The following is a 247,860-nucleotide window of genomic DNA, read 5'->3' as shown; positions in this document are numbered from 1 at the left end:
AAACAATAAAGTCCCTTCTACTGCAAAATGCCACTAATAAAAACACATATCTGCCTTTATACAACCTTAGCTGGGTTCACACTATGTATATTTGAGGCTGTATTTGGTCCTCATGTCAGGTCCTCATAGCAACCAAAACCAGGAGTGGATGGAAAACACAGAAAGGCTCTGTTCACACAATGTTGAAATTGAGTGGATGGCCGTCATATAACGGTAAATAACTTCCATTATTTCAATATAACAGCCGTTGTTTTAAAATAACAGCACATATTTGCCATTAAATGACGTCCATCCACTCAATTACATCATTATGTGAACAGAGCCTTTCTGTGTTTTCAATCCACTCCTGGTTTTGGTTGCTATACAGCCTCAAACATACAGCCTCAAATATACGTAGTGTGAACATAGCCTCAGTGAGTCAGGCTGGAAACACACAATCTTTGCCCCAGGTGCAGGAAAGCCTAGCTACACCTAGTTTTTTATTTAGAGACCATGTATTTCTCCAATTGCTGCAAAACTATCATGTACTGCTAGCAGGACATGATGGGAGTTGTATTTTGGCAACAGCTTGAGAGTCACTTGTTGGAAAACAGTGATTTGTGGGACAGTATATTTAGTGTGGTGTTCTCTAACATATAACTTTCCAATTGCAGAAAAACTACAACTCCCACCATGCATTACTGGCAAGGTATAATGGGAGTTAAAGTTTGACAACAGCTAAAAAGTCACTGATTGGGAAACAAAGATTTAGGAGGACAGTTTATTAAGTGCAGTGTTCTCCCACATGTGACTCACTCTCCAGTTGCTGAAAAACTACAACTTTCATTATGCACTACTGGGAGGACATGATGGGAGTTGTATTTCGGCAACAGCTGTCGAGCGGTTGGTTGGGAAACATTGATTTTGAATGACAATGGCACACTTTATCTAGGGGGGCAGTGGAACACTTTATTTGGGGGGGGGCAGTGGTACACTTTTTTGGGGGGGAGGCAGATGCACAGTTTATGGGAGGGGGGCAGTGGCACAGTTTATTGGGTGGCAGTGGCAAAGTTTATTGGGGGGGGGAGTGTCACAGTTCATAAGGGAAAAGTGGCAAAGTTCTTTTTGCTACAGATGGGGGCTATGTTCACACTACGTATATTTCAGTCAGTATTGCAACCAAAACCAGGAGTGGGTTGAAAACACAGAAAGGATCTGTTCACACAATGTTGAAATTGAGTGGATGGACGCCATATAACAGTAAATAACTGCCATTATTTCAATATAACAGCCGTTGTTCTAAAATAACAGCAAATATTTGCCATTAAATGGCGGCTATCCACTCAATTTCACCATTGTGTGAACAGATCCTTTCTGTGTTTTCAATTTACTCCTGGTTTTGGTTGCAATACTGACTGAAATATACATATACCGACTGAAATATACGTAGTGTGAACGCAGCCTGAAGCAAAAAGGGGCTCACCTACAGATAAGGGGCACAAAGGAGGCCTAACTAACCATATGGGCACTAAGAGAGGGTACAACTACAGATAGTAGTAAAAAGAGGGGACCCAACTACGGAATAAGACATAAAGAAAGGACATAACTTTAGGGGTCCCGTTACTGTTGGGAGCTTGTATAGAGGAGGGGAAGGTGCTGAAAAGGTAAAGTGCCTTAGATGTTTGTCTGGCAGAGGGAGTGGGGCATCAATAAGGGGGGGCTACACAGAGGGAACTGCTGTTTTACTGTCGCTACGTGACGTGATTTGCTCCACAAAGGGGCCTGCTGAGGCTCTGTCACCAAATGGCCCACGAAACCCTGGAGCTGGCTCTGGTTTTCTCAACCTGCGGTATGCGTACCCCAGGGAGTACGTGCCGCAGGTTGAAGGGGTACGCAGGAGGTGGGGGACACTGCTATCACTCAGCAATGTCCCGGCACCAATTACAGCCATTGCGCTCTACTTCCTTCCCCCAGCAGCGTTGTGTGTAGGACAGGTCTTGAAGATGCTGCTGGAGAAAGGAAGGCGAGATGGCACAGATGACAGGGAACGCACCCCCGGACCCCACTGCACAGGGGACAATATTACTATAATGGGGGCATAGCAGGGGCATTATTACTATATGGGGGGGGCCTTGAAGGGGATATTATTACTATATGGGGGGATCCTAAAAACGGAGGCAACCCACATACTTTACTGCGAATGACACCAAACAGTAAAATGACTACTGTATAGGACCCTATAGATAGTAAAAAGGGAAGGAAGCTGAAGATATTTGTCTGGCAGGTTCTGAAAAGATGAACTGTAGCTGGAGGGAATTATCATGGAGGCCTGGGCAGTTTGGAGAGGAAAAGGGAAAGCGATGCGTTTAGATTAAAGAAGATGTCAACAGTGGGTTACTCAATGATATTTTTGTATTTTGTAGAATATTATTTCGTAGGGGTGCCCCAAGGGGAGTTATGTATGTTTGTCTGGCCCTCGAAAACCATTTCAATTTGTCATGTGGCCCCATAGGAAAATTAATTGCTCACCCCTGCTTTACACCATTGTTTATATAAACTAAGGGCTCCTTTACACAGTACGGCTATCACCATAAGTGAGTCCCGATCAGCAATATAAAATGTTTGCAGATCCATGGAAACACGTCAAGTAGCTTGAAAATCTCTTCACAACCAACCTGCTAGCATATTTTACTCACCACATGCTCAGATTTTTTAGAAGTATAAGCTACTTGTTTCTTACTTGAAGGGAATCTGTACAGTACTGTCTAAATCCCATACCGTAAAGGGACCTCGCTGGGTGTGCGCACTCAACTCTCCATGCAAGCCCTGCCCACTCCAGATTTCAATGGCTGCTCCACTCCTGGCTTCCTAGCAGCTAAAATCAAACCCTGCTGGACCCCCAACCCTAATCCGAACGTTTAGTTTTAGGGTTAGGGTTGGGGGTCGGATTACATCCCACTGATTCGTCATGTTCTAACCCTCCCAACAGCCCCAACCTTAACCCTAACCTTCCTGATTAGCACCAACCCCGAGGGTTTGGGTTAGGGTTGTTGTGTGGGCAGGAGTTAGCTAAGTAGTTTGGTAGTAACCTTATTTCGACCCCTAACCCTAAAACTAAACGTTTAGATTAGGGTCGGGGGTCCGGCAGAATCTGATTTTGTCTGCCAGGAAACCCAGAGTGGAGCAGCCAATGAAATCCGTCCGGGCGGGGCTTGCCTGTAGAGCTGTGTGCGTGCACCCAGCGAGGTCCCTTTTCTGTATGGGATTTAGTCACTACTGCATCTGTACTGAGCCCCTACATCACTCAAACCATTGGTACAGTTAGCTTTAGTAGCTTTTGTAGCTTAAATGAATCCATGGCTGCTGGCTGGGTCTGTTTTCTTCTCTGTGCCAGCATTCCAGTGAAACAGATCTTTTATTCGGGTGCCATGAGGTCAAAGAGGTGGGGCCTTGAGCATCGGTGTCCTAGGCCTGCAGCGCCTCTCTTTTTGCTACTCACCTTTCTTTTTGGCTACAGTATGGCAGGCAGCAAGAAGAAAGAGGCACTGATGGTCTAGGGACCAGCCTATTTTATTCAGGTGCAGTTTTATTTCTTATATACTGCCGAATCGGCACCACTGCGCTGATTCCAATGGTGCTGGTCTTTCATTGATGCACCACCCCCCTGTCCAGAGAAACTGACTTTTTTCTTTCTATGCAAATTAGCAGGTCTTTCATACAGGAGTAGTAACAAGTGACAGTGATGGGAGGAGATATCGGTGTGCTGGGGATGCTGGGCCCACGTCCAGTGCACTAGACCTGCTAATTTGCATAGAAAGAGAAAAAAAAGCTGTATCTCAGGTACAGGGTAACGTATCAAGTGTGGCGCTGATCTGTGACTATATAATACTTATAACTCCCCAAGAAGAAAAAAGCATATGCACAAAGAGGTAGCACATCACAAAAAAAATACTTTATTTATAACATTATAGAAATATCATAACAAAAAGACTATGCAAGAGTAAAGCAACAAGGGAGACAAACCCCAAACATTACCCTACATTAAAACCACTTAAAATGTCAACATAAGACCTGCCGGCGTACCAGCCAGATCTATAAAACCACACTGACCCCGGACCATATGAATAATATTGGGATATAGCAAAACTGTCCAAGTAGAGTCCCTATAACAAGTCACATCACACACACTGTGGTTTAGGTATTGGACAGAGAAATAAAAACGATCACCATATGTAGTCCTACAATATAGAAAACGGGTCAGATAGGCAAGAGTCATATAATACTTATATCACCACCTGTGCTGATAGATTTGCTTTCAAGTACCATGAAACGTGCCTGACAATCACTTTATAAGGTTTGGACTACACACAGACTTTTTGTGGTGAGATTTCCTATATTGGGTAGTTTCAAACTGTTTCATGAGCCTTCCAGTGCCTGACTGATAGCTTTTCCCCTATTACTGTACATTAAGAAAAAGCTGCCCATCAAAGATAGCCTGTGGCTGAGACCACCACCTCACTGTGCAGCATGTGTGCCACAACTAATAAAGGGTAAACTACACAGCAAAAAAACGGATATAATGCTGAAATCAGACTGTCACTACCTGTGTGCAACCCTCAGAGAGGACTGCTCAAAGTGCAAAGCCGGTAACAGCGTCCTTTTAATCTTTTACTGCACCATATTGTATGAGACACACAGCAGGTTCATATTCAGTCACAGAGCAGAGGAGTTTCATACAAATCATGTCTGCTTTACATGAGGTCCGCAGATGCTACTCAGGTTTGTGTCTCTCTGCCCTGTCTGTCTTTCTGCTTTCAAGCTAAACGAACATTTCCTTACATATGGTTCAGTATCAACAGTGCTCAATATTCTCATTTGTTTTAAAGAGTAGTAACATTTACTTGCTTCTCTAGATAGCACATTCACCAAAAAATGGTCAGCCACAAAAAAATGCAATTTTTTCTATCTTCAACAGAAAACACACCTGCATTTTATTACAGAAAGTCACTGCAATCTGATCTGCAATATCCACATATACTGTATGTATGTACAGTGGTACCTTGGTTTAAGAGATTGAGATCGTTTTTCAAGAAGGGCTCACAGTTTTTCAAAATTGTAACTTGGTTTAAGAGCATTGCTTTGGTTTAAGAGCTCCCTGTACTGGGTGAGAGGGTGAGTAGGGGTAGGGCATGGTCTGCATAGCGGGGTCTACAGCCCGGTAGTCTCCCTCACCCTCCAGATCATAGCAGATCCACTTCAGGCTGGGGCTGGACAGAGAGTGCTGCTATATTGTACCCACATATGCCCTGCTCATTTCTTCATGCTCCCTGCAGTGTCTGTCAGCTCTTATGTTTCCTATCCTCTACATTCCTGCTATAATGTGCCTGCACTTACACTCAGCTATACACACTGCTGCTATAATGTGCCTGCACTCACACTCAGCCATTCACACTGCTGTATAGAAAAGTCTCTGTCACTGTCCTCCTGAACAGCTCTGTGATTCTCACTTCCTGATTGGTCCATGATGAACACCCCCCCTTCCCCATTGCTGTCATGTGACCACACAGACCTCTGACAGCAGCCCTGCTTCTCTATTCTTGCCTGTTGTACTACGCTACTGCATTATGGGGATCTGTAGTTCCATCCTGTATCTACAAACTGCTGCTGTTTTTCAGGTTTATGCACTTACTATACATTATACACCACATGCTGATTACTATATTGTACAGTAACTTATAATGTGACATATTCAGCTGTTTCTGAATGTTTGTTTTATTTGTCTTACATGTTATTGAGGATAAAAAATTATTATTTTTGGGGTGTGGAACCAATTGTCTGCATTTCAATGATTTCTTATGGGAAAATTTGCTTTGCTTTAAGAGTGGATTACGGCCCCGGAACGAATCATGCTCGTAATCCAAGGCACATATATATTCTATAACATTCACATTACTTACCGTTCGTTATCATATACTTTACACACTTGTGTGCCACAGTATTTACAGATGCCATTCCCGGACCCCCACAGTTTTGCACAAACTTTTGCTTTTACCAGGTTTACACACAATTTACTGTTTAGTAGTTTGAGGTTTTATTTATCCGACCCTGGGTTTCTGCTGTTAATTCACTGAATTGCGGCAGCAGAAAACTGACGTGTCAGTTCTTTGCTGCGCCGTATGTGTATACCCTCCGGCCGGGATCCCATAGCAGTAAAGGCAGTGTTCCACACTGTACAAAGTACGGCCGTTGTGCCATACTTTTACGTAGTGTGAACATACTGTAGCCTTAGTTCATATTTATTAATACTATATTTCAACAAACACTTGTTTTGTTTTGTTTTTTTACCAGAAATTGCATAGATCTTTTCATCCACAGCCTAACTACAGAATCCGTAAGGAGTCTGTGAGAAATTGAAGAGAAAAGTTTTCTGCTTGAAATTCCTTGCCCTATTCAGCTCTGGCACGAATGAATGGACAGCCCATATAACCCTATGGAAAGGACCAATGTTCATATCTTATGGGCGGAATTTCAAGCAGATTCCGCGTGCAATTTGATGCGGAAACCGCTTGAAATTCTGCCTCTTTTCCGTAGCGTGCACATACACTATGGCTGTATCCATGTTTTCCTGGAGTCGCCTACGGTTGCATATAACTACTTCAGCCACCGATTAGACTGGAGCATGTTCGAATTGGGCTCATTTCCTTTACTCAGCATGAAAGAAAGCACCTTTTCTGACTCTGGAGAGGTTTGGGGTTCTAGGTGGCAAATAAACGGCAAAAAAGGTAGTAGTAATCTAAAAATAATGTTAGATGCATATGCAGATACAGCATAGTCCACACATAGGACACTATAGGGGAAAGTTATGATTCACAGTATACATATGTGCTGCCAAACTTATCTAACCTCATGTAAATATGTGCGGAATTTACAAAAAGTCATTGATAAATCTGCACAAATCTACACAAAATCCCACTGCAAAACTGCTCAGAGCAGGCATGTAGATATGCATAAAAATTTGCACAAAAAGTAACTAAAAGAAACTATAAGACTAGCCACATATTTTTCACTTGGAAGGCGAAAAGTCACATATTTTTGAACAATGCAACTCACAACCACACTAATAAACTCGCAGAATGTAATTTCTTAAATGGTAAAGGCCCTATTACACGGAACGATTATCAGCCGTATTCGGCCATTGTGGACAGTAATTATCCGGTCTAATAGAAGGCTGTCGGCTGATCGTTGCTGTCGTTTGTCTTCCAACATGTTGAAAGACAAACTACAATGATAGCAGCGATCTGCCGACATCGCTCCGTGGAATAGGAGCGGTGGCAGCAGACCGCCGCTAACCTCTATGGGCTTAGCCGGACGATCTAGCAATCACCCGGGCAGCGTCAACAGCGCTCATTTGCTCCTCACAGTCGCCCCGTGTAATAGGGGCTTAAGGGTGCCCTCTACAAAGAAAGATTTATTTGACAGATTTTTTGAAGCCAAAGCCAGGAATGGATTTGAAAAGAGGAGAAATCTCAGTCTTTCCTTTATGACCTGATCCCTGTTTATAGTCTGTTCCTGGTTTTGGCTTCAAAAATCTGACAGATAAATCTCTCTGTGTAAAGGCAGCCTTACTAACCTCTAAAGGCAAACATTACCCGTAGGGTGCCTTCACACCTACCGGATCCACAGCGGATCTCACTTCTGCGAATTTGGAGCGAGATTCACTGCGGATCCGGTACCATTCACCCTAATGATAACACATACCCGCAAACACAAACACAACACGGCATATACGCTGCGTATTTACTGCTGCGATACGCAGCAGATTAGATCTAAATAACTGAACACAGTATCAAATCTGCTGCGTATCTGCTGTGTGTGTTTGTACCCTAAATTAGTTTTATCTTTGGCCAGGAATGGTCTCCTAGTCATCAGGGTGGTCCCAGACCCTAATAGACAGATCTCTCCCTAAATTGGGAGAAACCTGTAAATCAAGATGGAGATGGCCTCATAGAGTGTAGTAAAATGGAAGCATGTAAGTGCCAGTGGTTGTGACAGCATAAAAGTAGTGATAGGTTCCCTTGAATGTAGCAAAGGGGTTAAAATGCTATGGATGCTTCCTGCTTATGGCCTCTTGAGAATAACATGATCACAAAGTGTCCCCTCCTAGACCTGGAGACAATCTCAGTATTTTATCGTAAAAAATATATACTTGAAGAAAGATTTTACTTCATTCTTTTTTGTATCAATAGTGAAAAAACAAACAAAAAAAAATGAAAGAAAATCAAAGGGACAAGTTCTTTGGAAAAACAACAGTAACAACATGACATTATAAATAATAAACAGTAACATGGACTACAGTATATTCTATTGCATTATATATAATATAACAAGATTAGTAAAAGCTAGAGCAGCCTAACACATACTGTACACATATATTCCAGATTGGGTGAAATTGTAGCATTGAAGGAAAAGGAAAAAGAAAGGTGTATGGCAGGGATGAGAAGGGGAAAAAGTGCAAGGGACGTGATGCCCTCCAACCTCTACAAGCCAGAGAAGTAAACATCCGACCGAATAGGGGTGGAGAATATTGTCATATATCACCCACAAGGACCAAATCTCCTCAAACACTTTGACCTTGTCTTTCAGAATACTTGCAAGCTTCTCAATCACCGTAATCCAAGAGATCTTGAGTTTCCCATGATCTAAAGGCCCTTTTACACAGAAAGATTATCTGACAGATTATCTGCTAAAGATTTGAAGCCAAAGCCAGGACTGGATTTGAAAAGAGGAGAAATCTCAGGCTTTCCTTTATGACCTGGTCTCTGTTTATAGTCTGTTCCTGGTTTTGGCTTCAAATCTTTGGCAGATAATCTGTCAGATAACCTTTCTGTGTAAAAGGGCCCTAAGTTAATGGTGGGGGACTTTCATGCACCTGCTATTGTGGTTCTGGCAGCCAAGAACAAAAAAATAAAATAAATATTTAAGTGTGTCTAGGGATATTAGGGACAGTCATGATACAACACCCCAGGGACACCTATGAAGTGATGTACAGTACATGTCACAGATTGTAGAAGTAAAAACAAAACCAGCAATACAATAAAGAGGAAACCTTATATGAATCGGGAAGCCTGGACCAGTGTGTGGTGTGTAAGAAGCTTAAAGGGAACCAATTGGCACCAAACCCACCATAAACCTAGAGAAACATTGCTAATAAAGCTCCTAACACAGTGCCCAAGCACATGTTTGTTTCCTGAATGCCAGCCCAGAAAACATACTTTTATTGATTCCCGCGCTGTTTGGCAATTCATTCCAACTAGTCATCTGGCCGTCCTGGAGTCATGCATGTAGCGGTAATCACGCCTCTCTGGCCAGGAACGGCCAGATGACTAGTTAAAATTATTATTAGCAATATTTGTTAGATTTATAGCAAGTTTGGTGATGATTGGTACCCTTTAGGCCCCCTTCACACGTCCGGAAAAACCATCCGGATTTCCTGATAGGAAATTTCCGGACCCATACACTTTAATTAGTCACGGACACCCTTCCGGATTTCTCCGGAAGGGTGTCCGTTCCGGAAAATAGATCCGGAAAAAATAGGACATGTCCTATTTTTATCCGGAATTCCGGCCCGGACGCTCCCATAGAAGTCTATGGGAGCGCCGGAATCACGGGCACTTTCCTGAAGTACATCAGGAAAGTTCCCGTGATTCCGGATAAGTGAGAGCCGGCCGGCACCCGCAACCACTGGCACCCCTACCTCCCCACCGCACAGGCAGCGGCAGCACAGGCCTCCCTCCCGGCGCCACGACCCCCGCCCCCGGACAGCTTCCACCAACTCCGCCCCCTCCCCCCCCCCCCCCCCGGACCGGACAGCTTCCAACCCCCCCCCCCCCCCCGGACCGGACAGCTTCCCCCCTCCCCCGGACAGCATCAACCCAACCCCCCCCTCCCCCCGGACCGCAGCCGCCGGATTACCCGTACGCACAACGCCAGCGCCCCCCCCCCCCCCCGGAACTCACCACTCTTCTCTGCACCCCCGGACCGGACAGCAGACGCCCGATCACCCAGCTCGCCACTCTTCTCTGCATCTCCGCCGGCCCGCCCGGGACTCAGGTCATGATGGGAGTTGTACTCCTGCTGCCTGTGGCCATCCAGGTTGCAGAAGTACAACTCTCATTATGCCTCTGCTGACAGGCCATGATGGGAGTTTTACTTCTGCTGCCTGTGGCCATCTAGGTTGCAGAAGTACAACTCCCATCATGCCTCTGCTGACAGGCCATGATGGGAGTTGTACTTCTGCTGCCTGTGGCCATCCATGTTGCAGAAGTACAACTCCCATCATGCCTCTGCTGACAGGCCATGATGGGAGTTGTACTCCTGCTGCCTGTGGCCATCCAGGTTGCAGAAGTACAACTCTCATTATGCCTCTGCTGACAGGCCATGATGGGAGTTTTACTTCTGCTGCCTGTGGCCATCTAGGTTGCAGAAGTACAACTCCCATCATGCCTTGCTGACAGGCCATGATGGGAGTTGTACTTCTGCCTGTGGCCATCCAGGTTGCAGAAGTACAACTCCTATTATGCCTCTGCTGACAGGCCATGATGGGAGTTGTACTCCTGCTGCCTGTGGCCATCCAGGTTGCAGAAGTACAATTCTCATTATGCCTCTGCTGACAGGCCATGATGGGAGTTTTACTTCTGCTGCCTGTGGCCATCCAGGTTGCAGAAGTACAACTCCCATCATGCCTCTGCTGACAGGCCATGATGGGAGTTGTACTTCTGCTGCCTGTGGCTATCCAGGTTGCAGAAGTACAACTCCCATCATGCCTCTGCTGACAGGCCATGATGGGAGTTGTAGTTCTGCAGCCTGTGGCCATCCAGGTTGCAGAAGTACAACTCCCATCATCCCTTATATTGGCATACTAGACCATATTAAGAACTATTTTTTTTTTTCTCATCAGGAAATCCTGAAGGTTTTTCCTGATGGTTTCCTGATGGTAAAAACGGATTACTGTCAGGAAATCCTGATACTATCCTGATGACATTTGAGGTCTCCTGATCAGGATTTCCTGACAGTAAAAACTGACACGGACGTGTGAATGGGGCCTTAAAAAGAACCTGTCATTGTTTTAATGCTGCCCGAAAGACATCTGGGATGTTTGTGACCGCTTGTTCCATCCCCACCAGCTTTTATTGCTACAGTAGATCTCTTTCTGGCTGGGTATAGGGAAAGATCTATTAATCAAGTCTGGTGGAGCAGACAGAAGTCACCTGAGGCCACTCCTATGACTCCTGGTTTAAGCAGAATTAAAGTGATGACAGGTTACCATTAAGGTAATGTTCACTCACAGAATTTCTATCAGTCTTTCTGTCAGTATTTTTTCAACCAAATCCAGGAGTGGGTTGAAGACACGGTGGCTGGCCAAATCTTTCCATTATAAGTTTGCCCAATCAGTTCCACTCCTGAATTTGGTTAAAAAAAAGACTGACCAAAAGACTGATGGAAATACTATGTGGGAACATAGCCTTAAAGGGGTAGTCCACCCAAAAGTTTTTTCTTTCAAATCAACTGGTGCCATAAAGTGCCAGAGATTTGTAATTCACTTCTATTAAAAAATCTTAAGTCTTCCAGTACTTATTAGCTGCTGTATGTCCAGTAGGAAGTGGTGTTTTCTTTCCTGTCTGACCCAGTGCTCTCTGCTGCCACCTCTGTCCATGTCAGGAACTGTCCAAAGCAGGAGCAAATCCCCATAGAAAACCCCTCCTGCTCTCCAGACTGGAAATAATACAACTTCCTGTTGGGCATACAGCAGCTGATAAGTACTGGAAGGCTTGAGATTTTTTAATAGAAGTAAATTACAAATCTCTGTCACTTCATGGCAGCAGTTGATTTGAAAGAAATTTTTTTTGGGTGGACTACCCCTTTAAATTGGATTTGTCCAATGTTTAGCAGAAAATCCATCCTGCCAATCTCTAAGGGCCCTATTCCACCGGACGATTATCGTTCAGATTATCGTTAAATTGGTCGAATCTAAACAATAATCGTTCGGTTGAAATGCACTTAACGATTAACGACTGAACGAGAAAACATTGATCGCTTTAAAAGACCTGGACCTATTTTTATCGTTGCTTGTTCGCAAAACGTTTGCAAATCGGTCGCATTGAATAAGACATCGGTCGGTCGTTCGCAATAGATACGAACACAATAGCGAATAAATAGCGAAGAAAAAACGATCGCAATTACGATCATAAGTAATGATTATCGTTCCATGGAAATGAGTGAACGCTTTCAGGTCTTTCGCAATAGCGGTCGTTTGAGATCGTTGATCGTTAACGATTATGCAAACGATAATCGTCCGGTGGAATAGGGCCCTAAGGGATTATGGGTCTACTACGTCCACTTCCAACCTCAACATGTCAGAGAGTTTACTCTATAGAGAGACAAAAAAAGATTTACAGAGTGAATACATTGCCCAGACCCCAGAGCTAACATTACACATTTGCTCAAATACTGATTTAAAAGCAAGATTGTCATGTCTCTGTCTCATTGTGGCCAGAAAATGACTAACTTACTGAAATCTAAAAGCATAAGAAAGAAGCATGTAATACTTTGTGGATCATGTGGGCATTAAGTTACAGGCTCACTTTTCCTCAAAGTCAGCTAGCAAAAGAAACCCTTGTCTAACCACAATCAGAACTCACCATCAACCAGGAGGGGAAGTCTGGAGTATGAGAACTATGGAGTACCAGAAAAGGAGTACCATAGGAGTATCTTGGAATAGCCTCACTCCCTATTGAGATCCTGTGTGGGAGTGAATGGATACTGCTTAGAGAGATGAAACAAGCTTCATAGAAGAATATGATTACCTGCAGCACTACAAGGGGCAAAGAGTTATAGTTTCCTTTTTAATACAAATAAATTGTAAGAGTAGTAGCTGCAGGCCCAGATAGCACCTTGTGGAATACTTTTTGTTCTTAAAGCGACTCTGTACCCACAATCTGACCCCCCCAAACCACTTGTACCTCCAGATAGCTGCTTTTAATCCAAGATCTGTCCTGGGGTCCGTTCGGCAGGGGATGCAGTTATTGTCATAAAAACAACTTTTAATCTGGCAGCGCTGTGTCTAACGGCAGGGGCTTACATTTGTATATGCATTAGGCTGGCACACCCTCTCTGTCCTTCCTCCCCACCCTCCTCATCACACCTGTGTGTATAATAAACATGGGCTGGATCGTTAATACATCTGTGCGAAGCTCAAACAGCAGTAAATGTTCCTGGATCATTCCTAATGATGAGGAGGGCAGGGAGGAAGGACGGAGAGCTGGTGCCAGCCTAATGCATATACAAATGTAAGCCCCGGCCGTTAGACACAGCGCTGTCGGATTAAAAGTTGTTTTTATGACAATAACTGCATCACCTGCCGAACGGACCCCAGGACAGATCTTGGATTAAAAGCAGCTATCCAAAGGTACAAGTGGTTTGGGGGGGGACAGATTGTGGGTACAGAGTCACTTTAAAGGGGGATTCCGGCTTGCCTATGGAAGAGTGAGCAGCGTGGCGGCTGAGCTCCCGGGCCTGACCTCTCCTTCTCCCTCCCCAGCAGCAGCTAACGGGCACTAAGCACGCTGAAACTTACCATGGGGAAGACGACTAAAAGCAGGGGACCCCCGGAGCCTGATCCCCCCAGGATTCAGCAGTTTTTCACCGCTACGCAGCAAGGCGCCGGCACCAGGAAGGAACCTAAGATGGCGCCGCCTCTCCTCACGCAACAGCTAGTCAGTGCTCCATCTCTCCGGCGTTGAGCAAGGATGCCGATAGCAGAGAGGCCTTTTTGGAATCGGAGGATGAGGATTGGAGTCTCCGAGACCTGGGCAAGTACATTAGGTCGTTACCGACCAAGCAGGACTTTGAGCACTGTATGCACAGAATTGAGGAGACATATAAAAAGGAACTGCGCACCCTGAAAAAAGATATTAGCATACGCTTTGATGATATAGATAAGATACATGAGGGTCTCACGGCTCACTTGGCCGCGCAACGTACTGTAATTCAATATAACTCCCTGAAAATAGAGGAACTGTTAATGCGGCAGGAAGACGCGGAAAACCGCAATCGGAGAAACAATGTTAGGCTCCGGGGCCTAGCGGAATCGGTGTCTGACCTAGATGCAGCAGCCCAAACGATCTTTGCGCAATTATTACCGCCAGATCATTCGAGCCCGGTAGAGCTGGATAGAATTCATAGGGCTTTAGGGCCCAAACCGCCGCAAAATGGCAGGCCACGTGACGTCATTTGCCGGATACACTTCTATAAAGTGAAGGACGCCATCATGGCGGCGGCGCGCGAGAAGGGAGACGTGGACTATGAGGGCTCCTCTGTTATGTTGCTGCAAGACCTGTCCAGCCGCACTCTGCAGCTGCGCCGTGCTCTGAAGCCGTTACTGGATTTACTCCGATCTAATGGGATTACATATCGATGGGGGTTCCCTTTCCACCTGAGGGCACACAGAGATGGAGTGACTGAGATTTTTCGCCAGCTAGGTGACCTTCCTAAGTTCCTGGGAACTTTTGAACTACCAGCGGTCCGTCTTCCGGATTGGCCGACGCCACCATTATTGCTGGATCCTAGCTCCGAAGAGGCGCCAGAATGGTCCCCAGTGGTTACCAGAAAGAGGCCTAAAAGAGGACAGGAACCTGCGGCCGTATCTAGTGATACTTGAGGAACTTAGAGTCCATTTCTCCTTTATCTCCTTTCAGTTGCTATGGGCCTCAGCCTGTGTTCTACAGAGGAAATTTGAGCACTGTCTTGATTTTACGATGGTCTGCTACAAAGATGTTTGTTTGACTTCTCTGTACAATCCCCTGCTGTCCACGACTAGTGGCCCTATACTGTCTTCTGTTCTTCCAGTTGATATACTAATGCCCGTTCAGTTATGATACTATGGTATTATTTGGTGTTTTGGGGGGGGAGGGGGGGCCTGGGGAGTATTTGTGTGTTGTTCTCTGATTTGGTTTCCGCGAACCCCTGGGCTTACTCGTCATTTTGACGAGTGTGGTGTTGAGCGAGGAGCTTTTCACCGTACTAGACCTAGCAGGGGCGGGCTGGGCCGGGGGGCAGGGGGGCATATGCCCCCCGGGCCGGTCTTCCCCCAGCTGTCAGGGCCGCATGGCTGCTGACAGCTGGCTGGAGTCCTCAGTGCCTCCCCTGCTTACAGCCCCGCCCTCTTCTGTCATATTTACCTGTGGCTGTGGATCCGGACTGTGATGGAAGCGGTCGCTGAAGCCCCGCCCCCATGACGGTAAGCCCCGCCTCCTTTATGGCCATTATGCTTTCCTATAAGCCTATGAGGCTTATGGTAAAAAGCAAACTGCTGTACGCAGTATCTTCCTCCGGCCACCAGAGGCCGCTCTCTCCTCCCAGCTGGTTCTCCTGTGTCTGGGCTAGAAGAGCCTGAAGACCGAGAAGATGGTGTCTGCAGGAAGCCAGGTACCTACACAGGAGGACATCTACACAGCAGGCCATAGGGCAGGGGGAGGGGACCAAGGCCCTCCAGCTGTTGCAGAACTACTACTACCATCATACCTGGGCAGCCATAGGCTTACCATAGATGATGGGAGTTGTAGTTTTTGCAACAGCTGAAGAGCCAAGGTTCCCTATTCCTGACATAGAGGATACATATATACAGGAGGATACATATATACAGTAGACCTACACAGGAGGATACATATATACAGGAGACCTACACAGGAGGATACATATATACAGGAGGAGACATACAGAGGAGTATATAGAGGATACATATATACAAGAGGAGACATACACAGCAGTACATAGAGGATACATATATACAGGAGGAGACATACAGAGGAGTATATAGAGTATACATATATACAAGAGGAGACATACACAGCAGTACATAGAGGATACATATATACAGGAGGAGACATACAGAGGAGTATATAGAGTATACATATATACAAGAGGAGACATACACAGCGGGTACATAGAGGATACATATATACAGGAGGAGACATACAGAGGAGTATATAGAGGATACATATATACAGGAGGAGACATACAGAGGAGTATATAGAGGATACATATATACAGGAGGAGACATACAGAGGAGTATATAGAGGATACATATATACAGGAGGAGACATACAGAGGAGTATATAGAGGATACATATATACAGGAGGAGACATACAGAGGAGTATATAGAGGATACATATATACAGGAGGAGACATACAGAGGAGTACATAGAGGATACATATATACTGGAGGAGACATATATACAAGGGTACATAGAGGATACATATATACAGGAGGAGACATACACAGGAGTATATAGAGGATACATATGTACAGGAGGATACATATAGAGGATACATATATACAGAAGGAGACATACACAGCAGTACATAGAGGATACATACAGAGGAGTATATAGAGGATACATATATACAGGAGGAGACATACACAGCAGTACATAGAGGATACATATATACAGGAGGAGACATACAGAGGAGTATATAGAGGAAACATATATACAGGAGGAGACATACACAGCAGTACATAGAGGATACATACAGAGGAGTATATAGAGGATACATATATACAGGAGGAGACATACACAGCAGTACATAGAGGATACATATATAGGAGGAGACATACAGAGGAGTATATAGAGGATACATATATACAGGAGGAGACATACACAGCAGTACATAGAGGATACATATATACAGGAGGAGACATACACAGGAGTATATAGAGGATACATATGTACAGGAGGAGACATACAGAGGAGTATATAGAGGATACATATATACAGGAGGAGACATAAACAGCAGTACATAGAGGATACATATATACAGGAGGAGACATACAGAGGAGTATATAGAGGATACATATATACAGGAGGAGACATACACAGCAGTACATAGAGGATACATATATACAGGAGGAGACATACAGAGGAGTATATAGAGGAGACATATATACAGGAGGAGACATATATACAGGGGTACATAGAGTATACATATATACAGGAGGAGACATACAGAGGAGTTAGGGCTGGGCGATTAATGAAATTAATTTGCCAAGAAGGTTATAATCGATTTAGATTAAAATCATAAATTAAATTTTCACAAAAAATCACTGCAGGCAGAGCAGCGTAGAGTGATGGGTTGGCGGCTGGGCTGGAGTTGCAGGTCAAGCAGGCGGCGCGGAGGTGAGGTGCATGGCGGGCGGCGGTGCGTGGAGTGTCGCGCCGGAGGTGAGGTGCAGGGCAGTCGGGCAGTCCGCCTAACAGAGCCGCGACGGACCTGCCCCAGCTATACATATCACGTCCAGTTCCCCTCCCGGCCACACGTGCAGGTCCCTGGTCTCTGGAGGAGGCTGCAGGGACTGTAGTGGTGATAGCGTCGCTTCAGGTCCTGGAGCTGAACAGCGGGATCTGCATCCCCCGATCCCGCTGTACAGCTCCAGTAATGGCAGTGACGCTATCACCACTACAGTCCCTACGGCCAGGGCCGTATTTACCACTAGGCACCTGTGGTCCGATGCCTAGGGCAGCACCTTGCAGGGGGGCAGCACCAGGGAGCAGGGTGACAGAAAAAACTAATTCTTTTGTTTTTATTTTTTTAGTTTCCCTTCTCCCGTTCAGACTTGCCAGTAAATCTGGTGTCTTTTCCAGGGGGGTGGGGGGTATGGTGGTATTGGTCAGGTCTGGTATCGCCAATAGGTGCGTGAAGATGGGGCGTCTTCAGGTTTAGTGCCTAGGGCAGCAGCAGCTGTTAATACAGCTCTGCCTGCGGCCTCCTCCAGAGACCGGGGACCTGCACGTGTGGCCGGGAGGGGAACCTGTGTGCCGGGGTGAGAGGAGGAGGGATATGTGCACTCCTGCCCCAATCACGCCCAGCTGCCCCAGTTTCCCCCAGTATGCCCCTGTCACCTCTCATTTATACCTTTATTACTACTACACCCCTCATCTTTACCTGTACTACTACTACTACTTCTACTACACCCCTCATCTATACCTGTACTACTACAGCCCACATCTATACCTGTACTACTACAGCCCACATCTATACCTGTACTACTAATTCCCCTCATCTTTACTACTAATACACCCCTCATTTATACCTGTACTACTACTAATGCCCCTCATCTGTATTACTAATACACCCCATATCTATACCTGTACTACTACACCCCTTATCCACTATACCTCCACTACTACACTCTACCTAGATGGAGGCACCATGTGTCCCGCTGTCCCCACCCCCACCCCCTCGCTTATCCCGGAAATGCCCCTGCCTGCATGTGTCCCTGCTACATAGAGGATACATATATACAGCAGTACATAGAGGATACATATATACAGGGGGAGGCATATATACCGTAGGACATAGAGGATACATATATATACAAGAGTACATAGAGGAGACATATTTACAGGAGTACATCGAGTGATATAAACTATTGTAAAAATACAGTAACCCCAGCTTTCCCAGCATCTTATACTCAGTATGATAGAGGTCACCCAGCTCTCCAGCATCTTATACTCAGTATGATAGAGGTCACCCAGCTCTCCAGCATCTTATACTCAGTATGATAGAGGTCACCCAGCTTTTCTAGCATCTGTCTATGGGACCGTTTCGTGTCATCACTGAGCCGCCCAATAGACTTATACAGGAAAGTGAGTTCTGACCCTTTCATAGGGCACAGTAGGATATTTGGTCACCAATGACTGGAAGGACCGAAGATGTTATAGGTAAGAGGTTAGAGGCCAGAGTGGTCCTTTAAGGATGGGCCGCCAGCCTGCTACTCATGGGCCAGTGCTGTGTACTTGCCCCCCGGGCTAAAATTTGCCAGCCAGCCCCTGAGACCTAGCCACATAAACATGTGTATCTGTCTGCCTTATGTTGACTTCTCTTGTTTCCAGTTCATTGTTTTGGGCCTATTGGCTCCTTTCCCCTCCCTCCTGTTCCTTCCTGCCCTCCTCCCTCCTTCTCCCATCGCTTCTACTCCCTTTCCTCTTTTCCTTCTTTTCCCCTTTTTTCTTCATTTCTCCTCTTCTTCTCTTGCGCTACTGCTTAACGGACTTCTATTGACCCCCTTTTTTTTGGTTGACTGATGGGGACGCTTAGGTTTTGCACGTTCAATGTGAAAGGCCTGAATGTCCCGGAACAAAGACGTCAAATTGCGTACTCGCTCCACAAACAACGGGTGTCTATAGCTTTTTTCCAAGAGACGCATTTTAAAATGGGGCACATCCCTAACTGTGCCTCGTTTTATTATCCATCGTGGCATCACAGCCCTAATCCATTGGGGAAATCCAAAGGTGTCTCCATAGCGTTTCACAGATTTTTTAATCCCAGTGTTCTCTCCTCTCTTATAGATGACGATGGTAGATTTCTCTTCCTTCGAATCTCCTGGCAGGACCGCCAGTATGTCCTGGCGAATGTATACTTCCCTTACCAGAAACCGGTCTCGTTTGCGAAGAAAGTCCTGGGCAAATTAGAAAGGTTTGCTGAATCTCTCCCCATCATACTGGGGGGTGACATCAACTGCATCCTAAATCCACAATTAGATTCCTCCTCTGGTAAGTCTTCTCTTTCCCGTTTGGCGACACGTCAAATCCAGGTTATTCTGCAACATCTCCGCTTGATAGACCTCTGGCGTACTATGCACCCAAAGGAAAAAGATTACAGTTTCAATTCCCCGGTCCACTTCACATACAGTAGTATAGATGTTCTCCTTATCTCTCATGCTCTGCTAGATGCATCCCCTATGGCCCGCATAGACAAAATCCTATGGTCCGATCATGCTCCGGTTCATGGTTCCCTTTGCCTACAATCTTACTCTAAACGCCCGTTTTCTTGGCGGCTTAATGAGAACTTGTTGGAGGATGTGGCATGTATGGCAGACCTCCGGAAGGCTATTGCCTCTTTTAAAGAGATCCATGAAACGGACATGACAGCTGCCCCCATGAAATGGAAGGCATTAAAGGCTGTCCTCAGGGGGATCCTTATTGCTCATGGCTCACGTTTGAAGAAGGAGAGGGGTGCCACAATACGTAAATTGGCACACCGTATAGCTTCTTTGGAGGTGACACATAAGCAATCTCTGGCCTCTGATACATACGCTGAACTGGTGCTTGCCTGTAGCAAATTGCTTGAGATTTTGGACCAACGTTCCACGTGTCTTAGAGCCAAACTCCGTGCAAGGTATTATGAGTTCGGGGACAAGAGTGGAAGCCTTCTATCTAGAACCTTGCATCCTCGGCTTCTTAATACCTTTATCTCATCCATTGCACGTCCTCAGGGGGGCAAAGCTTATGCTACCAAAGACATCTTAACTCAGTTTCGCAATTTTTATGCTTCTCTGTATTCGTTGAAGGGCCATTTGGCCCATTTGCCACCTGGGGAGGTACATAGTAAGATCCAAGCATATATGTCCCGTTGCCCTATCCCTCGCCTCCCGGTGGAGGTTAGGGACACCCTAGATGCTGATCTCTCCCCCACTGAGCTAGCCGCTGTCATTAAAGAGGCTAAAAATAGCAAGTGTCCGGGACCAGACTGCTACACTGCCCGGTTTTATAAATTATTGGAGGGTGACCTGTCCCCCGTGCTTCTCTCTGCTTTCAATGAGGTATGGAAGGGAGGGTCTTTTCCATCTTCGGCCCTTCTGGCTCATATTTCTGTGATACCTAAACCTGGGAAATCTCCTGAAGTCTGTGGCAATTATAGGCCGATATCTTTAATTAATCTAGATATCAAGCTCTATTCTAAGATCTTGGCCTCCAGATTGAGCCCATACCTACACTTGGTCATAACCAATGATCAAGTAGGTTTTATGAGGCAGAGAGAGGCACGGGACAACACGATAAGGACCCTGACCCTCATGGAGAGGGCTAGAATAGCCGGAGCCCCCCTGTGCATCCTGTCACTTGATGCTGAGAAAGCGTTTGACAGGGTGCACTGGGGGTTCTTAGAGGTAGCTTTAGACCACATTGGCCTGGGCCCTGCAATGCGAGGGGGCATTATGGCCCTTTATAAAAGCCCCGCAGCTCAGGTTAGGGTTAATGGGGTTCTCTCTGACCCTTTTCCGATCTCAAATGGTACTCGACAGGGATGCCCCCTTTCCCCCTTGCTGTATATTTTAGTTATGGAATTCCTGGCTGAAGCCATCAGGAGTAATGACTCTATTAAAGGACCGGTAGTGGGGGGATGGTCCCAGAAGATTGCTATGTACGCAGATGATGTTCTTCTATATATAGCTCAGCCGTTAGTCAGCCTGCCGAATATTATGAATGAAATACAGCGTTATGGAGAGGTTAGCAATTTTAAAATCAACACATCAAAGTCTGAGCTCCTCAATGTCTCCCTGCCTAGCCCAGTCGTGTCCCATTTGAGATCAAATTTTGCCTTCAAGTGGCAGAGCACCTCTTTGAGGTATTTGGGGGTTCACCTGACCCCTGACATGAACTCTTTGTACGCGGCAAATTTTGCCCCGCTACTTAAAACTTTAGAAAAAGACCTGGAAGGGTGGCGACATCTGAACCTTTCCTGGTTTGGGCGCCTTGCAACCATCAAGATGGATATTCTGCCGAGGGTCCTTTATTATTTTCAGGCGTTGCCACTGGTACCTATTGGCCCATTCTTGCGAAGGCTGAAATCTCTATTAAATAAATTTATTTGGAGTAATAAGAGAGCTCGCCTTCCTTACAAATTACTTGCTAGACCTAAAGCGAAGGGGGGTGCAGGCTTACCTGACTTTAGAGTTTATCATCAGGCAGTTTTGGGTTCCTGTATGCTGGATCTGGTACACTCTAAAGCCTCGAAGCAATGGGTATCCTTGCTTGAGAATTTATCTGTGCATCCCCCCCTTGCTCTGTTGTGGAGGGAACCTGGGAATAGACCTGTCTTAGGTAATCTCCCGGCCCTTATCAGAGTGCTGTTATCTTTTAGTGACATCATGGTCAGGACACTTGAGATGTGGCGCCGGCCCGGTCCTTTAACTCCCCTGCTGGATTACAGTGCTATGCCTCCTGATCTAGCAGACCGATTAAGGCGCCTAGGTGGCAGGGCCTCGGAGCTGCACTTTCGTCATCTGTGCACCAGCAAGGGAGTGCGCCCCTTTACAGATTTGATAGATGCAGGAGTCCTGCAACCCACTGAATGGTTGATCTATGACCAGCTTAAGGATCTTTTTCTCACTGTAAAGGATAGCTGGGGTGTCATGGAGGAACTGACTAGCTTTGAAAAACTATGTGTCGGGGCTACCCACCCAGGACACGCGGTGTCTTTGCTATACGCACTATTTCTGGATATTAAAGACGTTGATTATGAGCCTGCATATGTCGCCAAATGGGAAAGAGGATTGGGGAGACGACTCTCAGATGGGGAATGGAACTCGATTTTTAGCCTGGTTCATAAATCATCCCTTTCTAGCTATATTCAGGAAAAGAATTTTAAAATCCTGTCTCATTGGTACTATTACCCTGAGAGACTTCATAAATTGTTCCCCTCTGTGGACCCAGTGTGTTGGCGGTGCGGAGTCGGAAGGGGCAGCTTGCAGCATATTTGGTGGTCCTGTCCGGAGATTTATAGTTTCTGGACTTCCGTTTTTGCTATGTATAGCAAAGTCAGTTCGGATGTGGTTAACCCCTCTGTGGGTCTGGCACTACTCTCCTCCCCAGTGGATTCTCTAAAATCATTTCGCAAAGGCCTCCTTCGCCATTTCCTGCATGCTGCCAGGCAGGCGATCCCACGTAAGTGGAAATCATCATCTCCCCCTACCTCTGGGGATTTTTTAGACTGTCTCTTGGAAATAAAGCGTATGGAGGACCTTTCCGCACATACTGAACGAGACAAGGCCTTGTTCAAGACATGGTTCTGTTGGGAGGTGTTCAGTGACTCAGGTGGCGTTGCGACCTGGGTGTCCCAGTATTGGCATTAGCCTTTCTCTCTTTTAAGTTGTCTGTTGTTGCTGTAGCGCTTTCCCCCTTTTCTTCTCCTTCTTTCTCCTCCCCTCCCCTCCCCTTTTTTTTTTATCCCTTTTCCTTATTTTCTTCTCTTTTCCCTTCACCCCCCCCACCAATAATGCTTTCCCCCTTACCCCCCCCCTCCTCCCCCTTGTTTTGAGTCTGAGTAGGCTCTATTGCTACCAGTTCATGCTCTAGGTAACATGAAAATGACAATTTTCCTTGGTTTAGCTGAGATATGGCAGTGTGTTGTGCGTAACATGATATTTTTCTTCCCAGTCTTTTGCCTTTATAATACCTGTTGTTAATTTTCTTGTGATATTGTGTGACTGTTTGCCTTGACCTCTCGCACGCTGTGTTATTTGCTTTTTTGCATGATACTGGTCTCTCAATAAATCTTGATTTACCAAAAAAAAGGGGGATTCCAGCAAATATAAGTTTTGTTTTTTGCTGTTTTTACAATTTTTTTTTAAAAGTTATCTAACTTTGTAATTAACTTTATTGAAGAAAATGTAAAATATTTTTTAGTAGACTGACAGCAGTGAGGCTTGACATGCCCCCTCTGCTGCCACCAATGGTTGTGAAGGGAACCGCAGGTATGCATAGGCCCTAGTTCCAGCACAGTTACCAGTGCTGGTGTTGCCTAGCCTTTTAACTATAAGCGTTCTTAATTAATGCTTACAGTTAAATGAGGCTCTTTGATTGACAGCGTGAGGAGGAAGAGGAGATTGTGAAGGATTGGACAGGAGACAGGTATTGCCTACATTGGGGAGCTTACTACATGAGGAATTACCTAAGGAGGGGGGTTGCCTACAAGGGGTCAGAGACAATTACCTACATGGGGGATACAATTTACTAGGCAGGGCTAACTGTAAGGGGAACTACCTACAGAGGGATGTCTGGGGGTAACTAAAGAAGAGCTAGCTACATAGGGGATACTATCTACTGAGGGCCTACCCTCATAGAGAGGCCTAACAACTCTATCGATGCACAGAGGGGACCTAACTACTGAATGGGAACAAAGAGGGACCTAACTACTTTATAGGGGTTCAGTGGGACCTAACTTTTATATGGGGGCACAGAGAGACCTAACTATTGTACTGAGGCACAGAAGGACCTGAAAGCACAGAGGAAGCCAGTTCTGTAGAGTGTCATAGTCCAGATGGAAAAGAAAAGTGAACAACTTCAATCAGTGAAGATGCAACCTTTGGGTTACTGGATATAAATGCATCATTTGTACTTTCTGCCGAAACTGTGTAGAGCTGGTGTCTACCACTATGTGGTTACTGTATAGGAGCATATTGGTCAGTGCAAGGTGGGCTGCACTGCAGGTTTTATCTAGCATGCCACCTTGGTGGAAATTTACAAGAGATCTGGTACAATTATAGCAGGTGTCCGGTGATTACATTCGGTGTCTGAAGTTTCGGCTGTTTTACTGCTGCTGTGTGTGTTATACTGAAAATAGGCCCCCAAAGGGTCTGCTGAAACCTGGAGCCAGCCCTGATACGTACATCACTAGTCCTGCTGCGCTGTGCTGCAGCTGCAGCGCTCCTGAAACACAGACAGCTTCCCCATTTGTAACGTCTATGCTTATGCTAACATGTATTGCTTTTGGTCCTTCTTTTAGCTGTTTACAGAAAAAAAATGTTTGAGGAAATCTGTGTGAAAACATGACCATACGCATACCACTTGAGGCCCGTTTTACACGTACAGGAGCCACAGCGGATTTCATGCTGCAAGTTGTGCAGAGAAATCAGCTGCAACCCAGTGTCTGTCATTTTCTATGGCTTTACATGCTCCTAGCAGATTTTTCATTCTGTTGCAAATATGTAAAGCCCCCTCCTACTTAACTCACCGATGCTGGGTTAATACATTACCTGCCCACACTCCCACTTGATTCTCAGGCTTCCGGCTCCCCCGTGTCCCACGTAACCAAACAGTGCGCTGCTCCGCCACAACGGTCATCCTTTGCATTGCTGGCATATTTATTTCTTTATTGTTTAAAAATAATAAAGAAGCAATACTCACTTACCCTGATCCCCCACAGCTGCCTCAGTGGTGCTCCCAGTCCCCAGTCTCCTCAGCTACTTCCTGCTTTCTAACAACACTTTATTCCTGCAGGAACTGCCCTGCTTAGCCAGTCCTGCTGAACCGAAACACCGGTCAGTGCGTATTGTGCTTGTTTCTCCAAACAGAGGCAAGCAGAGATGAATACAGCCTAAGGACCACAGCACTCAGTTAACAATTTTGACCCCTTTGTTTCAGAGATCATACTGATTCCTTGGCATCGGGCATACACGCCAGTGGGGGAGCCTTATGTTACTGTGCCTCAGACATCCATGATAGCATTGTACAGAACATTTGTGTTAATAAGACAACAAGGGCATATGTGTGACCAATGCATATATCTCCATATCACTAAATATGACAATTAATTTATTGCAGTTTGCACAGGGTTGCTCTAATACAATCCTCATACATGGGGCCTATAGTCCTATAGCACTGTAAATCTAATGATAGCAGACAGCTGTACGCAATGCAGTAAATATTATCAGGGAAGACAGACTAAACCGGAGCACATCTGGTAAGGAGGTGTGCGTAGCTCTAAGTGTATTAAGCAGGAATGGATTTAATAATGGAACAAAGTTTGGCCTCTGTTCTAAATATATTTCAGTCAACATCTGCTGTGAAGTCATACATTAAAGAGCTAAATCACTTCCATTACTGACTCAGTATCACACTACACAAAAGCAATATATAGTACAAACCATTATCCTGGTGATTGCAACCAGAGATAAAACATATGGGGCTCATTGGGAGAAGAAGGTTGCCGTTGCATGGGACCATTAGACCAGTAACTGGCTGCAGTGCCCTGTGCTCAATGTATGGTGGCATCACTGGGGTATTTCTGTTGGGTACTCTGGAGTCTCAGCAATGCTGAGCAGGAGTCGAACAGAGAAGTCACTATGTGTTTAGTGATATTCAGCTCTAACATAGTAAAAGGGAACCCTAGTTTCATGCTGCCTGAACCACAGGCAGCATGAAACACTGACAGGAGTTCTTAATACAATGATGCTGTGTTGTTTTAGGCCAGGTTCGCACCACGTAAGACACCCGTCAGAAGAACCTCTTTTCTTTAGATTTGGAAAGCGGGAACGCATTTCAGTTTTTGGTGCAGCCACAAGGAATCCCGACCGGAGTGTATAGAAAGTATATACACTCCAGCGAGGATTCCATAGATTTTAATTTGATCGGTAATTTAATTAAATACCGGCCGTAGTTGCAAAACTGTAACTACGGCCGTTGTTTGATTAAATTATACAGAGTGTGAACTTAGCCTCAGAATAATCATGGTTGTCATTTGGGACTGAAATGATGATCCAAATGATCAATCAATGTAATAAAGGTGGGTCGGGCAGAATAAGGCTGGGTTCACACTACGATATCTGCATGGATAAGTTCCAGCGGATTCCATCGCTCGTACCCATAGGGATTTTCGCCTTCCTCTGCATCAACACAGTACGGTTTCCCTAGGTTAAACCTGATGGAACTCTTGTCTTCTTTCAACCTTATTAACTATGTTACTATGTTACCCGCTTGCAGTGGCGCGCATCTCTGCCCGTGCCATAGACACCAGTCTACCTTCAAATCCACTGTCTGCTGAAAGAATTGACATGTCAGTTCTTTCAGGGGAAGGTGGAATCCACCCGGCCATAGAATAGTGTCCATGGCACGGATGGAGATGCGTGCCGCCTCGAGCAGGTACGAGCGATGCAATCCGCACGGATTCTGTAGTGTGGACCCAACCTAAAACTAGTAACAGGTTTCCTTTAATTGCTATCCCAGTCTTTTCCATGGTGACTAATATTGCAGTTACGCTCAGACTACTGCTACCATATAGGGGCAGCATATTAAAGTCAACACTCCCTCCATTGTGCTGATTCACTGTAATGTTATGTCAGCATAGTTCTTGCCTTTGCCTATGATAGTATTCATAGAAATGGTACACTATGTTTAAGGCTATGTTCCCACCATGTATAAAAAACGGGCGTTATTTGGCACTAAAAACAATTGCTGTTGTTTTGAGTATCAAACAATGGCCACTGTTTTAAATAAAAAATTGCACTGAAGTCTATGGACAACAGCCAGAAATAAATGACATGAACATTATTTCAATGGTTGTAGCCAAACAACGTCCGTTGCTTGCATTGACTTCAATGCAAGTCATTGCATTACGAAAAGAACAGCCACTGTTTTAGTTGAAAACAACGGCCATTCTTTTCAGAAAAAGTGTGAGAACATAGCCTAAAGGTTTTTCTGCATTAATACTGTATAGATATAGAGCCATGTGATACAGATTATCATTTCTAACATCTGTAATTTAAGTACAGGAGGCAAGATGAAAGACTCAGGGTTCCCTCCAGTTTCACATCTCATCATGCACTTATTGCTTTTGTCTTTAAAACTGTCCTGGCCAGATTTATAGAGAAACGTCTTAAGGGAAAAAGCGGATGTTACATAACATGTTGGAACAGGCTGTACGGGCGCATTCCAGCAAAGTTCAAATGCAGCCAAGTTCAACATATAAAAATTGCTTAAATCTGCCAAAATAGGATAACAATACGGTTCTAATACTAAAGTGTATAATGCTGTATAACAAATTAAGTCAATAAGGACGGAACATCAGAACATTATATTAACTATAAAAAACTACAACATAGCTTTTTCTCACCTGAATACAGCAGGTGCACATCAGTTCGGAATACACAGAGCCATGCATTTAATATAGCGAGATAGAAAATTCGTTTTCAGTTTCCGATTAATCAGTAGTATCAGGCTAGGAGTATTTCTTATTGTCCTTTACAAGCATGAATATAGTTTTTACTAGGATACATAAAGGGATTACAGCTTTCATAGTGCTGATTTACGACTGCCCCAGGAATAGCTCAAGATTGTAAAACAGTGTAAATAGGATGGAAATACAGTGGTGCCTTGGATTACGATTATGATTCGTTCCGGGGGCCGTGCTTGTTATCCAAATCCACTCGTAAACCGAAACAAATTTTCCCATAAGAAATTACTGAAATGTAGACAATTGGTTCCACGCCTCAAAAATAATCATGTTTTATTCTGAATAATATGTAAAAGAAATGAAACAAACATTCAGAAACAGCTGAATATGTTATATTATAAGTTACTGTACAGTATAACAAGCAGCATGTGGTATAATGTGTAGTAATTAGTAACTGCATAAACCTGAAAAAACAGCAGCAGTTTGTAGATACAGGATGGAACTGCAAATCACCATAATGCAGTAGCATAGTACAACAGGCTAGAATAAAGAAGCAGGGCTGCTGTCAGAGGTCTGTGTGGAACCATGAGAAAGTGAGAATCTCAGTTGTGCAAGAGAACAGTGACAGAAACATTTCTATACAGCAGTGTGAATGGCAATGTGCGTGTAGGTGCAGACACATTATAGCAGCAGTGTGTATAGCTGAGTGTAAGTGTAGGCACATTATAGCAGCAGTGTGTATAGCTGAGTGTAAGTGTAGGCACATTATAGCAGAAATGGAGAAGATGGGAAACACAGGGGCTGACAAAGGCTGCAGGGAGCATGAAGAAATGAGCAGGAAATATGTGGGCAAATACGTGCAGCACATTCTGTCTGGGAGAGGGGGGTTACAACTATGAAAAGATTACCTCCACAGTCCTGTCCCCTGATGCAAGTCCCAGCCTGAAGTGGATCTGCTATGATTTGGAAGGTGAGGGAGACTTCCTCGGTCAGAGTATAGTGCTGTATACCCCGCTATGCAGACCATCCACTCGCCCTCCACCCCAGTACAGAGAGCTCTTAAACCAAGTCACAAATTTCAAAAACTGTGAGCTCTTATTGTAAAACGCTCTAAATCCAAGTTACTCTTAAATTAAAGTACCACTGTACTACAGGGTTGTACCAAGGTTATAGAGGCCCCTGAAAAAAAATCTCTAACAATGGTTTTTAGGGCTGCACTTTTGTTTGTTCATCAGTTGATTACTGGGTCTTTTACTTGGGGTAATATTTGGTCTACTTGACTGATAACCACCCTGTGTCAATTAAACATCAAGTTTAATTTTCATATAAAGTGCCAGCAGAGTCCCTCCATAAACAGCCAGCATATTTTGGGACATGTGGATTAGATTTAGGCTGGATTAAAGGGGTCATCCAGTGCTACAAAAACATAGCCACTTTCTTCCAGAGACAACACGACTCTTGTCTCCAGTTCAGGTGGGGTTTGTAATTAAGCTCTATTAACTTTAATGAAACTAATGGTGCATTTACACAGAAAGATTTACCTGACAGATTTTGGAAGCCAAAGCCAGGAATGGATTTGAAAAGAGGATAGATCCCAGTCTTTCCTTTATGACCTGTTCCCTGTTTATAGTCTGTTCCTGGTTTTGGCTTCAAAGATCTGTCAGATAAATCTTTCTGTGTAAACGCACCATTAGTAACAAAACTCCACCCAAACTGGAGACAAGAGTGGGGCTGTCTCTGAAAAAAAGTGGCCATGTTTTTGTAGCACGGGATAACAAAATTAAATGACTCTTCTGATAGACACCCCTGCCTGGACCAGTACTGATATACAGTCTCCTTTCCCTCCAAGGTAAGACTTGCAGCAACCCTGAGGAGGTGGGGACTGCTGGGAACTTGTAGATGAAGGATATAAGGCTGTCTGGATACAGGACTCCAATCTAATGGCTGGCTCCTATTTTGCACTGTGCTGTCTGAACTATACAGCTTTCTTTAACCAATTACTTACTGTGCTGTGAAGTGAAGTGCAGTGAGGGTAACTCACCTGTCCGCCGGTCCCAGCAGCTCCTCTCCCGGCAGAGCGTGCACTCCAGTGGGGTATACAGACACTGACTGTGCCGGAAGTGTCCTGCAGCCTCTGTCATAAACTATAGAGGCTGCAGGGACACCCAGCACAGTCAGTGTCTGTATACCCTGCTGCCCGCTCCGGAGGATGATGGGAGTGCGCGCTCTGCTGGGAGAGGAGCTGCTGGGACCGGCGGACAGCTAAGTTACTGCTTTGTTGTTTTTCTTACACCCAATATAATGCGGGACGGCGGGACAGCACTCCGAAAACGTGACTGTCCCGCCGGATCCGGGACAGTTGGGAGCAATGCTGTACTCCATTGTCTGGCATACCTTGTATGAGGAGGAGAGGAGATAGAGCAGGTAATGACAGATTTCCCCTTCCTGTACTTCACTGTCCGGCATACCTTGTGTGAGGAGGAGAGGAGAGAGCATGTGATGACAGGGGCTGGATGAATCCTGCAGGGTTTTGGCTGCCAGGGATGGGACTGTAAAGAGGAGGAGCAACAGCAGCAGCTCTGACAGTGAGTGATTATTGTCAGTGTGTCTGTCAGGCTGTTGGAAGTTGTAAGATAGAGGGTGGACTGTGTAAGAGAAAACACAGAGACCCCCACCCCCCTCTCTGATGCTGTAATGTTTATTGTAAGTTTAGGCCTTTTAGCCAATATCTGTGCCCCTCTCCCCCCTGCAGCATGGTTGTTTTTCTCTTTCATCTCCCCCTAAGCAGCCACATATAGTACATGTATCCCACCTGTGCAGCCACATACATAACATGTATCCCACCTGTGCAGGCGCATACAGTACATGTATCCCACCTGTGCAGCCGCATACAGTACATGTATCCCACCTGTGCAGCCACATACAGTACATGTATCCCACCTGTGCAGCCACATACAGTACATGTATCCCACCTGTGCAGCCACATACAGTACATGTCTCCCACCTGTGCAGCCACATACAGTACATGTCTCCCACCTGTGCAGCCACATACAGTACATGTCTCCCACCTGTGCAGCCACATACAGTACATGTCTCCCACCTGTGCAGCCACATACAGTACATGTCTCCCACCTGTGCAGCCACATACAGTACATGTCTCCCACCTGTGCAGCCACATACAGTACATGTCTCCCACCTGTGCAGCCACATACAGTACACGTCTCCCACCTGTGCAGCCACATACAGTACACGTCTCTCACCTGTGCCCCCACAGTGATTAAGGGCCCATTTGTTCTGTCCCCTATTAGTGCTGTTCTGGAGTCACTTCCACACTCTGAGCTATATACTCTGATCCCCCACACAGCATACAGTATATAATGCACCTAGGACCTTCCAAGTACAACAGCTGCAAACACCACAACTCCCAGCATTTACTGTAGTCTGCAGCCCTCAGGATATGCTGGGATTTGAAATAGAAATGAGCAGACAACTCAAGGGGTTGTCCCCTCGGAAACTACAACTCCCAGCATTCTCTGAGAGCTTCATAAGTGTAAGGCATTCTGAGAGTTGAAGTTATTGTTATTTAGGCAGCTACACAAAGCAAAGAAGTCTTTCAGCAGCACAAAAAGTCAATTTAAAGAAGTGTGGGTGCAAGCCTCACCAAACCGGACCAGGTCGGCATCAGGGAATCCGCAATACAGTAGTAGAGACAGCACTTCCAAAGAATCCGGAGAAGTTTATTGTACACCAGGACACATGTACTGGATACCCGGGTGTTCATATGTATGCACCTTCAAGGCAGAAAGGTGGAGAAACAAATGGGTTATAGGGGCCCAAACACATTTTTTGCACAGGGGCCCTTTGCAGTCTGTGTCCGCCCCTGTCACCATGCATATGTGCCCTCATGCAGTGTTGGACTGTGGTACCTTGGGCCCACCAGGGAATTTAATTTTAGGGGCCCACCCTACATATACCAGATATAACCAGCGCCAACCCTTTCACATTACTGTATCAGCACAGCGCTATGTATGTGACCAGAGTTGTTAGCTCTCTGCTAGTAACTTGTCAGTCACTCTATCTATTCAAAAAGCATAGGAAGGTGCAGGAACATGTAAAGAAAGTATATAACAGCTTTCTAAACGATATCCGAAGACGCCAGCCTCCGGCAGCTCCTCCAGCTGCAACGGCACATACTCGGACGATGGATCACCCACTCAGCCGATCAATGAATGGGACAAAACACTGCTGCAGTCACTGACTGGCTGAGCGGGCATTCCTCTGTAAATTGCAGCCGGAGGAGCCAGGGCTGAGATGTACACTGAATCGGGGCAAAAATGACTTCTGGCGGCTGTGAGAGAGACCTGAAAGCAATGCTACAGAGGCACAGGGAATGGTGAGTATACTTTCTTTATCATCTCGCACCCCCCTGCCTCCCTGTCATTTGTTAGTTTCACATGTCTTCTCTTTTAGGGAATATGCAGAATACATACACACATCACACACAAATATAAAGAAATGCACTTTACCTATGTGCCTACAAAGTACACACACACATGCACGATAAGTATATACATACATCATATACAGATATAAACAATATCACATTACATATATGCATAGATAATACGCACATGCACTATACACACATACTCGCATATATACTTCATGTTCAGAGATTTACACCTGGTACAGGAAATCACCAGGTACAGCTCACATGTTGTCAGATCTGCTGCTCCAAGACCACACTGTGTTGGCTGCAGCCCCTCTCCGTTCCCTCCTCCTGTGTCCCGACTGCCCAGCAGCACATGGAGCAGATGGAGACAGCCTGAAACAAGACCTTAATATGGCTTCTATTTAAGGCTATGTTCACACTACGTAAATCAAAGGCCGTAGTCGTCATATAAAACCTCTCCTGCTCTATACAGGTCTTGTCATGGACAGAGGTGGCAGCAGAGAGCCCTGTCTCAGACTGGAAAGAATAAACCACTTCCTGCAAGACATACAGCAGCTGATTAGTACTGGAAGACTGGAGATTATTAAATAGAAGTGGAATTCAAATTTTTATAACTTTCTGACACTTCCTACTTTTTGGTGGTTTTTTTCTGCCACTTTTTACTGCCATTTTCTCATTTTAGTGTAAAATACAATTGGTGTTTTATCCTGTTTTTTTTTTTTTTCCGGTACAAGTCATGTGATTCTTTATCATGTGATTCCAGGTTTTCTGTTAACGAAAAAAACAATAATTTTCATATAGACATGAAATTATTCCCATCTATAGAAGTCTGTAGCAAAATACCAAACACAAAGCCTTCTACAATTTCCCAAGAAAAATAAAAACACCATAGCATAAAAATGTCCTATGGGTATTGCATACCTCCCAACTGTCCCGGATTCCACGGGACAGTCCCGTTTTCGGGGTGCTGTCCCGTGGTCTCGGAACGGCACCCAGTGTCCCGCATTATATGTGGCTCCACCGAAAAAAACAATAAACCAGTAACTCACCTGTCCGTCGGTCCCAGCAGCTCCTCTCCTGGCAGAGCGCACACTCCCGCTCCCAGGCAGCAGGGTATACAGACACCGATTGTGCCGGAAGTGACCTGCAGCCTCTATCATGAATTACTTCCGGCACAGTCAGTGTCTGTATACCCCGCTGCCCGCCTCGGAGGATGACGGGAGTGCGCGCTCTACTGGGAGAGGAGCTGCTGGGACCGGCGGACAGGTGAATTACTGGTTTATTGTTTTTCTGGTCGGGCCACACAAAAGGGAGGATTGGCTACTATGTGGGGCGCTATATGGGGGATTGGCTACTATATAGGGGGAATGGCTACTATGTGGGCACTATATGGGGGATTGGATACTATGTGGGGCATATATGGGGGCATTGGCTACTATGTGGGCACTATATGGGGCATTGGTTACTATGTGGGGCACTCTATTGGGGATTGTTCACTATGTGGGGCACTACATGGAGGGATTGGCTACTATGTGGGGCACTATATGGGGATTGGCTACTATGTGGGGCACTATATGGGGGTTGGCTACTATGTGGGGCACTATATGGGGGGATTGGCTACTATGTGGGGCACTATATGGGGATTGGCTACTATGTGGGGCACTATATGGGGGATTGGCTACTATGTGGGGCACTATATGGGGATTGACTACTATGTGGGGCACTATATGGGGATTGGCTACTATGTGGGGCACTATATGGGGGCATTGGCTACTATGTGGGGCACTTTATGGGGGCATTGGCTACTATGTGGGGCACTATATAGGGGCATAGGCTACTATGTGGGGCACTATATGGGAGCATTGTCTACTATGTGGGGCACTATATGGGGCATTGGATACTATGTGGGGCACTATATGGGGGCATTGGATACTATGTGGGGCACTGTGGGGGATTGGATACTATGTGTGGCACTATTGGGGGGATTGGATACTATGTGGGGCACTATAATGGGGGATTGGTTACTATATAGGGCATTTTTGGGGGGATTGGATACTGTATAGGGCACTATTCAGTCAGCAGCATGTGGTGACTGTAGGGGAGTGGCTATGGAGGGTTGCTATGGGGGGGTGGCTATGGAGGGTCGCTATGGGGGCATGGCTATGGAGGGTTGCTATGGGGGTGTGGCTATGGGGACCGTGGCGCACATGTCCCTCTTTGCTCTTTGCAAAAGTTGGGAGGTATGGTATTGTGTTTCGCATTTCCCCACAGCTAACATCTGGTTGCAGCGTTTTTGACCCACAAAAATGCCATAGGACAAATTTCTGAAAAACGCCTAGTCCAACCGTATAGTACAGGAGAACATACCCCTCTCCCAAAGTTATTCACAGGATAAGGGATAACAAGATCTATAGAGAATTAATAGAGCACCGTCCCCACATTCTTGTGACCACTGGGACCCCCACCAATCAGCTTGGATTAGGGGGGGGGGGGCATCTACCTAGGCCACACACTAATTTCCATATATACATGACAATATTCCCCCCCTTAGAAGTCTCTGACGAAACACCAACACGTTAGCCTGCTACGATTTCAGAAAGAAAAAAAAACACCATAGCAGAAAAATGTCTTATGACTATCAGCTACCATCTGGTCGTAGCATTTTTTAAACCTCCAAAAATGCTAAATGACATATTTCTGAAAAACGCCAGTCCAGTCATATAGTACATGAGAACATCCCCACATCCTCGTGACCACTGGGACCCCTATCAATCAGCTTCATATCCCCTATCCTGTGGATTTGGGGAGGGGGGCAGCTACCTGGGCCACACCTGGATGTATTTGTGTGGGGCCCAATACTTTGCCTTGCCCCTGATGCTCCCCAAAAGCCACTGGGTTGTGTGTTAGTTGTATATTTATGGTGGTGGCCATGTTGATATGATATGCTATGATTGGTGTGACCTGTCACTTGAAAAAACCTTTTTGACAAACCTTGCAGATGTAGGTATAAACCTTGCTAGGCATGTGTTTTCTTTAAGATTTGAGTGTCCCTTTAATCCAGGGATATGCACATACATGCAGGAGTTCTTCTATCCACTGCTCCATCCTACTTGTGCTCATTGTGCAGGTGATGGATCTGTGTAGCTTTATGACTCTGCAATGTGATGGACCCCAACTCCCAAGCATAATAAGTTACCAAACCAAACCAAAGAACGCAAAATAAAGACACAACACATTGTAATCAGGTGTCAAAGGGTCCCAATTTTATTTATAATTACATGACACCAAAAATGGCAGACCCCCGACTCACGAAGAGTCACCCTCCAGCACTCAGGCGAGGAAAACCCCCCTGTGGGGGAAACCTCGAGGGAGCCATGGCTGGAGAGTTGCCCCTCCCCTGGGCTTAGAGGGTAATACCACACTATAAATATAATAAACTGGATATGAGAGAAATCTGTCTGCAACATCTGTCACCTTATTGATGGCTAGACGGCTGTATCTCTTCTCCCTCACAGATCTAGATCAACTTCTTGAGAAGGCGGAGACTTGATGAAGGGGTAGTCTAAAGACCACCCCTTTTCCCCTGCTAGAACCTCCAAATCACATCAAGGGTAGGGGGCAGTAAAATGGTCAAGCTCAAGGTCCTCTGGCGCATCCAAGATGGCACTGATCAGGGCTCGGTGCAGTGCTTTATAGAACCTTCTTTATGACATAAGCGCTTGTCATCACAGCGCACGGTTGCCATGGTAACTGCAGGTTATCTATCTAACATATCTAAAGCATTAACCCATTAATGACTGGTGATGCGCTTTACTGCAGACGTCACTAAACACACTTGTGACCCAGCAAACAGCTTTATAATATGGTTTGATGTGGCCCATTGCAACCAATCACAGCTCAGCTTTCGTTTCTCAAACCACTCTGGTTAAATGAAAGCTGAACTGTGATTGGCTGCCATGCGCAACTTAGACAGTCTAACTGGCCCATAGCAACCAATAAAAGCTCTGCTTTAATTTTATAAGACCTTGTTAAGATATGAAAGGTGATCTGTGATTGGTTGCTATGGGCAAAGCAGTCTCCGGCAGATTAATAAAGCTGCTCCATTGCTGTAAAGCTTATGATGATGACGATGATGATGATGATGATGACTGAAAACACATGACATCAAGCTTCCCCATAATGTTTTGCAGTCAGCCCTTTCTCCATATCTCCCAACTTTTTGGAGGGAAACTTGTGGTTTACAGACATTTCTATACACTACAATTCCCAGCATTTCCTGTCACTCAGTTTAGAATCCACTGGTATACGGTTATATACGGCGGATTTGATAACATGAGGGAGACCGCTGACAATCTGATGTAATTGTATGTGGAAAGGGCTGCCAAAGAATATTATACATAAAACTGCTGAAAATAATAGAGAAGGAGGGGATCCCTACCTGGAAATCCTCACAGAATAACACACATTACAAAGTTATACAACTTCGTAATGTATGTTATGCCTGTGAATGGCCCCCTTCCCCGTGTCCCACCACCCCCACCCGTATACCCGGAAGTGTAGTGCATTATACATACCTGATCCGTGCCGACACGCGTCCGCCATCTTGTGCCAAACGTCATCTTTGGCCGGCCGGCCCGAACACCTCCGATCTTCCCGAGTGCCGGCCGCGTCATTAACTGCTCAGCCGCGATTGGCTGAGCATAACTGTGCTCGGCCAATCGCGGCTGAGCGGCTGATGACGCGGCCGAAGATGACGTTTGGCACAAGATGGCGGACGCGTGTCGGCACGGATCAGGTATGTATAATGCACTACACTTCCGGGTACACGGGTGGGGGTGGTGGGACACGGGGAAGGGGGCCATTCACAGACATAACATACATTACAAAGTTGTATAACTTTGTAATGTGTGTTATTCTGTGAATAATTTTTTACCGCCGCACTACCCCTTTAAGGTATGGGAAGGGGAGTTACAAGCGAGTGCACATAAAGGGGGAGATTTATTAAACTAGTGTAAAGTAGAGCTGGCTCAGTTGCCCCTAGCAACCAATCAGATTCTGCTTTTCTTTACTCACAAACTCTTTGGAAAATGTAAGGTGGAATCTAGCCAGTTCTACTTTACACCAGTTTGATAAATCTCCCCTAAAGTGTATATATATATATATATATATATAAAATACAAATATGCACAGTGCATATATACATCATACACAGATCTAAAGAAATGTACATGTATCATAACTTGTCATAGCAGAAAATTTCAAAAAATTGAGGTCACTATGTATCAAATTGATTGTATTTCTGGACAAGGAACTGCGTATTCCCTAATGCTTATTGTATATGCTTAACTGACCTTTTCAATAAAATAAGTTTGGAAAAAAAAAAAAAAAAGAAATGCACATCACCTATATGTATACGTAGTACACACACACATGCACTGATATAAAGAAATTACCTATGTGCATACATTGTGCGCACACACACACACACACACACATACGCACATCTACACCTCTAAACAAATGCACATTAAAAATATGCATAGAAATAGTGTCTGAATCACGTTTTTCATGGTTTCAACGGCCTAAATCATAAAGAAATTTCCATATTGAATCAATGATTAGAGCAGTCTGCATATTGTCTGAAGGAATTCTCACCACAGAATTGGTAGATTGGTAGGTAATAGCTCCAGGCGTCACATTTACCAACGCCACACCAGACCTGAACAATACCGCCATACTGTGACTGGATAACACCGCCATACCAGACCTGACAAAAACCACCACCCTCCCTCTCGAAAAGATAACGGATTTACTGGCAATTCTAAATGGGGGGGGGGGGACTAAAAAAACTAGATTTGCATTTCCAGGGAAATACATAGTGCTTGAAAAGAGCGCCCCTTTACCAGTGACTTCCATTTAACTTTAATCGTGGGTGCCGTCCCTTTAAGAGCGACTTGGGTCCCATCCCTTAAGAGCAACTTGGCTCCCGTCCCTTTAGAAGCGACCTGGGTCGCTTTAAGAGCAACGTGGGTCCCTTCGCTCTTAAAGGGACCCAGGTCACTCTTAACGGAACCCAGGTCGCTCTTAAAGGGACCCAGGTCGCTCTTAAAGGTACCTAGGTCGCTCTTAAAGGGACCCAGGTCGCTCTTAAAGGGACCCAGGTCGCTCTTAAAGGGACCAAGGTCGCTCTTAATGAGACCCATTTCACTCTAAAAGGGACACAGGTCGCTCTTAAAGGGCCCCCGTTGCACTTAAAGGGACCCAAGTGGCTCTTAAAGGGAACCAGGTGGCTCTTAAAGGGACCCAGGTCGCACTTAAAGGGACCCATTTTGCTCTTAAAGGTACATATTTCGCTCTTAAAGGTACATATTTTGCTCTTAAAGAGCCCCAGGTCGCTCTAAGAGGACCCAGGTCACTCTTAAAGGGACATATTTCGCTCTTAAAGGGCCCCAGGTCGCTCTTAGAGGGACCCAGGTCACTCTTAAAGGGCCCCAGGTCGCTCTTAAAGGGACTTATTTCGCTCTTAAAGGGACCTATTTCGCTCTTAAAGGGACCCATTTCGCTCTTAAAGGGACATATTTCGCTCTTAAAGGGACCCTGGACGCTCTTAAAGGGACCCTGGACGCTCTTAAAGGGACCCTGGATGCTCTTAAAGGGACCCTGGACGCTCTTAAAGGGACCAAGGTCGCTCTTAAAGGGACCCATTTTGCTCTTAAAGGGACATATTTCGATCTTAAAGGGACCCAGGTCACTCTTACAGGGACCAATTTCACTTTTAAAAGAACCAATTTCACGCTTAAAGGGACCCATTTCGCTCTTAAAGGGACCCATTTCGCTCTTAAAGGGACCCAGGTCGCTCTTAAAGGGACCAATTTCACTCTTGAAAGGACCAATTTCACGTTTAAAAGGACCCATTTCACTCTTAAAGGGACCCAGGTTGCTCTTAAAAGGACCCATTTCACTCTTAAAGGGACCCAGGTCGCTCTTAAAGGGACATATTTTGCTCTTAAAGGGACATATTTCACTCTTAAAGGGACATATTTTGCTCTTAAAGGGACCCATTTAGCTCTTAAAGGGACATATTTCGCTCTTAAAGGGACCCTGGACGCTCTTAAAGGGACCCTGGACGCTCTTAAAGGGACCCTGGACGCTCTTAAAGGGACCAAGGTCGCTCTTAAAGGGACCCATTTTGCTCTTAAAGGGACATATTTCGATCTTAAAGGGACCCAGGTCACTCTTACAGGGACCAATTTCACTTTTAAAAGAACCAATTTCACGCTTAAAGGGACCCATTTCGCTCTTAAAGGGACCCATTTCGCTCTTAAAGGGACCCAGGTCGCTCTTGAAAGGACCAATTTCACGTTTAAAAGGACCCATTTCACTCTTAAAGGGACCCAGGTCGCTCTTAAAAGGACCCATTTCACTCTTAAAGGGACCCAGGTCGCTCTTAAAGGGACATATTTCACTCTTAAAGGGACATATTTTGCTCTTAAAGGGACCCAGGTCGCTCTTAAAGGGACATATTTCGCTCTTGAAGGGACATATTTCGCTCTTTAAGGGACCAAGGTCGCTCTTAAAGGGACCCAAGTCGCTCTTAAAGGGACCCATTTCGCTCTTAAAGGGACCCAGGTCGCTCTTAAAGGGACATATTTCACTCTTAAAGGGACCCAGGTTTCTCTTAAATGGACCAATTTCGCTCTTAAAGGGACATATTTCGCTCTTAAAGGGACCCAGGTCGCTCTTAAAGGGACGCATTTTGCTCTTAAAGGGATATATTTCGCTCTTAAAGGGACATATTTTGCTCTTAAAGGGACCCAGGTCGCTCTAAAAGGGACCCATTTCGCTCTTAAAGGGACCCATTTTGCTCTTAAAGGGACCCAGGTCGCTCTTAAAGGGACCCATTTCGCTCTTAAAGGGACCCATTTCGCTCTTAAAGGGACCCATTTAGCTCTTAAAGGGACCCAGGTTGCTCTTAAAGGGACCCAGGTTGATCTTAAAAGGACCCATTTTGCTCTTAAAGGGGCATATTTCGCTCTTAAAGGGACCAAGGTCGCTCTTAAAGGGACATATTTCGCTCTAAGGGACATATTTCGCTCTTAAAGGGACCCAGGTCGCTCTTTAAGGGACCAATTTCACTCTTAAAGGGACCAATTTTGCTCTTAAAGGGACATATTTCGCTCTTAAAGGGACCCAGGTCGCTCTTAAAGGGACATATTTTGCTCTTGAAGGGACTTATTTTGCTCTTAAAAGGACCCAGGTCGCTCTTAAAAGGGACCCAGGTTGCTCTTAAAGGGACCCGGGCCGCTCTTAAAGGGACCCAGATCGCCCTAGCAACATGGGTCCCTTTTAAGAGCAACATGCGTCCCGTCCGTTTAAGAGCGACTTGGATCCCTTTAAGAGCTACATAGGACTTTTTATAAGCGACTTAGGTCCCGTCCCTTTAAGAGAGACTTGGGTCCCTTTAAGAGCGACTTGCGTTCCTTTAAGGGCGACCTGGGTCCCTTTAAGAGCGATCTGAGTACTTATAATGGTAAAGATCATTGCTCGGTTACCATGACAATCTTACTCATGTCAGTGAGACAAAATGGTTAAGGACCTTCCATATATTACATCTTCTATTGGCCAATAGTGGACATGTGACTGTGGATGGTGTGATACATTGCATGACGAGACCTTAGAGTTCCTATTGGCTGCTATATTTCAGCTATTTGCATATGTGCTGTGATTGGCTGTTAGCGGTTAGAGTGTGGCCATTATTTGCAATGGGCCATTATTTTCTATGGGAAATTCGCGGTCTTTAAACGTAAATTTCTTAAAAACGACAAATCCGATCGAAACGAAAAATAGATAGCACACCACACACCGCCGAGGGCTTCGAAACGCAGTTTGAATGGAGTGTGTGCACAAAGCGGTTCGGGCTGTATTACGCGCAGAAAAATGGCTGGAAGAAGAAGAAGAAGAAACAGAAGAATACGGATTACAATATAGTGCTTTTCAAGCACTATAATAACCCCCCTGCTCCCTGGTGCTGCCCCCTGCAAGGTGCTGCCATAGGCACGGGTGCCAAGTGGTAATTATGGCCCTGTTTACCTCTGGTACAGGAAAGCACACCAGGTACAGCTCACATGCTGTCAGATTTTTAGCTCCAGGGCCAGCAGCAGCACATAGAGCAGGTGGAGGCAGCCTGAGAGGAGGAGGTGGCAGAGGGTCCCAGGGGAGAGGAGAGGGGCTGCGCTAAATCTGCACACTACATGCTGCAGCTTGTCACCCCAGTCACTCCCAGCCTCTATATAATATGATGAAGCCCCAGGTTACTAGATAGAGGCAGTGAGTGACTGGGTGAAAGGCATGTGCAGCAGTGTCATCCTAGAGCTGCTAGACAGAAAGTCCCACCTCCTTTTCAGAGGCCCACCAAGGGTTACGGCCCACCAGGGGATTCCCCTGCTTCCCTGTGGGCCAGTCCATGCCTGCCCTCATGTAACCACTTCTACCAATGCCTTGTTACATTCTGTCATTTAGGTAGAATGCCTTGAAGTGCAACCTAGAGGCGTGTCTAGTAGTCAACGATCTCTCACAGAGAAGTACACTACCCCAAAGTGGCATCTGAGAGCCTATTTATAGGGTAGTGAAGGATACACTTATACACACATATATATACGTTTAGCTGTTTCTGTTACAAAACATGGCCATATCTTGGCATGTAATTTTGGGGGTTATTGCTGTAATTATTTTATTTGAAGCTAATGTACCTTTTTATGAACAGCCGCCTGGTTCCTGCGCGCAGCACCAGTCTATTACCGAGTATCAGCCTAGCATGAAGCACTGGGAGAGGCCCGCAGGGCCCCAGTGTGATGATCTCCATGCTGACGACGGTATGTTCATGTGAAAAACAAACAAGCAATGTACCTAGTGGTACATTTGCTGTAAACCGTTTATGTAACTGATCTCTATATTTATGTCAAAGACATAAAGAGAGAGCTGAGGCCACTCCATTCACTGTGGGTGCCGGCTGTAGTGCGTGCAAGACCGATCACTTATAAGATGGTGTTGTGTAACGCCACTACTGTGGTGGTTGGTCGGAGTATAGCTCAGCCGGATGGTAGGTTGTTGTGACGCCAGTGCTGTTTGGGCACACAGGTGTGGGGGCACACCTGCTTTTATTTTAAGGTGGCTGGCTATACCCTTTCCCTTGTGGTCGCTGACCTGCCGGGCTGTGAGGGGGTCCCTTGGGTACTTATCACGGTGGTCCTGAGCGGAGCTGTGACCCACCCGGACTATCGTTACCACCACCTACAGAAAGAGGAGATGGCCCAAGCATAGAGCAGTGACTGCGTAGGTGCCAGAACAATGATCAGAACAGAGTCCTGTTCTCACAAATAAAATCTTCTTTACTGTGAGAATACTATAGACATGACAGAACAAAATCTGCGCTAAGAGCCTTTGGAGCAGAAGAGCTGAGCTTACTAGGTTGCGTGCTGAGAAGTAGGGTGAGCTGAAAACAGTAGAGAGGAGTTTGTGCTGCAAGTTCATAGAAGTGGAGAGGAGTTTGTGCTGAGAATCCCAACCCAGGGTAGAAGTGTGCTCTGCCCGATCTTTCGAAGAAGAAGTAGAAAACTGAAGAATAATTTAAAATAGAAGTATACTTGTGCCCGTGTTTCGACCTTTGTTGTCCTACAGTGTCAGGTGACCCGTTCTATTAGGCTGACACAAGCCAGACCTTGTTACCTGAGTTGAGCAAGGCAGACAAGTTTACCTGGTTACACCTGTGCTGCAAGATAGAGTACATAGGCTTGTAGAAACTTTTCTCCATCTGGATCACTACCTCTTGTTTCAGGATACTGTCCTGCACTTTTAGAAGTAATCACTGCATGGGTTGGGGTGTTCTCTGACTTGTCCTCTCTCAAGTAGTTTAGCACTGCATATTTGGACCAAAGATAGCGTCTAAAAGAAAAGTCTTTCCGTCTCCCTTGTGCGTCCGTCCACTACCACACTCATGACTAGACTACACTGGACACTAACTAAGTGTGGGTGTGCACTTCCTCTCCCCATGTGACAGCTTCCTACAGGAGGTAGGAGAATAGAGATAGTTGAAGAGAAGAGAGATCTTATTGGTGCGCAGATCATTGACAAACAATAACCTCTAGTTCACTACAACTGTGCAACATACAAGTGCATATATAGATAATAGCGACAAATAGTGGTAAAACCTAAGTATCACTTCATTACAACATTAACTTGTAGTACAGGCTTTTGCGAGGGGTGTATAAATGAATAACACCCGTGGTGGGACACCACATATACATAGATGGTTATTATATACTGCTGATAACCGCACATAGTTGGTATTTGGTTTAGATTTCACTGTGGAGAGCCATGTGGGAAGTCATGCTTTCTATCCACCCAGCTTCTGCAGCCACCAATACTCAAGTGCAGAGCGTTCAGGTTCAGAAGAACCCCAGCGACCTCGAATTTTGCTCAACTCTGAAGTCGTTGTAAGTGAAAAATGGCTGAAAGAGACCAGCTTTTCTTATCCCCATTTTGCTGCTAAGTGATAATTAGAGGAACCTGCTGAATGTAAAATAAAGGATACCCCAATAGACAATTTTTTTTGTAAGCTAGAGGTAAATATCAATATTTCTACACTCTCTCTATGTATGAAATAGCATATTCAAAAGAGCCATGCTCTTTTGGGTCACATTCACACTCAGTATAACACCGGCCGTTCTGTGACCTGGTCGGGTCACAGAACGGTTGGTGTTACTGGAGATCATATTGGCCAGTACTGCTGTACTGGCCGAATGATCTTCACTTCTGGTGAATTTGCATGCGGGCGCACCCGTGTGCGCCCGCATCCCAATTCACCACTGCAAACAATGGAGCATGCAAACTGACATGTATGTGCAGCCGCTATTCAATGAATAGTGATAGCAGAAAACTGATGTGTCAATTTGTCATGTGGCACTTTTACTGCGAGTTCTTCTGATGAGCGTGCGCAGCTAAATGCAGGACTGTGACTAACAGAGTCAGGAGCCAATGGCAGGCAGCATTCTGCCTCCGCCCACAGGAGCCCATTCCCTCCCCAAGCACTCCGGCTGCAGCTAGGTGATTATTGTTCTTTTGGGTTTTTTTCCACACAGGGATGCCTGAATTGGGGAGGGAATGCTACCTAATATGGGTGTTCCTACATGGTGGGAGAGGGGATAGTTTACAGGGGGATGCACATATGGTGCATGACTGAGAGAAGTCCTCATGATGACCCAGGCTGAATGGAGAAGAAGAGCAACTCCAATTGGAGAAGAAGCCCCATGTGATTCACTCAAAGAAGACGCCCTCTGTTAGTCATTGGCTGTAACTGCACTGTAGTCACTTATGGTGTACAGAGCCTGTGTAGAGCTGGTATCTCCTGCTATATGGTGACTGTATGAGGTGATGTTGGTCTTTGTACAGTGGATTTTATTTAGTAGCAGTGGTGCTATTAGTCAGTATGTTGTAGCATTAGTCAGTATGTGGTGATATTAGTCAGAATGGGGTGGTAATATTTGTATCTTGTAAACTGGTATGGTTCGTATTATTGGTCTTAGTATACTAGATTTGGTCTATACCAGTACGGCAGTAATGTTAGTGGTCATGATGTGGCAGTAGTAGTTACTCTGTGTATACTGGTATTAGTCGGGATGTGTGTGTGTGGGGGGGGGGGGGGGGGGGGGGTGCGAAAGGGAAGGGGGCATCTCTAATTAGGCCCTTGTACATACAGTTTAGGAATAAAGTAAAAATTTTATCCGTTGGGATAATCTGTCTATAATGGCAGTCAGATAGTTCGTTCACAGCTGCAACCTGTGTACAATTTTCTAATTTAGCAGTTTGGGAAATATAATAATTTATCAACCATCTGAGAAGCAAAGAAGAAAAATGGTGCTTCAGGGAGCATTAAGCTCAGATATTGATAATTCAATGCTAAACATGAGTTCACTTGGAGTGTAGGCACCCACATTAAATTCTTTTGGTGGAATGAACTTCAATTTGACACAGGACTTTGCTGCCCTCCACTGGCAAAAAAGCAGAAATACACGGTAGAAGATAAAAAAAAAGAGATTAATATTTCCCAGGCAATCAGTAGTTGACTGTTCTAAGACTAAACCTCGGACCCTATCTGTCAGCTGCAAGCACTGCATTTCAGTTATTGTTTACACAGTGCTGTGCTCATTGTTGAAGCTATATCTTGTATTACAGTTCTGTTCCAGTCAAGCAAACAGAAATGAGTTGCAGTACTAGGGACAACCACAACTATATGACACTGAGATTGTATAAGCAGTAAAAGAAATTTTGTAAAAAAATATTTTATTCTTATTCTGCAAATTATCGCTCACATGTCTTTTGGTCCACGGTGCTTCCTGGCTTCTCCCCGCAGCCTGTTCTGAAAGGTCCCAGAGGCAGCAACAACATTAGGCAAGAGACACCACTAACCAAACACCACCATGAAGACTAAGTAGGTTTTAAGTCAAGTGACAAAGTTGTTGAGAAGTACAATTCGGGGTTGGGTTATTAAAAAAAAAAATCCAAATCTCCATTGATTCCCTTGGGCACCATTAAATCCATTATCATCAAATGATAAGAACATTGTACCACAACAATCCGGCCAAGAGAACGCCGCCACCAAACTATCAGACCAGGCAAGGAGGGCATTAACCTGTAGCATGTTCACGCAACATTTTTTTACTCTCCATTTAAAAATGACTTCCGTCATTTTGCTGTTTGGCTGCACCTGTCAGTGCAATGTTGATACATTGTTCTCGTTCAGGTGGACTAATTGGCCTTTTGGTGCATCTTTAATTGAAAGTCCATTGAATTTAACAGTAAAAACAGTGAAAGGACGGTGAAAAAAGAACAACTGTGTGTGAACAGCCAAAAAATAACGACACGGAGAGAAGGGAGCGGCTGTACATCCCGCCTATGGCTGATACTAATGCCGCTAGGCCTATTTTAAAAACCAACCCCAGGTCGTAGGGACCCGTGTGAACCAGGGGACCTGCACGTGGTACACGGGGCAATATGGTTTGATCAAATTATACTGTATACCAACATCCTGGCAGTTTTTAAAATAGGCCTAGCGGCATTAGTATCAGCCTTTGGTGGGATGTGCAGCCGCTCCTTTCTCTCCATGTCATATTTTATAGCTAAAAAATAACGTTGGTTGTTTGCAATAGATGTCCAAAAATAATTGACATGATCATTATTTTTGTAATGGCTGCGGCAGACGGTGTCTTGGGCCGCCACATCCGCTTTCCCTACTGGAGCTGCCTGGCACGTGCAGGGGCCTGGCACCGCCATCTCTTCAGCCCTCTCGGGTGCCTTACTAGCCCCACCTCCTGCCTCCCGTGTCTTGGCCTGGCGCACTTGGGCCCGCTTCCTAGGGCGCGCAGTTTAAAGTGACTGTGCATCCCTAATTGGTTGTGTGCACTTAACACCTCCCTATAAATTCCAGCCCTACCCTATTGTTGGAGCCTCTGCATGCTTCCATATTATGTGGTCTCAGTTTCCCATGATGCCTGCCGTCTGCCTGTGGTCCCAGCCTGTGATTGCTGTCCCAGATCCAGCCGTGAGTCCTGCTGTGCCTACCTGTCTCTAGCTACACCTTGCCCCCCGCCGCTAGCTGAATCTGCATGCAGTTTCAGTGCGGCATCATTGGTCCAGAAGTGGCAACTCCCAGTGATTCAACATACCAGACCACTGTCTATGACCTTGGTCACCAGCGAGCCTCTCAGTTTAGTTCTAAACTGAACCGATGACACTTTTTTGGTGTCCCACTATTGGTGCTGTCTATGCCACCTTAGTAAGTCACTCCCTCAGGTTTAGAAGAGTGGGAGATGTAGTACTGTGTTTTCCCCACTAGGTTTTCTCACTACTGTTCAACTTGACTTGTTGCACAGCTGAAGGAGCAGAAGGATTAAAGGAGAACTCCGGCGAAATTTTTTATTTAAGTATTGTATTGCCCTACAAAAGTTATACAAATCACCAATATACACTTATTACGGGAAATGCTTATAAAGTGCTTTTTTTTCCCTGCACTTACTACTGCATAAAGGCTTCACTTCCTAGATAACATGGTAATGTCAGACCCGACTCCCAGAGCTGTGTGGGCTGTGGCTGCTGGAGAGGATGATGGCAGAGGGATGCTCAGTGTCCCTCCAGTACCCTGTGTCCCTCAGTTTCCCCCTGTCATCATCCTCTCCAGCAACCACAGCCCACACAGCTCTGAGAGTAGGGTCATGACATCAGCATTTTATCCAGGAAGTGAAGCCTTGATGCAGGATTAATTGCTGGGAAAAAAGCACTTTATGTGCATTTCCCGTAATAAGTGTATATTGGTGATTTGTATAACCTTTGGAGGGCAATATAATACTTAAATAAGAATTTTCGCTGGACTTCTCCTTTAAACTGTTTGTATCACATGTTTTATGCTGACCAATTAGAGGTGCTTGTATTCTCTTATCCTATCACTTTTCTTCCCTCTCTCACACAAACTCAGCCCCACCACTCATAGGAGGATTTAGTGTTAGCCCCTGTAGGAGGAGTGAGCTCCTGGTGGGAGGAAGCTAGATAGTTAGTAGTTGGAGGTCCAAGAGGATGGATGTGTGAGACACTGCTCCCTAACAAAGTTTTTCCTGCTAGATCCTAAGATCAGTGTGCAGTGGTAAGCTCAACTTTGAGGAAAGAAGCCACCTAGGAAAACCATTGCCCACACCAGGAACCTCTCTAAAAAGTGCAGGGCAGTCTCCTTAAGCAAGAGGAACTGACCTCAGTAGGACAAAGTTACAGTGCAAGGTCTACATATCCTACTACGCAGCACAAGATGACTGGGCAACCTCAGAAGTCTGCTACACCCAAATAACCAATGACTGGGGCTTGTATTACCCACCTAGGATGGGTACCTCGCAACTAGGAGGCATAAGGGGTTCAGAGCCACTATTGGGTACAAGTATCTCTTATCGCTTCTACTTATACACCTGTTCCAGCAGAGCACATTCACTACTTTAGGCAGGGTTCCTCTGGCAACTCCTCTCCTCTTCTCTCTCTACAAAGCACCTATTATGTCTACATTATGTTCTACCTCATTGTGGGCACCACAGTTCTGTGTCAAGATTTGCACTACTGTTACCACGTGTACTGTTCAATTTGTCATACTATAGTAAAGTATTATATCTTTTATTAAACGCACCAGACTCTGGTCTATTCTGTCAGCACCTGCACCTACACACTACCATATAGTTGGATTATCTCCCCAAGTGACCCTAAACACTCCCGGAGGTTACCGACCATTGGGGCAGCCAGCCAACCAAAGCCGGCCCTATTACACTTCAAGTGGGGGTACTGCACACAGAGAAGATCTCCAAAAAGCAGGCTGATATGCCACCACCTCATCGGCCATATAATTGCCCCATAGACCTTCTTCCTGGCGCTATTCCCCCACATGGTAAACTGTATCCTCTCTCAGTCCCAGAGACGAAAGCCATGTCTGCTTGCATGAAGGAGAACCTGCGGAAGGTCTTTATCCTCCTCTTCAGCCGGTGCCAGGTTCTTCTTTGTTCAGAAGTCAGCGCTTTCCATCTTCGTATTGACTTTCAGGGTCTTAACAAGGTGACGTGAAGAACCGGTACCCCTTGCCTCTCATATCGGAGTTATTCAATCGTCTCGTAGAGCCTGGATCTTTGCGAAACTAGATCTCAGGGGAGCCTACAATCTGATCTGTATTTGTGAAGGCGACAAATGGAAGCAGTGGCGTAGCTACCATAGAGGCAGGGTAGGCAGTTGCTATGCTAAGGTAAGAGCATGTGTCTTTCTGCGAATTACATCTTCTAGGATCTCCTTTACATCTGTGTCATCATCAACCTGGATGACATTCTGATTTACTCCCCAGATCTGCAGACCCATGTGGGTCAGGTGCGTCAAGTTCTGTGACGATTAAGATCCAATTGCCTGTACGCCAAGATGGAGAAGTGAGAGTTCCTCCAGTGTAGCCTTCCCTTTCTTGGGTACACCTGCTATTCTGCATGAGTGCCACATTTCTTCTTCTTCAATCACTCTTTTCTTTTTAATTTGATGATTTTTTACTTTTTTTCATTCACGCTGTTCACCGTACAATAACACTATTGTTATATTTTATTAGATCGGACAATTACGCACGCTACAATATATAATTATGTTTTTATTTTATTTTATTTATTTTTAGGTGCAGGAAGGGGGTGATTTAAACCTTTATTGGGGAGGGGCTATGTCATATTATTAAAAACCTTTTTTTAACTTTTTATTTTACACCTTCTAAGTCCCCCTAGGGGGCTATTATGTTTATAAATTACATTACTAAAGCCCCAATTACACGGGGCATCAGCAGTGAGGGGGTAAGAGCCAGGGAGCTGTGTGTGTGTGTGTGTGGGGGGGGGGCTGCCTGGGTGATCTCCAGATTGTCCGGGCAGCCCATAGAAGATATTGGCGGTCTGTTGCTGCAGCTCCTATTCAGCGGTGCAGCCGCAGCAGATCGTTGCTATCTAATTCGTTTGTCTTTCAACATGTTGAAAGACAACGTGAGACAACGATGAGCCAACATTGTTCATGTCGGCTGATTGTTGTTTTCTATTACACAAGATGTTACAGCCGATAAATGTTTCATGCAATAAGACCTTAACAGATCGTCTGGGCAGCCCATAGAAGATAGTGGCGGTCTGCTGCTGACGCTCCTGTTCAGCGGTGCAGTGGCAGCAGATCGTTGCTATCTAATCGTTTGTCTTTCAACATGTTGAAAGACAACGTCAGAACTGCTGGACGCACTAGTGTACCGATACTTCATGGGTCCTTAAGGGGTTAAATAACATTACCTTACTATCACCATACATATTACCATCATACCGACAAGTCATTCACTTGTCTTCTTCTTTTCCATTCAGCCCGTGCCATCATGAAGACTTCTCTTGATGATGATTAATCTCTGTAGAATCGGCCAGACTAACATTTTGGGCTCCTTGGTCAATCACCACCTCTTTTCTATACAAACTCGCTTGGCACGGTCTTCTCCTGGTTTGTTTTCATGATCAGTATGGGTGTTAAAACTCCAGACCTCCGACCGATGTCCAAGACATGTCAAACGTTCTTTATGATGACTGTGCCACTTTAATGGACCAACAATGTTTCAGATCAGCAAGAAAGCTGCAAAGCTTCATTCAGCGGTCATCTCTCGGAATGTTCTGATAAACACAGCAGCACCAAAAATAATTAGGAATTTGGTTAGAAAACACAGTAGGCAGCGATACATCTGGATGGATTCAGAGGCACAAAATATGACACCTAAAAACATTCTAAAAGCCAAATACAAGCCTCAATAAAATGTGTTCAGCATAGGGTATTATTGTGGAATGAAAAGCTGCCTGCTTACTAAATTAGGATTCTTTCCTTTAACACATTTTTCCAGACCACTTAACCATGCAAAATTATTTTCAACAGCTGAATCCCTGCACTGCCAAGCAGGAAAGTGAAAGGAAAGACAAGGCAAATGTCAAGAAGCGATGCAAGCATGTTAACTAGCGTTTGAAGTTTAAATGGATTAGGCCTATATATGTATTGAGTGACCTTTAGATCTTTTTGTTACCCAGTGAATACTAAGAATGTCGGATAGTTCTCAAGTTCTCAATTTGGCCTTGAAATTCATTATTATACCAGCATATTTCTAAACATCTGCTGACAGCCGTGTAAGCTAAGTTTTCCAGTAAGCTCTGATCTTCAGCTCAAGCATGCCGTTGTTTACCGACATGTTACATGTTTCTAACCAGTAAGGCTCAGCTAGGACCACTAACAGTACTAAGCAGTGTGCTCGCTGCTCGCTCCTTGGGTACTGAATATAACAATATACAGTACACAGGGGAACAGAACTTTTCTCCGTATAGTGCTGTGCAGCAGTGCTTGATCAGAGCAGGGGATCGGGAACTGCAGGTCTTAAATAGCTCTGAAGTTTCTGACAGAAACATTTTTGCCAACAAAGGGGGCCAGTGTCACCCTTAGGGTCCTATTACATGGGCCAACTACAACCCGATCATTTTAGTAAACACGCACCGATCTGCTAGATCAGCTCTCGTTTACTGGACCTATTAGACGGCCCAATTGTCACGGCCGCAGCGGCGTCCCGTGCTCCGGGCTGCCGCCGCGACCTCCCTCTGCCCCATGCAGCTGCCGGGGTCCTTGTGCAGGGACCCGGCACTGCTACCTGTTCGGCCCCGGGGGGCGCCTTACCTCGCCCCGCTCCTGTCTCCGTCTGTGTCGGCCGGCGCGCGCGTCCCCGCCTCCTAGGGCGCGCGCGCGCCGGCTGTCTCGGATTTAAAGGGACAGTCCGCCCCTAATTGGTGTATGCACACAATCACTCCCTATAAATTCCAGCCCTGCCCCACTACAGGTGTTGGAGCCTCTACATGCTTCCCATAGCGTTTGGCCCAGCTCCCTGTTGTTCCTGACCTTAGTCCTTGTCCCTGTTTCCTGTCTTCAGTCCTTGTCCCTAGTCCTTGCCCGCTGCCTTCCCATTGTTCCAGAGTCCTGTCCGCCACCTGCGATCTCGTCTACAGTCCTCTGCCTGCACTATCTCCTGCCTACTGCTCCTGCCACGCCTCGCCTGCCGTCACTAGCAACCAAGCCAGGGGTAGCAACCTGGGGGTCGCCTGCCACAGCAAGTCCATCCCGCCTTGCGGCGGGCTCTGGTGAAAACCAGCGGCCCCTTAGACTCCGCTCCCTGGTGAGGTTAGTGCTATTGCTAGTGACGGTCCAGTGGATCCACTACTCCAGGCGTTACAGTAGGCTCCAACCATGGATCTCGGCGCGGTGCCTGATCTCCGTGACGTCGCCAGAGTGGTCGCTCAACAGGCTCAACAAATCCAGCAACAGTCGCAGCAGATCCAGCAACTGACTGCCGCCTTACAGCAGCATACTACAGCTCAGCGCTCACCACCACCTGCAGCCACCTCGAGACTTCGACTGGCCCTCCCGAGTAAATATGGAGGCGATCCCAAGTTGTGCAGGGGATTCCTGACTCAGTGCACCATGCATATTGAACTTTTAAGTAGTCAGTTTCCCACCGAGCACTCTAAAGTGGCTTTCATCATCAGCCTATTGGAGGGTAGAGCTCTGGCCTGGGCCACGCCGCTGTGGGACCGAGATGATCCTGTTGCTGCCAATCTCCGAACCTTCCTGGCCGAGTTTCGCTCCGTCTTTGAGGAACCTGCCCGTGCTACTTCAGCTGAGACTACTCTCCTCAACCTCTCTCAAGGGAGCTCCTCTGTTGGTTACTACGCCATCCAGTTCCGCACCCTGGCAGCTGAATTGGACTGGAATGAGGCCGCTCTATTAGCCACCTTCAAGAAGGGCCTATCCAGTCGGGTGAAAGATGTGCTCTCCGCCCGCGACCTCCCTACATCTCTGAACGATCTAATCCTACTGGCTACCAGACTTGACAACCGATTTTCCGAGAGAGAGGAGGAGGTCCGGCAAGAACGACGACTAAGCCTGCCCCGTCGCCATCACCGCCTAGCACCGGTGTTCCAGAATCCTGTTGCTCCTGTACCCCAGTCGACTCCTGAGATTCCAATGCAAGTAGAACGAGTTCGACTGACTCCTCATGAGAGGGCTCGCCGACTAGAGCTGAATCTCTGTCTCTATTGTGGTGGCTCTGATCACTTTCGGCAGAGATGTCCCCAACGTCCTCAGTGTCCAGGAAACGCTCGCACCTAGGTCCGGTAGGAGAGGCCTCCCTAGGTGTGAATGCCACCTCTTCAAGATTGTCTATGCCAGTTTCCATCCAGACACCCTCAGGACAAATTCACCAAACTACTGCCTTCATCGACTCCGGGTCTGCGGGCAGTTTCATCGCAGCTACCTTGGTCCAAAGATGGCGGCTACCCGTGATACAGCTAGCCCAACCCCTGTCTATCTCCTCGGTCACGGGTGAGACTCTTGCTGAAGCTTTGCTCTACCAGACTGCACCTCTAGTCCTCCTGGTTGGCGCTTTGCATCAGGAGAGGATCTCCTTCTACGTCTTGCGCCATTCCTCTTCCGACATCTTGCTGGGCCTACCTTGGCTGCAATTACATACCCCTAAGCTAGACTGGAGAACCGGGGAGATTCTCAGTTGGGGTCTGGACTGCCCTAACCGGTGTCTGAAGCTTCCTCTGCCCAAGGGCTCTGTGACGTCACCTGACTCCATCAAGCCTCTACCCGGCCTACCGGCAGAATACCAAGACTTGGCTGACGTCTTTTCTGCCAAAGAGGCAGACACTCTACCCCCTCACCGGACATATGATTGTCCCATAGACCTCCTTCCTGGAACTTCTCCACCACGAGGTCGGGTGTACCCTCTCTCCGTGCCCGAGACTGAGGCCATGTCTTCCTACATCCGGGAGAACCCACAAAAGGGTTTCATTCGCAAATCCACATCCCCGGCTGGCGCAGGATTCTTCTTTGTACAGAAGAAGGACGGTTCTCTTCGCCCATGCATAGACTACAGGGGCCTAAATAAGGTGACAGTCAAGAACCGGTATCCTCTTCCACTTATCCCTGAACTATTCGACCGTCTCCGTGGAGCCAAGATCTTCTCTAAGCTGGACCTCAGGGGAGCGTACAATTTAATCCGTATTCGTGAAGGAGATGAATGGAAGACCGCTTTTAACACCAGAGATGGGCACTACGAATACTTGGTCATGCCATTCGGCCTATGCAATGCCCCAGCGGTTTTCCAGGAATTCGTTAACGACATCTTCCGAGACCACCTCTATGTCTGCGTCATTTTCTATCTTGACGACATTTTGGTCTTCTCCCCTGACCAGCAGACTCACGTGGCACAAGTGCGTCAGGTCTTACGAAGACTACGGGCCAATAATCTGTACGCCAAGCTAGAGAAGTGCGTTTTCCATCAGTGCAGTCTTCCGTTTCTTGGGTATGTCGTCTCCGACCAGGGTCTACAAATGGATCCGGCCAAACTCTCAGCTGTTCTCCAGTGGCCACGTCCTGTGGGACTCAGAGCTATCCAACGCCTCCTAGGATTTGCCAACTATTATCGGCAGTTCATCCCACACTTCTCTACCCTGGTCGCACCCATCGTGGCCCTCACTAAGAAGAGGGCGGATCCCAGGCATTGGCCACCTGAGGCCGAGCAAGCCTTCACTAGCTTAAAGGTCAGCCTTTGCTTCTGCTCCTGCGCTAGTTCGCCCGGATGCCACCAAGCCGTTTTCACTTGAGGTCGACGCATCTTCAGTAGGTGCTAGAGCCGTCCTCTCGCAAAAGGACGCATCTGGCAAAACCCGAACCTGTGGGTTCTTCTCTAAGACTTTCTCCCCTGCCGAGAGGAACTATACTATTGGCGACCGAGAACTCTTGGCGATTAAGTTGGCACTGGAGGAGTGGCGTCATCTCCTAGAGGGGGCTAGACATCCGGTAAATATCTACACGGACCACAAGAACCTTCTCTACCTCCAATCGGCCCAACGTCTCAATCCCCGGCAGGCCAGGTGGTCGCTTTTCTTTTCACGTTTCAACTTCGTTATCCATTTCCGTCCGGCTGAGAAGAACGTGAAAGCCGATGCTCTCTCCCGAGCATCTGACGTCATGGGACAAGAGGACTCCCCTCGCCACATTATACCTCCCGATCGCCTAGTGCCAGTCGCCAAATCCACTCTTCAAAGGGTGCCTCCCGGTAAGACCTATGTGCGCCCTGCTCTTCGAAGACGCATCTTGAAATGGGGTCATTCCTCTATGGTGGCCGGGCATCCGGGAGTTCTAAAGACCGGGCAACTGATCTCCCGCCACTACTGGTGGCCTAGCCTACTCCAAGATGTCGAGGACTTTGTGGCTTCCTGTACCATCTGTGCCAGAAACAAGTCCTCCCATCAAAAACCTGCCGGCCTACTTCAGCCCTTGCCAGTTCCAGATCGCCCCTGGTGCCATATAGGCATGGACTTTGTCACAGACTTGCCTCGATCTGCGGGTAACACGGTCATTTGGGTTGTTACTGACCGCTTCTCCAAGATGTCCCACTTCGTGGCTCTTCCTGGACTACCATCAGCTCCTCGCCTGGCCCAGCTGTTCTTTCAGCATATCTTCCGCCTACATGGTATTCCTCTTCATATAGTGTCTGACAGAGGATCACAATTCGTCTCCAGATTCTGGCGTGCTCTCTGCTCTCAACTCCAAGTGAAGCTGGACTTCTCTTCGGCTTATCATCCCCAGACCAATGGGCAAGTGGAAAGGGTCAATCAGGTCCTTGGCAGTTATCTTCGACATTTCGTCTCCGCCGCCAGGACAACTGGTCCAGTCTGCTTCCATGGGCGGAGTTCTCCTACAACCATCTGGACTCGAGTTCCACAGGCAAGTCACCCTTCTATGTGGTCTATGGTCATCACCCTCGTCCTCCTCTGCCTCTCTCTCCATCCTCTGAGGTCCCAGCCGTGGAGGAGTTGTTATCTGACCTACAGTCAATCTGGGAACAGACTCGACAATCCTTGCTCAAGGCATCTGACCGCATGAAGGACCAGGCGGATAAGAGAAGAAGACCCGCCACGAATTTTCTCCCAGGTGACAAAGTCTGGCTCTCGGCCAAATATGTCCGACTCAAGATTCCCAGCTACAAGTTGGGTCCTCGATTCCTCGGTCCTTTTTCGGTGCTAAAACGCATCAACCCTGTCACCTACAAACTCCGCCTAGCCCCTACTATGCGGATTCCGAACGCCTTCCATGTTTCCCTCTTAAAGCCAGTGGTCCTCAACCGGTTCTCTGATAAGTCTTTGTTCTCTGCTCCACAAGCCGTCTCTGACGACGTCTACGTTGTTAAAGACATTCTGGCCATGAAAACTGTCAGAGGGAGACGGTTTTTCCTGGTGGATTGGAAAGGATTTGGTCCTGAGGAGAGGTCCTGGGAACCCGAGGCAAACATCCTGGACCAAGATCTCATCAAGAAGTTCCTGCAGGCTAGAAAGAGGGGGAGGCCAAAGGGGGGGGGGGTACTGTCACGGCCGCGGCGGCGTCCCGTGCTCCGGGCCGCCGCCGCGACCTCCCTCTGCCCCATGCAGCTGCCGGGGTCCTTGTGCAGGGACCCGGCGTTGCTACCTGTTCGGCCCCGGGGGGCGCCTTACCTCGCCCCGCTCCTGTCTCCGTCTGTGCCGGCCGGCGCGCGCGCGCGCCGGCTGTCTCGGATTTAAAGGGCCAGTCCGCCCCTAATTGGTGTATGCACACAATCACTCCCTATAAATTCCAGCCCTGACCCACTACAGGTGTTGGAGCCTCTACATGCTTCCCATAGCGTTTGGCCCAGCTCCCTGTTGTTCCTGACCTTAGTCCTTGTCCCTGTTTCCTGTCTTCAGTCCTTGTCCCTAGTCCTTGCCCGCTGCCTTCCCATTGTTCCAGAGTCCTGTCCGCCACCTGCGATCTCGTCTACAGTCCTCTGCCTGCACTATCTCCTGCCTACTGCTCCTGCCACGCCTCGCCTGCCGTCACTAGCAACCAAGCCAGGGGTAGCAACCTGGGGGTCGCCTGCCGCAGCAAGTCCATCCCGCCTTGCGGCGGGCTCTGGTGAAAACCAGCGGCCCCTTAGACTCCGCTCCCTGGTGAGGTTAGTGCTATCGCTAGTGACGGTCCAGTGGATCCACTACTCCAGGCGTTACACCAATAGTAATGTCCATCGTTAGCAATGTCCATGCAGCCCTTGCTCAAACACCTGATACCTTACCTGTCCCAGCTTGTGATTGGCTGAGCAGCCTGTCAGCTGACAGGACGCTTAGACGCTGAGAGAGAGGGAAAGGTAAGGTTTCAGGTGTATGGGCAATCGTCAGCTGTCGGACACGCATCGCTACTACAAGTAGCAATGCACAGTCGTTGCCCGACGATTTTAGGTCCAAACATAAACAAACGATTAGCCAATGATCGCTTCATCAGCTGAACAGTGTCTTTATTACAAGGAGCGATTTGGCCGTTTATCGCTCTGTGTAAAAGGGCCCTTACTGCTGCCACTCAACGGAAGTTGAATGGTAGATAGAAAACTACGAATTTATTTTTATGAAGTTATATTAAGAAGTAAATATAACTTTATTGAAGTAATTTATTTTAAAAAAGCTAAAATATCTTTGAGTTTCTGGAGTACCCCTTTAAGTAAGCCCACCCTGATGCCACATGAACAGCCCCAAACCCACCAAAGCACAGATTTCACATGATCTCTGAAGGTGTCCAACTACTAACTACTTCAGCAATTCGTGCTACAGTAGCTCTTCTGCGGAATCAGATCAAAGGCAAACCTTCTCTCCCCATTCACATCAATGAGCTGTGGGCCCCCATTACTCTATATCAAGTTTACCATTTATTCTTTCTTGGACCACTTTTTGCAGGTAGTAACCACAGCATACTGGGAAAACAACTTTCGATATGGGGATGCCCATACCCAGTCACCTATCACAATTCGCTCAGATCCTTACACCCCTTATCCTTTTTCCCGTATCCAATAGCTCAGAATCGACTGTTCACTTTCTACTCCATACAGCCCACTCTTTGAAAGATTTCATTGTTATTAGATATTCAATTAGATATTCAAGGTTATCCAGTGCTACAAAAACATGGCCACTTTCTTTTAGAGACAACACGACTCTCGTCTCCAGTTCAGGTGTGGTTTCCAATTAAAGGGGTTATGCAGTGCTACAAAAACATGGCCACTTTCTTTCAGAGACAACAGGACTCTTGTCTCCAGTTCAGGTGCAGTTTGCAATTAAGCTCTATTCACTTCAATGGAACTGAGCAGCAAAACCCCACCCAAGCTGGAGACAAGAGTGCGACTGTCTGGAAGAAAGTAGCCATGTTTTTGTAGCGCTGGATAACCCCTTAAAGCTCTATTCACTTCAATTGAACTGAGCAGCAAAACCCCACCCAAGCTGGAGACAAGAGTGGTGCTGTCTCTGGAAGAAAGTGGCCATGTTTTCGTAGCGCTGGATAACCCCTTTAAGCTCTATTCACTTCAATGGAACTGAGCAGAAAAACCCAACCCTAGCTGGAGACAAGAGTGGGGCTGTCTCTGGAAGAAAGTGGCCATGTTTTTGTAGCGCTGGATAATCCCTTTAATGTCATACCTGATAAAAATGCACCATATGAGTAAATCAATGAAAGTCTAAATTTTCCAATATTTGTTTCTTTGGTGATGATAATGACACAAAACATTTACGTCGACAATAAGATATCTAAAATAAAGACAACTTTGTTTTATCTGGTCTAGAATAACAAGTCAGACTTGAATCTGTTCTTTTTATTATCGATTCAATATCTATAAAACAAAGTGCATCTTCGCTCACTGTCACAAATGTGATGAAACACAGCTTTTTTGTTAAAGCAAGACATATTGTTCATTTTAGCCAGAGAGTGAGTCACAAGAAAGGAGCAGCCAAGTTGTATTACTGGGCATAGAGAATATTCAAGTGGTGGAAAATTGCTGGATGTACTAAGAATGAAAACACAAAGTGTCCCATAATTGAAAAATGATGCTTAAGTTGCTGCCGAAAAACCACTTTAATTACCATTTAACAATGTGTGAAGCTTGAAAGGAAGCTTCTGTAGCCACAGTCCTGGTGGACACTCCCAGCCACAGCATACTTAGGCTTTCATCTTGAAACAAGATTCTATGAAAACGTCTTTACATCTCATGTAAGTGCATGGATTTCTGGATCAAAGTACTGGTGCTCACAAAAGTTGGGAAATGTCCTCTGTAAGTGCTACTGATTCGATGCACAGTTCTTTGTAAACTTTCTGGTAAACCACTTAAAGGGGTACTCCAGCGTGGGGGCCATTTTTAGATGTGGCCGGGAGGAGGTGTCTGAAATAAAAGACGTCCACTCACCCCCCAGATTCCAGCGGCGGCTACCGCATCGCGGCGCTCCCGTGCCCGGCCACGTCTTTTTTTTCAGCCACCTCCTCCCCGGCCACATCTAAAAATAGCCCCCACGCTGGATAACCCCTTTAATGTGTGTAGCCAAACTATAGTACCAACCTGCAGTACTGGCGATGTAATATTCTCTGTGCTTATTCAGATACCATAATGTCCTGACAGGAAGCTACATATGACCAGCATAGTACTCGCTCCAGTTATGTTGCCACCCCCATCTTTGTTTTGTACAATTTCAGAAAGTAAATAATAGGAAGAACAAGAAGAAAGGAGATTAATGCTACTGGGAGCAGGGGGAATGTATGATACCAGATGTTGTCAGATTTAGCTTTAGGACAAGTGACCAGGTCTTTACTTCTGTTTCACTGTACTTTAGGACCCAGAATGTGAATTATTAGATAGTGTGGACATGAGGGCAGTTAAATAGACCTGTTTTTATGCCTTCTGTTTAAATTATTATGTAATAGAGAATAGTGTATAGTTGTTAAATTCAAAAAATTACAAAAAGCAAGAAAAATCTAGTAAATTCACATTAGAATGGTAAAGAAAGAAAGTTAAAGGGGGTATTCCCCCCCAAGACCTAAAAAAATAATATGCTCCCAAACCTAGCTGGTCATAATCACCAAGCCCCCCTGAGAATTTTGAGCCATCTCCCGTCTTTCTAGCTGCTTCCATTCCATAGTTTCAAGTTTTTTAAAAAGCTGATCTATATCCAATGTGGCGTCGCCCAGAAAACTACATCTCCCATCATGCAATGCTTATGCCTGATTGGTCCATGATGTAGCAGAGTTGAATGAGTTGCATAGCAGAGTGGATTGTGTGGTTTAGCAGAGAGGAGTTATGGGGGGGGGGGCCGCAGGTCAGCCGCCAGCCCAAGTGTTACCGAAACTAAACATACTGCCTAGTGTGCAGCCATGGACACCACACACCTTCACTGCGCAGGGGGGGACATTCTGCCGCCGGTGAGTTCCAGGGGCTGGGAGGACACTGACAGCTGCTGCTACTGATTAGTGTCTCCCGACTCCCCCCCCCCCAGCTCAACTGTGGCCCCTGACGTTGCCCCCCCCTGGGGGAGACAATGCCCATGTGCTGGAGGTGTACGGGACTCACCCGCGGCACCCCACACCCCCCAGGGCTTACTCACTGCTACCTCCCAAACTTACCCACTGCACCCCCCCGAACTCACCCACTGCACCCCCCCCCCCCCGACTCACCCGCGGCACCCCACACACCCCCCGGACTCACCCGCGGCACCCCACACTCCCCCCGGACTCACCTGTGGCACCCCACACACCCCCCGGACTCACCCGCGGCACCCCACACACCCCCCGGACTCAGTTCGGGGGGTGCGGGGTGCCGCGGGTGAGTCCGGGGGGTTATGGGGTGCCGCGGGTGAGTCCGGGGGGTGTGTGGGGTGCCGCGGGTGAGTCCGGGGGGTTATGGGGTGCCGCGGGTGAGTCCGGGGGGTGTGTGGGGTGCCGCGGGTGAGTCCGGGGGGTGTGTGGGGTGCCGCGGGTGAGTCCGGGGGGTGTGTGGGGTGCCGCGGGTGAGTCCGGGGGGTGTGGGGTGCCGCGGGTGAGTCCCGTACACCTCCAGCACATGGGGGGGGCAACGTCAGGGAGCACACGTGATGCCGTCTCGGAGGGTGCAGGCCAGGAGCAGGGAGCGTGTCGGGTTGGACTGAGCTTTGATGATTCTATGCATTCTGTGGGGGTGAATGCATCAAGATAACAGCAAAACTGTGCAGAATCTATAATAAATTGATATAGGAAAGATGGAAAGCTAGGAGTGGGCAACGTATTAATGCAATAAAATTTTGTGTTGCTGTTTACAGATATATATTATATAGAATATCTCTATACATCTACATTATAGTCATACTCCAATAGAGACCTAGATAGCCTTTCCTGCATCCGGGGCAAACATCCAGTTTAACTATCATGGAGGTGAGGGAGGGGCCATCAATAGCAGGAACTCATGTGAGTTTCCTAGGAGCAGAGGGAAGGCTAGTAAGTACGAGCCCTGGCACCATGCAATGGGCTACAGATCAGATTAATGCTTCTGTGGGTACTGCCAGTGGGCCCCTTACAGCTCTGATGACAGCCCTGCATACATGGAGCACAGAGCAGCGGCGTAGGAAGAAGGAGGCTCCTTACACCGCCGACTCCATGCACACACAGTGCCTTTCAGTAGCTTTTAAACTGATAGAGGCGGTGTGTGTGGGGCTAAATGGATATATTTGCCAAAGTTTTTACTTGACAAAACCTACAAGTTTATTTATATTAGTTGAGATGAGAATACCCCCTAGGGTCCATTCACACATACTTTATGCGCCGCCCCCAAGGAGATGGTCTATGCTTCTGGATGGGGGTTTGCATTGCAATGATGCTGATACCACCTTGTTTCCCTATTACTCAGGGCTTTAGTAGCCTATAGCAATCGAGCACTGATCTCAGAGAGGTCCCTCATTGCAAAGTACAATTAGTGTCACAAAAAATAAGAGCTCATGTGGGTCTGTCGGTGAAAAAAATGCAAGCGCTATGGTCTTCTAAATTCGAAGAGGACGAATACGAAAATTAGCTTGGTCCTGAGGGGGTTAAAGAAGGAATGTCAGCAGAGGAGATTGGGTTTTTAGTGGGTATTTTGACCTCAGATGATATGTATAAAACGAATAGCCAAATTTTCAACACAGTGAATAGTTACCTACACAATACAAATTCTAGTAACTTGAATAAACTTGAGGAAAGAGCTCAGATGCATCTGCCCAGCGTCTCTGCAGATAAAAACACACAACCACCCACTAGGCTAGCACAGACTATAATGAAAACATTTCCAGATGGCCATAAAAGTCCCAGAATATCTCAGTCTATGATTTCCCCTGATTTACTTATGGTTCAGAGCTTTATTGGTGGTCCAGTAATGCCTTTGACATACCTCTTAGCAGCAAGATACTTTTCCTAATACTATGAAGGCTAATTTTTTAACAAGACAGTGGTTATTAATGGAAGAAATAGCTTGGATTAAACTAGATTTGCATTTCCAGGAAAATACATAGTGCTTGAAAAGAGCGCCCCTTTACCAGTGACTTCCAGAGCGCCCCTTTACCAGTGACTTGCAGAGCACCCAGGTCACTCTTAAAGGGACCCAGGTCGCTCTTTAAGGGACCAATTTCGTTCTTAAAGGGACCCAGGTCGCTCTTTAAGGGACCAATTTCGCTCTTAAAGGGACCCAGGTCGCTCTTAAAGGGACCCATTTCGCTCTTATAGGGACCCAGGTCACTCTTAAAGGGACCCAGGTCGCTCTTTAAGGGACCCAGGTCGCTCTTTAAGGGACCCATTTCGCTCTTAAAAGGACCTAGGTCGCTCTTGAAGGGACCCATTTCGCTCTTAAAGGGACATATTTCGCTCTTAAAGGGACCCAGGTCGCTTTTAAAGGGACATATTTCGCTCTTAAAGGGACATATTTAGCTCTTAAAGGGACCGATTTTGCTCTTAAAGGGTAATATTTCGCTCTTAAAGGGACCCAGGTCGCTCTTAAAGGGACATATTTCGCTCTTAAAGAGACCCAGGTTGCTCTTAAAGGTACCCATTTTGCTCTTAAAGGGACATATTTCACTCTTAAAGCGTAACTGTCATGTTTTTTTTATTGCAGAAATCAGTAGTATAAGCGATTTTAAGAAACTCTGTAATAGGTTTCATCAGCCAAAAAAGCCTCCTTCTGTACTCAAGAAGCAATCTCCCAGCCTCTCCCCCTGACTTCTTATCTGTGCATTATCAGGCAAACACGTCTTCATTACAGAGAAGCCAGTGAAGACGGGCTCTGCTCTCTCCATTGTAAGCCTATGAAGGGGGGAGGGGCCGAGGGAGATGAGGGAGCAGGAAGAGGTGACATGAAGGTCAGCTGTTTGTAGACTCTCTGGGCACCTAAAAAGCAGGATTCAGGTGTCAGAAAGGTCAGTGCTTATCTAAGAACTTACTGAGAGAAGATTGCAGGGTGTTGTGCTGTGCAGAAATCCTCCGTGCTCAGTCACTCCTAACAGCCCCTCCCCTCTTCATAGCCACATAATGGAGACAGAAATCCTGCTTCATTTGATGTGAGGGGGGAGGCTGGGAGATTGCTTTTACAGTACAGAAGGAAACTCTTTTAGTACATAAAACCTATTACAGAGTTTCTTAAAATCGCTTGTACTGTTGATATTTAATGTTTTCAGAAAAATTACCCTGAAATGACAGTTACGCTTTAAAGGGACCCAGGTTGCTCTTAAAGGGACCCAGGTCGCTCCTAAAGAGACATATTTCGTTCTTAAAGAGACCCATTTTGCTCTTAAAGGGACATATTTTGCTCTTAAAGGGACATATTTTGCTCTTAAAGGGACCAAGGTCGCTCTTAAAGGGACCAATTCCGCTCTTAAAGGGACGGAGGTCGCCCTTAAAGGGACCCAGGTCGCCCTTAAAGGGACCAAGGTCGCTCTTAAAGGCACCCAGGTCGCTCTTAAAGAGACCCATTTCGCTCTTATAGGGACCCAGGTCACTCTTAAAGGGACCCAGGTTGCTCTTTAAGGGACCCATTTCGCTCTTAAAGGGACCCAGGTCACTCTTAAAGGGACCCATTTCGCTCTTAAAGGGACATATTTCGCTCTTAAAGGGACCCAGGTCGCTCTTAAAGGGACATATTTCGCTCTTAAAGGGACCCATTTTGCTCTTAAAGGGACATATTTCGCTCTTAAAGGGACCCATTTTACTCTTAAAGGGACATATTTCGCTCTTAAAGGGACCAAGGTCGCTCTTAAAGGGACCCATTTTGCTCTTAAAGGGACATATTTTGCTCTTAAAGGGACCCAGGTCTCTCTTAAAGGGACAGATTCTGCTCTTAAAGGGGCCTATTTCGCTCTTAAAGGGACCCATTTAGAGCAGCTTGGGTCCCTTTAAGAGCTACTTATGTAATTCCGCTTACACAGCGACTTGGTTACTATCCCTTTAAGAGTGGCTTCTGTACTGTCCCTTTAAGAGCTGCTAGGGTACTGCCCCTTTAAGAGCGTCTTGGGTACTGTCTCTTTAAGAGCGGCTTGGGTACCGTCTCTTTAAAAGCGGCTTGGGTACCGTCTCTTTAAGAGCGACTTGGGTACCGTCCCTTTAAGAGCGGCTTGTGTACCATCCCTTTAAGAGCGGCTTGGGTACCGTCCCTTTAAGAGCGGCTTGGGTACCGTCTCTTTAAGAGCGGCTTGGGTACCGTCCCTTTAAGAGCGGCTTGGGTACCGTCCCTTTAAGAGCGGCTTGTGTACCGTCCCTGCTACATGCCTGCCTCAGCTTTGCTTTTTTGCTGACTGACCTCTACTACTTATAATGGTAAAGATCATTGCTCGGTTACCATGAAAATCTTACTCAGGTCAGGGAGACAAAATAGTTAAGGACCTTTCAAATATTACATCTTCTATTGGCCAATAGTGGACATGTGACTGTGGATGTTGTAATACATGCCTGACAAGACCTTAGAATTCCTATTGGCTGCTATATTTCAGCTATTTGCATATGTGCTGTGATTGGCTGTTAGCGGTTAGAGTGTGGCCATTATTTCAAATGGGCCATTATTTTCTATGGGAAATTCGGGGTCTTTAAACGTAAATTTCTTAAAAACGACAAATCCGATCGGAAAGAAAAATAGCACACCTCACACCACCGAGGGCTTCGAAACACAGTTTGAACGGAGTCTTTGCGCAAAGCGGTTCGGGCTGTATTACGCGCAGAAAAATGGCTGGAAGAAGAAACGGAAGAAGAAGAATACGGATTACAATATAGTGCTTTTCAAGCACTATAATAAGTGTCCAGAGTCTATGTGCTGCATGTAGTAAGTATGATTATCAGCATAAAGTGTTACGAGATGAGTGTTATCTCTGTGGATGCTAAACCTACAATATTAGTTTTCCTGTTACAGAAAAGAAACAACTTTCCATTGCCTAATAGCTGTTTCATCTTTCTTTCCACAGCTGGCAGTCCCCTACTGAGCATGTTACCTTTTTAGTAATTTGTTCGTTAAGTGGATTATGCGCAATCTACTGTAATGAAGAGTGAATGAGGAGTTGTGGCTTCTCTCTCTTCTTCATGAATAATTAATGCTGCCTGGCCTCCTGCTCGCTCAGCTGTCAGCCAGTGTCTCTGGTTGCAGATCAGTCCTCTTCAGGCCTCTTCTGAAAGAAACAATCAGATATAGTTGAATCTCTGAGCCTATGTGTTGGTTGTGGTTTAGGAGCAACTCACCTGTTTAGAAACCACCAGCGTTTTTTTTGTTAGTTCAAATTATTTTAACTTTTTTTCTCATTATTGTTTTTAGTGGACAAGTTATTTTTCTTGGAATACCCCTTTAAGTAAGATTTGATTGCACTGTCACTTTAGACTGGTGAATTAGTGTGAATTAATTTTACGGTATGCACATTTTACACAATATTTTGTTTAGCTTAGTGATCCTTTCAGTGGGGTTTTTGACTGTCTTGGTAGTCCTGCTGTATGGTATTTTTTACACATTGCACTTTGTTTATATGTGTTTACATAGCACTTTATTCACTTTAAGCAGTTTGAAGCTCTCCCCCTGTCTTCATTGTTCTGTGGAGAGAGGGAAATAAAACACCAAAACAGGGCAACAAAGAGTTAATCTACAGTTAATCACCTGGCTATCTCCTCTGACAGTCAGCATTGACCTCTCTGACCTCTGAATACACTGTCACCCAGCTCTGTGTTTGTGTAATCCTGTGTTCTCAGCTCTCTGCTGCCCGCTAACTCCCTCCTCCCTCCTCCCCCCTCCCCCCTCCCCTCTCTATAGAACAGACAGGGTTGTGTCTGATGCAACAAGACACAATTTCCTGATTTTTTGCAGTGGATGGAAAAGAGGAGGGAGGGGGGGGGGACCTGGGAAAAGGCTTTTTAAAGGGAACCTGTCACCCCCCATACCGGGGTGACAGGCTCCCGACCCCCCGTTAGAGACCCCTATACTTACCTCATCCCGCCGGGTCCCGCTTCTGGATTCGGTCGGGTCCCGGAGATCTCAGCCGCTGCAGCCCGGCGCGCCCGCTGAGAGATGAGTCCAACACCCATAGAGAATGACAGGAGAGTCCAGCGCTCCGTCATTCTCTATGAGCGTTGGACTCATCTGTCAGCGCGCGCGCCGGGCTGCAGCGGCTGAGATCTCCGGGACCCGACCGAATCCAGAAGCGGGACCCGGCGGGATGAGGTAAGTATAGGGGTCTCTAACAGGGGGTCGGGAGCCTGTCACCCCGGCACGGGGGGTGACAGGTTCCCTTTAAATGCAGATAATGGCATATTTGCCTAATAAACCCAATTACAAAGTTTCTTAAAATCGCCTGGACTATTGATTTCTGCCAAAAAGAATTCTACGACAGTGACTCTTTAACAGCGTTATTAGGTCAATACTGTTCCCCCTACTCCTTGCTCATGTATCTATAGATTATATCCTCCCCTGCACAGTGTACTATGAACGATGAATGAGATATTCCTGTCATTGGGCATGCGTGTGGCACACTGATGAGCTGGCACGGCAGATGTGCAGTGTCCGAGAGCAGAAGTCCACTGCTTCTTTAACCCCTTAGCGACCCATGACGTATCTGATACGTCATGGTGCCGCGGGGGTGTTCAGAGAGGGGTCCCGCCGGGACCCCGCTCTGAACGGCGCCGCTTCCGGCTGATATCTGCAGCCGGGGAGCGTCTCTATTCGACGTCACGGGTCTGTTGCCGCGCCAGCTAATTAAGCCTTTAAATGCAGCTGTCAAACCTGACAGCTGCATTTAAAGGCTTTGCTCGCACGTCCCTGTTGTCTAGTGGGACGGATCTCCCCCCCCCCCCCCCCCCCCGATGCGATCTCCGGGGGAGATCCATTCTTCTGCCCGTGTCGGGTCTCAGCGTTGCAATGACGCTGATCCCGGCTCGGCAATAGATAGATAGCAATCTATCACTGATCTAATGGATTATTGCTGTGTATATACACAGCATTGATCTCTATGAGAGATCAGTGCTGTGTATATACAAGTCCCCCAGGGGGGCTTCTAGTTATTGTAAAAATAAAAGTAAAAATGTTTTTTTTATTAATAAAAAATCCCCTCTCCTAATAAAAGTCTGAAGCACCCCCCTTTTCCCATTTTATAAATATAAAAAATAAACATGTTTGCTATCGCCAGGTGCGTAATCGCCCAAACTATTAATTAATCACATTCTTGGTCTCACACGGTAAACGGCATCAGCGCAAAAAAATTCCAAAGTGCAAAATTGTCGCATCAAATCCAGAAAAAATGTAATAAAAAGCGATCAAAAAGTCACATATGCGCAATCAAGGTACCGATAGAAAGTACACGTCATGGCGCTATAAGCCTGGGAATGGAGCGATTTTAAGGAACGTATATTTGTTAACAATGGTTTGAATTTTTTAAATGCCATCAGATAATATAAAAGTTATACATGTTACATATCGTTGTAATCGTAACGACTTGAGGAACATGCATAACAAGTTTTACCATAGGGCGAACGGCGTAAATGCAAAACTCCCGGAAATCAAAACAAATTACTTTTTTTCAATTTGACAGTGCAAATAATTTTTTCGGTTTCGCAGCATATGTTATGGAAAAATAATGCCTGTCATTGCAAATTACAATTGGTTTTGCAAAAAAATAAGGACTCATGTGGGTCTCTAGTTGAAAAAATGCAAGTGCTATGGCCTTTTAAACATAAAGTGAAAAAAGCAAAAGTGCAAAAACGAAAATTGGCTTTGACCTTAAGGGGTTAAGCAAGTACAGGTCGGTACTGTCTTTGCGTATATATCCTCAGACTGAAGTCTGTAGTGTGCTGCTTCCACCTCAAAGTGTCAGTGTGACTTGCACCTTATATTGCACAGCTAAGTGAGAAACTATACCAAGGGTTAACTTAGTATACATCACTGGAACTCTGTCATTTTGTGCCCATAGACAGCATTAGGCAGAAGTTTATACACGTGGGTGTAGGTAATTCTTCTCCAAAACCCCCACAGCTAAAAATCCTAGGATCTAGAAAGGGCCTTACTACTTTGAGCCAACCGTGATCCTACTATTGTCTTCAAGTCACTACAACCAAGGCCGGATAGAGCCAGCACAGTAGTGATAGCATGCCCCTTGAAAAAGCGGACATTACGCGAAATGCATGTCAAACTGAACTAATTCCCCTTATAGTTAGATTAATGGACAATTTAGTAGAATTGTTATTTATACATGTATATAGTGCTAATCCATGTTCATTACCTTGAGAAAGGCCTCATGCCTGTCTGCATTTGCTTGTTAGGATCAGGTTATTAAAGTGGTTATCCAGCGCTACAAAAACATGGCCACTTTTCCCCCTCCAGTTCAGGTGCGGTTTGCAATTAAGCTCCATTTACTTCATTGAACTGAGTATCAAAACCCCACCCAAACTGGAGACAACAGTAGGGGGAAAGTGGCCATGTTTTTGTAACGCTGGATAACCCCTTTAAGTGGATTTTGGCTAGTGCAATGAAGAGGGTCATTATGTTTACAACATAGTACAGGCATTGTCCTGTCATTTAGGGATTTGTCTGTCAGTAAACCTATCATATTTATATGATTACTATATGTACCACTGACCTGGTTTGTTACGCTGTGGTATCTCTTTTCCATCTTCATGATACTGTTATGTTTTATTGATTAATACAAACATATGATTTTAAGTGAAAAATTCGTTCATATTGTTTTTTTTGGTGTAATAGTTCTAAATGAGTGTTTTTCAGTACTTAAAATTTATTTGCAGCATATAGTTTCATCGCTATAAGGTCCAGGGGAGGGGGGTGAAATGGGAGCCCAGGTTGGGTGGACAGCCCGGGCCCAGGTTACATCTAATCCGTTTAATACGTTTGTTATCTTTGCTCAAGAAAAGATAAGAAAGGAAGACATCGTTATTGTTTTTCCTTCTGCGCTACCTACACTGTTCTCTACAACTTCAATGGACCTTCTCTAGCCGTACAGGAACATGGAAAACCTGTGGGGACCCCTCAAACCCATGACCATGACAAGTTTGTGACACATAGGTCCCCATACTGCAAAAAGTGGCATTTAGTCTGGGCTGTCCAGCCATGTTGGTTTACTACAGTGGAAGTCCTACATAATACCCTGATTTTTACCACTGGTATGGTTTCTTTACCATTCCCTATGTTCATCAATAAACATTTAGATTTCTATAAAATAAATTGCACCTGGCACATACTAAATTCTGATTATTATTGTCACTGGGAGCAAAACGAGAAATACTATTTTTCATATTAGTTTGTGGTGTTTCCAGATTTACAATGTGATTTTTAAACATTGTTCCCATTGGAGTTGAAGTCTAATAAATTTAAGTGTACGGCTATAAGAAGAAAAATTAAAGTTTGAATAAGTCTTTGTTGCTTTTGGGGAGCAGGGTAAAATCTTGCAGCTGAATAAATGAAGGGTTCTTACTTTTTTCATAGAAATGTGTACTTCTGTAGCAGTGTAATATATATGAAAGAATATTACTCCACAGGGACACCTGACAGGACCCAGAAAAGACGAAATTGGTCATTAATGAGAATCAGCTGGAACGTACCATGGCTTTGCTTATTGTAAGCTCGCATATGAGATATTAGATTAATGTGGCCCTGAATGAACAAGTCATTGAAAATAATATGGATGTGGTAATAAAATTGTGAAATCTAAACTGTAGGATGGTGGTCTTACATGTAGTTCCTTCTGGTCATGTTTAGCATTTAAGATAAAGATAACTGAAATCAGGACCCAAGCTGATCAGAAAATGACTTATTATTTAAATAATGGTTTTATGTTAAACATTTGTTAAAGAATTTTTGGTGACGCTTTTTCCAGTTTTTCATTTTACTATCTATATTATAAAATAATGCTGACATCTTGCAGTTTTCATTCTTACCACTGGGGCTGAAACTTAGGTGAGGTCATAGAACAATCTCTGTAATGTTTCACATTCATCTCAAGGGGACAGACTCTGTCGTTTATGTCCATGTGGTTTGCTGTAAAGCATGTCATTAAATGCTGTTAAAGGACAACTCCCACAAAAATTTTTTTTTGCTCATTTAACACACATTACAAAGTTATATAACTTTGTAATGTGGTTAAATACCCGGCCTGGCCCCCTTCCCCCACTTTCGGACCCCCGACCCCCCACCCCGGAAGTTAAAGAATGTATACATTACCTATTACGATCGTCACGGTCCTCTTCTCCGGGGCGGCATCTGGTGACGACGACGTCAGAGCCGAGGGGCGGTCCGGGTCTTCTTCCTCCTCGGCGTCTTCATGCAAAGTGAATGGGGATGAAAAGGCTGCTGGTGCACATGCGCACCAGCAGCCTTTTCATTGGCTGGAGCGCATCACATGGCTTCCAGCTTGCTCAGCCCTGATTGGCTGAGCTTGCTGGAAGCCATGTGATGCGCTCTAGCCAATGAAAAGGCTGCCGGTGCGCAAGCGCACTGGCAGCCTTTTCCATCCCCTGGACCCGGAAGTCGGAGACATCGCTGGATGGCGGACGGCGGCGACGGAGAGGCGGACGGCGGGCGAATCGAGTGGCGATCGTCACCGGAGAGATGGTGAGTATGGTGTCTGTGTGTGTCTGTGTTTTTTTTTTTTTGGGGGGTCCCGCGGGAGTTGTCCTTTAAGAATAGCCCAGGCATAATGGCAGCCCTAATAACAATGTACAAAAAGTGAAAAAAAAAATCACAGTCACAAAATAGAAACTGTTAGAATAAAAGAACAAGTTTCCATATCTGATCAAGAAAAAAAACCTTTAAGGGTGAGTTCACACGTACAGGATCTGCAGCAGATTTGATGGCGCAGATTTGAAGTTGCAGATTCAATGCAAAGTAACTCTGCGCCATCAAATCTGCTGCGGATCTGCTGCAGATCCTGTACGTGTGAATGCACCCTTAGACAATGTTCATGCACAGTAAAATAATAGCTAGATACAGCTGTAATTTTGAGTAAAAATAAAACAATGTGTAGGTGCCGTTTTATGCATATTATAAATATAAATATTTTTATGCCCATACTCAGTTACGGCCATTTTTCTCTACCGAGTTTGCATTGATGGTCAATTTCCCATAAACTTTAATAGAGCAAACTGTTGAATATTACATTATTAATTGTGAAGCTTGGAGGAAGTCACCAGAAGGCCTAATGGGAATTTCATGGCGGAAAACTGACATATGTAGGAGATCTATAATAAAAATCTATAGGTGGAGATTTGAAAACTGTTTATAGTGCCCACCAATAAAGAAAATAATTGTTCTGGTTTCTTTAACCACCTAAAGGGAGAGGTTCTTTTTAAACAGGAATAAAATGTATTATAAAAAATAAGCCAAAGAAATCGTAATGGATTAGTAAAATTCATTGTGGGCCCTATAAAAACAATGTAACTAATTTTTTATTTTATCTCAGTCAAGAAGTAGTCTGGTATGCCAAGGGCTGGGTTTAAGGGAGAGCACATGGGGCACGTGCCCCAGGGTGCTGAATACTAGTTTTGAACCAGCTGGTGGGCTCTGGTGTTTTGGGGGCTACTTGTCACAGTGGCCAGGAGTGGTAACACCCATCCCCGGACACATGGTAACTGGACCTTTGATAGGACTAGTGTGAGGTGCAGGGTGCGGTGACAGAGATGACTTCCACTTTAAAGAATGCTTGACTTTACGTGTACTTGACTTCAGTGCAATACAAAAGGTAACAGTGCTTTGGTACTTAATGCAATAAAACAGCAACAGCAGCTTAAGACAGAGTAGAGTAAGAAAGACTGTAAGGGCCCTATTACACGGGACGATTATCGTGCGAAAAATCATTATATTGTTCGAATTTAAACAATATTTGTTCTGTGTAATTGCAGGCAACGATCGAAAAATCGTTCGTATGTCATTGATGGTTGATTAAGATCTGAACCTAAAATTATCATTAATCATTCGCTGTAATTCCGCGTTTTTTCACTAATCGTTCAGTGTAATAGCACATTGCCCATTGTTTTCCTTAGATCAGAAGGAATAAACGATCGCAATAACGATCATATCTAACAACCATCGTTCTGTGTAATATGGTGAACAATTTCAGGGTAACGATAAATAACCTAGTTTGCCATCGTTTATCGTTAGTCGTTAATCATTAAAAATCGCTCCGTGTAATAGTACCCTAACAGGAGATAGGGGCGGGATAGGAGGCCCTTGCCTAACTAGTGTCAGTACTCTGTTGGGATGGGAGTGAATAGAGGCAGTGGGCTGGATATCACAGTGAGAGATAAAGGCTCTGTGGAACCATTGCCTACTGGATGGCATTGTGTGCTTTTAGGGGACCACAGATGATAGGTGCTATTCTGGTACTGCCTAGCAATACCTGGAGAATCTCTCTGGGAAGCAGACTGCGAACTGACAGAGGGATTATTGCGCCTGGTGTGGTGGGCTAGGATAGTCAGGGTCATGGGTCTCCAAACTGCAGCCTTCCAGCTGTGGCAGTACTACATTTCCCATCATGCCTGGACAGCCGAATCCAAAGCTTTAGTTGTCCGGGTATGATGGGAATTGTGGTTTTGCAACGGCTGGAGGGCCGCAGTTTGGAGACCCGTGCTCTAGGTGCTAGGAGGGTAGCCAAAAAACTTGGGCTATTGGATGCTTCAATCCAGGAGAAAGGCTAAGTATCCTGGGACCAGAAATCTATTTGGGCATTAGCCTAGGAAAGACTAGTGACTGGTTTCTAACAATAGATTGGCCTGAGGCCTGTGAAGTGGATAATTGAGTAGTGTAAGGTAGTGGACTGGACAAAAGTGTGGTAGGGATGGTTCAAGGACCTTGACCAGTTTAATGGGACCCCTATCTATGAGTCACAATAAGGAGCTGATCTGAACTCAGCCAGGTCATCTGGATGAACGCCATGTAATACTACAGTTCTTCTGCAGTGGACAGCTGAAACAGGCCATGGCTTCCTCCATTAGGAGACAACTCCATTATCTGAAGTACATAAAGGTATCTTTATTTTGTTGCATGTTTGAAAACACTTAGGATATAATTGTTCTTAAATTAAGTCATAAATTAAGTCATAAATGTTCTTAAGTCATAAATTGGAGAGTGACATGAAATAAGTACAGGGCATGAGAATTGAGAGAAAAGTGAACACTTAATCTTCACCAGCTTCCAAACAGATGGAAAGGAGGTCAACAGTTGGCAACTCCAAAGTATAATGTTAAACCCGAAGACTTGCAGCTCATGTGTACTTACTGCAAACTTAGCTGCAGGCACAAAGCAATTAGCCAGCGGTATCCACCCTGCAAGATCCATGGACACTAAAATGCTCATTGATCTCATTTCCTTGTTAAGGGATTTTATAAAACAAACACTGTCATTTCCCACAGCTAGATAGCACAGTGTTTACTCGGGGAACCTCAGGGCACATAGCCGATCTTTTTATAATGGAGTTAGGGTGCAGTCATGTTTGATTTCATGACGGCAATGCTCACACATGTATAATATGTTTTACTTCTGCTGTATACAGACTTGTCCAGACATTACAGAAAGCTGACATTTATTTCCTTAGTGTTTCCAATGACAGCATAAAATTAAAATGTATATTTAGTGGGTTCTATACATATGCTACGGTCCATTTATTCCAGGGGCAGTGCTCCAGAAGAAGGGGATATTTTTGTAATTTCTTTTATAGGTGAGGATATTCACACAGATCTAGTCACACAGAGCATTCATATTGACAAGCATATTCAGCTATTTCTATGGAAATCTTTGTGGCCATGTAAAAATATTTGCAAAACTTGTTGTATTCTCTTTTAGTTTGTGTTGATTAGAGACAATGGGACGGCTTGTCAATTGACATGTCAATTGTGGCCACATTAATTGCTACATATAGCTGGGAGAAGAAGCTTTTTTTTTTTTTTACTACATGGTTTGCCACCCATTTTGCTCCCTCAGTTCTCCAAACGGCCTTTCTGGACACAGGATTGCACTACAAACTGCACAGGAACGACGCTGAGGACTTACCTTTATCCTTGGCTCTCTAGTCACACTAGGGAGCTATCAGCAGGTGAGATTCGTCTAACCTGCTGATGGTTCCCCTTTAACATGTATGCTAGGTGGGTGCTAGCCTGCTTGTTTATGTGAGGGAATTACTTCTAGAGTTGTGTTGCATCTTGTGTCTGTATGATGAAAATCCTGCATCAGGTTGTGGTTCCATATAAGGAAGTCTGATATCATCACAGCTTATTTTTTAAAATAACATGTCTAGTATTATATAGGGCAGGCATCCAGAACATAGCTACATTTGGACCTCATGCAAAAAACTGTTGTGAACCTAAATATGCCAGGTCTTCTTTAGGATTACTGTCTTTACTAACTCTTCATTTACCCTATCCAGTGTGGATTGGATAGCTGTCTATATGTGCTGTTGGATTTTTTTTTCTTTTTTTTCCATTTTAAAGTTTGTAATTCTGTTTAGTAATTCTGTCATTGTAACTGTTTTACAGAATGATATTAAATAATCATGAAGTTTTTTTTGTTTTTTTTAACAGCTTGCAATGGTGTCAAATAACAATAGGAGTAATATTCACTTTACCAATTCACTACTGTTCCCAATTTCTCTGCTCCCCTGCCGGTTGGTGTCTGTTGCACCAATCACAGCCATGATATGTGACTGCCGCAGCCAATCGTTTGCCGTAGCCAGTGATTTCATGGGGCCGGAAAACCCTGGTAAGATGAATGCAAACTACTGGCCATTTTGTTATTTCTTTATCTTCTATGGTCTGTCATTCACTCTGACATTAATAATCCAGCTGTTTGTATAAGATGAATGTGTTATGACAGCTTGTTTCCCAGTTTCACAGTTCGAATGCTTGAATGATAACAACTCAGTTAATGGGTGTGTTCCAAAGTCACACATGAGTACATAATAGTGATTGTACTACACAGATAGCAACTGTGCTCACAATATTTCTCACATCACAATGTTTATTGAAATGATGCTATCAATATAAGGTAGTTTTACCATTACTGGCGAATATATGTATTGACTATAGAGGAAGCAAAACAGAATGCATCCATGTCAGTAAGTAAACCTATGTTTGTTAATACCTATCTGATATACTGTATACAGTCTCTTGTACACTGCAGATTTGTAAATCAAATCCTGAAAGCAGCAAGTGGCCTGTATATTATGACAGGCTGGCTGCCTGGTGGCCTGTAAGGGGCTGGAGTGCATTGTACTTTTCCCCAGAAAAATACCTCCATAAAATACCTGCCTACTTATTTTGGCAGTGAAAGTTTTTTTTTTTAATGTTTAAGTGACTGATAAGCCCTTTGATAATCATGTGCACCTTATAGTCTTGCAAGTCATTACTTAATAAATACTCCCATAAAGTGCTCAATTGATGCCATTCATTGCTTAACTATTAATAATTATTAATGTTCAGTCAATACCCTATTAAGGCTATGTTCACACACCGTGAACAACCGGGGTCACGGAACGGCTGGTCTCTGGCCGGATCATCTTGGCCGGTACTTAAGTACCGGCCGGATGATCTGTCCGGCCGCAGAGCTCTGATGCGGCCGCATCAGCAGGCGCCCGCATCGGAGCTTCCCATAGCACACAGTGAAGCAAGCGGCCGGAGCCGCTTGCTTCACTGTGTGAACTGACAAGTCTTTCTGTGGCCGGAATTCACTGAATTCCGTCTGCAGAAAACTGACATGTCAGTAATTTGCGGCCGGAGCACACACGATGTGTGTACACTCTGGCCGGGATCCCATTGAAAGTAAGGCATTGCTCCTCCGCGCCAAAAGTATGGCCGTTGTTGCCATCGGCAACAATGGCCGTACTTTTACGTAGTGTGAACATAGCTTAAAACTGAATAAATGCTACCACAGAGTGCTTGGATAATGCCACTATTCATTGCACAATTAACCTATATATTTAACCTACACATAGCAATGAACCTATATATAACTCTTCATGAAATTAAAAGCACACAGTCAAGCAGAAGTCCAGGGTCAGACATTTTTTTCAAAAGAGCTGGTGGCTGAACATAACATGCACCTACCTCCCCGGCTCCAGTGCTGGACTCCGCTCCTGTTCCAGGTCCCCTGCCGCTTCCTGGTCTGAGCGGAGACCTGGGTCATGAAGTTTCAAGCCCGCTCAGGCAGTCAGTGGCCAGGGGACCGGGAATCAGAGCGGAGGACAGCGGTCTCCTGCACTGGGAGGTAGGTGCAGGGCTGCCATCAGGAATTTCAGGGCCCCATACAACCAAAGTGTCTTGGCCCCCCACATTAATAAAAAAAAAATTGTGTGTTCGCCCCACGCCTTGCTGGGAGGTATAATTTGGTTCAGATCAATTCTAGAGAACTGGCTCATATACCCCATTTTCCCCAGTGGCTTAAAATGTAACCTCTGTTATACAGTTATAAAATTGTAGAAACTAAATGTGAACAAGGTGCAATTTAAATGTCACCATACAGACACTTACTTGTATAGCTGCCTTTTGTGCTCTGTATGCAGTGCATTATATTCACCCTTGCAACGTACAATTTATAGCGTGTCTACAAGCCCAGCGGGGCTCATTATGATGGAGATTAAAACTTATACAAGAGTGGGATCAGGGGCGGTCTTGGCATTTCTGGGGCCCCAAGCGAACTTATGTCTGGGGCCCCCCCTCGACACGTATTCCAAAACAATAGACCGCTGTGTGTTGCCCCCAGTAGTATATACCCCTTGTGCGCTACCGCCAGTAATATATACTCCTTCTGTGCTGCCCCCAATAGTATATACCCCATGTGTCCTGCCCCCAGTAGTATATACCCCTTGTTTGCTTCCCCCAGTAGTATATAGACCCTGTGTGTTCCCCCAGTTATATATAGCCCCCCGTGTGCTCCCCCAGAAGTATATAGACCTCCTGTTTGCTGCCCCAGTTGTATATAGACCCCTGTGTGCTGCCCCCAGTTGTATATACCCCTTGTGTGCTCCCCCACTAGTATATAGCCCCCCTGTGTGCTCCCTCAGTGGTATTTAGCCCCCCTGTGTGCTCCCCCACTTGGATATAGACCTCCTGTGTGCTCCCCCACTTGGATATACACCCCTGTGTGCTCCTCCAGTAGTATATAAACCCCCTGTGTGGTTCCCCCAGTAGTATATAGACCCCCTGTGTGCCCCACCAGTATTATATAGACCCCTTGTGTGCTGCCCCAGTAGTATACAGACCCCTGTGTGCTCCCCCAGTTATATATAGACCACCTGTGTGCCTCACAAGTAGTATATAGACCCCCTGTATGTTCTCCCAGTAGTATATAGACCTCCTGTGTGCCCCACCAGTAGTATATAGACCCCTGTATGCTCCCCCAGTAGTATATAGCCCCCTGTGTGCTCCCCCACTTGGATATAGACCTCCTGTGTGCTCTCCAAGTTGTATATAGACCCCATTTTGCTGCCCCAAGTAGTATATAGACCCCTGTGTGCTGCCCCCAGTAGTATATAGACCCCCTCAGTGAAGCCCCAGTAGTCTATAGCCCCCCTGTGTGCTCCCCCTGTTATATAGCCCCCCTGTGTGCTCCCCCCATTTATATAGACCCCCGATGTGCGATCCCCCAGTTAAACAGACCCCTGTGTGCTCCCCCTCCCATATAGTATATAACACAATAAAACAAACACTTATACTCACCTGGGTCAGGGCGTCTCCTCTTCTCTTCACTCTTGTGGCCGCAGGAAGGGTTTTCCCTGCGATCACAAGAGGCCGCACTCCCCTTGTCCTGGCGCCGATGCTCCAGTGATGTCACTGGAGCGCCGGCACCACAAGGACAAAGCTGCCACTTGTGACCGCAGGGAAAACCCTTCCTGCGGCCACAAGAGTGACTGACAGGAAGGGAGCCAATGTCTCCCGCTCTGTCAGTGCTGCTGCATGTAACTATGAGCACTCATTACGAGTGCTCATAGTTACAGTTCAGATGGCAGCAGCGAGCGGGGCAGCAGCCCTGTCCAGCAGTCTTTGAGCACAAGAGCGGGGCGTGGGGGCCCCCCTGGATGTTGGGGGCCCCAAGCGATCGCTTGGGGTGCTTGGTGCCAAAGACCGCCACTGAGTGGGATAGGGGTTCCCCTGTATTCAGAATGCTGTTGAGTACTAGGCAAAAGGGGTTATTGAATTTCGAGGGTCTGGGGGGCTGTTTGATTTGTATATGTTCACCAATATCCCCCCCCTGGTATGCTCACTAACATAGAATATGTTGATAAGGCTAATATAATGAGGCTGTTCCATAATGAGGCTGGATGTTATACAAATCCCCCCCCCAGACAGACTAGTTTAGCTCACCCAAGCCAGTGATAGCGAATACATGGCGGTGAGAACGCTTTCTAGGAGATCCTGTTTGTGCAGCAGAGGTGTCTTTATCCTGCTCTGCATAGACCCTTGAAATTCAATAACCCCAGACGGGGCATTGCCTAGTACTCAACAGCATTCTGAATACAGGGGAACCCCAACCCCACTCTTGTATAAGTTTTAGTCCCCATCATAATGAGCCCCGCTGGGCTTGTAGACACGCTATAAATTGTACGTTGCAAGGGTGAATATAATGCACTGCATACAGAGCACAAGAGACAGCTATACAAGTAAGTGTCTATTTGAATTGCACCTTGTTCACCTTTTAGGTTCTACAATTTTATAACTGTATAACAGAGGTTACATTTTAAGCCACTGGGGAAAATGGGATATATGAGCCAGTTCTCTAGAATTGATCTCACACACAGACACCAGCACATATGTATACAGACACCAGCACACATGTATACAGACACCAGCACACATGTATACACACATACAGACACCAGCACACATTTATACAGACACCAGCACACATGTATACAGACATACAGACACCAGCACACATGTATACAGACATACAGACACCAGAACACCAGGGCACAATGAAGTTTGAACTTCTGCAACCTGGAGAAATCACCTGATATCACCTGCAGTCCTATATAACACCACATAACACAGTGGTATCTCTGAGTACAGATAATGTAGTAGATTTCACCTGCAGTCCTATGTAACAGCACAGATAACACAGTGATATCTCTGAGTATAGATCATGTAGTAGATGTCACCTGCAGTCCTATGTAACAGCACAGATAACACAGTGATATCCCTCTGAGTACAGATAATGTAGATGTCACCTGCAGTCCTATGTAACACCACAGATAACACAGTGATATCTTTGAGTACAGATAATGTAGTAGCTGCCACCTGCAGTCCTATGTAACACCACAGATAACACAGCGATATCTCTGAGTACAGATAATGTAGTAGCTGTCACCTGCAGTCCTATGTAACAGCACAGATAACACAGTGATATCCCTCTGAGTACAGATAATGTAGTAGTCACCTGCAGTCCTATGTAACACAACAGATAACACAGTGATATCTCTGAGTACAGATCATGTAGTAGATGTCCCCTGCAGTCCTATGTAACAGCACAGATAACACAGTGATATCTCTGAGTACAGATAATGTAGATGTCACCTGCAGTCCTATGTAACAGCACAGATAACACAGTGATATCTCTGAGTACAGAAAATGTAGATGTCACCTGCAGTCCTATGTAACACCACAGATAACACAGTGATATCTCTGAGTACAGATAATGTAGTAGCTGTCACCTCGGGGCGCCCCTACTAAATGATGTTCTACAAAATAAGAAAAGTGTCATACAGGGACTCACAGGTGACGTCTTCTTTGATCTGAGGCATCAATTTCCCTTTTCCTCTCCATCCGGCCCAGACCTCCATGATGATTCCTTCCAAATATGTTTAATCTTTTCAGAACCTGCGAGACAAACAATTTAGGCTCCGCACATTTCTAGCAACTTCCTTTCCTTTCTCCCCCCTGTAGGCTCCCATAGTAACTGCGCTGTGTGGGATGCCCCCTGTATGTAGGATCCCCTGCTGTGCCCCCTGTATGTAGGATTCCCTGCTGTGCCCCCATGAGCTAATAATGCCCCTAGAAGTGTCCCCCATGCACTATTAATGCCCCCAGAGAAGCCCCCATGAGTTAATAATGCCCCCAGAGGTGCCCCCATGAACTAATAATGCCCCCAGAGGTGCCCCCATATACTAATAATGCCCCCAGAGGTGCCCCCATGAGCTAATAATGCCCCCTGAGGTGCCCCCATATACTAATAATGCCCCCAGAGGTGCCCCCATATACTAATAATGCCCCCAGACAGTGCCCCCATGAACTAATAATGCCCCCAGAGGTGCCCCCATATACTAATAATGCCCCCAGAGGTGCCCCCATGAACTAATAATGCCCCCAGAGGTGCCCCCATTTACTAATAATGCCCCCAGAGGTGCCCCCATATACTAATAATGCCCCCAGAGGTGCCCCCATACACTAATAATGCCCCCAGAGGTGCCCCCATATACTAATAATGCCCCCAGAGGTGCCCCCATATACTAATAATGCCCCCAGAGGTGCCCCCATATACTAATAATGCCCCCAGAGGTGCCCCCATACACTAATAATGCCCCCAGAGGTGCCCCCCATGAGCTAATAATGCCCCCAGAGGTGCCCCTAAAAAAACAAACATCCTACTCACCTAATCCGCGCTGTGCAGGCAGCAGATCTTCCTCCTCTTCAGGCTCCATCTTGCGAGCCGCAGGGACGGGACTTCCGGCAGACGTGATGACGTCACATCACCCCCCCCCCCATGTCTCTTAGGGTCTGGGCCCCATACGGCAGTACCACTTGTACTGCCCTATCGGCGGCCCTGGGTAGGTGCATGTTGTTATGTTCAGCCACCTCCTCCCCAGCTCTATTATATATGTATATACAAGATATATACCTATAAACACCCAAAGGCTAAGGTGTAGGGAGTAGGGAATAATGTAGAGAAATCCTGTGAAATTACAGTAAATATGTGTTAATTTGTTTCTATTGTAAGTCAGATGATATATAATAAATAAGGAAAGGCTCATAAAAACAAGCTAGTTAAGTGTTGTAATAAGTCATATTCCGGGCCGGAGAGCTTCTCATCCCATATAACGCCATGAGTAACTATTCTCAGCTTGCTGGATAATTTCATGGATTAACTCTTCAGCAAAACTGTTAGTGAAGAGTACAAAGTGTACAGATCATGTAGTAGATGTCCCCTGCAGTCCTATGTAACAGCACAGATAACACAGTGATATCTCTGAGTACAGATAATGTAGATGTCACCTGCAGTCCTATGTAACAGCACAGATAACACAGTGATATCTCTGAGTACAGATAATGTAGATGTCACCTGCAGTCCTATGTAACACCACAGATAACAAAGTGATATCTCTGAGTACAGATAATGTAGTAGCTGTCACCTCGGGGCGCCCCTACTAAATGATGTTCTACAAAATAAGAAAAGTGTCATACAGGGACTCACAGGTGACGTCTTCTTTGATCTGAGGCATCAATTTCCCTTTTCCTCTCCATCCGGCCCAGACCTCCATGATGATTCCTTCCAAATATGTTTAATCTTTTCAGAACCTGCGAGACAAACAATTTAGGCTCCGCACATTTCTAGCAACTTCCTTTCCTTTCTCCCCCCTGTAGGCTCCCATAGTAACTGCGCTGTGTGGGATGCCCCCTGTATGTAGGATCCCCTGCTGTGCCCCCTGTATGTAGGATTCCCTGCTGTGCCCCCATGAGCTAATAATGCCCCTAGAAGTGTCCCCCATGCACTATTAATGCCCCCAGAGAAGCCCCCATGAGTTAATAATGCCCCTAGAGGTGCCCCCATGAGCTAATAATGCCCCCAGAGGTGCCCCCATATACTAATAATGCCCCCAGAGGTGCCCCCATGAGCTAATAATGCCCCCTGAGGTGCCCCCATATACTAATAATGCCCCCAGAGGTGCCCCCATATACTAATAATGCCCCCAGAGGTGCCCCCATGAACTAATAATGCCCCCAGAGGTGCCCCCATATACTAATAATGCCCCCAGAGGTGCCCCCATGAACTAATAATGCCCCCAGAGGTGCCCCCATATACTAATAATGCCCCCAGAGGTGCCCCCATATACTAATAATGCCCCCAGAGGTGCCCCCATACACTAATAATGCCCCCAGAGGTGCCCCCATATACTAATAATGCCCCCAGAGGTGCCCCCATATACTAATAATGCCCCCAGAGGTGCCCCCATATGCTAATAATGCCCCCCAGAGGTGCCCCCATATACTAATAATGCCCCCAGAGGTGCCCCCATACACTAATAATGCCCCCAGAGGTGCCCCCCATGAGCTAATAATGCCCCCAGAGATGCCCCTAAAAAAACAAACATCCTACTCACCTAATCCGCGCTGTGCAGGCAGCAGATCTTCCTCCTCTTCAGGCTCCATCTTGCGAGCCGCAGGGACGGGACTTCCGGCAGACGTGATGACGTCACATCACCCCCCCCCCCCCATGTCTCTTAGGCTCTGGGCCCCATACGGCAGTACCACTTGTACTGCCCTATCGGCGGCCCTGGGTAGGTGCATGTTGTTATGTTCAGCCACCTCCTCCCCAGCTCTATTATATATGTATATACAAGATATATACCTATAAACACCCAAAGGCTAAGGTGTAGGGAGTAGGGAATAATGTAGAGAAATCCTGTGAAATTACAGTAAATATGTGTTAATTTGTTTCTATTGTAAGTCAGATGATATATAATAAATAAGGAAAGGCTCATAAAAACAAGCTAGTTAAGTGTTGTAATAAGACATATTCCGGGCCGGAGAGCTTCTCATTCCATATAACGCCATGAGTAACTATTCTCAGCTTGCTGGATAATTTCATGGATTAACTCTTCAGCAAAACTGTTAGTGAAGAGTACAAAGTGAACTGACAAGCCCTGCTGCCTGTCTGCTTAGAGGGTTTAGTGCTGACACCATGCTTGCTGCTTTTGATGGAATCATTCAGCTATATACATGGGATCTACCAGTGGGGCTCAGTGTGTTATCATCACCAGAGCTCTTATTCATGGAAAGAGAAATGTCTGCTACATGCTTTTGGCTTTCTAAATATTTCTTAATATACTATTCACTTGTAGAAATGATGGCTGCTCACAATCATTATCTGCGGGCGCCATTATTAAAAAACAGCCATCATGTCAATGTGATGTGAGCGTAGCAATAATGTGCATATAGCTAAACAACGGACATAGGCCAAAGGGCCACCATTATTCTTCCTTATGGAGTGTCCCTTATGGACTTTTTACAGTAATTGTTGTATATGTTTTCCATTTAACTACAGTGAAACCTATGGTAAATAAACCCAAAATGTAATTGAAAAGTGGTCTTCAGTAAGGGTGGTCTTCTCAAATCATAATATGTGTTATGTGTATACTGTGTTATTATGTTTCCCTACATTGTCTGAGCACCTTGCAGTGTTTAGCCACAGGAAGGGAAAAGGTCTGGAGTTGAGGAGGCTCAGGAGCCAATATTATAGGAGACTGCCCTGACTCGTGTGGTCCAGTGTTGGTTGACTATCTGAGAATAAAGGGGATCCTGCAATTAGAACCCCTCTCTGGTAAACAGAAAAGATGCAACTGGAACAGTGCACGCTCAAGGTAAAGCTAACCTGTAAGAAATTAAAGTCGGTCAGTTTATATTACTCTGCGATATGTGGGAAAAACTGTTGTAATGTGCCCAGAACAACCAATCACTGATCAGGCTTCATTTTACCACAGTTCATTAACATATAAAAGCTGAGCTGTGATTGGTTACTATGCGGAAATGACACCAGTCTTTCTATAAAACAGCTTGATAAATCTAGGCAATGGTGTAGCGCCAAATAAAATGTGGAGACCTTATCAGACTTGGGCTGGGTCCCCAATGTGCATTTTGCCTTCCGCTTCTGTAAGAAATGAACGATGGAAATACACTTCCTATTCCTAATATCTGTCATCTGAAACCATTTCTTCTCCCTTTGATACTTGGGAATCACTGAAATGTCAAACAGACCTTATCACAAATGACATTGGAGCGTTTAAGGGCACAGTCTGTGGCTAGTCCAACTTTCCCTGACCTACAGGAATCAGGAATGTGTCTCCTAATCATGAGCAGTTGTGTGCAGCCCATACACAGGCTTGTATTGTTGGGAAGTGATTTATAGCTGAGCTACTGATGCTGGAGCTACCAGCTAATAACCAGCAAAATAACATAAAAGAATTTCTCATCTTCCCAGACAAAGTAGTAGCGGCTTGTCAGTCCACGTAAGTAGAGAACAGCTGGGTGCAACAAATTAACAAAAGCTGCAAAATGTTACTTTTACCACAATTATTCATTTGTGAACAAAACTGCCATACAGTGCTGTACAGAAAATATCTGAAGACCTTATCCCTTCTTCCCACCAGGGGGCATCTGATGCCGCTGTAATATAACAGTGTTGTGCGATATAACATAAAACCTCTAGAGTTAATCAGAAAAGATATCTGATACGTGCAGCAATAAGTGCATGGTTTTTTTTCTTAGAATTACACCAGATTTTTAATGCAGATTTAAGGCATGTGATAAGTGCAGGTAAATCATATGGGTTATTTCACACGTGGTTTATTTATTTACTTATTTATTTTTTTTAAAAAATGTACTTGACCAGGTGTTAACTGGAAGTACGTAAGGATATACCTACAATAGTTTCTGTGTAGTGTTTTCTTTCTTCCTTGTTTTTTTTTTTGTTTTTTTTGTGTGCCTTTTTTCACTTTTTTTTCATACAGGGCTGCCGGGTGGTGTTGTAGCAGCTGCGACCGGTCACTTGCTAGGTTTTAGAGTGTGACTCCACTACAATGGTGGTTGGTCAGTGGAGTATAGCTAAGCCAGATGGTATAGTGTTGTGACGCCAGTGCTGAATCAGCTCACAGGTATGGAGCACACCTGCTTTCAGTTTTTGAGGCTGGCAATACCTTTCCCCAATGGTCGGTGACCTGCCCGGTTGTGATGGGTCTCTTGGGCGCTTATCACAGTGGTCCGGAGTGGAGTTATGACCCACCTGCACTGTTGGTACCGCCACCCACAGAAAGGGAAGATGACCCAAGGACGGTGTACTTGATGTGCAGGTGCTAGCACAATAACCACTGAGTCCCGGTAAAATAAATAAACTCCTCCTTTACTGACAAATATGTTGGCATACAAGTAGACAATCACTTTGGACTTGACTTGACTAGATCTGCACCGAGAACTGTAGAGGTAGTGAATGTGGAGTAGCAGTGCTGACTTGGTTGCGTGCTGAGAAGAATAGAGTGAGTTCAAAGGAGTGGAGAGGAATAAGTCGTGAGAGTTCAGAGTAGTGCAGAGGAGTTTGTCTTGAGAGTCCCAACCCAATGTAGTACTATGCACTGCCAGAACTTCAAAAGGAGTAGAAGGATACTTGAGAATACTTGAAAGAAGAAGAATACTTGTGCCCGTGTTTCAACCTTTGTCCCTGTAACCACCTTTTGCCCTACAGTGTCGGGTGATCCGTCTAACTAGGGTGACACAAGCCCCAGACCTAGTAACCTGAGTTGAGCGAGGTGTTCAAGGTTACCTGGTTTCATCTGTGCTGCGAGATACAGTATGTAGGTTCTTGCCTGCTCTGCTCTATCCAGATCAGTTCCTCTAGCTTGTAGGATACTGTCCTGCACTGTGTTTAGGTTGTTCACAACGTGGGTTGGGGTGATCCCAGACTTGTCTTCTCTGTTGGTGTTTAGCACTGCATTAGAGGTAGAAGTGTTGCTCTAAAGAAGAAAAAGTGTCTGTGTCTTCCATACGTGTCCACTACCACACTCCAGACTAGACTACACTGGACTGACTACTTGTACTTTACAGGGGACCTGGCAGAGCCAGGGCCTAGCTTGACTACAGCAGGTACCATCCTGTCTTGTGTCCTCTCTCTACAGACACTTGACTCAGACTGACTAGATGTGAGTCAACACTTCCTCTCCCCATGTGACAACTTCCTACAGGGTGTGTAACAGCTCCTGTGAGTGGTGGAGAAGAGAGTGTAAGAAGAAAGGAGGATAGAGATAAGTGGAATAGAAGAGCAGCTCTCATTGGTGTGCAGATCATAAACAAAAAAATAACCCTTAGTTCACTACAGCTGTGCAAAATACATACATGAATACACATACCACTGACATCTAGAGGTAAAACTTATGCATGACTTTATTACCACTTCACTTTGAGTTACAGGCTTTTGTGAGGGGTGTTCAGACTAGCAACACTCGTGGTGGGACACCACACACACACACACACACACACACACACACATATATATATGCATTATGCGTAAATTAATTAGTACTGGAGCCCTGCTGGGTCGCTGGGTCCCCTCTTATCTGACTACTGTGCTATGCTACCAGCATGTCATGCAGCATAGCTTGTATTTTCAGCTGCCTGCTCCGACATCCTACTCCACCCACAGTCTCAGTTGAAGTCCATCATCTACATTGGATCAGGGTGGCATTCTGTACAGTCGTTTTGCTGCATGTCTGTTCAAGGAATCAGGTTGAGATTGTGTGTTCTTGGGTGGGGACTGGCATGGGGATTAACAAGAAAAACTTTGCTGTGGCAGGCATAGTGCACCACTGAATGTTTTTGAGCCCTAAAAGTCACAAGGTATGACTATGGAACAATTATTTTGTTGCCGCTATGTCCGCACTATTATAATAATAATTATTATTATTAATATTATTATGAGGGCAATATCTGCAAAGACAAGTCATTGCCAACAAAAGGGTTCATGGCAGTCTGAGCTGGACAGATGAGATGAAGAAAGAGAAAGTGAACAATTCATCACCTGTGACTCACTGGAATTAATTGTTATGTATTGTGTCTATGCTGTATTGCGCTGTGTGCTCTTTGCCAAGAAATATCCATCCAGGGACACTGGGAGTCATAATAAAAAAAAATTCCATAGTTTAAACTGTAAAAATGTGCCAGATGTATCACATGTTCTGTCATACTTCTATTTACTAAACAGTTTAAGTCTAGCTCAATAGATCTCTTTTTTTCAGCCAGCACTAAAAAGCTGCCCTTAGGAGACTGGACCTGGATACAAGTAAGTATAGCTTTGTTTTAAAGGGGAACTATCAGCAGGTTAGGCAGTTCTAACCTGCTCATATGTGCCTATTGCACAGAAGATTTACAAGACAGTATTACACAAAAATGGGTTCCTGCTAGCCAAACAGAGATCCATGTTTGTAAGTCCTGCATGGTGGCAAGTCCTGGCCGGACTGTGGGTCAAATTAGCAAAAGAGGGCCTGTGTCCCGGATGTTTTAGGACCCTAGTAATGCCCCTGTGTGTGGTTTTTCTCTGTTAATGGAATGCTTATTGAGAAACTAGTATTTCCCACAAAATGACAAAAATGTTTTCTACTGTGGTTAGGATGCTAATTTGTCCCTACGTCTTGCTATACACTTCAGCTCTGCTTTAATGGCTGCAATATTACTTTTATAGCACTTTCACACATCAGTTAAAAATGTCATTACAGAAGCTGAGGGCAGCATGATATAGGGGCAGACATGCTGTTTCTAGTGGTCTAACCCTTACAGTGGAATGTAATATAGATTCAGAGACCTATAACTGAAGCACAGCCAGAAAAGGCACCACTGACCTCACCCACCTGCCCATGATTGACAGATTTTTCCTTATCATTGGAGATGGAACAGACTATCCCTACCTAATCTTAGGTACATACTGTAGTGTCCCACTACATGTTTTCTTTCTTCTTACACCTTGGTAGAAGTGTATTTCTCTAGTGTCACAGGTTAGTACAGGTGGCCGCTGTTCCTTATTCCAACCACTAGATGTCAAACTCTCACAGCACAGCTGCAGAAAACTCCTAGGTCTAGCTATATATACATTTCCTTATATATAGTAACAGTTTCCTTTTAAGGAATGGATAAATTCAAGACTGGATCTGCAGTAGAGCACAGTGCTAGTAAGCTGTTCTCTACTGACAAGATGCTCAGTTTTGTAGGAAGGTTTCTACAAGCTAGCTCCACCCAGAGCAGAGACCTGAGACTAGTACTACCTCATTATGATGGAAACCCGACACTGTGGGGCGGTTAGGTGAGATAAATGAGACTCATTCATACGTAAGTAAAAGGACATTCTTCAAACACTCTAAAGACACTTTACCACATCCCGGCAGAGGACATAATACATTAGGCAAGAGTCCCCCTATCTGGTCCCTTACACCTGTTACAGTTTTCTTTTATCAACTCACTTATCTACTAGTGATGAGCGAATAGTGAGATATTCGAATATTCGATATTCGTACGAATATCCCGCGAATATTCGAATATTCGATCGAATATTCGATCCCATTAAAGTCTATGGGAACAAGTATTCGATTAGTGAAAAACATCTATTTGACCATTTGGAGGGTGAAACCGGAAGCTGGGGGATTTGAACGCTTATCGAGTATTTGTCGAATATTCACAGGATATTTGTACGAATATCGAATATTCGAATATCTCACCATTCGATCAAATATCTATTCGATCGAACAGTATTCTCTCATCACTATTATCTACCTGTTGGTCCATCATTATTGATTCTTCCACTAAGTACCCAAGCACTGTTTGTGACTATTTTAAGTTTGAGAGTTGTTTAAAGTGGGAATCTGTCATCTCTACTGCAGCACTTGTACCTACACTTCGCACCTCACCATAGTCCTAACCTTGGTTCTACTGCTGTGTGTCTGGGGGTGGGTGTTCCCACTCCTGGCCACCTTGACAAGTAGCCTCCAAAACACCAGAACCCACCAGCAGGCCCAACATCAGTTCCAGCAACCCAGGCCACAGCAATACTATTTCTCTTTCCTGTATTGGAAATAAGCCAAATCTTAAAAAAAACTCTTCCAAACTTGAAAATTGGCTCTATGCATGTGGACAGTAAGCATTGTTCTGCAATCCATCAAACTCAAATTTGTTCACAATTAGAAATAATTATGTAATGGTTTTATTTAATTTTTCTTAAAGGGAAACTCCACATAAGGAAAATTTGTTTTCTATTAAAAGTACATTAAAAGTTATATAGATGTGTCTATATAATGTATTACCATATCTGTATGGTTCTGGCACACTGGAAGCTGATAGAAATACAGCAAGTGAAAAAAAATGGCCTCTGTGCCAATTCACATTATCTCCTGCTCTCACTGCTCTCCCACCTTAGGAGACAAAAAATTCAATGCCTCTGTTTCACATTGTGTGTGTTTGCTGAGCACAGGCTGATGATGCAGACAGGGGGCAGGGTGTGATGTCACAGGAGGCTTGGCTGGATCTCCCAATCCCCTGAGTGATTAACCATCTCTGACCAGGGGCGTAGCTAATGTCTCTTGGGCCCTGGTGCAAGAGGTCAACTTGGGCCCCCCCCCCTTACCACATACTGACTAACACAACCGCTGCTACTGAATAAAATCCTCTGTACATAGACCAATATCACCTCATCCAGTCATATAGAGGTGGCCCCAGCTCTACACAGGCTCTATACACCATATACATTACAGAGCAGTTATATCAGGTGACTCACAGGGGACGTCTTCTCTGATCGGAGTTCTTCCCTTTTCATCTTCTCCATCTGCCCAGGGCCATTATGAGAACTTTTTGGAGCCACGAATCCACAGAATCTGCCAGACAGACATATTAGTCTCCTCACACTGACACCATCCTCATCTCTCTACAAACTGCACATCTGTATTGGCCCCTTTACACCCTCATTTAGTGGGTAGCCCTGACACTATGTGACTCCCTTATAGTACATATCCCCCTATTGTATATACCCCCTGTGTAGTCCACCTTATAGATGGCCCCCCAATGTTTCCCCCTTATAGATGGCCCCCTGTGTTGTCCCTATTATAGATGCCCCCCATGTTATCCCCCATATAGATTGCCCCCATGTTATCAACCATATAGATGCCCCCCATTTTATCCCCCTTACAGATGCCCTCCATGTTGTCCCCTCCTCCTGCCCCTCCATCATCATACTACTACCCCTTTCATCCTCCTGCCCCTCCATCATCATACTACAACCACCTGCACCATAATACTACTACCCCTTCATCCTCCTGCCCTTTCATCATCATACCACTTCACCCCTCATCATCCTCTTGTTCCATCATCAGCATACCACTACACCCCTCATCATCCTCTTGTTCCATCATCATCATACCACTACATCCTCATCATCCTCTTGTTCATTTATCATCATACCACTACACCCCTCATCATCCTCTTGTTTCATCATCATACCACTACACCCCCCATCATCCTCTTGTTCCATCATCATCATCATCATCATCATCATCATACCACTACATCATCATCATCTTCTTGTTCCATCATCACACCACTACACCCCTCATCATCCTCTTGTTCCTTCATAATCCTCTTGTTCCTTCATCATCATACCACTACACCCCCCATCATCCTCTTGTTCCTTCATCATCCTCTTGTTCCATCATCATCATACCACTACATCCTCATCATCCTCTTGTTCCTTCATCATCATACCACTACACCCCCTATCATCCTCTTGTTCCATCATCATCATCATACCACTACATCCTCATCATCTTCTTGTTCCATCATCATACCACTACACCCCTCATCATCTTCTTGTTCCATCATCATCATCATCATACCACTACATCCCCATCATCCTCTTGTTCCATCATCATACCACTACACCCCCCATCATCCTCTTGTTCCATCATCATACCACTACACCCCCATCATCCTCTTGTTCCATCATCATCATACCACTACACCCCCATCATCCTCTTGTTCCATCATCATCATACCACTACACCCCTCATCATCCTCTTGTTCCATCATCATCATCATACCACTACACCCTCATCATCCTCTTGTTCCATCATCATCATACCACTACACCCTTCATCATCCTCTTGTTCCATCATCATCATACCACTACACCCCATCATCCTCTTGTTCCATCATCATACCACTACACCCCTCATCATCCTCTTGTTCCATCATCATCATCATACCACTACACCCCTCATCATCCTCTTGTTCCATCATCATCATACCACTACACCCCATCATCCTCTTGTTCCTTCATCATCATACCACTACACCCCTTATCATCCTCTTGTTCCATCATCATCATCATACCACTACACCCCTCATCATCCTCTTGTTCCATCATCATCATACCACTACACCCTTCATCATCCTCTTGTTCCATCATCATCATACCACTACACCCCATCATCCTCTTGTTCCATCATCATACCACTACACCCCTCATCATCCTCTTGTTCCATCATCATCATCATACCACTACACCCCTCATCATCCTCTTGTTCCATCATCATCATACCACTACACCCCATCATCCTCTTGTTCCTTCATCATCATACCACTACACCCCTTATCATCCTCTTGTTCCATCATCATCATCATACCACTACACCCCTCATCATCCTCTTGTTCCATCATCATCATACCACTACACCCCATCATCCTCTTGTTCCTTCATCATACCACTACACCCCCATCATCCCCTTAAAAACAAAAAAATCTATACTCACCTGCATGATTTCTGTAGCCCCCAGGTCACACGCGCTGGCAGGCTTCCCCCGGCGGGAGGCGTGGCTTAGCGCGGAGGGGGCGGAGCTTCACGGGACCTGTTTTTTTCTTAACGCGATGCTCCCTGCGCTGTAAGTACTTCCCCCCCCCCCCCCCGCCGCACACAGAGCTCCCTGGGGGCCGCAAGACAGCCGGGGGCCCCTGCCTCTTGTGATCGCAAGCAAAACATTGCTTGCGGTCACAAGAGGGAGTGGGAGGCGGGCAGTGCAGTGGTAAGGGGGGGCCTCGCGGGCCCCCCCTTGGTAGCGGCCCGGTCGCGGCGGCGACCCCTGCGACCGCGGTCGCTACCCCACTGGCCAGAAGCAGGTGCTGCAAGGACTGTGGACTGTGATGAACAGCTGAGGGAAAGCATTGCATTCTGGAACCAGTACTGCATTCTGGGAACTGCTTAACCAGGAAGTGCAGAAACACAATGCAGAACAAAACCCCCCAAATGGCTTTTTGGTAGTTTCAAAACTGGGATAGACAGGTAAGTAATGCGTTATGCTTCTGCAGAAGTTTCATTTTTTTAACCTCTACTGGAGTTTGCCTTTAAATGTAGATCAAGCATGGAATAAAATTTTATGTTGTGAAGACTACAATTTTGAGTCCTGCATGAAAGTAGTATACGTCCGGGAAATGGACAGACCATAGTTAACAAAATGACTACCTCCTGCCCATTTTTTTCTTAGATTTCTGACATGTAGCCTAGGCTGGGTCTGAAAAGGTGATGTAGACCTAGCCTTGTGTAGGTACTTTAGGTCCTGATGATGCTGTTAGTTTTGGTGATCACATTAACAGTAAAGCTGCTTTTTTGGCCTTAAAGCGCCTCTCTGGGCATTTTTTTTAACTTCACAGCAGTAAAATACAATACCTAAAGGGGTAGTGCGGCGTTTAAAAATTATTCACTAAATAACACACATTACAAAGAAAAGCGCCAGAAACGTAAGGGGGCTGGGATAGGCCTGGGCTGGGAAGGGCGTTGAGAGGGTTCGCGTTAGGGGGCTGGGGCAGGCCTGTGCTGGGAAGGGCGCTGGGAGTGTTTGCTTTAAGGGGCTGGGGCAGGCCTGTGCTGGGAATGGCGCTGGGAAGGTCTGTGGTGTCACACCACAGGTGTTTCGTGTTTCACACCTGTCACAAAAGCTTTTTCTCTAGGTTAAAGGGGTACTAGGTTAAAAAACAACAATCAATCAAACATAGTTTTCACACTTACCATCCCTCTGGAGTCTGTCTCCTTTTGATTTTCTGCTGTTTGCAGGTCCCTGAAGCTCCAGTTGGAGTCTTCTTTTTTTTTTTTTGCTTCCTGGTTTGGGGTTTCCCATGATGCACTTTGTCTCCTGTGATGTCTAACTGACTCTGTAAAACTGTTAGATGGCTTACATCTTGTTCAGCCAATCAGAGCTGAGCAACCTGTATCATCTGACAAAAAAAGGCTGGCATAACAGGGCTTAAACCCGCCTCCCTCTTGATGACGTCCTTGTCACAAAATGGCTCCCACAGAGCAGCCTGGGGTGAACAGTCTTTAGGAAAGAATGAGTTTACTTCACTTCCTGGTGGGGGGTTGAGGGGGGAAAGATAGGGATAGGGGGCAGATAGGTGATTGAAGCATATTACAAAGTTATATAAAATTTGTAATGTGTTTTAATTACTGGGAAAAAGCTTTTTGTTGGAGTATCCCTTTAAGTGTTATTTTATGAAGGTATTTTGTAGTTTCACCACAAGATGTCAGTGTTTTAAATGTATGCTCTTATGTATTGCACAGCTGAAGCCAGCAAAGGGTTGCTGTTTATGTGTATCTTGTGCTTTTGTTGACCTATAGAAGGTGCTCTTCCTTAGCCTATTATCTTTCTTCTGCACACACTCCTTTCCACCATTCACAAGGTAGATTAGCCTCTGTAGTAAGTAGTTACTTGGTGGAGGAAGTGCGCAGTCAGTCTTATCCAGATTCTCAAAGAGGGAGGGCACACAAAACAACAGTTCCTGCTGTAGTTAAGCCAGGGCCGGGCTCTCTAAGGACCTCTGACAAGAACCAAGCTCAGATGCAGCTACTGACAAAGATTTAATCTGAGCAAGCAGCTAGTTCTATTATGCAGTACTTAACAACAATGAGAGAGAGGAAAACCAGGGACACCCTGGCCCACACCAGGAACTCCAGGGCCATTGCTAGAGGACTATTTTCATTTTCAAAACACTATAAGAAACAGGAGTAAAACAAAGCACGAAGCAGGAGGTACGTCTTTTTACACCCCCAGCTGAAGGAACTTACACAAGGCCCTTACTCTCACAGTCTGGTCAGACTATAGTCTATACACAGGTACAAGTAAATGTCTCACTCTAAACTATCTCTTCAAGTTCTGGCAGAGCAGAGTACTACATTGGGCTGGGACTCCCTTGACAAACTCCTCTTCTCTATGCTGCTGTACTTTGTTTCCAACTCTTTAAACACCGCTACAACCACCTCTACTCTATTCTACACCTTCAAGTATCTCCACAGCACAAACCAAGTTGAGCACTAAAATCTGTAAAAGATTAGCTATTTGCTGCAGAGACTGTACAGTAAAGCTGTTCTATTTTTATCACTGGGACTCAGTCATCCTTTCCTCTGCACCAGCACCTACACACATCCGCCACACACCTTGGGTCATTTTTTTCCTTTCTGTGGATAGCGGTTCTGATAATCTGGGGGGGTCAATTGCAACTCAGGACTACCGTGACAAGAGCCCAAGGGACCCATCACAACCCGTCAGGTCGCTGACTATTTCAGGGGAATACACTCAGCCACTCTACGAAGCAAGCACTACCACCATACCTGTGTGCTGGAATAGCACTGCCGTCACAACACTATCATCCCTGGCTGTAATGTATCATACCACTGATAGCATTGTAGTCACCCCCCCCCCCCTTACTCCACTCTCCCCTTACAACGTTAGGGAGCTGGGATGGGTTAGTGTTAGGTGGCTGTGGTGGGTCTGGGCTGTAAAGGGTACCAAGAGGGTCTGTGTGAGGGGTCTGGGAAGGGTGCTAGGAAAGGCTCGGGCTTACAGTTTTAAGGACTTTCATGTAGGTTTTAGCAAAGGAAAAGTAAATTTAGGGCTGGGATGGCCAATTGGGTTAGGGTGGAGGGGCTCCCTCATGGTGCCTTCACCTTGACGTGGTGAGGGAGCTTGTGTGCCTTGGTGATCCAATGAGCTAAGCTGGTGGGAGTAATACTCCTGGTGGGGTCACCCGTGCCAGACAGGTCAATGGGGAGAGGACAGACTAAGTAAGGCACCCAGATGAAAGGGGTGGTATTCTAGAAATATTTAAAATGCAATGGTCATATGCTATCGACAATACATCTAGCACTCTCACTACACATATCAGTCAGCAGGAAACAACACACACATTGCTATTCTCATCTGCGTATGTTGTTGTTGACTGATGAACCTTGTAGTTGGCAAGCAGGAGATGGCAGGACCCCTACACCCAGTAGCGGATTACAATAGGGCCTGAGCTTTTGGGGGGCCCATGGCCACCCAAACAGACTTATACTTTCAGTGGTGTACTGTCTCCTGGCTACATTTTTGCCATATTTGCACAAAAAAAAAGTGGGTTTTTTTTCAACACAAATGTTTACCACAAATCAAGGTATCATGACATTATCTATCCTGTACTATGAACACCACGCCAGTTCTGCCATAGTTACAGTGGGTTGGGGGGGCCGAGGCTTGGTTAACAGCCCGGGGCCTAAGGTAACGCCCCTGCCTACACCTAAGGTTCCTACCCACCACTAAACTCTTTCTGTATCCATGCTAATCCTCACCCCTTTGCTAAGCCCCTCCCCCTCCCCTTTGGTTTTGAACTAAATTGCTCCTCTGCCCATGCCTGGACCAGTACTGATATGGAGTCTCCTTTTCCTCCAAGGTCAGACCTTCAGCAACCATGAGGAGGTGGGGCCTGCTGGGAACTAGTAGATGAGGGATATGGAACTGGCTGGATACAGGACTTCAATCTGATGGGTGACTCCTCTCCTGCACATGTTGTGTGAACTATACAGCTTTCTTTAATCAATGACTTACTATGTTGTGAAGTGCCGGGATGGTGCTTTACTGGGAAAAAGCCAACCGTCAAGCTGTTCATCGACTGGTCCACTTAGCACACAAGATAAACTGGCATTTGTCCAAATGGGCAAATTTGCCCATTTGGCCCAATTGCTTGTGTCCCCCTCTATCTGCAGAGCCTACATTTCCAAGGCAAACTTGTCTTGGGAGTGAAAACTTGCTCAGCCAATTACTGGATGCGGGGCTGTCCCGTCTCAGTCAGTGATTGGCTGAACAGGCTGTCACTCCTGAGACAAGTTCATTTCAGAGGTGGAGGCTTTGCAACCATTGTGGGGGACACCAGCAACACTGCAACAGGACTTTGCAACATTTCCAGAGACTACCTGGTGGTATGGGCAGCATGGCGACAAGCTCCTTTTCCTCCGTGGCTGTATTTCTTGGCCACCTGTTCTGGTCCTGCTGATCTCATATGTGGCTACATTTAGGACTGTCCAATTATCACAGTTCATAGGCAAGGTGATTTCTGATCATGACACTGTGTATAGGACCCTGACACTGTGTATAGGACCCTGACACTGTGTATAGGACCCTCACACTGTGTTTACGACCCTGACACTGTGTATAGGACCCTGTGATGCAATGCCTTTGAAATTTGACCGTTACATTATGATCCTCTCATCTTGGAGTTGCAACCATTTGTTTGGATTTGAACCCCTTCTGGATTGCCGGATGACTGGAAGAAGACTTATTTACTTTGCTCTTCTAACATCCTCTTCTTGTCACCTTAACCTTTTCGATGACAACCGTGTTCAGTACTTCACTATATCCCAGATGACAGCAACGGTCTCCTTTGCTTCTGTGAATGGCAACTACCTGTAGGGAGTGCTTTCCTCTTTTGACGCTCTTTCCTTGCCTGGATGAACAATTTAACCTACATGAAATCTAACTAGCAACGTGTTTCTCTGAACCTACAGTGTAACCCGCGGCATGGATGCTGTGTGTGACGCGGCATGGATGCTCTGGCGCTCGTGGCGTTGCACATTTATTTATTATTTGATTTATCAGGGAGTTGTACATTACAGCAACATGATAGCGTCATAGGAGGATTTTTTACATATTTACATATATTTATTCATTATTGGACCTCCCGCGCATGCGCATAACCCGCTGATACCACGAGTGACATAATTATGTTATTTATTACTTTATCACGTCTTTATGCGCACAATTCGCCTATATATGGTAAGGATCATTATACCAACATGGGCAATTTGAATTAATGAATTATATTTAGATTATTATATTATTTATATTTTTTGTTTGGATAGTTGCAAGTGCTTTATTTCACCGTTGACATCAGATATTTAGTGGAGGCTATCATGAGTATTTCGTCGATATGAAATCCGTGTATGTGATCGGCGACTAGATACCTGTGCCGTACTTTTATGATTGCCTTACTCAGTGGTTGAATTAAAGTCGGTGGTGTACTTTGAATGGTCTTATCTGCGCATGCGATGGAGAAGTGAAGCGTATAGTTTATAATGAATTTGTTAATGGCTTATAATTGTATTTGGGAGATTAATGACATATATGCAATATTGATTTTGTTATTGATCTATCACTACTCTACCATGTTGTGTATTATGCAGTGCCCTGAGTCTAATTCTTGTCAATAGTTTTGCGCGTATGTGCCCGGCATACTAGTACGCACTATTTGTGCTGCTCTATATGTGATTTAATATGTTATGACAGGTTGTTACGCGCCGCTTGCCCTTTTGATTCAATTTCCGGTCCAATTTCTTCCCAGTACCTCTCCTGCACATGAGCAGTGGGGGGACCAGCACGCTGCGGGCGCCATCTTGCTGTGCTCACATACATCATGAGAGATGAATCGCTGCTTACAGGTTGGTGATTTAATGAAATTTAATGAATTATTTGTAACAGATGTCTCCCTAGCTCTAACAGCAAATAAATAGGATCCCTGTATGGTACTCTTTCTCCCTGAAGAAGTTCCGGTGGAACGTAACACGTAGGGGCATCATGGGCCACAACGAGTCGCTCCTCTCCCTCTGTGTTTGGTGACATGCATTACTGATTTATTTATTGTTTAGTATTTCATAGTTTAGCCACCATTCACATTACACTTGTGTATTTTGGTTCTTTGATGTTGACACTTTCATCCTTGTTTATGTTGTTCACTTACTTTATGTTGTTTGAGGGTATATAGAGCTACATTCCAAGACCGCTTGCTGGCCTGTGGGTTCCCATTATTGTGTGGGTCCCACCGTGTTTTTCCCTTTTTGGGAATTTTAAATGTTTTTAATGTGCAGGGATCCGGTTTCCTTTGCCATTTTTTGTGTTTTTGTATTTGTGTGGTAATTACTAATAAACATATTTTTGTATTTTCTTATTCATTGTTGGTGTGCTCCTATATATGACATTTCTGTTTCTTTAGTGGTCAATGTGTTTAGGACCCTGACACTGTGTATAGGACCCTGACACTGTGTATACGACCCTGACACTGTGTATAGGACCCTGACACTGTGTATAGGACCCTGACACTGTGTATAGGACCCTCACTGATGTGGCTATGTGGGCGATCTGCACGTCTTGTACAGCATTGTAGATAGGAAATAAAGCCGCCTATGAGGAGCAGCATTTTTATACGAGGCTGAAGTTGGTTTCTTATTCGGCCAGTTTCTTATTCGGGGCTGAAGTTGGTTTCTTATTCGGCAGTTTCTTATTCAGAGGATTTTTCTTTTTCCTGTTTTAGCTATTATTCTTACAGAAAATGTATAATATTCATACCCTACCCTAAGTGAGGGGCCCTGAGAGGACTGGTGATAAAAGTGGCAAAAAAGATCCCACGGTTGGCATAAACATGGGCATGAAAGTAAAACCACAAAATTATTATTTAAAAATAAAATTGACTTTGGGCCACTGATCTCACACTGATAATACACAGAGAGGGATGCCCCGCATCATACCCAAGAGAGTCCAGCCTGGCCCAAAGTGGTTCTGGGTATAAAAACTGGCATCAAAGTGGGCACATAGCCATTTTTCATGATTTGAATAAGTAACAGGTATTTTCAAAGGGTTAAATGAGTTTGGGCCACTGATCTCACACTGATAATACACAGATAGGCATGCCACGCATCACACCCAAGAGAGTCCAGCCTGGCCCAAAGTGGTTCTGGGTATAAAAACTGGCATCAAAGTGGGCAGATTGGCATTTTTTCCTAATTTGAATAAGTAACAGCTGTTTTCAAAGGGTTAAATGAGTTTGGGCCACTGATCTCACACTGATAATACACAGAGAGGGATGCCCCGCATCACAACCAAGAGAGTCCAGCCTGGCCCAAAGTGGTTCTGGGTATAAAAACTGGCATCAAAGTGGGCACATAGCCATTTTTTATGATTTGAATAAGTAACAGCTATTTTCAAAGGGTTAAATGAGTTTGGGCCACTGATCTCACACTGATAATACACAGAGAGGGATGCCCGGCATCACATCCAAGACACTCCAGCCTGGCCCAAAGTGGTTCTGGGTATAAAAACTGGCATCAAAGTGGGCAGATTGGCATTTTTTCCTAATTTGAATAAGTAACAGCTGTTTTCAAAGGGTTAAATGAGTTTGGGCCACTGATCTCACACTGATAATACACAGAGAGGGATGCCCCGCATCACATCCAAGAGAGTCCAGCCTGGCCCAAAGTGGTTCTGGGTATAAAAACTGGCATCAAAGTTGGCAGATTGGCATTTTTCCCAATTTGAATAAGTAACAGCTATTTTCAAAGGGTTAAATGAGTTTGGGCCACTGATCTCACACTGATAATACACAGAGAGGGATGCCCCGCATCACATCCAACAGAGTCCAGCCTGGCCCAAAGTGGTTCTGGGTATAAAAACTGGCATCAAAGTGGGCACATAGCCATTTTTCATGATTTGAATAAGTAACAGCTATTTTCAAAGGGTTAAATGAGTTTGGGCCACTGATCTCACACTGATAATACACAGATAGGCATGCCCCGCATCACAACCAAGAGAGTCCAGCCTGGCCCAAAGTGGTTCTGGGTATAAAAACTGGCATCAAAGTGGGCAGATTGGCATTTTTTCCTAATTTGAATAAGTAACAGCTGTTTTCAAAGGGTTAAATGAGTTTGGGCCACTGATCTCACACTGATAATACACAGAGAGGGATGCCCCGCATCACATCCAAGAGAGTCCAGCCTGGCCCAAAGTGGTTCTGGGTATAAAAACTGGCATCAAAGTTGGCAGATTGACATTTTTCCCAATTTGAATAAGTAACAGCTATTTTCAAAGGGTTAAATGAGTTTGGGCCACTGATCTCACACTGATAATACACAGAGAGGGATGCCCCGCATCACATCCAACAGAGTCCAGCCTGGCCCAAAGTGGTTCTGGGTATAAAAACTGGCATCAAAGTGGGCACATAGCCATTTTTCATGATTTGAATAAGTAACAGCTATTTTCAAAGGGTTAAATGAGTTTGGGCCACTGATCTCACACTGATAATACACAGATAGGCATGCCCCGCATCACAACCAAGAGAGTCCAGCCTGGCCCAAAGTGGTTCTGGGTATAAAAACTGGCATCAAAGTGGGCAGATTGGCATTTTTTCCTAATTTGAATAAGTAACAGCTGTTTTCAAAGGGTTAAATGAGTTTGGGCCACTGATCTCACACTGATAATACACAGAGAGGGATGCCCCGCATCACAACCAAGAGAGTCCAGCCTGGCCCAAAGTGGTTCTGGGTATAAAAACTGGCATCAAAGTGGGCACATAGCCATTTTTCATGATTTGAATAAGTAACAGCTATTTTCAAAGGGTTAAATGAGTTTGGGCCACTGATCTCACATTGATATTACACAGAGAGGGATGCCCCGCATCACATCTAAGAGAGTCCAGCCTGGCCCAAAGTGGTTCTGGGTATAAAAACTGGCATCAAAGTGGGCAGATTGGCATTTTTTCCTAATTTGAATAAGTAACAGCTGTTTTCAAAGGGTTAAATGAGTTTGGGCCACTGATCTCACACTGATATTACACAGAGAGGGATGCCCCGCATCACATCCAAGAGAGTCCAGCCTGGCTTAAAGTGGTTCTGGGTATAAAAACTGGCATCAAAGTGGGCAGATTGGCATTTTTTCCTAATTTGAATAAGTAACAGCTGTTTTCAAAGGGTTAAATGAGTTTGGGCCACTGATCTCACACTGATAATACACAGAGAGGGATGCCCCGCATCATACCAAAGAGAGTCCAGCCTGGCCCAAAGTGGTTCTGGGTATAAAAACTGGCATCAAAGTGGGCACAGAGCCATTTTTCATGATTTGAATAAGTAACAGCTATTTTCAAAGGGTTAAATGAGTTTGGGCCACTGATCTCACACTACGTACACACAGATAGGCATGCCCCGCATCACATCCAAGAGAGTCCAGCCTGGCCCAAAGTGGTTCTGGGTATAAAAACTGGCATCAAAGTGGGCACATAGCCATTTTTCATGATTTGAATAAGTAACAGCTGTTTTCAAAGGGTTAAATGAGTTTGGGCCACTGATCTCACACTGATAATACACAGAGAGGGATGCCCCGCATCACATCCAAGAGAGTCCAGCCTGGCCCAAAGTGGTTCTGGGTATAAAAACTGGCATCAAAGTGGGCACATAGCCATTTTTCATGATTTGAATAAGTAACAGCTATTTTCAAAGGGTTAAATGAGTTTGGGCCACTGATCTCACACTGATAATACACAGAGAGGGATGCACCGCATCACACTGATAATACACAGAGAGGGATCCCCCGCATCACACTGATAATACACAGAGAGGGATGCCCTGTGGGTCCTTACTAGACTTTGGAGCAAATGCCAAACTTTACTGAAACGGTAATGAGGATTAAGGTAAAACACACCTTTATCCATGGTGTTTTTGGTGCAATAAGGAGCTATCAGCAGTTTAGATTAATCTAACTGGCTGACAGTTCCCCTTTAATAATGGTCATTATTTGCCCTTATTTTTACTTTGTTTAAACATAGCCTAAAGGGTTATCCTGGAAAAATTGAAAAAAAAAAGAACGAAAATTAACCCTTAACTAAAGAACTTATATATTCCTTGTTGGCTTTACTCGGAGATTGCTGGTCCAGTCACATGATGCAACCTTTCTTACAGTGATGTCCTACTTCCTTTCATCTTCTTGGGTATGGTGACGTCAGCACTTGGGGGCAAAGCCATCTCTCGTACCCAGAACGGCCTTCCTACACGTGCGCAGTGCAATCATTAGTATTGCAGCATGCATCTGCTAATCCCATTGGGTACAGGGACATCAATGCTCCCGTAATCAGGTTCTGCTGGCTACAAGGGCGGTCTTACTGGCTACAAAGGGGTCCTATATGGCTACAAGGGGACCCTGACATTGCAGGCAACACATAGGACAAATATATTTCAATGGCCCTGTTCACACATCTGTACAAGTGTTCAGGTCCACGTCCCGCGCTACAAAAAAATAAAGGATAGATTATAGTGCGGACTTGCATTTGCGGCACGAATCATTGTCTTCTACATAGTGCTCCGTAAACTGCGTAGCACTGTTACTGCACATTCATAGTGCGGTCCACCATTACAGGTCCGTATTCACTGGCTGAACTATGGATGTGTGAATGAGGCCTAACATAGCCTAAAGCAGACCTGTCAGCAGAAAACATTGCTGCAGGTATTGTTACTATAGAAATGTATTCAGGGTTAGCCGAGAAATGTTTAATAAGACGAGATGGGACAGCGAATTCTGGGATCCTGTTATGCTGACAAATGCCTCCTGAGTACTTTAGCCCTGTTTGCTTAAAGGGGTAGTGCGGCGCTAAACATTTATTCACAAAATACCCAGAACCACTTTGGGCCAGGCTGGACTCTCTTGGGTATGATGCGGGGCATCCCTCTCTGTGTATTATCAGTGTGAGATCAGTGGCCCAAACTCATTTAACTCTTTGAAAACAGCTGTTACTTATTCAAATTAGGAAAAAATTCCAATCTGCCCACTTTGATGCCAGTTTTTATACCCAGAACCACTTTGGGCCAGGCTGGACTCTCTTGGATGTAATGCGGGGCATGCCTATCTGTGTGTACGTAGTGTGAGATCAGTGGCCCAAACTCATTTAACCCTTTGAAAATAGCTGTTACTTATTCAAATCATGAAAAATGGCTCTGTGCCCACTTTGATGCGAGTTTTTATACCCAGAACCACTTTGGGCCAGGCTGGACTCTCTTGGATGTAATGCGGGGCATGCCTATCTGTGTGTACGTAGTGTGAGATCAGTGGCCCAAACTCATTTAACCCTTTGAAAATAGCTGTTACTTATTCAAATCATGAAAAATGGCTCTGTGCCCACTTTGATGCCAGTTTTTATACCCAGAACCACTTTGGGCCAGGCTGGACTCTCTTGGGTATGATGCGGGGCATCCCTCTCTGTGTATTATCAGTGTGAGATCAGTGGCCCAAACTCATTTAACCCTTTGAAAACAGCTGTTACTTATTCAAATTAGGAAAAAATGCCAATCTGCCCACTTTGATGCCAGTTTTTATAACCAGAACCACTTTGGGCCAGGCTGGACTCTCTTGGATGTGATGCGGGGCATCCCTCTCTGTGTAATATCAATGTGAGATCAGTGGCCCAAACTCATTTAACCCTTTGAAAATAGCTGTTACTTATTCAAATCATGAAAAATGGCTCTGTGCCCACTTTGATGCCAGTTTTTATACCCAGAACCACTTTGGGCCAGGCTGGACTCTCTTGGGTATGATGCGGGGCATCCCTCTCTGTGTATTATCAGTGTGAGATCAGTGGCCCAAACTCATTTAACCCTTTGAAAACAGCTGTTACTTATTCAAATTAGGAAAAAATGCCAACCTGCCCACTTTGATGCCAGTTTTTATAACCAGAACCACTTTGGGCCAGGCTGGACTCTCTTGGATGTGATGCGGGGCATCCCTCTCTGTGTAATATCAATGTGAGATCAGTGGCCCAAACTCATTTAACCCTTTGAAAATAGCTGTTACTTATTCAAATCATGAAAAATGGCTATGTGCCCACTTTGATGCCAGTTTTTATACCCAGAACCACTTTGGGCCAGGCTGGACTCTCTTGGGTATGATGCGGGGCATCCCTCTCTGTGTATTATCAGTGTGAGATCAGTGGCCCAAACTCATTTAACCCTTTGAAAACAGCTGTTACTTATTCAAATTAGGAAAAAATGCCAATCTGCCCACTTTGATGCCAGTTTTTATAACCAGAACCACTTTGGGCCAGGCTGGACTCTCTTGGATGTGATGCGGGGCATCCCTCTCTGTGTAATATCAATGTGAGATCAGTGGCCCAAACTCATTTAACCCTTTGAAAATAGCTGTTACTTATTCAAATCATGAAAAATGGCTCTGTGCCCACTTTGATGCCAGTTTTTATACCCAGAACCACTTTGGGCCAGGCTGGACTCTCTTGGGTATGATGCGGGGCATCCCTCTCTGTGTATTATCAGTGTGAGATCAGTGGCCCAAACTCATTTAACCCTTTGAAAACAGCTGTTACTTATTCAAATTAGGAAAAAATGCCAACCTGCCCACTTTGATGCCAGTTTTTATAACCAGAACCACTTTGGGCCAGGCTGGACTCTCTTGGATGTGATGCGGGGCATCCCTCTCTGTGTAATATCAATGTGAGATCAGTGGCCCAAACTCATTTAACCCTTTGAAAATAGCTGTTACTTATTCAAATCATGAAAAATGGCTATGTGCCCACTTTGATGCCAGTTTTTATACCCAGAACCACTTTGGGCCAGGCTGGACTCTCTTGGTTGTGATGCGGGGCATCCCTCTCTGTGTAATATCAGTGTGAGATCAGTGGCCCAAACTCATTTAACCCTTTGAAAACAGCTGTTACTTATTCAAATTAGGAAAAAATGCCAATCTGCCCACTTTGATGCCAGTTTTTATACCCAGAACCACTTTGGGCCAGGCTGGACTCTCTTGTATGTGATGCGGGGCATGCCTCTCTGTGTGTACGTAGTGTGAGATCAGTGGCCCAAACTCATTTAACCCTTTGAAAATAGCTGTTACTTATTCAAATCATGAAAAATGGCTATGTGCCCACTTTGATGCCAGTTTTTATACCCAGAACCACTTTGGGCCAGGCTGGACTCTCTTGGTTGTGATGCGGGGCATCCCTCTCTGTGTATTATCAGTGTGAGATCAGTGGCCCAAACTCATTTAACCCTTTGAAAACAGCTGTTACTTATTCAAATTAGGAAAAAATGCCAATCTGCCCACTTTGATGCCAGTTTTTATACCCAGAACCACTTTGGGCCAGGCTGGACTCTCTTGGATGTGATGCGGGGCATGCCTATCTGTGTGTACGTAGTGTGAGATCAGTGGCCCAAACTCATTTAACCCTTTGAAAATAGCTGTTACTTATTCAAATCATGAAAAATGGCTATGTGCCCACTTTGATGCCAGTTTTTATACCCAGAACCACTTTGGGCCAGGCTGGACTCTCTTGGATGTAATGCGGGGCATGCCTCTCTGTGTGTACGTAGTGTGAGATCAGTGGCCCAAACTCATTTAACCCTTTAAAAATAGCTGTTACTTATTCAAATCATGAAAAATGGCTCTGTGCCCACTTTGATGCCAGTTTTTATACCCAGAACCACTTTGGGCCAGGCTGGACTCTCTTGGGTATGATGCGGTGCATCCCTCTCTGTGTATTATCAGTGTGAGATCAGTGGCCCAAACTCATTTAACCCTTTGAAAACAGCTGTTACTTATTCAAATTAGGAAAAAATGCCAATCTGCCCACTTTGATGCCAGTTTTTATACCCAGAACCACTTTGGGCCAGGCTGGACTCTCTTGGGTATGATGCGGGGGATCCCTCTCTGTGTATTATCAGTGTGAGATCAGTGGCCCAAACGCATTTAACCCTTTGAAAATAGCTGTTACTTATTCAAATCATGAAAAATGGCTATGTGCCCACTTTGATGCCAGTTTTTACACCCAGAACCACTTTGGGCCAGGCTGGACTCTCTTGGATGTGATGCGGGGCATGCCTATCTGTGTGTATGTATTGTGAGATCAGTGGCCCAAACTCATTTAACCCTTTGAAAACAGCTGTTACTTATTCAAATTAGGAAAAAATGCCAATCTGCCCACTTTGATGCCAGTTTTTATACCCAGAACCACTTTGGGCCAGGCTGGACTCTGTTGGATGTGATGCGGGGCATGCCTATCTGTGTGTACGTAGTGTGAGATCAGTGGCCCAAAGTCATTTAACCCTTTGAAAACACCTGTTACTTATTCAAATCATGAAAAATGGCTATGTGCCCACTTTGATGCCAGTTTTTATACCCAGAACCACTTTGGGCCAGGCTGGACTCTGTTGGATGTGATGCGGGGGATCCCTCTCTGTGTATTATCAGTGTGATGCGGTGCATCCCTCTCTGTGTATTATCAATGTGAGATCAGTGGCCCAAACTCATTTAACCCTTTGAAATTACCTGTTACTTATTCAAATTGGGAAAAATGCCAATCTGCCAACTTTGATGCCAGTTTTTATACCCAGAACCACTTTGGGCCAGGCTGGACTCTCTTGGATGTAATGCGGGGCATGCCTATCTGTGTGTACCTAGTGTGAGATCAGTGGCCCAAACTCATTTAACCCTTTGAAAATAGCTGTTACTTATTCAAATCATGAAAAATGGCTCTGTGCCCACTTTGATGCCAGTTTTTATACCCAGAACCACTTTGGGCCAGGCTGGACTCTCTTGGGTATGATGCGGGGCATCCCTCTCTGTGTATTATCAGTGTGAGATCAGTGGCCCAAACTCATTTAACCCTTTGAAAATACCTGTTACTTATTCAAATTAGGAAAAAATGCCAATCTGCCCACTTTGATGCCAGTTTTTATACCCAGAACCACTTTGGGCCAGGCTGGACTCTCTTGGATGTGATGCTGGGCATCCCTCTCTGTGTATTATCAGTGTGAGATCAGTGGCCCAAACGCATTTAACCCTTTGAAAATAGCTGTTACTTATTCAAATCATGAAAAATGGCTCTGTGCCCACTTTGATGCCAGTTTTTATACCCAGAACCACTTTGGGCCAGGCTGGACTCTCTTGGTTGTGATGCGGGGCATCCCTCTCTGTGTATTATCAGTGTGAGATCAGTGGCCCAAACTCATTTAACCCTTTGAAAACAGCTGTTACTTATTCAAATTAGGAAAAAATGCCAATCTGCCCACTTTGATGCCAGTTTTTATACCCAGAACCACTTTGGGCCAGGCTGGACTCTGTTGGATGTGATGCGGGGCATGCCTATCTGTGTGTACGTAGTGTGAGATCAGTGGCCCAAAGTCATTTAACCCTTTGAAAACACCTGTTACTTATTCAAATCATGAAAAATGGCTATGTGCCCACTTTGATGCTAGTTTTTATACCCAGAACCACTTTGGGCCAGGCTGGACTCTGTTGGATGTGATGCGGGGCATCCCTCTCTGTGTATTATCAATGTGAGATCAGTGGCCCAAACTCATTTAACCCTTTGAAATTACCTGTTACTTATTCAAATTGGGAAAAATGCCAATCTGCCAACTTTGATGCCAGTTTTTATACCCAGAACCACTTTGGGCCAGGCTGGACTCTCTTGGATGTAATGCGGGGCATGCCTATCTGTGTGTACCTAGTGTGAGATCAGTGGCCCAAACTCATTTAACCCTTTGAAAATAGCTGTTACTTATTCAAATCATGAAAAATGGCTCTGTGCCCACTTTGATGCCAGTTTTTATACCCAGAACCACTTTGGGCCAGGCTGGACTCTCTTGGGTATGATGCGGGGCATCCCTCTCTGTGTATTATCAGTGTGAGATCAGTGGCCCAAACTCATTTAACCCTTTGAAAATACCTGTTACTTATTCAAATTAGGAAAAAATGCCAATCTGCCCACTTTGATGCCAGTTTTTATACCCAGAACCACTTTGGGCCAGGCTGGACTCTCTTGGATGTGATGCTGGGCATCCCTCTCTGTGTATTATCAGTGTGAGATCAGTGGCCCAAACGCATTTAACCCTTTGAAAATAGCTGTTACTTATTCAAATCATGAAAAATGGCTCTGTGCCCACTTTGATGCCAGTTTTTATACCCAGAACCACTTTGGGCCAGGCTGGACTCTCTTGGTTGTGATGCGGGGCATCCCTCTCTGTGTATTATCAGTGTGAGATCAGTGGCCCAAACTCATTTAACCCTTTGAAAACAGCTGTTACTTATTCAAATTAGGAAAAAATGCCAATCTGCCCACTTTGATGCCAGTTTTTATACCCAGAACCACTTTGGGCCAGGCTGGACTCTCTTGGATGTGATGCGGGGCATGCCTCTCTGTGTGTACGTAGTGTGAGATCAGTGGCCCAAACTCATTTAACCCTTTGAAAATAGCTGTTACTTATTCAAATCATGAAAAATGGCTATGTGCCCACTTTGATGCCAGTTTTTATACCCAGAACCACTTTGGGCCAGGCTGGACTCTCTTGGGTATGATGTGGTGCATCCCTCTCTGTGTATTATCAGTGTGAGATCAGTGGCCCAAACGCATTTAACCCTTTGAAAATAGCTGTTACTTATTCAAATCATGAAAAATGGCTATGTGCCCACTTTGATGCCAGTTTTTATACCCAGAACCACTTTGGGCCAGGCTGGACTCTCTTGGATGTGATGCGGGGCATGCCTATCTGTGTGTACGTAGTGTGAGATCAGTGGCCCAAACTCATTTAACCCTTTGAAAATAGCTGTTACTTATTCAAATCATGAAAAATGGCTATGTGCCCACTTTGATGCCAGTTTTTATACCCAGAACCACTTTTGGCCAGGCTGGACTCTGTTGGATGTGATGCGGGGCATCCCTCTCTGTGTATTATCAGTGTGAGATCAGTGGCCCAAACTCATTTAACCCTTTGAAAATACCTGTTACTTATTCAAATTGGGAAAAATGCCAATCTGCCAACTTTGATGCCAGTTTTTATACCCAGAACCACTTTGGGCCAGGCTGGACTCTCTTGGATGTAATGCGGGGCATGCCTATCTGTGTGTACGTAGTGTGAGATCAGTGGCCCAAACTCACTGAACCCTTTGAAAATAGCTGTTACTTATTCAAATCATGAAATATGGCTATGTGCCCACTTTGATGCCAGTTTTTATACCCAGAACCACTTTGGGCCAGGCTGGACTCTCTTGGGTATGATGCGGGGCATCCCTCTCTGTGTATTATCAGTGTGAGAGCAGTGGCCCAAACTCATTTAACCCTTTGAAAACAGCTGTTACTTATTCAAATTGGGAAAAAATGCCAATCTGCCCACTTTGATGCCAGTTTTTATACCAAAAACCACTTTGGGCCAGGCTGGACTCTCTTGGGTATGATGCGGGGCATCCCTCTCTGTGCAATATCAATGTGAGATCCGTGGCCCAAACTCATTTAACCCTTTGAAAACAGCTGTTACTTATTCAAATTAGGAAAAAATGCCAATCTGCCCACTTTGATGCCAGTTTTTATACCCAGAACCACTTTGGGCCAGGCTGGACTCTCTTGGGTATGATGCGGGGCATCCCTCTCTGTGTATTATCAGTGTGAGATCAGTGGCCCAAAGTCAATTTTATTTTTAAATAATAATTTTGTGGTTTTACTTTCATGCCCATTTTTATGCCAACCGTGGGATCTTTTTTGCCATTTTTATCACCAGTCCTCTCAGGGCCCCTCACTTACGGTAGGGTATGAATATTATTCATTTTCTGTAAGAATAATAGCTAAAACAGGAAAAAGAAAAATCCTCTGAATAAGAAACTGCCGAATAAGAAACCAACTTCAGCCCCGAATAAGAAACTGGCCGAATAAGAAACCAACTTCAGCCTCGTCATTTTTATAATAATAATAATAATAATAATAATAATAATAATAATAATAATAATAATAATAATAATAATTATTATTAAAGTTCGTTATGGCCACGTGATAGTGGCTCCTCTGGGAAAGACTGGTGTAGGTGTAGTGAGAGTGAGTGCCCACTAGATATAGTGTATACTAGATCTTTGCACTTGTGGGAGCAGCTAGAACAGCAGAACCTGCAGAGGAGAGTCCCTATACTGATGCAGTGTACAGAGTCCGGAGCACTTGGAGACGTGTCCGTATATTGCACGTACTCGCTGGGTCCCCGTATGTGACCATTCTGTACAGGACGCGTTCACACCATGCGGTAACCCCGCATCCTGACCAAGAGGACAGCAGAGCCCCGTCACCTAGCAACGTCCCAAGTCGGCATTCGGGACCCGGAGCCGCCCACGTGACGTCAGCGGGGTGAGCGCTAGTCCGGGCAGGAGGCAGTGAGCGGCTCAGTCCGGTGCCGGAGCAGTGGCCGGGAGCAGCAGTGTGCTCGGCTCTGTACGCCTCTCTTCCAGCATGGCACAGGCAGTCACTCTGAGGGGCCCCTCTCCCTGGGGGTTCCGGCTGGTGGGGGGCAAGGACTTTAGCACCCCCCTGACCATATCCCGGGTAAGTGGCATTCTTCCATCTCCTCCGGGACTGTGCCCTGCTGCCAAGTTACACGTAGAGGCTCCGGGTGCCCAGCTGCCAGCGTCCGCCTCTCATCCTATGTGTGTGAATGGGGCAGAGAGGCGGATCCTATGGAGATACAGGACTGTAAGGGATATAGGTGCAGAGGGTATATACTGTGGGGGGGCTGCTGTTATATACAGCTGTATACAGGGGCCACAGATAGAGCTGCTGCCAGGTGATAGGCGTACAATCAATGGCGATCAATATAGATCTCAGGATGAGGTATTGCACGCTCATACACCTTTTATTGATCGATAATCATGTTTGGGGAAACTTTGATCGGAATTGCAGATTCATCTTCCTGGTGGGACTTTTTGGCAGGTGATCGATTATGTTAGAGACCCCTGTCTATGGGATGCACTCAGGTGATGGAGATCTGTATGGCTTTACTGGTTCCATTGGAGCAGCTTTACTGATCCTGAGATGGTCCGTCACAGTGTAGCAGGTTTACTGATCCTGAGATGGTCTGTCACAATGCAGCAGCTTTACTGATCCTGAGATGGTCTGTCACCGTGTAGCAGCTTTACTGATCCTGAGATGGTCTGTCACCGTGTAGCAGCTTTACTGATCCTGAGATGGTCTGTCACAGTGTAGCAGGTTTACTGATCCTGAGATGGTCTGTCACATTGTAGCAGGTTTACTGATCCTGAGATGGTCTGTCACATTGTAGCAGGTTTACTGATCCTGAGATGGTCTGTCAGAATGCAGCAGGTTTACTGATCCTGAGATGGTCTGTCACAATGTAGCAGGTTTACTGATCCTAAGATGGTCTGTCACCGTGTAGCAGGTTTACTGATCCTGAGATGGTCTGTCACCGTGTAGCAGGTTTACTGATCCTGAGATGGTCTGTCACAGTGTAGCAGGTTTACTGATCCTGAGATGGTCTGTCACCGTGTAGCAGCTTTACTGATCCTGAGATGGTCTGTCACAGTGTAGCAGGTTTACTGATCCTGAGATGGTCTGTCACATTGTAGCAGGTTTACTGATCCTGAGATGGTCTGTCACATTGTAGCAGGTTTACTGATCCTGAGATGGTCTGTCAGAATGCAGCAGGTTTACTGATCCTGAGATGGTCTGTCACAATGTAGCAGGTTTACTGATCCTAAGATGGTCTGTCACCGTGTAGCAGGTTTACTGATCCTGAGATGGTCTGTCACCGTGTAGCAGGTTTACTGATCCTGAGATGGTCTGTCACAGTGTAGCAGGTTTACTGATCCTGAGATGGTCTGTCACATTGTAGCAGCTTTACTGATCCTGAGATGGTCTGTCACATTGTAGCAGCTTTACTGATCCTGAGATGGTCTGTTACAATGCAGCAGATTTACTGATCCTGAGATGGTCTGTCACCGTGTAGCAGGTTTACTGATCCTGAGATGGTCTGTCACATTGTAGCAGGTTTACTGATCCTGAGATGGTCTGTCACAATGCAGCAGATTTACTGATCCTGGGATGGTCTGTCACAATGCAGCAGATTTACTGATTCTGAGATGGTCTGTCACATTGTCGCAGGTTTACTGATCCTGAGATGGTCTGTCACCGTGTAGCAGGTTTACTAATCCTGAGATGGTCTGTCACATTGTCGCAGGTTTACTGATCCTGAGATGGTCTGTCACAGTGTAGCAGCTTTACTGATCCTGAGATGGTCTGTCACAATGCAGCAGATTTACTGATCCTGAGATGGTCTGTCACATTGTCGCAGGTTTACTGATCCTGAGATGGTCTGTCACAATGCAGCAGATTTACTGATCCTGAGATGGTCTGTCACCGTGTAGCAGGTTTACTAATCCTGAGATGGTCTGTCACATTGTAGCAGGTTTACTGATCCTGAGATGGTCTGTCACAATGCAGCAGATTTACTGATCCTGAGATGGTCTGTCACATTGTCGCAGGTTTACTGATCCTGAGATGGTCACAGTGTAGCAGCTTTACTGATCCTGAGATGGTCTGTCACAATACAGCAGGTTTACTGATCCTGAGATGGTCTGTCACAATACAGCAGGTTTACTGATCCTGAGATGGTCTGTCACAATACAGCAGGTTTACTGATCCTGAGATGGTCACAATGTAGAAGTGAATTCACATATGTTGGAGTTTTAGCAAAATCCGTGTGAAGGGAGTTGCTGAGTTTCTATTATAGTCTATAGAGAGAAAGAGAAATATGAAAATAGCCATGATATATCTGGATGGAGAATGCCCTCACCTGAGCCACAGACACTCCGGCCACATCTTCTTTAATACTAAGTATCTATCTCAGTGAATACATATTTATGCTGAGTTTTGGCACCTCGGACCCCCAGCGTACCATTGCTTTACTCTCAGTCCTGTAAACACTTTAGTTTCTTAAGCAGTTTTTGTGCATTTTCTTGTAGTCTGAAAGAAGCAGGGGTATAAGAAATATAGAAAACGTTACACTTCCCAGTTCAATGGCTTCTAAACCTTGTCATTCAGCATGGTGGGAGTTGTAGTTTTGCAACAGTTGGAGCGCTGCCCCATTAACCCTTAATGCTGTATTCTTATTTGATTGCATTGTCAGTACCGTTCTGCTGCTTTTCCTATAGGTATAGGTCTGTGTCACACATGGAAACACACATGGCAGAAGTGGATGGAAAATATAAAGGGAGGACTTGTACTTCACTTTTCTTCTGGATCCACTTCTGATTTTGGCACAAAAACTGCAGGGATAGTTTAAAAAAAAAACCTGCTGTGTGTTTCCAGCCTGATGGAGACGGATTGGGAAGGCTGCCTGTGATCAGCTTGTTTTACCAGACCTTTCTGTCAGAAAAGAAATGTCTAAATGACGGAACTTGCTAGAGTCTTGCTATGGATTTCCCCCATGTGTTAGCATTTTGTGGATTGTTGTGTGACAGGCCAAGCTAAAGCCGCATTATGTAGATTATAAGCTTGGGCTTGAGCTCTCTGAGTGACTAATGAAGCAGGACAATGAAATTATTTAGGCCTCTATTCACATCACGCTTTGCCTCTACATCCTGGGGCATGTGCTAAACATGTCCAGGGGGGTCCATGGTGCCCTTTGGCCTTTGCCTGGCTAGTATGTATCAGTGTAAAGTACATAGTTTCCTCTAAAGCTCTGTTGATGCCACTGTTCATATAATACTGGGGCTTCCTGACGCAGGGAAAAGGGACCCCATCCCTCCCCTTCTCCTGAGCCCCCTCCAGAGCTGAGGTACCCTGCACACATTTTTCATTAAAGATATGTGCTGGGGCGGCTGTCACCAGCGCTCTGGAGGGGGCTCAGAAGGAGGAGAGCAGGACTGGCTAGCCTTAGGCAACTCCAGTGATGCAACCTTCAATATATGGACAGTACGTATAAGGTTCATAGAAGAGTGACATCATTAGAACTATCCTCAGAGTTTCCTTCTGGGGGCGGCCACATATCCCACCTTTGCAGGGGTCCTTCAGAGATATATGTCGGGAGTTTGAGCACAGGGACGAAACAAGGCATTTAACCCTGATTAGTGAACAACTCCTGTGTGATTATGAATAGGAGATGGAGGGTCTTGCTGTGTTGTGTCCGGTCCTTTCTTACTAGTTAAAAAGTTATTTAGTTCCTGGATTAGGTGGCACTTAGTGAAGTAGTAAGCGGCATGTCCTCCTCTGCACTTAGCTGAAACATACTGTTGGTTATATTACACACAGCGTGACAGCTCCCTGAAATTCCGGTCACATCGAGAAACGGCGTAGTTACACTTCTTGGTGCACTTCTTTCAGATCCCACCCAAAAAAAGGAGTGTCGGTTCTGAAATATGGAAAATAACAAAAGCTGCATTATGCCTGTGTTGACTTTACTAATCTGCTTGGTCACAGGTGCAAATCACTTACAGCAAATATGATGTCATCTCTACTGAAGTTTTCTTTCCTTGTGATTCAGTGTGCAGAATATGCGGATTCATGGCAAAGTGTTGTCTGTTCTTATACTGTGAAAGGTTGCACTCTTGTAGTTCGCCTATATCTGAATCATGCAGGGGATTCGGCTATGGAGAGAACAGATGGAGGCTGCTCACGTCGGACATATGCTCCCAATTACTCCACTTCCAGACCAGACGGGTGTTCTGAAAGGATTTCCCTCCTCAGAGTACACTTCTAATGTTATCATAGAAACCCTAGAATACCAGGTCTAGCACAGAAGGCATAGGTGGGAAGTTATAGGGTTAATAACTATACAAACACAGAGAACAAAAGATTTATGTAACTCAAGATGCACCCTGGTATGCCAAAGAAAACCATGTCTTCTAATACACGGCCTAAACTGGTCATAGATTGTGGTCCGCCAAATGATCATCTTCTTGTAATCAAAAGCAGACATGACCATGGAGATAGGTGGCAGTCAGGGGACAGCATCATAGACCAATGACACTGTCACTGATTGGTGGAGTCTGGATACACTGCCACTTTACCAGAGCTGAAAGCTGAGCTGTGATTGGTCGCTTTGGGCAGTTTACACCACCTTCTATTTGCACAGTTTGATGTATCTGTGTTTGTGTTTTGTCAGTATTGTAGCATGTATTCCTTCAGCTGTACTGTGTGATTAAAAACGGCATGCATTTGGGGCAGTAGTGCACTCTGTAAGAGCACCCTTAAACAACATTGCAGAGGCCCCATTATCAATTAGACTCTATGTAAAAAAATGTACATACAGTATCATTTGCCTATTATTATTTATTATCATATACTCCGGACATGGAATTGTTTCTAAAAGGAAAAAAAAAGAGAATTAAAAACATCTGTTGTTTATAATATGTAACCCATTGTCATCCACACCGGCTTTTGCCTCAAAGCTGCTGCAAAAACTGCAACAAAGCCGTTTCTGCACATGCATTGTGACCACGGAAGAAAGCACGCCACTATATCTCCCTCCATTAGCTGCCTAAAGGAAAACAATCATTATGAAATCACTCCTACAGATATTAAAGGGAAAATAAGGTTAGAAAAAATGTAACCCTGTTTAATCCCCACCCATGATCTAATCTTGTTTGTAATAGGTTTCTATTACATAAATTGGTCTGATTGTCTGCAGCACATCCTGACTCTCACCCTGAAGCTGCGGAAAATCCTCACTTCCTGGTCCTCTCTGTCTCCACTCCTTTGTCCACCCCTCCCTTCTGAGACAGAGGTCACATGATCTCTGTCTCTTCTGTTGCCAGGCAAGCTGTAACACCTCATCTGTAACCCTGCCCACCATGATGTCAAACTGGGATCTTTTGTTCAAGGTTAAATTTGCATAGAAAAGTGGGAAAGGTGTCAAACATTCAGTGGGGGTTTGGTGAGTGCACCTATATGCTTTTTGTGAATTTTTTTCAATTTAATATAGTACTATATGGCCCTGGGCACTGTTTCTAGGCATATAACTAATCGCTATAAGCTAGGGATGCACGATGCACCGAAAAATCGATACTACTATCGATTTTCGGGGCAAAAATCGATACTACTATCGATTTTCGGAGCAAAAAAACGGTTCGATACCAGGATTTCCTGGTATCGATACTTTATGTTAAACTACAAAATAGCGTAGTTTAACATATAGTGCCGAGAACATGACAGGCTGCTACCTGAGCGCCTGTCATGTTCTCTCTGTGCCACCCCTGCGAACACAGACCCGGGACCCTGCGCGGTCACTCGGGCCCAGATCATCCACCTACCATGCAGCTGCCGCCGGCAAATTTTAGGTCGCCGCTCCTGCCTCTGACATCGCCAGCCCCGGGACACGTGTGTGTCACTGCGGGTCCTATGGGCTAAGATGAGGACCTTCCCCCCTCCCTCCACAGGCACCGAGCATGAGACACAGCTGGGCCGGTGAGTGTCTGACAAGGGCAGAGGGGCAGCACAGGGTCGGCGGCAGGAGAGGGAGGAGAGCGGCTGAGAGCTGCACTGTCCGGGAGAGGAGAACGCAGGAGAAGGCTGGAGGTGGGGGAGGCGAGGAGGAGATCTGACAGGAGGTAGCTGTGAGGCCGGGCCGTCAGGACATCCCCGGGGCCGGCATCAGCAATGTGGGGGGTGAACAAAAGGTCGGCCTGGCTGCGACTGTGAAGGGAAGTGGGAGGGGGGCGGTAGCCTGCACATTACTCTGCTGCCCGAATCCAGCTGGAATAGTGCAATTACAACCCCCATCATCCCCCGATAGCTGAAGTGTGTTACATGACTACAGTTCCCATCATCCCCCTGATAGCTGAAGTGTGTGTTACATGACAACAACCCCATCATCCCTGATAGCTGAAGTGTGTGTTACATGACTACAACCCCCACCATAGCCCTGATAGCTGAAGTGTGTGTTACATGACTACAGTTCCCATCATCGCCCTGATAGCTGAAGTGTGTGTTACATGACTACAGTTCCCATCATCCCCCTGAAAGCTGAAGTGTGTGTTTCATGACTACAGTTCCCATCATCCCCCCTGATAGCTGAAGTGTATTACATGACTACAGTTCCCATCATCCCCCCTGATAGCTGAAGTGTGTGTTACATGAATACAGTTCCCATCATCCCCTCTGATAGCTGAAGTGTGTGTTGCATGACTACAGTTCCCATCATCTCCCTGATAGCTGAAGTGTATCACATGACTACAGTTCCCATCATCCCCCCTGATAGCTGAAGTGTATTACATAACTACAGTTCCCATCATCCCCCCTGATAGCTGAAGTGTGTGTTACATGACTACAGTTCCCATCATCCCCCTGATAGCTGAAGTGTATCACATGACTACAGTTCCCATCATCCCCCCTGATAGCTGAAGTGTGTGTTACATGACTACAGTTCCCATCATCCCCCTGATAGCTGAAGTGTATCACATGACTACAGTTCCCATCATCCCCCCTGATAGCTGAAGTGTGTGTTACATGACTACAGTTCCCATCATCCCCCCTGATAGCTGAAGTGTGTGTTACATGACTACAGTTCCCATCATCCCCCTGATAGCTGAAGTGTATCACATGACTACAGTTCCCATCATCCCCCTGATAGCTGAAGTGTATCACATGACTACAGTTCCCATCATCCCCCTGATAGCTAAAGGGTGTATCACATGACTACAGTTCCCATCATCCCCCCTGATAGCTGAAGTGTTATTGTGCATATTATAAGATTATCACCTTCCTGATGACGCACGGTAAATGGTGCAAGCGGAGAAACCACCAAATTCAGTACCACATAAAAACGTGGTACTAAATAAAACTACAGATTGCCCCATAGCCATGTTAAGAATCAGAATAGGGCTATTTTTTTAAGAACATTTAATTTAAATAATGGAAACTTTATTTATAAAGTAATATGGTTCGTACAGACCTGACAGTTGGGGGGGATCTCTACGCTTGTGTTTTTTTAAAAAAATATATAATTTATTAAGTATCGAATTGGTATCGAGCATTGAAAAAAAAAAGTTGGTATTGGTATCAAACTCAAAATTCTGGTATTGTGACATCACTACTATGAGCATTACTTATATGGCCCGAAAACGCACTTTGTAAATCCTGCCTTTGTAGCTGCTGCTAACTAGTCACCAATGGAGGGAAACACCTTCAGCAATCACGCTTCCTTGGGAACGTTGGCGTATAGGAGCTAGTAGCGTCACAGAGGGCCACAGAGTCCCTAAGCCCCTTCCAGGGAGGCTTGATTGCGGTAGATGTTTTCCGCCAGCACTGACTAGTTAGCAGCAGAGGACCAACCAGATGTCTACATAGTTGGGATTTACAAAGTACGTTTTTAGGCCATATAAGTATATAAGTAGAGATGAGCGAACCTCGAGCATGCTCGAGTCCATCCGAACCCGAACGTTCGGCATTTGATTAGCGGGGGCTGTTGAAGTTGGATAAAGCTCTAAGGTTGTCTGGAAAACATGGATACAGCTAATGACTATATCCATGTTTTCCACATAGCCTTAGGGCTTTATCCAACTTCAGCAGCCACCGCTAAATGCCGAACCATCGGGTTCAGATGGACTCGAGCATGCTCCAGGTTTGCTCATCTCTATACAGTATATAAGTAACACTCATATATAGTAATGTATTAACAGCTGCAGTGGCAATTTTATAATGATTGGTCCCCTTTAATGTTTTTGGTTATCATCACATGGATATTGATGGAGAAATGAGAGTGTGGTTTCCTCTGGACTCAGAATGCATTCTGAATGTACATTCAGAAACCCAGCCCTAGAGCTGCCTAACTTTACTGACTTTATGCATTATAGTGATATTACTTTAAAATATAGGGGAAGATTTTAAGGTTAAATTATATTGCGTACAGTTCATTTTACCATATGGTGAAACATATACATATACAGTACATAGCTATACTCTCAGCAGGTGATGCACTCTTCATATTGAATATTTCCACAGCTAAGCGTCCAGATCCTGAACACCCCGAAGGTTATTCTTACATGTTTTGCTTCCTGAATAAAATTACATTTCGGACAAAATCTAGTTCCACAATGACACTTTAGGGACCTCATTATAGTCTTTACTATTGTGGCTGTATGAAAGCTTTTCTTGTGTTACTCAGTGTGTTGCCTTAGGCACGTACCTGCATTCTCCATTCTATTTTAAAGGTTCTCTCCTCTGTCTACTACATATCAGTAACATAAAAAAGCCGTAGATGAGATCACACTCCTTAACATACACTTTATTAGAATCAGACTGTTGAGTGCTAAGCCTCATGGATCCATCCCACCTCCAACCTATCACTGCTGCGAAGGTCACCAAAATCAGAGCTTGGAGAGGATATTTTAAAGGTGTTGTCCAGTAATATATTTATTATAATATATAATATATTTTTCTATAATGTTCAGGGAGTTGACGGGATAAAAAAAAACTTACCTTCCCTACTCCCCTGTTGTCCCTGGTTCTTCCTCCACAGTGTGGTACTTCTGGGTCTGTAGACAAAAGGTCACAGGCCTGCTTAGGCAGTCAGTTGCTGACGCGGATACCACTGCGGCCACTGTTTGGCTGAGTGGGCCTGTAATTGGTTGTCTAGAGACTCGGAAGCCCTGCATCCATCCCAGGGACAGCGAGGCAAGCAAGGGAAGTAAGTGAGGGTTTTTGTAACACACACTCCCTCATAATTTAAAGATAATGTAATAGGCCATGTTCACACAAGGTATGTGCTGTAGAAATCATGGCCATTGCTGCAATTTGCAATAACAGCCGTAATTTATACAAGCAGAGTGTATACACATAGTATACACTCCGTCCGGAATGTCTCAGGCTCCATTGTGTGCAGCAGGGAATTCTGATGCGGGCACACATGGGTGCACCCACATCCGAATTCAGAAGAAATGAAGATCATCCGTCTGGTACTGCAGTACTGGGATGACCTTCTCAAATACCGGCCGTTCTGTGTTTCGGCTGGGTCACAGAGCGGACGGTGTTTTACAGAATGTGAACATAGCCACACTGGTCAATCCCTTTAAGGGTGCGTTCACACGTACAGGATCCACAGCAGATTTAATGGTGCAGATTTGATGCTGTGTTCAGTTATTTAGATGAAATCTGCTGCGGATCTGCCGTACCCTAACACTAAATATTAGGATATATCATATAGCATTATGGGAGAATCCACACGAATTCTCAAAGCAAATGACTTTACAGATGAAAGACAAATGCATCGGAGCTGTATTGTTCACTCAAGTGAAGGTATTTCCTCATTTGGATGCCCAGATAAACCCTTAAAGGGTAGTTCAGCAAGGGTAGTTCAGACCTGAACACGCCATGCTGTAGTAAGTGCAGGGAAAATGAACTATAGGTGCGTTTCCCATAATAAGTGTCTATTAGTAATTTTCATAACGCAGACTTTCACTTTAAGCTGACTAGAGATGAGCGAACCGGACGAGGTTCGGGTTCGTATGAACCTGAACTCTCTGCGTCTGATTCCCGCTGTCTGCAGCCTCCGTGAAGTGGGTGGATACAGCCGGAGGACCACCTGGAAAACTGGGATACAGCCATAGCCATAGGCTGTATCCCAGTTTTCCAGGCGGTCCTCCGGCTGTATCCACCCTCTCCATGGAGCGGGCAGACAGCAGGAATCAGATGCCCAGAGTTCAGGTTCATACGAACCCGAACCTCGGCCGGTTCGCTCATCTCTAAAGCTGACAGCATGGATATATACAGTCTGTGCTGTCAGTTTCCTGAGCTGTGTGAACAATTCAAGGATCTTCTTGCAGCCCAGGCCCCTCAGTTTGTTGTGCAGTGTAAAAGCGCTGCAAAGTAGCAGCAATTTCGCTGATCGGCACTCGTTTGTAGTCTCCGCGACCGACAAATTGCTATGTGTAAATGGACTCTTAATCCTAGCATGGTTCGAAGTGACAGAAGATTATGGCCATAACAAGTCAATCAGGGAAAACCCAGGTTTTACATAACAATGAGGCTGGAATGTTAATCGCATTTTCCCCTCCTTGTATGGCTTTAGAAACTTTCACTTACCAAATGCAATGAAATGAAGCTCAGGAAAGAAGAGAAGCCTCATGGTTAGCTCGCAGTCCAGCGCATTTGTGTTGGACCCAGTGTTTGCCTGGCTAGTCCTTCTAAAGACCCCTCCGATACAATAGTAGTGCTGGTATAGCAGTATTCATGCAGAACATATAAAGTCAACATTAATTAATTACAAAGAGTTTAAAAAGGATCTGAAAAGAAATAAAAAAAAAATAACTTGAACATCAAATCTCTTATGAACGTTCAGGTAATTCTGTGACTTAATGTGACTTCATATAATGCATAACACTGTTATGGCAGGAATTCCTAACTTAAAGAGTACCAGTCGTTATAAAAAACTTTTGACATGTCATAGAGACATGTCAAATTTTTGATCGGCCTGGGTCTGAGTGTTCAGACCTGTAACTATCAGGAGATAGAGCGGGGAGAAGACTGCACTGCAGCGCGTCCACTCTCCACTCTGAATTTTTTTAAAAAAATCAAATTTATAATGGACTCCTATGGACTCCTGACTTTTTTTTTTTTTTTTTTAACTCAGAGCGGGGAGAGATCTGCTGCAGCGCATCTTTCCCCACTCTATCTGCAGATCGGTACAGGTCTCAGCACTCAGACCCAGACCAATCAAAACTTTTGACATGTCTCTGTGACTGTAGGGAACCCCTGTCCCTGTATTAGAAATGTCTTTTACCCGGATGGAATACCTCTTTAAGGAACCCCAAGGTTACAGGTGGTTCATATCATCTTCCACTTCTAACCATCAATGTAAAGAAAATAAACATATTCATCATTTCTCTGGTTGGTAAGAATAATCAAAAGTCTACCAAATCTGCACAAAACCAATCTAGAGGCCTATACGTTCTTCACAAGTCACCCAGTGAATAGATGTGACATGTTTTCTGATGACTCGAAGATTACACATAGAGTTTTGCTGAAAGGAAATGAGACAACTACATAATACAGTAGCAGGGTCACTTAATAGATACCGCTTTATTTTCATGGGGATTAGGAGAGTGGCACAGGCTTTCAGCTGGCTTCTTGGGAATGAAAGGAAGAGTGTTACATAAGGGTCAAACAGACCGTCAGAGCTGGGACACAAAGGAACTCGTCAGACCACCTATAGATAATAAGCTCTATGGCGATTAAGCTCTTAAGAGATCAGTTCACATATGTCCACAAGCGGGTTATGTGATCTGGTTATTAACAAAGAAAAACAAAAGGAAACTTTCCCATTCATGTTTGCCTTATAACAGAAATTCCAAGTATTTTATACCTGTCACAAGGAGAAGGAAGAAATACAATGCAGACTATATATATTAGTTGTAATTAAAGATATGCAGAACTGGAAAATCTTGGACTCATGCACATAAACAGTATATTATTGGGCTATGCTAGATGTGTAACAGCACTCTACTCTCCCCCTATATGACTCAGATTTCATACAGACTGTTTTTTATGTTGGACTTCTTATGAATCAGCCTCAGCAGGGGGTATGTTGGGATATGCTAGCTGAGTTTTTCCATAGCATACTCAACCGTATGCGGGGGATCCTTGGAGCAGAACTTGAGGCAACAAGCTGATCACCCTGGGGTCACATTTTGTATGGTAAGGCCTCTGATGAAACATCCCTTTTACATAAATTTCCAGATTTAAACAATGTGCTTTGCTTTATGTCAATGCATTAGGAACAGCTGGTGTTGCGTCTGACATCTTGTGATTAATAACATGATACCAGGTGGTAGCCTTATCGTAACTGGCTCTCAGATAATGTGTAGATCTCTTTATTGCTCAACATTTTCCAGTCTTGGGTAAACATGGTGACTCTAGAGTTTTTGACTGCTCGCAGATTGTTGGTGTCAGCGTTGGGTATGGCAAAAGGCAGTCTGACAAGACATGGAAAGTGAGCCCTAAGATGACCCTGTCCACTGTCCCTGCCTACTTGCCACAAGACAGTCCTAGGCGACTGCGGACAACCACGATGGCAGTCCCTATACTCAATAGGATGAAACACAGAACAGCAACAGACAAACAAACACAATAAATCCAAGGTCAACAATTTGGGTCGGTAACGGCGGGCAGCAAAAGTACAAAATCGGCAGACAAGTCGGGTTAACGAGAACAGGCTATAAGTCAGGGCTGGCGGCAGACAGGATAGAGAGGGAACAGGCAAAGGGTCAGAGAAACACACAGCAGATACCAGAGAGAGTACGCTTAGCCTAGGTTGCTCTAATAGCCAGCATCTAGCTGCTGACCATGCTGACTACATATGAGGACCAGGAGCCCGGTCCAGATCCCAGTTGGACCGGTGCTCAGATCCACAAAGACCCTAACTGGTAAAGAAACCTGCCTGTCAAGGGAAAGACCACACTGCTCAGCTGCAGGAATCAAGCTAGCAGAGTAACTCTATCATTGCCAGAGACTGAGAGGCAATGCGGGTGGGGCTGAAAAGATAAAAACAGAGCCCTGTTCACACAAGGTTCAGTGCCTTCTGCACTGCATACCCCTGACTGAGGAGTGCAAAGGCACATTCCTGACAGTTGGGGCCTGGAGGTGGGGTGCCAGTATTTATGAAACAGCCGCACTTGTTGGCTTTGTCTAAACCACAGTATGAAGAGTGTTCCAAGACTGGATTAACTATGGACAGACATCTGACTGAAGATCACACAGTGGTAGGCCATGTAAGGTTGATCCAAGAGGCATTCGTTGGGTGGCGCGTTTAGTATCTCAGCAGTGACACATGACAGTGGCACACCTGACCCAGCAGTACAACAGTGGGCAAGTTAGACAAATGTCTACAATAACCATACATTATGTTGAATGGGGTTCACAGACCAAGAAGGATGATAAACCCACATTGTTGCAAATAATGACTTTACATGGGCCAAGGAAAGACATCAGTGAACCTTGGACACATGGCTAAAGGTCATCTAGCGTGGCAATTCACATTTCGCGCTGAACAATGCAGATGGGCGAGTCCGCATTTGGCAGAATGTAGCTGTCTCCTGTGCACTATTGAGGTCCAATGGGCCTGGAGTGGCAGTGCTATGGTCTGAGGAGCATTTTCCTGGTAAACAATAGGACAGATTGGTATCATAACACAACACTTAAAGAGACTCTCTCAGTAGGTTTGTGCTGTCTTATCTAAAAATAGAATAAACTAGTGACAGAGTAGTTGAACAGAATGATGTATCACTTACAGCTGATTGGGAGATATCCTCCTGAATAACATGGACAATAACTAGCCCTCTCCATTATGTGCATGAGCCCAGTAGTCCTCAATATTCATGAGAAGCAGAAACTCTGCCCACCAGCTGCTGATTGGCAGTTATTTCCTATGCTGTGTATAGGCAGTCAACTGTCAATCAGCAGCTGGAGGGTGGGGGAGGGATGTGGCAAGAATCCTATTCTCCTGCATATTAGAAGAACGGCTGAACAGAATGATATAAGTCATACACCGATCTGTTTAGCATTTCTGTCACAAGTTTATGCTGCCCTCATTTAGGGCAGTATAAACCTAGTGATAGATTCCCTTTGAATAGTGAAAGCTTTTGCTGACCATCTACATCTATATCTTTTGGAGAGATATCTTTGCCACAGTTCCAACTTTCAAAAAAACAGTGCCTATGACAAGGACTTATCCACATTGCCTTGGCCCCAAACTAACTGGTCTGTAAACCCATTGAACTTGGGCTGCGAGATCCGCTCCAACTCCCCTGAAAAATATGCACCGACTAAGGGAACTGGTGCAGCAGGCATGGTTTAGCTTTAGCATGGTGCTAGTTTGCCAGATTGTGGAATCTGTTTCCTGACATCTGTAAGTGCTATTATGAGAACTGTTCAGTAATCTGGGACAAAAAAAAATCTTACAGATCCATTGCAGTATATGAGATTGGTTGAGAAGTTAGTATTTGGTTGTTAAAATTGTCATGCTAAGTATTTATAACATTGCTCGACAATCAGTAAAATATTGGTTTCACATTGTAACCTTGGTTTTTGTAATGACTGAAGGTCTGCAAGTAATCTGTGCACAGTATGGAAATCGTCTTTGGATTACTTATAGTATTAGTATTTCGTTCCATTTTTTCCCAAGTAACTAACTGTGAATGAATCCATTCATTCTAATCAGAGGTAAATGAGATTTCTATTTTTGTATTCATGCATCATATTCGCTCTATCCTGAAATGTTGTTTAGTCATTTCTGCTGACAGAAAGAGCCTTGTGGAAGGCTGTTAAGTTATTTGACCCAAGAAGCTTGGTTCTTTAACAGAGTTGAATTTCTCTCACACACTCTTTTTCCATTTATGTCATTGGCCGTTATGGTCGTTGGAGGTTTCTGGCACCGCTTAGAAAACATCCATCATCTTTAAGGTTCTCTATTAAAATAACAATATAATTTGTGCTGTTGAAGCTGAAGTAAAGTAGCTGAAATCTGCAAGTTTTCAGTGACGTTCAAAGTGCCACGATGGGTCTGCTACCGTCAAGATTTGCTCTCCAATTGGTTTTCACAGGCTGAAGCAAAGAAAAAATAAAAATCAAAAAGTGAAAGTAATAAAGAGTGACTGCTCCTGAGAGGATTATAACTATTTACTTGTATTTCCTGAACTATTTTTATTCTGCGTAGTGCTTGTTTCTCTATATAATAGTTTTTGCCCCCTGAACAAAACTATATTGTCAGTAAAGGTTCATTGGGATTCGACATTTGTACATTTGGTAGGCAGGAATGGCATCAGAAGAGACTAGTTTTTATTTAATTCTTTGTCACGTTGGAACACCATCTCAGCAGAAGTCCAGCTCTTAGCAGTAGACCTAACCTCCAGAAATCCTTTTAATCATTCTCTACGCACAGGTATATTTCATAGCAGTGATTTTCATGGAAAGATAAATTGCCATCGGACTAACCAGCTTAAGGAAAACGTCACTCCTCATTGTGGGGCCTGAGACCATTGAAGTGCTCTTGGCATAAACTTAGCATGCTATCCATGGTTGGATTGCTAGGTAACCTACTGAGAAGAAAACATCTACTTTGTAGACTTTGTGAATGCATTTGTTAAAGGAAAACAGATGATGATCCGGGCATGCAGAAACTATTGAGACACTAAATAGCAACAAAGTGGAGTGCAACAAAGCCTAGTGCATATCAATAGTGGAAGGCTTTTGTTAGACCTTGCTGTACATATGTTTCCGGCACAACCTCTTACAGAAGATGATGTACTGTTACATGCCCTAAGTTAAAGAGGTTGTCTCTTCAAAGGCATATGGACATCATAGAGTGTCTGTTAGAGCAAGGAGCTACCAACCAAGACAGGCCCAGTTGGCCCAGCCATTTGCATATACAGTTGTTCTCCATGGGTGTCTGAAGTCGGACCCACAGCTCTTAGCTAGGCACCAAGCCATCTCCAATCTTAAAGGAAGTTGTCCTTTGGAGGGACCTGTCCTTTTGATATACCCCCTTTACACAATAGCTGAGCATTCTCCCTACTATTGTATTGTTAAGAGGTGAGTTTTATTTAAAATGATCAATTACTTATTGTTGTCTATCAGTGCCAATAGAAGACCCATGTTCAATAAGTAACACTTAGCAGGAGTTGCTTACAAGTGCCAGTCCGATGTGTATAGGAACCACTGACTCACTCTGGATGACAAATGTCAATAAAGAAATCCAGTTTCCATCTCATATCAATGGCAAGCGCTGGTCCAAAGATGAATACAAATTTGGAGAAGTACAACATTTGTTCAATTGAATACCCCAGCAGTATCACTGTCTGTCATGTTACAGCTTTCACTTTGCATTGGTTGGTTGCTGTAGGCAACTGCTCTAATTTTCTCTACTTTATTGGTCCCCCCCCCCAAGTCCCTGCAAACAGTAGTCAGTATAACTGTGCAATGAATGGACACAGCAGAAGGGTATGACAGTGGAAACCATTCATTACATGTGTTTAGTCTCAAAAGAGCAATCATCTGAGAAATGTTACTGCTGAAAGAAACATCATAAAGCTTTCAAGAATAATGTTTACAAGGGTTATATGAGGCAAGACAAAGAAAGCCAAGCACTTGGACCTCATCCTCTTGCCGTCTGGATCGGCTTATTTCAGGCTAATGTGGAATCCAGGAACCTTCTGTCTGCTTCAACCATAGTTCTCAACAATACATGACGCATCATCCTTTATACTCTGCAGTCACATCAGAAATTGGATCTTTCATATAATTGATGAAACAAACTTGCCATTTAACGCAAAAACAAATCTTGTCTGTATTACTTAGGGTGATATCTTATATAATATGTAATGTCTGTGTGAAGATGGCATCTCCGTGAAACTGATGAAGTAATATTTTTGTATACAAAGAGGTTACATGACTATTAATTAACTACTAGGAGTTGTTCTATACCAGGCTTAAATTTATTACTCATAGTCAACTGCTTGGCACTATGGTGTTTTAAGCCTCCAACAATGTTGTGTCTATATACAGTTGTAGTCAACATTACTGGTATTCCGAGTTGTAATATTATTATAAAAATGTGTTCAGCCTTGTGCAAAACAGCCATATGTACGTTACTTAGACTCAACTTCCCTAACTGGTCTGCTGGGGCGTAACTAGAAATGGCAATAGCAATGGCAAATTGCAATAGCAAACTTTTGTTTGGGCCCCTCCCCGGCTGACCACTAAGCCATCAAGTGTAGTCTACACTACATAACTGCAAGTGCTGGTCTTGCTTTCAGTTAAAGGGACATTTGCAGATCCTGGGAGGCCTGCTCGGCCACCTGGTCTTGAAAAGATGTCAGCTCAGGGGGTCCAGGGTATTGTAGGAGCAGGCCACAGGGCCACCTTATGCGGCGGGCCCCATAGCAGCTGCTATGGCTGCTACAGTGGTAGTTTCGGTCCTGCTGATCTGTGCTGACAGGAGTTTAATAAGCTCTTGGATGGTGGCTTTGATGTTCAGAGCAGGTCTGATATGCCATTATTACCAAGCACATGCGGTCAAAAAGGTACAAGATGATCTTAAAATCCTCACTTCAGCTGTTCAAAATATTATCAAGAAGTTTTCAACTCATGGAGCAATCAAAAACCTTCTAGGGCAAGAGGAAATGGGTATTGGCGCATGCAGCTTGACGAAGCCCGCCAGGATGAAACTTGTCGAGGGTGTCAATTTTCTGGTTTTAATGAGCACCTATGGTGTTGCCAGATAAATATCTAAATAAATACTAATGTAACTAGGGAGTCTGATATAGAAGCTAATGCAGACTGCAACTTTATGTAAAATGATATAATTATATTATAAAACATGGTAGTGTAATCACTGTTCACCTTGAAGTAATAAAAAGTTGAAGTAATAAAAATTATGTTTTGTATTCAGTAGTCCTCAGGACTATAGGAATTTGTTGTTGTCCTAGTGTTAGTGTGTTGTTGCAGTTGTGAGGTCTGCAGCAATGATATGTAAAACAGCTTACCCAACATACCCTTAGGGCCCTATTCCACCGGACGATTATCGTTTGCATAATCGTTAACGATTAACGATCTCAAACGACCGCTATTGCGAAAGACCTGAAAACGTTCAGTCATTTCCATGGAACGATAATCGTTACTTATGATCGTAATTGCGATCGTTTTTTCTTTGCTATTTATTTGCTATTGCGTTCGTATCTATTGCGATTGACCGAACGATGTCTTATTTAATGCGAACGTTTTGCGAACGAGCAATGATAAAAATAGGTCCAGGTCTTATAAAGCGATCAACAATTTCTCGTTCGGTCGTTAATCGTTAACTACATTTCAACCGAACGATTATCATTTAGATTCGAACGATTTAACGATAATCTGAACGATAATCGTCCGGTGGAATAGGGCCCATACAGCTAAGGTCATACTTGGATCTATAGTTCAGAAAGGAAAAATAAATATACAGTATAACAGTACTCACCTCTTCAGCCCCATGTAAGTCTTTGTTTGCAGGCTGCCATCAATGAAACAATTGTTGGCCTTAGGGACATTTGGGAGATTTGCTTGCTTTTCCTTATTTTGAACAATTAGACGATCCCCTTAAAGCAAATCTATCAGCACATATGTGCATAGGTTTTTATAGTCACCAATCAGCAGTGTTACGCTGGTTCCAGTAGTGCCGTTCATTCAGAGATTCGCCATTTGTGCAGATATCTTTGTTTTTCGTCATATGTTAGTTAGCTTGTCTGTTGCACTGGAGGTAGGCCAGGCCCAGTGCACGATATCTCCTCACTGCCGATCAGTGAGTATTGGTGAGTATGCTGATAGAATCACTTTAAGGGTAGCTTCACACGTACCGACTCGCAGCGTTAAAAACGCTGCAAGTCGGCTAGGTCCTGGCAGATCACTGTCATTACATACACGCAGCGGTCTGAACGACCGCTGCGTGTATGTAATTCTGCCGGACGCTTAACCCCTTCTGATGCCGCCCAACTCCCGCTCCGCTCTGTATACATACCTCCTCGCTCCACGGGATCCCGGCGTCCTGCTCTCGCGCCCGGCCAATCAGTGTTGTGCCCTGCCGCAGCCACTGATTGGCCGGGCGGGAGAGAAGTACGCCGGAATCCCGTGGAGCGAGGAGGTATGTATACAGAGCGGAGGGGGAGGCGGGCGGCATCAGAAGGGGTTAAGTGGCCGGCAGAATTACATACACGCAGCAGTCGTTTAGACCGCTGCGTGTATGTAATGACAGTGATCTGCCAGGACCTAGCCGACTATATATATATATATATATATATATATATATATATATATATATATATATATTATATATATATAACACGCTGCGAGTCGCTACGTGTGAAGGCACCCTAAAAGCCATGGAAACCACTGAAAAGCATTATCAGTAAAGTCTGTCAGTGGAGTTATTTTCTGTCAGGTTTCTTATGACCCTTTCTTCAGAGGTGTCCATAGGGGGGAGATTTATCAAAGGGTGTAAAATATACACTAGTGTACACCGCCAATAGCAACCAACCACAGCTCGGCTTACTGCTCTGGTAAAAAGAAAGAGGAGCTGTGATTGGCTGCTGTGGGCAGTTTACACCAGTGTATATTTTATACCCTGCTCTGTTAAAGGGGTTCTCCATAGAAAAATTTAAACAGATTTGTAAATTATTTCTATTTAAAAATGACAAGCCTTTCAGTACTTATCAGCTGCTGTATGTCCTGCAGGAAGTTGTGTATTCTCTCCAGTCTGACACCTTTGTCCGTGACAGGAACTGTCCAGAGCAAGAGCATATTCCCATAGAAAGCCCTTGGCTCCACTAGACATGTCATAGTGCGAGGTGGCAGCAGAAAGCACCATGTCAGACTGGAGAGAATACACCACTTCCTTTAGGGCATACAGGAACTGATAAGTACTGGAAGGGTGGCATCCTGCACTTTCTGTATAGTGATGTTAGCTTTCTTTGTAATCCTGATTGTAAAGTTAAGGAGACAACTGCCGAGAAATGTCAGCCCATTGTGAGGCTCAGTGGCCAGTGTGAATACTGCGAGACTTTAGGATTATATTTCAACATAAATGATGATAATAAAAAGTGGAAAAAAAACCCATCAACAAACATGGTTAAAAATATGTTTACTGTAAAAACATAATTTAAACAGTAGGTCATTTCTCACAATACATCCCCTTTAATTGAGAAATTTTAGGTGACCTGACTCAACTTTGGCTAAGCGCCATTACTGTCAATGGAAACATGTTCCTCATTACTCTCTGCTTCAGTTAATTCATTGTAAAAATGATGGAATACATCCCAGCTGTAGTGAGTGATCTCTAGGCCAAGCTTAGAAATGCCAGAAAGCTCAGTTAAAATGTAGGATGTCAGAGAATCTGTTTTGTGTTATCCGGAGTTATTTCGGAGCAGGTGTAGGGTGATTACAACTGGAGTGAAGAGTTATGGCTCCTGTGTGACACGATGATGCTGAATCTGGGTTCTCTCCGCAGAGGAACAGGACAGTTGTTCTGACCATAGTTACAACAACTGGATGCATAATCAGCTACAGATATGGCTTATTCTACATTAGGAGGATTTAATGACGCTATGTAATCACATTATAATTAGAATTTGGATTAAGATTTCTTCAAAAGGTTTGATCTATGGGAACAGTTATTATGATGCGCTTCTCCTGTGTTCAGCCTGGATCAGGGCCACTCAGATCACTAGTGCATTGCCCTTTGCTAGTCCTCATGACTGATGCCATGCTTGTCCCGGGGAAATGCAACCACAAAAGCAGTCTTCTTGTGAGTAGAGACAGTAGTGCTCATATATGTTGGCACCGTTTCCCAAATAAATTTTGTAAAATAATCTGACACTGATCAGTTGGGGAAGGGGAAATAATGAAGTCATATAACTTTACAGAATAAAATTGGTATCTACTAGAGATAGGCGCAACTCAACCAGAAGTTGGACGGGTTTGGATACACTTGAGCATACTTAAGTTGCACTCATCGCTAGTATCTACCTATAGAAAAATAGACACCTAGATTAACTATTAAAGCGACTCTGTACCTACAATGTGGCACCCAAACCGCTTGTACCGTCAGATAGCTGACGGTCTGTCCTGGGGTCTATTCGGCATGTGATGCAGTTATTGTCCTAAAAAACAGCTTTTCAACTTGCAGCCATGTGCCAAATTGGCGTGGCCTAGAGTACCTGTGTCCTAGGTTTGCGACCAACCTCCGGCCCTCCTCCCCGCCCTCCTCATCATTAGGAACACCCCTGGGCAGGATTTCTCCTAATTATCACATGTCTGAACACTGTACATGTGCTGGATCATTAAGGCACTTGTGCAGTGATCAAACAAGGGATGATTAGCAGAAATCCTGCATGGGGCATTCCTAAAAATGGGGAGGGTGGGAGGAGTGAGGGAGCGGTGTCTCAGGCCTAGTGCAGACACTCTAGGCCACGCCAATTCAACACAGAGCTGCAAGTTCTAAAAGTTGTTTTTTAGGACAATGACTGCATCACCTGCCGAACGGACCCCAGGACAGATCTTGGATTAAGAGCAGCTACACTACGGTTCAAAAGTTTGGGGTCACATTGAAATGTCCTTATTTTTGAAGGAAAAGCACTGTACTTTTCAATGAAGATAACTTTAAACTAGTCCTAACTTTAAAGAAATACACTCTATACATTGCTAATGTGGTAAATGACTAGTCTAGCTGCAAATGTCTGGTTTTTGGTGCAATATCTACATAGGTGTATAGAGGCCCATTTCCAGCAACTTTCACTCCAGTGTTCTAATGGTACAATGTGTTTGCTCATTGGCTCAGAAGGCTAATTGATGATGAGAAAACCCTTGTGCAATCATGTTCACACATCTGAAAACAGTCTAGCTCGTTACAGAAGCTACAAAACTGACCTTCCTTTGAGCAGATTGTGTTTCTGGAGCATCACATTTGTGGGGTGAATTAAACGCTCAATATGGCCAGAAAAAGAGAACTTTCATCTGAAACTCGACAGTCTATTCTTGTTCTTAGAAATTAAGGCTATTCCATGCGAGAAATTGCTAAGAAATTGAAGATTTCCTACAACGGTGTGCACTACTCCCTTCAGAGGACAGCACAAACAGGCTCTAACCATAGTAGAAAAAGAAGTGGGAGGCCGCGTTGCACAACTAAGCAAGAAGATAAGCACATTAGAGTCTCTAGTTTGAGAAACAGACGCCTCACAGGTCCCCAACTGGCATCTTTATTAAATAGTACCCGCAAAACACCAGTGTCAACAGCTACAGTGAAGAGGCGGCTGCGGGATTTTGGGCTTCAGGGCAGAGTGGCAAAGAAAAAGCCATATCTGAGACTGGCCAATAAAAGAAAAAGATTAAGATGGGCAAAAGAACACAGACATTGGACAGAGAAAGACTGGAAAAAAGTGTTGTGGACGGATGAATCCAAGTTTGAGGTGTTTGGATCACAAAGAAGAACGTTTGTAAGACGCAGAACAAATGAAAAGATGCTGGAAGAATGCCTGACACCATCTGTTAAGCATGGTGGAGGTAATGTGATGGTCTGGGGTTGCTTTAGTGCTGGTAAGGTGGGAGATTTGTACAGGGTAAAAGGGATTCTGAATAAGGAAGGCTATCACTCAATTTTGTAACGCCATGCCATACCCAGTGGACAGCGCTTGATTGGAGCTAATTTTATCCTACAACAGGACAATGACCCTAAACACACCTCCAAATTGTGCAAGAACTATTTACAGCAGAAGCAGGCAGCTGGTATTCTATCGGTAATGTGGCCAGCGCAGTCACCAGATCTGAACCCCATTGAGCTGTTGTGGGAGCAGTTTGACCGTATGGTACGCCAGAAGTGCCCATCCAACCAATCCAACTTGTGGGAGCTGCTTCTAGAAGCGTGGGGTGCAATTTCTCCAGCTTACCTCAACAGATTAATAGCTAGAATGCCAAAGGTGTGCAATGCTGTAATTGCTGCAAAAGGAGGATTCTTTGACGAAAGCAAAGTTTGATGTAAAAACAATGTTATTTCAAATACAAATCATTATTTCTAACCTTGTCAATGTCTTGACTCTATTTTCTATTCATTTCACAAGGTCTAGTGGTGAAGAAGTGTGACTTTTCATGGAAAACACAAAATTGTTTGGGTGACGCCAAACTTTTGAACGGTAGTGTATCTGACGGTACAAGCAGTTTGGGGGGGAGGGGCATATTGTGGGAACAGAGTCACTTTAAAGTCTTTTTCTGTACAAATGTTATTAATTAGATCGAACCTATCAGATGTTTGCCAGTAACAACACTGGCACACATTAAAGGATCGAACCTAGCAGATGTTTGCCGGCAACAACACTAGCATACATTGAACGATTACACTACACTACAGGAACAATAACAATCACCACTCGATTACCAGGGTTAGACAATAGACAACTGAATCAACAGGAATGCTGTCTAGTCTGCTGGATCATCCGGGATTTAAAGCATACCTGTCATTTCAAAACATTTTTAAAAACGTTAGATTAAACTTTTAGAGTGTTGAAAAGGTGATTTTAGTGCTTTCACTACTGTTATTTTAGCCCCTGAGAGTACCATCCATAATGCACAGCTATTTCTTATTCACTTTCTTTTAGGCTCTATTCATACGTCCTGTTCATGTCCTTAATTGCGGATCCGCAATAATATAGGACCAATGTATTTCAATGGACCTATACACACATCCGTGTTGTGTACTGGGCTGCAATCCGTTCCGCAAAAAAAAAAGGACAGACCCTAGTACGGACAGTAACTGACACATCCAATACAACTCTATGGGGTCTGTATTTTACTGAAGCAATACGGATGCAATACGGATGCAATACGGACTGAATTTGCGGATTGTATACTGACTGAAATTTGTGGATTGGAAAAATATACTGACGTGTGAATAGACCCTTAGGCAGTAGAGCCAAAGCTGGGCTGTTTGCTTGGTGTATAGATATTTGTACTTTCTCCCTTCTCTGACCAATCACAGCACAGAATACACGCCGCTCTGCTAAGTCATGACATAGCGCTGAAGAAACTGCAGTGGACTGAACAGGCTGGCACTGTCCTGGGCTGATGATTTACACAGTACAGTACTAGGCGCTATGTGGAGCACCTAGTACTGTACTTAATGCACTTGGTTGGCAAGGAAGCAAAAAGGAAAGAAACAGCAGCTGATAAACTGAAGGGAGGGGGAAATTACACTGCAGCACTGTGGACATACAGCAGTAGGTACATCCTTATTTGCATAAAAAATAGCTTCCCTAATCTTTATGGGTAATCAGATATGAGAAGGAAACCTTGATTTACCTTTAAGTAAGTGTGGATCATCTGGAGCAGACAGATGCAGATACATACCCAGGCTCTCCCTTTCTCTTGTACATTGCTCATGTTAATCCCTAGAGAATAATGAGGAATTAAAACTCATAATGGTAGAAAAGAAATACGATATAGTGGGGATAAGCAAGACATGGCTGGATGAGAGTTATGACTGGGCCTTTAATATCTAGGGTTACAGTCTATTCAAAAATGACCGTAAAAATAAGCAAGGGGGAGGGGTCTGCCTATATGTTAAATCCTGCCTTATGCCCATTCTGCGGGAGGATATAAGTGATCATAATGTGGAGTCTCTTTGGGTAGAAATAAGGGGAGGGATGAAGAATAATAAAATTCTTATAGGAGTGAGTTATCAATCTCCAAGTATAGTGGACGAAACAGAAAGTCTCCTTATAAGACAAATATATATGGCAGCGAAGCAGGGGGAAGTCATCATTATGGGTGACTCTAACTACCCAAATATAAACTGGAATGCAGAAACCTGCAGCTCCAGGAAGGGAAGTGGGTTTCTGGAAATAGTAAAAGATTCCCAACTAGTACAGGAACCAACAAGATGGGGGGCACTCCTGGACCTAATCTTAACCAATAGGCCAGACAGAATCTCAAAAATAGAGGTGGGGGGGTCACCTAGGTAATAGTGACCACAACATAATAAGTTTTCAATTATCCTTCAATAAAATGATTAGTAGAGGGGCTACAAAGACATTACTTTCAGGAAGGCTTATTTCCAAAAACTAAGAGAGGACCTTGGGAACATAGACTGGGATAAAAGTAGTAGAAATAGGAGAAAACCAATGTGGTTAACTACAGCTGTAAGGGGTGCAATAAATTATAAGAAACAAGAATTTATATTTACTAAAACAAGATGTTAGTGGGGAAGCATTGAGCAACTATAGACAGAAGAATAGAATGAGTAAAAAAACAAATAAAAGAAGCAAAAATTGCAACAGAAAGAAGGATTGCCACAGAAATTAAAACGAATCCCAAAATGTTCTTCGCCTAAATAAATAACAAAAGACTTAAAACTGAAAATGTTGGTCCCCTAAAAAATAAACTGGGTGTAATGGTGGAGGGGGAAGAGGAAAAGGCCAATCTACTAAATACATTCTTCTCTACTGTATTCACAGAGGAGAATCCCATAACAGACGACATGACTAGGGATAATGTAAATCCTCCCATAAATCTCACCTGCCTAACACAACAAGAAGTGGGGAGACGCCTTAAAAACATTAAAATCCATAAGTCACCGGGCCCAGAAGGGCCCTAGAGTTTTGCAAGAATTAAATACTGTGTTAGACAGACCGTTATTCCTAATATTTAAAGATTCTATAATGACAGGGATTGTTCTACATGACTAGCACATAGCTAATGTGCTACCAATATTCAAGAAGGGGTCAAAGAGTGATCCTGGAAACTATAGGCCCGTAAGTCTAACATCTATAGTGGGTAAAGTATTTGAGGGGTTTGTAAGAGATGCTATACTGGAGTATATTAATGAAAATAATATAACGCAGTACCAGCATGGATTTATGAGGGGTCGGTCCTGTCAGACTAATCTGATCGGCTTCTATGAAGAGGTAAGTTATAGACTGGACCTGGGGGAGGCTGTGGACGTTGTGTATCTGGACTTTTCAAAGGCATTTGATACTGTGCATGAAAGTTTGGTCTACAAAATGAGGATGCTGGGACTTGGGGAAAACATATGCAAATGGATAAGAAACTGGTTGAGTGATAGAAAACAGAGGGTGGTCATTGATGGAACATATTCAGATTGGGTTTTAGTTACTACTGGGGTATCACAGGGGTCAATGTTGGGTCCACTTCTTTTTTTTAATTTATATTAATGATTTTATAGAGGGGCTACAGAGTAGAATCTGCATGTTTGCAGATGATACTAAACTGGGTAATCACCACAGGTCTGTAACCTTGACAAGGGGGCATCCTCTACGTCTAGAGGAAAGAAGATGTCACCATCAGCATCGACGTGGGTTCTTTACTGTTCGAGCGGTAAGACTGTGGAACTCTCTGCCACATGATGTTGTCATGGCCGATTCATTAAATAAGTTCAAGGAAGGCCTGGATGCTTTTCTTGAAAAATATATTACACATTATGGGCATTAGATTTCCGGTGATACGTGATCCAGGGATTGTTCTGGTTGCCATTGGAGTCGGGAAAGAATTTTCTCCCTGTGATGGGGCAATTGTCGTCTGCCTCATAGGGGTTTTTGCCTTCCCCTGGATTAACATAGTAGGGTTTCCCTAGGTTGAACTTGATGGACTCTTGTCTTCTTTCAACCTTATTTACTATGAGGAGAGCGCATGCGGGCGGGGTTCATGGCGGACGTGTCCTGCTGAGCTCCGCAGTCCCGTCAGCCTCGGCAGCGCTAATCAGCGACTATACGCTCCGGTCCGGCTCCTCTTCTCCCCGAACGGCTTGGTGACGATCCAGGGCACAGGATGGCGACCAAAGCGGGCAAAAAAGGCAAGATTTCCGGCCACACGGCAGCCCCTCATTCCGCTGCGCGGCGGCCCTCCCCGCAGCAGACCCGGAGAGGTGCCATCTTGCCTCAGCGTGCTCCCTCTCAACCTTCCCCCAGGAGCGTTGCGGGACAGCGGGCTTCTCCCGAAAAGGAGGTAACACCTGCCCAGTCCCCCATGGCGTCTATCCGGGCCAAATCAGCCAGCCCCTCATCTGACATTTTTGGGGACAAGGACACACAGGGCTCGTTCCTGGACAAAGTTATGGCAGATATAGCCCTCAGTCAGTCCAGTTCTGACTTGGCACCCAGCCAGCGCAGCCCAGACAGACATGAAGTAGAGAGAGGGAGCATGGAGGACAGAGACTCTGCGCTCATGGCACACTATTCTCCTGATAAAGTTCTCCTATCCAGATTTTCATTACTTTTACAACAAGAATTGGGGAAAGCCTGCTCTAAAATGACTGCTGACTTGAAATCTGACTTTCAAGAACTGGGGGTGAGGCTGGATGCTATGGAATCTAAAATAGATGCTACTGTGAGCACAGTTAACCAGCACTCTTCCTGCATGGGGGAGCTATATGATCAACTTGATGTGGCGCATGCAAAAAAGGTCGCGCCATGAAAATTTCCGTTTCCTGAGAGTATCACGGATTTGGAGGAGGCGGTTAAAGAACTGTTTCATCTTCTCATTCCGGATCTCCCTGACCGCTATTATGATCTGGACAGAGTTCATCGGGCTCTGACAGCGCCCAGGGCTGCCGGCCTGCCAAGGGATGTGGTGGTCAAGCCTCATTATTATATGGCTAAAGAAAAACTGTTGAGAGCTGCGCGAGATAACCCTGAGTTGATGCTCCGTGAAACACCTATTCAGATCTATGCTGACCTGGCTCCCAGCACGATCCAAAAGCGACGCACGCTGAAACCGCTGTTGCAAATTTTACAGAGGAAGGAGATTCGTTACAGATAGGCATTCCCCTTCCGTTTGGTCTTTACTTACAAGAATCGGCCTCACAGCTTCACGTTCTTGCAAGAGGGAGAGTCGACCTTCATTTCTTTGGGGCTGCTGACAAGAGAGCCTGAGGGCTCTCCGTCAAGAGCTCCGTCGGATGGTGATTGGAGGAGGAGACCACCTCTCTCCCCACTGTGGAAAGGGAGCTCAAGATCACCGCGGAAGTGATGGCCTACTTGCCGTTTGATCATGTTCTGTCCTTGTACTCTGGTGTGAGATATGCACTAGACTGTTACCGTCACCACAGTACTCTTGCTAATATTGTTGAGTTTTTGGTTTGTTTTATATCTTTGGTTTCATATTGGGAGCCTGACCCTTAATCGGTTGCCGTGGACTGACGGGGTTTTGCCCTTGTGCTCTCCTTGACCCTCGGAGCTTGCTTCCCTAATTATGGGGTGGCGACCTCTTAAAGTCCTATTTTGGGGACCCTGGTCCCTCGTAGGTTTTCTTCTTACTTCTTCTTCTACTTTTCTGTCCCCTTCCTGTTCTCTTCCCTATTACTTGTCCCTCTGTCTCTCGCTCCCCCTGTGCTTGTTTCTCAGAGGGATGAGGTCCATGCATGATGGCGTCCCATAGATCTGACCTCAAGGTGGTAACGCATAATGTCCAGGGCTTGAATAGTCCCACTAAAAGGAAGAAAGCTTTTCAGTTGTATCGTTCAATGAAGGCTGATGTTGTTTTTTTGCAGTAACTTCCTTTTTCTAAGCATTCTGCACCAACATTTATGCATAACCATTATCCTGTGTTCTTTCTAGCTTTAGCGGAAGAAAAGAAGAGAGGAGTGGGCATCTTTTTCTCCAGATCGGTTGATTTCACGTTGTCCAATTCTTATAGCGACCCGGACGGACGTTACCTGTTATTGACAGGTACTCTACAAGGTTCCCCAGTTTCTTTTTTATCCTATTATGCACCTAACACGGGACAGGTACAATTTTTTCAAAATATGCTTAAATTGCTTGCACCCCACTTTGAGGGCCGCTTGATTTTGGCGGGTGATTCCAATCTGGCTTTGGACGCTTCTCTGGATAAAAAACCTGGAGGGCTGTCCAAGTCCAGAACTCCATCCAAACAAGGCCTTCTTCTGGCACAATTATTCCATTCTTATGATCTGGTTGATGCCTGGCGGGCAGCGAACCCTACTACCAAAGATTATTCATATTTCTCTGTAGCTCACTCCTACTATTTTCGCATAGACCACGTTCTTCTCTCCTCGCAGCTCTCCTTTAATCTCTCTAAGGCTAATATCTCCCCTATACCTTGGTCTGATCATGACCCGGTATCAGTGGTGCTGGGTTCTTTCTGGATTGCCCCTCCTTTTTTGCCTTGGAGATTAAATGAGACCTTATTGACTAATCCGATTGCTTGTGCTGAGGTTCTTGCCGGTCTTCAAAATTTTTTTGCTGTTAATTTGCCGCACGATACTTCGCCTGCGGTTAATTGGGAGGCCCATAAGGCCACGATTAGGGGTACTTTAATTAAATTAGCTTCTAGACTCAAAAAAGAGAGGGACGCTACTCTAAAGTTAAAAACTACAGAATATGAGCGGTTAAGCGCCCTCCATAAAAGAAACCCGAGCCCTGGGCTTTTATCTAAAGTAGAAATGGCAAGGACTGAACTGAATATTTGTTTGACCTCGGTGGCAGAGCGCAGCTTACGGTGGACACAATATAGATTCTTTAGCCAAGGGGATAAGCCTGGGTCCCTCCTAGCTAAACGTTTGTCTCCGAAGTTTCGACATACGGCAATTCCAACTGTGAATCTCCCTAATGGTACCGTTTCACAACATCCCCCTTCAGTCTTAGAGGCCTTTCATGGATTCTATTCTAAACTATATAAACGGGAGGGTAACTTCCCAACATCATTGGCACACTCTTTATTCGCAGACTTGGACTTGCCCACTTTAGCAACAGCACACACAGACTTAATGGAAAGCCCGATCTCGCTGGAGGAGGTCAAGAGCGCCATTAAGGGGCTTAAAACGCGCACCAGGGCCTGATGGCTTCTCCAGCTTTTACTATAAAAAATTTATGGACCTTCTAGCCCCACATTTAGTTTTATTGTGTAATTCTTTGAGGGAGGGTTCGGGGCTATGTCCTGACTCTCTTAAAGCTTATATTTCAGTAATCCCCAAGCCCGATAAAGATCATTTATTTTGTGAAAATTATAGGCCTATATCTCTTATTAATGTTGACGTTAAAATTCTCACTAAAATTATGGCCTCGCGCCTTAACTCCTTTATAGAACAATATATCCACGTAGATCAAGTGGGCTTTGTTCCTAATAGGCAGGCTGCGGATCAAACAAGGAGGGTGCTAGATCTTATATCCCTGGTGCAATCACAATGGGCTCCGACCTCCTCCAAACAAGCTTTATGTTTGTCGTTAGACTTGCGTAAGGCTTTTGATTCCCTAGATTGGGATTATTTGTTCTATATCCTGGACAAATGGGGCTTTGGCCCTAATTTTCTAACTCTCTTGCGAGGTTTGTATTCCCACCCAACAGCTCGAGTAAACATTAAGGGCCATCTTTCCCCTGCCATAGCGGTAGAACGCGGAACTAGACAAGGGTGCCCTTTGTCTCCGGTTTTGTTCATTCTTGCAATAGAGCCCTTGGCGCGCCTGATTAGGGCGCATGGGAGCATTAAAGGAATAGAGGTGAACGGTGAACAACATAAATGTGCGCTTTATGCGGACGATATTCTGTTATTATTGACTTCCCCCTTGACCTCTCTTCCAAATGTCTACAGTTTGCTAGATAAGTTTACTAAAGTATCGGGTTTGGGGGTAAACCATAGTAAGTCAGAAATTTTGAATATAAATATTCCCCACGCTGCCGCTAAATTGATCCAGTTAAATTTTGAGATGCGTTGGAGAGAAAATAAATTGAATTATCTTGGAATTGCTCTTACCCCCTCTCTTCCTTCCCTCTTTTCATGTAACTTTGTCCCTCTACGGAGGAAACTGAATGATGACTTGAAACTTTGGTCCACTCTTAATCTCTCATGGTTAGGCCGCATTGCGGGCGTAAAGATGACCCTGCTACCCAAATTACTATACTTATTCCGTACAGTCCCCGTGGATGTCCCTCTTTCCTTTCTCCGGGGTCTGCAAAAGGAGATTTTGGCTTTTATATGGGGTCCCCGCCGTTGTCGTGTGCCTCAACGCACACTGTACTCTAGCCGGACTAATGGAGGCCTAGGTCTGCCTAACATAACTAAATACTACTACGCTGCCCACCTGGCCCCTATCGTTTCTTTACATCGTACCTCTGCCTGTCCCGGTTGGGTTCCCATAGAACAATTTGCTTGCCCGGCCTTCCCGCTGGATTTATTACCTTGGCTTTCTATGAAGAAATGCCCACCGATTTTGTGCCCACTCCTCTCTTCTATGCTGGCCCTGTGGGATCGGCTTAATCGCTCTTTTGCTTTGGGATCGGATCACACTCCGGTTGCTCCACTTTTTGCCAACCCTGAATTTGCCCCAGGCTCACGCTCCTCTGTCTTTAAATGGTGGTCTGATAAAGGCCTATACAGGATTGGCAACGTTTTTTATAGGCTGGGCATTCGTCCTAGAGATTTCTTTGTAACGATTCACAAATTGCCTGAAGCTGAATATTTTAGATATAATCAGATTGTTCACTTTCTAAATGCCTGGACAGATAGATGTACAGACGTAACTGTGACTACGTTTTTTGAAGGTCTATGCATTAATTCCCCGTCGGGGAAACATGTGCTGTCACTGTTGTATGCTCATTTCACCACACCTCCAGATAAATTAAGTTACATGGTGCAGTGGGAAAGGGATTTGGCTCTTTCCTATTCCACTCGGGAATGGCAAGATATAGCATCCAATACTGCTAAAGTCTCTATTAATGTGGCTCTGGTGGAGGCCAATTATAAAGTCCTGCTCCGTTGGTACTTGGTCCCGGCTCGTATTGCTAAAATGGTTCCTAACTACTCTTCGCTCTGTTTTGGACAGTGTGGTGGCACAGGGACCATGAGCCATGTTTGGTGGGATTGTCCAAAGGTTAAAAGGTTTTGGAGGAGAATCTTCAATTTATTATTCTCATTGACGCAGTGTAATGTGCGCATGTCTCCCTCTTATGCCCTGCTAAATGTAAAGATTCCGGGGGCCTCCAAGGCTGTACAACAGTTTGCCTCGTTCCTGTTTCTAGCGGCTAAGATAGCGATTGCCACATCCTGGAAAAAGGGGGCTGTTCCCCTGGAGTTGGTAAAAGTTAAACTTAACTGGATTATGGTCAATGATCGGCTGCAAGCTCTTCTCTATGATAGGGAAGAAACATTTCAAAGGGTTTGGCAGCCCTGGATTTCTTATGTATCATCCTCTATGTAGAGTTGTCGGCCTTGGACGCCCCTGCTGATGTACGGGCCTGGGCGGTGCGAGGGCTTTATACTACCTCCTTTCCCCTCTCTCCCCTCTCTCCCCTAGTCTCTTTTCCTCACCCCCATTCTCCGTCTTTTCTCTCTTCTTCTTTTCTGTTTCCCTTCTTTTGTTACTCTGGCCCGGTCCCACCGGATGTTGGTCTCCGGGGTCTCTGTCCAGTTGAAGTTGGCAGACATTGGTTGAGTCTGCCCATTATGGTGGCCACTTGACTATGGACTGGAAATAAGTCATGTATGGTTCGCCTTATATAGAAATAATGACAGACACCATTCTGATCTGTTCGAAGTTTTATTTGATGTTTGTTTATACATTGCCGATTATGGTCAACTTTGTACATTCAATGTTCTTATATGTGCAATTGTTTGCGGAAAAACTAAAAATTGAATAAAACTTTTTGGAAAACAACCTTATTTACTATGTTACTATGTTACAATGAGTTACTAGAGACATATTTTCATTGACAGCAGTCAGAGGGCAGCAAATTGCAAAGAACACCTAGTGGTCAAGACTTTACAGCGGTTTTCTGGGGTAAGGTGCAATTTTTGATAAATGAAGTCTGCACTACATGTAAAAACATGCTCGCTGCGAATGAGAAAATAAGCAAAAGTAATATACTACTAGATCACTATTGTGTGAATAAAAAAAACAGTAAATTATCGTCTCCCTTGTTTTCAAAGGAAATCCTGGATATGTATCTGCTGTAATAGTGGTGTAGTGTAAAACCCACCTCATATAAAACAGCCTTTACTGTTATTTTCTACTATTAAATTGAAAAGAAGGGGAAGAGTATAGTATTAGAGTATAAGAGTCCATAAATACATAGTGCCACCTAGGTATTTCATTCTTTAGTATTCCAGTCTTCTAAATACAGAACTAGTATACTGTACAATAAAACCCGCAGATTTCCTGTGCGCCCAGTACTGTACTTAACATGTCATTCTAGGGATAGGGTCACAGGTAATAAAATGGTGACATAATGGGCAAGCTTTATTGCTCCTGTCATACAAAAGCAGATTGGTTATTTGAGGCATTGCAGGCATATCTAGAGCCAGCACATTGAAGCGAATATATTCACATCTGTCGCACTTTGACAAAGAAGGTCTTATGAATGTTTCCAGCAGGAGAGGATTCAACTGGTTTATGGAAAAAGTACTATATATCCATATTAGATCAAACTTCTATAACAAAATTAGTCTCCGAACTGCTATTTATGTGTATTTCAAGGCTATTCTAACTACAATAATATATTTCTTAGGTGATAAGAGTTGCCAAAGAGGTGAAACTACATTTTTTTTTCTGAGGTTCTGTCTGGAGCCTTCACCACAGCCAAAATGTGTGGACGACATAGCCGGACACATTGATGGACACCCATTTGACCCCATTATAACCAGTGGTGTCCATCATCTGCCATTGTGTCCATCACATAATGCAATTTTTGAGCCAAAGCCAGAAGTGGATCTGGCAGGTAGGAGACACAAGTGCTTCCTTTATTCTACCCATTACTTTGAATCCTGTTCTGGTTTTGACTCCAAAACTGCTATAGCAGTTTTCCAAAAAACTGCCATGTGTGAAACCAGCATGAAGAATCTTGCACAGCTTGTTCACGGTATATGGAATACAGTGTAAGTCTATGGGTCCATGGGCCCATAGACTTATGTTATAATCGTATATTGCTTGTTATAGCAGTTTAGAGCGGAGATGAAGTGGCGGCGCATGTACAGCTGCGCTCTTCCTTTATACTAGCGAATGGTAGTGTTCTCAGCATCCAGACCCTCACTAGTGCAAACCTCTGCCATGTCACTGTGACATGAAAAGATAGCTTCTCTTTAAAGGAAGTGTCTCCAAGTTACATTGATTACATTGATGTAAACATTTAAAATAGAAATAATGGATCTATTAATTTATTTCAAAGTAGCTTTTTTTTTTTTTTTAATTCTTGGGGAGGATTGAACTGGCATATTGGAGTCACACACCTTCTTCTTGAAGCCATATACCTTTGGTAGCTATCTCTCCTGTTCCCCTGTATACTTGATCACTAAGCTGAGCGCACCTGTGTTACCTTCCCAAGAACAATTGGGTTGAGATGTTGAAATCCAACTCGCCCAATCCTTCTCTTTCTAAAATCATTGCGGAGATGATTGTGGAGGCCACCATACACAATATAAAGATTTAGATGACTATTCTTAAATATGTATGGAGGCCTTAATACAGTTAACTGGAAGAGATGAGGTACAACCCTCACCTATAGAGACTAGTGCGTGCCAGGGGATTTGCATACAAAGCCTTACAGCAAAGCATTAACACTAGCCTTGTAAAGATGAGGTGACTCTGCTCATTCTGTTCCAGTCTATACAGTAGAGCTGACAAGTTTGCACCAAAAAACATGTTAGCCTAATGTTGTGTGGGATAGAGAGGTCATTCTCTCCACAGCATTTGACAGTGGTGGTCATCCACCTTAACAATCCCATTAATATCAGGAAAATGAGTCTATTTAGGAAGCACTGAAGAATATACAGTGGTGCTTTTGGGATGCTGTACAATGTCCTGCAAAGTAAACAACAAGGTTTTCATCACTGTGAAAAGTAACATATCTTCACTTTCAGATTAAGGAGGTGGCTTGAGGAGGAGTAAAAAAGGCATGTAAATACCAATATTTTATGTGATATGTTCATAACATTTCAGGGTGAATTAATGAATGTGAAAGAACTCAACTTCTTATGACATTTGGCAGACTTAGAATATTTATGTAGATAACTGGTTTGATTTCCCAGTTTTGCAGCTGGCACTACCAGCAGGTGCACATAGTGCCAGAGGCTACACTTCCAAAGCTTATCAGAGTGTTTGGTGACTAGCCCAGAGATAACTGCCTAATAGTGATGCACGATGCACCAAAATATCAATACTACTATTGTTACTCGGGGCAAAAACCGGTTCAGTACCAGGATTGCCTTGTATTTAATACTTTATGTCAGAGGTTTCCCACTTAAAACTAACTTGTCAGGATAGGGGACAGGTAACAGATTGCGGGGGCCTGACCTCCGTACCTCCTGGCAATCTCTTGATCGGCCCCCAGCTCATTTGGTTTGAATACTGCCGCAGGTTTGGCTTGTGATCCGCAGCTCTATTCATTCTCCATGGAGCCGCCGGAAAGAGACGAGTGCCTTGTAGAAGACAAGAAAAGGCAGTAAAGAAAGTAGAGCTAGCTGCACATGGTTACCCCAGCCACAGATTAACAAAAAGTAACATCCTGGAGAGTAAAAAAAAACATTTTAGGAATGATTGATTTGTATGGATAAATATACATAATATGGCACCCAAAGGTTTCCAATGTTTCATCCTTAAAAGGGAGCATGGAGTAAATCTTCTGTGCAGAGAAGAATGTAAAGCCCAGCTGAAAGCTGACAGCTCGGTATTAATGCCTTCCAATTGTTTGGATGAAAGGGCAGGATTAGGATGAGTGTTAAAAATTCAGGAGAGGAATCTGTACCTATGTTCTCAGATTTATGGCCCTATACCCTTACATTTCGTATACTGTGTTGTGGAGTCTCAGAGTTCAGGATGAGGTTTAGTTTAGACAGGTTAGTTGTCCTTTGTGTTTCCTCCACCTGAGAAGGTAGCCGGCTGTGTTTGACAAACAAAGAGCCTATATCCAGGTGTGGTGTTAGATGTTAAGGAAAATAGTTTCTCAGAATACAGAATATGTAGAAGCAGGAGTATAACCCATAATTATAGCTTCATAGCTCACTGGCTGTATAATTATATAGAGTATAGATGTAAGAGGAGAGTCTATATGGTCCCATCCACCCTCTTTATTGGCCAAATAAAATACAACTTACCTATCATTCCAAATACCAGTACCAGTGCCCTGATATGTTTTCCACCAACATAGAATTTGGAGTCAGTTCTGTCTCAGTTTCCTAAGATTTGTTGCAGAATCTTACAATGGATTTCACCCTTTGCAATTCCACATTACTATCTGTACATAATACATGAAGGTTTTGTGATTGATTCACTGTGTAATCTGCATAGTAAAAAGTCAGCAGCTTCTGGACTCTTTTCTACCTTTGAACACCAATGTAAGGATATGTTCACACAATGCTGAAATGCTGTACAATTGCCATTCATTGTCCGTTCCGTTGCTCTTTGGCTGACTGGGCAATACCATATTCCTTATTGAACCTAGGAGCACTGTGCAGATGGGCTGAAGCTTAGATACGGCAGCAATGGGGTAGCGTTGTTTCTGGTTTGCATGTTATGAAAGGTGCATGGCAAAAAACAAAACTACCTTTTAGACTAGATTCACATTTCCGCGAAGGCTCTGTTCACAGCCTCTGTTGGGGAGTCCATTTGAGGCCACAGAATGGAGATTACTGTTGCAGGTGGATACCCAATAGATGCCTTGGCTTCAATAGTGTCTGCTGGATCTCCTTCTGATGCCTGTATACTTTGCAAGGTCGAGTAGACAGATATTACTGCTTCCAGTATTTTTTATGTCCAATCATGCCCTGCAGAATAGAAGGAACTTCTGATGGAGGTCATCAATATTTCTAGAACCACCCATGTATGTCAAACGCGAAACTCTTCAGTGTGGATGAGGATGTCAGAACAGTGGATGCTAAATTTCAGTCCTGCAAATGGAATAATAAGTGCTTTATAAAAAAAAACCTTTGTTACAGTGATCTTAGTATTTTTTATGTCCATGTCGTATAGAGGATACAGGCCAAAAAATAAAGTTTTCATAATTGTTGCTATTTACCTCTTGGCCATGCTGTACATAATAGATATCTCTTTAGGTGTAGTATTGGTGATTGTGTTATAGAGCTGGTCATTGGATAGATTAGACACAACAATCACACAATGATAAATAATATAAGAAATAATATGCAGAGCATGACTAGTATCAAAACTCCAGATTGCAGTATTATAAGGCTGGGTTCACACTATGTATATTTGAGGCTGTATTTGTGAGGCTGTATAGCAACCAAAACCAGGAGTGGATTGAAAGCACAGAAAGGATCTGTTCACATAATGTTGTAATTGAGTGGATGGCCGTCATTTAATGGCAAATATTTGCTGTTATTTTAAAACAACGGCTGTGGTATTGAAATAATGGCCGTTATTTACTGTTATATGGCGGCCCTCCACTCAATTTCAACATTGTGTGAACAGATCCTTTCTGTGTTTTCAATCCACTCCTGGTTTTGGTTGCTATGAGGACCTGACATGAGGACCAAATACAGCCTCAAATATACATAGTGTGAACCCAGCCTTAGCATTCTTGAGCTGTTTGGTGTTTTCTGTGACTTCACATCTTATCTTTCCTATTCACATATTGTTTTTTCCCCAAGATACGACCAAACCCTTTTATCATCTTAGATCATCATTTCCCATTTGAAAAGTAGTGTTGGTTAAGAGTTAGGAGAGTTGAGAAGAGGGAGGTTGGAGCTAACACTGAGCGAGCTGAACTTCGGCCTGACATCTTTAATTGATCATTGCTGGGAAGAGATTTCCCTGAAGATCCCATTCTACTCCCCTTTTCCTATTAAGGAAGAGTTCTGCAAGTGAATGTGCTGAATATGAATGTGCTACGGTACAGTGGTATAAAGCAGATCATCCTCATCTGTTCACAAGGATATACTGAACATACTGTATGCCTTATTGAATAAACTAAGGGGAAATTACTGCCGGTTTTCACTAGGTCAAAATCCACTGATATGGGCTATATATATTTGGTGTATACAGTTAGTTGCTGAGGAATGAATGCTCGATAAATATACAACTGCATATCTGCATGGACTGAACATGTGTGGAGGCACATGGAGTCAAGGCAGCTCTGAACTAGAAGCATAGACACTCTGTACACAGTCTGGGAAGTGATGGTGCCGCATGCTGGACATAGTCCAAACAGTCCAGAAACATTAACTGTGGGGGGGTCTTTAAAAAATGACTGGAGCTGTTTGAATCGCCATAGTCTGACCTCTCACCCTTCAAATTTTTCTCATCTATTTATTTTATGCTCAGTGGTCTGTACTTTTAATTCATACCAGTGTGGGTAGATGGGTCTTTTATTAGCCGAGGGGCTATTTTTTTTGACTTTTCAAAACCTTTTTAGTTTTTTTTTTTTTTTACACTTCCTTCTAGGAAACATTTATTTGCAGTCATCAATACTCAGCCTGAGGCAGACTTGTACAGGCAGATTTACCAGAAGGCTTCCAGCAGCCATGGTAGAAAATCGACATCCCGTGATTGTGTCATGCCTGCGACCCCAATAGGTGTCACTAGAGGGACTGTTTTCTTCCTTATGGTGGGGAGTTATTTTACATACAAGAATACAGGTGGTAGTTGGTATTTGTGATGTGTCCTTTATTAAAAGTTAGGTCACACATTGATATACGTTTGAATTGTGATTTTCAGAAAAGTGTGGAAAAATGCACAAGTTTTACAAAATCTACAAATAATCTGATAGAGACTGTTCTTTGCAACAAATGTATGTGCTGTAACAAATCTAATAAAGTCCAAAATGTACTGTATAGTGGTAATCAGCTAGTACCGTATCATTGGCTGACATGCCACACTATCTCGACTATTGCCATTATTAATAATACAATGGTATACTTGGCATCACTTGTATATAACAGATATCTGTAATTTACAGACAGGGCAGCTAGCTTTATTATTGTCATAACAGCAAGTTAAGTTCCAATGAAGAAGAATGTGTTATCTCAGTTCATGTAAACTTGTGCTAACATCCATCAGCAGATACTCCTGCCAAACACACCAAGAGGAAATGATACCCTTCTCCCTATTACACCAAGTGTAAACACTGCGTCCTAGACATCAAAGAATCATTACTCAACAAGTGGGAGAAGAATAAGAAAATAAATATTATCATTAAGAATCTGGGATCACAACCCATTGAGTGCCTGATGTCAGAGGGCCACAGCAGCATAATATCACATACCACAAGGATTCCCCTTTAAACTTGGTAAGGGAATTCCCTATGGAAAGCCCAGACGTTTACATAACTGGCTTTAGCTTACTTCGTGAACAATAAAGAATAAAAATATGTTACACAAGAAAAATATACAAATTTAAAATAGGTGATGGCATTAGGGTGTTCTCATCTTCCTGCCTTCAATTCAGCCCCAGAGACACCTTGAATACTTTGTCAAGTTTCTTAATGTTTTTGAATAGTTTATGCAGTGTAGCTAGGCACATTATGCTGGTGAAAGAGGCCTCTGCCAATTGGTAGTATCATTGCCATATGGGGGTGTACTTAGTTTGCAACAGTGGTTAGGTAGGTGATACAAGTTAAAATACAGATGTGGCCTATGTGGTATTCTACGCCAACAGTATAATGTGCCACAGAAACACAAAAGCAGTCTGTGTTTGTGGCTGGTAACTAAGGTTTCCCAACAAAACATGTCCTGTCAATGTGTGGCACTGGAAAGTGGTCATGCACTTATCCCTTATTCCTGTTGTTTACTTGAAGGTCCCCTGCTGCCCATGGCTGGCAAGGGACAGCATCTATCTCTACATCCATGGAATGCAATATTGCAGTGTTCATAAGATTCTTATGACATAGGACCAGAATGGGTTTGAGATGCCAGACTAATCTGATCATAGATTATATTTATAGTTATACATATAGACTGGACTGGAGCTGTGGACATTGTGTATCTTGACTTTTGGAAGCGTTTGATACTGTGCCACATGAAAGGTTGGGCCATAAAATGAGGATGCTGGGACTAGGGGAAAATATATGTAAATGGGTTAGTAACTGGCTAAGTGATAGAAAACAGAGGGTGCTTATTGATGGAACATACTCAGATTGGGTCACAGTCATTAGTGGGGTACCGCAGGGCTAAGTATTGGGTCCACTTCTTTTTTATATGTTTATTAATGACCTTGTAGAATTTAAATTTTTACAGATGATACTAAACTAGGTAAAGTAATCACCATAGAGGAGGAGGATAATATATTATTAGAGGGCTTTGGAGAAGCTGGGGGCTTGGGCAAATACATGGCAAATGAAGTTTAATGTGGATAAATGTAAAGTTATGTACTTGGGCCATAAAAATAATAAGTTCAGTTATGTGCTAAATAATAAAACTCTGGGTAAAACTGCTTCCAAAAAGGGCCTGTGGGTATTGGTGAAAGGCAAACTCACCTTTAGTGATCAGTGCCAGGCAGCAGCTGCAAAGGCTAGTAAAATAATGGGATACATCAAATGAGGCATAGTTGCTAAAGATGAGAACATAGTTTTGCCTCTTTATAAATCACTGGTCAGACCGCATATGGAATACTGTGTACAGTGTACCTGTATATAAGAAGAACACCCCTAAACTGGAGCGGGTGCAGAGGAGGGTGGCCAAGCTTATTACGGGAATGGGTGGGTTACAGTACCAAGACAGGTTATCAAGCTTGGGGTTATTAAGTTTAAAAAACAGATGAGGGGCAATCTGATGTACAATGTACAAATACATGAATGGACAGTACAGAAATATTTCTAGTGATCTGTTTACACCTAGGCCTGTAACCATGGCAAGGGGGCATCCTCTACGTCTAGAGGAACGAAGGTTTCACCACCAGCATAGATGCAAATTCTTTACTGTTAAAGCAGCGAGACTATGGAACTTGCTGCCACATAATGTTGTCATGGCTGATTCATTAAATAAGTTCAAGGGATGTCTGGATGCTTTTCTTCAAAAATAAAATTTTACAAGGTGTGGACGCTAGATTTCATGTCATAGGATGTTAATCCAGGGATTTTTCTGATTGACAGTAGGGTTTCTATAGGTTAAAATTGATAGACTCGTAACTTTTTTCAACCTTATTAACTATATGTTGCAAACCACACCTGAACTGGAGACAAGAGAGGGGGAAAAGTGGCCATGTTTTTGTAGCACTATATACAAAGCTCAGCACTTAGGCTGCCTATCAAGCATTAATTCTTATGTCTTCAAAATTTGTACAACTACAAATAATAAGATTTTTCCAGTAGGCTGGCTACTTATAGTTAGTTATATACTTTTAGAATTTTATTTTTACATTTCATCTTTTGTGCTTACAACTTTATGGCTTTCCCAGGAAATCGGTAATCCAGAATGTTACTATAAAACCTATTCTCCAATTGTAGTACACGTGAGGGCCACAGCTGTACAAGTTTCTCGGATATGAAGAGATCACCTTTTACAAGCACAACTCTTATATGTCTACAACAATTCTACATGTGTTTCCATTATCTATATATTTATATAGGATTATAACACCATGCACCTATTGTTCCTCTTCCTGTACAGATTAATCCCGGAAGCAAGGCTGCTCTGGCTAACCTATGCCCAGGGGATGTTATTCTGGAAATCAATGGGGAGAAAACAGAAAACATGACTCATCTACAGGCACAAAACAAGATTAAGGCCTGTTCAAGCCATCTGACACTTTCCCTAAACAGGTCTGTATGTCTAGCATGTTGTATTTTACATGATCTCTTTTTTTATAGATGCTAGAAGCTAATTCTTTCCACTTTCCATAATTTCTTATGTGCAAGGCCCACTATACAAATAAGAATAAAAGTTTCGGAAGAGTCCAAAAAAAATCTGAATTTACACTGTATTTTCAGTCATTTTTTGCAATTTTTTTTTTCATTTTTTCATTGTATGTTTAGGCTAGGTTCACGCACCATAAAATAAAGGTAAAATACAGCTGTAGTTCTGAGTAAGAACAAAACAGTGTGTGAACAGATAAAAAAAAAAATCCGGTAAATAATGAGAATATTCATTATTTGGACAGCTGTAATTCAGTGCTAGTCAATTTCCCATTGACTTCAATGGTGATTATATTATTATTATATTTAAAACACGGCCATATTTTTTCTATAAAATGATGACCCTATATTACCTATATTTTACAGCGTTTGAACACATTCTTAGCCTTTTTATGGGCTATCCATAAGCTATTACCATTTGGGTAAACAGGTGTCAAAACATGGTCAATAAGGCTGGAATAACACATAGCATTTTTTGAAAATTGCAACTGCAGTTTTAGTGCCAAAACTAGAAGTGGATTGAAATGAAATGGTAAATATAAAGGGAGGACATGTACTTTTCATTTCTGTTGGACTCACTTCTGTTTTTGGTGCCAGGTTGGGAATGGAACCAACCAGGTCTGGGTCCACTCTAGAACTTTGTGGCATTGATTACTTTTAGGAGCGTTGAAACCTATATATTCACCTGACAAATGAGTGCATATCCATAAAACAGTATGGCCCAAATTTAATTTAAAGAGACTCTGTCAGTAGGTTGATAAAGTAGTTACAGAGAAGCGTAACAGAATGTATCATTGACATTGTTCTGTTCAGTTAATCTGTAGATATGATCCTGAATAACAAGGACTCTAAGCACCTGACACTTGTCGTCTCCATTATGTGCAAATGCTCAGTAGTCCCCAATATGCATGAGCACCAGCTCCCTCTGTCCACCGGCTGCTCAACATGCTGCATTTAGCATACCATGTGTGAAATTGTCATGTCATGTGACTTGATGTCACGCCTCTGTATAGTACACAGAGAACTGGAGCAAAGAACACTAAAACTCATCTGAGATCTCCCTCTGCTAGTCACATTTTTACAGACAGTTTTCTCTTATTGCAACACCAATTCCTCAGAATCTCATAAAACCCTATTAAGTGCCCTGTTCTATGCACTTAGGGGCACTGCCCCCCCTTCCCTCTGATGTAGAGGGGCCCCATGTGAAAATTTACAAGTGCATCTGGCCCCTCTGTGGCAGGAAATTGCAGATATGCCAGATCATAAATGTCCCCTTTAGGGTATGTTCACTCTGAGCAAATTCGGCGGAATTTGTGTGCCTATGGGAGGGCTTGTGCACTTCTGCTCTCCGCGGCTCTCTTCTAAAATAATTGATGAGTCAACACTTTGAGCGGTGAGCGGAGGCGCACGAGCCATCCCATAGACACACTGTTTGACAATGAGGTATGCGGGATTCTTTGGCGGAGCTCTCCGTCAAATTTGCTCAGTGTGAACATACCCTGAGAGTACAATTGAGATATTTAGTCAGATATGACCACAGTGTCTTCTTAGCAATGAAGAAAAAAAACTTTAACATGATCTCCCGATCACAGAGACTTTAAGAGCTATTACTACTAAATAGTTTCAAAGTACTTTTTGTCTTACAACATAAATATGGTTGAAAAATAGGACTTGTCCGCCCCCATAACTTGTGGTTAGGATGGAACATTCCAGAGAGCTGACAGATGGACGAGGTGACACCATCAGTCTTTCCCTTACATAAGATGGAGTGTTGTGTGAATCGCTGCTGTAAAGTTAGTGTCTGTTAGAGATATTACATCTCATGGAAACATTTCTGATTTAGCTTCACTGAAACCAGTAGGGTCCTATTACACGGAACGATTTTTAACGATGAACGACTAACAATAAACTATCACAAACGAGATTGTTTATCGTTAACCTAACATCGTTCATCATATTACACAGAATGATGGTCGTTAGCTACGATCGTTACTACGATTATAATTGCGATCGTTACTATGATCGTTTATTCCTTGTGATCCCAGCAAAACAATGAAAAATGTGCAATTACACTGAACGATTAGCGAACGATTAACGCTAAGTTAAGGTTCAGATTTAAATCAACGACACACGAACAAATGTACAATCGTTGCCTTTAATTACACAGAACAAGTATAATTTAAATTTGAACGATATAATGGTTTTTGGCATGATAATCGTCCCGTGTAATAGGGCCCTTACTCTAATCGATGAAGGGATATCTGATGGTCAACACACCCTAAAGAAATACTATCATTTCACAAAACATTTAACATGACAAAAAGTTTTGATCAGTTGTGTTCTGGGTGTTCAGACCCCACCAATCACTAGAACCAACAAGACAAAGCCACTTTTCCCATTTTACCAAACAGTAGGGGTTTGAACCCTGACCGATCGAAACTTTCCTTGTGCCTTTATGACATATTGTAGGTTTTGTGAATATGATAGTAACACTATAAACTGTAGCTCATGGATTGTGTCTGTTAAAAATCGTATGCATTGCCATATAAAACACTGCATTAAGCTAGTCACTGGGATGCTGACCGACCTATTCTATACAGTGGACACAGGTTCATTCTATGTTGTTCTGTGCCCAGACATAATATATAATTATATATAATATTGTCCTAGTGATCTGACCAGTTGACAAGTGAGTGATATACTTATTTTATTGGCTTTGATGATTAGTGCAACCACTGGGTACATTTCAGATATGCACACTATGGCCATGTTCACACATGGCAAAACAGCAGCTGTTCTGTGACACAGTCTTGTCACACAACGGCCGCTGTCTGAGATGTTTAACATGGCTGGTACCAAGTTAACATCACTTTTTAATTGGAATACAGGCAGATAGCCTAACATAGATTTCTGTAGCAGGTCCATCTTGATGGTTGGTGTGAGCAAAATTGGCTGAACTATTAAAATGTAATTTAATTTATTTTGCATGATAAAAAGCATTAAAAATAAATAAAAAAGAACACCTAAATTGATGACTGTTAGTCATATCATATGCAAGGTTTTGTCATATCTGGTAATACTGCTGTTTGTGGGGGTTGGGTTGATGGCATTTGCATTAGGGCCCATTAGAATGGATGCGCGAACCTACCAAACGTTTAGGTTCGTCTCAACCTGTTTGCTCAGAATTTGAGGTGGCTGATGAAGTTGAAATTACCATCTTAAATGAGAGCAGCATAAACTAGTGGCAGAAATGCTGAACAGATTGGTGTATTACTTACATCATTTTGTTCAGCCATTCTCCTTATATGCAGGAGAATAAGATTCTTGCCACGCCGCCTCCCCCCCCACCCCCAGCTGCAGGTTGATAGTTTACAGCCTATACACTGCAAGATAGATAACTGCCAACCAGCATCTGGTGGCCCAAGTTTTCTGCTGCTCATGAATATCCTGGGCCTATTGGGCTCATGCACATAATGGAGAGGAATACTCATTATCCATATTATTTAGGAGGATATCTCTGAAGCAGCTGCACAATGTAAGTGATACATCATTCTGTTCAGCTTCTCTGTCACTAGATTATGCTACTCTGATATAGGACAGCATAAACCTACTGACAGAGTCTCTTTAAAATGATGGCTGTCTTTCAGGAAAAGACGCCCATGAGTCATTAGCTATGCTCCTGGGTCACATATACTTAATCTGCTGCAGATTTTACACTGTGGATTTTCTGCTGTGGATTTTAGCTATATAGATGAAATCTGAAACATAAAATCTGTAGCAGATTAAGCATGTGTGAGCTGCTAACATGACTGTTTCTCATCATGTACCATACCTCGGAACACATGCAGATATATATAGACTATACTATACACTATATGGGCAATAGTGAACACCCCTGAATATTGAGTTTAGGTGTCTCAGCACCACTACGGCATCGTAGCAGAAAAAGGAGGCCGTGCTACAGATAATGATCATTATTATCGGCAGCCATTGTGAATAGATGACCGCCTTTCCCCGATTTAGGATGGCACATTCCCATAGTGGGAACGTAGCTATAGGGTAGCAGATGCAAAAAATCAAGCCCACAGCTGGGAAACCCTATAGACAAGCACTGGTAGTATTACACGTTTCCTGCTCAGTGACTATTTAGTAGTTCATGAACTTCCTGATCTGCTATATCTGCCCTTGTGAACTATAAGTGCTAATATTGTGAAGTGGAAGTATCTAAGGAAAACAACAGCTGAGCCATGAAGTGTTATATCACTCACACTCAGAGAGAGAGGTTGCCAAACCCCTTATGTGTACAGAGTTCCAGACTAAGGCTATGTTCACACAACGTATGTTTAGCATAAATAATGGCCGTTGTTGCAATTTGCAACAATGGGCGTGATTTATGCTAAACATACGGTAAATTTGAAGGAATGGAATCCTGGCGGGAGCGTATACACACAGTATACGCTTCGGCTGGGATTTCATCCGGCCGCACGAAAAACTGACATGTCAGTTCACACAATGGTTTCGGCAGCACGCTCCATTGTGTGCAGCTGTGAATTGGGATGCATCCGAATTCACCAGAAAGGAAGATCATCCGGTCAGAACTGCGACCGGGTCACAAAACAGCCAGTGTTATACACAGTGGGAACATGGCCTAACCCTGCACAAAAACCTTGGAGCTTCATGAAATGGCCTACATGGTGGAACAGCTGCACATAGTAGATCACCATGCATCTAGATGGGTATAAAGTGCACAGTCAGTGGACTTTGGAGTACAGTAGAAACATCATCTCTGGAGTAATAAATCACATTTTAATAATTTAAATGGAAGAATATGTGTTTTACTGATGCCTGGATGTATAAGCGTCTACTGCAAAATTTTGTAGAGGAAAGATAATGTTCTGGGAAAATTCAAATTTTTTCCCACAGCAAATCATTTTCTAATAGAGTTTGCTCCCATAAGGAATTTCTATTCTGGTGAAAACCAGCAGAGGTATTTCCCTGTATACTGCAGCATACAGTTAAACAGACCAAACTCTGTCTGCTTGTGACTACAGATGTGGACTTCTTCGCTAGTCTGTCCCACATATACTACAGCCCAGACCTAGGCACATATAGATTTCAGCTCTATAGGTATACTGCTGTATACAATGGAATACCTTTTTGCTGTGTTTTTTTTTTACATGTAAGTATGGTGGATGGGACATTGCTAATTCAAACATATCCTCATGCAAATCTCCAGCGTTTATAAGGAAGAGCAACATTAAAGGTTAACTCTAGGTTTAGACACAACAGTATTAGCTTCGAGCTAGTAGACAGCGTTTGGCTTTTTACCAGACCACAGGGTCAGTCCGAGGGAAGCGCTGACTCATGTTTACTTTGTACTGTTTTTTTTTATTTTGAAGTGGATCTACTTTTTATGTAATACTTATAATCCATAAAGTATACTTTAACTTTAAAAACATTAGAGAAAAAAATAAATAAATTATATATATATATATATATATATATATATATATATATATTACTAAATTGTGAGTAAATAGACTGGGACTTAATTATCAGGGGGTAAATATAAATACAGTGGTACCTTGGATTACGAGCATAATTCATTTCGGGACCGTGCTTGTAATCCAAATCCACTCTTAAACCAAAGCAAATTTTCCCATAAGAAATCACTTATATGCAGACAATTGGTTCCACACCCCAAAAATAATGATTTATTATTCCCATTAACATGTAAAACAGATTAAAAAAAAATTCAGAAACAGCAGAATGTGTAATATTATAAGTTACTGTACAGGAATGGAGAGGATGGGAAACACAAGGGCTGACAGAGACTGCAGGGAGCATAAAGGAAAGAGCAGGGCAGGTGTGGGCACAGTATAGCAGCACTCTCTGTCCAGGGAGCGAGGGGTTACAGCTATGAAGAGATTACCTCCACAGTCCTGTCCCCTGATACAAGCTCCAGCCTGAAGTGGATCTGCTATGATTTGGAAGGTGAGGAAGACTTCCTGAGTCAGAGTACAGTGCTGTAGACCCCGCTATGCAGACCATGCTCTTAAACCAAAGCAATGCTCTTAAACCAAGTCACAATTTTGAATAACTGTGAGCTCTTAAACCAAAACGCTCTTAAACCAAGTTACTCTTAAACCAAGGTACCACTGTTTGTATATATATATATATATATATATATATATATATATATATATATATATTCTACCTATATTCTCCCTTTGGGATATCATATCGTCTGTGAACTTTAAAGGAGATCTGTCAGGTCTGTGGCAGGTACAGAGCTGCAGACACAGGCAGATAGGTCATAGGAGGATAAAACCAATGATGCCTTTGTCTTTGCTGATGGCCATTTGCAGAATTATAAAATTGCATCTTTCCTGAAGCTAAAGTAGCACAGAATTGATGCTGAGCCACAGCATGCACATCTCTTTCCTCCTACACCCTCCCTGTGTTAACTGATTGACATAAGAGGCTGAGCCTCCAGCCCTCTATGTCAATTACTCAAGAAATGGATAGAAGGCATGCATGTTGTGGCTCAGAATCACTTCTGTGCCACTTCAGCTTACAGGAAAGATGCAATTTTATAACTCTGCAAATGGCCATCAGCAAAGACAAAAGCATCATGTGTTTTATCTCCCTATCACCTATCTGCCCGTGTCTGCAGCTCAGTGCCTTTTAGACGTCTCGATAAGCATGCGGCCAGGGCTGCACTTACATTCACAGAGTCAAACACTGTTAAATTTCCCGACTGTTAAACAACTTTTTTGCACACCAAATGGATTTTTTATAACACGTCTGGTATTTTTCCTTTAAGTGATAGGATATGCTTTCTTTAAGATATTTTACAAGACTTTAAAAAGGAACTTTATAAGAGCCACAAATGTTTCTTTCTCTCATCATCATCAGAACTCGTGATTTTACATGACACTTTTACAGTTTCATATTGTAATAGACAGCAGGAATGTAATATTCCAGAATGGCTTACATATGTGCCTAGAGGAAAAGCAATGGGCTTGTGTACTGTTAGATCATTCAGTCCTTAGCTAATCTAGCAGTACATGTTAAAAGAACTACAGGAGCGTCCACACTGATGTGCTATTGTCTGCAAAGCATTCTCTATGACATGCATGGCTCATTTATGAAGTTTTGATATTATGTGAATTATACTGTGAGACATTTGGCTGTTTAGGAGACATTTTGTGAAATAACATGCATCTGGTTCTATAGAAACAAAGGAAGAACAATGTACAGTATATCCTTAGGGAAAACAGGATATTTAATTGTTGCTGTTGCCTTTTACAGCTTCCTAACAATGTGCACAATTGTTTCCTACTCCATCGGAGTATCAAAACTAGAATGGAAACATAAACATATGTGCAATTGTTCTAGGCCAGGGCAATGCAGCCAAGCATCTATGCCACGTGACGGCATGAATGTGACCACAGATAACAGGAAGAGAATTGTGATGGCACTGGCAGGAGTAGAACTTGTTGGGAGTCATTCCATAAAACTCAAACTATAAATTGGCACATTTATCAAATACAGCAACAAATATAGTTCATTGCCATTGCTCAGACCTAGATGTACTAAATGAGCAAGTGTCCAATATGAGCTTTATTAAAGTCCACTCCTGGACTCTGACTGACCTGCTACAATAAGTCCATCATATTCTTAGCATTAGCAGATTCCATGGGGGTAAGGGTCTGTCTTATAGCAGTTTACAGGACCATGGGCTACAAATGAATGTAACTGGTATAAATGTAAGAATTAGTCAAAAGGGGAAAGTGCTTTGTGTAAAACCCGGCAGGGGCAGCGGGGAAATTGATTACAATTACTTACCTCCCTCCGTTCCGGCAGGGATTGAGAGGACTGGATCTCTGTTACTGACACGTCATGACTCGGCTGATGGACTGGCCACTCAGCCAGTCAGTGAATAGTGTGGGATGCCACTCCAGTCACTGATTGGCTGAGTGGGCAGTCCATGAGCTGGGACAGGCCTTTACCCCCGAGTCATGATGCCATCGCAACTCAGGGGGGAAAATGCCTTCCTGCAGGCATGGAGGTATGTAAGTCAGTACTTGTAATCAGTTACCCCCCTGCCCCTGCCGGCTGCCTGATCCTTTAAAGGACAACTCCGGCGTCAGGACACAGATCCTATACTCACCATCCCTCGAGTCGATCGCCATTTGAAAATCCCGCTGGCCGCGGTCCCTCTCAGCCCCGTCCGCATCTTCAGATTTTCTTTATTTCCGGGTTCCCATGGCATGAACGACAGCGAAAAGGCCTTTTCATTGGCTGGATCGCATCACATGGCTTCCAGCTTGCTCAGCCAATCAGAGCTGAGCAAGCTGGATGCCATGTTATGCATTCCAGCCAATGAAAAGGCTGCTGGTGCGCATGCACACTGGCGGCCCTTTCCCTCCCATTCATTCTAAGGGGCCTTCACTAGTAACGGATGTCCCTCTGTGAGTATGTGAGTTAATCCCCCGCTGCCTGCAGCCCCGCCACCTGCTGCGGGCACTGATTGGCTGAACAGGACCGGAGCCGGGAGCCTCACATGCAGCCGCGTCACCGAGCAGGTAATGTATGCTCTCGACTGCGGGCGGCGGGGGGTTAACTCACATACTCACAGCGGGATGTGAGTATGTGCTATCTTAGGAAATCCGTGAAATCCGCTGCGGATCCGTTACGTGTGAAGGCACCCTAAAGGAAGACGCAAAAGCAGAGAAAGACCAGGCCTGCCCCCACTTGTGACTACATTGTCACAAAATGGTGGCGGGAGAAGAGGATGGGGTTGACAGTAAATGTGTAAGTATAGTTTTTTTTACTTACTTTTATATAACTTTGTAATGTGTGTTAGTTACAGGGGGGGGGGAACGCAGGAGTTGTCCTTTAAGCAAGGCATTATGTTAATGGCAGCCCCTTCAAATTTTGCCAGTTATGGGCATGGCCCAGCTCCGATCACATACTGGTTGTACAATACTGACATATCCTGGGGGTTGTATTACATGTACAGTATAAGTAGTCTACATATAAAAACAGATTTGTGAATACAGTGTATTACTTCTGCTGATTCCGTGTAATCACTGTACAGTTTTTGCATTCAAGTTAAAACCAGGATTGGACTTTAAGGCAGATGTCTGAGGAAAGTATAACATTATCTTTTTGGACCCACCCTAGTTTTGGTGTAAAGCCCATGCAAGAGAACCTTACATATGATATGTTTTATTGGGTGTTTTTATATAAGAATACATATACTATATGATCCAAAAATTCTCAAAGTATGGCTCTCTCCATATTTGTGCAGTAATTTGCGACTCTTCTGGGCATAACTGGGAAGGAGTGCGGCTAGCATGTTTGGCTCATATCATGTGAAGATTTCTTTTTTAATGCCCCTTAATAAATTTGGCACATCCTTCAGTTTAAAACTGGCAAATAAAATCCCATAAATTATATCCGACTTCATCTCAATGTATATCACATCAAACACTCCTCATTGTGCACTTCCTATTCATTTCATTCCGTAATAAAAGGAAATGACTGATTGCAATGTATATTATGAGGCAGATTCCCAATAGGTTACATTCTATATTAGTGAACCTTTTTGATACCCTAGATCAGATTTTCCTGGCTGATTTCCTAGACTTTTTATGGTATTTCAATTAACACAGGCAAGGTCCTGCTGTAAAAAGTTAACTAGCATGTTGTTTATCCCTATTTTCTGTTCCCCGCTATGCAGCACATGTTTCCTGTAAGTGTAAGTCTCCTCGTTTTGGTACTGGAGTGTTAGAGCAGGTTTGTATTATTATTATTGTTATTTTTATTATACTATTGTTATTGTTTTTATTGTCCTAATACTATATTCATAGACTAATGGCCCATTGTATAAGGATTATGTCCTCCCTGAGATGATACTGACTCTAACTGCCCTTTTGATACTGTGCTAATATTTATATCACATTTGAAAGGAAGAGATTAAAGTTTGAAACCAAAAAGTCAAGATGATGACTGATCAGAGTTCACATGACTGGGCGGCAGTAATAAAATGTGTGAATATGACTGAGCTGGGATAAAACAGATAGCACAATAAGAACAGTAGTTCCCTGATGTCCTGCTCAGCCAATCAGTGTGCTGTTCCACCACAACCACAGATTGGCTGAGCGGGATGTCAGGGAGTCGGGAGCCACAGAAGCAGGCTGGAGAGTGGACGGGTAAAGTATTCAACGGGCCACGGCGGGTCAAGGGGTATGTAGCTTTACATACTGGAAATGGAATGAAAATTCCGCTGTGTGTTTGTAGGCCTTTTTAAACTGACAGTGTCAGGAATTGCAGCATGTCTCTCTGCGATGCTCGGAGCGTAAGATCCGCTGCAATTCTGGTATGTGTGAGCCCACCCTAAAGGGGAAAAAGTTCTGAGATAATTCTTCTTGGTCTGTTTTTTTATGTGCCAAAAAAATGGCATTTTGAAAGGGGTGTGTAGATTTTTTTTATATTCACTGTAATTAGTCTTTTTGTTCATTTAGTTATTTTTTTGCATAATCCCCGTTCCAAGCAGACATTATTTTGGGCAATAGCTTTTGCTTTAAATACAGCCAAAAAATTACCAAATGTTTAAAGATAATTTTAAAAAGTATAACATTTTTAGACTAAAAATGGGGTTCAAAATGAGCTTCAAAAAACTGTGTGAACATAGACTTATATGGTAACAAGGGCATAGTGACTGTCATACGGGAATAGGCTTTCAGCCCTGTTATTATTCAGATAGATAGATAGATAGATAGATAGATAGATAGATATGCAGAAATCTTGAATTAATAAAATATTCTTTCACTAGAGAGTCTCAGTATCTTAATTTCATCTAGAAGCTAGAGGTACTGTACTTTTCTTAGTACACATGGACTGGCTTTTACTTAAGAATTTCGTGGCATCAGCACTTCTGTATTTGTTATACAGAGAACATTTAATCAAATTAAAATGCCAAAGTATATTAACTTATTTTAAAGGTAATCATGGCTGCATTGCCAACATTGTCCTGCAATATGCACATCTTTGCACATCATGCAGTGAGATTAGCAATAATGATACAATGTAGTCCCCCCATCAGTATATAGCCCCCAGTGTAGTTCCCCTTTAGAAGTTGGCCCCTAGTGTAGACCCCCCCTCTTGCACACTAAAAACAAATCTCACCTCCCACGCACTCCTCCGTCGCAGCGGGTCTTCCAGTGCTGCTCTGCCCTGTTCTCTTATGGCATAGGCAGTGCGTGTTACAGACACTGCCTGCGCCAGAAGTCTGGCCTGCCTGTCAGTGCTGTGCAATTGATGGAGCTCTGACAGGTGGGCAGCATTTCCTGGGCAGGCAGCATCTGTAACAGATGTTGCCTGTGATGGAAGACAGAAGAGGACAGCGTGCATCAGGACAGCTGCAGCAATGGGGGAGCGTGTTGCTGGTTAGTTGTTTTCTGTTTTCTTTCATCCTTTAATGTGGGCGGTTTGTAGGGCCCAAAAACCGCCCACTTTATAATCTGCCACTGTTGTTTTGTATGTACCATAAGCTAAAAGACAAGATTTAATTGTTAAGTACACGACTTTATTTCCCTTCTTAAGTGATCCTAATAGCATTGTGTTTCCAGTTAAAATGTGTAAGGGGTTTGGTTGTTGCAGTTCACCATTTCTAAAACTAAACACTTGAGCACTGCAGAATATTACTCCTATTCTCTTCTCAGCAATTCTGTATTGGGGGTGGTGGGCCGTGTGATTTTCTCCAGGTCGACTGAGAGGTTTTGGTCAAATTGAAAATCATCTTTCCCCTATCTGATCTGAATGCCGCTGCTGCGAGCCTCATTTAGGCTTTTCTCTGCCACAACATGACTTGCCTGAGCTTTTCCTATGGAGCTACACCAGCCACTTCATATAGATCTGCCCTTTGCCTCAATAAGTCCTCTTGACTGTCCAAGTATATTCCCTGTAATAGTTTCCATAAATCTGCGCCGGTGTGTACAAGGAAGTGGGCCTGTGCATTATAATGGACTGTGTGCTACAATGTTATGAATCCAGCTTGGGTGCGATTAGTGTAATGAGACATATTCATCTAGTGGTTTAGGCTAACGTAGCAAAGGACCTGAAGCAGAATAAAAACACAAAGTGATTCTAAATTATTTAATTTCTTTTCGCTCCACAACATAGAAGCTTTCCAATTTGTTCCAGATGTGGAGGCATGAAGTACTCCACATCTCTTAAGTGGGAATCGCAGATGTTCTCATTCACTGGAAATGATAGTCTCTATGTTGGTTGGCACTTGTGTGCTTCAATTCCAAATGTAATAGGAGCACTTCGTCATTATGTATTTGTATATAGTTAAAGAATAAGATGAAGACAGTTACGTATGCCCTGTGCCTACCTGTTTTACTTGATGTGAGTTATATTGGTCTTCAACCATTTTGATGCCCTCTTCGACCAGATAAGGTTTCCTTAACCAATTAACAGTTTAAGATGAGATCCTATTGTGGTATTGGCCATGGCAGTAATAGTGACCCTGGCATTTAAATGGTTTCACATTTACCTTCCTTTGCTGATGGTTGCCATGGCAGCTGGGTACCTAACAAAGGCCTCCATTTCTGCCTTGGTTGTGTCTCCAATACATTGGCATGACCCAATACCTTGCCTGCTAGTGTAACACTGAAAGGCAATAATGCTTTGGTATACTGAGTATCAAAGCATTATACAACAAACAGTAGATTGCATTGTAAATTCTCCCTGGGGTGCTAAAAATAAAGTACCAAAAAGGTCAGCGTAAAAAAATAAAGCAAAATAATTTTTTCTATAAAACTGTTTTTATTTTGTAAAAGTATAATAAATATCAAGAATTATGGTGACCACAACTGTAGGTGTGACGGTCAGGTGTCCAAAATGACAGATTTCTCTGAACAAGCTTTTTCCACTAATGTCTTGGGTCTGCAATAAAAAGGAAATTTTTAAGGGAAAACTCCTGTTTCTACTTTTAGACTTTACAATTGCTTTGTCAGAACGTTGGTTCTTGCTGCACAACATAACTGAAACTGTATCCAGTCCGTCTGTAAAAGTGAAGTTTTGGAGTTACTAAGCAGGAAAAATAAACTGCAGTCATTGCACGCTTTATATAAAGAGCCTGAAAAATAAAACTCCAGGTGTCCATAGACATAAACAACTTAAAACCAAAGAAACTATGCACCAAATGGATCAGCTACAGACATAATAAAACATGTATCAAAACTGCCAGAAGGGCTTTAATAAGAATAATGTCCCCCCACCCCCACCAGAGGTATATCAAGCCAAGAGGCCGGTATGAAGTAACTGTCAGAGACATATTAAGTGGCGTCTTACACTTATTCCACAGATATCTGCTTTCTAAAGCAGTTTAATGTCTTCCTAACCCTTTATTGCTTTACATGATGCACAAATGTGAAATAACAAGGTAACCGCACTCCATAAGGGAGCCATTTATACATTAGATCTTATTGTGCACATGACCTTTTGTCACGTGTAATCATCTTTACCTCACAATACTTCCTCACTTTACATGGAGGGGAATATCCTGCAATTTCCTCCCTAACATGATTACGCAGAACGTAAGGAATGAAGCTAAGCACTGATGGCAGAATATAGTTAATTCCTCCTTGTATATATTACTTGTAAGAATCAGGGAGGATTTACTATGGTTTATGATTGTGGATTGATGGTATTAGGAAATAATTGTTTTCAGAGAGGATGCTGGGATTATTGTTGGTGTATCTAAGTCATTGATTCCATCACACAAGTGACTTGCAGCAAATCCTTTGACGTGTTTTACATGTAAAACAATGCAGCCTAATTCTGCGGCTAATACCTGCCTCTCTTTTCACTAGAGTTTTTGCTGTCAGATCTCGCTGTATCTAAAGGCCCTATTACCAGAGTGATTATCAGGCACATGGGACACTATTACCCTGTATAGACCCAGAGATCAGCCAAAAAATGATCAAACGCTTTATTGTTGGCATCTGTTATGGGGGTCGAAAATCTGAGTTTATTGGCTGCATGTCTCGCCGTGTAAACAGGATGTGCTGCCAATAATAACGGAAGAAAAGGTTCACATGAATGATCCAGCCCTACCCACATAATACATAAAATGTGTAAAGGGCTCTTTAAACAAACACCAATCTAGTAGACAGGATTGAGCATGGGTCTCTCTGTCTAAAAGGACCCTAGCATAAAAAAAAATAAGTAAAAATAAATATCCGGAAAAAATGATTAAAACAATAAAAACTTCTAAAGAATTAAGCCATTATTTGGCCTCAAAATAACAGCCATTCTAAAAGATGGCCATCAAACAGGCAAAAAAAAAAAAAAAGATGGCGTGGGAACATAGCCTTAAAGTCAACTAAAGATTGGTCTAAACTTAGAGTAGACAATGTTCATGTAGCAAATTTAAAGACTGTCTTCTGTAAGTTTGCACATGGAAACCTTTGTTTCTAACAAAACATCAGGAGCTTGCATACATTATGATCAAAGTGTATAAGTCCACTCACTTGATTTTTGTGGGTCCTTAAAGGGGTTGGCCACTTTATAGTTAAATAGGTCAGTACAAAGTATTAGTAAGTGTACTCACTGGATATACTGACAGCAGCTCCCGTGTACCTCATAGAGCTAAAATCAGACTCCCCTTCACCAGGCTGGGCTGCCCTGCTCTGTTTTGTTTCTGTCCATAAAATGGCTGACATGGAGGAGCATGTGACCAGGCCCTGTCCCCTCTGTCCTCCATAGGCATATACAGGCTCAGTGGTGGACACTGGGGGGCGGGGCCTGGTCACATGCTCCTCCATGTCAGCAATCTTATGGACCAAGACACCACAGAGCAGGGCAGCTCAGCCTGGAGGAGGGGAGTCTGATATTAGCTCTTATGAGGTACACAGGGACCTACTGTCAGTATATACAGTGAGTACAGTTACTAATACTATACACTGAGCGATTTTACTATAAAGTGGCCAACCCCTTTAAAGAGGATGTACCACCAGTTACATCCTCTTTAATCTGAACCGACGGATTGAATGGCGCCATCATGGGGAAGCCGGTTCCCAGCCGCTATGACGCGGCTCCATTCATTCTAATAGAGTTGCGTCATACAGGGGAGGGAATTCCCTCCCACTGGGGGCGGGCCAGCCTACCTCCAGTGCTTGAGTACCGGTCGGTTCCGGTGCATAGAACGGCGCAGTGCACGAGAAACGCGCCATGGTCCGAAAAACGGACCGCGTCACCGCCTTCCCCGTGACGGTGCAGTTCGATCCGTCGGTTCAGATTAAAGAGTATGTACCTGGTGGTACATCCTCTTTAACCTAAATGGCATAGTGGTGACTACTCACACCACAACACCAGTGCTCTTAAAGGGAGCAACCCACTGGTCTAACAACCCCATCACAGCAAGACTAAGCCTCCTAGCACTCAGTTATACCACTCCACAGAAACAGCACAGCAGCAACAATGGCCACCACACTGCACCACACCAGGGTGAATAGACGACTAAAGGCCCTATTCCACGGAACGATTATTGTTCATAAACTCGCTCCAACGACCGCTCATTAACGATAACCGCTTCGCGGAATTGGTGTAAACGAGCGAATGACAAAGGTGAAATCATTATATTGTCGTTTAAAATTGTTTTTGAGCATGTCGAAAAAACATCGTTGGTCTTTGAAAAATGATTCGCTAATCGGTTCGTAAAATTAGATATCTTTCAGTTGTTCGTAAAAAGGTTTGAAAAAAGTAGGTGTGTCGTATGGTCATGATCACCGCAGGGAACGTTTTAAACGGCCATGTAACGACTGCAAAATATTCGTTCTCACGTGTGTTATGTGTTATCGTTCGCAAAAAAAAAATTGTTTAGCGATCGCTAACGAGCCGTCGTTGGAGCAAGTTTATGAGCGATAATCGTTCCGTGGAATAGGGCCTTAAGCTGTGCTGTGTCTGTTGGGTGGTATGGGCCAGTAAATTAATGTATAGCATGTGTATGAGCGACCATGTCCTTTTTCTCTCCTAACCCTACCTTAAAGGGGTTGTGTCATGAAGAAACCTAGGTCTGTACTGATGCACTTTTTCAAATGTACAAGCAATTCTTAAAATGTATCATTTGAGAGATATATACTCACTTATCCCCATGTGCCTGCTTTGTTTCGATAACCTGTTACCCTTGATTCCTGGCCGGCCAGGAATCCACTAGGTTGGGTCACTCATGCTCAGTTCAATTGCAGTCACCTGATTTGTCCCATTAGAACTGGCATTCACATGAAAGCGAGGGGGGTCGTAGATAAGTGTCTACACTGTTGCATAGCAGAAGAAAGAGAAGAAAACAGGAAGTGCTTAGATCCATGGGGAAGAAAATAGTACAGTGATGTAAGTTACTAAAAACAGCACATTTGTTCTCATTTACATATATGTATGTAGTACACTTCTGATTTTGCCTTATTTAGGTTTTTTTTCTATTATTTTTTTCCTTTCTGGATTCTTAGTAATGATTATCTCTGGATGGATAACACCCAGTTATTTCATAATAAATCTACATGGAAATTCCCATTTCTTTTTTTGGAACGCATGTTTTCTCATTGGTGACCTGAAGTTCAGACTGAATGTCTTAGTAATAGCAGTATAGGGTGTTAATGCAAAGGAAGTCTGTGCCTGCACTCCCCGCTTCCTGTATAATAACTGCATCTCTTAGCAACAAACAAAACATTAATTGACAAATAAACCGAAAACCGAGTGTCCTAGAAGCAGCGCATAGAACAAGATGTTTGGAGTGAGGTAACTAATTGTATGAGGCCTTTGAGCCAACACATGTTTACACTCTTGTGATACATTGCTTAATGCAATACTAATGAAGATGGGAGTAAAGTAGTGTAAATACAATGGCTCGGAAGGTTATTGTGCTTATGAACATTTTATTTTTTAGCAATACATTTAACCAAGGGCATGCAGGGAGTTGCAGCTGGAGAACCACAGAATGGAGACCACTGCACTAATACAGATTAATTTGGCTTTGCCCCTTCAGTTCTTTGAAATGTATTTAGTACCCCCATCCTTGCCCGGTAAGCCATACATCCTTGGTGAGTCAAAATTGTTTTAAAGGGGTGGTTCACCAAAATGTTTTTTTTTTCTTTTAAAAGAACTGGTGCCAGAGATTTGTAGAAAGGAAAGAGAGCAGGAAAGGTTTTCTATAGGGATTTGCTCCTGCTCTCTGGGCAGTTCTTGACATGGACAGAGGTGGCAGCAGAGAGCACTGTGTCAGACTTGGGAGAATACAACACTTCCTGCAGGACATACAGCAGCTGATAAGTACTAGAAGACTTGAGATTTTTTTAATAGAAGTAAACTACAAATCTTTAGCACTTGTTGGGACCAGTTGATTTGAAATATTTTTCAAACAACAACTCCTTTAGGGTGCCTTCACGCGTAACGGATCCGCAGCGGATTTCTCGCTGTGAATTTGCAGTGAAATCCGCTGTGGATCACTGCCCTGTACACTCTATGGGCAGACAAACTTGCAGCGGGATGCACATCTGCCCCGCCGCAGCGCACTGATTGGCTGAGCGGGACGTGAAGACACCGGGAGCCCCGAAGCAAGCTGGAGCAGGTGAAGTATACGCTCTGGCAGCGTGGGGTTAAGGGGGCGGGCCGCAGACATATTCACAGCGGGATGTCTATCCCGCTGCGAGTTTGTCTGCCCATAGAGTGTACAGGGCAGGGATCCGCAGCGGATCTCACTCTGGATCCGTTACGTGTGAAGGCACCCTTAATAAGTACCTGAAACTTTTGTGTAAGTCATGTAAGTGTTTGTTTTGTTTTTTCTCTCCTTGCACAGATTGCACCAGATATTTGATGGAGGCAGATTTGGTTATCCCTCCCCCCCACACACACACACACACACACTATATCACAGCAGATAAATAAGGAGGAATGTAAATACTACACATTCTTATACGGAATGCCGGATGAGGCTTTTATGAGATAATAACCCTCCTTTTCTATTTAATGTAATAAAATCAAAGCCATTGCACATATTTGTTTGACAAAGACTGATGTATTTATTTACCTGTCATTATAAAAAAAAACTTTTGACATGTCCTAGGGAGTCCTAGGTTTTTATAGGGCTGCGTGTTCAGACCTTCACCAATCACTAAAATGAGCAGGGAAAGAAGCAGGCACTCCCACACTTCTCTCCTTGCTCTATGTCTATGTGAATGAGGTGTTCACATAATAATAATAATAATAATAATAATAATAATGCTTCTATTTGTATAGCGCACACAGATTCTGCAGCACTTTACATAGTTTGCCACATATGTAGTTCTGCCTGTAGCCACGGACCCCTCTTGCATAGACCCCTTTATTAACAATACTAGATCTATTCTGCAAATGAGGGCCATATTATGTCATATCTAGTAAGAATAACAGATGAACTGCGACACACAGAGGTATAAGAAAAGAGGATCCACAATTGCTATTTCACAGGCAATACAAATATTTAACAAAACAGGTCAGGAGAGGCTGCAGGTCTTTAGTTTGTATGATTTATTCTGTGTTATTGATATAATGTATATTCTTATGAATTCATTGCTTGGTTATATAAATCTGTTACTATGATGTATAAGGCCATCCTCAGGAACAGGCTGTTCTAGGCAAAACTTGAGTTGGCTTTTGATGTTTTGGATAGCACATGGGCTTTTAATCTGTTATAAGCCATTAGTATACAAATCTGCTTGTGTGCAACTATTGTTTATTTGTACTTGGGGGGGGGGGGGGGGGGGACTGGCAATTTTCTTAAACTGGTTACTGCACATGGTATTGATTGAGATGTATATATGGAAGGATTAGTCCTCAATGCCAGCTACATAATGATTAACATCTATCTGTTTATGTATACGTGGATAAACCACTTCTTTTTTATTACTACCATTGGAGTGCCGTGGTTCCAGCTTTACCCATCTATATGTCTTTCTCTCTAAATTGCTAATAAACAGTTAAAGCAAGCTAAAAAACAAAGGCCAAGAAAAATGGCCTGTAGATAGGGTAATGAGCTTGATAGCAAAAAGTCTGGAGTTCTTCTTACCTTTAGCCTAGCCCATTCTTTTACATAGTTACCCTGGATCACACAGAGGTGTAATTCTAAGGCCAAGTTAACACAATGTATTATTTTTTCTTTTACTAAACAACGCTGTTGTTGCAGGTTTGCAACAACGGCTGTTGTTTAATCACAGCAGCCAATTGCATTAACCCCTATGGAATGATGGCTGTAGTGTATTCACACTGTGTACACTATGGCCTGGATTCCATGCAGCCACACAGAAAACTACCATTTCTATTTTGTGCGGCCGCTAAAAGAGACTGTGCAGACAATATAAAGTACGGTTCCGGCTGTACTTTACATTGTGTGCTATGGCTAATTGGAGTGCTGGCATACCCGAATGTGCCCGCATTCCAGTTAAGTTTAGGTGATGTTCACACGGCTGATACTGCAGTATCGACCGGGTTAAACATCTCAGACAGCAGACGGCAGCTGTTCTGTGTCACAGAACAGCCACTGTTTTGCCATGTGTGAACATGGTCTAAAGGTAAGTTTACTAGTCTCTAAACCTCACATGTGCTGTTTATTCCCTGTTACCCCTGCAGTCACCATATGGGCCTCTTATGTAAATAGAATGGTTTCCTAGTGATATAGCAGTATTATTAGGGAGGTCTCACCTGGTTCTCAGGATCGGTTACATCAGTGACTTCTCTAATAATAATTAATAATAATAATAATAATAATAATAATAATTTGTATAGCGCCAACAGATTCCACAGCGCTTTTTTTTCATAATACACAGTTAAATAACTAGAATAAATAAAAATACAAATTGTAAACAAGACCTACTCGTTGGAGCTTACAGACTACAACTGGGGACAACACCAGGCACAAGTCCATGGTCCAGCCATCTTACATAGTTGGAAAGAACAGGATGAACTGGTAACAACGCCAATATCTGATTGCAGGTAAAACGTATGAAGTGCAGGAACCGCCAGAGATATAGAGTGAGTTAGGGGATCACAGAAGGGGAAACAAGTTTAGGGAATGTTATAAGCGAGCCTGAAGAGATGAGTCTTCAGGGCACGCTTGAAACTGTGAGTATTGGGTATGAGTCTGAGGTCTTTGGGTAGGGTGTTCCAGAGAACTGGAACTATAATTGACTGTTCTGACCATTTTAAAGTGACCTAAACACAATTATAGCTTGATCTGTAAACCATTTGAATTATTTTACTGTTCTCACATATAGAAGAAAATACCTTTATAAAGAAGACATTCCAAGGCAAGGCCTCATGGCTCCATGTCTGTGCTGAAAAACTCGGAACAATAAATAAGCACCTTAAGGGCCATCTGTACGCCTCCGATGTGTGTGTAAATATTTAAGCAAAAGCACTCGAGGAAAATCTGCGAGGTACTTTAGGTGGTTAATGAGCCCATCAATCAGTGTGGGGGGAAGCAAACAGGGGAAAGGACCTAGTGAAGGTAGATATACACTTGTGATTTTATGTTAATAGGGTACGTTCACACGCAATGAGTCCGCACTGCGAATATCGCAACACTGTGATGCTATTAGAGTCTATAGCCACAGCAGATTTTAATGTCCCTTATTTTTTATCTGTCAGCTGGCCTGCTTTACTCCTAGATGCCACTTTAAATAAGGAATGTGATCATAGCCTCAATTGTATTTTGTATATTTGCAGTTTGGTCCTATAACTTTGCTACTAAGTTGTGCTACTTTATTGTAAATTCCGATTACCTCTAAAATGTCAGCAGACATATGATGTAATAAATTCTCTGTTCAGTGCTGAGAGACTGAGTCTCTTCTGTCATGTATGTGGCTTTCCGAGGAACCGGCTACACATCCTATGAATAAGGCTATTCATACATAGACGTAACAGGTATTGAGGGCTGGGGAGTGCTCTGTAGTAGCTTGTTAATGGATTGGTCAAGCATAGAAAAAATCTCATTAAATGTAAAATGACTCACTTGTGGTCAGTGATGCAATGAATGTGGAATTGGCCGTATGGAGGGGTTTTTCTTCAGGGTGTAAGGCTTGTGAGTAATGCTCTTGCCCTACAGGTGTGAACTTGTAATATCAGCATTTATTCTTGTCAAACAAGACAACTGATGGCTTTTCTCCTAATGATGGTCCATAAACCTATAATAAGTCATGGACACTATACTGTTATTAGCTCCCTCTATTAACATTCTTATTAAACAGTGGTTACAGTGTCCTCAGGTAGCCATATTTCCAGCATACTGTGTCCAGCGGCCATCGTAACTTGAAGCCACCTTAAAGATAAAGTGTCACAGACGATGACAATCTGCATTACATGTATTAGGCTGGAAGAGTCCGTTACAGGCATTCCACGTCCGTGTTCCATGAGGAGCACTGAACGTGAGAATCCAGCCTAAGGCTATGTTCACACTACGTATATGTCCGGCCGCATATTATACGCGGCAGGACATATACGTGTGAAACTCCGGCCGCGAACTTACGCCCATAGTCTACTTACGCTTCCCGAGCGCCGTACGTAGCGATCTGACAGCGGTCTTTTACTTGGATACCCCACAGAACCTTTTGGATTGGCAAATCAAAGTGCAAAAATGAAGAAATCACCACTCCGTACGGGACCGCATGTTACGGTACGGGCGTAAGTTACAGCATTTCCGTCCAGAAACAATGGTCTGGTTCATTTTTTACGGCGCCACATACCATCTGGGCGTAAGTTCGTACGTAGTGTGAACTGTTCAGCCATAGATCGTATACTTTCCATTGTACGCAAACTACGTAAATCTCCGGCTGCTTATTCACGGAACACGCTACGGACGGAAACTTATGTAGTGTGAACATAGCCTAAGGCTGGGTTCACGCACAGTATTTTTGCTCAGTATTTTGGTCCTCATATTGCAACCAAAACCCGGAATGGATTGAAAACACAGAAAGGCTATGTTCACACACTGTTGAAATTTAGTGGATGGCCATCATTTTATGACAAATAATGCCCGTTAATTCATAACAATGGCCGATGTTTTAAAATATCGCCTATTATATCCCCATAAATGGCGGTATATATATGTGCCTCTGTTTCCAGAACAATTCTTTTATTCTATAGTACAAAGAGTCAAAGAGGCTTTTCCAAGCTCCTGAAGTGCAGCAATCTGTGACCCCACCATACCTGACCGTGCTTTGGACTCAGCTCCCAGGTGTCAATCAAGCAGGGAGGGGGAGGAAGGAAGCATAGACAGATATATGAAAGGTATCATGTGTCTTCCTGACCTAACAGCTATCTAACAGCGTTAGCAGTTTCAAACATGAATGAAAGTTCACAGATTGCGTTTAAGATTTTTTATGTTTATTTCTATTACTTTATTTTTTTCCTATGAGATATGAATACAAAAATGTTGATGAACCCTGGGGCTATGTTCCCACTATGGGAACATACCATCATTTAGCGAGGAAGGCCGGCCATCTATTAATAATAATCATTACTTTCAGCCGTCATTATGAATATATGGTCGCCTTTCCTTGCTAAATGATGACACATTCTCATAGTGGGAACATAGCCTTAATGTTGTATCACTACTGCACACTAGGGTGACTTTTTGCAGACACGTTGATCTGCGGCATGTTTAGATACTCTGTCCCTCTATTTTCACAACCCTGTAAAATAATTATAGAGGATGACATGAAATAAATAAATTTGTGTCAGCTATGATGTTTTATGTCTTGTAAGAAATATAGCTATGTCATACATATTTAGATAACATAAACATTAGCTGTTTATGTAACATGTATGTATAATAGACTGAGCTGGAAGGTGGAACTTATCTCTCCGACTTTAACTTCGGCTCTTTATTTCATGTATTACAAATCAGAGTTCTGAAGTTTTGACTTGCCAAACCCATAAGCATTCACATGGAACCAGACAGTCAGACATAGCCCGGGCCCTTAGCTATACTTTTAACACATAAAGTTGTGCATAATGGGCATAACAGATATTTGCTAAAACCTTATAAATTAGACTTGAAAGACAAGTTGACCTTATTCGCTTTTTGTTAGTGTAACAACACTGCCAGTTATTTTTATGGTTTCTCCATGGTATAAAATATTTAGCTGTTTTATAGCACAAGTCTAAACAGCATGGCTGCCTGGAGTTCCTCTGATGTCTAGACATCTGCAATGGTGAAATGTGATAAAAAGCTATGATAGCCTATAATGTCTTGTACCACTTTGCATTGTGGTATAACATAGAAGGAATCCCAGAACCTCACTCTGGATCCTCTAACCCTAAAGAGATCATTATATATACAAAAGAGATTAGGTATACATACCAGTTAACACATGCTAATAACCAACACCATCCTCAGCCTGGCAATTTTATGCTAATTCAACATACCCCTGGTACATCGCTTTTCTGACATTTATATTGATAGAGCAGTGGCGCGGGGATGCCAGTGCTGGGGTCTTTTTTTTTTAACCGCGGCCCGTTTCCCGTGTACTGAGGCGTTCTTTTCCTGGGCATCGGCTGGGGTAAAGCACTGGAGGCAAACTGGCCTGCCCCCAGTGGAAGAAAATCCCTGCCCCTCTATGACGCGGCTCCCATAGAATCATCCCTGCATCGGCACCGATACATTCGGTTTAAAATGAGCATTGATTTTGACTCATGTAAAAGCGCTAGTGATCAGATGATGGATAAGAAAACACTTGTTTGACTTGTTTGTAGGCCAATCAGATCTTTTGTTTGGGCTTAAAATTATCATCATTACTCAGTTGTGGTCCATGTACAGGGAATGTGCAGCCGACAATGGAATCAAGGGGCTGCATTGATCCAGTGATCATTCATGTGCCCTGTCTTCAGGATCATCATGCTGTGTAAAAATTCTTTAAACCAGTAGCGATCAATGAGATCTTGTTTATGTGTAGCCATCAGCTGGTCTTAAAGAGCCTCAAGCTGCAGTCCACAAGACTGCATGCAACTCAGTGTATTGCTTATGGCAAATGCTGCACAAAAAGCTGCAGTGTAGCCCAGGCCTAATTGTATATTGCGGCAGGTCATAGAAGGCTATAAAAAGCCAACCCAAGAACATTTATGTAAAAGATGTATTTACAAGATAAGTTGTTGTTGTTTTTTTTACGTCTGTTGAGTATTATAATTGCTATAAACCATGGTAGAGTCCCAGACAAGAGAGAAAGTTGGCACCAGCACCTTCTTGTGTCCACTTTGTACAAGTTTAGGTTTTGCTTGCATTCATTGCAATTGCTTATAATGCCATTACCTTGTGTGTTTCTGTTACATTGTGATTTCATGACCAAATAATAGGCCAGTCCTATTTCCCTCATTACGCAAATCATTACCTCCTGTAAATGGAGCAATTCGGGATAATAGGAGTTTACTTGGCAGATGTTTAATATGCAAATTATAGTAAAAAAAATCATGTCCTAATTCTAGACTATGGATGAGGCGGGAAGTGGAGCTGATAAATAAATAAACTTTAACGTAATACTTGTATCTCCACAACATAGTCCTCGGGGCTAGAATAACAGCTGTAAATTAAGCTGTGTTTTATTAGTCATGTATAAGGATAACTGCTTTTTGACATGCCTTAGGCTCTTAAACGTCTATTTTAGGTTTTCAAAAAGAAGGAGGAAAAAAAGGCCGACACATGAAGCAAATTCTTAGTGAGAAACCATTCGGCACATCTGAAGTCAATTTTCTTGTCTCTGTATTATGCTAAGAACAAGCAGACAAGCCCAGTGGAGCCATCACACATGGCTTCAGGAGGCGACTGGGTGGATACCTAATGTTACCTGAGCAGGGAGGCTTAGTGGGGAGACAATATAACATCTTCTTGGAAAGATATATATCTGTAAGAGCATAGATTTTTATTACTACCACATATCATCTTTACAGATTTTCCAAACCTGTATCCATTTTAAATTCACTAATCAAGGTCAGTTTTTATTGTCAGTCATATGGACCAATTCCAGAATATAACTAATAAGGAATAATATAACTAGTAATAATTGGAAGGTGCTTTATAACAGCAAAGCCCATGCTCAGCGTAACTGTAGAAGTGTGAATGCTGCCCAGTTTCCTACACTAGGTCCATATAAGATAATCTTATTAGAGAAATGGAAAAAAATAGTTGTCTTACCCTTTTAAGATTTTGTTATAAATTTGATTTATTAGTTTTTTTTATTTAGTTTTAGGTCAAAATATCAAATCTGTTAGGAACAGAAATCTAGTGTCTGTACCACGCACAGACGCTGGTGTGATAGCTGGATACTGAACAGTACAGGGGAGAAAGCTGTGGACAAGCACAGAGAATGTTCACTGTAATTTATTGCTACCTTGTAAACAATGGCATTTATGCTTCACTAGTCATATATATGACTCATTTACCATAGAAGATGCATGGGCCTCAGAGGGCACAGTACTAGCAGAAGTGCTACACTCAGATATAGCAGTAGATACTAACATTTCTAGCTGTTCAACTGTATACAATCATTCTTGACATACAGATTAGGCTGGGCTTACACTGCGTTTTTGCAACTGTTTAACGTATACGTTTTATGGAAAAAATGGATTCAATTGTGTGTCATCGGTTTGGATCAGTTTCTACATTGACTACCATTATAAAAAAAGGATCGAAATGGATGCGGTTTTTTTTAACGGTCACAAAAGTATTGTTGACTATGTTTTTCTGTCCGTTAAAAGTAACCAATTAAAAACAGATACGTTGAACGGATTGCAAAACGCAATGTTAACCCAGCCTTAGATTATTGTCAGAACTTTTCCTTTTTGATGGGACTGGCCTACTATCTAATGTGTATGAGGGCCTCCTGACTCTTTCTTCATGGCAGATGTCAAGGTAAAGAATATTTGGGCATTTTCTATTTTAACATGCTAGATCAGATATGTCAAACTCTGGCCCGCGGGCTAAATCTGGCCCACGGTGCCATTATTTTTGGCCCGCCTAGGAAGTCCGATGATTCCCTAGAGCTGGCCAGCTGACAGGACTCTGCAACAGATTATAGTATGGGCGGTCTTCTGGGCCGCCCATACTATAATCCAGGGTCTCTCAGCCCGCGGTACGCGCCGCAGGCTGAAATGGTACGTGGGAAAGGGGGGGGGGAACTAAACTTTTGCTTTTAGTGCCGGGACACTGCTATCACTCAGCAGTGTCCCGACACCTATCCCCGCGGCGGCTCTGATCTCCCTCCCCCCTCTAGCAGCAGCAGCTCACCCGCGATGCATACTGTGTGGATGATGCTGCTGGGGGGAGGGAGAGAAATCATGCAGAGTGCGCTCCGGGAGGGAAGGGGAGTCGGGTACTATGGCAAGCTGAGCGGGTTCCAGGGGATGTCAGTGCCGGCGCCTCCCCTGGTCGCCGGGTGATAGGAGCGGCCATGACTTCTCTCCCTCCCTCCAGCAGCATCACCCACCAGCGGGTGCAATCGCCTCCTCTCCCCCCCATCATCTCCTCCTCTCACCCCCATCGCCTCCTCTCATCCCCTATCATCTTCTCTCACCCCCATCATCTCCTCTCTGCCCCAACTACCTCCTCTCACCCCCCATCATCTCCTCTCATCCCCCATGATCTTCTCTCACCCCCATCATCTCCTCTCTGCCCCCACCACCTCCTCTCATCCCCCATGATCTTCTCTCACCCCCATCATCTCCTCTCTGCCCCATCATCTCCTTTCTGCCCCCATCATCTCCTCTCATCCCTTATCATCTCCTCTCATCCCCATCATCTCCTCTCATCCCCCATCATCTCCTCTAATCCCCATCATCTCCTCTCACCACCATCTCCTCCTCTCACCCCCATCATCTTCTCTCTGCCCCCACCACCTCCTCTCACCCCCATCATCTACTCTCTGCCCCCATCATCACCTCTCACCCCCATCATCTCTTCTCTGCCCCATCATCTCCTCTCTGCCCCCATCATCTCCTCTCTGCCCCCATCATCCTCCTCTCACCCCCATCATCTCCTCTCTGCCCCCATCATCACCTCTCACCCCCATCATCTCCTCTCTGCCCCATTATCTCCTCTCTGCCCCCATCATCTCCTCTCTGCCCCCATCATCTCCTCTCTGCCCCCATCATCTCCTCTCTGCCCCTCCACCTTCTCTCATCCCCATTACCCTTCACCTCCTATTTTTTCCTCTCCCCTTTCACCTCCTCTCCCCCTTCACCTCCTCTCCCCCTTTCACCCCCTCTCTCTTCCTCTCCCCCTTCACCTCCTCTATCCCCCCTCTTTCCTTCTTTTCCCCCTCAGACCTTACTTTCCCCTTGATCTCCTTGTGACTGGAGGCTGGAGAAGAGAGGAAGACCCGCTCCATGCCCGGATTAGGTGAGTATGATTTTTGTGTGTGTGTGTTGGGGAAGGAGGGGAAGGGAGTAGAATGGGGGGCATTACTATGGGGGCAGGTGGCATTATTACTATATAGGGGGGTCATAGAAGAGGATATTATTTTTAAATGATGGATCCTAAATACGGGGACAACCCACAAACCTACTCACTTTACAGCGCATGACATCAAACAGTGGAATTATTACTGTATGGGAGCCTATCATAGTGCAAAGTGCTTGGTGATGCACTCTGACAGTGCCAGGAACTCTGCAGGCCACTCTGAAAGTTCCACATATGCTGCTTCTGCGTTTCAATGAATATCAAGGTTGGCCCGCGAGTTTGTCCAAGTTTTTAATTTCGGCCCACTGTCTATTTGAGTTTGACACCCCTGTGCTAGATAAACCATCACCAGTGGTCTCTGCAAGTAGCTTGTTCCCCATTGACAATACATGAACATTTGTCCAAGAATACATGTATATGGGGGTGTCAGGAGAAATAGTTGTTTGTTCAGCCAACAGTATTAGGATGGCTGCACACCACCGTACATTACTGTAAGTAATTTCACCAGATTTGATGGAAAGAATGGCACACTATTCTCCCTATTAAAATGACAGTCTCCAGAAGTAACATAGTGGACCCTTTTATTAGTCAGTGGTAGTTTTGTGCAAACTTGCCAAACATTTGGTTTCAGCTGAACTAAAAATGCTCTGCATTTGACTCTTGCTTTGTGGAAAAGTTGGATATAGCCATAGGGCCACCAGGAAAACATGGATACAGCCTAAGGCTATGTTCACACAACGTGAGAGACCGGCCATTCCGTGACCCCGGAAGCGTATATGATGTGTATACGCTTCGGCCGGGATCCCATTGAAAATAAGGCATTGTTCCACCACGCAAAAAGTATGACCGTTGTTGTTTTACGTAGTGTGAACATAGCCTATGGCTGTATCCATGTTTTCCATAACTCCCTAGGGCTGCATCCAACTTCTTTAACCCTAACATTCGGCAAGTTTGCTCAACGCTAGTCAGTGGGGTATATCAGAAACTGTTGGTGTCCATCATTTGACAGATTTGGCACTGCTGTTATAGGTTTTAACCATGGCCGTCATGTGCAGAGAATATAATATATGCACACAAACCTTTATTTCGAAATATCTTTGCAAAATAACATGCGTTGCTTGCTTAGCAGTTTTAGTCTTATCTCTCAATGACCACTGTACACTGCCTTATCTGTGCATGTACAGAAGCCATAGTGAAACCTCACCACCTGTGAATGGAGACCTGGTGCTGGGTAGTGTGTCTCCAGGAAGTGTATACCATTAACATACTGATGATTTTCAATGACCTGTTGTGGCTTGAAACATTTTGTTCATTTTACAGACCCCTAGTTTTGGCAATTAAGGGCCGCATGAAAAGGAGGAAGTGTTAGTAGCCACCAGACATGTTGTTAATAGAATAGATTTTCCGAAAAATGCAGCAATACAAGCCAGTTCTGTCCTAATGGAAAGTTCCAGTTCATCTGGAAACGGCAGAGAAACCGCCCATAAGATCTTAATAAGGCCTTCATTTATAGAAGAAAGGGAAATCATTGTCAGCATTGCTTGGATTAAGTGGCTCATTTAAAATTCACTTGGTCGAGACTAGTGGGCAGCCTGAAATGCTAGAACTCTGTATAACTAACAGGCCAGTAAATAAAGAAATGAATTTCAATTGTACCTTCCGACAACTATTGGTAAAGAAAGTGCATTGAAGAATAAAATGGGCATGATGACATACTGTGCCCAATCCCTGCTGCCTCCATCCTGATGGTGTCCAATCCCAGATGAGCAGTGCTTCCTGACTTTATTTAGATATACCCATTAAGCCAATCGCTAGCCATAGCCATAACCAGATTCTGGACAGGCAAGTGAGAATAACTTAATTTTAAAGGGTTTTTTTTTGGAGGGGGGGGGGGGCAAAATGATTGCACTGATCAGTGAGGTGACAACATCTAACCTCCCTCACAGAGATTTTGTCAGCATTGAATAGAGCTTCACTTAACATTGTGTTACTGGTTAAAGTGATTGTCCCAGTACAATGCTTTCTAAAAAACACTTTTACTGAAAATTCATAAAATTGCCCTTAGGTTTTTAAATTGCTTGTTGACATACGGATGACAGTTCTATTAGTAATATATGCTCCAGCATTGCCTTATCATCACATACTTGAGAACACTAGGTATGCACGGGGCAGAATAGTATTTTATAGTGAGGATTAGTGTAATGGAAACAAGCTCATCTTGCCCACATTCCGGGATTACTCTTGTCATGCGTCCTGGAGACGTGGAGGCCTTACAGTTATATTTAGAAGGGAGTTTAAAGCATTTACCTTCAGATTTTTCTAAATATATATAACACAGTATTTAGAATATTGTAGAATAAGTAGTAGTGATGGCATTAGGGTGTATATAAACAAGCTTGTTAGATTTGCATTCAGTTAATCAATGTATCTCTGCTGGGATGCAGCAATAATTCTTGTATAGCTTTAGTAGTAATAGAGCAGTTATAGTAAATAAAATAGCTCTGAAGATCCAGCTCCATCACTTATAGTATCACAGCAGGGGATCCGGCTCCATCACTTATAGTATCACAGCAGGGGATCCGGCTCCATCACTTATAGTATCACAGCAGGGGATCCGGCTCCATCACTTATAGTATGACAGCCAGGGAGCAGAGGATCCGGCTCCATCTCTTATAGACCACAGCAGGGGATCCGGCTCCATCACTTATAGTATCACAGCAGGGGATCCGGCTCCATCACTTATAGTATTACAGCAGAGGATCAGGCTCCATCACTTATAGTATTACAGCAGAGGATCAGGCTCCATCACTTATAGTATCACAGCAGGGGATCCAGCTCCATCACTTATAGTATCACAGCAGGGGATCCAGCTCCATCACTTATAGTATCACAGCAGGGAATCCAGCTCCATCACTTATAGTATGACAGCCAGGGAGCAGAGGATCCGGCTCCATCTCTTATAGACCACAGCAGAGGATCCGGCTCCATCACTTAGGGTATGTTCACACAAGCAAATACGGCGGACATGGAATCCCGCCGTACTTAGTGTCCCGCTGTGAGTGAATGAAAGGGCACATGCAGCAAATTCTGCAACGGTTTTCCTTCACACTTCCTCAGTGTGCACATACCCTCACTCATAGTAACATAGTAACATAGTTAATAAGGTTGAAAGAAGACAAGAGTCCATCAGGTTCAACCAGTGAAGTGTGAACATACCCTTATAGTATGACAGCAGAGGATCTGGCTCCATCCCTTATAGTATCCCAGCAAAGGATCTGGTCCTATCACTTATAGTATTACAGCTGAGCATCCGGCGCCATCACTTATAGTATCACAGTAGAGGATCAGGTTCCATCACTTATAGTATTACAGCAGAGGATCAGGCTCCATCACTTATAGTATTACGGCAGAGCATTCGGCTCCATCACTTATAGTATCACAGAAGAGGATCCGGCTCCAACACTTATAGTATCACAGCAGAGGATCAGGTTCCATCACTTATAGTATCACAGCAGAGGATCAGGTTCCATCACTTATAGTATCACAGCAGAGGATCAGGCTCCATCACTTATGGTATCACAGCAGAGGATCTGGTTCCATCACTTATAGTATCACAGCAGAGGATCAGGCTCCATCACTTATAGTATTACGGCAGAGCATCCGGCTCCATCACTTATAGTATCACAGAAGAGGATCCGGCTCCAACACTTATAGTATCACAGCAGAGGATCAGGTTCCATCACTTATAGTATCACAGCAGAGGATCAGGTTCCATCACTTATAGTATCACAGCAGAGGATCAGGCTCCATCACTTATGGTATCACAGCAGAGGATCTGGTTCCATCACTTATAGTATCACAGAAGAGAATCCAGCTCCATCACTTATAGTATCACAGTAGAGGATTAGGTTCCATCACTTTTAGTATCACAACAGAGGATCTGGTTCCATCACTTATAGTATCATAGCAGAGTATCTGGTTCCATCACTTATAGTATCACAGCAGAGGATCTGGTTTCATCATTTTGCGGAAGTCCGTTGCGGAATTCGCAGCTTCTGCCAACCAGCGTCTTTGAATGAACGTGTTCATTCTTTGGATGGACGATGGAATGTGCCCGTGCATAGAATGGAGTCTATGGCACGGATGGACACGGGCGCGCCCGCCACACTACCCGAGCGGGCGCGAGCAGCAAATTCCGCAACGGTTTTCCTTCACATTTCCTCAGTGTGCACATACCCTCACTCATAGTAACATAGTTAATAAGGTTGACAGAAGACAAGAGTCTATCAGGTTCAACCAGTGAAGTGTGAACATACCCTTATAGTATGACAGCAAAGGATCCGGCTCCATCACTTATAGTATCATAGCAAAGGATCTGTCTCTATCACTTATAGTGTCACAGCAGAGGATCCGGCTCCATCCCTTATAGTATCACAGCAGAGGATCTGGTTCCATCACTTATAGTATCACAGCAGAGAATCTGGCTCCATCCCTTATAGTGTCACAGCAGAGGATCTTGTTCCATCACTTATAGTATCACAGAAGAGGATCCGTCTCCATCACTTATAGTATCACAGCAGAGGATCAGGCTCCATCACTTACAGTATCACAGCAGAGGATCAGGCTCCATCACTTATAGTATCACAGCAGCGTATCTGGTTCCATCACTTATAGTATCACAGCAGAGGATCTGGTTTATCACTTATAGTATCGCAGCAGAGGATCAGGCTCCATCACTTATAGTATCACAGCAGAGGATCTGGGTCCATCACTTATAGTATCACAGCCAGGGAGCAGATGATCCGGCTTTATCTCTTATAGATCACAGCAGAGGATCCAGCTGAGTTTTCTTCTATAGGCTGGGTTCACACTAGGTATATTTCAGTCAGTATTGTGGTCCTCATATTGCAACCAAAACCAGGAGTGGATTAAAAACACAAAAAGGATCTGTTCACACAATGTTGAAATTGAGTGGATGGCCGCCATATAACCGTAAATAACTGCCATTATTTCAATATAACAGCCGTTGTTCTAAAATAACAGCAAATATTTGCCATTAAATGGCAGCCATCCACTCAATTTCAACATTGTGTGAACAGATCCTTTCTGTGTTTTTAATCCACTCCTGGTTTTGGTTGCAATACTGACTGAAACATACTGACTGAAATATACATATACTGACTGAAATATACGTAGTGTGAACGCAGCCTAAACTGTAAATAACTAATCTTTATTGTCTAAACACAAATGCACCGACATAAATCTTTGAAGTGGACATGTTGATATTGACATGAGGAAAGGGTGTCAGAAGTTGCACATTCTCCTATGCACTGGGCTTAACTGCTGGAAGATTTCAGAAATGGAGCATAAACCAACTGCAGTTCTAATTACCTCCATGCTGGGGAATCTGCTTAGTATTAGATCAAAGTGCAGTGTGGGAACGTCTCCACAACATACTTTACTTTACATATTGTGTTTACTATGTGACAGTGATGAGTACTGTTTTGCTGACTAGCACTGAGTTACTTTGTTGGGCATAATGGAAAAATAAGTAATCCTTCCATTTCACATGTGTTCGTACAGCCATTTGAATGCAGTTTCCAATGTTATCATTAAACCATATATTCACTATGTTTGCAGCCTTTTTGCCCTTCAGAACACAGCAGTCTTTTCATGTTAAGGGATTATAGGGATTGTACTTATATAAAGTAACAAAAAAGTGCAAAACAGCTAAAAGTTGTGCCAGATTTTGCAACTTTTATCTGCCTTTTATAGTGTTTGCAGCAAATATCTGTCTATCCCGAAGATGTGTGATCCATGATTTCACTCCGGCCTTTGCTTAAAGTGACACTGTCACTCCCAATAATCATTTTTCAATCTTTACAGGTGTGTGTAACCCGCCTATATCTCTCTGCATACCTGTAACTATTTTTCAGTTTCATGAGGTGGCTTTGCCTGAAATTGTAATTTGGCCGAGTATCTTCTAGCGCCACTGGGCGGGGCTTGGTCCCTGAAGCGCCACATAGCCCCGCCCATTACAGCGCCGTTGACCCCACCCCCTTGGGCTCCGTTTTGAGGCCTCCTTGACGTGCGCGTCCACATCTCCCGCCGTCTTCCGCGTGCGGGAGCGTCATGTGGCGTGCAGGCGCAGAAGGTGACCGCCGGGTCACCCACAGCCGGGCTGTGCGTGCGATCGCACAGCCCGCCGATTACACCGGCCGCACCATCCCTTGTTGTGTGGGACTCTCCGGAGGCCTCGATGCGGCTGTGAAACCCTCCTCACAGCCAGCAGCGAGGCGCAGACATAGTGCGCAGGCGCACTGCGGCGTCCGCCGCGCACTGCGCATGCACCGAAAAGGACCGCCGCAGTGAGGAGGGTTTCACAGCCGCAGCGAGGCCTCCGGAGAGTCCCACACAACAAGGGACGGTGCGGCCGGTGTAATCGGCGGGCTGTGCGATCGTACGCACAGCCCGGCTGTGGGTGACCCGGCGGTCACCTTCTGCGCCTGCGCGCCACATGACGCTCCCGCACGCGGAAGACGGCGGGAGATGTGGACGCGCACGTCAAGGAGGCCTCAAAACGGAGCCTAAGGGGACGGGGTCCACAACGCTGTAATGGGCGGGGCTATGTGGCGCTTCAGGGACCAAGCCCCGCCCAGTGGCGCTAGAAGATACTCGGCCAAATTACAATTTCAGGCAAAGCCACCTCATGAAACTGAAAAATAGTTACAGGTATGCAGAGAGATATAGGCGGGTTACACACACCTGTAAAGATTGAAAAATGATTATTGGGGGTGACAGTGTCACTTTAAGTCTTTCCATGTCACCCCCTCTGGACTATCCGTGTTCATATACACAAAAGATATATGCGTGTCTTAGACATTATGGAAGACTATAAATATGGGGCCAGATTTACTATAATAAACTTTGGCACGTCTGGTGGACCAACTTTGGAGAACATCCCTTTCCTTTGAGTTACATATAGTAGTTTGTATGCCAAAGAAAAACCCTGTTACTGATCATCTCACCTCGAGATTTATTTTGTTCTAACCAGGCTCATGTTCTCTGCCAGAATCAAGTTTTTACTATATTTACTCACCTGCAAAACAAAACATTGGGTGTACAATACACTAACAACAAAGATGTGTAATAACATCTCATCTTTTGTCTACCTCAAAGTAATTGTCAAATTTAGTAAAGGATCAGCAGCAAAATAAATGGGGTAAAAAAGTTTGTAAAAAGAAAAAACTCTCATTGTAAATCTAGACTAGACCTAACTTAGGACCCTATGAAACGAAATCGGCCAAGCAGGCTGATATTACCCAATGTAATAGGGCTAGTGATCAGTGAATGAGCAAACAATTGTTCATTGGCTGACCTGGCTCCTCTGTTGCACTGAGAAATCGATGTCCCTTGGTCACACATCTCCCTGTGTAATAGGAGTTGTGCTGCTGATAGCGGGAAAGGGCCGCACAAACCATTTGAAGATGGGATTGGGTCGTCCAATAGGACCCTTACTCATTACCTATTTGTGACTCTTAGTAGGGGTTTTTAACACACAATTTTTGTTTTCGGTGGTATTTTTTAAATGGCAAAAATACAGCCGTATTTTACCATTAAATTACGTCTGTTTATAAATACTGCCAAAAACAAACATTGTGTGCACATAGCCTCAATGTGTTATTTCCTTGTATATTCTTTATGCGTAATGTTATGTATAATGTTGGTGGAATAGTGTTAGCTTTTTCTATTAAAATCCCATTTATGAGTAGGAATGTAATCAGGTGGCGTGCAGCACAGACCTGTAGCCGTCCAGCCGCAGATAGCAGTATTGATTAATCTAATAATGAGTGAGGGTGACGTGCATGGCTTTCACGAAATGTCACACAGTGTGTATCCAGCCATTCTGTAGATGTCATTGTCAGTGATTGATAAGTGACTGTAATTTCACCTTTGGTTGCAGGTGTGAGGGAAGGGCCTGGTCACCTACAGAAGAGATCAGACAGCAGCCACGCAAATACAGCCTGGAATCAGAGTTACAGGTAAGAAAACTGTCACTATGTTTAGACATACTTAGCTTTTGTTTCTGACCCATTGACCCTCAGGCCAGGGTCACACATAGTAAAGTATATGGTCGTAATTTTGAAAATTGTGAAAACCAAAAAATGTGTGAACAGATGAAAAAAGGTATTTGTAAAAGCAGGTGGTAAATAATTGTGTTCATTATTTAGGTGGTCATTATCAATTATGGACGTTATTCTATAGGATGTGTGCACTGGTGGCCAATTTCTCATGACTTTACTGGAGTGTGTTAAAGTATTGTAAATATGGCTGTATTTTAGCCTTAAAATTATGGCCTTAGATTGAATTCACATGTCCATGTTCAGTCTGTGATATACTGTCCACAAGCTGATTGTATATGAAGGACCGACCTCTTTAACTGTAACTGGACTCTCTATCGTGAGCTGCAAGAGAGGTCAAGCCCTCCGCTACTGAACTGACATGGCTGTGTCAGTACAGTAGCGAAGAGCCTTAACTGTTTTACAGCTCACTGCATCATAAATGAATTTTGATGCATAGAGTCCCATAAGAGTTCAGTTCTTAATACACAGTCAGCTTACTGACTTAGCTTTCTTATTTTATGGTGTGTGAACACAGCCTCATACATAAAAACTGTTGGTCATGGTTGTCAATTTAAATCAGATTTCAGCTTATTGTTAGTACATCTTCAGATGAGTGTTTATTTGAGATTTATTTATATTTTATGAATGTTGGACCTTTGCACTAACTTAGATATTTCTTTACTTCAATATTATATTCCACATCTGATTGCGTGTATTATTGCGTAGTATTCCTGGGGATATTATTTTATATTATATATACTTAAAGAGTAGTAGATGCCTGGAACAAATTTCCAGATTATGTGGTTAATAAATCTACAGTGTGTGAAAGGATATGTAAAGCAGCTCTCTCTTTAAGGTACAGTAGCTCTTCCTCTCCCAGTTTTGCACTCCAACTAGAGGTCCTAAAACATGACTGGGAATGTATGCCAAGCCAGAAACCTCTCCGAAAAGGAGCTTTACCCATACTGTATATACTATCTGTTTCAGGGTTTTTGCCTCACTTCAGTACAGAGCAGGGTGCTGTCTGGCTAGTGAGAGGCTTATTCTCATGGGACCAAAGAGTTTCCATTTCTCCTTGAGGAGAATGTCATAAAAATGCGTGGAGACTTATAGGCCATTCATGCATATCCTTTCTTCCCACAATTCCCAGTGGAGCCTGAAAGGCCAATAAGTCACTACCCATCTTTATGACATTTTTATAACCCATTTGGTCCCATAAGTATCTGAGAATCTGAGTTAGTATTCTGTGAGTATCTAGGGAACATTAGTAGTACCAGTTAATGAGACTTTGAGGAACATTGGTGGGACCATGTCATAAGAACCTCAAGCTCATGACAATGTGAGGAACATTGTTGATACTCTTTCACCTGAATGTGATGAACATCAGTGGTACCATTTATTAGGCTGATTCCCTTTAAGATGCTTTGAATTTATGACTTTCCTGAAAGTGAAGCCACTACAAGGACCCGTTACATGTAGCTGGGCTTGCTGACATCTGAAGCGCGTCTGTGTTATAACATATCTTTCTTCATCTGCTGCTTCCCTCAGGATACCATACTCAGAGTGGAAACATATTGTACACAAGCTTTCCTTTGACATCGGAAATTGTAGGCTGTTCACATTTGATTGATGGAAAAGTTTAAAGTCCTTCTTCAGTAGCATATTCCCTGACAAAGAGCAGGAGTCTCACTTTAGAAACATCATTGCAATAAGCATCAAAGCTGCTTGTATTGGATTACAATAACCGGTAATCTTTATTATCAGTGTTAAACCATTTTTTAGGCAGGTGTTGAAAAGCAGCAAAATTGTGACTTACCCCATTGTGACTTACCCCATTAATTCATTAATTTTGTGGGAAAATAACATAGAACTGGCACAACACAAATGCTTACTAATATAGACAGGTAGAGCACCCATGCCAGTGTTTTCTGTCATTACCTTGTCCACACAATACACATCCTGCCCGCTGGACATAATTTTTCTACCAAGAAGCATAAGGGACTTTTCTATGTAGGGGAATCTCTTATAACTGGTAACAACTGTGGTTTCCAGAGGCCAGACCCAGCACATGATCTTTGACTGCTCAGCACATGCATCTTTGAACTCCATCTGGAGCTTCCCTGCCGCAGGCCATCTTGTATATGAGAACTTTCCTTTGTAGCACTTTGTACTTGGTAATGGTAATTGCCTACCACAGTCGCTAGTTATATTATGACAGATGTCCACAAGCTGAAATTAGGCTGCATTTATTACATAAAGTACACGTAATTCATATCTAGTTCTAGATATGGACTCCAGAGTACAGTATAAGGCTGGGTTCACACTATGTATATTTGAGGCTGTATTTGTGAGGCTGTATAGCAACCAAAACCAGGAGTGGATTGAAAACACAGAAAGGCTCTGTTCACATAATGTTGTAATTGAGTGGATGGCCATCATTTAATGGCAAATATTTGCTGTTATTTTAAAACAACGGCTGTGGTATTGAAATAATGGCCGTTATTTACTGTTATATGGCGGCCATCCACTCAATTTCAATATTGTGTGAACAGATCCTTTCTGTGTTTTCAATCCACTCCTGGTTTTGGTTGCTATGAGGACCTGACATGAGGACCAAATACAGCCTCAAATATACATAGTGTGAACCCAGCATAATTCTTCTAACCACATTCAATCTAAATTGTTATTGGTTTTTCTCCGCTTGTGAACTGAAACAGATCCAGAAGTTAAAAAAACTAACAAACTTTGGCACCTTTAAACAAGATTGTAAATTAAGTTCAGTATTGACCATTTGTGGTAGTTTCAGAGATTTTCCATACATTTGTAAGGAAAAAGGTGGGAAGACATAAGGGAAGCTGTGATTTACCTTTCAGGTACAACATGGACCCTCTGGGAGAGGCAGACAGACTTAGTTTGCATGTATGTAGTTCAGACTTTCTTCCCAACTTAACACTGTCTAAGACCCTCCCCCACTTACTATGTTCTGTTTTGGTCTCTAAGCTGCTATGGACATTGTTTCCCTAATAACAAGCAATAACGAACAGTCTGTAGAAAAGTTAGACACCTAGTGGCTATAACTTTATGTCAAGAAGTCATTTTAGGTAAAAGAAGTGATTTACAAATATAGTAAAAAATCTATATCAAATAGAAACTATAATGACCACTTAAACCAGTAAAAATTCTTAATCTCGTTTTCTTTTCCACTATGCACAATGCATGGGAGTTGCTACATCTTTATCCATTTGTTATGGGCAGATAAACAAAAAAAAAATAATACTTTTGAAACATCTGATCATGTTGTGTTACTGAAAGAATACAGCTGTTGGAGCATATTGTACCACATTTTATCCTGTAGACCTTCCCAGTGTTTTCATCTTTGTTCCTTCATTCTCTTCTTGCCTCCAAATAAGAGGCACATGATATCGAGATGAGAAAACCCTTTAAACCACCGTTGCTGGCCTCTATGTAAATATGTATGGCAGTACAGTTTATTTGGTTTTACGCCTCTTAAAAAAACGTGTCTATTTCTCTATCCGCTGTGGATATGTCTGAACAACCACCAATATAAGTTTCAGGATGATTCCACATTGGTTAATGTGCCTTGTAAAAGTATTATGTTATGTATGTTCAAGAATAGTACAACTTGTGGTGGACATCATCCGACCAAACTTCATCCCTGAGGATTTCTACTTTGAGATTAAAATTTGCAAGACACTATTTCAATAAAAGGAAAAAATGTTTCATTGCTCTGGAAAGCTACTTTCACAATGGATGACTTCATGAGTTGGCACCAGATGTGATTACCAGCGTCTTGGGATCCACACAGTCTTTGTTGGAAAGCTGACTGGAAGCTACTGGTACAGTAATTGAAACCAACCACAAAGTTATGAGATATTTACTTAGCGTTTTCAGGTCACATATCACTTGTCTGGACTCTTTTTGGTGCTCGTTGAGGTCAGTTTACTGTTTGTACTCTGAATGCACAAGCCAGGACATGCTCACTCAGTAAATGATTAAGTCCTTTAGTATTTTATACATGATCTAGAACATTAGCCACTTGTAAGTTGGAGGGAATTTATTTGTGCACAGTTAGGGCCAGCTAAACAAATGGAACAGAGAGTTGTGGTGATGAAGGAACCCTGTTATGGCTGTGTGTATTAATGCCAAGATCACATAAAACCAATAGCTTTCCCTAATAAGATTAAGTTGAGGCCTTCCTGTTAGCAGCTAAAGGGTGCAGAGAGCTCTCACTATTACCGATATGTGCAAGGGGCAGACACAGCGAGATCACAGCTTCGGCCGAACCAAACAGGAACTGATGTCGGAGAACGGACATTATATCACAGCTTCACCATACAGCCCAGTGACATGGAGCCACTTTGTAATTATCTATGATGCTAAGGATACAGATTGCCCTTAAAACATGCATTTGAGGGACCAGACTGCAGAAATTATTATCCAGATAGGTTAAATGCCTTGCAGCTTAGCCAGTTAGTTCAGTTTTCTTAAAAAAATGATACCATATATATCATGTAATGGTAAGTGTAATGTGCCAGTCACACCATGTAGGCTCACATAACCTGATCCATCTTTGAAGTGGTCTATCAGATGCCCTGTTTGGGCATATAGACATCAAGGTGGTGCTCCTTCTCTGAGGAACCACTTCTGGCACGTGCTAAAATGGAGAACCACGCCAACCATTGCAATGCTAATTCTGTTTTGCAGCAGCCACTTAATGGTAACTTTAAAGGACTTTAAAGTAACTTTTAAACTTTAAAAGCTTTTTCCCAGTAATTGAAATACATTACAAAGTTATATAACTTTGTAATATGCTTCAATCACCTCCCTACCTCACATCCACCTCACATGGACTCTTGTGGCTGGGTTCTCCTATCAGAGAGAATTATCAGATTCTTCTTAAAACACATGATCAGGTTGGGTTGCAGTTTTCAGTTCTGCAATTAAATTACATCTTGTAGACCATTGTGATGCATTTGCAAACCACAATGTAACTGCAATGCTGCCTGTGTGTATTCACCCTAAAGTATTGTCCAAAGCAGAGAACCTTGCATGAGCTCCAGTGTGTTCTACTTAGTAAATGGTATTATGTTGCAAGTGGCACACAGCTAGTACCATAAGATTTACATTAGTGTGAAGCATGAACATATAATATGTATTCCACATCTTGGTAAAGAAATCTTTCTATTCTTACTTTATTTACTTAAATTGATAGTTTAAATTAAATCTCAAAGAATCCTCCAAAGACCTGCAGTTCTGTTAACGATTATGCTGAAAATGGTTATAACATTCATTGCCAGCTGGGAACCTGCTTGGTAAGTGAGTGAAGAAAACAGTACGTCCTCTGAGTTTCTCTTAAAGTGGTGTTTAAATGTCTGCGAACCCTTTAGAGTTTTCTTTCAGTAGAGTTTCTCTCAGTTGGCGCTATACAAATACAAAAAACAAAAACATTTTCTTCTCACTCCTGGGGTAGAATTAAATCAAATCTGGAAGGTTCACATACTATGGCCACTCACAAATATGTGATATCAGATGACTTTCCCTGTCTGATTTGATTCTCTTTGTCTACCTACCTGGTTTACTTTTAGGTGAAATTCATGCAGAATTATAGAAACATCTGGGTTTCCAGACTTTTAGGTTTCACTGTATATTTATTGATGGAATGACTCATTGACTGGTCTTATCTGTATATTCCTCCTCTTCCACAATGAAACAAAGGTGATTCCATATCATTTACAACAGGCCATTGGTCAGCTATATTATCTGTCATAGCAATATCTTGGGCTCCTGCAAACAGCAGACTTAACTTAAAGGGGTATTCTCATTATCTAAACTTTTTTTTAGGTAATAAGGAATGCAAGTAAAATCAGTTTTGCAATAGCATTGCATTAACAAAATAGCTTTCTTTTTAAGTTTGGCCCCATTGTGTCCCTGTAGGGTTGATAGCTCGTTGCCTGGGTTCCCGACCACTATTCTCAGCTAGGAGAGCGGTGGCTGGGCTGAGGTGCTAGTCGGGTGGTTGGAACCTTGAGGAGTGATAAGTATGCTTTACTCCCCTCCACAGTCTCCTCTTTCTGTTCTTGGTCAGCGCTCTTAAGGCCACATTCTCACATGATTTTCGGTGCAGATATCGCTGATGCAAGACATATCTGGTGTTGGTGGAAGGAACAATGAACTAGCACCTGGCATACTGTGTCGTCTCTGACTGCAGCTCCAGGCTCCATGGCCAAGACATCAACATACAAGTATAATAAACAAGTTGTGCTTGCTTAATAAAACATTGATGCTTTGTATCTTGGAAAGTGTCTCATGTTTATCTGTACTGAGCCTGTCAGCAGTCCCAAGCCATCAAAATGCTAACAGCACTAAATAGAGGACAGGGATAGCAGTGAAAACATACCTTGGGTTATGGTCATGTGATCTGCATGTGATGGTCATGGTTATGGTCATGTGAGGAATCATGAGACCACCTGAAAGCTCAGAACTACTGCAAATACATGACCACTTTCTTCATGACCACTCTTGTCTCCAGTTCAGCTGTGGTTTGCAGTTAGGCTCCATTCACTTAAATAGAACTAAGTTACAAAACCCTACCCAACCTGGAGACAAGAGCGTTGCTGTCTCTACAGAAATGTGGCCATGTTTTTGTAGCACTGGATAACCCCTTTAATATGAATAATACTGCAGGAGGATAAGCACTTGTTATCACATTAGGCTTTGCCCACATTAGATTTAGGGTGGGTTATTTTTCCACCATTTTATTTCTTTTGACTATTTTTAGATTTTTGCACCAGACAGTTCCATTCTACCAGTATTCTGCAGCATTTCACAATAAGAACGTAGTCTGCAGTTCTGTTATACCCTGTAAAAAAAATTTGATGGACCCCTTTAAGGTCAATGCAATTCATAAGGCTTCCATTGACATGAAAAAATAAACCTGTCATGGATACTTTATGGATTCTTTAAGATTTTTAGCAGGACAATTGCAATTTAGACAAGACACAAATCAAAAGTTTCTGCCACATACTTCCTTTAAAGGGAACAAATCTGCCCAATTGGGCTGATATGGTTCCCTGGAGCGCTGTATAAAGCTCCTGAGCAGCCCGCAGCAAGTACAGGCCGCGGCTGCAGCTTTATACCAGGAAAAATAAAGTTTTCTTACCAGGGTGAGCGGCAGGCAGACAGGTAGTCATCCCGCCCATGTCTAGTCACCGCTCTCTGCCCATCAGCGCTCAGAGGTGATGATTGACAGGCAGAGAGGCCCGTTACTGGCCTTTCTCCCTGTGAATCATCCCTCAGAGCCCTTTAACCGTGGCACTGTTTGAAAAAGTCGTAAAAAAGTTGCTCGAAAATTCACATTAAAATGTTGCAATGTTTGTATCTTTTGACAAATTCCCTCTTTGTCTCTAACTAGAAAGAAGCATTTGCAAGTTAATAGTTGTTCCAATAAAACAGGTATAGCAGGTTACTGTCTTCTCATAGATGTTCAGACAATCAGAGTAACAAGAACTAAATTTGGCATAAAATGGTGCCGGTGATATCAGCACACAGCACAGTCATTTTCAGGGAAACACATGGAGCAGGTCTAGTTTCTGGTAATAGCCAGTATTTATTGTGAATAGCAGACGGCTAACAAAAATAATCTGTGTTCTTCCTGCAGGAACTGAGAGTTCAGGAAAGTAAAAAGTCCCCGGGTCACTTGGCCCTAGTATTTGAAGCAACATAATGACTGCGTTCTCTTGGGAACCATCTAGTGAAATTACCATCACTGATAAATTGGTATTTCCAGAAATCTCCATTGGACTATAGGGGCAGTTTAAAATTTTAATGGATCGCTGTGAAATTCTTTTGCTGATTCACAAATGTTACAGTTTGTGAAACCCAAACATAAGGGAGTCATAAGGAGTGATTATAAATGACTAGGGTGGAAATTCTTACATATATGGTGCTCTGAGCTCTCCGCTATATGTTTAAGCTAAATATAGCCAAGAGTAGTAATCATAGACTTATGTTATGGGAAAAAAGGTGAACCTCCCCTTTAATTCGTTGTAAGGGCCTAAATAACAACTTCTATAAAGAAACAAAAAAACACCTGAGATTACAGTGTGAAGTCATGTCTTGTGAAAAGTAAATCAGCATTGAGAAATCAGGTAGAAACCCTGAAGTAAACGCTTCTTGGAGGAGTTTCTCAGTCTCTCACATTGTTCTAAAGAAATTGTAAGAAATTCTAGCTAAGTCTTGTTTTCAGCATTACATTAACTCTTTACTGCCATGCATTTTTTCCTCATCCCCACCTTTCAAGGTCCGTAATATTGTAATGCTTTCACCAACATTAAGGACAAGTTGTGTTTTTAATTTCACTATTTAATGTGCTGTATTATTGGTTACATTATTTGGCTAGGAGGAGCCCACATGTTATTTGACAGAGTTCTGAAACATTTTTTCTGTTTAAGTTTAATGGGTAAATGGTTCTTCTCACACAGTATATCTTATTTTTTTTGTGTCCCTCTCATTTGAAAAAAAACCCCAAACATTTCATAAAGGCACGTCAAAGGTTTTGATGTGCCTGAGTGTTCATACTACCGCCAGTCATTGTCTTACTGTATAAGACTAATTCCTTACTTAGTACATAGAGCCCACCTCCTGCAATGAGACAGGGAGAGAAGCGCTCAGCTGTCATCTCTACCATCTCATTTCAACAAATGGTGGGGTGTGAACACCCAGACCGATCCCATGTTAAAAGTTTTTTAAATTGAAAGGGACACTTTAATTTTTGTGCTGAATGGGGGCCAAAATACGTAATTTAGGCCAATGTTGAAATGTAAAAATCCCCCAAAACCCTTCCCTTTTGCAAGCTTTATAGCTTTTGATGTAGCCAATAAAATGTTTGGAAATGTTGCCAATAAACAGCCAATAAAACACTTAAAAAGGCCAAAAACCACCCAAATCCAAAAAGATGACAGTATAAGTTTATTAAAGTGGGCCTTAAAAAGTGAAAAAATTATGTTTAAATATAACCGTAACTGTAGCGCTGTAATAACATATACCAAATCTTAAAAATAATAAATGTGCTGCTTTAAACCTACCCACAACCTCGGTTAGAAAAATGTCAGCCTAACAATGTTAACCCTCTGAATGTCAGTGTTTTATGCTTGGGGGCACAGTGTGTGTACTTGTGCCTTAAAGCCTACCTGTCTTGCTGCTGTTATTGAGCCCCTAAGAGTCCCATCCACAGTGCACAGCTTACATTTTAGGAGGTGGGAGCTGAGTTGTTTGTCAGTAGTACACACACAGGACTTCCTTCCCTTTCTTCTTTGGCCAGTGTGAATCATCTTCAGCAGGCAGACCGTACATGCCAAGTCCGCTTGTAATTTTTCCTGCTCTGTTACTAATGACATATTGCCCCGACAACAAGCAGTAGACAGTAGATTGCAGAGAAGTAATACACCTTGTGGACAAGATTTTAGAGCTATTAATCTTGGGTTAAGAGTCACTTTTTGGTAAATGATTTGATTTGCACACATGTTCACATTACAATCAGGAATCACTGTCGACCCCGGCCGCCATCTAGGGACGATCATGTCATCTTCATGAGGCCGGCCTCACTGCTCCAGCCGCCCCCCCCCTCCAGGACATCATCAGCTGCTCAGCCGCGATTGGCTGAGCATAACAACATGATTAAGACTTGCATGTGTATGGCCGGCCTTTGGGGGCATGCACATGTTCCATACACAGTCCATAAACATCGATGATGTGGTACAGAATGGTATTCATAGTTCCTGGCAACAGTGTGCCAATACAGTAGTGCACTGATTTCAACAGTTTCGGAGCTCCTGGTATAATAATGGATGATGATGCCTGGAGTTCTGATATGTTTGAGTACTGAGACCCTCACGATCTGTAGAAAAAGTAAAGAGTGTGCAGCTCAGTGCTTCTCTCGCCGTCTCTCTGCTTGTGGCAAGAGATGGGCCCATAAACATACTAGAAAAAGCAGTCTAATGCCACAAGGCAGTTTTAGCGATCACTAGGGACCTGACAAACATTTATCAAGACATTTAAATAATGAACATTACATTGGCTGAGCTAGATGGGCAGCCTTGAAGAATACCTGTGCCTTTGTTGTATATTGTCACTATGCAGCTGAACTTTAAATGACGATTTTAATTTTTTATATGATTTTTTATTTTAATTTTTATTATATTATAATTTAATAATAAAATCAGTTATTAAAATCCATACAGAAGCTTCACCTAATGACTGGCGTTTTATAATGGAGCAATCCTTCCGACAACTATTATAGCAGCAATGAAAACACATTTTTCTGTAGAGCCCTGCACCCAGCGTGAGTGATCAGATCTCCCCGGTGTGACTATAAAAGGAAACCATCAGTAATTGTCAGCATTTGTCTTCTGCTTTGTCATTTAGAAGGCTCAGGTTTGGCAGTTATCAGGGTATAGTTAGTTTCTTTGGCTTGGTAGCTGGAAGAGCTTACACTCCAGCAGACATCTCCTTTTAGGTACCTGGAAAGAACCATAAACCCATTCATATTCACCATCACATTCTGTCATTGTCATACATGAGTTGTGACCTGAACAGTGGCGTCTAATACACTTCATTGTATACAGGATCTGCTACATATACCTGCACTCTTTTTATGCTTTGTATCATTCAACCTGTTCAGCTTGTATATAAAGACAAACACTGGCACCAGCTATGCATCAAGGTTGCCAAAGAAAATATTTTATTATACGTCAGAAATGTGCTGTATTCTTTCGTCAAGGTCACCCCTAGATAAACCATGTCAAGTATACGCAGGTGTATATGTATACCTATTAATACATGGGCAACTGATATATTCCATACTGTATAGTTCTCTGGATTACTGTGCCCTGTTTTAATAGCCGTACATGTTTGTCTTGTCATAAAAGACTGAATTGTTGAACCACGTGCTGGCAGCAGGTACAACGATCTTTTAGAAGAACAAAGAATGGCATGTGGCTGGGTAAGTCATCTGCCTGGAACAAAGAAGCAGTTTAGTCAATTCATTGGGCACCAGTTGTAATGTGCAAGTGATGAAATATGGATTGTTCTTACCTACTAAGGTAACCTTGTTAGGTAAAAACTGTGCAAACCTTTTTACTAACCCCTAAATAGTAGGAGAAAAGAGCTTTCCTTGGATTTTGTATGGCCCTTTATATTGTAGTTTGGGAATAGTTTACACTTGTGTTATGTATGCTTGAAAAAAAATAGCAAACTATATCATTGTTAGAAGATTCACTGCCTTATGAATGGGAATAAAGTGATAAGAACTCAGCAAAACTCAGATCCCTGCAGCCTATCCCTGAGCAGAATGTGAGGGATTGCTGTTAGTGCATTTTCTCTATACAGTATATGTGACAGCTTTAGGCTATGTTCCCACACAGTATTTTTGCTTAGTATTTTGCAACCAAAACCAGGAGTGCCTATGTTCACACACTGTTCACACACTGTTGAGTGGATGGCTGTCATTTACTGCCAAATAATTTCCATTATTTTAGAACAACCGCCATTATTTGGCATTAAAAGGCGGCCATCCACTAAATTTCAAAAGTGTGTGAACAGAGCCTTTCTGTGTTTTCAATCCACTCCTGGTTTTGGTTGCAATATGAGGATCACAATACTGAGCAAAAATACTGTGTGGGGACATCTGTTTCTGTTTTCTGATTGTATTTTTTTTTTTATTTCATTTTTTTTTTGTACATTATTATGAGGGCATAATTTGCTATGTATGTCTCTATATGACAATCTCAATGTGAATCTATCAGTCAGAGGCACTGTGATAATTTTGGTTCATTTTATTAAAGGGGTAGTGCCGCGCTAAGAAATTATTCACAGAATAACACACATTACAAAGTTATACAACTTTGTAATGTATGTTATGTCTGTGAATCGCTCCCTTCCCGTGTCCCACCACCCCCGCCCGTGTACCCGGAAGTGTTGTCCATTATTCATACCTAATCCGTGTCGCGCATGTCCGCCATCTCTTGCCAAGACGTCATCTTCGGACGGATGTCCGAACCGCTCTGACCGTCCCTAGTGCCGGCCGCCTTTTGCAGCGTCATCAGATGCTCAGCCGCGATTGGCTGAGCATAACTGTGCTCAGTTAATCGCGGATGAGCACAGTTATGACGCGGCAGAGGGGGGCCGGCATCAGGGACGGCGGCAGCGATTCGGCCAGCCTCCCGAAGATGACGTCTTGGCACAAGATGGCGGACATGCGCGACACAGATCAGGTATGTATAATGCACCACACTTCCGGGTACACGTGCGGGGGTAGGGGGACATGGGAAAGGGGCGATTCACAGACATAACATACATTACAAAGTTGTATAACTTTGTAATGTGTGTTATTCTGTGAATAATTTCTTAGCGCCGCACTACCCCTTTAAGTTTACAGGGAAGATTTATCTTTTTTTTTTTTTTTTTGGTGTACTGGACCTGGAGGCACTGCAATACCAGGTCAATGCCTGGAGAGGACAGAGCAAGCTCTTTTTCCATCTCCCTGTTCTAAAAATCCATTTAATATATGGTCCCCAGATAGGGGACGTATCAGATATTAAACTGATAAGAACAGATACTACACTTGATCTTAGCCAAAAGGCCGAGAAGCGATAGATTTATCTTTGTGTAAAGAAACAGTGGTATTTGTCCATAGTAACCAGTCAGATAGCAGCAGCCATTTTCAGAAGCTGATATGTGATTGGTTGTCTTAGTCAGCTGCTCCACCATTTCTCTGCACAACGTATAGTAAATCTCCCCAACACTGTCTAAGAAGTGTGAGTAACTGCCCCTTGTACTAGTGTCGTCCTTTTTGTTGAGACAGCAATATGATATCACTGAGGTTTATGATGGGGCCATTAACATTAGCTGGGGGACGGTTATTTTAGCTCTCTAATCTGTCTCTGTCAGAGGTTTGTATAAGCTGGGGGTAGATTTTACTAGATAGAGATGGTCCCTTGTAGCGTGGAACAAGTGTCCAGAGCCCAATCTGTCCCACAATTTATAGCATGTTAAGAATTGAATGCATAATCCTAATTATATGTTGTATGGAGCTCAGATATGTAGTCCGCTCCTCAGCCATTTACAGATGTCATTACACTGACATGTGTGATGTGCTATAGGTGCATGGAGCCAGCTCATTCAGATGTCTGCTTTTTTACTATGTATTTGTCATAAATCTACAAAGGAATTCATGAATTTCAAAAAAAAACAAAAAAAACCAGACACTTCAAAAAGTATTTTTTATTGATGGTATACTATCCATTGACGTAAAGGGTAAAGGACAAGTTATCAAAAGGAAGAGTAATATAATGTAGCATTCTAAGCAGATTGCTTTCCACAGTATGCTGTCCTATTTTTTTCAATAGTGGGTTTATGTATAAGTTTTAGCTTGTAGTATAGCCAGTTTTCAAGTCATGTTTTTGCACTAATGAGTATTTTCTGTCTTTTATGTTTTAGGTTCACACAATGTATTTTTTCATTTAATAATGTCCATTGTAACACCGGACGTTATTTAATGAAAAAATACATTACATTGATTGTAATGGAATCCCACCTGGAGTGTATACACACTGTATACATATGTCAGTTTTGTGTGAAGCTATTCATTGAATAGCGGCCGTACAAGACTGACAGAGCAGACAAGGTAAAGTGCGGCTCCGGCCACACTTTGCATTGTCGGCTATGGGTAATTGGAATGTGGGCACACCCGAATGTGCCTGCATCCCAATTCTAAAGAAATGAAGTTCATCCAGATGGTACTGCAGTACCAGCCGGGCTGAACTTCACTGACACTGTCCATTCTGTGCCACGGCCGTGACACAGAACGCCTGGAGTCATACTGTGTGTAAACCTGCCCTTAAGGTGTTATTTAAAAAAAAATAATGTACAGCCTCCTCAATAGGGTGTTAAAATAACAAAAGACATTAGAATCACCTGTTCTGCCCTTGATGTGTCCATTATTGCAGTTCTGCTCATCCATGCCTCTGCATGATGTCCTCGAACAGGGTGGATGAGTATGTCTTTTTTTAATGCATGTGTTTAAAAATTTTGGACTGGTCCGTCAAATAGGAAAACTTATACACTTGGCTCTGTACATTGTGTAGTATTGGCTCCAGGTTACTGCAGAGCAGCTTCCAGTAAAGTAACCCAGTAACCCAGCATCACCACTACTCAAAGAATGGAGTCAACTGCGTTTGGCCTTGTTCATAGTAACATGCTGGAGCAATTGGTTACTTTGTTGATCCTTTGGAAGGTAGAGAAGTATGATGTTCTTCTCCGCAAGGAATGAATTGGTTGTGACCCCACTACTTTAGTGTGACAACAGCTTATTTCTGGCTTTTTCTTTCCTGCGATCTTGGGAGTCCCCAGCAACTTCTGATACGTCTCTATGAGTTGGAGCAAGACTTTGAGGCCTTTGTAATTACTTTACTTGTAATCGCTGGCTACTCATATCTAAATATGTAACTCAAGCTTGCCTTGTGTGGAGCTTTCTGAAACGCTTGTGCGCTTTCACATGTAATTTATTAACCGTGAAATATATGAGACATGATTGAATCCAGAAAATATATTAGGCATGGCTGCGATCCCATAGCATTCTCACAAGGAGTACAGTTTCACTTATTCTTCTTGGTAAACCTTCATGCAACTGCTAAGACGAATGTTTCAAAGTTAATCAGAAAGAGATGGCGTGATTCCCTCCCTGCAGCGCGTATACGACTCCAGCAAATGTTTAGACATGAAATGATGATGGAGGAAAGTGGAGAATTAGCATCGTAGTCAATCTTTTCTATTCTTGCTGCGCTATATTACTGTATATCCTATAGTGAAGTATGTTACAATAGTGTTGCATGTTTTCTCTTACATCTCCTATCTCTCTTCTTTGTATATCAAAGTCTGTTGTTGGGAGTCCATAAATCTTGTCGTTTTGTCGTCTTCCCTGTTTCTTCAGTAGTTTTGATGGCATTGAATGGGCAGGCTTCTTAATACTGTATCTGTGCTTGTTTCTTTACATCTAGGTGCAAGCACTGTACCATGCTTTATCTGTGCAGGTCCTGGAAGTTAAGGAAACTAGCACAGGTGCAGCATGTTCCCATAAAGAAATCTCAGGGATGCGTCTCCTCACATGCCCCTCCAGAAAAGTGCGGCCAGAACAAAAGACCCCGGTAACAAGGGGCCCTTACATATAGAAAAGAGGGCAGTAAGTTCTACAGAGTACACTCACTAACAAAAAAAAGGAGTTGGGCATGGAGGTATACAGGTTCTGTATGGCACCCTGCTGCACATTTTCACAGCTCACAGCTGACCCTGTAAATCGGTTAGTGAAGCTCGGTTGCTGAAGCCGGCTCACCAGAAATGCTGGAAAGTTACAATGTGGTGGAGACAACTCGTGCCTTTTACGGTTAGTATTATACTTCTGAAGCATGGCAATTGGAAGCAGTGACAGGTAACACAAGACCACAGGATGTCCTGAAAATATCGCCAAGCTGTTAGTATCCGTAACATCACTATCATAGGTGATTAAATGTTGTATGTGATGGCTCCTCAGATCATCACACCAGTAGTTGGGGCAGTGTGTCTCTCCACAGCAAAGGTAGGACTGAAGCTCACCACTAGGCCTCCATATTGCAATTATTGGATGCCAAATAGAACCTGCATTTGTTGCTAAAGATCATACATTATTAAGCTGGGTTCACACGCTGTAACTGTGCGGCTGTATTTTTTATGCGGCTGTAAATGTGCGGGTGAAACTCCGGCCGTGGGAAAAAATAGACATGCGGCTCAAAACATACGGTCATTTACTTGGAAATCTGGTTCAACTAAAAATAACAAATAAAATGTTAAGAAAGTGATGCAAACACCTCTGGATGCATCTGGGAAAGCAGGGAACACAGTTTACATGAATCGCTATTACCGGGGTTTGCGATCCTCTGCACTAATGCCGATGTCTCTCATGGTTAATATATTGAATTAATAAAACACATTTTCTGTCTAATAAAGTCCCTTTTATTGTTCAATAATTAAATGTAAACGATTCCATCATTTTGCAATTAAATATACTGTTAAAATAAATATATATATATATGAATAAATGTATATTTATATATATATTTATTTTTTTACAGTATATTTAATTGCACAATGATGGATTCGTTAGAATTAAATTATTGAACAAAGAAACTGTATTTATTTCAACGAAAATGTGTTTTATTAATTAAATATTAATTATGTTATCACAATAGCATTATTAGAAGAAACATTTAGAATTATATGTGCGCTCAGCTGATTGGCTGTTGGGCTGAGCGCACATATAATTAGCCGGTCCGCAGTACAGTGACTTAATTGTGCTGTGGACCAGCGAAGAGACAACATCGGGACATCGGATGGTGAGTATAGAGCTCTCCCCACCCCCTCCCCAGCACTGCACCCCTCCCAGCAAGGAAGGGGGGTCACTTAACCCCTTCCTTGCTGGGATGGGTGCAGTCTGACATCAGTCTGGCCCCCAGGGGGTTAAGGGGGATGCAATACATCCTCCCTTAACCCCTTGGGGGTCAGACTGTAAGCAGCGATCTGTAAAGATGCTGCATACTGTAAGGTGCACAACACCGCTCACAATGATGGGTGTTGTGCTCCTGTTTGTGTGTTTTTTTGTGTGTTTCTCCCTTTTTGTTTTTCAGATATCGGTATCCTGTGGATTACGTCGGATTCCATGGACTACGTCGATGACCAGCGGTTGTTCTTTGAATTTTTTTAATAAAATGGTCAATGAGGGGTGTGGGGGTGTTTTTATTTGAATAAAAACATTTTTTAACTTGTGTCTTGTCTTTATTTCTTTACTTTATAGACTTAGTAGTGGAAGCCGTCTAATAGACGGAATCCATTACTAAGTTGGGGCCTAGTGTTAGCCGGTATAAAATGGCTAACACTAACCCCCTATTATTACCCCAGTACCCAATGCCACCAGGGGTACTGGGAAGAGCCGGGTGCCAGTGGTCCCGGAGCGTCAATATTGGCGCTCCTGGACCGGGCGGCAGCAGGCTGGTAAGATTTAGGCTGGGGAGGGCCTAAACCAATGGCTCTTCCCACCCTGGTGTTACCAGGCTGCTGTCGTTTGGTTTTTAACCCGGCTGGTTATAAAAATAGGGGGGACCCTATGCGTTTTTTTTTTAATTATTTATTTATTTAAAAAAAAACCCCGCATAGGGTCCCCCCTATTTTTATAACCAGCCGGGTTAAAAACCAAACGACAGCAGCCTGGTAACACCAGGGTGGGAAGAGCCATTGGTTTAGGCCCTCCCCAGCCTAAATCTTACCAGCCTGCTGCCGCCCGGTCCAGGAGCGCCAATTTTGACGCTCCGGGACCACTGGCACCCGGCTCTTCCCAGTACCCCTGGTGGCATTGGGTACTGGGGTAATAATAGGGGGTTAGTGTTAGCCATTTTATACCGGCTAACACTAGGCCCCGACTTAGTAATGGATTCCGTCTATTAGACGGCTTCCACTACTAAGTCTATAAAGTAAAGAAATAAAGACAAGACACAAGTTTAAAATATTTTTTTATTCAAATAAAAACACCCCCACACCCCTCATTGACCATTTTATTAAAAAAATTCAAATAACAACCGCTGGTCATCGACGTAGTCCACGGAATCCGACGTAATCCCCAGGATACCGATATCTGAAAAACAAAAAGGGAGAAACACACAAACAGGAGCACAACACCCATCATTGTGAGCGATGTTGTGCTCCTTACAGTATGCAGCATCTTTACAGATCGCTGCTTACAGTCTGACCCCCAAGGGGTTTAGGGAGGATGTATTGCATCCCCCTTAACCCCCTGGGGGCCAGACTGATGTCAGACTGCACCCATCCCAGCAAGGAAGGGGTTAACTGACCCCCCCTTCCTTGCTGGGAGGGGTGCAGTGCCGGGGAGGGGGTGGGGAGAGCTCTATACTCACCATCCGATGTCCCGATGTTGTCTCTTCGCTGGTCCGCAGCACAATGAAGTCACTGTGCTGCGGACCGGCTCATTATATGTGCGCTCAGCCGAACAGCCAATCAGCTGAGCGCACATATAATTCTAAATGTTTCTTCTAATAATGCTATTGTCACAACATAATTAGAAGAAACATTTGATGTTTTCATTAAAGTAAAGTGATGATTAGTACAGAATGCTCTATTGCCGGGAATATGAATTAACGGCTTATAGAGCTTCCTGTACTAATTAATATTTAATGAATAAAACACATTTTCGTGGAAATAAATTCTGTTTCATTGGTCAATAATTTAATTCTAACGAATCCATCATTGTGCAATTCAATATACTGTCAAAAAATAAATACCTAGATAAATATACATTTATTTATATATCTATTTTTTTTAACAGTATATTTAATTGCAAAATGATGGATTCGTTAGAAATAAATTATTGACCAACGAAAGTGTCTTGATTACAAAGAAAATGTGTTTTAGTAATTTAATATATTAACTATTAGAGGCATCGGCATTCGGCATCATTGCCGGCTATTTTTGAAGTACTCCGTACGGACCGCCTGTCAATCCTCGGCCGCATGTTCAGCCGCAAACAATGGTCTTGTTCATTTTTTACGGGTCCGTTTACGATAGGGCCGTAGATTCAGACATAGTGTGCACTGTGCAGCCGCATATCCTATACTTCCAAGCATACATACGAACCACCAAAAATACCGCGCACAATTACAGCCGCAAATACAGCCGCACTGTTACAACGTGTGAACCGAGCCCCCAGAGTCAGTAGCAGACACCACTACAAGCAAGGGTGATGATAGCTGGCTGTCAGTGGCAGGACACATAATGGGCGCCTCTAGTGGCAATACCAAGTGTCTGATTCAAGGGTCTCCAAACTGCGGCCCTCCAGCTGTTGTGAAACTACAACTCCCATCATGCCTGGATAGCTAAAACTTTGGATTTGGCTGCCCAGGCACGATGGGAAATGTAATTTTGTAACAGCTGGAGGGCCGCAGTTTGCAGACCCATGTTAGACCACACAAGTAATGGTCTACACATCTGCCTAAAATGTAACTACATGCTGATATTTGAAGCAATACAATATTTGTATGGGGGTGGATTAGTATTTTTTGTTGATACACATTACATATTATATATATTAGTACATTGCATAATTTCATCAGGGCAGGACATTGGAAAGAGATGGCACATCCTGGACAAATGTAGTTTGTTAAAACATAACCTAAAATATAGAAAGAGGCATATAAGTTCAGCACTCTCTGAATAGATACATATTAGACGTTTTGTTGTTTTTAAAGCACAGTTGAGGATTTAGGTCAGCTATTTGTTTTTTTCTTTCTTTTTGGCAACCCGTGAGATTGCAGCATATGGATTCAATTGTGGTAGAATGTAAGACTGATAAATTGGGATAGCTGAGTGAATTATAATTATTCATATAAAGTATATTTATTTGAGAGGCAATGTTATTAGCTGATATTCTGCAGAGAATAGTGAACATTTTGTCATATTGATGAATGAAACGCAATCTAAAGAGGTTATCCCAAGATTATAACTTATCACTATATACAGAGGAAAGACAATAAATATCTGGTTGATGGGGGTCTCACTGCTAGGACCTGCACTATTAACACGAAAAAAAGACTATCTTGTTCCCTGTGTGAATAAAACCCGTCATGTACCCGGCTTTTCCAGCTAACACGTCATGGCCCAGGTGAGTGTTTGCCTGCTCAGCCATTCGGTTACTGGGGCGGTATCCCCCCGCAGTCACTGAATGGCTGAGCCGGCAATTACTTAGTAAAGTGACGTTGCAGCTGGAGGAACTGAAGGACACTAGCAGCTGTCAGCTGGATCTGGGAGCGGCACTACAGGGCAAGAGGATAGTTTTACTGTATTTTCCCACACCACCACTGCCTGCCCCCCCCCCCCCCCCCCCCCTGTAATTTTTGGATTTCGGAAGACTTCTCGTGTAATGATAATTTTTACATGCCGTTTTCTTGGCCTGCAGAGAAGCCTATAGGGAGAAAAAGGTGTTCTGCCTTTTGATAAAAATGCCACCGAGCCAAAAAACACTATTAAAGAAAAACGTTAAAAACCAAACAAAAGTCCGGTATATTTGTATCTGAGGTTATTTAATACAAATAATGACATGCTTGTTTAGTAAATATATGGATTTCTTCTTATAGCAATAAAGAATAACATAGTAATTAATTTTCAGCCTAATATAAGCATGGAGAAGACTGATCACTCTGAAATGTTGCACTGAAATTCACCAGATTGATGGGCTCTATTTTGATTGGATGCATGTTTCATGGTGGAGGACAGTCAGATGGAGTCCATTCAAGCACTTTTACTGCCTAGGTTGTTGAGAAGATTAAGGGTGGAATTTTAACTTAGTACGAACAGAGGGCGTACAAAATAGACTGTGCTCACAGTGTAGAGTACGGCTCCCGCATTCCAATTAAAATAAAATGATGTTCATCTGCTGATTCTGCAAACAGCGGCCCATGTTTATACCCAGTGTGAACATGGCCTTAAACAGATTCAGAGCTCCCAACATCACAATAAATGCTGATCCCAGGAGCTTCCAGGTCCATTCCACAGAATACTGCAGATGTGTAAATGGCTCCTAAGGCTTTAATTATATGAGCTACAAAAATAGGTGCAAGTCCTATGCTTTTGGCCATTTCACTTTTAAACATTTTTTTTTACTCTTTTAGGCTGGGTTCACACTACGTATATTTCAGTCGGTATTGTGGTCCTCATATTGCAACCAAAACCAGGAATGGATTAAAAACACAGAAAGGCTCTGTTCACACAATGTTGTAATTGAGTGGATGGCCGCCATATAATGGCAAATATTTGCTGTTATTTTAGAACAACGGATGTTATATTGAAATAATGGCAGTTATTTACTGTTATATGGCGGCCATCCACTCAATTTCAACATTGTGTGGACAGAGCCTTTCTGTGTTTTGAATCCTCTCCTGGTTTTGTTTGCAATACTGACTGAAATATACGTAGTGTGAATATAGCCTTAATGCTTAAAAAATCCTGAAAATGGCAATAACCTGGTTTGCATAAATGTCACAAAAAATGCTAAAAAAAATTCCCAAAGCACCCCCAAAAAACAACATAAATAGTGATATATGGTAAGAAATTTGGGGAAAAAAGATATTCATTAAATGAAGATCCCAGCTACTGGAAAATATTATTCAGTTTGTTAGAGGCATTTCTGCTGGGGAGTGAATGGAAAAACTGCTTCAATGGCTTTGGATAGAGAACCTGTGTTTTCACGCTACCCACTCACTGTTTAGTCTGAACTAGATCCAAGGGAATAAGGGGAATTCTCTAGGCAGTAAACCATGTACTATTCATGGTATTACTAGTGATGTACATGTCATTTTGTGAACATCTGTATCCTGAATCAAGTGACACATTGAGATCGACACAACCTGTTCCCTCTAGGAGAAACCTGCATAAAAGTGACAGCTATCTCATGGAAAATAGATGAGGCCATGAAACCAGGTGGCGGTAAGACACACACACACACATATATATATATATATATATATATATATATATATATATATATATATATACTGTATATATATCATATCATATACATTAAAGGGGTACTCCAGCGGGGGGGCACTTTTTTGCTGGGACCGGGGAGGAGGTGGCCAAGGGAAAAGACGTCCACTTACCTCCCCGGTTCCAGCGAGACGTGACGTCTCAGGTCCGCTCAGCCACTCAGTAAAGGAGGCGGAATCCGTTCGCTCAGATCAAGTCCGCTCAGATCCCGCCTCCTTCAGTGAGTGGCTGAGCGGACCTGAGACGTCAGACACCCGGACGCGGGCGGGAACCGGGCACCGGAGCGCCGTAATGCGGGACCTGCTGCTGGAACCCAGCAAAAAAAGTGCCCCCCCCCCCGCTGGAGTACCCCTTTAAGTGCTGCAGGATGAGGAGGGGTAAAGTTTACATATCTGACGAAGGACAAAAGAACAGTTCAGACCAGCTCACCTAACATGTGTGAACAAATGAATCCCAATGATTCGGGTGGGGGTTGGGTGCACGGATCCAGCAGCAGCAGCAGCAGCCGGGCTTGAGTTCACCGTAGGACAATCATAGAGATTTAAGATCCAGCACTCCCAAAACGTGTAGATGAGAGGGTTAAAGGATTAAAACATAACCTTTAATAATTTAACTAAAATGATATTCTAAAACCAGAATATCATTTTAGTTAAATTATTAAAGGTTATGTTTTAATCCTTTAACCCTCTCATCTACACGTTTTGGGAGTGCTGGATCTTAAATCTCTATAATTTACATATTTGAGCTTTAAATATCAGCATGTAGTTACTCCAAACATGTCATTAGACTGAAAGGCATCACTACTTTAACCAGACATTAGTAATGCCATCACTACCAGTCAGCAGCAGCAGTAATATGGCAAACAATACAAAGTCATTTCATGACATAGTACCTAATGGATAGAGATCTAACCACTGGGACCCCCACAGAACAAGAGAACAGAGGAGGTCTGCTGTCATTTCTGTCCTACACATAGTAACCAAGATATAGAAACAACCAAGCGGACCTGTCAGCAGGAAAACAGGGTTGTTAATAAACCCATAGCTAAATAGAGGCAGTTATTAGGACTCTAAGCATATCATTTTTTTATCTCCTTATAGTTTTTTCCTGGACTGAGAAAAAAAGCATATTTGTTAAGCCCATGTCCTCTTTATTTAAGGGCTATCAGTGAAGAGCAGTAGGCACATGTAATTGGGTACAGATGTGGTAAATAAGAGGACATGGGCTGGACTTGCCTGGGCTTTTTACCATGTTGGGGAATACCCCTGGGATATTGAGCTTTATTTACACATTAACAAAAAGACTAATATCTTGGAGCTGGAAGGACTATAGAGGTATGCCCAGAATTCTGATAAGAATTCCTATGTAGACCTGTGTCTATTTACACCTCTGTTTTCCAGCTGACAGGTCCGCAGTAAGCACGCTTACTATAAAGACTTCTAGCATTCAGCAATCCAACATTCAAATGCTAAACTAGTATTGCTTTGGTTTGCTGTCCAGGAAAATCTTAGAGGTGAATGCAGGGCTACCGTACATTAGTGTTGCATTCACTCACTCATTCATTTATGATTGTTGGTAGGTTCCTTGGGTTCAACCCTTGAAAAATATATCCTAGTGACATGCCATCACTTTATGAGAATGACCCCTTAATTATATAGCCTATTGGACCGTTCACACAAATCGATAATTCGCCTGATCGATCGTTTAACGATTTTGAAGCAACGATTTGGTTTTTATAACGATCAGCATTTAGACGAATAAATCGTTAGAAAAATAGTTAGAAAAATAATTTTAAAGATCTCTTAAGCCCATCTTAAGATCTCTTAAGACTGTTTACACAAAGCGATCTGTGAATTTTTAGCGAATGACTAACGATGATTTGAGAACATGTTGACAGATCACAATGAACAATTTCTCGCTCATCGCTTGATCGTTCGCTGTGTTTACATGAGCCGATTATCGCTCAAATGCGATCTTTATCGTGAAAATTCTAACAATAATTGTTCCGTGTAAACGCACTATATGGAAATGTCATAAATATGAGAGGAATAGAGAGGAAGGCATATCCATGCTGACCCGTGTTGGAGAATCTATGCAGAATGGTGGAAAGAATAAATTAGTATATCTGGTTGCATACAAGGTAGTTTCCCTTTATACCACTTCCCACTTCTGGTTTTGTCTGGCTTCATGTGGCACTGCTAAGACTTAGTGGGCATTCACATCTTCCGTGCATGCTCTGTAAATACGCAACGTGTGAATGCCAACTGTGTGGATCTTGCAGTGTCACAGCTAAAATCAGTGACCACTAGACAGTTGCAAGAAATCCATCCAAATGCCAAAACATTGCTGACACTTTTGGGTCATAGTGTGACCCCATTTATGTACCTTAACTGTGACACAGCATGATCCTTACAGAGAGACATAGTAATTTTTGGTTGCATGACCCCTGTTGTCCCCAGAGTTGCCATGTAGCCCCAGCCTTAAGCACACAGCAATAATACAGCTATACATATTTTGGGGTATTAATAAAAGTGGCCATGATGTGGCATCTCTTTAGGAGGGTGAGCAGCCATATTGGCCTAGATAATGGACATTTTTGAGTATAGAAAAGACGCACTGTATTTTGCTTTTATATTTGCAGACAAGACAGTGTTGTTATTAGTCCAGAGAATCTTTCATACATTTTGTAAGATTGATCGGCACTAGCTCATAACATTTTCATGCTCCAGGAAATTTGTACTATGGTAAGCTGTAGTCCGCCTGACGTTGAGCCAGAGAACTTACAATGAGATGCTGTGTCTGCCCACATATTCAGCCCACACGTAGTTGAGGACTATTATAGGAATGACATCCATGTCTAATAGATCTGGTAAATAGGCTTAAACAGACAGTGCTGTTTACTTTGGAGCCATTTATCATCTAGATTTGCTAAAGCCTGACAGTCCTGATGGACTCAAGTAGACTGAATTTTATTACTGTCTCCTATGAAATATTTATTTTATCATTCTTTCATGTTTGCTTTGTCTTCTGACAAGCACTGATATGTAGTGTGAAGACCATTGACAGACATCACATGGAGTAAACAAGTCACAGCAAATATTAGCACCACCTGTGGTGGCTATAGGCTGAACGAACATAAATACAAATGGTGTAGAGACTGCACACAGTCAAGATAAAGGACTTAAAGAAGGATTGTATGTGAAGGTCTGGCTCATAATAAGGGCTCCAGCTCTTCTCACAGGTGTGCTGTGGATATTAGTTCAGAGCCCACCACACCAAACTTATGACACCATCTATCTATGGACCTCGCTGTGTGCACAACTACGCTGGCACAGGAAAGGTCCCTGACACATAGTTGGCATTGCCAAAATTGTCCTTTTAAGCTGTACTATTGAAGTCAGGCCTCACTCATTGGAGGCTTCGTCCAAACTGCAAAAAAACAGCCTAATACTATTATACTGCCTCTACTACATTTTACCGTTGGCACCATGTGTGCTGGTAGGTCGAATTTTCCAGTCATCCACCAAACCATTTTTCCTGCCATAAATGAAGTTTGCTGTACTTGTAGTACTTGCTGCATATGTCACTTTATTGTTACAGAGGGAGAATGGATGACTTTTCTGTCTCATATTGAACACGTTGTCGGTTGTGGTTATTAGTGCATAGTCATTATGGCTTATGGCATTATAAAAAAAAATGTCAATGTTGGCCACACACAGTATGTGCTTCTCATACTACAGTATAATATGAATGGCTGTGCACAAGCACCATGTGAAAAAACATAACTTATCTATGTTCATCAAAGAGAGAACATTTTTTAAAGCATCTTAGAAGATTTACGTTCCAGTAATTATACCAATACTATTTCCTCAGTGATTCAGATCTCTGCTGGAAATGTCTCCATAATCCCAAATCTTAGTCACTGGCAGAAATAATTCCTGTGTGGAAATATTTTCCTCTTTTGTTAGGATCTTATGTGTACTTCACAGGCCCAGGCTTTAGTGGCCAATAAAGCCTGTATAGAACAGATACCCTTTCATGTGCAGCTTGTGCTCTGATTGTTGGAGTTTCATAATTTTAAAAAATGTATATGGGCACTTTAGTTTTAAACAATGTCTCTCAATTTGATAGCATGTATAATCACTTCAATGACTCTTTAGCCAAGAAAAATAGTCTTTGCCACTAGGTTTCTCCCTTCTCTGAAATCTGCTGTTCATTGCCTGTTGTCAGGGGAAATCTGTCTCTTATAACAGGCAGAGCTAGACAAAATGGGGTCGGGGGGAAAGGGGCCAAACTGCTTAATAGCACACATTACAAAGTTATATAACTTTGTAATGTGTGTTAATTAGCGGGAAAACACAGAACTACCCCTTTAAGCACATAAGGCCAACCGCACTAATATTAGATGGTGACCATTATGTGCTTTCCTAATATATGCATTTTTACTACACTTTATAATGTAGGGCACTACAACCATTGGAAGTTTAAAATTTTTAGTCTCGTATTTCCATAGTAGCTACATAGCTAAACTACGGGCTGTAGTCTACATGTGTACATAAAGCATCTAAGAAGCAATTAATAAGGAATATTATTACTTTAAGATTGTGCTCCTTATGCTACTCACATATAGCCCTAGCCTCTGTACTTTACCTTAATGTTCATCTAATAAAGCTATAAATAAATGCGTCACTTTTAGGAAGGAAAATCGACTCTTTTGTTAGCTTTTGCTGGGCCCTGGTAAACAGGACAAGCACCTGCAGAACATTCTAGTACAATAAGTGGGATTTACAGTGAGGTGTGCCATTACCCTACCTCCACTATTAATCTTTCCACCTCTGCCACATTATATTAAAGTAGGATTTAGTAAAGTGAAAAGCAATGTAACGCAAATGCCCCAGTATGAATGGCAGTAGTATAGCTGTGAAATACAATATAGTACTACCATGTACTATCTCAGAATGTGAAAAACACTTGTCAGGAGATTGTACTGAACGTGAGCAAGCGGTATCCAATGTTGAGAATGCTGGTGTCCAGCAGACCTGCAGAAAATGAGGCTTATAGGCCTATAGGCCAGTCTATTTTCCTTGGTATTTATGCACCAACGCCATTCCTAGGTAATCTTTTGCCACTGTTCAATTTGTTTCCTGTAGTGTGAAATAATTCTGTCCTTACATTATGAGAATCATCTTAGAGAGTATATGAAATATAGTTTAGTTGTTATAGCAAATATTACAGCATTGTGGCTAGTAGCCATAGTGTTTCCTGAATTTAGTGATTCATCTACATTGCACAGAAAGGCTCACCGGCAGCACCATGCCTCTTCTAATGTGCTATGGAATAGCCACCTCCATTTATTTGTAACAATGTATGTCTGTGTACTGTATGTCTGACATGAAAGGAAATGATGCTGAACAGAAACAGAGGGGGACATTTATCAAAGTTGCGCCCCTGGCGTACACCAGGGAGAAAGCGCAGATTTGCCCTTGTCCCTGGCATACTCCAGCTGTATGCCACGCTCGCTTTAAGGCAGGCAGAAGGCATGGCAGGTGAAGATTTGTTGTGGCTGGGTTTACTTAGAGGCGTGAGTGGCGAGGAAAAGGGGTTGGGGCCTAATACTCGTACGCTGGTTTTAATTAATGCCGCCCAGAATGTTGCTTGTAGATGTAAAAGGTGACACTAACCTTGTGCTTGTGGCATACGCATACATCATGGCAGAAATCTATACCTGCTCAGCATGCATGAATCTGATGGAGACTTATTTAAGACCGGCATACAAGTACATAAATGTCCCCCATAGTGTATATATAGCCTGTAGTCACAGATGGTACAAGAGAGTCCCTAATGAGTATATTCCCAACAGAATGCCAGGTACATATAGTATATAGGAGTAGCTGAGTCAGCCCTCTGGACCTTGACATTGGACTGACACATAATAGTATCCTATACCCTTCAATAAGCATCTCTCCTCCTTTGCACACACACCCAGCACCCTCTCTTTGCTTACTAAAAACATAAAGAAAAAATAAAAAGCGCAGAAATGCATAAATGCCAGTGTATAGTGTCCATCAACTTAGTTACATCCATAGTAACCAAACTAAGTAATTTGGCTTTTAATGGTGCCTAGTGTGCATATACGCCCAATGTACTGCAGTAATTCTAAAAACACTGCAAAAAAAGTTATGATTGTACAAAATAAAAACATCAGCAATAGTGCTTGGAAAATGCTATAAAAAACATTTGATATCCATGTTTGTTTGTTTGTTTGTTTGTTTTATATAAAAAATGGGGGTGTTGTTTCCACAGCATTCAGCCCTATTATGTTCCCAGAAGTATCTGGGGAGAGCCTTACATGCCTGACGTAACAGTGGACGATCTATGATATTTTCCAGGTGCTTTTCTATATTGAACACATTTATTGGTGGAATTCTAGCATTGTAAAACACACAATATAAGATGCAGTCATAGGCCCAGGTGTCCTCTCATTCTTATGCAGTATAATAGTTGTAGTAAAGAAGGAAATAAGAACATAAAGTCAATATCTGAGTGTGCAATCATACAGAAAGGAGAGATTTGTTAGGACTGGCGTTTTATACTACAATCTACCATGTTTATAACATTTTATTAAGAAGACAGAAAAGGAAAAATGAAATCTACTTCAGCTACGAGCACTGCAGTATGGCATTGCAAGCTGCTTCATTTTCTGTGGAGTGGTGAGAGGAGTGGAAAGCCACAAATTTTACAGCAAATATGGCGTGCAAAGAAATGTGTGACACAGTAAAATAATATGTTCAAAAAGGACTCCAAGAGAAGATCCCAAAAAAGTGGAATTTACTATTGAAATGTTATTAATCTCTGCAATGTTAAGATCACCATACACCTTATACTTTTGTTGGCCGAAGCCGCCCTTGCAATGGGATCGGTTGTCAGTAGAGAGTGTGTGTGGCCCTCCCGACACTCCACCAGACAATGTCAGTGAAGATAGTGGTTGGGTGTGATAGAAATTCACTGCCTGACCTCTTTTTGTCGGTGGGAAAAGGAGCAGTCTCCTCATAGAGAACACAGGAACGCTCAGTTGTGCTGAGAGGACAGGAGAGATAATGGTCGCCCTACTAAAATTTAACATGCATGACCACCATTAAATTGAGCGTCTGATGCTGAATGAAAGCAAACTGCCCAAAACAAGCAGCCCACCCTCCAGTCCACTCTGGATGGCAGACTACCCCTGTGACTTCTCTGGAGCCTTTCTTGGCTCCACGTTGCAACTGAAGAGAGAAAGACTATAGATGCAGGACAGCAGACCACAAAGTATTACAGAAGGCCTAGGAGGGTGTAGTGGTTGTCTAGACCAGTCAGTTCCAGGTGAGCTTGTATGGACAAAATTAGCAAACAGAAGATTTATCAGAGAGTCAGAAGCAGGGGCGTAGCTAGGGGTTCAGCCTAGGGGGGGCGAGTGAGTCTGAGTGGGCCCCCAACCAACATTACCCATAGGGAACCTCAGCAGGTGGCAAGGCTTTTTGAATAATAAAGTAAATATTCTTCTACATTACTTATAGTGAATAAGGATACAGAGCTGTGTAAGAGGCTTCTACATCTGGAATATAGAGCCACAAAAAGATTAGAAGAATATAGCTGCCTTCTTCCACAGACAGCACCACTCTTGTCCTCAGTTTGTTTGTGGTATTTGACTAAAGTTAATAGAGCCAAGCTGTGATACCACACACAACCTAAGAGCAGGGGTGGCGCTGTTTTGGAAGAAAACAATTATGTTTTTTTTTTTTTTTTTAATTCTGGAGAACCCTTTTAACTAGATTATCTTTGCCTAAAAATAATAGTGGTATAGGTAATAAGTTTTTGTTGTTGTGTGTGTGTGTTGTCACTCCTCTCACAGTCCTCACTCCTCTCACAGTCCTCACTCCCCTCACAGTCCTCACTCCCCTCACACAGTCCTCACTCCCCTCACACAGTCCTCACTCCCCTCACACAGTCATCACTCCCCTCACACAGTCCTCACTCTCCTCACACAGTCCTCACTCCCCTCACACAGTCCTCACTCCCCTCACACAGTCCTCACTCCCCTCACACAGTCATCACTCCCCACACACAGTCATCACTCCCCACACACAGTCATCACTCCCCACACACAGTCCTCACTCCCCACACACAGTCCTCACTCCCCACACACAGTCCTCACTCCCCACACCCAGTCCTCACTCCCCACACACAGTCATCACTCCCCACACACAGTCATCACTCCCCACACACAGTCCTCACTCCCCTCACACAGTCATCACTCCCCACACACAGTCCTCACTCCCCTCACAGTCATCACTCCCCTCACACAGTCATCACTCCCCACACAGTCCTCACTCCCCTCACACAGTCATCACTCCCCACACACAGTCATCACTCCCCTCACACAGTCATCACTCCCCTCACACAGTCCTCACTCCCCTCACACAGTCTTCACACAGTCCTCACTCCCCTCACACAGTCCTCACTCCCCTCACAGTCCTCACTCCTCACCCCTCACACAGTCCTCAATCCCTTCACAGTTCTCACCCCTCTCCCCCCCCCCCCCCCCCCCCCCCCCCCCGGCAGCCATAGACGGTGAGGATCCCTCCAGCTGCCGTCCTCCCTCCTCATACGTTTTGCAGCCAGTGAGGGAGAGGAGGGGCCAGCAGCAGCAGCCTGTAGCAGCGTGTAGAAGGAAGCAGCAGGAAGAAGATCCAGCCCTGGCCGGGCTCGGCATCCGACAGCTGAGCGGGCCCCTCAGGAGCAGGGGCCCGCTATTCCCAGGTGCAGTTTTCCTCTTGGGGGCCCCAGCCACTACAGACATGTGTTAACGCTGTATGCAAAAGCAATAGCTTTTGCAGACAGCATTAATCTGTCTGAGACCTCAGTGGGCCCCTGCCTGAGTGGGCCCGGGGGCGACCGCCCCCTTTGCCCCCACCTATTTTCGCTACTGGTCAGAAGCCAAGAGGTCATGTATATGCAAACCCAGTAGCCAGAAGATCACTTGGAATCAGAAGAGATGGAGGGTAATCAGGTACACAGTACTTAAAGCAAATCTACCATTAGGTACATCACTGTGCTTTTTCACCTTAATCGATTGGCGCAGGCAAGGGGAAGACACTGGTGTGGTCCTTTTTTTTAAAATGCTGCCCTGTTCCTGCACTTGTCGCAGGTCTTTTCTTGGGCAATAACTCCTGCCCTCTGTGACGCGGCTCCATTGATACTAATACAGTATAAGCCAGGAAATAATCAAATTTACTGACATCTACTAGAGATGGAAGCATAATTTATATAGCCCATCTACTGTAATTTACCTACCTGTTCTGGTTCCCACAGTCTTCCCCACTTCTCGCCACTCTGGTCAACATTGTGGCACTGCGTGGTGGTTATAATGGTTATAATGGCCACCAGATTGTCAGGACAATTGGTTGGACAATTACTGCCTTGGGACACTGAGACATTTAGAGATTGGGCTCAGTGTCCTTATGCACTGATTGGCTGTCCAGTCCTGCTGACACTGGTGGTAACACCAGGAAGCCACAGCTCAGTGCCAAAGTGCTGTGGAGCCCGAGCAGTTAGGTATAATACAATTATAAATAGAAATAAGGGTGGGAAAGTTATATAATAGTTGAAAGTGTGAACAAAGGGAGAGGGATAACCCACACAGACTGGAGAAAGGGAGTAGAGCACACCAAAGGTACAAGGTATACAAATACAGAGAGGAAATAGAGCTCCCACAGCAAACTGCAGATGCTGTAGAAGCAAAAGTAAGCAAAATATGTTTCGAACGAGTAAGTACAAAACAAAAAATATATATTTTTTTTTCATAGGTGTACATAGCCTTTATCACAAACTCGCTGACTAGAATAATTGCATGGTATTGCCTTCATGGGTTATGAGTAACACGTCTAATAGGCTTTATGGAAACATCTGTTCACTTTGTTCTACATTTTGCTCTATGGGAAAGAAAGTGAACTCCCATCCTTTAAATAGAAACTAGAGCTGTTTCCATTCAGATACACTGCACTTGCCATTAATACCATGTACACATGTTATTAACACATATACATGCGGAAAAGTATAAATATAGCTGGTCTTAAACATTTGGATATAACAATTCTTTGTTTTTAGAGCGATATTGTCTGACAGTCATCATTTACTAGCAAATCCAGATGTTTTCAGCTGGATCTGCTGTGCACAATGTAATGCCTACCGGCAGCTATAGTGACACAATGATAGTACCATCCAGCAATGCTCTGTGGGAAAAAGCTAAATCCTGAGAACCAGTGCTCTTTTTCCCAGGGTCAGGCTATAGGGTGAATTGTGTCACATAAATCCCTGGAGTCAGGCAACCTGTTACTGTATTGGGACTTTTTTTTTTTTTTTTTTTTTTTTTTAAATAGCTTGAAAATCCCATCCAGCACTTCAAGAAAAATTGCAGTCCCATGTAAACTAAACTAATGTAAGATTCAATACATATATATGATTGATCCATGTTGTGTTACTGAAGTAGCCCAAGCCTCAGAAGTGCAGGAGGAGAGGGGTGAGCGTAGAGACAGAGGCAGCAGCGGATGTAACAGTCAGGACGGACTCTGACGCACTTTTAACCGTTATGATGGCCGGGCTGTAGACCCTTGGAAATGAGTCAAGTGCACACGTTGATCACTTCTTTTCATGATTGTTTTCTTCATTTTCCAAGTTTCCTACTTGCACAATGTTTCATTCTTCGTAGACAAGTGATGGATGTTTTTTTCCATATGACACTTGACATTTGTTCTGTGCCACAGAAGAATAAGTAAAAGAGGCATCTGGACTGAACATCACCCCAAGTTTTTTCTTCCTTGAGAAGGCACAGCCCTTTCATGAATACGACTTTCTAATAGATTTCCCATCAGTTTTATGTGTGTGAAGAAACCATTGTGACGTCTAAGGCCTATCGTCTCCAGCACTGCTTTACGCATGCAGGGACGGTCCCTGATGGATTTTCTGCAACTAGATAAGAATATAGTTGAACGTCTCTACCTTCTCCTCAGCCAAGAGTAAAGCGAGACAGGGAAATGTTAACATACAGAACATTATGAAGCTACAGGAAGAGTTGGAAATGGTGCTGAAAACAGAATGAAATAAACTTGGATCCTTTATTCTGGCTATGACTAGAATATAGATGTAGTGCAGAGCCGAGTCTACCTCTTATTTCCTCTAGATGCGGAGGATCCTGTTATGTTGACTTTTACGATTGATTCATAATGTTCTAATCATGGATTTAATGATTCTTGTCTGGGATACAGATTCCACATGCTTGAGAGTATGGAGAATGGAAAGGATATGTTTGCAGTTCATTAGATGTATTGTTCTGTATTTATTGCATGGTGAACGGCCCGAGTTCTCGTAATTCGTTCTCTCTTTGGAGTTGGTCCACTGTAGTTCATGCGTTATATTCAACTTTATAGAAAATTCCTTATTATATTAAATGGGCATAGCTGTAATACTGTCTGTTTATAACATGGACTCTGGCATCTTTTGTGTGATTTTGTAGGACGTTCTGATTACAGATATTTTTCCTGGCTATAACATTGATGACCTATTCTTAGGATTGTTCATAAACATGAACAGTACAGTACATACTGGAGCTTTGACATTGCAGTAGTCACTTGCAGTCTCTGTCCAGTCTAGTCTCTACAGACAGGGGCAAATAGATAAAATCTCTTTTTAATGCTTTTTGGAATATTTATAAAGTACTTGAATTTTCTAAAGGTTTTTTTAAACTCTTCATGGTTTTCTTGCATTAACCCTTTAAAGAAGTGTCAGTGCTCACAGCTATTGCTCATTCTCTCCATGTCAGGGGGTGAGAATAAAGTTGGGCTGATTGCCAGTACACACACAGGTCTTGCTTTCCCTTTATTGCCTGGCCAATCCTAGCACAGCACGTCCTCTTGTTATGCTAGGACACAGTGCTAGTAAAAGTGCACCAAACTGAACAGGCATCCATTACTATGGATGGCATATAGAGGGAGAAGGAGCACAGACTTTGTAAGAAGCTGTATAAACAGAAATGAATAAAACAGCAGTAGTGAAGCAAGCAAGGGGTTAAACTAGGCACCAAACTATTGCTGCTTAGTAAAAAGGGAAGTCTTAACTTACTTTTCAGTGTCAGTGTGGACCCTCTGAAGGTGACAGACAGGCTCAAAGATTGCACCTAACACAACCCAATATTTGGTCACTTTCAGACTGAAAACAGAAGAAAAGTCATGTATTTCACAATCTATTCAACTCAAAGCATTTGAGACGTTTCTATGTAAGCTATGGTTGGACTCTATGAAAGCAGAGTAGGGTTTCTTAATAAGTATATTGTGTACTACAGGTGACTTAAAGGGCTTTTCTAGGACTATAATATTGATGGCCTGTCCTTAGGATGTGTCTCCCAGAAACCATGGCTGAAGGAGCCGTAGCACTCCAGTGATTTGTTCCAGTGTGACACAGTGCTCTCTGCTGCCACCTCTGTCCTTGTCAGGAACTGTCCAGAGCAGTAGTGGCATTCTATGGGAATTTGGAACTGGACAGTTTCTGTCACAGACAGAGGTGGCAGCAGAGAGCACCATGTCATGGAAAGAAGACAACAATTCCTTCAGGACATACAGCAGCTGATAAGTACAGGAACACTTGAGATTTTTAAATGGAAGTGTTTTACAAATCTTTATAACTTTCTTACAACAATTGATCTGAAAACTATTTTTATCTTCTATTTCTATCCATAGAATAGGCCACCAATATTATAATTCTGGGGGAAAAACTAACAACCTTGGGGTCATCCAGAAGCTGAAGATACTGGACATATTTTATGCTAAACCAATGACAAAATAAGAATGTATTTATATTTTGTATTGTGCATTTTTTAAATATTTTGTTGTATTTTTTCTTAGGATATTTTCCCAATGGAAAGTGCTAACAACAGGCGATCAGCACCAGTTTCCCCACGAGGCAGTCCAAGTGATGTCCGACCAATGCTGAACACTCAGTACAACAATCCATCTAGACTCTACACAAACAACAACAACAATACCACAGACTCGCATCTATCTTCACATATGGGCAGGATTAATATCTCTTCTCCCCAAAGGTATGTTCACTTCAAGATCTCTACTTTATATACATTTATTATTTAAAGGGGTTCCTCTGCAAAAACATTTTTCTTTTAGATCAACTGGTACCAGAAAATGCCAGAGATTTCTCATTTACTTCTATTAAAATTCTCAAGTTTTCCAGTACTTATTATCTGCTGTATATCCTGCAGGAAGTGGTGTATTATTTGTAGTCTGACTTAGTGCTCTCTGCTGCCAACTCTATCCATGTCAGGAACTGTTCAGAGCAGTAAAAATTTCCCATAGAAAACTTTTCATGCTTTCCAGACTGGAAAGACTACACCACTTCCTGCAGAACATAAAGAAGCTGATGAGTAATGGAAGACTTGAGACTTTTTGATGAAAGTAAATTACCAATCTGTGGCACTTTCTGGCACCAGTTGAAAGAATTTATATATATTTTTTTTAACTACCCCTTTAATGATCAGTGTGATGAATGGTTAGAACATAACGTCTATGCGATATCATTGCGTCTGTTGATGATTTAGCCAGCTCATTCACTTCACAGGTTTAATGTTTTTACATGATCCAGGCTTTCGTCATTTATGTAGATTTTATGTAAATTTTAATTTTAAGACGTTTCAAGATAAGTTATTTTAGGATTAACCTGCATCCAAAAAAATTATATAAAATGTGCTTCGAAATTTCACAGAAAGTGAGATTTGTCCTATTCCTTCTAACATAATAACTATGCTGCGTTCACACTACGTATATTTCAGTCAGTATTGTGGTCCTCATATTGCAACCAAAACCAGGAGTGGATTAAAAACACAGAAAGGCTCTGTCCACACAATGTTGAAATTGAGTGGATGGCCGCCATATAACAGTAAATAACGGCCATTATTTCAATATAACAGCCGTTGTTTTAAAATAACTGCAAAGATTTGCCATTAAATGGCGGCCATCCACTCAATTTCAACATTGTGTGAACAGAGCCTTTCTGTGTTTTTAATCCACTCCTGGTTTTGGTTGCAATATGAGGACCACAATACTGACTGAAAAATACGTAGTGTGAACCCAGCATAGATACAGCCATGTAACCAGCTATATTTTATTGAGTGTTCCCACATGTACTATAGAAGCAACAGCTTTAGTCTTCCTCCAATCCTTCCCAATTATGTCTTCAGAACTTGGATATAATTTACCATATAACTCCTCTGCTGCATGTGAAGCAAATGGATACAGTAAAGCTGGGGCAACATGGCGACTGCAACACAGGCTGTGTGATCAAAGATTGCCTTGCTATGTCTCACAAATCACGATGTATTATAGCTAATGTAAGTGAAAGGGGTCATGTTGTGACCCACAAATGGCTATGACTGCAACCCCAACAGTAGCAAGAAATCTATCCTGCACCAAGGATTACTTGAGAGATGAAGCTTGAAGTGTACAGGCCTGTATGATGTGACATACCATACATAACAGTGACTGCGAGTCCAGCTGTACTGAATCTTATGGATGTATACATTTACCCTGAAAGGAAATCTTTGTGTATAGAATACTACTGCCAGATATGGTTTACTAAATACAATGTATACAAGCACACAGTAGACATTTATCAGTGCTGTAAATAGAGAAAGAGATGCTATCTATGCATGAGAGCAGGCAGAGGGATTTCAGTATTGTATAGCTGGCGGTAGGAGAAGTCTTGAAAACTTGTCAAATTACATTTTCCATTACATATAGTGGAAGGATTCAGCAGGATCTGATCTGATGATAGTGAAACCTTTCTGTGGAGTATTTTACTGTATCAAAATGTATTTAAGGGAAACCTGTCATCTGGAAATTAAGTACGAATGTTACATAGTTATTGGGGAAATTATACAGGTAGTAGCATTCACCTAGCAGTCTGTGCCTGTAATGTGCTAAAATGTTTTATTTTGCAGTGCAGTGCCAATATTCTTGGGGTGTTTAGAGCGCTGATCAGCATACTGTAGGCTACTCCTCTTTGGCACTTCCCTACAGCATAAGGCTGTGTTCACACATTGTATAACATCGGCCGTTCTGTGACCCGACCGGTACTGCATTTTTAATGATCTTCATTTCTGGTGAATTCGGATGTGTGTGCCCGCATCCCAATTCACCACTGCACTTAATGGAGCGTGTGGCCGGAGCCACACGCTCCATTATGTGAACTGACATGTTCTATGTGGCTGCTATTCAATAAATGGAATCCCATTCTATGTGTATACGCTCCGGCTGGGATTCCAATCTTTCCAATACAACGTATTTTTAGCATAAATTTTTGCTAAACATATGTTGTGTGAGCATGGCCTAAAACAGTATTTTTTCAGAAAGCTAAATAAGAGCTAATATCTGTATAATTTCCCCCCAAACTTTTGAACATTGTCAGAACTCTGGTTCTTAACTTCTTTTTAATTGGTTCTCTTTAAGACTATGTTCACACATTGTCAAAACGATGGCCGCTTTATTGGTCAGCCTTCATTCAATGATAAATAATAGCCGCAATTATTGTACAGAAAACGGTCGTTCTTATGAAATAACAGCTGTTAATTGTCGTCATATAACAGCCATCCAATAACGACTGCCATCATTTCAACGGTGTGTGAACATAGCCTAAAGGTGTTTTTCTTAGATACTAAAGAACAATATCCATATTGCAAACAGATGTCAACATTCCAAAAATTCTGAGCTTTGCATATTGTGTTGAGAATTGGTAGGTGAATTCTTTTTCTTATTTATTGCTAAAGCGCCCTTGATTGATTGAGGGGACTCTGTTCAGTATTCTGACATACTGTGTGTGTAAAATGAAACACAATATACTCACCTCACCATGTGTGCCATGTTCACTTACCCTAATAACGCGCTCTCCCTGCTCTGCTGATGATGTTCTGAACTTCAGCAACTGACTGCAGTGTGTTGGGTCTGCAGGAGAGCATGAAAGCATGTTTCCTGGTGTTAAATTGTTTCAGGAATTATCTTCCCAGTATGTGTAGATTATAGGGGGATTTTACCAATGCCTTTACCAGAAAACCAGTTGCACATTTTATTTCACACAATGCCTGGCGGGCTGTAAGTGTTATCTAATATAGCAGATGTCCACAGCCCTGTGCTGCTGCATTGTCTTTCTGATATATAGCTGAATCTTGACAGGACAATGATCCGGAAGCTATTGTGCCCTATATATATGCAATGGCAATATACATTGTGGGTGCCGAAATATTAGCTTTTATCTAACGAAACTATTTAAAACAGATACATCAGAATTGGAATAGTTTAATAAATGTGCAGTCAGCAGTATCAAGTTTCTTACAGATATATTATTATTTTTATACTGGGTTGGCACACGACACAACATTTGAGAAACCCACATGTTGGCATAGACCACACAGTGTGTGCTGAGATACAACTATATATAGCTTATATCCAGCTGAAATGCAGTCTCCTACACATTGTGTCCCCAAAGATGTAAAAGCAGGCAGGGAGCCAATAGGGGTGAATGGATGTAGTCCTATATGAAGGCTGTGCATGAAATATAGCTATAAGATAGGACTGCAGCTGGCTTAATGAATATTTTCCAGGAAACATATATTGCAGGCATGAAGGTGAAAACATCTGTGAATGCTGTCCGTATATTATAGGCATATAATTTACGTTAGGCACATACCTGGCCTGTTCAGCTTGATCAGAATTTTAGTATGAGATGAGAGCTTGGGGTTATTTACGCTAGAGAAAAGCCGTCTTAGTGGCGATCTGATTACAATGTACAAATATATGAATGGACAGTACAGAGATCTTTGTAGTGGTCTTTTTACTCCTAGGTCTGTAACCATGACAAGGGGTCATCCTCTACATCTAGAGGAAAGAAGATTTCATCATCAGCATCGACGCGGGTTCTTTACTGTAAGGCTGCATTTACACGTTCAGTGTTTTTCCCGGTCCGTGATTGTGGTCCGGCAGCTACCTCCGTGATCCGTGCAAAACAGTCCGTTTTTCATCCGTTTTGCATCCGTGTCCGTTTTTTTCATGGATCTGTGTTAAAGCATTTTAAATCACATTGATTACATCACATCCGTGTTTTTCACGGATGAACACGGATGTCACATCCGTGTACATCCGTGAAAAACACGGATCTCATTGATTTCTATGGGGAATCCTTTCCGTACATCCGTTCCGAGTAATGACATGTCCTATTTTTTAACGGAATGGATCACAGATCCGTGAAATCACGGAACATCTGAATAACCCAATAGAAAGCAATGGACTGTAAAATTGTCCGTGCGCACGGATCCGTGAGCACGGACAACTTCCCGGAACGTGTGAATGCAGCCTAAGAGCAGTGAGACTGTGGAACTCTCTGCCACATGATGTTGTCATGGCTAATTCATTAACTAAATTCAAGGGAGGCCTGGATGCTTTTCTTGAAAAATATAATATTACAAGTTATGGGCATTAGAAGTCTGGTGTCTGGTAATATGTTGATCCAGGGATTGTTCTGATTGCCCTTGGAGTCGGGAAGGAATTTTCTCCCTGTGATGGGTCAATTGTCACCTGCCCCATAAAGGCCCTATTCCACTGGCCAACTGACAGGAGAAAACGAGCACTATTAGCGCTCGTTTGCTCCTCGTTCCCCGCTTGCTACCGCCACTATTCCGCGCAGCAGCAGTGAGCGGGTGAGTCCGGGGGGGGGGGGAGGAGAGCAGGGAGGAGCGGGGGGCTGCCCTTGTGATCGCTAGATCATCTTGGCAGCCCAAAGAATACAGCAGCGGTCTACTGCCGACGCTCCTATTCCACGGAGCAACGGCAGCAGATCGTTGCTGTATGAGTCGTTTGTCTTTCAACATGTTTGAAAGACAAACAACGTTCGTTGCCCTTTTATTCCACGGGATGATTATCGTCCGTAATGGTAATCGTTCGAAGGACTAGGGCCTTAAAGGGAACCAATCAGCCTGTTTGGGCTGATATGGTTCCCTTGAGCATTGTATAAAGCACCTGGAGCGGCCGCGGCACGTACCGTCCACGGCCGTAGCAGGTGCTTTATAACGGAGAAAATGACTTTTATTCCCCGGCTTGTGACTAGATACGAGCGGGGAAGTAGTCATGGTGGGCGGCTCCCCGCTCGTATCTAGTCACTGTGCTCTGCCTGTCAGCGTGCTCGGCGGGATGATTGACAGGCAGAGAGGCCAGTAACGGACCTCTCTGCCTGTCAATCATCCCCTCTGAGCACAGGCGTGCATTTTTTTGAAATTACGGATGTCATTTCAAAATAATGGACGTTATTTGACTTTAAAATGACGGACGTCCACAAACACGGCTGTCGATTGGCCAAAAAAAGAAGCCGTGTCAACCTAGCCTTAAGAGGATGCCTTAAGAAATCTGATTCATATGAGAATCCTAAGAAATCCAGTTTGTTTTAGAATTTTTGGGTGCCTTTACACAGAGAGATTTATTTGACAGCTTTTTGAAGCCAAAGCCAGGAATAGATTTGAAAACAGGAGAAATCTCAGTCTTTCCTTTATGATCTGTTCCCTGTTTATAGTCTGTTCCTGCCTTTGGCTTCAATGATCTGTCAGATAAATCTTTCTGTGTAAACCCACCATAAGGGGCAAATAAGTTTCATGCATGAGGCTCCTCACATGACATTTCTCTATAGAGAAGTGTGTCCTTACGTTTCCCTAATGTGTCTTTGAACATTGTTTTCTGTCCATTTCAGGCGTATTTCTTCTAAAGATATGGCCCAGCATGTACATTGTATTGAAGACTACTGAGTTATGTAGAATATGGATAAGTCCTTGTATGGTTTTCAGTGCTTTACACATAAAGTTCATGAGTTTTATTAATATATTTGTCACCAACAGTGTTGAACCACAAAGACCTGTCTCAAGAGGCCGAAATGGAATAGACATTGAATCTGATGTGTACAAAATGCTCCAAGACTATGAAGAACCTGTGTCACAGCCCAAGCAGTCTGGATCATTCAAATACTTGCAAGACATGCTCGAAGCTGGAGAGAATGGTTAGTGTAGCTTTTTATATACACTTGACATATAATGTACACTATTCATTCTATCTATGTGATCCTTTTTTAGTCTTTCTATAAGACTTTAATTCCACTAACTTTAAGGTTGAGATAACACATCCCTTATAACAAGTAACCAGAATGTCATTGCAGGCGCCTAAATACTATAGTAAGAGACTGCTGGTCAGAACTGTCTTGCACTGTGCACATTTTATAAGACAATTTGTGGTACATATTGATTCTGAGATTTGTCTTGTGCCTTTTGTGTTAGGGATTAGCTAGGAAATGAAACTACTAAAGAATTGTCTATGCAACGGTGCCATACACTTCCTATACAGTCACCCCATATCCCAATACAGCTCCAAAGAACATTGGAGAAAGGTATCAAAATAAAACTGTAGTGTAAAATATAAGGTTTGAGCAACATGGATGCAGCCTATTCTTCTAGACAAAGTCTCCATGTGTTCTGTATGCTTTAACCTTAGTAAAGTGTGGACTTTACCGCTGGAAGATTTCCTGGTTGGGATCACAAACTGGCAGTGGTAAAGTTGTCAGCTGTGGCATTATCACGAGCAGAGCCAAGGTTTATAAAAAGGAATGAAGACAAATTGCAACAAGCCAAGAAATAAGACAAGAGAAAAGTCAGATCCAGGAGTCAGTACCATGCCTAGCATTACAAGTACCAGGTGTATTATTCCAAAAGTTAGGCAGAAGTGTACTGAAGAAATACCCAGCAGAAGCATTATATTTGCCAGGAATAGTATCCAAAGGGCTATGTAGGGTCAAAGTTAGGAAGAGGAACAATAGCAAAAGGAACACCCAACTGCAGAGTTAGAAAGGATGAATGTCATTTTCAGGTGTTGGTTGCCTTCGCCACCCGGTGCCACTGTACAAACAGAGCATGGGGCTGCAATAGGAGAAAAAAGGCAAACCAGGAATAGAAGCATAGCCCAGTTGCTTATAGTAACAACTGGATCCAGCCGTTTACTGGGACAGCACTTGAACTGGGTGAGGTGAGTAACAGATGCCGCTATTACTGATCTACTAATGAATGTACTATGGGGAACATTGTATGTCGGCTTTAAAGCCCTGCCCCTAATCCCCTGCTGGATCTACTAAGAGGTGCTCGCCCCTTAGGGACCTTTGGAGCAGGTGAACATTTCTACCCCTGTCCGCCCATCAGGCTAGCAGGCCATACGCCACATGGCGTACACCAGGGTATACCTTGATGAATGTGCCCCTATATGTCTTTATGCATAATTTTTTTTTGTTAAGTTGGAACAATACAGACAAAAAGAGACTAACATCTTTTTTTATCATTTGGATCTCATTCAAAAGAAATCAGGGGGAAGGAACTGTTCCAACAATAGCAAGGTAACCTGCACATGGAAATCCATGGATATATTAGTTGGACTGTAAGAGCTGAGAATGGGTTATGTAAATACGGCTCCGCAACTAGTTATCCATTACAGGATTTCCATTACATCCATTTCTGTATGAATAAATACAGAAACCTAATCATCTGAGGCTGAGTTTGGTAATCAATATCCCGTCTATGCTGAATGGTGCAGATTCCTCTGTAGTCTTGGTAGATCAGGAAGAGCCACATAGTTTGTTGTTGCTATTATGTACAATGATAATAAGATCCCCGCCAACAGCAACATCTCCTCCAACTATCTGCCAGTATCAAGTAAGGAACCCCACTGTTGGTCTGACAAGAGCGGCATTAAGAAAGGTTCTGTGTTATGTTGGGATGAATGTTGCAGCCACATAGGCCAAGTTTTCTTAAAACAATAGACAAGAATGCGTGGGCGGTTTCTTTGGTTTCTTTTCCCTGTTCTATTGTAAGTGCCTGGCTGCATGTACTCTGTGTCTTCATCATAGCAACTGGCGGCTTCATTTCCAGCCATTATTTTAGCTGGACCTTCAGCTTGTGCTATGGACTTGTAGGCAAAGTACAGGCACAGGTCATTCGTGAGGAGACGTCCTTCTTAAAATGAAGTTGAGGCCTTTTGGAAGGTTTTCTATTGATTTGAGGAATGAGAGAATATTATAGGTTCAGTGACGTGGCTCTCAGCCCACCATTTATATCACACATTTCAGTGCCTATTTATCTGGATCAATAGGTTTTGGAAACATCTCTCCCTTGTAGGAGTACAGAGCCTTGCCGTTTTATGATGGTCAAGACATACATGTCATATATCAGTGTAACTAAGTCTGCCAGTAAATACGTATAAACAGAACTATTATAAAAGCTGAGTGTATATCATGCTGTATAAAAATAGTATGCCCCCTTTGCAGCATCCAAGTTAGTGTTAAAGAGGTACTCCAGCGAAATATTTTTCTTGCAAATCAATTGATTTCAGAAACTTATACAGATTTGTAATTTACTCTGTTTAAAAATCTAAAATCTCCAGTCTTTCCATCTTTATCATCTGCTGTCTTCCCTGCAGGAAGTGGTAATTTGTTTCAAGTCTGACACTGATCTTTGCTGACATCACTGTCCGAGACAGGAACAGGAAAGGTTTTCTAGGGGAATTTACTGCTGTTCTGGACAGTTCCTGACATGGACAGAGATGTCAGCAGAGAGCACTTTGTCAGACTGGGAAAAATACACCACTTCCTGCAGGACATACAGCAGCGGATAAGTATGGGAAGACTGAAGAATTTTAAATAGAAATTAATTACAGATCTATATAACTTTCTGAAACCAGGTGATTTGAAAGATTTTCGCTGGATAATCCCTTTAACGTCCCTCAGCACAAGGACGCATTCACATGTGGTTTTTAATGGGAACTGAAAAGATTAATGGGTCTACAATGAATATACATTGTAGATAACGCTTCATGGGGAAGTGAGTGCACAAGCTGAGCCGCCTGTAACCTCAAATATGTTATTGTGCAATTCAGTGATCTACTGAGTCTTCGCATCTCTGCTTATACAAATAAAAGTATATGCAAAACAGCTCCCTCATGCCAGCTTAAAAGGTGGCTTTACCTTTAAGTCAGTGCCTTACCCCAACTAAGAGTCTTAGAACATGACTAGGGATACATCCCTGTGCATACTACAGAGCATCATACATCCCTGTGTATACTACAGAGCACCATACATCCCTGTGTATACCTACAGAGCACCTTATATCCATGTGCATACTACAGAGCACCATACATCCATGTGCATACTACAGAGCACCACACATCCATGTGCTTACTACAAGGCACCATACCTCAACGTGCATACTACAGAGCACCACACATCCATGTGCTTACTACAAGGCACCATACCTCAACGTGCATACTACAGAGCACCATACATCCATGTACACACTACAGAGCACCATACCTCCATGTGCATACTACAAGGCACCATACATCCATGTGCATACTACAGAGCACCATACCTCCATGTGCATACTACAGGGCACCATACATCCATGTGCATACTACAGAGCACCATACATCCATGTGCATACTACAGAGCACCATACCTCCATGTGCATACTACAGGGCACCATACCTCCACATGCATACTACAGAGCACCATACCTCCATGTGCATACTACAGAGCACCATACCTCCATGTGCATACTACAGAGCACCATACCTCCATGTGCATACTACAGCGCACCATAAATCCTGCCACAGAAAGCCTGAATTTCCTCCCTTTGCCCATTCAGTTACTAGGCTGCTCATTCTGGCTGGGGTAGACTCTGGATTTTGTAATACAGAAGGGAAGATATGTTTATGTAATAGGAATATTCTTTACCTGGAACATATGATTCGGAATAATTTAATCTCATCTATGTGTCTCTAATCAATATGAATAGAATTTAACCCAACTGAACCCCAGGAATTCTTCTCATTGAGAGTTTTGCCGTCTTATCCATTGTGTTACTTTTATTCATCTCACTAAATGTAACAGACAAGGAAAGTTGATCTCAGCCATAAGACGTCCAGATTTCTGTCACAAGCCCAAAGTAAACTTTCAGAAAGTGCTTTCAGATCTGTCTGACTTGTCGATGTGCCACCAAGTTACAATCAATTTCAGCCTCTTTATTAGAGGTTTGAGAAGAATTCTTCACACAGATCTGATATACTATTTTTATACTTGGCAGGTGAAAAGCTAGAAAGACCGGCCAGCTCCAGGAATGTCAAGTCTCCTGTGTCTAAGCTGAGCAGTCCGCTGACTGGCTTACAGATGCTCCCAGAGTGCACCAGATGTGGGAATGGGATTGTGTAAGTAACAAAAATAACCATAAAAAACTGAATTTCTACTTACTATACAAATTCCTCACTGCTTTGTTTTCTACTTCCCATATAAATATACATAGGGGCTCTTTTGTAGGTGTACAAATTCACTAGGGCTAGAAGGAAATGCTAGGAAACAGGTCAGTCAGGCTGAACCCTACCCTGTCTACCCTTTCCTATTGTCCTATTTCGTTTACACATCCAGAAGGGTTAAATTATACAAAAAATAAATATGTAATGTAATATGTTACTGCAGCAGGCAGAAGATATAGATGATTGCCAATCATTTGTCTGTCAGTTTTTGAAGGTGTATGGCCACCTTTACTCAAGCACCACAGGGTCGCTCAAGCTCAATCAGGCAGCACGATGCTCTATCCAGCACTATGCTAGTGGACAGTCAGGTGATGAGGAGACCATGAATATTTAGTTGTTCTACAGGATATACAGTGGACAGGAAGATAGATATCCATTTTTCCACCCCTTGAAGCTGCACACTACAGTAATAAAGTGGTAACTGTGACACACTAGGACTAGGGTCACACGTAGTATGAGACCATCTGTTCCGTGACTCGGCCGGGATCTCAGAAAAGATCATCCCGGCCGGTACTGCAGTACCATCCTGATCATCTTTAGCGCTGTGGAGTTCTGATGCGGGCGCATCAGTGCATGCTGGCATCAGAACTCCCCACAGTACACAATGGAGCGTGCGGTCGGAGCCACTCGCTTCATTGTGTGAGCTAACAGGGCTTTCTGCGGCCGCTATTCACTGAATAGCGGCCGCAGAAAACTGACATGTCAGTTTTCTACGGCGCCGCTAGGGATCCCAGCCGGAGTGTATGCTATGTGTATACACTCCGGCCGGGATTCCCTCAGCTTGCAGCACTACATAAGTACCGCAGAAGTTGTTACAATGGCCGTGATTTCTGCAGAACTTACGTAGTGTAAACATAGCCTAGTATTGTAAGCTTTCGTTGCTCTCTATTAATTGTACAAAAATTCCCTGACAACAGTACAGTCAAAAGGTTTCATAGCTGCACATATCACCAAGGGAGCACAGACTCGTATCTCCTATTTCTTAGTTCTCTGTGACCTTGCACAGCACTACCCTCATACACAATCACTAGTGGTAGACTAGACAAGGTGAAATGTCCAAAGGGCTATGCTACCTTTCTTTCCACTAAGAGATTGAGAGGATGACTCCTATGTCCTTGTATAGTGAGAGTGTCCTTTAATCTTTTGCCAATAATACTTTAATATTTGTATGGTTATTATTGCCTTTCTTCCCTATTGTATAGTGGCACTATAGTCAAGGCTCGGGACAAGCTCTACCATCCAGAATGCTTCATGTGTGATGACTGTGGTCTCAACCTAAAACAGAGAGGCTATTTCTTTATTGAAGAGCAGCTGTACTGCGAAACTCACGCCAAGGAGAGAGTCAAGCCTCCAGAAGGATATGATGTTGTGGCTGTTTATCCCAATGCCAAAGTTGAACTTGTTTAACCACTGAAGCAAGCTTTACTTGCTGGAGAGGTCTACAGTCTTACACAGCAATACTCCCAGAGCCCTTCCCACCACAAGTAATGGTTTTACATTCCCTTGACAAGACATCTCCATTCTAACATTGTATCCAAGAAAACAATGCAGAAACATTTGCATGAGATGAAACAATGCAGAAATGTTTCAGAATATACATTTACTTCCTGTGTGAATTACACTGAACATAATATCTATAGAGAGCCATGTCAGAAAGGTTTCTAACACTTTTCCATTAACTATCCATATGTTTTATGTTGCTGTTGTGTGTAATAGCAGTCTACATGTTTGCATTCTACAGTTTGTCTTCCTTTGGCACCAACAGAATCTTCTGTAAATACTAAGTAATATTCCTCTTCTGCTCTAATAAAATATATTGTTTTTAGTATTTTCAAGCGGTGTCTTTTTTTATTTCTCCCAATATCCCAACAATGATCACAAGCAGCATTAATAAAATCATTTGCTTGCCAGGACACTGTGGTAAGTCTCCCATAGACCTCATTGTAGCCATTTTTGTAGCCATTCTTCCTGGTAATCCTGCTGCAGTGTCCAAATCTTCTTCACGTCCCTGTGACTTATCCCACCTCTTTTTTTACTGTATGTTATCTATTGACTGTAATAGTGTAAGATAGGTAAATTATAGAAAATAAATGTTTGTTGTACCACGTTGAAGTACATTTATAAAAAGTGGAGCACATGGCAATTGGGAGTAGAAAAAAATGTTTGCACCACCTAGCTGAAAAGTCCCAATACAAAATTGCTGCCTTGTTGCAATGCACATTGAAAAGAAGGCTGCCTTATACAATCCAGATAAGTGTGTATATATATATCTATATATACTACAGTTCAAAAGTTTGGGGTCACCCAAACAATTTTGTGTTTTCCATGACAAGTCACACTTATTCACCAACATACTTTGTGAAATGAATAGAAAATAGAGTCAAGACATTGACAAGGTTAGAAATAATGATTTGTATTTGAAATAATATTGTTTTTACATCAAACGTTGCTTTTGTCAAAGAATCCACCTTTTGCAGCAATTACAGCATTGCACACCTTTGGCATTCTAGCTATTAATCTGTTGAGGTAAGCTGGAGAAATTGCACCCCATGCTTCTAGAAGCAGCTCTTACAAGTTGGATTGATTGGATGGGCACTTCTGGCGTACCATACGGTCAAGCTGCTCCCACAACAGCTCAATGGGGTTCAGATCTGGTGACTGCGCTGGCCACATTACCGATAGAATACCAGCTGCCTGCTTCTGCTGTAAATAGTTCTTGCAAATTTGGAGGTGTGTTTAGGGTCATTGTCCTGTTGTAGGATAAAATTGGCTCTAATCAAGCGCTGTCCACTGGGTATGGCATGGCGTTGCAAAATTGAGTGATAGCCTTCCTTATTCAGAATCCCTTTTACCCTGTACAAATCTCCCACCTTACCAGCACCAAAGCAACCCCAGACCATCACATTACCTCCACCATGCTTAACAGATGGCGTCAGGCATTCTTCCAGCATCTTTTCATTTGTTCTGCGTTTCACAAACGTTCTTCTTTGTGATCCAAACACCTCAAACTTGGATTCATCCGTCCACAACACTTTTTTCCAGTCTTCCTCTGTCCAATGTCTGTGTTCTTTTGCCCATCTTAATCTTTTTCTTTTATTGGCCAGTCTCAGATATGGCTTTTTCTTTGCCACTCTGCCCTGAAGCCCCAAATCCCGCAGCCGCCTCTTTACTGTAGACGTTGACACTGGTGTTTTGCGGGTACTATTTAATGAAGATGCCAGTTGGGGACCTGTGAGGCGTCTGTTTCTCAAACTAGAGACTCTAATGTGCTTATCTTCTTGATAAGTTGTGCAACGCGGCCTCCCACTTCTTTTTCTACTCTGGTTAGAGCCTGTTTGTGCTGTCCTCTGAAGGGAGTAGTACACACCGTTGTTGGAATAGCCTTCATTTCTAAGAACAAGAATAGACTGTCGAGTTTCAGATGAAAGTTCTCTTTTTCTGGCCATTTTGAGCGTAATTGACCCCACAAATGTGATGCTCCAGAAACACAATCTGCTCAAAGGAAGGTCAGTTTTGTAGCTTCTGTAACAAGCTAGACTGTTTTCAGATGTGTGAACATGATTGCACAAGGGTTTTCTAATCATCAATTAGCCTTCTGAGCCAATGAGCAAACACATTGTACCATTAGAACACTGGAGTGATAGTTGCTGGAAATGGGCCTCTATAAACTGTAGGGATCTTCCCGGGGGATGGTGTGTTTGGACACAGCTCACAGCAGACTTGGACTTGTAAAATAACAGCTTGGCGTTTATTTGCAGCATTAACAGTCCAGCAAACAGAAATACAGCAGCACCGTGCTTTTAAGAACAAAAGAAACAAAAAGGTCTTGCCCGTCTGGGCGCTTACTAACAGGTTTCTTTACCTATCTGACACTAGACAAACAGTGCGTCTTTCACCTGGATACCGCAGGGTGTATATAAGCTCCAGCAGCGTCTGTATTCACAGCTCCCACCAAACACACAGGCTTATCACTCCTGGCTGAGAGCAACCATCTACACACTGTGAGAGCTTTTACCTTCTCAGGCTGATTAGGGTCAGAGCTCACCTGATCCCAACACCTGAACTGGATCGAGGGGAGGGAATGGCAAGTCCCACTATCAAAACCTACCTGCCATTCCATGTAAATCCAGGCCCGGCAACAGTAAATAATAGCTCAGCAGCATAACACTGCTGAGCAACAGATCCCTCCTGGACTTACCATCTCCCCGTTTGTAGCAACCTTGGTAAGATGTACACCCCCTCGAACACTTCTCCCATGACATGTCCACAAAACCTATGTAGATATTGCACCAAAAAACAGACATTTGCAGCTAGAATAGTCATTTACCACATTAGCAATGTATAGAGTGTATGTTTAAAGTTAGGACTAGTTTAAAGTTATCTTCATTGAAAAGTACAGTGCTTTGCCTTCAAAAATAAGGACATTTCAATGTGACCCCAAACTTTTGAATGGTATTGGATATATATATATATATATATATATATATATATATATATATATATATATACATTTTTTTTTTATTATTATTTTTTTTTTCTTTAGAAGACCTCCAACTTAGTAGACCACACTCTTCAATGCAAAAAGTGTTTGTTTCACTGGCTATTGTCCACCACCTCAGTAACGGAGTTTGTATGGTAATATGTTTTATTTGCTCCAGATTCACATATGTCTTTGCTCTATTTTGGGAATGAGGATAAGTAGTGTGCCATTTTCTTATAAGGAAGACAATTAGCAAACATGTTCAGTATTCTAATTCTCCACTGCACCTGTGTCTGACCTTGTACATCTGTCCAGACATGAATGCTGTGGAGTCACTGTGCTGGGAGGACGCTAGACTGACAATGCAGTTATAGCTCATTCCACAGCTTATATCCTGTTAAATGCCTGTAAATAAATTACATTCTGAAACTACTACTTTAGGAATAACATTCTTGGGTTGCAAAAGAAAAGTAATTTCCCCAGTGACTGGACTCTCCCGAGTTAGTCACGCTGACTGGAACTGTTCTGTTAAACAACACTAACCAAGCTTGCATGTAGAGGTTCATATTGAAATATCTTTAAAGGGATTGTTGGGAGACTATATATTTATGTCTGGGAGTACAAAACTAGAAAAAATTGTACCCACCTTCCCAGATCCCCCACCATAGCCATATATATGCCTTTTTTATGGTGGTGTGAGTTATTTAAGCTTTTTTCCTTCCTACATGCCAAAAACATACAGGTTGTTTTGCCTGAATAAAAATTAGAACAACTTTTTGCCCCGTCTGCACCTGGCTCACCAGATATCCAAACATGGCATAAAAAGGCATGCCTGTGTAAAAGGGATAGCAATCAGCTGATGAACAAGCAAACGATTCTCCATCGACTGAATGGACCTTCTAGAGTACCATATAAATTATTCTTATTGGCTGCACATCTCCCTGTTTAGAGATAATAATGCATGAATGGCTGCACAAACACACCTGCAATTGTTGGCTACATAATTAATTGAGCCTTGTAAAGACTCAGCAAGATCAGCGCTTGTCTGCTGCTTGAAATTGGGCCGTGCAAAGGGCCCTAAGGGTTTACATATGGCAGATGCAGACATTTCTACGGCTGATCCATTTATCTGAATGGGGATTGTGCAGAAATCCATGTGCATTCTGTAAAAACAACCTCATTTACATATATGCAACATTCATATACAGATATTTCTGCAATAAATCTGACTTGTGGCTATAATAAGAAATTTCATACCCTTCACTATCCTTCAGCTACAGAGAAACTGTTGATGCATAAAGGGGTGATGTCAGGAAGAAAACTAGGTCTATACTGATGCATTATGTTAAATCAAACATATTTCCAATGTACAAGCATTTCTTAAAATGTATCATATGAGATATATAGACTCACTAATCCCCATGTGCTTGCTTTGTTTTGATAACCTGTTGCTCTTGGTTACGGCCCTCTGGACTTCCACTAGGTTGGGTCACTAATGCTCAGCTCAATTGCAGTCTCTTGATCTGTCCCATAGTACTACCAGTTGGTTTTCACTTCACATGCAAGAAATGGGGGATTGTGGAGAAAGTGTCTGCACTGTTGCATGGCAAGCACGGGGTCACATTTCATACAGGAAACCAGGAAGTGATCAGATACATAGGGAAGAAAAAGGGTACAGTAATGTAAGCTTCTTTACTAAAAACAGCATATTTCTACTCATTTACATACACTGTATGTATACAGTGCACATCTGATTTTACCTCATTTGCTTCATGACACCACCCCTTTAACACCCTTTTTATGTCCCTATGAGAAGAATAACATATAACATATAGTAACATGCTTATGCACACCATTGTGTGGCAGCCGTATAACAATTTGTGCTGCAGCTCATTCTTCCTGGCCTCCCCTTGAAGTGTCATGCATCTAGCTGTCAGCCTATCTGTGAATTAGGGTAAAGCCCATGCAGTAAAACAGCTTTATTTTTACACTGGAGTCTTGGCAGCAGAATGGCGTGAGGTGTGATGTCATACTTAACAAGGATGTAAACTGGGTGGCTGATGCATAGCACAGGGTATGAATTATGGCTCGATGTGGCTTCCCTCCCCTATAGCACCAGTCTAGATGGTAAAACCATTGCTAATGTTATGACAGCTGTGTTTCTCAGCTTTTCTGATATAAAACATGAAACTGCAGACAGACATGTCATAATGGGAAAAGCAATGAACCCTACTGCTGTTTAGGATGTTGTACAGTACATAGACACCTAACCCTTTCCTGAGCAGAGGGAATTTCAAAATGCAATCTCAGACAATCTTAGTTCTTAAAGGGGCTTCTAAGATTTAAATGAGCAGTGACACTTTAAAAAAAATTACTTTGACATGTCTCTGCGATTGGTGGGGGTCTGGAATGAGCTGGGAGAAGTGCATGCTCCGTGTATTCTCTCCCACCTCTATGCCATGTAAGTGAGACAGACAATATACGTCTATGGGACTGTCGTGGTTATTTGCAGAGAGTGGGGAGAGAAGAGCTCAGCTGCACACTTCTATCCTCACTCATTCTAGCAAACGGTCAGGGTCTGAACACCCAGACCTCAACCAAAAATTTTTATATGTTTCTACAACATGTCATAAGGTTTTTCCTTTAAAGTGACAGGTAATCTTTTAAAGAAAACTAGTTCAAGGGTGGAAATGACAAAAACATCCGTCACTCACCTCCATGTAGCGTTAGTGGCCTATCCTCACTGCCATCACTGGTCTCAGAGGTGTACAGTGCAAGGCAGTCAGATGGTTATACAGGCACGTCTTTGTACAGACAAGTAAAGAACAGTAATGTTGCTGAAGTGGCAGGTGAGTATTGGATGTTTTGTTATTTTATGGCCATCTTCTACATGAGAATCTATCAAAATATAGTAAAATAAAATACTCCAATATGTCAGTATGGGATGAGAGGCATATGGAGATACAAGAGTCCTCCAAATCCTACCTAAGTGTGATGCATCCACAACAGTCTTTTCCTGATTACACACCATGCGATCTATCCAGTTTGTGACTCTAAATTTCCCACATTGAGCCACATTACAACCATCTGAACGAAGCCTAAGGGCTTTGTTCACACTATTTTTTATTGTTTGTTTCTTGTTAAATATAAATGGCTTATGGCAAATCTGTTAATAAACCCTTTTTCAAGTCTCAAAGTAATTTTCACAGTCTTTTCTTAAACAAGTGCCCAGATCCCAAGAATACTATAGTAGGCCGAAAAAGAAACATCAGTCTAGTTCAGCTGAATATCCTACAATGTTGATCCAGAGGCAACAAAAAATCCCCATGAGCTAGAGACCAATTTGCATCATCTTAGGTATAAAAAAAAATAATGCCTTCCTTACTTCAATTGATATTGAGAATAAACCTCTGGATTAACAACCTTTTTTCCATAATCCAGTAAGTATACCCTGTATATATATCAGAAGTGGACTTTGAGGAGTTTGTTAGCTACCTCAATCAAGAGAATACTATGAACATGTTGTTCACTAGCAAAATCAGCTCTCATGAGATGGAGTTCTTGGACGTGATGGTGTCTGTGAAAGATGGTAAAGTAGAAACAAAAGGATACAGGAAACCTACAGCATCCAATACTTTACTCCACTTTAATAGCTACCATACGGACGCAACAAAGAAAGCAGTGCCCTATGGGCAATTTCTCCGGTTGCGCCGTATTAACAGCACGGAAGAATCATTTCAAACACAGGCAGCAGCGCTTAGGCAGCGATTCATAGATAGGGGTTATCCCGCAAAATTGATCGATGAATCGCTGCATAAGGCAGCACAAAAAAATCGCCACACTCTACTCCTTAACGCCACCAAACCTAAAAGATTTAAAAATGATAGTACTGATCGGTTAGCATTCTCCTTTAAACTTTCACCAATGGCCCCACAGATCCGCAGAGCCATTAATAAGTATTGGTACCTGATAGAGAATGATACAGTATTCAAAGAACAAGCAATAAAAAAACCTTTTGTTACCTTCAGACGTAGCAAAAATATAAAAGATATATTAGTACGTAGTAAAATGAGAACAACTAAAGAAAATGGTACAGCATGGTTACAACATGATTTAAAAGGCAATCATAAATGTGGGTCTTGTAAATTGTGTACCAATATGCATAAAAGCACAAGTCTTAGCATTAATGGTCGGCAGATACATGTTAATGATTTCATCTGTTGTAAAACCAAGTCAGTGGTCTATGTAATCTTCTGCGATTGCGGAAGATTTTACATAGGCAAGACTAAGAGACCATTACATACTCGCATTAGAGAACACTTCTATTCATTGAGAACCGGCTCCGGTGCCCCTAGATTCATTAGTCATATGAAGGAGGCACACGGTAGCAATCTAGCAGATATAAAGTTTGCAGGAATAGAAAGAGTTAAGCCCCGAGCAGGGGAAGATGGCCATCGCCTCCTAATGAAAGCTGAGACAAAGTGGATCTTGTACACTGAAGCCGAGGGTCCAGGCGGCCTTAATGATAGAATAGACCGGAGTTTCTTGATATGAAATGTGTGTCCGATTGTTTTTAAATTGGTTTTTCTCTTTTCTTTATATGTTGTTTATATGTAATCACATGTTCACATACGTCACCTTGTTTAACATACTTAGACGGGGCTACGTAGCAAAGGGGGAGGGTCCGTTGAAGCGCTACGCGCGAAACAAGCCTGTTACCCGCACCCAGCTGGCGTCTGCTCCATGATGTCCGCACTTAAGTAATAAAAAGAAGCTACCACAAGTGCCGGTGAGTGCAGTTTTCATTTCTTCATTCATTTATATACCCTGTAATATTATTACACTCCGGTAGCGTATCCAAGCCTTTTCTAAAGTCTGGTAGCTCAACATGACAAATTCTTCTGGAAGACAGCTCCATAATTGCATATTTTTGGACATATATATATGCTGTATGAACACCGTACTATGCTGTTTTATACTACCTTATTGTTGCTAAAGCTCTTAAAGTTTTAACGTTAGAAGGGATTAGAACATTACAGCAGTCGTTTTTCCAGGAATAATACTTTCTTTATGCTGGACATAAGGAACAGCTGGATGTTATCTGAGATGCCATCTTCAACATGGCACAGCACCATGTTTTTTTTAAGAGTAGTATGAAACCTATTAGCCTGTCATCGCTTTATAGGCCTGTGCATTATTTTTTTCTTTTCATCTTCATATGAGAATTTATTCTACAGTCAAGAATCATAAAATGAAAAGAATTCAGAATAAAACACACACAGAGGAGACAGCAGCAGTTTTTGGGTCTCATTCAGAAATGGGTTTGGTGCCATACAGTTGTCATTAAAGGTGGTCTCCCAGTGCTCTACATTTTCACTCTTTATTCATTCTCCATTCATCATTCAGTCATCACTACATAGAGATGGGCCCCATTTCTGATGCAATTCTGGGTATACTGGTATCGCCTAGGTTTTTTTTTACTGATTAGAACCAGATATTGAGCCATGTTTTTTTTGTTGTTTTTTTTTTTGGGGGGGTGGGGGGGGGGGAGAAGACATCTTGAGTTGTTTTCACTGAATTTGGAGATATGTTTTTACAGCAAGTCTCATGTACATAACAACAATCAATTGGTCAAGAGCTAATTCATAAGATTTGGAAAGGTTTCTGGACATGTTCTGTGACTTTGCAGAGATCATTACACAGGAAAGGGAGGCTGATCACTGAGTGTCTGCCATTCTGTATACCTTTGTTATCTATACACGTTTTACTGTAATCCTGTCCGTAATGATAAGGAGGGCACGGCTGAAAATTTCAGTTAAATACAGCACTTAAGGGGAGATTTATCAAACAGGTGTAAATAAAAATTGTCTTAGTTGCCCCTAGCAACCAATCAGATTCCACCTTTCATTTTTCAAAGAGTCTGTGAGGAATGAAAAGTAGAATCTGATTGGTTGCTAGGGGCAACTAAGTCAATTCTACTTTACACCAGTTTGATAAATCTCCCCCCTAGTGTCAAGATTTCAGATTTAAATAATAGATAATTTTCTGTTGACACATTCTCTTTATATTCAATCTAATAATGTCATGTTGTGTCCATTACATAAGTAACATGTTGCTTTTAGATAGTATGTATGATTGGAGTGTTCTGCTGTTTCACTTTTGGTATTGTTGGTAGATCAGGTTCATGGGGCGATATTATCTCCTGCAACAGTAAAATCTACTTTCTTAGTGCAACTAATGAATGTTCTTTGTATTCCACAGTCATCAGTTCCAGTAAGGAATGGAAAGAACAATGTGATTTGAGACTGAGCTAGTCTTCTATTGTCCAGAAGTATCCTGGAATTAAGGGAGAGCCCACAGACCCAAAGAGGAGCAGGCCGGTTGCCTATACATGTCATGTTGGCAGGGTTTATGTAGATAATATTGGCACTATTTATCAGAGAAATCACCAGCGATTTCATGCATAATTCATGTTTGACACGTCTGCTTTCTTGCTGATGTTCTTTCTTAACAGTAGCTTTACGGGTCAGGGTTGTATAGTAAACATGTGCCTTATAACAATAAGATTTGTTTCTGTACGATGAAAGTCCGGCACCAGATCCTAGCATTTAGCTCCTGCTATGTAAATTTGGTGCATTAATGTTCATTTTCAGTAGAGTTTATACATGGCATGTCCCACTTTAATTTTCTATAACTGCAGTGCCCCAGTATGACTCCATTTATGTGTATGGCATGTTGGGTTTTATATGAAATTCAGTGCATTAGCTAGCTATGTCCAGGAGTTTAAGTCTTAAGCGGGCCATACACCCAAGATAATAATGGGCTGAAATGGACATTTGTAATGCTGCATTTATACAAAGCGATAATTCGCCCACTCAATAGTTTAACAATTTTGAAGCAACAATTTGGCCTTTATAACGATCAGCGTTTTGATGAATAAATCGTTAGAAAAATCGTAAGAAAATTTGTAAGAAAAATCGTTAATGCAATCGTTTTTAAGATCACTTAAGCCCATCTTTTACATAGGGTGAATCTTTGAAAGACTGTTTACACGAAACAATCTGCAAATTTTTAGCGAACGATGAACGACGATTTGAGAACATGTTGGAAGATCAAAATGAATGATTTTTCGCTCATTGCTTAATCGTTTGCTGTGTTTACACGGAACGATTATGGTTCAAATGCGATCGTTATTGCGAAAATTCGAACAATAATCGTTCTGTGTAAACGCAGCATAAGCAACAATCATTTGCAGTGGCTAACGTCATACTACTGTCAAATGAAAACTGTATGCTGCTATATTGATTCTGTCAGTTGTACGACTGATCAAAGTCCCATGTGTATGGCCAGCCCAATTATAAGATTGGAATAGTTCTCCAGCTCCAAGTAGTAGTTAAAAACTCAATATTATTTTACATTAAAACAAGGCACATTGCTTGTATAAATACAAGTGAAACTTCAAAGAGGTTTTCTTAATGGCTTAACCAATGAGCAAACATAAGGCAGCTATCTCTCCAGATCCCTATATACATGGATGATGCACCTGGACTAAAGAGGGGGGGGGGGGAGCCGCACCAGACTAATCTATCCTAGAACAAAAGGATCAGGCAATTGAAATTCAACATGCTTGATTTATTTCTCCCATGGAGGGGGGTCAGGGGGCCTTAAGGTTGGAAGCTCAGTGATGGCTTTCACCAGTAACAATTGCTGTTCCAGTCAGTGCACAGCAGCACAGAGGCGGACCTACACTTGTGCAACCTGTTCAGCCGCACAGGGGCCCAGGCCAATAGAGGGGCCCTCCAGGCTCGGACTCTAAAGTGTCAGCTAAGCATGGCACATGTCTGTAGTGGGCCCCCAGGCGGTATCAGCCCCCGGGAAGTGCGGGCCCCTTACTCCTGGGGGGCCCCCTTAGTCACTAGATGCTGTGCCCGGCTGGGGCTGGTTCTTCTCTCTTCTCCTGCACACTGCTACTGACAGACGCTCCTGTACTCCACTGTCCAGCATACCTTGTGTGAGGAGGAGAGGAGATCCTGCAGGCTGCCAGGGACAGGATGTGGTGACAGGGGCTGGAGGATCCTGCAGGGTTATGGCTGCCAGGGACAGGATGTGGTGACAGGGGCTGGATGGATTCTGCAGGGTTATGGCTGCCAGGAATGGGACTGTGAAGAGGAGCAGCAGCAGCTCTGACAGTGAGTGATTATTGAGAAAACACAGAGCCCCCCCACCCTGTCTAATGTTTGATTGTAAGTTTATACCTTTTTTTGCCAATAACTGTGCCCCCATCCCCCCTGCAGCATGGTTGTTTTTTTCATCTATCCCCCTAAGCAGCCACATACGGTACATGTCTTCCACCTGCGCAGCCACATACAGAACATGTATCCCACCTGTGCTGCCATATACAGTACATGTCTCTCACCTGCGCAGCCACATACAGTACATGTATCCCACCTGTGCAGCCACATACAGTACACGTCTCCCACATGCGCAGCCACATACAGTACATGTACCCCACCTGTGCAGCCACATACAGTACATGTCTCCCACCTGTGCAGCCACATACAGTACATATACCCCACCTGCGCTCCCCTTCCCCTGCAGCGTGGTTGTTTTTCTCTTTCAGCCACATACAGTACATGTCTTCCACCTGCGCAGCCACATACAGAACATGTATCCCACCTGTGCAGCCATATACAGTACATGTCTCTCACCTGAGCAGCCACATACAGTACATGTCTCCCACCTGTGCAGCCACATACAGTACATGTCTCCCACCTGTGCAGCCACATACAGTACATGTCTTCCACCTGCGCAGCCACATACAGAACATGTATCCCACCTGTGCAGCCATATACAGTACATGTCTCTCACCTGAGCAGCCACATACAGTACATGTCTCCCACATGCGCAGCCACATACAGTACATGTACCCCACCTGTGCAGCCACATACAGTACATGTCTCCCACCTGTGCAGCCACATACAGTACATATACCCCACCTGCGCTCCCCTTCCCCTGCAGCGTGGTTGTTTTTCTCTTTCAGCCACATACAGTACATGTCTCCCACCTGTGCAGCCACATACAGTACATGTATCCCACCTGTGCAGCCACATACAGTACATGTCTCCCACCTGTGCAGCCACATACAGTACATGTCTCCCACCTGTGCCCTAGAAGTGATTAGGGGCCATTTGTTCTATCCCCTATTAATGCTGCTCTGGGGTCACTGCCACACACTGAGCTATATACTCTCATCCATCACATAGCATCCAGTGTATAAAGCATCCAGGACCCTCCAAGTACAACAGTTGCAGGCACTACAACTCCCAGCATTGCCCAGGATGTGCTGGGGTTTGAAGTACAAATGAGCAGACAACTCAAGGGGTTGTCCCCTCAGAAACTACAACTCCCAGCATTCTCTGAGAGCTTTGTAAGTGTAAGGCATTCTGAGAGTTGTAGTGATTGTTATTCCGGGAGTTGTGGTCACAGATACATCAGTACAAGATGGGACAAGGTCTGCATGTCACTTCTGATGGGTTCTTTATTTGGGTGCCCCCCATGATCAGTTCTATTTGTGGACCACAGGTACCCCAGTCCGACACTAAGGCCTGCACAGACTACAGTACAGTCCTTTAGTGGGTCCTGGCATCTGTGCTGTAGGGCCCTCCCGAGAAACCAGGACACATGTACCAGATACCCAGGTGTTCATATGTGTGTGACACAAAAATGAAAAAACATATTGGTTATGGGGGCCCAAACACATTTTTTGCACAGGGGCCCTCTGCAGTCTGTGTCCGCCCCTGCAGCAGCATAACCAGCTATCAGCTTGTAGAGAAAATTGTTAGATTTAGTAACTTTTTGGTGACTTTTTTTTTTTTTTTTAAGAAAAGGGGTTTACAATAAAACAAGGGATTATAATGTGTGTTAGCTACAATAGATGAAGTAGAGGTATTTGGAACATTGACGCTAACAATGAGAGCCAAAAAGAAAAAATTTCAAATATATAAAAAAAAGGGTAGAATTTTACTTATCTTATTTTTAGCAGCATGGCAACTTATGAGATAAATACAACATATTATAGAGAGATACTTCTCCCTGGTGTATCTTACCGTAACTCCCACTAACCTAATGGACGGACGGGGGCTCAAGGTGGAGGTGTGGCACCTTCTTAGGAGCAGGCCGGTGGCGTGCTCCTGAATCTGGCAGGGAAATTGGAGATGTGGCCTAATTAAAGACCGGTGTACAAGTATGCCAGTCTTAATAAGTGTCCCCTATGGTGTATATGGCCAAACCCTTATCTTACTCACCACACCCCATCTGTCTCCAGTAACTATCAGTCCACTATAGTGTAAAGCATTTATGCTGCATTTACACGAAGCGATAATTCGCCCAATCGATCGGTTAACGATTTTGAAGCAACAATTTTGTTTTTATAACGATTAGCGTTTAGACGAATAAATCGTTAGAAAAATCACAAGAAAATTCGTAAGAAAAATTGTTA

General features: G+C 43.4%; 1 protein-coding gene and 1 non-coding gene across 2 annotated transcripts; one reads left to right on the top strand and one right to left on the bottom strand.

Annotated features, from left to right (window-relative positions):
• The first annotated feature begins 110,203 nt into the window (after positions 1–110,203).
• Positions 110,204–234,717, top strand: PDLIM4 (PDZ and LIM domain 4). Its single transcript, XM_069970980.1, has 7 exons — positions 110,204–110,399; positions 151,894–152,045; positions 187,598–187,676; positions 222,344–222,540; positions 228,382–228,539; positions 232,657–232,777; positions 234,085–234,717. The coding sequence occupies exons 1-7, from the start codon at positions 110,307–110,309 to the stop codon at positions 234,287–234,289; spliced, it is 1,005 nt and encodes a 334-aa protein (XP_069827081.1). The 5' UTR covers positions 110,204–110,306; the 3' UTR covers positions 234,290–234,717.
• On the bottom strand, positions 200,237–200,427 carry LOC138781884 (U2 spliceosomal RNA). Its single transcript, XR_011361588.1, has one exon. It is a non-coding gene; the product is annotated as a U2 spliceosomal RNA (small nuclear RNA).
• Positions 234,718–247,860: the final 13,143 nt, after the last annotated feature.

The sequence above is a fragment of the Dendropsophus ebraccatus genome, chromosome 1 (genome assembly GCF_027789765.1).
Source record: "Dendropsophus ebraccatus isolate aDenEbr1 chromosome 1, aDenEbr1.pat, whole genome shotgun sequence".
NCBI lineage: Eukaryota > Metazoa > Chordata > Amphibia > Anura > Hylidae > Dendropsophus > Dendropsophus ebraccatus.
Note: the sequence above shows the minus strand (reverse complement) of the source record. Positions and strands in the feature narration are given on the sequence as shown.

What these genes read in the sequence shown, in the direction of transcription:
- PDLIM4 (XM_069970980.1), top strand. Translation starts at nt 110,307, where the DNA reads ATGGCACAGGCAGTCACTCTGAGGGGCCCCTCTCCCTGGGGGTTCCGG. An exon ending in CCCCCCTGACCATATCCCGG is followed by an intron (nt 110,400 to 151,893) that starts GTAAGTGGCATT and finishes CTTCCTGTACAG; the next exon opens with ATTAATCCCGGAAGCAAGGC. An exon ending in AATATCTCTTCTCCCCAAAG is followed by an intron (nt 222,541 to 228,381) that starts GTATGTTCACTT and finishes TGTCACCAACAG; the next exon opens with TGTTGAACCACAAAGACCTG.